Genomic DNA, 288,358 nt, shown 5'->3' on the forward strand with positions numbered 1-288,358 from the left:
CACAGCAAAGATGAGATGAGTCAAGGCCTTGGCTTTTGTTTTCTTTACTCACTGTAAAAATATTTATTTCAGAGAACTGGGGAAAGGTAAAGCCTCATTTCCTCCCTCCTTTTGTAGTTAGGACACTTCATAGTGGAAATTCCAGGGATTGGAGACAGTTGTGGCCACATCCCAGTCTTCATACCTGAAAGAAAAAACCCATCCCTGACAGAGAAGTGTGGTTCTTTTGCCAGATTTCAAATCCTTGCTTCTAAATGGAGGGGTACCAGAAGGGGCCACTGAAACATCTTCAGAGTGGGGAGGGACCAATCAGAGGCAAAGAATATTTTTTCTGAGCTTTGTTTTTCTTTTAAATGAAAATTTTTACACTCCCTTGAGACCTAATAGGGAGTGGGGATCAGTGAGAACCCTGAGCTAAGTCTTAAAACTACAAGAAATCCTTAATAAAATATGAAATTAGCAGCCAAGTAATAGGAAAAAAAGGATGATGTGAGGACTCCCTGTGTCTCAGCTAGAAAAGGGTTTACAACTGTGTGAACCATCTTGTGCTAGTGAGGTTATTTTTCATCTAAGCTGTACAGAAGGTGATGGGAAGGCTGACCTGGAACAGAGACTAGACAGTGCTAAGAGAATAAAGTAGGTAGTTATTAAAAGGCCTTAAATGATACACCCTGGGCAGCACAAGAGCCTGGCCAGGGCTACACCCAAGATGGACCCAAAATGGATGACCAGTCACAAAGTCTCACATTTTTATAAGTTTTAGTCCGTTTGCATATTGGGGTAAATTGTCCAATTACAGCTTCAGATTAGGAAGTCCCATCCTTCTTGTTTTCTCTCTTCAATCTGCTGTTGTTTATGACTTTGGGCCTGAAAACTTGTAACCATTGTCCTTTGTCTCAAACTGGAAAAGGATTTGTTTTGTCTACCTACTCTGTGAAGAGAGCTGACTAACACTTAATATGAGGCTCAGAGGTACACCCCTAGCCAGCACAGAATCTGAAAAACATGAAAGCTAAAATTTAAGGTGTCAAAGGTTCTGCCTGCAGAGCACAGACAGACCAGTGAAAGATGCCCCAAGCAACTCTGCAGTCTAGTACTTCCAGCGTGGGAAATTCTATCCCCCAGATGTTAGATTCTGGCACAAATTTAGGGAAGGATTGAGGTCTTACAATTAAGAACAAGCATAGAAATACATAATAACAGATCATACTGAAATCATGCCCATTTCCTGTGGTCACATGGGAATCTTTGTGGGCATGACCCAAACTCATTGGCAGGTGTGCATTAACACCTCCCTAATGACCACCCCTGGAGAGTGGAGCCAGAGGAATTGCTGCAAGCAAACACTTCCAGCTGAACCAGAGAGACAAGGTCTCCTCCACCCCTATCCCTAACCTGTTCAGGGTGGGACTCATGATATAAAGCAAAATACCTGGATTTCAGTGTCACCTCTATGCCCTGGTCTCTGTATGGTGCTGGTGTGAGAGTAAATCAAAGGGACAGGATTGTCCCTGTGTCACCAAGCACTGGGCATGAAAGGTGGGGAGAGTTTCCTTTGTTAACTCCCTACCCTGGGAGTCTGGATTTTTTTTTTTTTTTTTTTTTTTTTTTTTTTTTTTTTTTTTTTTTTTTTTTTTTTGTCCTAAGGCAAAAAAAGAGATATTGGTAATCTAAGAGAAATTGCTCAACAATGTTGTATTTTAATCACTGGCCAGTGAACAAAATCACACTCTAAGGGTTTTTCTGATTATCAGCACAGAAAAATCCAAACGTGTTTAGCTTAGAAGTAAAGATAAAGATAGAGGTAAAATAATAATAATTATTACTGTAAAATAATAATAAGTATTACTGTTACCTGAAAATGTTGGGGAGTTTGAATGTATCCCCATTGGTTACTCTGGTTTAATCACTTTCAGTTAAAAGATTATATGGCTTCTGCATTTCTGAGGTGAATAGTGTAAACTGGCAGTTTTGTATTTTCTATGATGGTGTAAGCTAGTAGTTAAAAAAAAAAAAAAAAAGCAGTAAAAGCAAGGCCTCCCTGTACTGCTTTACCTACTGTATCAGTAAAACATCTGTAGTTACATGCAATTGTGTTTCTGGATGTGAGTTCCCCAAATCAAAGCCTTGAGACACAGTTCACTGAGTTCAATGGCATCTCACCAGGACCAGGCTCAGTGTACTCACAAGGGTGATAGAGAAGGTCCTTTTATTTATTTCTTGTTTTATGCAGTCTGTAAATTATTTATGAGAATACATTAAAAATTCTGGCACTTTGGCCACTTTTTTATTATAAAAAATTGATGGTGAGAGAAGAGAATCACAGAAGATGGTCCAAGGAAAATAATTCTATCTTTTCTTTTGCTTTAGGGGCAAAATATTGAAACAATTTTCTTTTGCCCTTGTGACTAAGTCCCAGTTTCTCTAATGTGTGCATATTTAATTTGAATGAGTTTTTGCAGATTAAATAATGCATTTGGAAGAAAGATCCTAATTTTGGTATATAGGCTGCCTAGTACTATTGGTGCATAAATAAATACAAAGAAAACTTCCCTAAAGCCAGTTTTCAATCCTCAAAAGATACTGCAGCCCCAAGATAAAATATTCTGTAGAGACAAAAAAACTGAGGACTGACTATAAGATCAGTCAAATCTGCTAAAATACAGTTTTCCTGTGTCTTTGGAAGAAGTTTAAAACCATTTCTAAAATAAGCACACCTATCAATATGTTATATTTACTTCCCACTACATTACTTTGCAGTAATCTATGAGGTGGATGCTTTCAAAGGCATCCTGCAGAAGGCTGGTGGCTGACTGCAAATGAAGTGAGAGCTCTCTGGTCCTGATATCAACTGTGGGTTTCTTAAGCACTGGTGGATGCTAAATCTTGTCTGGTAACTAATTAAATTTGATTCTGTCTGGATGTCATACTGCAATAAGCAATTTAATCCTTTGCTGTATCTTTAGTGAAACTGGAATTAAATTTGTCTTTCTTACAGATGCTGCATGCATAGTAAATGTTTTTTACAGGTACTGCAATAGTTTCTGTTGAGAGTAATCTTCATCTGATACAGTAGTTCTTCATTTCCATCTAATACTTTCCTAGCTAAGCAATTGCAGAGTTTTAGTGGTCCATAACACATCTCCCAACAGGAGACTGACAATCCAAGCCCTGGCATGAGCAGAAATGCAGAAGTCAGCATGCAGCAGAACTGAACACTCTAATGATGCAGTACATTATCTTCTATCCTTAACACATTAGCTGTTGACCGTGTGAGGCAAGTTTGGGCACAAAGGTCAGGATTCACACATTTTTTTGGGCATGAGGAGGATCCATATGAGTAGATGTCATGGAGTGACACTGGCCAGCTGCCAGGCACCCACCAAAGCCACTCACTCACTCTCCTCTGCAGCTGGACAGAGGAGAGAAAACATAATGAAGGGTTCATGAGCTGAGGTAAGGACTGGGAGAGATCACTCACCAAATATATCAAGAGCAAAACAGTCTCAACTTAGGGATATAAAGAGGCTTTATTGCTAACAAAACCAGAACAGGATAATGAGAAGTGAGGTAAATCCTTAAAAAACCTTCCCCTCACCCCTCCCTCTTTTCAGCTCCACCTCCTACTCCAGCATTGCAAAGAGACAAGGAATGGGGGTTATGATCAGTTTATCTCCTGTGGCTTCTCCCTCTGCTCAGGGAGGGACTCATTCCCCCACTGCACCCTGGGGTCCCCCCCATGGCAGACAGTTCTCCATGAACCTCTCCAATGTGGATCCATCTTTTGGACAACAGTCCCCCTCAAACTGCTGCAGCGTGGGTCACTCTACCACGGGGTGCAGTGCTCCAAGGACAGGCTTCTCCAGCGTGGGAACAGGCCCCCTCTCTCCACAGGATCCCACAGGATCACAGCCTCCTCCAGGCATCCACCTGCTCTGGCATGGGCTCCTCCATGGGCTCCAGGTGGATCTCTGCATCCCCATGGATGCCCATGGGCTGTGGGTGGATCTCTGCATCCCTGTGACTCCATGGGCTGCAGGGGCACAGCTGCTTCACCATGGGCTGCACCAGGGGCTGCAGGGGAATCTCTGCTCCAGCATCTGGGCACTTCCTGCCCCTCCTTCTTCACTGACCTTGGTATCTGCAGAGTTGTTCCCCTCACATGTTCTCACTCCACTCTTCTCTGGCTGAAAATTACAACTGTACCACAACTTTTGTTTTGATTTCTTCTTAAATATGTTATCACAGAGGTGTCACCACCATCTCTAATTGGCCCAGCCTCGGCCAGTGGCCCATCCATCTTTGGAGCCACCATGGACTGGCTCTGCCAGACATAGTGGAAGCTTCCAGCAGGTTCTGACAGGAGCCATCTCTGTGTCCCCCCCCCCGCTACCAAAAGCCAGACCATGCAAATCCAATACAGTAAATCAACTAATCAAGTGCAGGAGAATAGTGCAAGTAGGATGAACTCATAGAAAATGAGATGTGGAAGGTGGGGCTGAGAGGCAGAAGACAGCCTAGGTGTAGGTTTCTGCTTTAAAAAACAGGTTAGGGAGCAGAGTGATTTCAGATCTCCCATAAAGGCAGATGAAATATTCTTATAAGCAGCTGGGAGAAATCTCACAATCACTGGCCCTTTTTCTCATGGGGGCTGTCAATTTTCCAGTTGTCTGCTGGAAATACACCAAAGCAGAGTGAAAAGAGTCCTGGAGGTTCCTGGAGCATGTGGAAGATGACCTGACACAGCTGGTGAGAGGGTTAACCACGGGAGGTGCCCTGCTGGACCTGTTGCTTGTGGACAGAGAACTCGTGGGTAATGTGATGGTTGGACAGTGTCTGGGCAAAGTCATCATGAAATAAGAAAAGTTTTTGATTCTTGGAGAAGGAAGAGGACCCTAACTGCCACCTTAAACTTTCAGAGGACAACTGGTCACAAGTGGTAACCAAGGGCTGCGTTTTAGAGCCAGTCCTGTTTAATATCTTTATCAACTCAGTCAGTTTGCAGATGACATCAAGCTGGCTGGAAGTGTTGATCTCCTGGAGGGCAGAAAGGCTCTACAGAAGGATGTGGACAGGTTGGATTGATGAGCTGAGGCCAGTTGTAAGAGCTTCAGTAAGAGGAATTGCCAGTTCTTTCACCTGGGTCACAACAACCCAAGGCAACACTCCATATTTGGAGAAAAGTGGATGGAATGCTGTGTAGTGTAAAAGGGTCAGCCTGGAGGTGTTGGTCAACAGCAGCTGAAAATGAACCAGCATGCACCCAGGTGGCCAAGAAGGCCAATGGCATCCTGGCCTGTGTCAGCAATAGAGTGGCCAGCAGGACCAGGGCAGTGACTGTCCTCTGTACTCAGCACTGGTGAGGCCACATCTTAAATCCTGTGTCCAGTTTGGGGTATCCCCTCACTACAAGATGGACACTGGGAGCTGGAGTGAGTCCAGAGAAAGGCAACAAACAGTGTTTTGTGGTGGACTTAGCAGTGCTGGGTTAAAGGTTGGACTGTCTGGTCCTCTCTTTTCCAAATTAAACAGTTGTGTGATTCTAAAATCCCTGTTGCCATGGCACTTCTTTCTTCCCAAATTTTCAGATACCTGACCAGGTTCACCTGAGCAGGTGCAGCAGTTTGGTGAAAAGTATGTGCTGGACTGAACCATGAGAGATAAGTGCTTAGAGGAGGCCAAAGACTTGAGGACAAATCTTAAGGCCCTTTGGATTGATATTATTACTGAACTTAGAAAAACCATCTTTCTTCTTGGTTCCCCCCAACAGTTCTTGTGTGTGCTGAGGTGCTGATTTGGAGACGTTGGTGAGCAATGGAAGGAACTGCAGGGTTTGAATAAATAGGGCTCTACTTCTCAGTGTTGCTGTCTCCCTTGCCAACAAGTCTGGCCCTGGCCTGGTGATCTAGAATTATAAGGGTCAGGAGAATATCCAAATTTGTGCTTTCCTACAGAAACGAGGTTAAAAGCACAAATTCTTAAATGTCTTATTGCACAGACAGGTAGCAAACGCACACAGACACAAAATCAAATAAAACAAATAAAGTCCTTTGCCCTGTGAAGCACACAGTGTCCTCCTCCCTCTTTCCATGACAGACAGGTGTCACTGGAGCTGGGGTATGGTGTACCAGCCCTCTGGCCTTCACAATGTTCTCGGCACTTCCCCACATGCACATCCATATGCTCATCCTCTGTTTTTATTTCTGAAGGTTATCGAGGGTAAATGAAGGCCTCCAATGCCACTTTCTATGGCCAATTTAGATCTCTCAGATAATCTCCTGTGAGGTCACCCACCTCTTCTAAATGTCATGCACGCATGTGATCTGAAGGCCTTCACAGTCTGTCCTCATGCCTGAATGACATCCCAGTGACTCAGCCACTAACACCTCTGAATGAGGCCATCCCTTAATTCCCTGCTATGGCAGTTTCTCCAATAAAATGTTGCCGTGCATCCTCACTCTAAGAGCCATCAACTGGGGCAGTGCAAGGGGTAAGAGCTCTGCTGAGATTTGGAGAATGACACTGGACGGCACCACATAGTTGAGAAAATTAATTTGACATCAAATCTATATAGTCATGACCCAAATGGGACATGTGGGCTCTTCCCTAGCACTTGAGAGGAGAGGAACGTGCTCTGCCTATGCAACACATTCAGCAAGGCAGCTGAGATCAGCTGTGTTCTGACCTAAACCAAAGGCCAGGCCACCTGCAGGTGAAGCTCTGCTGGTTTGCACCATGGATTTATCACCAGCCTCCACCTGGAAAAGAGCCCCAGCAGACCATGAGCTCTGGAGGAGCCTCATTCAGAAAGACATGAGGTGGGTCTCAGCCTCCAAAACCCCTTCCTGCTGGGGTGGAGACAAGCCAGGGAGGCTCCTCTCCTTCCCTCCTCTTCCCTCCAGCAAGACCTGGGCTCTGCTAGCCTGGTCTCTGATGGGATTGCACCCATCCAGCCTGCTTGGTTGAGGCTTCCTGCCCTGCTGTCCTTCAGGGAGCTCCTCACATCTGTGGGGGAAAAGCCCAGTGCCCAGGATTTCTAGTCTTTCCCCACAAAGCTGGGACTATCTCATTGCTCTGTGAGCTTCCTTAATGTGACTGTGTTTTCCTCTCTGAAGTCATTCTGTCCTGCTGGAGCAGCAAGTGAACCAGCACATTGAGGAAGTGAATCTGCATTGCAGGATTTCGGGAAACACAGTGTATGTCAATGTGGAGGCATAATTCCTCCAGAATTTGTCTCATTGTATCCCAGCAGTCTCACTGGTGTTGCATTGTCTGGCAAATTTTTACCAAGACCACTTCCAGTTCTTCAAGGGGGTCTTTCTTCTGCACCTCTTTCAACTTGGTGTGGTACAGCATGAATCAGATAGAAGAATATGGCTGTTGTTAGTCTTCCTTATTGGGTTTTTTTTTTTTCACTTAGTGATATTTTGCAAACCTTGCTCCTTTTCTTCAAGAAAAGAGAGAAGAAAGTGACATCCAGAAATGCAAATTACTAATATCCAGAACAAAAAAATATTTCTCTTCTAGCAATCTAAAAAAGAAAACTACCTGTTTTATTTCTCTTTATGCCATGTAGGAGGAAAAAACCAGAGAAACCAGGCGTGACATCAATAGTGGTGGAGTTCATTTCCACACTACTGCATTCAGATGTAAAAAATGCACTTTTTATGGATCTATCTCAGTAGAAGTTCTTGTGTCATGACAACCCTGGAAAGCAGCTTTATAAAGAGCAGTGATGTTGGGCACTGACCTTCCAATGGTTCTTCCTGTGAAGAGAGGCAGTGCTTTCAGGCAGACACTTTGCATGCCCTTTGTCCTGTGCATTTTCAGCTTACTGACATGCTTAGTAAATTTTGCAAACAGCAGTTATGATGTCTCCAAAGCATCACACACCAGCATACATCCCAGGCTTCCTCCTATTCAAAGCTTTTGTTTTTCAGTAAAACAAATCTATTTAGAAAATCACTTGTGTGAATCACCAAGGCCTGAGGACTTTGTGACTGAACACTTATTAGGAGCAGAAGATCCTTAAGTACAGCCCTCAGAGGGATTTAAAATGCCATCTAATCCATCTCCTTGCCTCTAGGCAGATTTGTAAGAAATATATTCTCTACAGCACACTTTAAAGATGATGCCATGCTGATGGCAACCTCAGAACCTCCCAAGGCGACTTGTCCTAGCCTTTTGTTATCTTTACTGTTAGAAACTTTTTCCTAATTTAAAGCTGTTATTATTGGTCTGCATATATATAACATGTATCTGTGTTTCCTCTGCAGGAAACATACAACACTCAGTAGAGCAATCAAATTGGAAAATTATGACAACCATATCAATTTCCATCCCAGAGATGAGAAAGCAAACCCTGTATTTCCTAAGACATGATTGACCTACATGCAAGGGGGGACCTTGGTCTCTTGTGATTTTTCTAGGTCAGATGACAAAAATAATGAGTCTTAAGGAAAGTGAGCTGGTTCTTGCTGAACCAAGGCAAGAAGGATTGCACTCAGAAGAACTAGTGGTTCCCAGTCTTAGGAGGCTCCACCTTCTCTAATCCCATTAGAGAACAGACCAAAACCAAAACAAGGAAAAAAGAGGAAGAGGTCAGATGACTAAAAGTTTAAAAGTCAGACCCCAAACCACTTCACCATGCAAAAGGTGTAGCTCAGAACACATTTTATCATCTTCACAAGTGAGGAGCCTAAATGAGTATGCAGTGATTAAAAATCATGCCATTCAAATGTAAAGAGTCAGCATGAAAAGAGTCAAGGGCCAAAGCTGGATTACAGTTTACCCAGCAGTTCTCCTGGTTGGAATTTTTGGTCATGATGAGATGAAAAGTAGGTATAAGAAATATCGATAGAGATCATTTCATGTCTGAATAGTCTTAGGAAGTAGCTGAGTTGAAGCATTTCTGGAGCTACACGTTACCACATATAGTTGTGTGGGGGATGTAGAAGGACTAAAGTTGTTTTGGAAAACTTGAACCTGTTTTTTTTCTTAATACAAACTTTCACCACTAATAACAATCACAAGAAAACCCTTTTCTCTTCCTTCTATCCACATTTTTTAAATGAAAACATAATTCTAATTTCCCAGCATATCATTAGCATCCAACACATCAAAAGGATAAGCAGAATGAAAATGTCTATTTTCATCACCGAACACATAAGCTTTTAAAAATAACATGCTGAAATGGGCCAAGGGGAGAAGACCTTTTACCCCTCCATCCTTGCACATACGTGCCATAGTGATGCCTGCTTTTATGTCAGTGCAGGCTGCCACAGGAAGCCAAGGTTAAATAGTTTAAGGTTGAATAGCCTGGCTCCCCTTGGAGCTAGCATTTGTGACCTTTAGAGGAGTGTGCAAACCAGAAGCTGGTAAATATTTGTTTCTAAGAGAAACCCAAACAATTAAGAGCAAAAAGATTTATTGACTGCAGTGACTCACAGTAGTGGTCTCATGGGAAAGCAGTTTCCAGCACTTTCTGAGTGTTTCAGAGGTGCCCATTGTACACAGCACTGTCCTGAACAAATTGGACAGTTTGGTGTCACCTTGATAACAGAATCACTGCATTCTAGAAAGCAGGAAGGACACTGTCATGACGAGCAATGGCCAGTAGGATTGTTTAGCTTCCTGATAGGATCTTGGCCTCTAACTGCTCTTTCTGCCTCTGAAAGTGACCTGAATACTTTTGTTTCTGATGTCTTAGCTATGCCTGTTTATCCTCTTGTTTGTCTTTTTAGTTGAGAATTTCAGTACGTGGGAAACCACAAATGGCCTATAGGAACTGAAGTTCTCTGCTGTACTTTTTTTTTTCTGGACTTATGGCAATGTGTTGGAATTACAGGAGCTGCAGAAATGAAATATTTTATGCAGTAACTTTTTTCTGAAAATATGAGGAAGATCAGGAGAATGCTTGATCTGACTAGCAGAGAAAAAAAAAATCAACCTTTTAATCATTTAGTTAAACATTTCCAGAAGTTGAAGCAGTAGGAAATAATATTGCTTCTGAAGTAACCCAGGTGAGATCAGCAGGGGCACCCACATAACACTGGTGTCAGAGGACTCTGCTCCCTAAAGCATCATTGAAGGCTGCAGAATGGGAACATCCTAGCACAGATTATATGCAAGAATGCCTTTCCTCATTCTTGCTCACCAGGGACTGCTCATTCCATACAAGACACTGATAATCTCTACACAGAAAGAGTTAACCTGTCACTTTGATCTTTTTCAGCCTTCTGATGTTCGTATTTTTGTAGTGGAGATTTTTATGGATTGTAACATAAACAAAGTGATTGTTTATCATTCTTCTTTTAATGGACTTCTAGTTTGACCAGTGTGGTTGGAGAGGTGTCAACCTTGTTTGTCCAATCCCTGGTCATTGTCCACAATCTATATAAATTGAAGTAAAAAATAAACTACCTCTTTTTTTCCCTAACAACTGACTGTGTGTGTGTCCTTTATTTCATGTCCTCTAGCAACATTAACCCATTAAAAATAAAGTGCTGTAGGGAGAAACTCACCAGGCGCTCTTCTACAGTAGATAAGGGCTCAGTTGTAAAGGGTCTGATCTTTAAAATGACCTTTATTCTAACAGGACCATTGGGAGTTGATTATATCCTGCATATCAAGTGAGAAAGTTGACATATAAGGTTGAAAAATTAAGCTAAGACAGCCTCCCAAGCTTCTCTGTGTTAAATTGTGTTTCTGCTTGTTCCAGAGTCGATGACAAAAATTCTACTGGCTTTGAAGGAACCAAAACCAGTCTCTATTTCCATATAACTGTAAACTTTGGACTGAAAAATACTTATTCACCACCAAGTTCATTTGAAGAAAATTGCAAAATATAGCTCCCTGCAGAAAATCTGTTAGACTTCTAACAGCAATTTTATATCATCAAAGGCAGATAAACCTGCTTGGGGAAAAACAGAGGGGTAATTTGTATGGTGACTGCTTTCAGATTCTGTTCATAATTTCAACTTACAGCCTCTAAACCACAGTCATGAGTAGTAGAAATATCAGGATGTGTGGTTTGTTTGCACAGACTGTTTATTTTCCATGTGCAGCTGGTGTGTGTCAAAAGTGAGTGGATATGGCTGTTTCAAGGTATGTCCTGAACCTGAGTGTTTTCTTTCCAGACAGTGTAATCTTCAAACCCTGGAAATTATGTTAGGATGCTGATGTCAGGAAGTATGGGGGAATTTACTTAATACAATCCATTTTTTTAAGAAGTTTTGACTTAGCTGGTGTAATGAAGTGTGATACCAGCAGTGCACAGTATCAGCCTGCATAATGATAGACTGAAAGTATGCCTCCAGTCTAGTTTGTAAAGTTAATATTTTGGCTTTTCTTTTGGTGTTTTTTGTTTTGGTTTGGTGTTTTTTCCAGGACTGTAGGCATATTCATATGTTACTGTGAGCTAAATGAAGGTGCAGGCAGAGATATTATCTACTGTTCTACATACATAAACCTAATTACCTTTTGAAATCAGGTTTCTTCTGACCACATTTGTCATTTTCACAGTGCAAATTTTGGAAATTTTCTTTGTGTTACTTGCTTGTTGGACCATACAAAGGTCCAACAAGCAAAGAGGAAGACTAGAAGAGGGTAAAACGTAGGGAAGCCATAGTTGCACCCTTTCAAGATGGTCAAGTTGGCCTAAACTACTGTATTGCTGTCCTTGAATGACCTCCAGAAAATATTAATTATGTCATTACTTGTAATTTTAAAAAATTGAGGCATATACATTTATTTTTATTATCTTTCTCCTTTCAATGCTAGGATATTGAATTGACACAATTGTGTGGTAGCTCCATTTAACCACATTTTTCACTGAACTTCAGCTCTCATTAGCATCCTCCCCCTGGATGTGACTCTGTTGGGATCAGAGGAGGTTCCTTGACACCAGTGGTGCTTTCTTAAATGGAGGAGGAAGGTGCAACTGGTACTTTTTGTGTGTGTGAGGACTAAGAATTTTCTGGCAGAACATGGCATCCTGCTGAACTGTACTCCTCACCCTCAGCCCCACTGTCTCTTTACTGCAGGATGAGTTTTGCCAGTCCAGCCCAGGCCACAGCTCTGTCTGACCTGCATTCCTGAGGGGTGTGTGTCCTTGCCCCAGGTGCACTGGGTGCCTCAGCAAGGCTGGAGTGGTGCATCCAAGGGCTGAGGATTTATGATGTCAGACAAGTCTCATGGTTCTGCTGAGAGATACCACCTGCCCTGCAGAGATGGGCCACCTGCAAGACCAATGGACAGGTGAGTCTTTGCAGTATTGGGAAGGTGTTTTGCTCTTAGACATTTCAAAGTTTGTTTCCCCCCAAAGAGTTTCAGGTCCATCTGTCCTCTTCACCTGCTTTTTCTTCACTTGTCTGCAGTTTCCTTTCTTGCATGTGACAGAAGAACTAACACAGAGCAATGATTTTCCCACTTCAGGCAAAATGCAAAGGTCCTCTGCAGACTCTGCTGTTGCACCAGGAAGATGCTGCTGCAGTCTCATGCCAGGTGCACACTGCTGGGGCTCAGGGCATGAGTGGTCACTCCCTTCTAGAGTCACTTATGTCAATCCTTATCCCAGACAGATGAGACCAAAATAGACTTGCTGAATATAGAACAGCCTTCCAAGCTGTTTTGGGCACACTGTGTGTTTCTTTCTGTGCAGGCAAATCTTTGCACTTCCATGACGGAGTCAATATTTGCATTGTTCCTGTCATAAGAACTCTAAATTAATAGAAGTGAGCTCATAGTACATTAGTTCTTGGAGAGTCTTGGAGAAGAGGGACTTGGCTCAGGGCTATCCACAATTTATGTGCATGCCCAGTTGGCATCCAGGTCTCACTAGGGAAAGAGGGGAGACAACTGAAATCTTGCATGGTCTGCTAGGACTCTGGCCCGAGGAAGAAAATTTGGCATACACAATTTCTGTAACTACCCTAGGAATTTCCTTCAAGAGTGGAATTTACAGACTATCTCTGGTGTGGAGGGAATTGTCTCTCTCCCTGTTCAGTGGGCAGGGCCACCAGTACCTTATGCCACTATGAACTGGCTCTGAGATCAGCCTGGCAAGTGATCAGAGAGGCTTGCTTGTCACATATCAGTCAGGAACTGATGAAGGTTAGGGGAGTAAATGACACACATTCCATCAATGCCTTTGTCACACTCCAGTATGGCTTTATTCAGTCAGGAGTCACTGAGGAAAAAAAGCCCTTAGACACTTGGTGGTTTGTCATCCATCCTTCATCCTTTGGCATGTGCAATTAATTCCAGCTGCACTTCACCCATGGGTGCTCTCCCACTCTTAAAGCTGAGAGCTTGTAAGTGAAAAAGGATCAGCCTGTTCAGGTGCAATCCTGTCAGTCCCAAGGAAAAGCCTAAGACTTACATGACATGGAGGGACAAGTCCAAGTCACTAGGTAATGTGGTAGTGCTGCTTTACATTGTTCTCAACAATGATGACAAGAGTGTGCAGACTCTAGGAACACTTTCAGTGATCAGCTGAGTTTAGACATCAAGATCTCATTATCCCACGCAGTAACAGCAGCTGATTACAGTGTAACCTTTAGTTTGCTCACCAACAGTCCATGTCCTGGAGAGCATTTGCTTGAATGTGAATTAGGAAATCAAAGAGCATGGTAGAGCTGAATCCTAACAGCTTATGTGAAAAGCACCTTAGTTGCAGAGACGTGCAGCTTTACTTCAACACTGCAGTTTACTTCATCTCCATGGTGTCCCAATACAGGAAAATGTGTTTTCTCCTCTGTGGTCTCAGAGCGCTGGTTGTTCCATACATCTCTATCCCTATAAAAACTCATCTTCATTCTAATTACAACTAAATGCATTCAAAGATCATTGAACCATGGGAGGATAGACCCATTTCCTTATCCTTTTCTTAGCCCTGAGGCGTGTATGGCAGTGATACAGGTTTGTGCTGGATACATGTATCACCTCGGAGATCAGGTCCCACCGGACTGGGCTGTGTGCGGAGGGGCTGCACTGGGAGCTCTGGGTGTGTGTGCAGGCAGGGCAGAAGGGAAAGCCCAGCTCTCCTGCAGCGCTGGGAGCTCTGGGTGTGTGTCTGTCCAGGGCAGAAAGGAAAGCTCAGCTCTCCTGCCATGAGTGCTCACAGCCCAAAGCTGCAGCTCTTGCCACTACATATACCCAAGCAAATAAAGGCTGGGAACCCAGTTCAACCAGCCCCAAGGTCTTTGGTAGGCAGGAATGCCACATGGGGGTCAGAAAGGTCCCTTTTATACCATGAAAGGCCTTTCATACTTGCAGAAGCGACCCATGAGCAGAGCAGCTTCAGCTGTACATACCCATGCTGTGCAAAGTCGGCAGCCAGAGGTATCTGTGAGCATCCCTGAGCTGGATGCAGAGGGAAGATGCCCCTGGGCAGGGTCACAGGTCCCTCTCTGCCCCAACAACAGCACAGGCAGCACGGCTTGCCCAGGGGTGAAAGCCAGGGCTCAGTGCAGAGCATCTCTGGTGCCACCTGGCCATCACAGGAAAACTGCTGTGAGATGCTGTGAAAGCTATTAGTGCATCTGCTCTGAAATGGGCTCATTAAAATACACATTCTCCATCATTATCCTGTGGCTGCAGTGCCTGACTCATCCCACTGCAGTTGCTCTGGTATGGGAACCCAAGTTAAAAATTCCCTAACTTGTTTTTTTATTCACCAGGGAAGCTCATGTCTAACCCACTGAGATGGCAGTGGAAGCTGGAACATCTGTCTTCATGGGAGCCAAACAAAACCTGAAAAAGAAAAAGGAGAGGAAATAAATGAGGCACTGTCTGATTGAAAGTCTGTTATTTTATGTTGCCTTTCACAATTTGACACAGAATACTTTCTTGCACAGGTGTAGTTAGTGCTGGAGTAACCCAACTGGGACATGGCCACTTCCAGCCCAGGTGTTCCAGTGGCATTTCCTCCTGTCCCCCTCTTTTTCCACAGAACCACAGAAAAGTGCCACACAGCCATGGCTTGGCAGCCATGGTCCTGCAGCAAGCTTTGGCTGGGATCCCTGCTCTGACTCTGACCATACCAAACCTCTCTGCTCCCCAGAGGCAGACAGAGCCTTGCAGTCAAAGGTTTTGCTGCCAGCACTGTCCCCAGACACAGACCTCTCCGAAGGCATGTGGATGGGTACAGGGTGCTGAGGGTTTGCAGAACTTCTCTGACAGGCTGGGGGAGGCACTGCCTTGTGCTGCTTTCCTGCTCCCCCAGCTCACAGGGACAGTGTCCTGTGGGCACCACTCAGACAGTGCTTAAAGCCACAAGCAACCCCAGCCTCCCCTGCCAAAATGGAAACCTCAGCCTAGGCTCACTTCATGTAAGCTGGGAACCTTCTCTTTTGCTTTTATACACAGACATGGTCTCACCAGATATTGCTTTTAGCTGCAAGAAAATTCCTCCATCTTACTGTTTTGCTCTAAAAGACTGCTTTCCTGGGCTAAACATGCTTTGCTTTAAATAGATGTGCTGACCCAAATACTACCGTGAATGATTATTCAAGGATGAAGAACAGACTGTAGTCCAAAGATTTTTGCAAGACAAATCAATATGATCTTTCTGATTAAGACTTCGAGGAAGCCTGTATGGCTATACTTATCACTTGGCTCATTTTGCTGTTATTTTTTCATGTGGTACATTATCAAACACCTGAAATACTTACTCTGTTGTCCTCTGGACTGCACGGATTTCTTTTGGAACAAAATCTAGCCTGGTAATCTTCTGCTGTGGATTTTTGTAATGAATATTTCACAGTAAGCCACTCGTTAGTAATGAGCCTAATATCACTTGTACAACTCTTTTTATAATCTTTACTCTTAACAAATAATTGGCAAAATTTAAATTAGTAATTCAATTGTTTATTAACCAGTGGCCTACTTGCAATATTAAACTGAGCATGTCATTGCAACTTCGGCCATTTTTCAATTTTGTGTAGGAAAAATGTCTCTGCATGTGTGGAAGCCAACATTTTTCACAGCACACATCTGAATGTGTGTGGGTTTTTTATTTTTTTATTTTTTTTTTTTATTTTTTTTTTATTTTTTTTTTTTTATTTCAGACTGCCTACTGTAGTAGAGCAATCACTTCAACAGAAAATATACTGAAAGCTTGAAATTGAAATCTAATTTAAAGTCTAAATGATGCACATGATTAAAAATGTATTATCTACTCCCAACAAATCAGCATCATTGAAACACTAATATTTCTCTAATTTTAAGCACCATCTAGTGAGTCAAACATTAGATCTGATCTTCCAAATTATGGCTGAGGAAAATAAGATCCTGGTTTGACTGCATCCCACTTAGTGCTAGGTCTCGTGCTGAGATTTGTAAGTTAGCTGTTTAGTCACAGTCTGTTCTCTTACTAATGGACATTAAATATTCTTCCAAAGGTGCTGGACACCTGAGCTGCTGCATGAAGATAATTTGTTTGTTGACAAAGGAGGGTCTTGGCTGAGCAGGCTCCCTACTTAGGCAAGGCTACTGCCTGGAAGTGAAGCAGGGAAAAACCTCATTTTGATAATGATAATTTTGTGGTTTTTTATCACTCCAGAGCAAGAGACTGGAAAGGATGTGGTTTTATTTCAATTATAAGCCAAAGAAAAAAAATCGCCAGGCAAATAAACAGCTTTATAAGCATCATGATTCTTACTACCTCTATTAGCTGGCTTGCCATGAAGATGAAGTAGGTCTGAGAGGGAATAGCACAGCAAATCTGCATACAATTATAGGACCTGCATCCCTGGCACTGGTGTTAAATCAGTTCAGTTAAATCAGGGCCAGCAACTGACCTGTATAAACAGCCACCCTTGGATGGAATTAATTTGGAAAGCAAATGATGCACAACCAGTTGGGTTAACATGGAGTCACTCTAGGCAGAAGCAGGATGTTCAGACTGAACCTTGTTTGGCCTCTCTCAATTACAGAGCTTGTGAGTGAAATTACACAGCTCCAGAGTGGCTGGAGCTGTGCTGGTACTTTACATGTGCCAGCCAAACTGGTGCAGGACCAGGCAGTGCCTGGCCTGGCCTTGCTGGGGTGAGGAAAAGGCACCTTGGCTTTTGCCTGGCAGTGCAAAAGTGTCTCCTGGGAGGCAGGAGTGCCATATGGGGGTCAGAAATATTTCTGCTGCTGGCAATACCCTCAGTCGGCCAAGCCACACATTTAATCTCTTTCTGGTACACCTGGATCCAAGGGAAGTAGGATTTATTTCTGTGTCCTCAGTCCCAGCTGATCTGTGGTACCAGCACACACTTCAGCAGTGCCCTGGGGCTGGAGGCCCTGGCTCCACAGCAGAGCAGCCCAGTTCTGTGCTGGGGTCTCTCCTGGTGCTGCATCCCCAGCCACCTGCCCAGCCAGTGGCTCAGCTCTGCTGTGCCATGTCTGCTTGAGAGGTCACACGATGAGGGGAGCTGACAACTGCCCTGGGACACAGAGACCTCTCTGCTGTTCTGGTTTGGGGTTTTCCCCATTTCTCCCTGTGCAGCGCTTCCTGGCTGTGTAAGAGCAGTTGTGGCAGCACAGGCTCAGGGCTGGTGGAGGACAGGGACTGTTGGTGAGGAGGAGGTGATGCCAGGAAGTTCATATGCCAGAACTGCTGCAGGAACTCTCCTCAAACTCAGCCCTGGGCTGCAGGCACAGTTCCTGTGCTCACCTGCCTCACACCTCAGGCTCCCAGGGAAATTGTGATGGACAGTGTCCATCTGCTATTTCAAAACAGTGGAGGTTTTTCTGCACTTCATCTTATAGAAATATGGTACCTGATGGGGTTAAACTGGGGAAAGCAGTGTCTCTGGGAGTGGGAGCATTTAAGGCCTGGATTCATGACTGCAAAGGGGGGACAGAAGCATCTGGCCTTTGGTCTCTACTTCCAAAACAGGAGTAGTATCAAAACTGAAGCTTGGAATCAACTGCACAGCTTCATTAACACCTGAAATACCTTACAGTTGTCCCAACTTGGACATAGGCAAAACCACTGGGAAAAAGAAACAAGCATTCCTTTTCTCCTTCATCCCTACTGCCCATACATGTCGTGTTGCTAGCAAAGGGTGAGATCTTTAAGCGAGATCCTGATTTCTGGTCTATAGTGTCATGACAGAAGGTGGATTCAAGCAATTTTCAGAGCTATACAGCAATTAAAAAAATGATGTTTTGGGAGTCCTTCCCCACAAACAGAACGGAGCATGTGCAGGTATCAGTCTGTTTAGCAAGACAGTTTGAGCTCACTAGAACAGTCACACAGCATGCACAGTCCATATTAGGATCCAGTCAGCTCCAAACACTGCTCAGCTACAGGGGTAAGCCAGAATTTCATGACATCAAATAAATAAATATTAACAAATATAGTAAAAAGGCTTTACCTTGGGCTTAAGCAAAAAGAGAAATTTTCCAGTCCTGTGGGATCCTTCTCTGTTCCCAAGTCTGCTGGCTCAAAATGCAGCAAAATGATCAGACAGTTATCAACCCTGGCAAGGTCTGCAAGTCCTGAGGGTGTTTGATTTGGAAAGAAAGGTGTCGGGAGGAGATTCCTGAACACCTCCACCCAGAGTTATGCAGGGAAAAAAAGAAGAAATAAAAGCAAGCTTTAAGACGTCAGAATGTGTAGCTGCCCAGAGCTGTTATTCCTGGTAGAAATTAGACCCTGAAGTGCCCAGGTGAAAATCAGGGATAATCCCTGTATAAGTGCTTCTAATTGGGACAAACTGAAAGTGAGAAAGTTGAGCAAGACAGCTCTGGCCCATCCCTGGGGGCTCCGGGTTTGTTCCCAGCTGGTAACTGAGAGCACAATTATGCAAAGCCTCCTCTATAAACAGGATTTGGTTTATTAGGGCCGACCTGGGGGAATCTATTTTTGTCACCACTCTGCGCGAACATGTTACCCTTGTGATTTCCAGCCAGGTCACTCCAAGTCAGCTGCTTTGGCTGTGGCTGTCACTGGAAGCTCCTCCAACTGCCCAGTCCCTGGCCCCATTTCTCACTTGCCTGGGGTTGGCTCCCAGGCAAGGGGGACGAGGGGATGAGCCTGTGGCTATTCTGGTAGCTGTGAGCTATGGAGGTGTCACGTGAAGCAAAGAGCCAGAAATGCATGTCAAATCCAACCAGTGACTAATCAAGGTATTTTGGTTGTCTTAGTGGCTGCCGGGGAAAGATTTATGGGCTCAGAAAACCTTCCCGTAATAATCGCTGGGCACTGATTTGATCTTCGGCTGAGGCTTCCCAAGACCGTGTGGAAAGAAGACGGAAAGGGGGCTGCTGTCCCAGGGCTGGTGACGTCTAAACTGACTGGAGTTCAGAATACAAACGAGGAGAAAAGTCAGAGCTCTCTTCTCATCTGTGTCTGCTCAGAGCCACGCGCTGGCAGCCAGAGAAGATCCCTTTGATCTGCCTGTGGAGCAAGAAGGGCTGGGGGCAACGGCTGGGCAGACACGAAGGGCCATTAATTGGGATTGTCATCTAGCTCCCTCATCTGTCACCTGATGGCCAGACAAACGAGTGCTCGGCACAACTGTGGACTCTTCATCCTTGTGCAACTTGTGGAGGCAAGAAAAGTAAGCATCCTACAGCTGATATGACATTCAGCTATTTTTTCTATAATGGAATGAATTGAATTCACTACAAATCTACTAACTGTCCCCCTATGCCAGGCAAGAGACTGACTTGTTTTTTTTTGGGTTGGGCTTTTCTCTAACAGCTGGAGGTCTGCTGGGCATTCAAGCAATGGCTGTTGAGTAAGGTAGCTGTTTCAATATCTAATTGCATTTTAGCTCTAATAGCTCAAGGGGAAAGCATTGCATTGTCTGCCATGAGCTACTTCCTGTCCTACTGCAAAGCACACTGCACCGCTGTGCTCGCCCAATACCAGAGCCTGAGATCAGAGGGCTTTCTCTGTGATATTTTGCTGAAAGTGAAAGAAAATGAGTTTCCTGCACACAAGTCCTTGTTGGCATGCTCCAGCGACTACTTCCGAGCCATGTTCAAAAATTATACCCAAGAGTCTAAAGCCAATGTCATTCACCTACAAGTTGTCTCACCCACCGGGCTCCAGCACATCCTGGATTTCATTTACACATCCTTGCTGCCCCTTTCCTTTGAAAGCCTGGAGGACACCTTGGAAGCTGCAAGCTACTTGCAAGTGACTGATGCTATCGGCTTGTGCAATCAGTACTTAGTTAACAATCTTGCCTTGGAAAACTGCTGCTTCTCTGCCAACGTGGCCAGGAAGTTCTACCTGCCAGATGCCCTAGCAGCCACAGAAAAATACATTATCAAAAATGTCTGGAAGCTGTTGGATGTGGATTTGCCAGGACTTCTCGAGCTGAACTTCGGATCTTTGTTAGCAGTGATTCAATCACCAGATCTCCCCATGGTGGAAGAATGCCGCCTGTTGAATCTTGTCCTGCTGTGGCTGAAGCAGGACAAATCCAGGCTGGATCATGCAAGCAGCCTTTTAGAGCACATAAGATACGGTCTCATCCCAGTGGAAGAGCTGAGAAAAACCTACACACAATCAGAAGTATCCCTCTCAGCAGGTATTAAGTGCTTGATTATAAAAGCAATAAATTATCACACATCTGTATTCAAACAGCCTGTCCTGCAGGATAAGTCCACCACACTGAGGAACGAGAAAACTCGGATCCTTCTGCTGGGGGGAAGCACAGCCAGCGAGGGGCTCGTCACCGATGTGGTGGCCTTCGATGTTTACAATCACAAATGGAGAACCCTCACACAGCTGCAGGACAGGGTGCAGAACCACAGCGTGTGTGTGGTGGGGAACTTTCTCTATGTCTTGGGAGGGGAAATACAAAGTGATACCCAGGGTGATGCTAAAATTGGAAAGGCTTTATTGGTTACAAACAAGGTCCATCGGTATGATCCAAGATTTAACACATGGACCAAAATCACGGGCATGCTGGAGAAGAGATGCCAGTTTTCTTGCTGTGTTTTAGGCAAGGATATCTTTGCTATTGGTGGAAGGGGTGAGGATGGGTCATTGCATTCATCTGTGGAAGTCTATGACATCAGCAGGGACAGATGGACAAAGGCCAAGGATTTGCCATGCAGGATACATGGCCATGCCAGTGCTATTTGCAATAACACCATATACATCTCTGGGGGCAAGTACTCAGCCCCAGCCAGCACAAGCAATGATGTTTATTCACTGAGCTCACGTGAAGGGCAGTGGGTGAAACGTGCCCCAATGACCATTGCTCGGTTTGGGCATCAGATGGCAACAATCAGGGGATCCATATTCACCTTTCTGGGATTATATGAACCTTTCTCTGAAATAGAAAGGTATGACCCAGACCAAAACCAATGGACTCGGTTAAGACCACTGGTCTACGATCGATTCTCCTACGGCCTGGCCGTGGTAGAGGAAACAGCTCTTCTTATTGGGGGGAAGAAATGGCAAAACTCACTGGAGGTGTCCACACAAGATGTGGTTGGCTATGACATTGACAATGATGGCTGGGAGGAGATCTGCAAGGCCCCCCTGCCGTGGTGTGGGCTGCAGTGTGCCGTGCTCCAGCTCTCCGAGGTGGCCGAGGAGCAGGACAGCGACAGCCAGCAGAAGAAGCCACCCCGCTGCTGAGCTCCCCTGCTGAGGAATATCCATTCCAGGGGATAAGCGAGCAGGGCAGGCCTGGAGAAAAAAACCTGCAGTGGCACTGAATGTCAGACTGGAAGTTTTGCTTGGATAAGCCAAGTGCTTGGTGGAAACAGGGAAGAAAATCTGGCTCCAGCACAGGAAACACATGTAGGATTATAAAGCTGGAAGCTGATCTCACTGAGCAAGGATGTAGCAACTAGCACGTTTAGAGGCGATGAGTGAGAACTGTAATCCTTGACTTTTGGATAATACCTAGATAGCAATTAGTAGCTGTTGCAAGTTGGATTTTTCAAATATTAAAAAATATAATCCATCTTTTCTGTTTTCTTAATCAGAGGTAATTTTCCCAGCTGGTAAGTGCTATTGAGTTTTTGTGCTATGGCTAAGCAAAAAGAAAGAGAGCTGTATAAAGACTAGAAAATTGATGCCTACAAGAATTAGTAGCAAGTATTGCCAAGGAAAAGATATTATTTGATATACTATGTACTAGTCAAGAATGTCTCAGCTAACCAGTATGAAATTACTGGACAGAAAGCATGGACTTTTCACTATGTAGAGTCAACTACAGCTGAAAGTTAAAACAGTGTTTGTTTGATAGAAGCCATTTCTCTCTCAGTGGCCTTTGCTGTAGAACACCTTTCAGATGATTGTGTTATTTGAAAGATGCACACTACTGGTGCTGTACCTTTCTTTTGCATCCAAACCCTGTGTTAGCTTAGATGGCCAGAGCTGAAGGGTATCCTTATCGTCAGCCTCCAAGAAGCTTCTTACAGGAGTGACAAGCTGTTACTGATGCCTTGGCATTTACCTTGGCACCATATGCTGTCTTATCACACCTGTTCATAAGGGTAAAATGCTTTGTTGCTGTTGAACTACTACATAAGAGAACCCTGCAGTCAAAAAAAGGGTTTACTTTCATCAAAGAGTACAAAGGGGAGGGAGGTAACTGAAGGTTTTCAGAAGCCTTTACTCAGTGTCTGCCTACATACAAATCAGTAATAGTGTCACTCCCTTTTGGCCACACTGGCAGTGTCTGAAGTCACACAGGGGTACTTTAAGATACATGGATATGTGAAATGCAGACAAGATGGTCAGATGCCATGGAATCAATCTGGCATGGAGTAAAGTGAATCTTGAGCCATAAATGTTCATTTAAAAGCTAAATTTATTGTACTTCATTTTACAGTGTTCCCTTTCTAGGCTGAGAGTTAATACAATAAAAATATATATAGAAGAACATTTAATAGTCTTAAAAGAAGGCAGCACAATGGAGAGGACACATGTTCTTTGTCACTAGACTAGCTTAAAAAACTGATGTTTAATTTTCACCTTTAAAGCAATCAAGCTAACTTTACTAATGTAAAGTGCAGGCAGAATGGCTGTTGCATAGCAACAGATCTAAGTCTTCTGAACTGCCTTGGCTTTGACAAGGAATCAACTACACAATGTGCATATACATCCATCAGATATAAAGAGTTTTTCATATGAATATATTTACTTTTGGTCCAGTAAAACAATAGCAAGAGAATCTAAATGCTTGGAACAATAGCACAATCCATTTCAAGTCAAGCATTTTTTAAGAGAAATTTACAAAAACCTCACAAATTTAATATACAAGTCAGTACCCATGCAGTAAATAAATGTCCAGTTTATACAAACAGTATTCTTCTAATAGTACAAATCTTACACTGGATCCAGAATTCTATACAAACGTTAATACATGATTTGTCATCCATACGACTTGAATATAGGATCACTGAAAATGGGCTACAGAAAGGCCACTCTTCTGTACAGTTGTGCAAAATCTGCAGAGCATTTGCAATTCAAACACAATAACAAGATAGAAAATGAGGGGTAGAAAGAGGAAAAGAAAAAAAAAAGAGAAAGGGGGGCAAGAGAGGAAAAGGAGAGAGAGAGAGAAGAAAGAAAAGAAAGAAAAGAAAGAAAAGAAAGAAAGAAAGAAAGAGAGAGAGAGAGAGAAAGAAAGAAAGAAAGAAAGAAAGAAAGAAAGAAAGAAAGAAAGAAAGAAAGAAAGAAAGAAAGAAAAGAGAGAAAATAAATCTATCCATTCTTTCCTTCACTCCTTCATTGATATAACCGCTAGGAAATATCAGAGTTCATAAAGTTTAAAGTACATTCACTGAGCTGTACAGGCAATAGTCTCAAGTTGGTTAAGAGTACAACTCACTAAAGTATAAAGGAAGCTTTTCCTTTCCACATGAGCATTATTAAATCATGTCATGAGTCCTAGCTTAAGCAGCAAAATACTGAAGAGCAGCAGAAATATTTTGTCATGCTCTTAATATTTTCAAAACTAAGCCCATAAAAAGTAAATATATGATTTAAGAGTTCCCTCCCACTTTTCTTCAGGCATGTGCCTAACTCTAAGGAGCTATTTCCCCTCATATTCACTGCGTTGTCTTCAGCAGATAACAAATCTCATGGAAGTTTAAAACATTTTAATTGGCTTGTGAACTCTGCAGAGACATCCCTTCCCCTTCAAAAGCAAACCCCAGGCTTTTTTACTCCTTGGTTATTTCTCAGGTTCTGTGCTCAGCTCTGCTCTCATCACACATTATCCCTGCATACAATACAGCCAAATTTCACAGCTCAGGAAACACATAGGAAACTACTTGAAAAATCCTATTCACTCCTTGTCTATTGTGGGAATCTTCAAAGCATCTCAGATTTGAAGCATTTCACTGGAAACCTCTTCCACTGCTGCTATTCTGGGCTAAAGAAACGCTGCTACCAAGGATGTTGAAAGTCTACATTTTCTCTTTTGCAAAATCTATACATTATACTGATACCTTCAGTGCAAAAGCATCATCAATCACAGTACCATGACTATTTTTTTTTAATCAACCTAATGTGATTAAGAGACAACACACAATTTGGTCTTAATTATAATACTAACCAGCATTCCTTTGCACTGGTGGTAAACCTTAGCAACAAGCTTTGAAAAAGCACAAGGAAATAAGACCTAACCTTTTGACACTTAAATTCACATTAGTAATTTTTTTGTCAGCCGATTTTCACCCTTTTAGGTGTTTGACAAAACTGAAACACAACCACTGCATTACATTTTTCCCTGTTATTTAAGAAAACTCCTGGAGTTTCTAATGAAATATAAAAATTTGTTTTCTCCTACCACCAAAACAGTACCTGCACTCCAAAAATGCAATGCAATACTGGAATTATATAATATAAAATAGCATTGTAAAACTGACCTTTGATAACAAAAGCTTTAGCATGTGGAACTTCCTGCATGAAGGCCACAGTCTTCCAAAAATGCTTTTAAATCCTTTTCTTCAATAGCTAAAGATCATGTTTTTTAATTCACAGAAGGTAAACACAAGCAGAGCATTGGTAGCATATAAAATATACAAATCCTCATTAAAGAAGTGGCATCATTGACCATTGAAGGTTTCACATAGCTGAGTAACATTAAAATATAATTTACTAGAGCTCTCACATATTGATATAAAAACTACTTTATGCACTTAAGTAAAGGGCTGGAGTGTAGCAAATAGACAAAAAGAGAGACTTTTATACATGTGTTTCTATGTAAGAGTGTGTGTGTGCTAACGAAGCTATAAGTGCTTCAACCTCAGAAGAGCCATTAACAGAGTCCCTCCGGGGGCTGCTTTCACAGATGTTCATGAAGAGATCAAGGTACATTTGTTTCCATTCTTGAAAGTCTCTAGACGTCAAGGCTGGATTATCCAGAATTTTATCTATAATGGCTACTTCTCCTTCCCTGGCCTGTGAGAGAAAAGGAACAAGCAAAGAGTTAATGAAAGTGATGAGTCACTGGCAAAATCAATCACGCAGGTGGAAGGAGAGAATGGGGGGTACAAACCCAAGCCTTAGAGCCCCTGAAAGCACAGGGACTATCTGCTCTATGAGCACTCACAAACAGGAGCCCTTTCTACAGAGTGTCACACACTCCCCTGTGGGACTTGGGCTTCCCTCGCCCTGTCCAGAACCCTCAGTAGGAGTTCCTATTCCCCCACCCGCCCCTTGTTCAGCCCCAGAAATAGCAAGGCCTGTACTGTTTACTGTTAGCTGCTTGCATTTCTCAGGATGGGTTTCACACAACAAAGTGCCATCTGTTTGCTCTTGATCAGCATCAGCAATACTCTGTGGGTGTGTGGGACACAGACACGGCCTCCTGCCCGCCAGCACAGCTACACCTCTTTCCCAGGCTTGTCATGGGGCACCTGAGCTCTGCATTGCAAAGGCTTGTGCAAGGAATCCCATGGGAATGACAACTCATCCTCACTACAGATCTACTGCACGCCATGGGCTGGCTGGCTGCAACCTCTTCCTTCCACTGATGTGGCCAAGAGGAGGCAGAAAAAGGGAAAATGTAACAGAGCTGTTGGTACCTCCTTATGCACCACCGAGGCAGGGAAGTGACTGCACCATGATCCCTCTCTGGTGACTGGTTCATGGAGCTGAGGGTCACAGTAAGCCTCAGATGTACCCACAGCCACTCACATTTGTTGAAAGTGGCAGAAGCTGGATGCCACAGCCATAATCCTTGGGAACACACAGGTTTCCAGTCCTGCTCCTCAGCACAGGAATGCTGTGGCCACCAGCAATATCCTCTGCAACTTCCCTGCGAGGCGGATTTCACACTCCTCATGGCTAACTCACATTTTCCATATATGTACTATGAGTATGTTAAATCTTTCTGGGTAGCATGGCAAGGGGAAATATCAAGCTGTGTATGATGGGACAGATCAGAAGGGTCAGAGACATCTTTCACAAGCAGTGCTTCCATTGCTGTGCAGACAATAGCAAATTAACACTACCTATTAGAACACTCATTTCCAGAAAGAGAGGGCAAGCTGAGATCAAGCTGGGGAAAAGAAACTATGGGAACTCCTGATCACCAGATCTCTGCTTGAGCTTCCATAACTTATTTCTCACAGATTGTGGCTGGTCCCACCCCTCTGCACTACCAGCCAGGTAGCTCATACTCAATGACAGGAGAATAATCTTGCATTATCACACGAAAAAGAGCACAGGGATCTTTCATTAATGACTTAGAAGATGGGACATCAAGAGCTAGAAGCAGTTTGGAGGACTGTCTCTGGATACTATTATGTAGGATAAAATTCAAGGAGAGTTCAGAACATCAGTGCCAACAGGCTGGTGCATCTGGCTGCACTCAGGAAGGAGAAATCAAAGGCCCTGATAAAAAGAAAGACTAACTGATTAGGTAATAGCAGTAGCTACTGGTTGATACCATTGCCAATAGTATGGCAGAGGTGGAGCTCTGGGCTGAAATGCAGCTGGTCACAAGTTACCACAATGTCACTGCAAACCAAGCATGTGTCACTCTACACTGCTGCTCTGTGCAGGAAACAACAATTATCTGTGTTTGCTCCTTGCTGCCATTGCATTTTTCATTATTGGTCTCATGTACATAAGAATGATTTACAAAAATCACAGTCCAAACAAGAGTGCTGACAGGCTTAGAAAACATGGCTCGTGGACAGAGAACGAAAAAACTGTGTTTGCTTGGTCCAAAGGAAAGAAGTTCCAGACAAGCACAAAACCAGGCACCCACTGGATCAATAGGCTGTGCTGTTTTCTGGACTTCTCTGAAGGAAAGAAATTTCATTTGCAGGAAGCCATTGGTATAATGTATCTCAGGTATCAATAACCACTAACAAAAGAGACAATCCAACATGGTATGAGGCTGCCGATGCTGAACCACAGCTGTGGTGTGTGACCCCACTGTGGTACAAAACTACACCTACAGCGTGAACCTCCTGCCACCCCAATGTGTGTGAGAGCACTGTGATTTTGTTTCAGTTTCTCACGCTTGTAGAAGTCATGGACAGCTGTGAATGTTGCCCTTTTTTGCCAGCCTTCAATCCTGCAAAGACTTGAATGCCAAGATAATAATGCAGATTGCCTTCAATGAGATGATACAGTACAGAAAATTAAGCATGTGTAGGATTTTTTTCCGTATGGGAGCCCCACAGCATGAAAATAATATTGTTTAAATGCTTCTCTAGGTGATAGAAAACTAAATTAATTAATGTTGATAAAGCCCTCTTTGATGAAAGCTGTTACAAAATGCACTGTACAATTATCTGGTGACTTAAAATGTGGTAATTTAATACAGTTAACAGGGTCCCTGAGGAAATCCAGCATATTGTTTGCTGAAATCTCTATCAGGACAGAACTGAAACTGCTGTAACAAACAAAGGAACATGACAAAGGAGGCTAAACGAGCTGTGGTACATTTAAAATTACCATAAAAATTATCAAATCTATCCTTATCACTATCTACTTATTTAATCAATCTTACTGAGTAAGTACAACGATCCTATCAGTTTACACAGAAAATAAGCACACAGTTTCTTTCCTGGACAAGCTCATCAATTAGAAAACAGCTAAGTGTTGCAAGAGATCCTGTTCCCTTCTAAAGGCTGGCTTTGCCTAACTTTGGACTTCGGCAATTACAAAGTGAATGTGTTTTGGTAAATGAAAACGTTCAGGAACAAAAAAGGGGTTTAGGTTTCCTCCAGTAATTTGGTGTCAACTTCTCTTAAACTGGCTAGAGGAGGAGCAGCTGACTGAGATTAAATACAAGAAAATAAAGAAATTAAACCTGATCCCCTCACTTTGACTGCTCTCCCAAGCACATTTTTCTCTGCTTTTTAAGCAGTGCTGCCCCATGTCTCCCTTGTTTGCACACTGGGCTCAGCCTGGACTCCAGCTGCACACAATAATCTCTGATTACAATACAGCCCAAGCCAACCCTGGGGCAGGATTTTTCCTCCCTGTTTTATCTCACCTTTAAAGTGCTTTTCAGAATTCGTAGCTGGTGCAGTTTTTCATTGACTACTGGATCGCTACATCTCTTTATAAAAGATTTCTTATATTCCAGCTTAGTGGAAATCCGGTGTTCTCCTAAAGGAGACAGGCTGGCCTGCTCCAAGGCTCTGTACAAATCTTGCAAGGAGTCTGCTGTTTTTTCCTCTATAGTTTCAACTGTAATGAGACAAAGGGGAAAACAAAAAAAGGAGGAAAAAGATAGAGAAAGCAATAATGTATCATTAATGTGATCACATGAAGACCTATCAAAACCTTTGCAAAATGTTTAACAGGTTGAACTAGACTATAAAGAAAATATTTCACACCCTCTAACTTCCAGAAAAAAGTGCTATGACTGCTCCTCTTGCTGTTGCCTACAGAAGAAAGGGAGAAAAACTTTCAAGAACATAAAATCTTGACACCCAGAGAAAGAAGGAAAAAAGAAACAGCACAAGGTGCAGTAATATTAGAGTGACTTACTACCAGAAATCAGATTTCTGGTATTGCAGTTACATAGTTCTGGTGACTTTCTTATTACAAGGAGAGGAAGCTGTGGAAGCATCCGGCTGAGGAACCCATCAGGGATCACATCTCAGACTGAAAGTGCTGATAACAGCACTCAAGAATATGTGATGGTGGCCCTGGAATGACATGTCCTGTTCCTTCCTAGGAAAGTCCACTTATTTTTGTCTCTTATTTTTGATACTCAGCAGTGCTGTTCAATAGTCAGCAATGCTGTCACTTATGCTGGTCTGTTACTTTACTATGACCTGAAGGTTCAGCAGCAGACTAGAGACTAAATATAAGAGCACAAGCATGACCTGGCAACATGGCAAACCAAATCAGAGCTGTTTGCATTATAGTTTGGTTCCAAAAAAATTAGTATTTATTATATATGGTATCAAAATACATAAATATGAGAAGTATTATAGGTTTAAAAAATTTGTTCTAACTAGTACTGAAAGCATTTAAAAAGAAAAAAAGAAAAAAAAAGAAAGGTTTTGCTTCTTTAAAAACAAAACCAAGCAAAAGCTGGGGATGAAGTTTTCCTCTGATAGGAGCATTTGAAATGCTTCATTTAGAAAACATCAAACCACTTCAACATTTCACACAATGTTTCACCCAGAGGAAACTCTCCCCTGACTCCATGCAAGCTTTGCAAGCACCAGTGCAGTCAGGATTAGCAGAGTGGGGATCAGGATTAGCCAGGGCAGCCCTTGGGAGAGTGTTGGCAGTGTCCCTTAGCTGTGTCCCTGCTGCCCCTTGCACACTGACACACATGTTCATACAACAGCAAGACATTGCCTGTGCCTGGCCTCCTGGTTGCTTCCAGAGCCCTTGGGATCCTCCCAGCCAGTCTTGGCTTTCACAGTGGTGCCTGTTTTCCTGGTTCAAGGTGCCTGTGTCCTCGAGAGGCTTTCCTAGAAGCTCTTGTAGGAAGGCTCCTTGGTTTCAGGCATTTACCCTATGACTGACCCTGCTCCAAGACAGTCATTTCTACTGGCTGTACTTTTACCACACATGGAAGTGCCCTGAAGTAAAGAACCTCAGTGTCCTCAGGTGATTAGAGGGCTTTTTATCAGTCACCACGAGAAAAGACAGTTTGTGTTTAGAAGTGACATTTTTAGTCCATCAAGAGCTACCTGAGGCCACCTCCCATTTGAGCCCATACTGTGGGCAATGACTCTCCTCAGGCTCAGGCAAGAACTCCAGAAACCCAAATCTCCTCACCCCATCACAAAAACTGTTTGCAAGAATTTTGCAATCAGCAACTAATCTAGCTTCATCTCTCATCAGTTTACTCCTTTAGCTTTTTAGAGGACAGCTGTTTATAAAACACACATTTTAATTTTTTAAGGGATATGGAAATGAAGAAGAGTTGGAGACTTTTTATTGATGGAAGTATTTTGAGTCTGCACAGAGCTCCCTTAATCATCCCATCCTGTGCTACCCTGCTTGGTGAGCTGGGTTCATCACTGTTAATGGTGGCCAGGACTGAAATAAAATAGAAATGAGATGCTTTGCTCTTGCAATTTTCCTTCTTATTAAAATATCTAATGAGCTAAAGGGCAAAACACTCAGTAGCTGAATAGTTAGAGAGTGGTTAAAATCTTTTGTGGTCTTGATTTTTATGCTTTCTTAAGAAGTCTATGCAGGAATGAGATCAGAAGTTTGGGATCTCTCTATCAGTTCCTACTGCTGGATGCTGATGTCCACCAGTCTGACAGCTGTGGAAGGGGAGTGATCTGCTAAAGGGCAAAGGGGAAACTCCCCCCTGGTCTGACATAGGATTATTTGACACCTGTTTCTCTCTCTCTCTCTCTGTGTCTCTCTCTCCTTCTCATCTCTTGCTATGCAAGGCAAAAGAGATGTTTCCTCAGGTATCTCTTCCCAAGCAGGGCTGCCAAGGTTGTATCCTGAGGGGATTAGGACAGGGATGGCTTGCTGAAGAAGCAGGGCCAGCACTTTGACTCCACACCATCTAAACTTACTCTGCTAAAGTGATCTAAGGCCTGGATTGCCAACCAGCCACCACATCCAGGCTTGCCATCAAAAACCCATGGTTTCCTAAAAAACAGAAACTCCCCACCAAGGCAAAATACAGCATTTGAGTTCAACCCTAAGGTTCAATACTAAATGAGAAGCACCTTTAATGAACCTGGATGGCAACATGGCCCCTATGACTATAAACTCTGTGCTAGGTGGGCTTGTCCTGCCCTCCTTCCCCACACTGCTGGCTTGGGATCTGCATGGCTGGTGGTCCTCAAGGCTCATCCCCTGGGACAGGCACCCACAGCTCAAAGTGGGCCTCAGAGGGAGCATGGACACCATACTCCTACCCTTGCCCAAATGGGAACAGCTCTGAGACTGCACAAGAAAGGCAGAGGCCTGTGGGGGCAGGACACAGGCTGGGTTAGGCAGCAGAACACTGACAGAAGGTCTCTGGAACACATCAGCACATCACCTTCACACGGCTGGGGCTGCCTCCCCCAGGCTCTGTCACTGACTTGGTGATGTCACTATGAGCAGCACGTCAAAAAGGGGACAGGATTTCCTAAAGAGGAAAGAGGAGGGAAGAAGAACAAGTCCCTTAAATGCCTTACTGCTGCTGAGGCTGGGAAAGCTCTAAAGAGGGCAAGATGCCTTGTTCACCCATGGTGGGGGAGAGGGCGGTGGGCGTCATACAAACACATCCCAAGCCCTTAATGTTTTCCAGAGAAATGCTGAAGGTGGTGCTGCTGCTCTCAATGGCTCTCAGTAGGCGGGAATGAGATTACACACACATCTCTCCTCCCTCAGCCTTCTGCTAGAGCCATTGATTGATTTCCTGTAGGTGTTGGTGAAACCCTTGGCACCATAAAGCATCTGAGGTATTCTGTTAGATATAGAGCTGAGCTTGGAACACATTTTCTTTTTTAAAATTGGTGGATTTGTATGCAAGTCATGCTATTCCAGCATGGCTGTCTCATTAAGGAAGAATAAGACCTGTGGTAATGTTTTGTTTAAGTAGAAAATGTGGTCTAATAGGATTTTCAGGTGACCTCGGACCAGCAGCCAACACAACAGTTGTTTTTCACACTCATTTGGCTGCAGAGTCGTGGGCTGCATCTTTCCTGTTTCTCTGAATGCACTGCCAGGTCCACATACTGCTAAAAAGCAGGGTCTCTCCTCTGAAGCTGTAATTTTGTGCCCTGCCCCACGCAAGCCTGAACAACTCCGTAACTCAGGAGCAGAAATAAAACTGCACAAACTGCAACACAAGGGATCTAAATCTGGTGAGAACCCTATCTTCCAAATGCAAGAATATACAGGCACTGAATTTTGTAACAAAGAAGCTCCTGCTGTCTTCAAGTGAATGCAAAACTATTTGCATTCAATTCCAGAGATAATGAATACATCTGTCTAGTAAATGTTGTGTGATTATTCTTCACTCGTCTGCTTTCTCTAGGAAATTTTTCTGAACTTTTTATACTTTGCCCTCAGTTCTTAGAATGCAGTAAATATTTTAACTAGTTCTACATTTCCTCAGGAGAGAGAGACGAAGATTATGGCTGAGTAGGTGAAACTCCAACAGGTCAGGAACTGCTTGTGTTCTTGGCATTCAGGAAAAACTGGTGGGATTTCTCATACTGTGCTGTCACTTCTTGTTGAAACGAGCATGCACCAAGCTCTGTGATGTACTAAGTGTAATCACCTCCTGGCTCTTTTAGGCAATTCATCTTTCCATTATTTCCCTCTTATAAACCAAGATTATAAGAGCATAAGGTACTTATTTGAAAAGTGACCAGAGAGAAAGTCACCATTGGTATTTACATGGATGAAGAGATGATTGGTCCGTGTAAACTGATGATTCAGGAAGATGGTACTGAATTAGAACCCTGTAGAAGGTCACCACTGCAGCCCAGCTGGCTAACACACTGGTCTCTGGATACAGAGAATCTCTAGGCACACACTTCTCATAAATCCGCTCTAAATATATGAAATAACCTCCAGCAGTTTTTAGTGGAGGTCCCTTCATTTCTGTGACTCACTTTTCTGCCAAAGCTCAAGCTGCCAAAATTCTGCATGGTTTTCATCTTTGAGGTACCAGGGGAGCCCATGCTTTCAGGTGGGGCTGTGAGTGAACAGAACTGCCTATGTAAGGGCAGTTAATAAATTTTGTCACCTACCCTGCCAACAAGGTCATATTTTTCAAGGATCAAAGCTCTTCATTGGGGCCCCTCTGGTCTTTGCCAATGCCTTCAGACACCACCCAGGCTCAACCCTGTTGCCTTTAGAGTTCTCATCCTGACTGATGGACCCCACTGCCACCCTGATGGAATTTTCCCACTATCTTCTTTTCTGTTTGCTACCTTTACTGCTTGGTGACGCACTTTCCTTCGTTGTGCAACTCCTCTCACACACGCCCACTCCTCTCCTTATAATCAGGCCTGCATTTGAACAGAAGTTCCACCCTCTGCAAATCCCCAGAAAGCCAAGCTGCTGCAAAGTCTGTGACAAGAAGCAAACAAGGCACAGTCAGATTGAAATCTCCAGGCTCCACTGAAATTTAAACTCCCATTTTCACTGCTTTTGGTGAGCTCACTCCCTCTGGCAGAGGAACCAGCTAAGCTCAGCTTTCTCAGGATATTAACAAGGAGGTAATTTTCTTAGAATACATCACCAATTACCTTATTAAACAGCTGCCATGTTATTTTATCCCTCCAAATCTCAAAGATTTGCTTCCAGTTTGAAACCTCTTTGCTTCATTTTTTGTGCAGGGGAGGCATTTACCTCAAGTGTCCCAGAGACCTTCTGTGAGTGGCAGTAAATGCAGTAAATACTCCCCAAAACCAAGAAGTATCCCAGGCCTCTGGGAAATGGTCTCAAGTTAGATAAAACATCTTTGGGTGCACAAACCTCTGTTTTTTTTTTTTTTTTCCTTCGCCTTCCTGACTCTGATGTGTCTGCATTAGGAACAGACACATTGATCTGCCACAAGCTAACCAATAACTGATATAATCCTGGTAGCAAGAAAGCATTTGTAATCCTCCTATGCCACAGCAAGTTCTCTCTGCCATGTCCAAAACCAGGGACTATCAAACCCTGCCAGGACCTGCAGTGGTTTCACTGACAGGGAGGTAGAGCAGCACACAGATGCCTGCTGACCCCTTGGGAAGCTCTCCAGCCCCGGTTCAGGCTGTGCCAACAGGCAGAAATGGGCTGTGGCCACAGCCTGCAACAGCCTGGCTGGGCTTGTAAGCCCCAGGGAACAGCTAGGAGAGAGACTGAAGAGATCTTCCTAGATACAAGGTGAAAAAGCAGAAGGATGAAAGGAGAGTGGATGTGGATTTTAGCAGCGTTGCAGTGGAGGGGAGAAAAGAAATCCTCTGAAGAAGCAGTTGGTTTCTCAGTGCAAGGCCTAAATCCATCTTTGCTGCTGTTTGGGTTAATCATTAAAGAGTCCAAACTGCCCAAGGGTGAGACCCCATACATACCTCAATGCTTCTAATACAAAGATTCAGGAATTAACAATTCTTAACACTATTTAGATGGCTGGCTGGCAGACTAAGCTATATTTCCTTTCCCCCACCACCCACAAGCTAAAAGGAACAAAGTGGTGAAATCAATGTAAGGCTTAAAGGAGATGGTATCTGCACAGCTGTGGCTGTGCATGAGGCCACTCCTGCACAGGTATGGGGGAGCCACAATGATATGGAAAGTCAGCTCCTGGTAGGAAAATGTTACAAGTCACATCCCTAATTACTGAGAAAAGGAAGAAACAATACAGTATTTAAGTCTGGCATGCTACAGCAGGCAGGAGGTGCAATAAAATTCAGGTCTGCATGGAAACAGCTGCTACTCATCTGCTCTGGGTAAGGTAAGAGCAGATTTGCCTGTTAAAGTATAAGCAGACCTCTATGCTATGTCCTATGTTACTTTAAAATCAAGGGCTGACTGGATATGTGATTACACCTGCAAAAACACACACACACACACACACACACACACACACACATGTGCATATTAATGTTCTCTACAAGTGAAGAAAAGCTTAAGCAAGCTGAACTAAAACTAAATTAAAAGCAAAACGGGTGCTTCTTGTGCAGTACCCAGTCTTTGCAACCCTTCTTTCTGGTATTGCTTCCCTTTCCTTGAATCCTCTGTCCTTTCTGTCCCTGTGTATATGAAAGTGCAGGATTTCCCCAAAAGTCTTGAATCAAGGACGGGAGAAGCATTGTTTAAAAACAAGCTTTGATCCATGTGTTTGGTGAAATATTAGTAGCTGGAGGACCATTAAATTTTATATTTATTGTATTTATTCTCTTGTATTTTTTCAATTGCAGGTATTAAATCTGGATTTTATGCCATCACTTCCTCTAAAGTGGAAGTATTTTTGGGTTACCAGGATAGGTATACACAGTTTCTATTCTCTCCTATTATGTAAACCTGCATACAAAAAAAGATACTCCCTGGAGAGGGTGCCCACTGAAAGCACCAACACAGCAGGGTCCTGCACTTGCTGGAGTTTTACACCCAAGGGTACGAGTCTGCTTCTCCTCTCCCGTGCATGAGCATAAATTTGGTTTCTTGAAATAAAGTGAATTGTGCATGCAAGTGGAAAACTCATCTCCCAAACAACAGATATCTAAAGGTATTTCAGGCATTTTCCACCACAGCCAAGTTCAGTATCAGAATCAGGCAGGCACCATCTTTTAAAAGATCTAGCCCCAGCCTCTGTAAGGCCTGACAGACGCCAAACCTTTGCTGCTACACCAAAGGTCTAATTGTTTTTGTGGACTACTTCTGGCACTAGCAGTTTTCCTTTTGGGTCAGTAGATCCTTGTGAATCTCTTGTGAAGGACAACCTGTGTGCACCCTGCCGTGGCCCTGCAGGCTCCAGTGTGAGCTGGCTGCAGGGTGAGCTGGCAGGCTGGAGCATGTTTACATGTTCAACCTCCAGCCTTCATGGGACACTTGAGCTGGTCCTGCCCTGGGTCTCACATGCACCTCAGCCACATTTCTTCAGCCTTCCATGCAACTGGAATTGCTTACTTAACACAGCTGACACTAAAGCATAAGGAGCATAAGGAAAAACCCCTTGATGTCTCTCCGTGCAGATCTGCGTTGCTGAGCTGACAGTAACATTCAGCCATTTCTGGCATGCACTTAGCAGTGAAGTACAGGTGCCAGCTAATGGGTTACTGTGTTAGTGAGAAGGGAACACAGAGGGAATTATTGGCTTTTTCTGCTCGTGCTGCCTCTTGACAGCTCTTGCACGCCTCAAATGAGCATCTGTAGCTCCCGGTTTGCTCGCAGTCCTGCTGTTTCATGAGGTTATACTGGTGGGCTGTGATTTCAGAGAGGGCATAAGAATGAAGTCACTCCAAAACTTCCCAAAGTCACGGAATTCTGATCACTGGGAGAACTTTTCTGCAGTAGGGTTATGGTTGCATTCTTCCTTGGTTTTGGATATGGTACTTTACTCATTAAGCTGCCTATGAAGGCACTAGTTTAACCTTAATCTGCTGATTTTAGTGACTCTCTGGGAGAATTTCACACAATGAAATAGGATATCCTGACATTTTTCTGTGCCACACGCTGATGTAAGTGCTGTTTAATTTTATCACAAGCTATCAATGCTGAAGTGAAATAAACACACCAACCACATTTTGATGGTGCATTTCCCCTTGGGCCCTGCAGTTCAAAAACAATAGAAAACTAGGATTTATGAAGAAAGCCAGGAGCTGGAGCAAACTGGGAAAAATTGCTAGACATGTGGGGATTCTGTAGCTTTTTAAAACAGGATGAGGAGTTTTCTACAAATAATAATTCCCAAGTAACACATAGACGCAATTACTCCTTGAGGAAAATATTGTTTTTACAAACCTAAGCTGTTGAAGCAAAGCTGTGAAAGGTTAAGTGACAAACGATACGGACCCAGCGACATTACTCACCAGCCGGAATCAAGCCCCAGTCACGCTCGCACAACAGCAGTGCCTCCCAAGGTTTATGGGATTGACACCTGAAAGCCAGCCCCAGAGGAGGGGGGCCTGTTCCTAGGGAGCAACACCCACCTGGAAAATGAACTCCACTTCAGGCTACATCCCAAGTTGCTCATTTGAAGGAAAATGCAACACCGAGAGTGAAGTTTTCCAAAATAAATCACTAAGTAATTGCAATCCTACTTTCAACATGGGAGAAACATTAGTGTGGGCAGGGGCTAGGTTAATTGAATCTCTGCCTCAGTTACCTCTGTAATTCACTGTGGTCTGCTGGGGAAGCACCTCCCAAGGTGTTTCTGAAAGGGGCTTGAAATACTTCCCAAAATGTTATCTCAGAAGACATCATATTTATTCAGATATTCAGATTTATTATTGGATTTATAATTGCACATTATGATAGCTGCACTGATTAGATTCCAACCTAATTAAGCTGCATCCTGATTTACATCTTATTTATGCAGAGCACACGACTGTCAAATCTTAGGCACCCCCATCAGCTGCTGAATGCCCATCACACCCCAATGGTCTGGAAGCACCACAGAGTTCAAAGTACCTTTCCCAAGAAAAGCTATTGCTGTGACGAGGGAAATGCAATAATTCCACGTGCCTCTTCTAGACATCAGTGATCTCATCAGATGTCAGAATGAACTTGGGAACACGGATGAAGCTCAGGGTAAAGTGCTCTCAAAACTGGCATGAGAGTGGTCACAGCAGAAAGGCCCATTTCCCACCCACTGGGCAGAATGTGTTTGCCACAGAAGGAACAAGAGAAAGGAACTGAACATCAGCCCTGACAGACGATGGTTACGCAAAAGCAAGACTGAAAATTTGCTGGCTTATTTCCTTTATTAAGCCCAAAATAACACCTTTAAAAAATCCTGACTTCATGAATAAATCAAATGCCTTCATTAAAGAAACATTTACTGCCATTTTCTATACTTTATTTTAAGGCATACAGAAAAATATTTAACAAATGTGTATGCAATTAAATGCCATGGACTGCTAATTACAGCCCTTCTGAATGCCTCTGCAAAACAAAGATACTCAATACAATATGTTAGAAAGGGTGGGGAAAAGAAAGAGAGGAAGCTGAAGACAATCTAGTAGGCAGTAGTGCAGATATATGCTGGCCTTTGGCTACGAGCAGCAAATAAGCCATCAATGTAACCCCAAATGGCAGCCAAAGGACATTTTAGAGTCACATTCTTGCTTCTGCTTCTCTAATTCATTTCCAAAACATTTCACCTCTAACTAATTATGGAATTTAATGACAGAATGTAAAGGACTGGCTGGGGTTGCAGGCCATTCCGACAAGGCTTTAATCACATATCCTTCAGGTTGCAGAATCTTTATGTACTTAGCAGTGATGTATCATTCCTGGCAGAGGCAGGTACTTCAAAGGCAACCTTATATAAAAAATAAATTCTGCCTTTGCCAAGCATTGGAAAGAGCACTAAATTAAATTTTGAAATCAATTCCTACAGACAAACTCAGTGGGTTTGTCTATCTGGCCAACAGGCAAAAAATTATGACAGTACAGTTTTGTAATCAATAATAGCAATACAGTGCATGTTTCTGATTAGAAAAAATTAAAGATGCCAAAACAACATTGCTAAATATTTAGGCTGTTTTGTGACAGTCCCATTGAGCAGAAACATAAAACATGCATTTTGATGAATTTCCAACTAGTTTATGTCATACTATGCTTTTTATTTTTCAAAAAAGAATATTAAAACTATTATAAGCTTTGTCACCTGCTGTAAGGCAGAATGATGTTATTTTATTCACTGCACATTTCCTGTTTGTGAGCAAAAAAGCATAATTTACTTCTTTATAAAAGGGAAATATATATATAACTATATATATATAATTTTATTGGTATTAACATAATGCAATACCATACATTGAGCAAACAGAAAGAAAACATTTCAAAATACATTTTTTAAAAGTATCTCCCCGTAAGATAGTATGAAATATCAAGTAATTAGCATTAACATTATTACAATACACCCTTAGCCAAATATATTAAGGAAAATCCACATTCTAATCACAGAGATAGAGGCAAACATCAACCCATAGGGGACTCAGAACATAATGATAAATACAATATCTGAATCTACTTCGAGTGACATCCAGACAAATACTGGCCCCAAAACAGCCCTCTGGAGTCTGGGTGTTACACAGAGAATACTTTGTGCCTGCTTGGCCAGGCAGCATCACTCAAATGTTTTAGTCCTAGAAGATAAAGAGGAACTGAAGAGTTTAACTGCAGAGTCTAATAAATCTCAGCGTGAGGTATCTTCTCCGTCATCATCCAAACGAGTGCCAGTGTACCCTCTGGGAATTCATTACAAACCATTAGATAAATGGAAGTCTCTGAAAGGTCTGTACATACCTCCACTTGACAGAATACACTTAGTTTAGCATGACACAGAAAGGAAACTTCCTTCACTAATGTGAAGCACGCTTAAATGACACGACTCTCTCTGGTTGGCCTGAATGGGTTCACTGGAGTTCAGTACAAGCAATGGGAAATTACAGTTACCATGGCTGAATCCCTCTTTAATTCCTCGAGGTGTGCAGAACAAAACTGAGTGACATCAAAGCCCTTCCCCTGCCAAGACCCTCTTCCCCTTCCGTTCTCCTGTGCGGGGGCAGTATTTTCTGCAAATGTGCTCCATGTAGATTGGATCTGACTTTGTGCCTAGTCCCATTGTGGAAAGGGTGCATTCTTCAAAAGACTGGCCATGCCCTTTGACACCTTCCTGGAGGCCTCATATTCAGGCATGTGGTTGTCTATGCTTTAACAGGTCTGTTCTCTGTTATAAACATCAAAGTTATTCAAGAAGAACTGACTTTCTCAACGGAGGCCATTAGGTTGCTTGCAAGAGGCTGAAGTTGAGTCTCCGTCGTGCCAATTCTCTAATGATAAGTTTATCAACCTTTGAGTCCAATCGGTTCAGTGCCAAGAGATGTGGTTCCCATTTGACATGGAGAGGTGCTATCAACTCTCGCAGTGTATTAGCCTAATATGATAAAGCAGTGATACAATATGTTGAAAGATCGGTGATGTGCCATTATTTCCGTATCATATTAGTAAATTAGAAATACTATCATGCAAACAAGAGCAAATAGCAAATCTGGCATACAGTAGCAGCACTACAGAGCCTTTCTAATCTGCATGCAGCTATGCTCATGAGGACAGAGACATGGCACTGTTCTGCTATTACACCTCACTCCATTAAAATATCCATCCCTGATGCAAAAGAGGTATTTAGGGCAGAAATTTATATATTCTCTTTTTGTAGATATGTTTTTAAAAAGAACAAACAAAGATCAATTAAAAAAAACCCCCGAACAACCCACAAATAAAACAAGAGAACAATATACATCCTAACCAACTTAGTTGGTTTTCTCCATGTTGAAGACACATTAGCTCATTTGGAAGCACTGGGAAAGGGTCACATGAATGAGGAGAATGGAAGCAAAGAATGTGCCCCAAATCCACCAAACGTGCTACAAACACAGAAAAAATATCCTGGTGGCAACTTATGCATGAACTAGAAAAAGAGGTGGCACAACACAATCTGGCTCCTTTCGTTCTCCTAGCTGACAGTCCAGCGTTGTGCAATGTTGGGTGAAGGATAAGATACAGAGCTAGGAGACCATGTGATTTTGCAACCACACTGACATTACACACTTCCATAAGCTAGGGCTTGAGAACTCGAGAATCTTTGTGGACCTGTGTTAGCAAAGAAAAGAGAAAGAGAGAGGTGGAATAAACAGCATATAGCTAAATTGTTTACTTAGAGTTTCTGTGTGGATAAGCAGTCTCTGCACAGGCAGTTTCAAAAGCCTGGTTGTTCTCAGTGCATTCCCTATTCTATTGCCTACTACACTAAATTGTAATAAAAAATGAAACTCCATGGATCTTAACATCCATTGTCATTTTGAATCCCAGATATAAAAAGCTGGGGGATGTTTTGTTGTTAAAAAAATCCCCAGAACTCTGGGAATGAGTTCAACTGTGCATAATGTAAAGACATACAAACTCATTCCAATTTAAGTATTGAGATTTGTTTAACTCCTGTTAAAGAGATTTTTTTTTCCAAAACTCAGGATGGAAAGGAAGGAAAATACCAAGCACTGCCATTTTTATTCTTGAGCATATCACAAATGTCTGGAAAGCAGACAAGAAATGTTGTCTCAGGGACAGAAAACACAAGGTAGAAAGAATTCCAGATGGAAACACTGGTGCCATTTACACCACGCATGGCAGCAATTGGAAAATGAGTTTCAGAGAGGCAGAGGGTGAGCAATGCTACACAGAACTCAAACCCAGTTCAGCCTCGTCTCTATTGCTGAGATTTCCTGGGACTCTATGCGTCAACAAGGAGAGGAGGAAGAAGAAGTGTAAGGAAAACAATTTATATAACTAAATTCCAAGTATAGCAGTCAAGAGAAACTTTTACATAACCTATTGTTTAAAATAAAAACACCCATTTGATTCCACAACCAAAATGAAAAAAACCCAAACCCAACCCCCCAAACCAAACCCCAAACCCCTGACAAACAAAAGGCCAAACCAGCACATTTCAGGACTCATGGGGTTGAGGAAAGGGAGACTTTGTAGAGTACAAAAGGGAATGTTTTTCAGATGTCATCCTGTTTTAAACTACAAACAGTTGTAGCATTTAAAATAAGAGTCTTGGATTTATTTGGAAAAAGGCTCTAAGTGAAAGAAGACACTGCTGCCTCATTGATATCAATTCTGTAGCTTAAGGAGATCCTGTCATTTTATGGTTGTTGTTCATACAACTTAATCACTAAGAATTCAGAAAGTTTGTTTCAAAGGTCAGGCTTTGGCAAAAGTAACTTCCCTTTTTGTGAAACAAGGTGGCTGTGAAATAAAGGAGGGTTACTGAAGTTAAGGCAAGGCTATTATCTAGCAGATGTCTCTACCCAGCTCTTCCTCACGCCCATCTGAGTCTGCCTGGGACATGTCCCCTATCTCTGGAAGAACTGTGCTACGTTCAACACATGGTGGGACAGGACTTGTGTTATGTACACAAAATTCAACTAGATTTTGCACTAGAAAACTATTTCTGAAAAAAACCTGCTAGTAAGACACACTTTTGTAAAAACTATTAAAATATTTGATTATTATATAAATTATACAAATTATCAAACACTGGTAATTTTTGGATTAGTCACTGTGCATGAACAGCCTTTCATTAACCTCTCAAGGTAAGTGGTAGCATATGCTGTTCTATTTAATGTGAATGTAATCATCAGGCACTGGGGGGCTTTTCTAAATAGATTTTCAATATCACTTACTGATAGTAACAAAACATTTAGAAAATCTGCTTTTTAGTAGTAAAAATATTTTTCCTCATCCTTACAAACCCCACATTTTTCTTTCTGTATCACTAGCATTAGCAAAATTATTTATGTAAAAGATCCCCAGCATATGGTTTTGTTTCTAGATAAAGGTTTTAAAATTTGTATTTAAAGGAGAACAAATACAAGTAACAAAGAACGAGTAACGTGCTTTTGGACGGATACTTATCGACACTACAACTTATGAAACTCAAGAGACTTGCAAACATTTTGAGAAATAAACCAACTGCCATTCACATACAAAAATGAATGTGACTCTGTGAATACAGCGAAGTGAATTTACTGCATTTATCAACCAAACCATGCCTGCATTATGAGACGAGTTTTATGGTCAATGACTTCTCCAGAATGGTTACAGACACAAACTGTCTGCTGTAAATCTCTGCCTATGTCTTCAGCTGATGAAGGGGGATGTGAGGAACCTGATAGCTGAGCAAACCCGCAGCAGTAGGAGGTATTTTACCCATCTAAAGTGGCAGACAGAGAATGCACCTGGGCTGAGATCAACCCACCAAGCAGGGCAAAGGGATGCCCAGCACACCTTTCCAGGCCAAGTGTCAAAAGCCAACAAAAATGTAAGCAAAGGGAAGAAGAAAGTTCTCACAAGATAAATATTTGAGAGTCACAATCAATAAGGTCTCAAAAAGGCTATCACACAAGAAGTCCTATGTAAGGAAAGGGGTACAGAAAGTGATAGAACTCTTTCTCTTTGAGACTGATTTATAAATAATTTTTTATGGAATACCAGCAGTCACTAATGAGAAAGTTAGGGGTTTCACTTTGATGTGTTTTTTCATAATAAAAAGCACAAGATTTTACCACTTAAGAGTACACTTCCTTATCAATCTTCACATTATATATTTTGCTTAAACAGACTACAAGATACCTTACCTGGCTATTAAATGGTATGTTTATGACAACTGTTCAAAGAAGGGTTAAGCTGAATAATAGCAGGTTAATAAACTTACTTTTTAAATACATACTGAAGTTTTAGATAATTTCAGACTTCCCATCCCAGTGACCATCAGCAAACCTGTACCTGTCTTTTGAAGATCTACCCTTTCCTTAGTCTTTATCCTATTTTGTGTACATATTTCTACAATTACACGTCTACATATTCAGGAGAGAAGAACTTTGACTGAAAGCCCTTATCTACTATCTAGTCCAATAATGAAGCATATCTAGTTATGCATTTCCCCCTAAAGGTAAATACTTTGCATGAGTGATCAGCCTGCAAACAAGAATAAATGTAAAGAATAACAGGGAAGAGAAAACCTTCCCCATGTGCCACAAACTGTGACCTGGCTGCTTCTGCTAGACGTCCACTGGCAGATACATCTTCCTCCTTACTAGGGAAATGGCTCAAGGCTCCCTGACACAGAGTCCTGGGGAGGAACACCAGCAGATCTGCAAACTGTCTGCTCCTCAATGGTGGGAAGCTCCCACCACCTCCAGGTCTCAGACAGATGCCATGTAGAGATGAAAAGGAGCTGGTAGGAGCCTGGCAGTGAGACTGCCTGAGGAAGGAGGGTTTTGGTGACACGTCTGTGCAGACCCCCAGCACTGTACTCCAAAGCAGCACCTCCACACATTATCCTGTGGGTGGGAAGCCAGTTAGGTATGGAAGCAAGAGCACGAGTCACTCAGCACTCCTTTGGAGACTGCAGTAAAGGACACTAAATCAAACAATTATAATACAAGAGTATGCTATCTGCAAACAGCAAGTTTCAGCTTTTCCAACATCACAATATTTGCTTTAATGTCCCCCACGTCCTCACTGAGGAACACCAAGAGCACAAATGTTCCATGGGAGAGCAGCACGGTGAGGAGCAGGCACAGGGAGGACAGATGGTGGTGTCAGCCCACGTTCAACCTCCAGTGCCTGCTCCTCTGCAGGTGCTGCACTCGGTCCCAGGAGAACAAGGTAGTGGAAATTACAGGGCTCTGATCAGCAGGCATTTTTTCCTCCCACTTACCACAGTATTTCTAAACTGCAAATGTAAAACAGCTCTCCAATGCACTTCATGTACTACAGCTATTGCTAAATAATCCTCTGTCTACTCAGTACTAAACAACTAAATGAACTAAAATGTAGCACATTAAATTGCCAAATTACCAACTCTTACTACATTATTATAGTGTATTATATTATATTATTCCTAATTCTGCCCCTATTTTGTCCCTCCATATTAGATATATCTCATGGTTATTCTTACGCTGTTCAGCTCATTACTAGGGTCTTACTGGAGTGACAGTTCACAGCTTCAAGATGGAGCAGCTTGAGTGTGGTTGTGTCAGAAATTAAGGTTATTCTTCCAGAGTAGTTAATTTTGTAGCCATTGCAAAGTAATACAAAGAGCTGCTCCCAGACAAAGGAAGCCCTTTAATTTGGGACATAAACAGTGAGACACAGTTGAATAACCATGTTGAGGAAAAAAAAGAAAGAGTAGCTGGCTGAACTTCTCATAGTTTTTTATATATTTAGAAGGCGTAGGATGTATTCACAACTTTAGCATCTCACTGGGCAGTTTATGAATTCTGATAGTGTTATTAAAATTTCCACATATTGGCACTCTAATTGCTGGATTACACAGAGACTTAAGTTACATAAGCCTATGGGACAAGCCTCACCCAGAGAAGTCTCTGTTACATCCCAAAGACAAGCACATGAGGCATATGTCTAATGGTGGGATTAATTTCAATACATTTCTTAGTATTATTGTAAGCTAAAATCAGCCAGGCTATGATTGCAATGGAATATAAAATTCAATTTAATCTACCAAATCTCCTGCATTGTTTATTCTGAAAACTGCTTGAAAAGCCATGTCCTTGTTTCCTGACCATAAAGCAGGAACTGTAGTTCCAGTCTATCACCCCATAAAAGAGATAATGTATCACACAAAAATGGAAGCTGTGTTTCCTGACTAATGCTTTGGACATCAACTCTGAAAAAAAAGCAATGTTTTAATTTTTTGCATTGCTATCAACAAATTTTTTAATAAGGGGTATTTAAAGTGAATTAGTCTTATTGTGACAAACTATTCTGTGTATTACTTTTTAAATTAATTTTTTCAATCAGTACATTTCTGGCATTTTTTTACATTAACTTGCTCAGGGGCTTTAAAAGCAGACAGAAACTTATAGAACCAATTATAGCATACCCAATTTAAATTTACAGAAACAATTTTTTAACTTCAACCAGTATAACTTCAACCTTCTTTTGGTCAAAGAAGGCTTTAACAGCCCATCCTCAAGTAACATAATTGCTTTTTCTGGTGGTGCTTTCCATGATGACAACAAAAACACCAATATATTGACAAAATCTCTGGTGTGACTAAATAACATCCAGCCAGACTGTCATGTTCCCACTGCCAGGCTACATCCAAGGGCAGAGGATGGAGATGCTGCCCCTGCCATAACTGCTGACAGCTGAAGCAACCTGGCAACCTGGCTTGGGATCTCTTCTCTGACTGGGTCAATAAAAGAACCACAGATCACTGTAAGTTACTGATAGCATACCATGTGGTCAAGGTAAAATTAACAGACTGAGAAATAAGTGTTATCTTTGTGCTGCATTTGGCTGAGGTTTTTCAGCAGCTTCTGGTAAAACTGCCAATGAGGTGTCAAAACCTACTCAGCTGGGGAAAATTGTGGGGGCAGATTATTATTGTCATATTAATACTGATCATGTTGAGATACTTTAATTCAGAGCTCACTGGAGGGGCACACACACAAAACATGGACTCTACTATTACTCTTCTGGCAAGGCCAACAAGTGAAATGTTGGCACCACTCCTGGCTGGTTGTGCTGCAACCAGCACAAAGGTATTCCCTTCTCCTCTCCTCATGTTCTAGCACATGTTTCATATGTCAATCCAACCTGCCTTGACTGTTCCCAGGCAAGTATTATTGTTCTGCTCCAACTCTATTTTTGACTCAGTCAGGTTTCTTTCAGGTTTGAGAAGTAACATATTTAGCAACAAAAATGCTATCAGACCTGAAATCCTCCCTCATAACAACAACTTGAAATATACTGCACAAAATTAGCATATAAAGAAACTGCTTAGTTTGGTTCCCATAAAAATGAGACAGGAATCACCTTTCTTATTCTAAACCAATGATTGAACTGCTTTCTTGGCTACCTATGGTGTCTTGAAAGTCCATCAGACCAACAAAGAAACGACCTTCTTGTTTTCATGGAGGAAATTCCTTACTTATTTGAGAGTACAAAATGAAGAATTTTGTCAAAGAATTTTGAGAAAACCCCTTCCTGTCACCCCAAGTGGTGATTGTTGCATGCAAGGGAATCCAAATGGATCAGAGCACCCTGAGATGCTGAGAGAAGGGTTACCTGTAAAAACAGTCACCTTTTGGAAATGGTGGGTAAGAGTGCTCATCCCTGAGCGGATGGTAAGCCAAAGGATGCTTGTAAGGAGGGGTTTCTGATGTCCAGAGCAGTCACATGCAAGAGCAAGGTTCCCCTGGACAAGCTGTGGCATGAGCCAGAGCTGTTATGTAGGGATATATTCCCAGCAATTTGCTATGCACTCCTGCTTTGGTTTGCTTAAGTGCTTTTCACCAAAATATCACCACTAAACAAGGAAAATATCATCATTTCTACAGCCTGAAAAACACTGACTATCATGTAGCTGAGCTCTGTTCTTATCCTTGCTAACAGCAACCTCTCTCCTATGCATTTTTCAAGCTGCTCTGTTAGCTATTGTCCTCTGCTATTTTCTTCAGAAGCTACATTGTCTTTTTTTACTTTTCTCTCCTCTGCAGTCTTGTACATGAATAAGCATTACACGTCTCTTTTCATGTATCACCAACATCAAAACCAAACCTTTTTCTTTTTTTCCCTATCAGGCAGAGACATCTTATACCAAACAGTTCCCTGCAGTTCTCTTCTTGGATTACACTCATTAAAATATCAAATCAGCTTCTACAAAAACAGAGAACTAGGGAGGTTTGGCTTCTACGTGCATATAAATACAGGAAGTAGTGTAGATAAGGCAGAAATAAACAATAAAAGAGACTCATTTGTAGCATCTCACCTCAAAAAGCAGTACTGAAAAAGGCAGAGAAGGGCTGATATGATTATTGTTGTGCAAAAGGATTTTCCTGCAAGGAATGCATGGTCTAGGGCTAATCGAGACTTCTCCCCTATAAACAAGGGGGATGGAACAGAAGCCTGCATAATTACAAGGACATAAATGCAGATAAAAGGTTGATAATTGTCTCTTCAAGTAACAGAAACATCTGAAAGTTTGTGTGCTAGGTTTAAAACTAACTAGAAGTGATGCTTGTTTCTCTAGCCTGGAGTTAAAATGTGCAATTCCTTATCGCCACAAGACTGAGCTCAAAGTACACCTGAGTTCAAAATTGATAGAACTGTTTTGTGGAAGAATGATCCATTAAGGGTTACAAGCAAGATACCTTTACCTCTCCCTAGAAATATGTTTTTAGCCCTAGTTGAAGGCAGGTTAGCTGGTTATATGGGGCACACATCTCTTTGGTACAACCACTTGTTCTTGCAGGCGACTTTTTAAAACTCAAATAACTCAGAGTCTGAGATCTGATATAGAACTAGACAAATCAATGCTTTGGGCAATTTTTGCTAAGCTCACATCTGTTGTGCAGAATAGAAATGTTAGATTGCAAGATTAAACAGTAAAAATAACAGGCTGGGTGAATTTTTAATCTTCCAAGGATTAAAAGCAATCAATCTTTGTTTTTTTTCAGAAGAATCCAGACATCCATCTTAAAGAAGTTGTGTATCTAGTGCCAGTAAGTGCATTAATTTTCCACTATAATTCCAGGACTTGTCACCAGTACAACAGGCTATTCCGAAGAGTTACAGAGCAACCAAAAAGTTCAGTGTGTATTACATGATAATTTTTACATTTTCTATGAAAAAGTACATGAGAAGGTAGGAACAGGCAAGAATTTATCTGTTCTGATAACATATCTGGTAACACAACAGCTGGTAATGAAAAAAATATTGGTGACCATGATTTACACACTTCTTTGTGAACTATAAAATACAGCAAGAGCACAGTCAGCTTAAACTGAAGATGGTTAAAACAACCCCTTAGCAGGTGTGTGCAGAAACCTTGGGGGGATTTCAGAACTGGAAATCCACAGTTAGAAGTCAAAGTGCAGAGAACAATCTCCCCTGTTCAACCTGAAACTGCCTTGGAAGAAGGAAACAGATGTTAGTAAAACCCAGGAGGGCCAGAGATGAAGATTTGGCAGTATACTTCTGGTCATTAATAACAGTGCTGACGATAGGCAGCACCAGACTAGAGAAATGCAAAACAAAATACAAGGACAAAATAAAGAAAACCCACAGAGCACAACCGAGTAAGATCTGAAGAAAAAGTTTCAGCTAGCACTTTCAGAAGACAAGAGCTAAGGGGCCAAAAATAACTGCTGCCCCAGATAATTATGGACATTGATATTATAGGGTTTTCACCTAATTAATGAGGTTATACCAGAGTCTCTTCCATGGAAGACAATTTGGGCTGAGAAATATTTCCATGCACTGGCATGATCAATGCACAGAACATGGGCCTAGCATAAAATCCATCCATGTGGCTCACCTTGGCTCAAAATGCTAAACTACATAAATCTTTGAAATAAAGGCTAAAGCAGCATAGGTGCATTAACAGTAGGTTATGCTGTAAGAGAAATGTGACACTGTAGAAACAAAATACTTTTAAAACAGTTTTTCTAACTGGGGAAAGATTTATAACACCATCCTCCTCATTTGTGGCACAGAGAATTAGAGGCTGATGGGATTTTCACTTCAAAAACCAATCACAACTGAATTAAACTCGTTCCATAGCCTATCCTCACCATTACAGATTTATGCCCTATTTCTAGTCTTCTACATTTTGCTTCCATTTCACCCCACTCAATTTTGCAATCTCTTCTCCAGCTACCTTCATGTTTCCAATTCCAAGTACTACAGATCAGACTGCACGAACTGTTTCTTTTCTTTTTCAAGAAAAGGGGTAAATTAAGCCTCCACCACCTTGGGGGTGTGTGCTTTCCTTTGTTCATTGGGTTACTCTCAGCAACCTCCTACTCCCCATCATTCCAAGGAGCAAGGATACTTAAAAATGCACACAGCCTTCTGACAGCCTTGGCAGCAAAGCCAAATCCATGTAGAATATAAAATCTCATCCCTCCATGCCAGTTTTCCTCCAAGTAGAAACTACAGGTGTCATAAGTATTGGCTGCTCAGGGCCATCCACCCATGGCCTCAACCTTCCACATTCAACCTACACTTAATTTTGGGAATAATGAAATTCATAAAGATACAAGTGCTGTTTTCAAAACTGAAGAGTCTAATTTTTACTTCAAGTGACTTTTATACTCTCCTATAAATCCCACTAACAGAGGATTCTGGCATAGCCAAGCCCTTGGGTATCAAGCCAAGAGCTGTTCCTGGAGCCTCCCCAAGCCATCCCTCCTCATTCAAAATCTGAGCTCCTTTTAACCTGGAACTAAAAGCACAAGGATCCCCAGCTGAGTTTTCTTACTTAGTCACATCAGCAGTGCTGGATAAAATGATGAGGGTAAATTTCCTGCCTTTGCCACTGCCTGATCTCTGTCCATCCCTGAATTTACAACCAGGAGAAATCTTCTAAGTGAAGCTTCCTTAATTTTGCTCCCTCCTTGAGGCCTCCAAGTCATCTCATGATTAAATGAACATTTCAAAAACTGGCTGAAAGATGGTTTAAAGCTTTTTGGCAGCCTCTCCCCCCACTCTCCAATAGTGATATAACAGCTTAAACACTTTTCAAGAAATCAGTGGTGATATTTTATACTTCAAAACCCCAAAGTTTACCCCTCTGGAATCCAGAAGAGAAGAAATAATTAGCTGGTATTATTTTGTGCCAGCAGTATTCAAAATGTGAAGCCAGAAAGCAAAAATCCTACTTAAAATGCAGGCATTTTCTTCATGTAAATGCAGTAAAATCCTGCAGAGAACTTGTTTCGTGCTTTGTTCATAAAATCATGGTATTTAATAGCAACACACTAGTACAAGGATGCTGGACTGTTAATCATCATCAACAGATTCCAAAATTTGCAAATTTGGGGCACAGAAGGAGACAAAAATATTTATCTTCTTGTTTTTGAACGATGTGTTTTAAAAACAAAGCTAGGAGCCTATTTTATTAATAATGAATGAGGACTGCAAAATTGCCTGACTACAAGGCCTTTTATTTTTTTTGTTTCATTTGTAAATACTGCATTATCACATTTCTTTCAAAAGAACCAGAAATTCTTAATGTTAAAAAACAACAGAAGGTCTTACAAATTAAATATACATGGCTACTGTGAACTCTGAGCATTAAACACTTTTGAGGGATGGATGGAATCCCAAGTGACAAAGGAATGAGCCTTCTGCTCCCCACTTATCTCGAGGTAACATCTTCCTTGGCTATTTAGATCCAGAAGGTCTGTCACACAGGGAACTATCTTTTCCTTTGAGAAGTTCAGCTCTCTGAAGTGAACAATATTAGCCACCTTCCTGATCCAAGGTGTCCTCTGATAGCAAAAGCCAAGTCCACACGGAGGAGACACCAGGGGCTCACTGTTACAGGGAGGGGCTGCACTATGTGGAGGTCCCCTGAGGCTGCTCTGCATCCAGAAACAGTCCCAGATGGTACTAATAGCCTGAGGAGTTCAAGAGTATAAACTTATTAAAATCCACAGGCACCAAAGTGTGAGGAAACATCTCCTAGACTGCTGGAGGACAGTCTCAGAGCTGGAATGATCTGGAGGGACAAAATACCTTGCCAACTTTTATATAAAAATATGGTAAATGCTGTGCTAACAGACACAGAGCCTGCAGAGCCTGGCAAACACCAGGTTGGTCTGCAAGACTTCTTTTTTTTTTTTTTTAACCTAGTTAGGCTGTTAGTTCTACAAAATGTCATATATATTTGTTGGTTGGTTTTAGTCCAATTAATTTGACATTTTAATTCAGCTGAGGCTTTTATTAACGTATCTACTTAATGTGGATAGGTAAGAGGCCCAGAAAAAATCAGAACAACTGTGATTAGAAGTACAACCATTAAGCAGAAAACACTGTACAGCTGGGACACTGAACAGCCCCAAGTGAAATATGAAGTACAGTATGGCTGCCAAACAGATGCTTATCACAGTATAGAGCATAAAACAGCCAGGGCAGAGCAACCTTCCTGGTCTCAACCAGATGTGCTGCGCCCAGCTTGGACATTGCCTTGGCAGAAGGGATGGGAGTCACCCTGGAAAACCCAGGGAAGCTCAGCAAGAGGAGCCAGAGGCTTAGCAAACACTAAATATAGGAAAAACTATACCAACTTTTAAACTTCACAACAACCTTTCAGCTCAGAAGAAGGGCTGCTGTAATGGAGCAGTCTGTTTTCTCTGCCATAAGAGAATGGAAATGCTGGGCTTAAATTCAAGAGGGAACAATTCAATAACCATTAGCAGAAAAAAAAATTTCCTTCCCAAAACAGCTAAGAGGAAAAGCACTGTCTGAAGGGAACGAAGAATGCCCACCACCAGGGGTGTTTAAGATTTGTAAGGTATGGCAGCTCCAGATTTAGATGGCAGAGCTACAATGGATGATCTTCCAAATCATTTCCAGCTCCCTTGCTCCAAGACACACTCATCACACCTACAGCTTTGCCAGGGTCTTTGCAGAGACCAAGATTTTAACCTATATACACTGCCCTTCTGCACTGAAAAGGTTTAGGAAACCAGTAAGCACATTAAGATGCCAAAAATAAGCACCTAGTGCCATTTTAGCTGTCCAGGGGTATCCAAGGAAGTTGCATAGGGCTGGCAGGTTAGACACAAGATCTGTGACCCTCTGGAGCAGCAGTCAGTGACTGCAAGGAAAGGCAGCCAGAAAGCCAGGCTGACACCTTAGGACAATTCAAAAAAATTGTCATACAACACTGATTGCACAGATCTCCAGGAAAAGATTCATCTTAAATCCAAAAATTCTGAGGACTTCTTCTTTAAAAAAAAGATTTAACTGAACTGCTTTGTAATAAACGTGGCTTTTCTAGAGTCTTCTGCCCAGCAAAAAAAAAAAAAATCTGGCAGGATGCTGACTGTTTGCACTGAAGTCTTTAATATCCCATCCCACTTCCCATGATGAAGACTAATTAAACAAGAATGCATGTTTGCATGGTGACCCTCTAGACATTCAGCATGGTAGTAGTTTATTAAAACTATATCCCTCCCATGTCCTTCCAAGCCCTACTGACTCAAGTCCATCCTTGTTTTAATGACTGCCTTGAAAGAACATGAGAACCACACACAACAGATGGTACCACCTGGAGATGTAATGAATATACTCTGAAAAGACTCCAGTACTTCTCTGTTCCCCTAGTCCTACTGGTACTATGACATCATCTTCTGACTTAATTGCCATTGATTACAGAAAGGGTTTAATCCTTTTTTAGCTTTGAAAATTTAAAATTATTCATTTCAAAAGAATATTCTCACGTAAACTATAGGAAGCTAACTTTTTTAATTGTAGATTTCTGTTTCCTTTGCATTTAGAAACCTTCAGATTAGGCCAAGTCCCTGCTATATCTCAAAGAGATACTATCCCAGTTCTGCAAAAATCCCAGTGAGAAATGGATTTGTCATGGAAAAATTTCAATTAAATTGCAGTAGTCAAATCTAAGAATGTCTTCAAAACAATTTTTAGTAGGTTTCAGTGAGAAGGTTTATATAAGTTATTTAAAATTATGTGGTTTTTTGTGTTTGAAATCAAAATGAATGTAAATTTAAATTTTAGTACAGGAAAACCCTCTTTTCAATGGAAAATTATGGGTTAATAAAAAAAAAAAAAGTTGGATTTTCCTTTTCATCCATAAAATGATTTCAAAAATGCTACCTATGGTCTTTTAGGAAATTTGACTACAGTTACAGAATTGAAAGCATATTTAGAATTGAGGGAGTGGAAACAGCAAGCACAAAAAAAGGCTTTTTTAGTATTGCTACCAAAACTTTTCAGGCCAACAAAGTGGGAAGGAACAGCAGCAGGGTAAACAGAGCCCTCCCTAGAGGACTTGGACTGTCTTCCCACTGTTGCCTGTGAAGTGTTTTACCATTTATGAGTAACCTTTTCCCAAGGAGAGCATCTGAAGCCAGACTCAGACAGGGCAGTGGCAGAGAGAGACCTTGCTGACACCATGAAGTGGAAAAATTAAATGTAAAATAGACCGGTTACACAACACCTGGCAAGAGAATTAATGCAGAACATGAAAAAGCCCCACCAGAAATATCTTCTCACTTGTAGAGATTCCTTGTTTCACCACCCAACCCAAAAGGGTCTCTGGTAGGGAGTAGCATAGCTCCATTGACAGTCCCCAACTGATTAACTGAACTGAGGAAACTCAGCAAGAAAAGAAATTTGGAAGAATGGCCATGTAAGAAATTCTCTTGTGAACTTCTTTTGCATATAAAAAGACAATCTAATCCATATATTTCAGGCAAAAGCAGACAACCTTTATTGGCAATGACACTCAGAACTATTAAAACCAAAAGAAAAGCAGGAATTCATTTCTTCTTTGCATTTTTAGCAGCACGGGCAATGGAAATCAAATAAAATTTTAGATGTGGCAACAAGGTATTTGTGGGCAAAATGCATGTATATGTATAACACTAACAAGCATGAAATTAAAACTATTCTTATTTTTGTTGACAGCTCATACTGCTTTCAGAATTGCTACTCAGTAAATGATTCAATATTTGGCTTTCAAACACTGCAGGCAATTTTTTCCCTTGAACTGCAATTTAAAATCAGGATATAGAGGTTTTGTATCCCATATTTTTTGTTTAGAATATGAACTGACTTCTGCAGTGGAGTTGCTTTTGCATATGAGAATTGAAGAAGCTTTATTTAATAAATTTTAAATTTTAATTAAAAAACATGCTCGGAAATGAACATACCTACTCCCAGTTGTTTATCTAAGGTAGTCATAATTTTAAACATAATTAGGCAGCATTTTTGGGTAAACTCAATCTCAGTTAACAGCAAAAAACAATGCCTTGGAAGCAACGGGACAAGTAGACAAGGCATAAAATGCTGATGGTCTTCAGCCCACAGGAGTGCAAATGCCCAGTCAGGTGCCACGGGAAGCCTCAAATGGGAATTAGGAATGAAAAATCAGATCACAAAAACAAAGCTCAGAAAAAGCAGACATTTAATTAACTTATTCCAGTGTCTGAGCATGCATGGGCTGTGTAGCCCAGAAGGATGTCAGGTGAAAAAAAAACCAAACCTCAACTTGGCAAATGTTCTTGGTTGTACCCGACAGATAGTGGATGCAGTAAGTTAGAATAACACCCTCCTTAGTGTCCCAGAAGTTGCTGCACTTCATGCTATTCAGTTTTGTAAGGAATACTTCTAATGTGAAACCTTACCTCAATTTCTCATGGCTCTGCTTATTTAAGACACTCCTGGGCATAAATTCCAGAGGGGAAGTTACAGTATCTTAACACTTCCTCCCTTGCCTGTCAGTGAGGATAAAACCAGGGGGTCAAATGACAGGACACCACTAATGATGTTCTCTCTAAAATGGAAAGAGGCTGTCAGAAAAGCAAACTGCCCTATTAATTTCAGCGACACATCCTCATCAACTCCAGTGTGCACAATCCAGGCTTTATGCATTCATCCTGACTCCCACATTTCATTGTTACCTAAAACCTGCCAAATTGAAGACACTCTACCTAAAATGCAGGGAAGCAAAACCTAGAAGTGTACACAGGGTACCACTTCATAACATAGTGTTTAATTAGCAAACATTGATCCTTCTGAGACATACCATTTGCACCATGCATTACAGCTCCCTCATTAAAGAGAAGGAAGCCTCCCTAGACCTGTATTCTAGAATTTGAAATACCTGATCTTATTTAGAGTATATTTTTCCCCAGCACTAACTCCTTCCTGAAGGCAAATGCTGCTCAGGATGTCTCATGGATACACCTTCTTGGGCACGTTGCATGATACTTGTTGCTAGTCATGGGAGTCCTTAACTCCTCTGTCCTATTTTGTGAAAGCACTGCCACCTTGAATTTCATTTCTGCAACTGGGAAGTTGCATTGGAGAAATTGTTCTGTGTCCCTTATTCTCTTGCTGGTTTGTAGACTTTGTTGAAAAAAAAAAAAAAAAAAAAAAAAAAAGAAGAAAACCACTCAGGCTTGGTATCTCAGCACAGCCATTTGATACCTCTTTCAGGTACCAGCCCTCCCTAACATAAAGGTGAGCTTTCCCAAAACCCTTTACAGGGACTGGACATCCCTCAGAGCTGCAAATGCCAACATTAGCTCCTGCACTTTTCAAAGGCCTTTGACAAAGTGTTTTCAGTAGTTCAGGGTCAAAAGGCAAGTTTCAGAGAGTGGAGCATGAGGCTACTGCGTTCCTCTGAGGCAGCATTCACAAGACTACATGGGACTAAGTAAGCAAGGGATGCCAGGAGATGTTGCAAACCTGCATGAGAGCTTGATGTGAGAGGTGATGGAGAAAATGCCAGGGAATACCTCTGAGTCTTCCCAGCCTTCAGAAGCACTGTGAAATCTTTTAAAGGTGACAGAAGCCACATGAGGAAGATTGTCACATCTTGTAAACACTCTGGAGGGTGAAACCAACGAAGCAAACAAGCAGCTCCCAGCCACTAATTGTCCCAGAAGGGGCAGACACTGATTTATTAAAATTTATATGAGACTTTGTTACAGTTGTCCACACTATATAGAAGGTATTCTAAAATTACGATGATGGGGCAGGAAAAAAAATTCTTAAATACATGTCAGGAAGAACTATAGTACCTAAGAGTGCAGAAAAGGGACTGAAAACTTTCAGAACAATGAGGCAAGAAACAACAGAGAAGGAAATGGGGTTTAACACTGCAAAGACAATCTAAGTAATTTCTTCCAGCTACAAATAACCTTTCAAACTCAAACACAGACATCAATACTTTTCTATCCATGTTCCCTGAATAAATTTTACGGGGTCAGCGTAGTGGAAAGTTCCCTTCCACACTATTGCAGGTCCCAGGTGTGAGCTCCCTGGAAAGAGCCCCAGCCAATCCTGCAGCACATGGAGGCAGCAGCAGAGCTCCTGTCCCAGCAGTCTGTGTGCAGGTGACAGCACCTGAAACTGCCACAGACACTGCTGCTCTCCAAAGACTTTTTCATGGAGTATGCAAAAAAGGTGCAGGTTCTTCTGCAGCCAAGTTGATGGGATCAACAGCCAGCTACACCCTGCAGAGAGCTAGTTACTTTTAGATGCTGAAAACCTAGTAAAGGACAAACCAGAGAAGTCTTTGAAAATGACCACCAAAGATAATTTCAAAAAATAAAGCAAAAAAAGAAACAAGCTTTCCTGGGACAAAACCTGGAAGCAGTCTCTCTAAAAGTGTTCTTTGCATTAAGTGGTAGAATCTATTGAAACAGAGTACAGACAGAGATGGGGCCAGAGGGAAGGGGGTGATAGTGTCAAGATACACTGTTGTCTCCTTCTATTACCTCCCACTAGGAGAAGACAAATATGAAAAGGCTCGACTTTTCCTTCACAACTGGATCACAGAAATGCCACAGCCTCCAACCTGCTCTCCATGTGCAGGCTGCCTCTGAACAGCACAGCAAGGGGCACTTTTGGTGCCACGGGTCTGAACATGGTTTTCCATTTGCATAGTCAGGAGCAAACACATAGAAAAGCTCAAATATCCCACAAGAGAATTCTCTTTGATTACAAAGCAAGAGACCATTACAAGATGGGGTCAATATGGAACATCTAAATGATTTACACAAAAGTCACTTGGGAAATAAAACAATCCATTAAGCAGTGCAATGTTAATGTGATATAACAGGACAAAAAGAAGCAACTGAACACACAACAAAGTTAGGTTCTGACAGATAAACATAGGAAGAGACAACTCATATTTTCAATTTACCATATGTATCTAGGCATTGTAGCAGAGCTGATACACAGAACTATTTGCAGGGTCAGTAAAATCTTGCAACATCTATTTAAGACATAAAGTGGTGGCTGACTGAGAGAAAATGTTTAATTGTAGCAAATCAGCATATAAAGTCAATAGAATTATGTTAAATTATATCAGCTGGGGACAGCATCTGAAAAAAGTGCGGAGCTCCTAGTTTGTGGTGCAGCTATTTGAAAACAATTCTGTAAGAGAAGTTGGAAGAAACAAGACTGCATTTTACTATTTAAGTTAAATTTATGTGATTCTAAAAGTGAGAATGTAAAAACAGGAAGCTGAGAAAACAAATGTTTGGCAATGACATCTGACAACAGCAAGGGAGCTGCATTCTTGTCCCACACAAAAAGCAGTAGGAATGATTAAGCTTTAAAACACACACATGTACACACAGGAACACATAATCATCCAAGAGCCCAGAACTACATCAGGATCACAAACATGTAAGGCAAATAAATATATTTTAAAGATTCTGATACCACATGAGGGAACATTGAACGTGAGCTTAAAACATTTCTGAGAGAGAGAGGATTTCCTTTCTCCAGTCAGTTGCAATGTTTCATTTTCCCAGAGCAATAGAAGCAAAGGAGGCAGTGAGGTAGCACACACAAGGTCACCCATCCTGGTAGTGACTTAGCAGATGTAAACAAATCTCTCAGCTCAGAAACTGGATTTTGCAGTTAAGAACACCACTTGCAGGAAATCCTCCTGCCTTTTATTGGTTAGGGCACTGGAAAAAGTCAGCGTTGCAAACAGAACATTGCAGTCATAGCAACAAGCAATTCAACACTTAAACTTTTCAACAGACAAGACAGTATTTTACTTCTGGTTTTATAATTTCAAGGTCAACAACTCATCATGAGCACTTGACTTGTCTAGCTGGTCATCAGTGTCTTAAAAATAATTTCCTGCTAAAGCCTCAACCAAGGAAACCTCCTCACTCAAAATATAAGTATGTGTATACAGGGAGACCACTTCAAAAATTACACGTTTGTTCTCCTTTTCTGGCAATTAGTATAGAAGGATGGAGAAAAGCCCAAGTCCATTAAATCAAGCACTGGCCTTTTACCAGTAATTAGCATGCTATAAAATGCTACAACCAGGTACACAAAGAGCATTGAAACTGAGATTTAAAACACTTAAAACCTTAGACCTTGCAACAGTATCTGTAATTAGTGCCCAAACAGCACAGCAAAGCCAGTGGAAAGTCTCCTTTACCCTTTCCATTTTCACTAAGGACTTTTTTAAAAAAATATTTTTTATATTGCTATCACTAAAAACCCATCGGAAAACCAAAACTGAAGGCTAAAAATAGGACAAAATGTTCTGCATGGTTGAAATTCAACCCTGTTAATTAGACAGCTTCACTTCACATTCAGTAAGAATCTAATACTACCCTAATAAATGTATCCGTTTTTTGCAAAGTTTCATGCATGAACACAAGCGAAATAGTGCCTTTTTAAACTTTTAATGCCATCGAATTTAATATCTGCAGAAGAAACCACTGTTTTCTCAAAGCAGCAGAAGAAAGTAAAGAATTGGAGATGTTTAGAAGGTAATGCCTGAAGCATAAGGGCAATGAAAAACTTTTGATTTCTCCCAAGTATACTAAATAACATCCACATGAATTTTAATACTCAACAAAGGTGCTAACTTTAATGAATCAACTTAGGTAGACAGTTAATCACACAAAGCTTTCACTACCCTTTCCTCTCTCTTAACCATTTTTGTACTTCTTTAATGCAGTGAAAAAGCTGAATTTGGAGGTACAGATAGCCGAGACCCTTGGAGAGCATCAAGGGCTATCCTGCCTTCTTTGCCACTTCAGATTACTTAATTGCAGTGTAACTCCACAAATCATGAGTGCAGACTTCACTGACTGACCCTACAACCTGGGTGTGGACTCAACTTTGCTAGCAGCACATGCTGAGAAGCTCCACAAATGACAGTGAAGGACAGAGCATGAAACAGACACAAAAATGTGTTTACATGTTCAGGAGGGGCAGGGACCTTCTCTAATCCCTGGTTATTTGGATTATGTTTGATAAGTAGCACTAATCTCTGTGGAGTTTATGTGCCATGTAACTGACAGTTACTCAGCATTATGATTTTTTTAAAGCCTTACTGGTCCCAGTTGTCCTCTATATTTTTTGTTTGTTTGTTTGTTTGAAATGCTTTTTGAATTTCTTTATAAATCACAATGAGAGGAACTGGGGAAAATACCCTCTCTTTTTTGACTTCTTACAGATTTTGGGATGTCTTGTGACCTGCCTTCCTGGATACTACACAATCACAGCCTGACTCTGCACTCCAGGGTTTACCAAGAGGTTTTTACAGCTCAGATGGGGCTGGCTGGAAATCTTACTAAGTATGTCCCTGAAACACATTTGTGCCAGTAGAGGACGATACTGCATGAGTGTGAAGGGGAAGAAAGCATGGAAGCAAAATCCATTTAAACTAGGAATTACTAGTGGAAGGTGATTGGTGACCAGCCTACAGGGAAATGTCTGGTGAGAGGTCATGCAGCACTCTGGTTATTAGGCCTCATACATAAGGCAGACCAAAGAGGTGTGCAACAAGGGGGACCTGGTAAAACATGGGGGATGTTGAAAGACTGTTGGGGATTTTTGATAGGAAAAAGGAAAAACAACTTCTACATTACACAAACAGGACACTTGAAAAGCCACAGAAATATCCCATACTTACTTTTATCTTCCTGGTTTTCTTCTGCTGCTTTGCCTTCCTCTTCCTCCTCCTCCTCAACCTCCTTTTGCTGTGCTTCCTCTTCTTGGTGGTCGGCAGCCCCAACTGAGAGGCTCTGGCAGCAGTGGTTGAAGCCGCTGTCCCGGGGCAGGGTGAAACTTCGGGGCTTTCCCCCATTCCCATTCAGCGCCTGCATCCGCTCGCCCTCCACCAGCGGGAAGGGGCCGTAGTGGTCTTGCAGGTGGCACTTCTGGGTGGGCAAGGTGGACTGCCGCCGGTGCTCGGGGGACACCACGGCCACCTCGGAGAACACCGAGTCCTCCAGCGGCAGCGTCTGCAGGTAGTGCAGTCCCGAGCTGGTGAGCGGCGTCTCGATGAGGTCCTGCCAGGAGCGCCGCTGGCTCGCCGTCTTGCGCACCGGGGACTCGGTGGTGCTGCCCGCCACCTCCGGGCGGAACTCCTCGTGCGACGACTGCGACTGGGACGTCTCCGTGGACGACAGGCGGCTGTGCTTGGGCTCCACGTAGGGGCTGGTGCAGCTCATCTGCAACGTCAACCAGGAGCAGCCTTCAGATCAATGCACACCAAGACCTACTGCTAATAATAACAACCTGCCGCTTCTCATTATTGCCGATGGCACCCGGTTCATTAATGATCTCAGACTTGCCTAATAACCTGTCCTGATCCTAATTTTAATGCATACCCGTGTCTGTATATGTCACACCTGTAGGTCAAATACTGATAGTTATTCATATTAAGTATCTTTACTATGTCATTTAATCCATAAAATAAGCCAAGAAAATTTGCAGAAAACTCAAAAAAATATTACAAAATATGGCACTATGGAAGACATAGAAGAGATGTACCTGATTCATTCAAAAACTTAAAAGTGCTATCCAAATGCCTGGTGTTATCCTATCTTGCTTTTCTTTGGAATCATGGTTTCAGTGTTTCAGTACTGTCATTCAAAGGTCTATAATTTTGTCAGATAAAGTACTGCCTTCAAATTAAACATCAAGAATGCTCTCTTTCCCCTGAATTTTCCAACTGTTCATTCCAAAAACCAAATCCAAGTAAGATGCATTAGTTAACACTGAGTATGTAGAGATGAAAGTTAAAATTTCCAGTGGAGAGCAAGTCAGAGGTCTACAATTTAGTTTTACATCAACAACTGCTTCAAGAAAAAAGAAAAAAAATAACAAACAAAATCCCCCTTTTTTTCTAATTCATATTTTTCTATAAGAGAAACCTACTTTTTCACAGTAACAGAACACCTGGTATCTCTTTTTGCAATACAAGACAGAATATTTTTATGTTTGCATTTCTCCAAAATTCAAGTGTAATTTTTTACTGTAAAGCTTCACAGCACAACTGCTGGAGCCTTAGAGAAGAGTCTGTGTTTTTCCTGAGGCAATAACATTTTCTCGGAAAGTTGATAAGGGGGTGGTGAGGGATTGCATGGATGAGTAGCTGTCCATCATTACTGAAGAACAAAAAGAAAGAATTCTGTAACTTAATCTATTTTGTACAGCAAGTGGGATTATAAATCCCTGTTCTCTACAAGCCAGTGGAAACAGCAATGATGGCCATTGAAGGCTGCAATGTGTGTTGCTTAACAAATACCTTAAGTCAAGCACTGGCTTAAAAAACATTGGGTTGAGCACTGTCCTGGGCCCAGGTGTGTGCTCCCGGGCAGGAGAGCAGGCAGGGGTGGCACTTTGGGCACACATCCCTAGGAACAACTGCAGGTGACTCACCGAGGGTGGCCGTGGGTACGTGTCATACGGGGGCGGGGGGCTGTCCTGCTTTGGCGTGGACGGAGTGTCAGCTTCCTCCTTGTCACTCTCGCTCCAGTAATCTGCAAGGTACGTAAGGATCAGGTCAGAAACTGCCAACACGTTCTGATGCATCTTTGTACCAGAGACTTGCTTTCACAAAAGCGGCTGGAAATTCCTCCTTTGGTATTACTGGCAGTGAAATGCTGATGCTGTCATTGTTAGCTGCTGTAACTTGGAATTGTCTTAATCTGAAGAGGGAAAATTCTAAACATTATGGGGTATCCTAAACTCAATGTCCCATTACAGAGCTACTGGATGACAATCTGAAAATGAGCCACAAATTTAACTCTTGTGCATGCCTTAGAAATGCAACAGGCATATAGAATTATCAGACTTTCAAATATTTATAAAGCCACAAAAATAATTATGATTGGACACGTACTGGCTGAAAAATACTGAAATGTTTTCTGAACAGAAATTATTAAAAATATAGCTTTGCTAAAGTCTTGTTGACTGCAAATAACATTAACAAATGTATTTAACCCATTGGCAAATCAAACAGATAGGGGTTATTGCACGTATGAATAATCAGTGCTACTTTTCTACCCATTTTCTCCATTATATTCTACCCACTAGACATGTTTTTCAATTCAGTTTCTAATAACAAACAGCTGTATTTAAGGCAAGACAGAAAAAGTTTATATCATATACGCTTCATAAAACAGCTGCTGCCCTCTTATCCATGCAAGAACATAAAGGGGATATGGTAAGGAAAAATACGAGAATGACATTTAATAACAGAGTGAAAAAGAAAGAATGAGAAAGTATAAAGAACACAGATTTTGTGGGCTAAATGTAATGGGCTACAACATTTCATTTTTTCAGGAAATCAAGTCTCGGCCAAGCTTATTTCAAAGGGGAAAAACACAGAGAAGGATACACTACATGGAAATTTATATTTATTCTATTACAAATATTTTTTGAAGCAGAACAGCATCTAACTAAAAGGACACTGAACCTTAATATTCCCTACAAAAAAACCCTACTTAACTGCTGACTCAGTTCAAGACAGACAACTCTTAACATTTTTGCACATTGTAAGACATATGCAAACATTTTTGCTGTCACTCAGTTTCTGGCTGTACTACCTTCCAGTATTTGGGTAAATTATTGTACGACAGGACACTCTAGCTCAGATTACTTACAGATCAATCACAGGCAATTTTCACTTCACCTCAAGTGTTCAACAAAGCGCATCATTTACTACTCTCTCTCTTTGATGAATAAGGAAAAAAGATTGATTGCTGCTTCACAAATGATCTAAACTAAAAATTTGAGCTGGCACAACATGTAATTTTGTCTTTAATGATTTTTTTTGTTACGATTACTGTATTGTATGATCAATGATCTACCATATTTAATCTTATTCAAGACTTAAAACATAAACTTATCTTTAAACGACACCATCTTGAATCAGAAGTCTCTATAGTTTTGTCTTTTTTTAAATTTTAATATTGGTGGGGACAGCCTTATTTATCTATTTAATTTTTTCACACAATAGCAATTCTTTTTACTCAAAGCCTTTTGATTTGCTTCCTGCAAGCTTACAGCTGAGACATTCTCTTTAAACAGTATAATAAATAAGTTGCATAAAGTTTTTATGACTACAAAATAAAAAAAAATCTTAACAGTTATGTCTCTAGACATCTGCAAATAATTAATTTCTGGTGAATGAAAGGCTAAAGCACTGAAAACTCTTTTCCTAAATAAATCCTAGTTTTAAGAAAACTTGTTTCCAGCAACTTAAAACACTTGAAAATATTGGCATGTAGGCATGTTTGTTCCTACTGCAGCAAAGTTTAATGGTGCAATGTGTGGTGAGAGACCTGTCAGAAGTGCATTTTTAAGTGACATTTCTGCAGACTTGGAGCTCAACTGTTTATTCTGAAAGCAAAATTTAGCAGTCTCAGTGCGGGTTCCAATTTTGGCTAAAACTACGAAGGTGTTCTTGCTGTCAAATCCACATAGAAGAAAACACTGTACGATGACGCTTTTGCACACCTTATCTCAGACAGGGAATTCTGTTGGCAGCCTATGGCTTGTCTTGAATACTTCTGCAGTAACAGGGGTCAATTTTCAGATAAAATCCATGAAAATGGCCTCCCACCAATTTTTATAAATGCTCTGCTTTTGGCAACTGACTCATTAGAGTCCATCTAAAACATGTATGATGCTATGAAACAGTTGCTGTATTTCTCTGTGTAGATGTGTCCAATTCAGTGATGGACAAGCTCTGTGCATCAGACATATCTTGAAAGTTTTCTCAGTGACTAATAGACTGAATATATTATACATAAACTAACAGCAACCTGCCATTTCCTGAAGAATTATACTCTATTTATATAAACTAAGGATTTTTTCCCTCTGATTTATATGACTGGTAAGTATGTAACTTCTCCATCCAAGGAAGTCCCTTGATGTATTGCTAACATGCATTGTATTTCATATGAAAAGATGAAGGTATTTTTATAAAACTGTTCTGTACAGAATGTAACATTTTATTCAGCAGTACACCCACAATTCAGTGATTCGTGCATCTCCGAAGCTCTTGAAATATATTTATGCACTTTAGATTCAGAACCATTCAACTCTTAATTGAGACAGATTTGACAACTCCTGTTGAATTGTTTCAGAGGTTTTATAAAGCTTTGCTGCAAGGGGCTGAACTGCACAGAAATAAAAGACCTTTTGTCAAATCAAATATGCAGATGACAATTGGTACAGTCACTGAATATAGAAAATTCCAGCTTCACAGTCTCTATAATTGCAAAAATGCTTGAAGTGATAGAGAGGTTTTACTTAGCTAACTTCATGCCTCTGCTAATTAGGGACACTAGTGAGCTGTGTAACAGCCCCTGTGCTGGGAGCCAGGGAAAATCACCAGAGGCATTCAAACAGTGCACAGCAGCGAGGGGGGAATGCCACCCTGCCTCCCACACTAAACACAACTAAGCAACACAAACAGGGTATAGCTCTACCTGCCTGTAACAAATCAACATGAATGAACAGTGTTAGAGTGGTAACAAAGAACTCTGTCAGTGCCTGGGATGTAATTTCCATAGTCAGTGGGGTTTCACTGATTATCTTCAATAGGGAGACATTTTAATAATAAGCTACATGAGGCCTGAATGCACATCATCTCACGTCTAGCTGGATCATCTGCTATTTTATTACTCAGTGATTTCTTAGTAGCAAAGATATTTCTCCACGTCCATCTGCATTTTGAAAGGTGTATCATGTGTAATTGTGCACTTGGACAGGATTAGTATAACATACACCTTTTCACTTACTGTCCCACATGGCATTGTAATTCTAGTGCCAACCTACTGTCAATAAAAATCATAATTTGGCTTTGAACGCCAAAACAGAGGATTTCCTCGAAGACTCGGAGATTCAGAGTTTGTTCACAGCCTCTTCAGGCAGTGACAACAGATGGTACACAGGTTCTTTCACACAGGTTATTGCTTAGGAAATATGGATTCCCAAACTGATTTCCAGGTTGGGTGAGGCACTAAGAACATGACTGAAGAATACTAAGCATGGTACTGCTACCCTGGGCTGTGTGAATGCAGAGGCTTGGTGTCAAAAATGACATGAGTATTTTGGGCCAAACCCCAAAATCTTTCTGATGAAGGCTTCAGAGCCACAAAATTAAAAATTGGGATTTTGATGAGTGGGAAGCAGGCAGACAGGCATCTGGATAAGTACTGGATCATCACAACCACTGCAATTTCCTGGTACCTGCTGCTAGGTACATATGTTAAAAAGAGCATGAATTCAAAGGTGATCTGCTTGCCAAAGCAGATACTTGCATAGGAACCCTCTTGTGCATCCACGGCACTGGCAATTCTAAGAAAAAACCTCCACAACACGATTGGACTGACCCTTTCTTTTTTCTGTCTGCAAACACAGGTTCTACTGCAACAGTTCAAAGCAAAGCAAAGCATTATTTTATACATGCTGCTTTTTTTAACCCATGAAATATTAGGCATAAAAAATAAATACATAAAATGCTGTAACCCTACAACTCCAAGTGAAATGCCAACAGGGCTGTAGGGCACACTGCAATACAGTAAAACCAGCAGAAATCACAAAATTTAAGTGGCCTTAAAATTAAAGTCCTTAGGGTAAATCCAATTATCTCAACAGGCTTTAGAAAAATGGTTTTGTTCTCAAGACCAATTTCATGCACTCCTGCCCTCTGTGAATTCAAGCACCAAATGCAATGTTTGAAATATTTTTTTAGCCTCCAGATTTTAACTTTTTTCTGGTAAGGGACACATTCCTTGGTACCACACAGTGGAGCTTCCTGGTAGTATATCTGCTTTTTTAGCTGGCTTGTACAGACTTCTCAGAAATAATCCAGTGTCTGCAGATCAGAGTCCAAAGGAGTTAACCCAAACTCCTGACAGAGAAGGAATTCTCTAAAGCAATAACAGCAATACCCATATGTGATTTGCTCTCAGATGATGAGAATGAGGCCTGATACAGAAAGGGAAAAGAGAACAGATGAACTTGTGATAAGAGCTGACAGAAAGGACCAAAATAACAACACATTACCTTGCTCTTGTTTGATCCTCTCTCTTTCTGCATAGCCAGCAGCAAGCATGTTAATTCTGTTGAGCCATCTGAAATAATATTTAAAAAAAGCAGTGATATCAATCCAGTCTCTTAATTTTTGTATTCATTTCTAGCAAAAACAAAGCTAGAAGCACCTGAAGGAGATTAAGGACTACGTTATATCAGACAGCTGTTCTCTTTGATACTCTTATTCAGGGAGTCTCCAAAGATTTATGATTTTGCTGTTGAACAAACTGTTTTCACAGCAAGGATTTTATTTCAAATGGAAAACCATGCATGATGTCAAACATCTGTAAAAAAAAGGATTTAGAGATAATCAAAGAGCTGTTAAGTCTGCTGCTCACAGATATGCCATCACACAAATACTCCTGCTGTTCTGATTTCTTAAGAATAAATACCACTTTTCAGAGATTTAAGCAATATTTTAAGGCCTGAATTGGCAACTTAGCAGAGGAACAGAGCAGAAAACAGCAGTAAAAAGAACAGGTTCACTCCCAAACAGACATTGTGGTTTAATTATGCCATTATGTTTTAGAGCTTACCTACAGTGCTGTGTACAAAGAGAAGGAGGCATATCAGAATTCACTTTTGTGTTTATGTCAAAGAATTGCAGGGAGAAGGATATGCTTCAGTGCAATTCACATCTAAGGCTTTAATCTCAATTTAGCCTTGAAAAAGTGATTCCATAAATTTCACAAATTAAAAAAAAAAAAAAACAAACAAAACAACAAACAAAACCACAGAAAAAAGCCCAGCATCCGAACACAAAAAAACCTCCCAAAACCCAAACCAAAAGCAAAATGAGCTATTGCTGTTGCTGCTCTCTCCTAGTAGGGCTGTCATTGCCAAGCATACACTGAGCTGTCTGTAGCAGGGTAGTTTCAATCTGTGCTCTTCCCCCACGGGGCTCTCAGTGTATTCATTAGCCAAATGCTTACACTGAATCAGGTCCTTCATCAACGAGGCTTTAAACCACCACGGCAATCTCCCGTGTTGTCCATTCCATGGTAAACCTGGAATTACTTGCTCCAGTCATCCCATAGTCAGGATTTGACAGGCCTGGTTTGCCAACCTACTGGCTTGCAGTTTAACTGCTAGGGGTATACAGAAAGACAACTCCAGTCAGGTTTGTGTTTTCTTCAGGAATGGGAAACCCCTGCTTCAGAAACCTGTGCCTGATGGGTTTTGTTTGCACACTGCACGCACAAAACAGGATGCTTGTCTCAGCAGAGGACACACCTTTGTCATGACACCTGCATGCCTGTCTTCAAGACACTGCAGTGCAGGGACAGCATTAAGTCATAAAATACAGCTGCTTTCCTAGAAATTGATTCCTGCCATCATGGAGTCAGAGAAATACAGAATGCTTTAGGCTGGAGGGATCTTAACAATCTTCTAGTTAGAAAACCCCCTGGCATGGGCAGGGACACTTCCCACCGACTGTCACTGTCCTTCCACAAACAGTAACCATATTTTTTATCTGTAAAGCAAATTAATGGTCCATAAATCATTCTCCATTGGGAAGAAAGCTAGGGATTTCCTCTCAAAGTGATTGCAGAATACTTCATGTTACCACACAATCAAAATTTCTGCCTAAAGAATAGGGAAGCTGAAGAGGACACTTAAAATTTGAGTTGTAATTGTCAGAAAGTGCCATACTGCTGTAAACAAAAGCAGCACACAGGAACAGAAATCCAACAAACCTCATCTCAGACAATGATTTTGTATTTTCAAAGATGACCCACTACAAAGCTATATTTTAGGCTCATATTCTTGATATGTGAAGACCTCCTCTGGGGAATAAAGCTCAACTGGCAGCTCAAATCAGAGGCACAGAGGCAGAGACATCACCTAAAGCACTCCAGCCCCATGCTGCAGAGGGACCACAAAGGCCACAGACTTGTGTGTGTCCAAAAGGTAAAGCAGCACAAGATGCTCTGTCAAATGGCATGGCAGACAGTGGGGATGGTGCTTTGCTTCCCTCTCACCTATTCAGGAGTTCACACTCCCAGTTCATCTCCCGGTTTACCACGCTCACCTGCACTGCCAGCAAGGAACAGCCACCTATGAACCCCACTGTGTGAGGCTGCTGACCACAAAGCACTAGACAATACAGCTATAAAGGTTCTCCTGTCCTTCATTCTATCCTAAACATGAGACAACATTTCCTGGTAAGAGTGCTTATTAGTGAGGTAAACAATTAAATTAATGAACACTTAACTGACAGTCAATTGATGCTGCTTACAGAGATGACAGAGAAATGTTTCCATAAAAACATAATTTCCTGAAAAGTACAACCTAATGAGAACCCAGGAAATGGGTACCATTCTCTCACTCTTGAGAGCAGACTGACTTCAATGACTTTCTGCAGGTCAATGATCTGTGTTGAGGTTTGGACTATGACCTGCAGTGCCTGTGGGGTGAAACAGAAGGTACTGATGTGGTTGTCAACTGTGAACAACCACAGCATTTAAGTAGTTTGCCAGTCTGGAAGCTAAAGGCATGGCATTGATGACTTCTGCATATTTTCTGATATGTGGCTGCTAAAGCTTCTTCAAATATGGTTAGAGAACTAATATTATTTTAATAAAGCATGGCCAGAGTTCTGTTCATTCAAGTTAGAATAGTATGAGAAATCCAACACACTTGACTTGTATCAAAAGGGAAATGTACAGATCTCCTGCAGAATGGAAGAGGAGTAATGCATGCCTGCACTACAATGCACTGGGGACAAAAGTTCCAATCATACAGCTGCACAAATGTTTCTTAATATGCATTTTAATGGATACAAATCCCTAGGACATGAGAAGATTCTTATCTTTCTTCCCTTCCGTGTGTGTATCCTGGTAGGCACTGTAACCTTTGGAGGGCAAGAGGCCAAGAAAACATTGTTTCTTTACAGCAAACACAGCTTCAATTTTCTTGTGAGAATTGTAAGATTTGTTTTCTAGGTATGACAATTAATTAAGTGTCACTGGTACTGCACTAGTCATTGAGGTTTCCTTTTTTTTTTTTTTTTTCTTTTTAAGAACAGCACATTCATTTCTTGTCAGTATTTAATTAAAACAGTTTTATGACACATAGAACAGGAGTAAAACCCCCTGACTTTCTGCAGACCTGCAATTTCTGTAAGGAAAGACATACAGTACTCTCTCACAGACTAGTAGGAAACATTTCTCTCCTATCTCACATTCAGGTAGATGAATTTTAGTCAAATTCACTTTAGTCAGATCACTTTTAGTCAAAGCAGGGTGTCAAATTCTTCTTAATCATAAAACTCAATGCTATAGGATGAACTTGCTGTATGTGACTATGGATACCTTAAGAGTATCTGTGAGTACCTGAATGCAGTTTAACCAGAGTGAAGAGAATAACAATTAATTTCCAAGCAACACATTTCCACGATCGCACACTTACACTAGAAAATAGTTTTTTGCATCTATAAAGGATAGTCTGTCCTTCTCACACAGAAAAAGCTCATAGGTAAAAAGAACATTTTACTGGTGTGACCATATAAATTAAAGGGACTTCAGATGCTACAGCAACAAAGTTCAGTGATTACAGCTCTCCAGGCTCCTTACCAGCACGATGGTGTGGCACAGTCATAAAAGTAGTAAGAAAATATGAACAGTGAAAGAGTTACCTGAGATTAAAATACTCATTTTATGCGAGTAGATATACACAAACAAAAACTTCATAGCTGGCAAACCTTTTTTATATATAAACAACTGAATTATTTTATACAAGGGATGAAGGAATTGATCCATTTAAAATTTTCAGTCTATGTATTAGCAGTTTTCTACTGTTGTTTCTTCTGTTTCAAGTATAAACAAAACTGAAATGACTGCCTGATACACAACTAGAATCTATGTCAGACAAAAAAAAGAACATAAAATGATCAAAAGAATATTAATTTAATTTCATAATATTCTGTGTTTTACTTCATCTAGGCATCTAGGATAATAAAATACTCTTAGACAGGAAATATTTTATTACCCATGCATTTGAAAGACTATTTTTAGTCACTTTTTTCCAATCTATTGAGTCAATTGAATATTTGTGAAAGTGAACTAATTTTTCTAAAACATTAAACAAAGAGAAAAAATAAAATTCTTTGGTGAGACTCTGATAGCAACTCAAATGTAAGAATTTCAAGTAATTCCATAGACCTTTACAGAGTTTGAATTTACATTTGTATAACTCAGATCAAAAATTTGTCAAGCTCATTCTAAAGGAGTTAATAAGCACTAATTTCAAAATATGATAAAAGGACTATTTGTGGTGGGAAATAAAAATCTTTTAATGCCTGGGTTTTACACTGTGCAATATATTTTTAAAATATTGATGCACATTTGCTGCTGCTTTCTAATTACTGAACAAAAATATAAATTTCTATGCTTAAAAAGAAGGTGCATTGCCATACTGAGTGAGGACTTGCTGACAGAAATGATTTAGCTACTGCTGTTTTTCAGGATACGTAGTATACAGACCATGACATTATTTTGTTTGCTGTGAAGCAAACTGCATTTTGAGTGACTGGCTTGACAGAATTATCAAGGAAAGGCATGCCCGAAATTTCACAAACAAATAAAAAGTTTTAAGCTTTCTAACTGAGAAGAGACTTTTGAAGTGAGCTCAGTCATGCACAAACTTCTGAAAAAATATTAACAGACAGCTATTTCTAAAGGAAAGCAGGCAGAGTACAGTATCAGCATGCCTTTCCACCCAAATATTATCAGTAACACACTGGCAGTATCCTGAAGGTGCTCTGCCAGGTGGTTGAATCTAGGTACAACAGGAGAGATTAAACCACGATTATAGGACTTACTATGTTTTATTGATTCAGTTTTAGCTCTTTTTTCCTCTGCTTTAAAAACAATTTTGGTCAGCAAGGATATCAGCAGACATTGTCTAAGATAGAACACTTCTCAGGTTCCAATAATAGATTTTTGTTTGTGTCCTCTGTCATTTGATGAAAATGGTATCTTATTTTGAACTTAATTAATTTCAGTTTATATTGCAAAAATAAATGAGATTAACCTCCTAATATTTGAATAAACATGGGATTCATGTTCTAATTTGCCATTCAAATGAATTACGAGGAATTGTGTTTATTTTGTGCTGAAGTCTCAATAATTTTTCTGAAAAATTGCACAAGTGGCCAAGAAGAGATACAGTAAAATTCAATACAAAAGAACTAAGACTTAAGTCCTTGTTCTTTTTTGAAGTGCTGAAATTTTCCCTATCAAATCCAATACAACCAAAATGTCACTTCAAAATTCATGGAAGTAGAGAGAATCTGCAAAATTCATTACTTGTAACCTCCACTCCTTTTTCATGACTGGCATAAAAAAATAGTGACTTCTTTAAATCTTTCTCCAACTTCTTATTCCCTCCAGGGCAAGAAACAGAAGGACTCCCAGAAGAAGCATCACACGTGTCTGGGAGAATATAAGGAAGCAGAGTTGGAGAGACCTCACCTTCGGAGGTGCCACACAGCCACTTCCAGAAACCTGGAATTCTGAAATTGTGTTTGGATGCTGTTTCACAAACTTTATTTATTTCTTTTTAGAAACACGGAATCATGTTTCTAAAGATTTCAAACCTTTGTATTAAAAAAGAGGTAATTTTTGCATTAATTGAATAATTAACATACAACGCCAGTCAGAAACAATGTTACTCTGCACCTATTTTCTCAGCAATTAAACTTATCTTTTTAGAGTAACAAGTAATTCATTATACCTGTGTTATTAGTAGCTTCAAGAAGTGTCACATTTAAGGAATGGGTCCTTGAACTTTGCTAGATTTCCTTACCTGTTCATATCATCTAGATGTTCAGCAGCAAAATAAAAACTTTTGATCTTAGGATGGCAGGCTTTGAATGCACTGTAGAGGAAAAACATAATTAAAAAATGTAATGGCACAACTCTTTTTAATTTTTCTGAAATGCAAGCTCACATGGTCACCAAGGAATGAGATGAGTTAATATTTCTGAGTTGCTGCATGCCCTCAAACAGTATATGAACATACAACTTTTAGGATTGTGCCAGGTTTCACCAAGTAAAGTGCTCTTCAACTACCCTTCTAAATAATCTTTGATTCCTATGTGCATAAATAATTGTTCAACCATCACCTTCAGTGTACTTGACTGATGAACTTGATAAAGTTCATCAGTTAAGGATATAATTTTATGTATTGGGTAATTTTGCTGATATGCATATACTGTCAATTTTTTCTGAAAAGAAAAATGACTAAACAATTAATTCAATATAAAAGTAAAATTTTCAATCCTTGTGATTTCTCACATCCCAGTGACTTTGACATTACCTTTAACTTTAATGACTGTATTTCAAGCAGGAAAATGTGATGTGCTGATTGACTTCTGAAAAGCTTTCATAAATCAACAGTGTGTTCGTGAGGTCATCCTAAGCAATGGGCAATTACATCTCATCTTTCCTTTCCACCAAAGTAATCAACATGACTGGGCTGAGAGAATTACTGCATTTCATACATAATACGAAATAAATTACTAGAAAGAATCTTTTAAGAATACTAGAAAGAATCTATGTTGGATAAAGATTTATGGTGAAGTACCTGAAGACCCAGCAAATGCATTTGAAATAATGAATAATTTACAGTAGAGAAGAATAATTTTAAGAATAATATGGAGGTGTCTCTTAAGAACAAAAAATGTAACAGTCCCAAAGAAAATAAAGAGAACTGCAAACATAATATATGATGAGCATCATCACCTTTTTTCTGAGACATAATGGATTTTATATATATACACTCACATATATATAATGTAATCTAATAATTCTCACTCTAATCATTTGTGTCTCAGAAAAATGGTAATGATGTTTGTCATGCTTATCATGCTTGCAATTTTCAATATACGTGTCTGTGTGCACACAGATGTACACATATCTATGTTTTAGAAATTGGACAAATGAAATTGCTAACAGGAAAGTTACTGCTAGAGAAGGTAACCTAACATTGAGACTGAAGGGATTCCTCTAACACATGACAGCATACCAGTGTTATGCAAGTCAAAGCAGATGTACAGCAACATCTGCTCGGTTTAGTAAGACATCATCAAGTTACTGGGACCTAAAACTGGACTTCTTAAAACTGTTACAGCATCTGTCATCTGGATTCTTAGACAGTTTTTCTCTTTATCTGCCACCCACGCAAAGAATCTTAATAACCACGTTTTATGTGCTGCTATTCAGTAGACACTAAATCAAGTAAAACCAAACCAAACCAAACCAATTTAAGCAGTGTGCAGTTCTGAAAAATGAGTTGACTTTATGCTGCCGCCCCAACAAAAAAGAAACAATGAAGCACTTTAGCAACAGGCTCAAGCTAATGTATCTTCTTTTTTTTTTTAATGCAATTTTTATCTTCTGTCCTTTGAGACCACCTTGAAGTGTAGAGTTCAATATCCTGAAGAGATATAGATCAACTCATACAAGGTTGGTGCTTTCTTGCTTTCTGTAGAACCGTAGGTACTACAACTCATACCATTTTACATTTGAAAATAATGTTTTGCACGAATTTCAGCAATTACAGTCTTGTTCAAAAAACTATACAAATCATTATAAGGCAAAGGGAAAAAAAATTAATTACTCTAAAAATATCTCTATGGGAGCATGCATCTGTCACACCGCTACATATACTTGAATTTATCTAAATAATAAATGGATTTGTGCAATGGCACAAATCTGGATAGCAGCATGAACAGGTGAGAAGAAATGTTCTTTGAGATCTTTAGGTCATATAACAAAAATCCAACAAATCACTGTCATCCTCTTTTTGTTACCCTGCCTCAGGACTGAAATAATGTCTCAGCAAACTTGGAGATGATACTAACTATAACTAATTTGGAGTTATATTAAATATTGATGCCTGGCCATGAACTTGGGGACTTTCTTATTTGGATGGTCTCTATATTATGCTTAAAGCTCTTTACTGAGTATAAAGCACACAGACACCCTCCAACCCCCAACAAACTAAAACAACAGCAAATCCAAGTAGAAAAGAAAAAAAAAAAAAGGAAAACTGGCAAAATAAAGGGACGGAAGCAGCCAAGCAGTCTTCTTGCTCATAATTCATTTTGGTCTAGTCAAGCACTGTGGTTCATGATGAAGTGAAAAAAACAGCCTTCTTTGGGCAAGATGACACACACAACACAAAAAATTAATTTGCTTTTTCCGTATGAGCTTATTCTGTGATACAACCTCATGACAATTATAACAAAGTCCATTATCTCCCTGTTTTAAGGGAAAACCATTTCCTTTGTTTGTACTTTATTTACTGTATCACTGCATTATTTTTAAGCATGCTTACTATTTCTTGCGGCATTCACTGGCTCGGTCAATTTTAAATTCAGGTAGACTGATGAATCCTTCTGCTTTTTCATCCTGCAAAGACAGTTCCAGATATTACTGTAACTAAAGTGCCAGGAAAAACCCCCACCATGCTGAAAACTTAGAAATATTTTCACCTGCCTGGTTCTTACAAAAGGAATGCTAGAGTCTGCTCTGCTTTGGCAAACCTCGCACAGAAGTCACTGGGACTTTTGCCGAAGTAGCAAGATAGATCCCTTGGTGAAAAATACAATTTTAAAAACTCAGTTTTCTGAAACAATTTCACAGCTGAAACAACATTTGAAAATATACAAAATGACCAAATGTATTCAGTCAATTAGTTATTGTAATTAGTTCGTTTTTGGGGAAAATGGACTCATTAGTAAGGAGAAATGCAGCCTAGTGGAAGAAACAGAGAAAAAAAGCAATTTCAATGGGTGTTGTTTATCATTTTTATGTATTACAGCTAAGAGGCACAGTATCTTCTTCTGCTACTTTCATCTCTCTGCAACACCCAGAATATATCTGACCTTCCTCCCCTCTCCTCTGAAGATTTACACAGTTTATTTTATCAGCTATGCAATCTCCCTTGACTTTTCACAGTTTGAAAGCATTATTTATATTAAGCTACTATTACATCAATAACATGAATTCTGTTATTTAACTGCTCATAACTTTGCATGTAAAATTAATACAGGGTCATAGAAATGAAGCTGGAAAACACACAAACGTATATGAAGGAATTCCATGAATATGCATATTTTCCTAAGAGTTTAAATGACTATTTACACCACGTATGCAGTCCATACGATTATATATGCCTTCCTAAAAATAAGTAAAAGGCACAAATCAGCATGTAAAACTGGAGCTGGAGTCATTATGTGGAAGGTACACGGTTCTAACAGGTTATGCATTAGCAGGTATTTTAAAATCAAAAAGACACTGTTTAGAATAATCTTGCTAATTCTTTTTTGAATGGTTGCCTAGAAGAACAGAGTTCTGGCAAGAGCAGGGTTGGTTTGTCTGTCCACCTGCCACTGAGGCACACCCCACCAGCCTTTGGGTCTACTGGTGATTACAGACACTGTGCTGAGGGAGCTGAGGTCTCAAAAATAACTGAAACTCAGAAAATTCCAGGGAAACTTGGGATTGGGGGTGGAGACAGAGGTGCTGAGAGCACTGCCCTCCACATGGGAAGTATGGCACAGCTCAGAGGTTCCAGCTGCTCCTTGAACCCGGCTGCTGACCACTCACTGCACTTGTAGCCATCAATTACTGCCCCCATGAAAACCTTGTAGTAGCCAAGGGAGGGAAAATGGAGAGGAGGGAGTTTGAGTTACTGATCTGAAGTTTGAGATCAAGGCACAAATGGAATGAGTCTAAGAAAACAGGCTTCAAGAACTCTGGCCATGGAACAACTTGCTTTCTGTTTACTCAGGGAGAAATTGGGGATTACTTTGAAAAGGTTATGTAAAAATGCTTTCTGAGATTAAAAGAACAAGTCCAGGACAGAGTGTATGCAGATGTTAACAATGGTTTCATCTCAGCATATTTACTAATGAGTCTAATAGGATTAAAACTCAAGGTATCCTAACACTGGCAAACAGCTTTGCAGCTAAAGCTGATATAGTAAATGTGTACCAATGCAGAAAATGTTGCATAATCAAAGCTGCACACAACTCAGTTGGGATGCTCCTGTGCTTTTAAGTTCAGTATATATAAGCAGTGAAATCATATCAAAAGCTACAAAGAATAAACAACAAGTGAACAGAACTGAGAAAACAGAACTATCTCCCTTAATTGCCTAGCAGAGATAAACAAGGAACACCAGGCAGCACATCATTAAAGTTTACACTCCTATGACTAACAACTAATCCCTGAATGACAGGATTAAGTAATTACCTTTTCGCTTTCAAGAGTTCGAGGATAAATTTATTCTAAACTGGTGTCATGAGGACACAGAAAACTGTGTTATTTTTCCATGTAGTAAAAGGTGGATTAGAAGCAACAAATATCTCAAAACCTTCATGGTAATTTTTTCAGGCAGTTAATATTAATTTCAGTACGATTATTTGGGTGAATAAAGTCATTAACATATATAAGCACTGAAAGCATTTTTTTCCCACTAAATCATGACTACAGCACTACATAAAGTATTCACTGAGACAATGAATTCAGATGTTTACCTCTTCATTGATATACCAATATAGAGACGTGTCCTTCAGCACAAACCAGTACTTTTTCCATTTTTGAGAGAAATAACTTTTGGCATCTTTCTTTTTCCAAAGCCAGCCTTCACAGTCCCCTCGACCAAGATCTTTACATGAGATCCGTCTTTTGCTTTTACCAGCAAGAGGAGCTGAAAATGACAATGAGGTGATGTGAAAGCATTTGATTTGTCCACTAAATCAACAACATACCTAGTCAGAAAGCACTATAGATCTGTTTAAAGAAAATTAATAAAAATTTCAAACTCAAATTGCCATGAAAAATATTAAAAGCATTCTATTTTGACCAAAAAGCTTATGCACACCACCATAAGTTAAAAGCCAAAGCAAATCAAACAAATCTCCGTTCAGCATCTCAGAGCTCATTCTCTATGGATAAGACCAAAAAAAAAAAAAGGCAACACAGAAAGAGAAGACAGAAGACCAGAAGACTCTGTAGAGAAAAGAAAGGCAAGATATTTAAAAGTAAGAAAAATGCTTACTAATATTTTTATTAATTTATTAATATTAATATTTCACATGAGAATAAAGTGCACAACATATAAATTCATGTACTTCCCTCTTGGTTACCAAATATAACTATTAAAGTAGTTCACAGGTGTTCACAAACCTCTCTTTGCAGCTCTTTTTGAAACTAAACAGTTCCTAAGGCCTTTGTACTTCAAAATCAAAGGAGGAAAATTTACTGTGATATAAATTACCTGAGAGCGTAGGTAATGAGCAAGTGCTGCAGTGAGGCATTACCTGAACACAGCTGGAAAAACCAACCCTGGCCCCAAAGAGGCTAGAGTCTAAGTATTCAAAAAAAAAAAAAAGATAAAAGCAGATACATGAAGGTAGAGGAGCATTAGGAAAGTTTGAGACATCAGTAATGGACTAATACATTCTCAACACGATCAACTGAACTGAACATTTTATTGGAGCTAACAAGTTATAGTTCCTCACATACTGCAATACCATAAAATTAATCTTGGCAATTCCCTTCCTACCCATATATGAAAATGAATTTATTTTTTACCTTTGTTCTTCTTTTTACTTTTCTGCTGTAGAGAAGACTGCTGAAATGTCTGCAAGAAAATCAAAACGAAAGAAGTGAAAATACGGTATTTATATTCAACCACATACTTACAATAAAAAAAAAGTTAAGTCATATCAGGTAACACCAGCCATGAGATGTCTAGGCCAAAGAAAAAAGGTGATTTTAGTTCACCTGTTCATAAGGTTGTAAAGCAAAAGCACACTGTGAAACATCTCAAAACAGATCTCCAATTAAGCTGCCAAACCAACTGTAGTTTCTGTCCAAAATGGTCACTCTTCTCCTGTTAATAAAGAAGGAATCTCTCTTTGTTTACTATGAAAATGAAGCTACTACACAGCCCATGTATTTCTAATGTATACACTAAATAATGCATTATTGACATCTATATGTAAGTATGCAAAACGATACACTGCCTAATGCAGGTGTGGAAGTATTCACACAATGGCCATTAGACCACCAGACAATTTTCTGAGAGCCAGGTCTAGCATTCTGAAAGACACCAGTAAATTCTGCTAAATCACAACTGGGAAAATGTCTCCCAAATAAAAAGTCTGAACTAGAACTTTATTTTTTCACCAGGTTTAAGTGGAAGTATTTCCCTCCAGCTGATCCACTCCCACAAACTAACCCGCTCCCTTAACAATGAGACAGGATGCAAATTGCTCCTCTTTTTAAGATCTTAGCTTATTAATAACATCAGTAAATATTAACACATTTTATAACCATTTCTCTTTAAAAACTTTGACTCAGATAAGCACAATTTCCAGTGAACAAAAAAAATTAAATAAATCTGTAAATAATCAGCCAAAATTTAAAGACTTTCATTTGGTTTGAATTTTAGTTTTCTAGGAAGGCAGATAAACGTATCAGTCTTAAAACTAAGAAAAGGCTACATTAGAGTGTCGGAGTATTAAAACTTCCTATTTCAGGTTGCCAGGAATCAATACAGAAATCAATACTTTTGTGCCACTTGGTAAAAATAAATCGAAGCAAAAAGCACTGACAGCTCTGCAGTCCCAAATCCTGTTCCTAGTACGTAAGTCAAACCCTCTCCCTAGTTTACAAGACTAGGTTCAATTCAAGGAGCAGCTTTGGTTTTTGCACATGGCATTTAGTTCTATGTCTTAATTGACATGATATTGTTTGGTCAAATGTTGGACTCGATGATCTTGGCAGTTCTTCTCCAACCTTAATAGCTCTATTCTAATTTTCTCCTCCCTGCTTCCCAACCCCGTGAGCTCACGTGCAGCAGACTCAGCTTCAAAGGGATCTCTTGCCTCACAGCTGAGAGATTTTCATGAAGCAAAAACTAACATGCCCATTGGGAAAAATTACCAGCAAGACAATAATTAAGTGTAATTAAAAAATTTAACTGACTTGCTGGATGTGCTGATCCCTTGGAGACCATATCTGACAAAAACTACTCCGCTATATTGCTACCTCAGTGGGTCAAAGTAGGCCTCCACTGGGAAGTAAAAAAGGGTCACACTCATTTTCATTCCCTGGCTCTTGTCCGTTTTCTTCTGCTACTGATACTAATTAAATCACCACCAGCTCTCAACAAGACAGCAACACCATCTCTCTTATATCACACAAAACATTTCAACCTGCAAAGGACTAGAAGAGATCTTAATGACTCAGGAATAACAGACTGACTGAGCAGAAGTGCGTAAATAACTCCCTCTGAAAATCTTACTTAATTCAAAGTGGAGGAAAATATACACATACACACAAATCCCAAACTTTAGCGCTTCTCAGTTCACAACTCAGACAATTTCATTCTGCTGTTTGCCTTTCCTGCACTATTATTTTCACAGTGTCAAAACAGAAAAGGAAAATTTCTGCTCCATTTTCTCACAAGTGATTCTGAGAGCAGGTGAGAACAATATGAAAAGCCTTCTCTTTAGATGTTTTGTCTATAAATTGAACCTGCAAACCTCAGTTCACACCTCTTAACTTCTGAGTCAGTTTTTGGGAAGAAAGGGTAATGAAGGGGTATCAGTTTTTAACAGGAAGAAAGTATGTAATTTACATGTCTAACCATTTTTCCATACATTGTGTTATATTCAAAAATAGAAATGTTTTATTAAATTCAGTTATTATTCTAAATTAGCTCACTGAATTAAATCATAATTAGGGGCAAATTCTACAACTGAGTGAAGTTCTGGGAACTATTTCAACTGCAGTGATTTTAACACTTTAGATTATTTTTCATAGACTTCAGGCTTCAAGTTAGTTCATCCTTTGCAAAAAACAGCACTGTCTTTTTTCTTAACTCAGAAAATGTATATGTAATATATGTAATTAGAAAACAACAATAATAAAAAAGTGAGGATGAAATCTAGAAATGCTTCTTTTGTTGATTTTTTAGGAACTCACTGAATGCAAACTACAGCCTCTTACCCACTGTAAGATAATGTTTAGTGCCGTTCTAAATTCCATGAGCTCTGAAAACACGGATTTATACCAAGGGAAGAAATTTACCTGTACTAATGCAAACTTGCCATAGGACACTGTTTAATCACTCGCCCACAAAGCCAGATCCACTGTATGTTCACTGAATTTTGATTCTGATACACCTTGAGGTTTGAGTAACTGCTTTCATAAACATCTTGTCCCAGTTTCCAAGAATCCATCTTTTCTGCTAATTCTGAGAGCAAGCATGAAATGAAATAGAAAGCAGCATTCCATATTAAAGAAAGTTGTTAGTAACTGAAAATAATGAGAAAAATGGAAACAAGAGGGTCACGGAAAAGATTAGATTAGTACCTTAAGACAAGTGGAAATTGGCACTCCTGAAGAAAATTTGAAATCGTTTAATCATATTTTGAATTATATGCTTTCCAGCCATCTAAAATACAACTAGAAAAACTTCTTATTACCCAAAAGCAAGGTGTCACTTTATGTTTAACACATATCAAAATTCCTTTGAATACACTAAGACTCAGTGAGGGTTTTTTTGACACAATGACCTTCTCCTGCAATATGTGATCTTTGCGCTTGTTCTATTTAATAATACAGCTAGACTAAGCCCTTTGACAAATGCATCTCTAAGGAGAGTATCAAAGTATTTAAAATATATATGTCTGCCCTTCCTATTAGCAGCCTCAAAGGACATGTATTTTAAGAGGAATAAAACACCATTTATTAAAGGTTTTATTCTGTATTTCTGGTTTGATGTTTTGGCTTTTGTGCGGGTTTTTTGGGTGGGGTTTTCTGCTTGTTTGTCTGTTTGTTTTTTTTTACTAAGGTTCTAGCATGCCTCTAGCCCTACCTTTCTGAGGTCTTAGCTGCAAATTCCATGAGCCAATGGAGATTTCATTGTGCAAGGAAGAGCCATAACAGTTCCTCTCTTCCTGCAACTGTTCATTACCAGACTTGTTCTGTGGTTGTATTTACTTTAACAGTCTTCAAAATGATTGACAGAGTTCCAAAAGGCCAGCAGGCTGCACACCTGTAAAGAGCAACCTGCCCAAGGGCCAGCCTTCTAGGACTGTAGCACAGCAATGCAGCTATCTTGTAAAAAACTTGCAGGTGGAGGCTCATACTAACTAAAGAGATCACCCCTGGCCTGTAACTGTACTTGCTCTTCAGCAAGAAAATAATCCTGTATAGGTGGCATAGTCAATGCTGTCTGCATGCACACAATCACAGATCAGCATCTTCGTATGTATAACACAACATTTTCAAAAAATGAGACTATCATGTTTTTGTCTCATTCTCAGAGTTATCCAGGTTTCTTCTGGGGAGAAAGTATTTATTATTGGTTAGTACTGTGACTGCTCTGTATTTGCTCAGAAGTGAAACAAGATTGAAAGTAAATCATTAATGTTCAGAAGCCTGAAAATGTATTTATTATAAACTTATTTAGTAGTAATTTCAAAGCACTCTATTTGGAAAAAAGTATTTAAATGAAAGTGTGAAATTATTTAAGTTTCGATGAATTTATTTGTTTCATGCCAAATAAGAAAGTTAATAAAGTGGTCTTTCAATACTACTAATAAATTGGAGTGAAACTGCTATCAGAAGAGGAGAATGTTTGATAAAACTGTTATGATGAAAGTTAGAAAACTTCTATTCCAGTTGATAGCTCAAATAAAATTAGAAAGCAAATACACTGGTGATTGAAATGATAAATTTGAGAAGGTTAGCTATTTTGACAAACTTCAGGAGTTTGAGGAAGATGTCTAAAGATTTGAGGTCAAGCTGTTCCCTAGAGCTTCTCTAAGATCTAATATAAAGTAGCTCTGTGACCAACAGAATGTTACACCTATGTCCAAAAAACAAATATATTCTAATTGTTCATATAAACTTCTTCATGGTTACAGAATTTGAAAGTCTACCAAAAAAAGAAGATCCTCTGAAGGAACAGATAGGTCATAGCAACTAGTACTAAATTGGACAGCTCCTAAAATTCTCATTCAAGAGCTTTTTTGTTTGTCCACTATTCTTCAGGGATTTTTCACTCACTCATTTTAAAAAAGCTGGAAGAGAGAACCAGGTTATGGAAAAAATAATATCCAATCCTTCTACCCAAATCTGAGCTCAGATTGGAAGGGAAAATGGCACATATCTTTAAAGCTTTATTTAGAGCTTGGGTCAAATCAAATTTTTCTCAAGCTGCAAGTTTAGACACTGAGGAACTGTTTACAGGCAGGCAATTCCCCTCTGTCACTGTAAGATAGCTTTCTCTAATTTCAGAAGGGTAGCTTGTAACAAACATATCTGATTACTGGAACTTTCTTCTACAGATGGAAAAGCCAGTATCTGAGAAAAAAAAAGAAAGCTGGTTCTGCCAATTATATAGTTGATCTCTCACTTTGAGAGATAGTTCTCAGTGCTTTGAGAACACTGGCAATGTTCTATTTTCACAGTTTTGATATACCACATACACATTTCTCTGCATTTGGTGTGTTGAGATCCAAAATTTCAGAGCTAAAAGAAGAATGAAAAAGGGGAAAATGCAAACCTATTGAGATACAATGTCACACTCTGCATCAGTATTAACATCTCATGCTTAAGGGTACTTGCAACAAAGGATTTTGCCAAAATCTTTTTTTTACCATCTTGTTTAGTCTCCATTAAGAACTTATAGCAGACAGTACTAATCATTTTCATGGATATTTGTGGAAAATAAAGTTTTCAAAGACTCTGTTACAAAGACATGATGAGGGAAGAGCTCTGTCAGATCAGAAAGTTTGAAACCTTCTGCCAATCAGTGGCAGATTTCCATTCCTGCATTTTGTTAAAGATCACTAGGAGAAAGAAACAGCATGTATGCGCCTTAAGAGTTTTTTACTGTAAAAAAAAAAAAAAAAAGCTGAGATCTTGAAGCTGCCAACTTTTTATCTGCCTCTGAGGTGAGCAATGGCTGTATGAGCTGTGCAGGATAGTCTCCTTATCACACAGTCTACAAGGGTTGATAATATCAAAGATGTCTATTCTTTTGATACAACTGCTCCTATGTCTGCTTGTCTAAGAAGAATAGGCTAGCTAAGGGCAGAAGTATGATCATCTAAAATGTGATAGCAATCACAGCTTTTCTGCTCAGGGATTCTTATTCATTCTCCCATTTCTGTGTTTTCTTATCATTTGGGGGAGGTCTGTGTCAAATGTTACAGTAGCTGGATACAACTTAGCAATTGCAGAAGCTGTGAAAACATCTTGTGTGAAGTTGTTAGTATAATAAATGCAAAAATAAAATAATTTTTTAAATCTTTAGGCTATTTGGAAAAATAATATACAGTGGCACTGCTTTCCACCACCAGCAAAAGATTTTCCTTCCTAACCACTAAGCCACAGAACTCTTTAACAGAAATATCAAACAGTAAAACTCCTAGACAACATTAACTTTAAATGAGAGTTCTATTCCCTCAGTCTTTTCGACTGACACAACAAGGACTGCAGAAATGACATAGCTGCCTAAAGCAAATGAGAATAAAAAGTTAAAGTAGACAAGTGCTGTTCATTAGAATAATTTATTCTGAGATCATTCTTCTGCTCTACATCTACTTTGAAATATATAATTTTGGTACCTCCCACACTACTTTTTATTGACAGTAAGAAATCTAGGAGAGAAATGGAGGATTCAAAAATCCTTCTGTATGTATCCTTTAATGGCAAAAGTCCAAGATGCATCAGTTGCTCCATCACTGTTTGTTTCGAGTGCACCCATTTAAGAAGGAAAACAGAAACTAAACTATCACCTGTTACAGAACAGTATTTAACCCTTTATTCTTATTTCTACTCCCTATCAGTTCCCAGTTCAGTCTTTTACTGATGAGAATGGACCAGTCAGAAAAACCACAAAACAAATGAGGCAGGAAGTGAGCCCTGGAGATAATTTTATCCAGCTTCATTGCTCAAAGCAGACCCAGGAAGAGGTTGTTCAGGGCTGTATCCAGTTGGATTTTTAGTATCTCCAAGAAGGAGACTCCACTAACTCCAGGGGCAACCTGTTCCAGTTAAACCACCCTCACAGTAAAAGTATCTGCTTCTTATATTTATTGGAATTTCCTATATTTCAATTTTTGTCCATTGCCTTTTGTCCTTTCACAGTGTCTGAGACAAATCACCTCAAAGGCATTTAAGAAGTCTTGTGCCCTGCTGCTATGTCTCTCCAAGCAGATATCGAACTCTGCAATTTCCTCCAGGAAAAATCTTGGTTATTTCTGTTATTCATAGGGAAGGTAGGTTTTCCTCTTATGCTTATCTAAACATTAAGACAACAAGACTATCCAAGCACATTTAAGAAACTTATTCTTGACCTATTATTGGATTAGAAAAGTGGCACAACATTGAGCCAATCTTGGACCTTCTCAGAAGAAAACAAACTGCTGTAAAACAGAAGTCACCCTCAGGGCATTAACAACATCTTGCACCAAGCCCACAGTCTTTGAAGAGGGAAAATCGTTAGCCTAGAATAAAAGTCCCATGCCTCCTTACAACACCTTGGTTCTTGCTTATGGTGACAAGCACAGGCACCTCCTTCTGCAGGAGGAGTGAGCAACACCTCTGATTGTGCCCCTCAGCAAGATCTCTTTCATACTGCTCTGTCTGATTGTGTGACAGAAAAAAATGCAGAGGACGTAGGTGCTCTGAGAAAATAGATTTCTGCTTTAAGGAAGATATACTATAGCAAGCTATTCTCTGTTAGCACTTGGACATAATATGCTTTGGTGAAAGAAACAGGAAACTCCTTTTGGCTTTCACTTGAGGGGAATTTTTCAGGGAGAAAAGAATGAAAGAGTTTCTGTATATCAGGAAATATACATTCTGTTAAAATTCATACCAAATACTTCCATTGCCCTTATGAATTAAGGAAGAAAAAGTACAGCTCATTCCAGGATAAAAGTCTCATTACTTGCTGGAATTCAGTAAAATTTCCTCTAAGCATAAGATGAAGCAGTCCTTTGCAGAAGGTGGGGGAAGATAACATTAGATCTTTTCAATTCTGAGCTGGCCATGGTGACCTCATAGGTACAAACCAGCTTACAAGAAGTTTTACACGTCATTCTAAAGTCAAAATTCTGTAGTGTTGGAAATGCTATCTATTTGGGTTAATCTGAAAGCAAAGGGATATACTTGAGAAGTGGACAAAGAGCAGTCATTGCTTTATGAAAAATACCAGGCGGCTTTTTCCTCCACAGCCCAGTAGCAGAGACGGATTGGCTGACTCATGGATCAGGCACTAAGCAACAAGCACTTCTCTCCAGTAAAACAGAAACACCTAATAAAACAGCTTCAGTTCAGCAGCCGCAGTGCTGCAAAAAGCCATTTTCCTCCCAGGTGGAACCAGACAACCTCCCATACTGTGTGTTAGCAACAGGCTCCAGGGGCCACCACTGTGTAAGTGGGGCAGAGGAATGGGGCAGAGCCTCCTGCAGAGTCAAAACCACTCCTTGGAAAAAATTCCTTGTTCAGAAACAATGCGGCTCTTTGTCAAAGCATTTTGATAAAATGGCACTCTGAAACAAACATATGTGCTCCATTAATTCAAACAACACTTCCACCACTCAAGTACAAGTTTTTTAGAATGCCAAATTTCCATGACACATGCCAGCCAGTGTCCTTGGTTAAATGCTTTCATAGTCCTGGTATTCTCCCTTTCCCTTGTGCAGGAATGAGAACAGAGAAGAGCCAGTAGAGAAGTCAGGCCCTAGATCAAAGTTCTCCTGATGTGACACTCCCCACGATATTGCAGTGGTAACTCATGAGCCCTCTCTGTGCTACACCTGACATAAACTTCTCTGCTACAATGTGCTGCACTTGATTTCTTCTTTATCAAAAGGAAATAACCGAGGGACTAAATCACTTATTCCACATTAATAAAAAATAAAACTGTGGTATTGTGATTGTACCAGCTACAGATAATGTAGCTTACTGATGTACAAACAATGCTAATACCTACAAAGGCAATGGTCCTCTATCAGGTAATAAAAGCAGGATACAATCAGGAATGAGTCTACAAAATAGATAACAGAAAAAAATACAGAATAGGGATGTGAAAGGAAATTAGGAAATGTTCCGAGCTGAGAGCTTTATTAATGTATAGATCTACATCTCTAGACCATATAAAATTACACTTTCAGACCATTATATTCTATGCAGTAAGGAATAAATCTAGACTAGCAGAGCTGGACTAGATGACCTTTACAGTAACTCTCATTTTTAAAGAACTCCCCAGCTTTGTCATGGAAAGAAATTATGACAGGCCATTTTTTTTTTTTGGTCACAATGCAAAAGAAGGTAATAGAGAAAGTTTAAATGAAAATTTTCCACAAAAGACTCCCACTGTGCCTCATGATGGTCCATAAACCAATCTTACCTCATCCCTAGAGGGTTTTGCTTTGGTACAATAATTAACTCTGGATTTTAGTAATGCTCAGAGAATATATACAATTAGATGTAAAATCTCCCATATTCAATACCTTCAAATTTCATTTGGGCAACCACTTCCCTAGTACGAGCAAATTAATAGTATTAACCATTTCTTTCTAATAGAAACAATGCAGATGTGAAAATATTCTCTAGTCTGTGACAGGAATAATAGACCTCAAGAACAAAACAGATATTATTCCATATAATTAGAAGAATTTAGCACTCCCTCCCGAGAAGACTAAGTATTACTTTTTCATGAAATATATGCTTAAACAGAACTCAAATATAAAAGCTGCATAGGCACATTTACTCTCTTCAGTGTTGAGTTCAAAGGACTGAGAGTCTAGAACTGAGAAAACAGATGTGAGATTACTGAGGCATATTCCCAAGATGATTTTAGCTAAGCAGCAATGAAACAACAGAAACCATGCCTTAAATCCAAGCAAGTTGCTGTCCTCTCAGCTATTGCCAAATACCTGTTTTACTGTTCATTTCCAACTTTTCTGCCAGGGGCACAGACAAGCAGTGCTGCAGGTTGGCTGAGTGTTCATTCAGTCTCTATCTCAGGAGGTGTTCAACTACCAGCTGGGCAAAGCCCTGAGAAGCCTTGTCTGACCTCAGAGTTGGCCCTGCTTTGAGCAAAAGACCAGAGCACAGAACCTCCTGAGGCTGCTCCCAGACTGAATTATCCTATTATCCTATGCAGTTTATGCTGATTTCTCAAGCATCTGGGTTTTGTTTTTCTGTAGCAAATTCATTAGATGCCTTTTTCCTGCTGGCATCTTTCCTCCCCTCTGTCCAACATTTTACTTGGAATTATGACAACTGGCTACCCATTCAGCCAGTTTATCACCTTTTACTGGTCTCATCATTAGTAACAGCAATTCACACCATATTTGAATGTGGAATTTAATACAGATCTGAATAGGATTAAGTGAAAGAGATTAACTGTAATAGCAGAGGACTAGACCAGAATGTCCCTCTATTCCTCTATATTGACTGCAGTAGTCTAAAAATAATATAAAGCCATCTTCCATTAGCAAGGAATTTATATGCTGTTTCTCTCTTGCTTTTTCTCTCAGAAATGTAGATTTATTTTGAACCAAATTTTTACCAAACTCAGATGGAATAGCAAAAATTACCTTTGACCACAACAATCTCATGGCTATGCCAATAATTTTCCAATTGTCCCAAGAAAGGCATATTATGCTTATTGTTTGTTTCACTGTATTGCTTGTTTTGTATGCTACACAGTTCACTTATGACCTAGATGAAGTTCCTAAACAGATTTTAACAACATGAATACTATTTTTATCACTTATTTTGTGTCTGTTACATTTGTGAAGGATGAAAGGACACATCCAGTATTGTTTAGATGGCTTCTTTTGGGCGTGTAGAAGTGGGCCAAGTCCTGGAACCACTTTTCCAACTTGAGAATGTGAGACATGTTGCCTTCCTGTCTGAATCAGATATACAAACCCAAAAGTATCCACCAGAAAGAAACCCCACATGTGCCCATGTGTAGGTATTCAAAGCTGCTCATGGCCAATGTGGCTGTGGGACACGATGGTGTTTCAGACTCATGAAGGCAATAGGTAAAAATTTCCTATTATGCTTCTCTTCCTTATCCTACTTTTCCCTTAATTTTTAAAGCATTGTTCTTTCTAAATGTCTCTCAAGTAAAGAGCTGTCTACACCTGAACCAAATAGATTAGGCTGATGAGAAATGGATACAAGCTCATGATGTCTTCATAGCACAACTGCATTTGCTTCTCTACATTTTGCTGTAAGAAACATTTTAGTAGCACTTTTACCTCTGAATAGATTTTGAGGCTTTTAAAATAACTCCAAATCAGATTATTCTATAACTTCATAAGCCTCTTCAGCTCAGTTTCTACTGCAATGCAGTGAGTTGCTTCCATTTCCACACATGTGGACCCAGTTACCATCACAGCCTTATTTCCTCATTACATGCTCACTGATGGAAAAGGGAGCAAGGAGTTGAAGTTGTAGAACAGGCCAAGCAACCCCCTAAGGCTATAAAATCTGGGATGTGACCAGTATAACCTAGAGAAGAAAGATGTAAATGTCTTAAAAGCTCCAGTCACCTCCAGAGAGGGATATCCAGGTGCTTAGCCTTCACCAGCCAGGCTGTGCTGGAGCTTCATGAACATACAAGTACTTGAGAAGAAACTCAGGCACCACAGCAGCTCAGTGTTGGACTTTTCTACTGAGGCACCCAGGAGCCTACTTGCACTACAGTCTGAGACAGCTGTCTTTGAAAAGTCTAGACATCGTGAGAAATTACAGTTTTTTCACATGTGAAAGTTCTACAGCATATGTGCTACTTTTGGTTAAGGTTTGTGCTTTCCAACCTTCACAGCAGACGCTAGAGTGTGCACAATTATATTTAGACTGTAAAGGGCTAACTTCCAACAAAGCAGTTTTAAATTATTATAATTTAAAATAATTTCTTACTGTGGTAATTAAAGACCGAGATTTTTCACGACTATTTCCAAAACTGTTCATTATATTTATTTAATTTCTGGACAGTTACTTGAAATCCAGTGCAGTTTCTTAGCTGTGAATATAAAAATGCCAGTGGCTTTTAACCGGAATACAACTATAAATTTTTTACATTAGATAATTCTTACATTTTCAAAAAAGAGTTTAAGATTTCCTTTGCTGATAATTAAAGCATGTAAGTCTGTAATCTATCTGCAAGTTTCAGTATTATTTTAATATATATATTTAAATGGAGATGAAAGACCACAGCAAAGAAGTAACACTAATTAACAAAAATTTTGGAGATACTCTTGGAAAATATTTTTCACTATTCACTTAGGTTTAACTGGACTTTGATACCAACTGCTAGATTTTTATTCTATAACAATTACATATCTAACTACAAACTATTGCAAAAACAGGGAGGAGAAAAAGAAAAAAGGGAGCCTTGTTATTTAAATATTGCCATAGTTGGACTCCAGACATTTTTACGAAGAAAATGTACCAACTCCATCTGTTGCAATGGTACAATGACATTCAAAATTTCAGACACCTACTTAAAATCTGTGCAAATGATTTTTATTTTTTTCTCTACAAATTTTTTATTAACAAATATCCACAAAAAAAAAAAAAAAAAAAAAAAAAAAAAAAAAAAAATCACCAAAAAATTTGTTTAATACTGTGATATTAACAGTTATAGGAAACTCCTAGTTTTTCAGTGGAGTAGTTTTGTTAGGACTGTTTTTTTGATAAATCATTCTGCACTATTTAATGTTTCTTAGATGCCATTTTTATAAAGAAGGATTTTGTGATAGATTGATGGGTAGCTTATGCATAAATTTAGTAGGAAACTAATATGCACATGCTCTGCACTTTTAAAATATTATTTATTGGGTACTATGAACAAAGCATTTATAAATACATGCATATTTGATTCAAGAATTTTCATCAAAACCACTGTAATTTAAGTATTTTCACTTTTTATTTCCTTTCAGCCTTTCTGCAGAGAGGAACAGAAGTAAGGGAAAGTCAACCACTTAAGTACAGTTAGACCTAAAGTTTTCAAAATCATGAGGTCTTCTGTAAATTCTTCTCTTTATTGACAACACCTAAATATATACATTTTGAATTCATCTTTTAAAAAGCATCTTCCTGTATTTTTTCTAGAGGGGTTTGTAGAAGGCAAGAAACATCTGGAAATATGCAAAAAATAAAGCAGAAGTTATTTAGGCCAAAAGTTACTGTCTCCTTTCCAATTTACATTATCAGCTAAAAACTGACTTTTGCAATAGGTCCATAAACAAATCTTCTTCACTTGAAGCATTCTCAAGAAGAGCATTGTTGCAGCCAAGTGACCCTCACCTGACCAGGCTGATGCTGAGAAACCCAATGGGCTGAGCTGCTACAGCCACCTTGGAAGGAGTGGAGAGAGGAACAGCTGGAACTGTAACCCTGCTCAAACCCCCTGTCCTTGCTGCATCACTGGCAGAGCAGACACGACTGTGCCTGGCTCTCCGTGGGTGCTCACTGCAGCAAGTATTGCTGTTAATTATGTGATTAAGAGTCATCAGGCTGTACTTCAACCACGTGGATGGTTATACATTGCTAAAGAGGAAAAAAAAGTAGTTTGCCAAAGTTGCACCAACTTAATTCAATCTGCGGCACAACTCCAGCTGACAGCTTTTATTTTATTTCTCCCTTATTAAAAGCAGAACTGGAATATAAAAGATAATGCATGTGTGCATATCTACACATGTAAATTCAGCAAAATCCCAATGGTACAAAACCTTGATTTATCTCCTCAACCCATTACTGGGCAACCTGTTTCAGATGTACGAAATTTAAGTGGCACATTTTGCTACTAAACTTACCTTATTTTCAAATGCAAATAAAATAACTAAGAAAACTTTTCTAATTAGTTAAACAATTTAAAATAATCTGGTTATCACAGCAAAGTGAGAAGTTGTTGTTTCTCTGTCACTTTTCCTACAACAAGCAAGTCACAATATATTGCTAAGAACACATGAACAAGTAAGCATGCACTGGAAAATGCAGCAGGATAATGAGAGGCAGGAAGGGAGAAGAAACAAGGTCAATAATATAAGTTTATTTGTGTAGGTTACAGCCTATTGTATACAGTAGGGAGTTGTGCAAGAAAAAGCAATCTTGCTTACTACTATAAACAACAACCTGTAACCTTTTCTTCACATTGTAATGCTGTTTCTAGGCTAAGGGAAAGTTGTATTGATCTAGTTAGCAAGAAATTATTATTAACCTGATGCTGAACTTCTTTTGACCCATGTCTCTATCTCCCTCCTAAATAATCACATTATTTTCCTTCAACAAAAACAAAGCACAGTACACCAAGAAAATTTGTATACAGAAAACATTATGAACTTGAGAAACCACAGTGATATATCAAAGCTTTCATCTCTTGTGCCCCAAAAGTTCAAGACAACTTTAACTGCACTGTTTTCTACCTACAAAAATAGATCACACTGAACACCTGCTTGCACATCAGATTAGCAACAGCTCAAACAGTTTGCCTCAGCTTCATAAAAACATTAAAACTCTGTGTTGGTTTCTTTTACAATACTGTTGCAAGAACAACAACTTGTCTAGAAATCAACATAACACTGGAAACAATTTCTAGGATGGGAAAAAAACCCCCGAAGCAGTGTAGAAAATTTGTATATGAGGATTCAGAAACACCAGAAGAGGATACAAGAGATGTTTAGTTCACAGACACAACACAAAGCAGTTTTTGTTTTGCTATGGCATCAGCTATCACATTAGTTATGCTCAGTAGACACAAGTAAACCCTGTTCACTGTTCAAGGCTGCAGCTGAAATGTACCCTTGACCAGACGGTTTTTGATTGCAATGGCAGGTCAGCAATACAAACAAAACTGTTGAAGCCAATGATTTTATGCAAGTTTAGTATCCTGATAGTCAGAAAAATGCTAGACTGCCACAATCTTGTGATCACTTTAGAATATAACAATTTGAATCTGCTGGCATTTTACAGAATAGCTTTTAGCAAATAAACAACAACCAGGCACTTCTATATTACCATGGTAATTTCTTTAACACCATCCACTTTGTTTACAGCACAAAAATAATGCCATTTCTGCTGTGGTAATTTAATTCAGCAGTGTAGTTTTTTGATCAAAGATTTTTCTTTTCTGTAGAGCCATACATAAAAGCAGCAGGAGGAGTTGAAGTAAGCATAATTGTAAAAGCTGCTTTTCTGCAGAAAAGCTTCACAGTAAAAAGGTTATCAACCTGCTCAAATCAGTGGCTGCAAAATTCAAAAGGAAAAAGGCCTGGAATTGTAAGGGAAATTCATAATTAACTAGTGGGATGCATTTTAGTCCAAAATTATTTAACATTTATGTCAACGGAGTCAAAAAAGAATGAAAACATCACTGAATAAAGGTAACACAGAATCAAAGACCAGTGAATGACACAAAACCTGACTGCTGAGTGAGCAGCATGGCTTTAACTCCAAGGAATTCAGTATAAGGGAAGAGAAAATAGAAGAAAAAAAAAGAAGAAATTAAACGTGCATGCTTTGTATTTCATAGAATACGCACATTAAAAATATAATTTCAGAACAAGGAGACCCCACACCCAACCCCAGATTCCTAGAGCTTCAATACTCCTTTGGTATCGACTTGGCAATCATGGGGACCCAGTGTGAGGGTCCAGACCTTCACTCTCACATATATCATACTTAGGGTTTCTTCAGAGACATGGATTATTCAGCAAGCATACCCAAGAAGTCACATGTTTCAACATGACCAACCATATACAATGTTACTGTATTTAAGAACAAAGAATGCAAGATAAAAACTTTAAGACTGGGAATATTAGTCTTGCAGAAGAGTGATTAGAAATAGTATCATTACAGAAGAAATAAAACTAAAACCAATTAACAAACATAGTCTCATTCCAAGGCTATGCTTAAAAGCCAAAATCAGTCCTTTAGGCATTTAAATAGAGAAGCAGTGAACAGGAAAGGTTATGTAACCTTTCCATGCAGCTCCTGGAAATTTATGTGCTCTGCCGGCATATATACTTTAGGAAGGATGCTTAAGATAGTTTAGGATTAGATATGAGGATGTGAAAGAATTATGAGAAGGAAGAAAGGATGTGAAAATACAATCTCTGAAGAAAAACCTAAGATGCTCATTGTAACTCCTGCAAGCAAGAGAAGTCTGCAAAATTATTTGATTACAACCTCTAAAACCCTATATTGAGGGATAAAATTGGTAACAAAATATGTTTAAATCCAGAGGATAAGGGTACATTTATGACTGTGGTTGGATATTGAAGCCAGGTAAACATAGGCTAATAGGTGAATATTCTTAACAACAAGAGCAATGAGGGATTGGAGCTACTTAACAAGCCTGGTGGAGTGTTCTTTAGCACTGGGACCTTATGCAAACAGTTGAGGCACTACAGGGTCAAATTCAACTAAAGCCACATGGCAGAAGCTACTCTTTACTTTAGGAAAATCTACTGGCTGGTGGTATACACAGCACAGAGTCACAGTATTCTCTCTTCCCCTGATATTCCAGCATGATAGAAACACTGATTTCTGAAAAAAAACCAAAAAAAACCCAAACAAAACCAAACAAATACCTCCAGCTCTTTCACTACTATCAGAGCAGTTCCTTTGCACTCAACTCACGTGTATCTGGAGGCTTGATTTACAAATAATATAAAATCTTTGGGAAAAACTAGGTAGCTGCTGATTGTAAAAAAAAATAAAAAATAAAGTAACAGGACAGACACTTTTTCAGTGATTTTTAAGATGCAATTTGAGCATGTTTTCATAGTCTGATTTGTTATCTCTAGCTTAATAAAATTTTACTGCAAACAGATACGATTCCTTGTGTGCTATCTGTACTCCTCCATTCTTTGTCTGCTCACTGCACTGTTTATTTAAGTCTAGAAGAAAAGTTCAGCCCAATTTATTACCAAACCTTTGACTCTGCTATGTGGCAAAAGATGTATGCACCGGAATACTTGGGTGTCATCACCACTAAAAAGAAACTCTGGTACCGATGCCAAAAGTTTTAGCTTTCTTATTTTTAGATTCTGTATTGCCTTAGTGTATGACTCTGAACTTCAAATAAAGCGTTATCAAGTTCTCTTCACAGTTTAGTTAGACAAAACAATCCTGTTCCAGCCCAAGAACCAAGGACACCATTGCAGCTTCAGGCCCAAAAAGTATAAACAGTGAATTGAGGAGAGCAGTCTGGGAGGATGGGACTTCATAACCTGAAGCTGTAATTGGACAGTTGACTCTAATACATATGTAAATGGACCAAAACTTACAAAAGTGTGAAAATTTGTGCCCTGTTGCCCCATCATGGGTGTAGCCACAACCAGGTTCTTGTACTGCCCAAGGTGTATCCTTTGAAGGCCTTTTTAATAAATACCTACTTTATTCCTTTAACTGTCTAGCCTCTGTTCCAGATCAGCCTCTCTAAGCATCAGTACTGCATGACAGCAGCCAGCTTCCAGAGACAGCATCAGCAATATTCAGCTGCAGAGGGCTGCAAATGCTTTGTGAAGGGCTCCTTTCCATTTCCCCTGGGACAAATCAATAGTCCAAGATTCTCTTTTCTCTTTACTTCATGAATTTTGCACCATAGCCAGTTAGCAGATCAATACTGATTTGTATTCTGAAGAATAAATAACCTTTATTTTTATAAAGGAATAAGCTCCAACTAAACTTTCAAATAGATGCTGAAGATTTAATAGCATTATAGGCAAAGATCCTTTAACGGTAACAATGCACAAGAAGGATTAGCTGATACTGGTGGAATTTGGGGTGGTAACATTTCAAGTGTTTTGTGGATGGACACCCGAAGTAAATGAAAAATGTTTGTTGTCAATTCTATGCTTGCTGTTCCTCATTAACTTCCCAACCAAAGCTTTGAGAATCTTCCAGTTCCTGTTTACATAATTTATTTTTGTACAGAATTTGGAAACTAGACTTACTATATGATAGAGGAAACCAAAGGAAAAAAAAAAAAAAAAAAAAAGATGGTACGTTAAAATAAAAGTTTTTGTCACTGCATAGTGTGAGGAATTTAACATATACTGAGAAAGAAATGAGAGAACATTCACTGAGAGATGAGTGTTCTCTTGATACATGGCAAGTGCTATGGGGTGAATGTCTTACCACATCTAAAATATGCTGAAACATTCCAACTCCAGCTTTTGGACACACTTAAAAACGAGCAAGTTACTGCAATTTTCCTTTTGCATCCTATTCAGCAGAACCATCATCTCCACATTAATACTTGCATTCCTGAGGGCTGTATGTTAAAAACAGTTACATGCATTAGAGCTCTTGTTACCTCTAAAGAAAAACAAATGCCTCCCACAAGTTTTCCTGCCATTATCAGGCGTTCCAAGTACCTGTAGTAAAGGGCTTGTCTGACAACACTTAGCATATTGCAGTGATAAGGGATGCTGGGAAGAAGGTTTCTAGCCAGCCAGGAAACTGCTGCTGCTTCCCTTTCCATCAGCAGCAAGTAAGTCAAGGCAGATACCACACTGCATTTCAAAAGTGCCATCTTCTAACAAAGGGAATAAAACAATGCTGTCCATCCCACATCTTAACAGAAAAATCAAGAATTCTAACATATTTCTTTGAGACCTAGTTATTGTCTGAAGAATAAATCAATGCAACAGCAGCAGTCCAGAGAAGGTTTGACCACTACAAAACCAAGACTGTCTCTTATCACAAGCACAGAGCAATGACTTTTGTTATCCTTACTCACATGGTACAAAGCAGTTTCTGGTCCAGGTGTGCCCATGACTTCTTGTCTCAATGACTCCATTTGTAAACTAGGTAACAGTGAGTAATGACTTGGACTACTACTCTTGTCTCCTTTCTTTTTGGACTTTTTCCCAGTGTCCTTTTTGCTATTCCTTTGAAACATGTACTCTTCTTGAGCTATTTTCTCATTGCTCATATAGCGAAGCAATGAATTTTCTGTTGAAAGAAAAGTAATACAAAACATCACCATGAACTGTTGCATGCATGTAAATCTTGCTTTCAGAACATGCAGTATTCTTGCTAAGACTTTAATTCTTGAGGACTATTTCCTTAACAAAATCCATATGCTTCTTTGGTTCACATATAATAAGAAACCAAACTTTTGTTAGGTAAAATACATGACTCTTAAGAGTTTTCTGGTATATTTTCAATAAAGGGGACAAAATATAAAAGAAGTTGCACATAAATTTTGTTTTGTAGTTTTAAAAAAATGAGCAATGATGGATTTATAAAAATTTTGGGGGTTTTGCTACTTTTTTATCAGGAGTCCCAATGAATACAAAGGTCAGTGGTACCACACATTTCAAAGTAATTTGCTCTGACCATTCATTGGAGATCATTCACCATATCATCTATATGTTCACTGAATACTCTTCCAGCATGTGCCAATTTGTAACTGAGACATCCTGACCCAGAAGCAATGTCTGTCAATTTAGGAAACCTCAGCAGATTTCTTTTTTACAAAATTGTCTGTCTTTCCTTGCATTAATGTGAACTTCTAGTGTCCACAGCCTCCTGTGGCAAGAGGCTCTTTAGCTTGAACATGAACTGCACCAGCTCATTCTCTTTTTATCCAGCATCTGACAGATATTTGATCTCTTTGCTCTTGTTTCAGATCTAACACTGACAAACCTATTTCCTTACTTCACTCCACACAAGCTTTTATAAACCTTTATGATGTCCTGCTTAAGTTCCCCAAACTGATAGTGTCAGCCTGCTTAACTGACCCCAGTTTACAAGTCAATTCACGCATCTGATTAATTTTTGTTATCTTCTAAACCTTCTTGAATTCAACTGTATTTTTCTTAAGAGATTAAGAGACTGGAATTGCACACACACACAGCATGCGCAACAGCTGATATGGCAGCATAAGAATACTTCTAAATTTGGTCTTGTATTCTTTTTCTAATAATACCTAAGTGTTTCCTTTTTTGATCGCTACTGAATATCTAGTTAATATTTTTACAGAAATAGCTATCATTACTTTAACATCTTGTTCCTGGCTGATAACAGCAATCACAGAGGTCACAATTTCATATATGGAGTTATGCATACAAGCCTCGCAACTCAAAATTTTGAAGAACTTATCCTCTTTGATTTTGAAGTAAATCCCATGCTGCTCTAGAATGTTTTTCAAAGAAGTTCCTCAATCCTAAAATAAATTCTGCAAATATTAGGCATACATAATAAAGAAAATACCAAAACAGGTTCACAAACATATATATAGCTAAGCAAGCAGCAAAATTATGTTGAAATACATAGTTTAAAGCAAGATAAAACCCATAATGCCTTGTATAAGATGTGTGTTCAGATTACTTACCTCTCCTAGTATCTCTTTTTATTTTATTGGGGTCTTCATAATCTCCCACCCAGTTATATTCTACTGGCATAGAAATAGGCCTCAGCTTCCCTGGAAACAGAGGAAAAAATTGAGATCATGCACCATAAGGCAGCATTAACCCAACATTCTTCAGAAGAAAGAACAAATTATGTGCTAAGCTGCTATTCTACAGGGTTTCTTACGAAAGAGGATCCAGTGTTGCCTCTGAACAAGAGGTTAAGACAGGAGTTCTGTTTTCTTTAACAGAAAAGAGGCAGCTAAGTATTTAAAGGATTTTTATTTTTAAGTTTAGAAAACAAATCCAGTTTGCCCTACAAAATCATCACTGCAGTAACATCTGACACTGACAAACACATTCAAATTACTTCAGTTTTCACTGAGCAGCATCTATTTTTTATTCTGGAAGCCCCTGGCACACACATGGGAGAACTCTTCTAAATCACATGTGAATTGTTGGTAACAGAAACTTGTGCATACCACTGAAGTACCTTCACATATAGCATATTTGCTGTTAGACTTACAAGATCCCTCAGTGACCAAGTAAGAAAGGAAGTTGAAAGCCTCTACATGTAATTTCTTTTGTAGCATTTCAACCACAGAAAGCAAAGTACATTATCATTGCTAAATTCACTTTGATTTCAGATAGCAAAAAAAAAAAAAAAAAAGAACAGCTGAAGACTATCCTATATTTTACATTTTGATTGGAAGCTGCTGAATTTATTTTAAAACATGCTGTAAACGATGATTTCTATTAGAGGATTGCACATACATGGTCAGAAATCAGTGTGCTATGGAACTTAGTGGGGCCACTTAAGAGTGGTCTGAATTATTTAGAAAGTTAAAATAGTGTATTGAAACAAAACAGAGAAGCATAGCACATGGCATATTATCTGACGGACTGAAAACAAAAAATTTTCCCAACAAGATCAGCCCTTGCTCTTTTTTAAATCAATCTATCAGTCACAAACTCAAAACACAAGTAAATAATTTGATTTTAAAAGTAGCAAAGCTAAAAGTAAAACCTTCAAAAGTGTTGTAAATTATTTTAGTAGAAATTGCTACATAGAAGTCTTACTCCAAATTTTTAAGGTTAAATCCATGATACACTGAAAAAAAGACACATTTTTATAACAAAAATGAATATTCAAACATGTCCATCTCCCTGCTGAAGTACTGTGTCCATGGAAAACACACCAACACCATGCAGGCAGCATAATGGTAAAAGTTTTCATCATCTTTTTAAAAAAAATGACAAAAAAAGTTGTGTGTTCTGTACAGACCACAGGATCAAGTCACAAATACATCAGTACTCAGAAAAATCACACACATTTTAAACTTTTCACTTATCATTCATTTTACTATTTAGGGACACATATTTAAGTCTGACTGAAGCCAGTGAGATTTAGTGCACACAAAGTAATTTCCTGAGTGGGGATGTATTCAGCTCAACTTTACTTGATCACAAACAGCTCTCAACAGTTTCTTTTTCTAGAAATAAAACCTTATTTTCTTTGTGAGGCTGAACACACAGTATCTTATTAACAGGAACTGAACACTTAATAAAACAAAAAAGCTACAAAATTCATTGTTAAAATCTGATTGTCATCAAAAGTAACAACAAATTTTCTGCAAAACCTTCAGCTGTTCAAAGTACCTACTTTGTACTGACATTAAAATTGCAATGAACAAATTTGTTTCTTTCCTTAAACTCAAGTTTCATTTGCCTTGTTACCTCCGCTAACAACCTTGTTTTTAACCCCTACGGATTCCCTAATCTCTTTTCCATGAAGAGGACACTTAGAAAACTTTTTATCTTGCATGTGAACAGAAACTTCCCTAGGCCAATTAGCAGCAACAATGGAAGAGCTCGAAGCCAGTAAGAGCATGGAAGAGAAATAACTTTGTTAACACTGTCAAAAAATGTCAAAAGATTGCAATAAAGAAATTACAGAGGGCCTTATTAGCCTCTCATGAAGGAGGACTGAGAACATTTTTGTAAAAAAAATTGACACATCACAAAATTAATGGTAAGCACATGTTGAAAACAATTATTTCTCTAGGCCTGGGAACTCTCTTTGACCTTCTTTAATGAGTGACCATAAGCCAGAAGAGTGTTACAGTCATTTTCCAGATTTCTGTGAAACCCTGAGGTCATGCCTACCCACAAACCTTATGTTAACAAATGCCGTGTGGGAAACTTTAGAATTTAATGCTGAAATGGTAATATTTTTAGAAAATACACTTAAAAATTGACTTCAAGATGTGAATTCATTAAATAAAAGTGAGATCAAAAGTGAAAGACTGTAAAAAAATGTGTTAAATAATGACTGATTTTCAGTGGAGTCGTTGATCCATGTCTTTATGACCATTTCTGCTAACAGAAAAAAAAAAGGCTAAAAAAGCTAGCCTGTAACAAAATAATGGATTCAGCAGTGCTTGAGGAAGAAATGTGTTCTTTTTCACTCTCGACCACCAGCATTAAAATTTAATATCTGGAGCAGTGAGTACATCTCTGTTAATGGAACTGATTGCAGCCATCAATTGTAATATTTGAAATACTGGAGTAATAAAATTGATACGTCCATTATTTTGCATAAAATGGGCATGGTTAGAAAACACTTGAAAACACTTTGAAATCAAAAAGATACTGAAGATTTTTCAGCAGGATGGTGTACTTGTGTAGAAAGGGTACATTTTGTGAAAACGAAACCTTTCATGTTGGGCAAGCACATTGCTCCAGGTCCTGAGGATACTTTACACAGCTCAAGTTCAATTTATATCAAGGTTCTCAGGTTGGCTGGCTGGGGCTTGGCTGCATGATGTACTAAATCTATAATGATTCATAAATTACATCTATTTTCTTCACAAAGGGATATGATGACAGGATTGCTATAACAACTCTAACATACAACTTGTGCTCACTTTTAAAACTGAAGTAATGTAGCAGGTAAGTTGAAAAAATATTCAAGCACGTGCTTAGCTAATACTACAGCAGTCAAAATACCTTTTAAAACACAAGATTTCCTCTTCATTATCTTCTACAGTCTAACAAATCTATGCCTGTACAATCTTATACTTGGCAACAGAAAACCAGTTCCCCCAGTCCAAAGCTCAAACAAGTCACCATACTAGCTAGAGTTCCAGCAGTTTCAAGGGTAAAATAGGCTGAAGTACAAGGGTTTGAGCATCAAAACTCTTACCCAGAAATTGTTTCTGAATTCTTATCCTAACTAAGCCAAAATCCAAGATGTGGATGTAGCACAAATACACATGCGTGTTTATGCACAAAATTCCTTCTTAAACAAACTATGATCTCAAATTAAGAGGAACAGCTATATGTAAAAAGCCATCACTTGCAGTATAGGAAGTTACAGGAGGTTACCAAGAAAAAGCACACTGTCATCAGTCATATTTCAATTCTGGGACTAAAGAAAAATGAGACAGTTTTAGAGAGCAGTGCAACATGAAGGCAGCATGTCATCTCTTGGTAAATCTGAAGGGGTTTGATTGTTATTATACCTAGGAAAAGTTTCCAAAGCTGAATTCTGAAACTTATTCAAGTCTTGCCCTTATAATAAAGAAAATTTCTATTTTGTATTTTCAGTAAAAAAATATGAGCTTCTGGTATATACTTTTTTCAATAAAATTATACTGGAACATGGTCTGGGAAACTAAGCTAATAGCAAAAATATGTATTCAGAAAAACCATCCATTTTAAACTGGACTTACCTATCACAGTAAGTATTTTTCTTTCCTATAACAGAATAAGCTCTTAGGCTGAAATTGGACTAAAGCAGTATTGAATTGTTAGCAAAATCAATGGCCACCAGAAATATTTTCATGGTTAAAAACAAAAGCAGATGCATGAAAATCCTAAAATCAACAAATGGTGATTATCTTTATGAGATCAATGCTGTACCATATGTCGGTGTGCTCTCTCTCCTTCCAGGACCACTTGTTCTTCCTTTCTCATACTCATAGCAGTACAAAACTGCATCTTCTTCAACCACATTAAAGCGTTTCCGATATTCCTGGTCCAGAAATGAGTTTGGAGATTCAGATCCTGTATGAACCGGTTTGCCCACTATGTGTCTGCCAACGTCGTCACAGGGGAGATTTCCCTTTTCATCCCTTTAGTTAAAAAGAGAAGGTTTTAATATATTGAGATAAGACACTGATTTTTTTATACTGTGACTATTGCAATAAACATGGGCCTATGTCAATATTTCATACAGTGAGACAGATGAAATCCACCCCACACCAGGATCACACAGCATATGTACATATGTATGCATTTATATGCCAGTTACCACACACACTCCTGTTTGCTCAGTTCTTTACTAATTTATCCATCTCACTGATTTCTCTTGAAAAGAGTAACATAAATAAAATTGATGTGTGGCTACTCTTTTTATTTTTCTTGTTTTATCTGGAATCTACCTAGCACTTAGTAATTTAGGGCAGAGGAATAATATTGGCCTTACATTTTTATACTTGCATTTTTAAATACATCTGATACTTTTAAGATATGGCTACATGGCAAGCATCAGCAAACTCAATCTGGTTCCCTACATGTTATCCCAGATCAAGAAGAACCAGACACAGAAGACATATAGACACCTGACATAGTTTTGCACAATCATTTCAGGTCTAGAAGTTGTATAGGTACATCCATGCAGTTTCACATACACTGTGTAGCACCAGTGCACGTTGTGTCAGATCCCCAAGATCTTTTTGCTTTCCTGCACCCCTGCCCCACTCTGAAAATGGAAACTACTCAAAGGCATCAAACAAGAGAGCAAGCTGTTCTGGGTTAGGAGACCTTTATTGCACTAGATGAACCAGGACTCATCTAGTAAATGTGCTGCTAGAACTGCCTGGAGATGGCTGCCAAAGACCTGATCAGAAAGTCATTTCTGGGCAGCAAAATGCAGGTAGTCAAGAGAGAAGTAGGTATTTTTGTCATGCCATTCATGCAAAGCAAGCAAAACCCAAGGATTTGGGTTTTATGACCCATGTCAAAATATCAAGTATTTTCCTCTATTCCAGTAACAAAAGGAGGCTCGTTTAATTGCTTTTATTCCTTTGGAATGGCAACAACAAACTGAGAAACAGATGTTGAACAGTTTGATAATACCCAAAGTACACACATGATTTAATACAGTTAATCATGGACAAAGAACCTGATGAAATGCCCAAAGAAATTATTCAGAAACACTGCACCCTATGTGACAGGTGAAATCAAGAATAGTCCATTTGGATTAAGCTGATGAAAAAATTCAAATGTACAAAGCTTAATCTCTCTACAAGATTACAGCTTGTACTAATATGTATTAAAAGATTTAATCTGAATTGGTCCAAACTACTGCATTATCATTATGATTTAAGAGATGTTATTAAAAGTAATCAAAATTCATTTGGAAGATCTCAATTTCTAGAGCAGAACTCAAAAACTGGAGAGTAGTCAATGTTCACAAAAATGCTTTAAAAATGAGGATGCATTTCTCATTAATTTTTTTTTTTTTTTTTTTTTTTTTTTTGATGATAAACATATTCAGAATCAGTACCAAGATACTAGTTCTTTTAAAACAGTATAGTTTCAGGAGCACCAGGTCTTTACCATATGACTACTGCATTCAAACAGAAACACAGCTAAGACTATGTTTTGGTTGGGTATTTCTTCCCCCCATCTTTTTTTATGTTAATGGATTAGAATTAAATAATTGGTTCTTTTCTGCAAATTTTCTGAAAACCCTGTCCTTAAAATATTTATGTGAGCATAACAAAGAACTGTTATCAGGGAGGTAAAATATATATTTGATACCTGCGCACAATTCAAGTGTCATGACTGAAAAAGTTCTCATTTAATTAAAAGAAAAAAATAGTTATAGTAAACTGGATTATGTGTAAGTTCAACTGGGTTATACATGTCACATTTGAAGTAAGTTTTGTTTTTGTTTTTTTTTTTTTTTCTCTCTGAGAAATAGAAACCAAGCCAAGTATAGATGAGACAAGGATAAGGAAGGAACATGGGACACAGCTTAAGTCTTCACAAAAGGCTTCTGATATCCTCATGAAGTCAAAATCACACTTCTGCCCTGGAAGGTTTTTCGTATCTCTGAAGAGTAAGAATTTATCATCTCAACTTCTCCTTCCCAGTAGGCAATTTAACTTGCCATATACCTCACTCTTGGACAAGCCTCTGGAAAGTCCTGTCAGTATCAGGTCATACATCTTATTAACTGGCTAGAGGAGTTGCTGATAAGAAAGTGTAAGAAAAACTCAGCTACAAGAAACTCAGGTACAAGAAAGAACATGCTGCCCCTATAATCTTTCCAAGAAAGGTAACTAAAAAGAAAAGCAAAAAGTAATTTAAAAATATATTAACTGAACATATGATAACCTGTGTCTAAGATTATGGAAGTTTTAGGAATTCTGATTCCTCTTAAATACAATCCTAGACCTCTGGGTAGCCACTTTTTGTACTATTTGTATGCCATAATTCTCTCAGAGTTTCAGGAACACAGTATCTGTGTTCATTATGGAATTATACTGAATCATTTGTGGTTGTGTAAAGGTAGGCTAATGGATCTGCAAGGAGGATGTGCTGCCCTTCTGGCTCAGCAAGTCCAGAGACCTGGGAGAGATGAAAATGCCTGTTCCAGGTGGCAGGCCAGGGTAGCAGCTATATTGACAGGGAACAGCATGGTCACTGCACAGTCTAGCAGAGTGGCCACACTAAAACACAAACCTGAAATTCGCTCTAATGCTATCTAATCAAACATATCTGAAAAAGAAAATGCTATGGCAGGACTAAACAGAGCTGTTGTTGAAGTTGAAAGGTTTCTTGCATTTAACTCAGACTCCCTTGCTGCATCATGATTACTGGGGACAAATATGAGCTCCTTTCCTAGTTAAAGATTCAGGGTTTCAGGTAACCTTTACTCTTCTGAATGAGGATGAGACTGTTGCAATCAATTTATTACCCGATATCTGAGAAAACAATGTACTGAACCTTCTTTTCTAAAGGCTACTGTCCATTTGCAGACAATATACTGATTCAAAATATTGTGTGTCAGATTCAACACATCTACTCTCAATAACCAGTTTACTGCAAAATACAGTATTAATACAGGATTATCTTCAGGACAGACTAATAAAGATATGAACAGAATGGTCAGTTACTTCACAAACATTTTTTATATCAAATTGTACTGTGAAATGGTATTTTTTACCTTGGAACATAAGGTTCTGTTGGAGGAGGAGGTATGTAGAGATCCTGAAGGGCAGAGCTGTCTCTTTTTGTAGGTGTGCTGATAGTGCTGGATGGAGTAGCAACACTGCTTGTAGGGCTTCTAGGAATGAGAGGCTGGTTCAAAAGAGAGAGAGAAATAATCAGAATTATCCTTACATATCATACATTTTTAGTTGTAAAAGCCAAAACCAGAATATAGTTCAGAAAGCTAAAGAAATAGCAGCTCTAACATTTTGTGTGCTTTTAAACTGACTAAAAAACCACTCATGCTAAGAAGACAGATCTACAAATGGACATGTATTGTGCTTATAAAATTGACTCCTCTGCTTACATCTTTTTCCCTTTAGCACAGCAAGTTTATTGCCAATGCCCATAAAATTAGCGATCATTAGAGCTACTGGCAAAATCCAAATGAGTAAATAACATACAGAATCCAGTTAATTCCTTAATTAAGCTAACATTGTTAAAAAAAAAGGCTACTGTTTACAGCAAAAGGTGCATAAGTAGGCATTAAATTGAATGTCAAGTCCTCCCATCTGCTCTACAGCTTAAGAATTAACTGTAAAAGCTTCAGTTTATGCCTGCAGATGCTGCTAAATCAGGTACTGCATCCTCAGAGCACACACGCTATGAGAGAATCAACTGGAGATTATTATTATTCTTCATTCCCCTGGGCACACTCCTCACAAAATAACATTTACTCACAGGTAAATAAACTGTACCCTCCTTGCAAAATAATCATGCATTCTAGCTATCATTCCAGTCCAGATAGAATCCTTCCTCCTAATTACATTTTTTCACAAGATTTTCTAAGTCTCTATGTAGATGCAGAAAAGTCAAATCGAAAGAAAAGTTTGATTGTTTTAGTCTACTTAATAACACTCTGACTAAAAACAAAAGCCTTGTATGGCTTGGTTTGTGTGATAGCTAAATTCAGGCATAAGAAAAAGAAAGAGCAGAACAGCAAGTACAAGAGTATCTTCATACACCCTAAAAAAGAATCTAATATTAAAGTATACTGAGTTTTGCTTTGAAAGAGCTTTTTCTCCTCCATCTTTTTGGAAGTTTACCCCTTGAAGAAAGAAGTGCTAGGACTGAAGAGAGTTCACTACACCTACAATTTCTGATCTTAGTAACTACTTGAAGACACAACATTTCACATTGTATTGATGGCAGAGAAGCTCTAAATGTGGACTGAATGGGTGCATAAGAAAGATCCTTCTCTGAGCACTATTACCAGTGCTTTATGACAGACCAAAAGGGTATTCCTATGCAGAATAATGAGTTCTCATTTTATAAATATTAATCTTGACACTGCAGCAGAAAATCCAAAAAGTTTAAAACAGGAACATTGCCAGAATGTTGGCGTTTTGTCAGCTCCTGATAAGCAGTACAAATCTATGCCTATCAAGCCAAGGGCCCACCACTGTGTTACTTTTTTACAATCTGTAAATAGAAACAATGAATATCACTTAGGAAACCTCATCTTAGGCCAGTTACTGCCTGTTTTAGGAACAGAGCCGTGTTAGGTGCTATGTAGCTCTAAAATAATAAAATGTGTGCTTAAAATTTGCTTGTAAAACTTTGCAAGTCCACCTTTAGAGCAACAGCTATAAACTGACACAAGTTTTCTGGTTTTGAATGTTCAAATTTTGTCTCCTATAAACAGTTATACTGCTTCACTCTTTCATTGCTCATTAGAGTTAATGTGAGTATTCTACAGCCAGGGCAAAGAAAGACTGCTGGTATTTACAAGAAGAAAGGGAGAAAGACACACACACAAAAAACCAGACAGGTAAAAGACTTTACAACCATTAAAAACAAGACAAGTCTGCAAAAATAAGAATAAAATTGGTGGCAGGAACAGGTCAAAAAAAAAACCCCAAACAACCCAAAACAATAAAAAACACCCTAAACATCCCCCTTCCTTCCCTCTTTCAGAGAAACAAAAATCTTATCCTTTAAATTTTTATCTGTGACACTCTATCTTTGAACCACTCACTAATACAACAGTGTTTGTTACCTTTCTGATACCTTGCACTTCTAAAACAAGAACACTTTGTGGCTTGCTGAGTAGCCTGTTGAATTAATTTTCATTGTAAGCCAGGAGGATTTTGTGACCTAGATCCTGTTTATGCTTGTTAAACCCAAGCTGTTTGCTCAGGACTCATACCAGCAGAAGCACTGAGAGGAAGACAAACTGTATATATGGGTTTTCTCTTCTCCATTTATAGGAACAATCAAGCCTTTACCTGCATGAAAAAGGAGGTAAGAGGAAAGGGAATAGTGGCAGTCAATATGGGCTTATGGTTTATGTTAAATAGGGAAAATCATGCTCAAGCATAAGGGTGTTCTGGACTTACAAGAGTTTGATCCTGACAAGCTGCTGGAGGGCTAAAGGACACAGGGAAAGAATTTCCCTTGTGTTACAGCCTAGAATACCTGGCTGCAACTATTTAAATTCTAGTGATATTGCCCTAATTTCTGAAGTCTGAGGAATGTTTGTTATAACACATAGTCCTGACATACAAGTCAGTTTGTCCTCCAAGCAATTTGCTGGTTGATCCTGGAAATCAGTTTGGTTTTGACAAATCTTTGATGCATCTTTGACAAATGCATATTTTGGTTTATCTTTTAGCACAGGAAAGTGGTTAAAACAGTGAGTACAACAAGAAGAAACAGTATTCAGTCTAACACAGAAAGCCACAAGCTATCCAGCTTACTGAAGGCCACTTGTTCCCTGCCAGACACTGCTAGAGGTGAAGACACAGTGCAACTGTGCACATTCTGAATAACAGTGGACAAAGTGAATTCACCTTCCCAGGGCATCTGGAGCTCCCAAGGGGACAGAAATCATAATCCAATCCAATCCAGGCAGATATACAATCCTGTAGGATTGTCCCAAAACATACTAGGATGTCTCATATATTTTCCGTATTTCTTTTGCATTGCCAAACTCAACTCTGCTTATTTCCACAGAAACAAAAAAGTCATCCAACTAGAAAAAAAAGGGAAATCCTAATTTAAAAATAGGTCACCCCTTAAAAAAAACCCAAAAAACAAGAAACCAGTATTTATCATGACTACACCAGTAAATCAGTAGCTTAGTAAGAATTTTTACATGGTAAAAACATTTAAATGGCCTCTCCCGTAGTGGCTCAACACACTGAGAGCCTTGCTGTAACTACCACCTTGTGCTGTAGAAGTTCAGCTTTCATTTTTAAATACAGAATGCCAAAGTCTTCAGATTCCTTTGATTGAAAAGAAAGCCTTCAGAACATGGCCAGAGATATGGTACATCTACATAGCATTTTGCATTGAAATTTAGACACCTCAACTGTCCAAGTCAATCTGGTCATGTGCAAGGAACCAGCTCATGAAAGTCTCTATTTCAATGGCAGCCACTCTGTGGGCCACATGCAGGCACATTGGACACAAAACCATATGCAACTCCAGTCAAGTATTCCTCAACTGGATGCCTTGGAGATCAATGGTATCACTAATTTAATTCTCTTCCAAAGAGTAGAGATTCTGCTGCTGCAGTTTCTTTTGGCAGGCTGGCAAGGGCAAGTAGGATTGCTGAAACAGCAATAAACCTAAACATTTTCAGGTCTAAAAAGTTGAATACTTGGCCCCTGGTAAAAATCTGATAGAGGAAGTTTGGAAGTTACATATTAAAATTGGAACAACCTAAAAAATGTCCCACAAATGACCCTGCATCAATCTTAATCCACAATGACAGACACAAAATCTGTAATTCAATATATTCTGGAGTACTATTTCTCAAACATTTTGAATGCACCACCCTCCCTCAGGTTCATTAGTCTTTGCAGAGCCTTCCCTAATCTGTTGCTTGGCTGCAGAACAGGGAACCGTCTTCACTCACAGCTGCTTGGTTTCTCTAACATGGGCAATAAGGAAATCTCTGTAAGTACTGACTGACAGCATACAAATCCCCTCCCTTCAGTAGCTGTTCTGGCCCTGGTTGGCTCTGCCCTGCACCCCCACCTCCCTCTTACTAACAGGACCCATTGCTGCTTTTCGCACTCCCAGTCCTGAAGAAACTGAGAGGGTGTCCCAGTGAGTCAGCATGTTCTTTTTGATTTTTCTATCTAAACAATGAACGTAATCAATACTTAATAAATACTCTCTAAAATTCTTTTTAATGTTTTTTAAAACTCTTTGAACCTTTCATTAACTCCCTTGGAAGCTGCAGTATAAGTTTGAGAAACATTGCTCCAGAAAAAGACATTCAATTTTTCAAAATATACACAAAACTAATAAAACAATTTAAATTACATTATCTTTATACAGTATTTGCATCAATAAGCAGATTTTACTGCCAGTATATTTTTCATATTGGATTAAAGTTACAGCAACAATGAAAAAAATGTTTTCAATAAAATAAACTTTTTATAAGAACAATCATGACATGAAATAATGAGATACCGTAATTCAGTCAGAGTTCATTTTAACAGTGCTACAAAGAATGCCCAGTTCCCAACCAGTTAAAAGACAACTAAGTAGCTTAAAAGCAAACAAGTTAGTATTTTATTCAAATTTAATAATTAGAAAGCGTAAGATCATTAGTTCTAGTAATGATTGATGAAAACAGTATATAGCATTGTGTCTAAATGAATAAAGGAGACAATATAACCAAGTAAGAAAATATAACATATATAAAACATATATAAAATATAACTGAATAAAAATAATAAAAAGTAGCATTTTCTTTCAAATAAAGGACTTGTTATTGTTGCCGTTGCTTCTTAGGAAAACAAAAAGCTGAATATATAACATTGGAAATATGATGCACATCTAATCCAAAACAAACTCTGTTAAAAACATTACAGATACTGAGCTGCTCGTGCTTTTAAAACAGTACAGTTTAATCAAATACAGAACAGTACAGCAAACTATAAAGATATACAAAGGCGACATTTAAAAAGGCTTGGCAAAGGAGGGGTCAGAAGGTTTTTTTTCCAAGTCAACACACCAGATGTGGCCAGCAGCTGGACCTGTCCCCTCCTCACTGCCATGAGAAAGAGCCTTCTCACTGACACCAACAGGTGCATTCCAAATTAACTGAAGCATGGCACATGTTGCTCTAGCACTCCTTTTCTGTATTGAAAAAAAACTGGATGAAGAGTCTTTTACACTGTAATAAAGTCCATTTTCTTTTGAGTACTTAACAAAGCATTTTCCAGAAGGCAAAGGAGGACTTTGGAGCTAGGTTCTTTCTAGTGTGCTGACAGTGACTTACACAAAATTTCATATGCTCTGAAAATCTTCTCTATTGAACTTCCACCATTATTCAAACAGCACCTTTGAAACCTCCCCAAAATAACACTATGTGGAAAGGAGAAATAAAACAGACAATCCAGAGTAGAGGAAATTTATTTCAGTTAGGTTTTGTACCAGACAAAAATTTGGAGAGTTCAAAGATAAAACACCTCTATGTCAAACAAGGAAACCAAAACAATTAAAGGTTAAAGTTAATTGGTTTGTTCACCATATTCAGCAGCAGTCAGAAATACCAATATTGCAAACTGCAATATCACTCTAGGTTCTCACACAATGGATCAGACTACCAAAAAAGTAACTGAAAGGCAAATTTAGTAAGGCTTGCAGTCATAACATCTTAATATTTATGGTACAATACCATAATAATACTTTCAATTTTTCAAAAGGCAACCACTATATTCCCCAAGGCCACAGCTGCCTAATTCAACTGTTGCAAAAACAGTAACGAAAAACAGAGGCTGAAAAACCCCTTGACTTGACAAATTTGGACATGATTCTAAAATGCATCATGGGAGAACCTTGATTATCAGTAAGAGGTTGGATACTGATGGATATTAAAACAGACAATCAACACACAAAAAACACAAAAAAAAAAAAAAAAAAAACCACAAAAAAAAAAAAAAAAAAAAAAAAAAAAGCCCAACCAACCAAACAGCACTTTCTTTAGTCAGGACACAAGGGGAAAAAAAGAGGAGTTTTTTATTTCTGTGCTGATTGACCTTAGAGCTGGAATTAATGTGCTTGTAAATACAAACTCATTATGTAATAGTGCACAGTATAGCCAAAGGCTAATTGTATTTTACTGTACATCAAGCCATTCAACTTCAGTTTCAGGACTCTTACACCAGATGCATAATTCTAGTTCTTTCTTTCTCTCCCCTAACCTTTCATATTTATTCTAAAGATAAGAATATTTATGAAAAGAATAAATATAAGTGTTTCTGCTAAAAAGGAAAAAGAAAACCTCACAAAGAATTAATCAATACATAGCTGGCATTTAACTCCTAATTCATGGCAAGACTGCAATGCAAAGGCAGAGCTGTTCAAAGGAAACAGCTGAAAATTCTAAGCAGCATTTATGCCAATTAAAAACCAGTCAATATCTGAATTATCTAAAACCATTTTCCACACTTGGAGACTGTGAATGTTTGGCTGGCATATGGCTAATCTAGATCACTAACAGTGGGCAGGAAGCTCTAAAACGTTTCACTATCAATTTATAATTTAACTCCTAGGACACCCTGTCACCCACACACAAACCAGTCTGATACACTGGTGGTACCTGCACACTGCACTGCCTGAACTGGGACACTCATCAAGCGCTTTCCCAGCTCACAGGCATATTTATTATCTCTCCATTAAGTCTAGTTTGTCAGGTATCTGCAAAAGGCAAACTTCACATTCTTAAACACAATTATGGACTGAACAAGCTGAATGTAATTTACAGTAATGCCTCCACTTTATTCACTTTAAGCTAAAATTGAGTTTCAAAAGGTCTCAATTTAAACATCACAATGTAAATTTTAATGTAAATGACCCTCCTAATTTAATACACTTAAATATTTACCTTCTACACCTATGGCATCAGCTGTTGAACATATTGATTAATGGGATGCCTACAAAAACTCAAGTCTGATTTTGTGTCATCCTCCTTACATTAGGGCAAACTTCCACCTTCCCACCTCACTCACTACAATATGATTAGCTTGTGACACTGCATTTTTCCTGTGTTCACTCTGTTTGCAGAAACAAAAAAACTACAGAAGTCTTCTTGCTGATCCTATTTCCCATTTTATCAGAATTTCATCCCCATATCTCATTCTACAATCTTTTGAATATTTTGCATTTTAACAGAATTATTACTGAGTCACAATTTCCTTATATCTTGTGTCTGCTGAATAACACACATAGTTCAATTAACTTAACTCGGGGATGACAGCACATTTGTGAAGTTCTCAAGTATTTCAACATCCTGATATGAGAAAACAAGTGACCATAACCTACTCTTGCAAAGTTGATGCTAAGTACTGCTTTCCTTTATCGTTTTTTGGTATTTGCTATCATTTTCCTCCCTCTCCTCTCCCATTACATCCCCAGCCTTATTAAAGAGTAGCCCCTTTATGTGAATCAGGAATGTAAGAAATTTTAGACCAGCCATAGCGTCAAATTGCAATTGTTACACTTGCAGTTTTTCTGAAGTTTTTTTCCAGACAATTAGTTAAATAAACAAAGTTTCTTCATATTTTTACAGCTATAAAATTACACTGCACTCAAGACTTCTTTTGATGCTTGTTATTGATAAAATATACAGTACTAATTTCACACTTAGGCTACATTTAAACTTTAACATTAGCTGACTTTAACATCTGTTCAACTCTGATCTGCATAAATCAACAACAGAAATTTCCACATTATGCATCTTCTGAAGTTTGCCCTTCACCCTGGAGCTTTGTCCACACTCCGCCTACTTCAGAAAACTGTTGTTTCTCACACTAAAATTATAAATTACAACAGACACACATATGCCCATTGCACACATAAGTGCTGAATGAGGTTCTGGCCTTTTCCTGGTGTCATGTTTGATAAAGTCAGAATAATGTTGTCATGATACCAGAATTATATCTGCAATGTTTAAGAGTATCTCTATTTGTGTTTATATTAGCCTTGAAAATATTTAGATTTTTCATGCTAACAGCAAGAACCAACCCTCCCGCCCCCAATACTCCCATTATCCCCCATCCCCAAATTTGTAAGATTACAGAAAATCACTATCTAGGGTCAGTGTCATCCAGTACAGATAATCTACATTCAAGCCAGCTGTCCAGATTCCCTTTATCATCAAATGCAGACAGAAAAGCATGTGCAGGGGCAAATTCATCATACCCTAAGGCACAGCAGTCAAAAATAGGCCAAGATGAAGGAATCAGTAATTACTAATGTATATCTGCTGGCCAAAGGGAGTTCAAATGAGAAACCTGAAGGACATGTAGATATTTACATAGCAGATCTGAAGTTAGATCAGTTGAGTAAGACCCGTGTACCTGTCAGAAACTTTTGATGTGGAGTCTGCAGCATAATTATTCTGGTAGTAAATGATAAAGTGAAGCAAAATAGAGCATTTAGGAGCACAGCCCAATTCACCTAAAGAAATACCAAACTCGCCCAAACTCAGGATTTAGACTGAAAGCATTTGATCCCATTTTAAAGCAATGATGTGTATTTTACATTTGTATTTATGTTCTCACTAAAGCTATGGAAAAAGTGCAGCCTTCAAGTACAGACATTCATACACTCATTTCATGCATCCAGATTTGCAATTTTATCTTCAGATACTGATTTCTGGTGGAAAGTTTTTGTCACAGGTATATTTAGCCTTTTATATCTAAAAGCCAAAATATCTCAATCATTTAAAAACTTAGTTTCAAAGACCACAATGCATTTCACCATTATAATACATATTTATACACACACACACATACACATATGAAAGCAATTCTTCATGGCATTAGTTTTTTTATGTATCTCCTAACATTTCAAATGGCATAAGAGCACAGATAATGGCAGCGGCATTGCCATATCCCATTTTCCTTTCGCCCAAACTTTGCAGAAGTCTTTTGTCTTTCATATGTACTTAATTTTTAATTAGAATTTTTAGTGTGGTAATAAAAATGTCCCAAAGAATGCACTCTTTATGCAAACAAAATAATTTTCTAAACAGTACTCTGTCTGAACGGAAAAATGGGTTATTTGTTGGTTCCATCAGTAAGTTACATGCCTTCATAGTCTGAACATAACTTTTATTTCTTTGAGTAATCCATCACAGTGATATTTTATCCTAGAGTTAAACATGAAAGCTTTAATGAAACCATTCCATGTCTTTCAGCACGTTGCAGGCTTACTAAAATTAAGTGCCAAGCCAGATATCCTGCTCTGTGCCTCTTTATGTGCACGGCTTCAATCTCAAGGACAACTTTGAATACATGTACAGCTTTATTTATATAAGGAAATTTTGATGGTCAAGTGGTTTATTGAATACAGTCACCTTATAAATTTTCCTGTAATTCCATGAGTGATCAAACTGAGAAAAACATTTTTCTCCCCTCTTGAGGTTATGCTGTACTGAGATCTTCACAAGAAATCAAACAAAAATGTATTAGTTTGTGAAGTATGCTTGTCTCTCCTTAGCTAGAAAAAAAATATCTGAGTCTACTTTTCTGCACTGTAGAACACTGCGATGATTACTTCTTAACTTTGAAAAGTTCTAACAGGTTTAATTTCAATTAAGCCTATGAGAACAAATCGCAGAGAAATAATTTCAGAAACAACTTTTCAAAGTATACAAGAGTAAATCTATATGCTGCTGAGGATGAAGCACAATAAAGCATCATTGAGATAATCTATAGTTAAAATGATGGTGTATGACTTATGATTAAGCTTCATTACCTGCAGAGCAAGGGGCTTCCATCTCATATTTTTCAGTAAAGCTGGTGCTGAGGTAAGCATGCTCTGAGGTCGCTTTTTCAAAGTTAAGATAACACCACTCGGATCCTCTCGTAGTGCATTCACCAAATTTTTCAACTGCCACCCCACCTGGTAACCAGTAAAATCATTACAATAAAATTGAGGTACATTATTCAATATGTAATGTTCCCTTTTTAAATAAGATTAGTAAATAACATAAAGGAGTGTATATATACCATAAAGGAGATTAACTCTAGAAATGTCAAAACTTAATTACTCCATAAAAATCACATAAAGTAAAATAATTATTATAATGCATTAGGATGTATATGCATCATTTCAGGTTTTAGAATTAATAAACTATTGTTACTTCACTGGAAATGCACAATTAAATCTTAAGGTGTTTTCAAACTTAGCTCTGCTACATAGACTTTAGAGACTAGAAGGTTAAAAAGCCCTGGCTTTTGCATTGACAGTTCATTTCAAAACTGAGCATTTTGTCCTTTGTGGTTACTATTCAAAGTCCACTAACTACATGTAGTCATACACTACTACTCCTAGCAGCTTATGCAAGCACAAACCAGTTCAGGAAAACCTACTCCTCACACTGCTATAAAAATGAAGTCAGAATCCCAAGGCCTTTTTTAAAATAGTGCTTCTTTCATGATGATTTCAGAAACAAATACAGTAAATGAATGACAGAAATATAGCCCAGTCACTACGTATGAGCCCAAAATAATTTTTTCCTAATTTAATTACAGCATTTTGAAATATTCTAAAATTAAAACCTTGATTAAAATGGAAAGCAACAGGTTCCTATTTATAAGACAGAACTTTCTAAATAATTTATTTTGCATTCTTGGAAAAAGTACTTCAAATACTAAAACATTTCAAGCCATGACAATAGTTTTAAGTGGAGTAAGGCCTGATTACAAGGTACCTATTGTGAAATGCTTTAGGGTAACAAAAGTATGCTTTTTCAAGTTTCGCACCCAGACTGGCAATACCTAGAATCATACATCCCTTCAAAATCTGCAGGCTCAGAAAGTGATTATTTCTGCAAATTTAACAGCTTTTTTACCTCTTTTTGCTCTCTCCCCCACCCACATCCCACTAAACAAACAAGTAAATTTTCCTAATTTGCAAATGATCCCAATTATGAATATTTTCCTTCTTTCTCAATTTGTACAAGAACACTGACGAGAAGAAAATTACCTCTGAGAAGAGGAAAAATAAAAATCTAGAACTTTGAAGTTATAAGGTTACTTTATATCATGCCAATACATTTGAAAAATCAAATCAGCAGTGTGAACAAAAGAGTACAGATGTTCCTTATCATTGGTAAGTGCAACATGACACAAACATATGTTACCTACGCTTAAACAAGGTAATCCATGTAGGTCATTGCTACTTATTTTGTACCTTATTCCCTATTACACCCAGCCTCACTTTGGTTAGTGTCACTTACTTTAAGAACTGCTTCTCCCAAACAAGCACCCCAGTTGAGCCAACACCAATTTTACCAACAACCCTGAATCACAGACACCGCACAAATCCCATCACCCTTTCTTCAGCTCCTGTGAACCTATCTGTCCTGTTTCTACCATAGCAAAGCCCATTAAATCCAGAATGCACTTCTACAGTAACAATATTGTATGCAAAGAAAAGGGGATTGATAACATGTATCTTTATAGAATATTTTTCAGCTTTCACAGAAGACTTCCAAGCATGCTGAAACCCTCTTTTTTCAGTCCCATGTACTAGGCATATGGCTATACACTTCAAATAAAATGAAACATTAAATTAACCAACTCCAGCTCAATTCCCACATCCCACTGAAGTTTCCATTGTGTTTCAACAGGATTTAAACAAAATATCTTCAAGCCCAAGCTTTGTGTGTAAGGACATTACAATTTCATAAAAAAATACCTTGCCATTTACAATACTGTTTCCTTGCTTTTAGAGACTTCCACCACAGCCTAGAATCAATATATTCCCCACAGTAACATACTGTCACTGTGGGCATATGCAAGGTTTCATTTACTATCCAAAAGAAGGAATTACTGGCCTACAGATCATGTAAGCTATCTCTGTACCTAAGGTACTGCAGACTGTAATTCCCCAATGCAACAGCTGAAGAGGGATTTGTGCAGCAGAATTCTTCTGCTGAAGAAAGCAGCACAGGGAACCTTGAGGAGAACATGATTTGACCTCAGTTATGGAGTTAGGATGTAAAATTCTTCCCATTTAAGTTAGTAGGACACTGCATGCGAAAACTGTACTTTAAAGCCATCTGTTTCTCACTGAAATAGCCAGAGGAATATAAATAAATTTGGGGCTTTTTGGTTATGCTAGCATTTAAAAAATTGTTTTAAATGCACTTTCATACTTTGCAGAGATAAACTGTCTTGTGCATTTGAAATATGCCTTACACATTGCAATAAATGGGAGATTATTTATCTATTCTCTTTATAAGAGTTAGGGGGATTAAAGAAAAAAATCACTTCAAAGCACTAAATCTGATGCATTTAATTTAGAAGATCATGAATAAAAACAATTTAACTTAATTTCACTGTGAAATTCTGAGTTTACTATAAATTTCAAACCAAGTTCATCCTCTGCTTTTATCTAGTTCCCTGACAAAAGTTTTCTGGCTGTTCAAGCAGGTCTTGATGGCTTCTCATAATCTGAACAGAAAGTACTAACCTGGCCTAAGAGGAACAAGTTACATAAGAAGCCGTCAACAAGCAATTGAAGGCCTGTTTTTCAGTTCCAACATAGTTCAGATACTCTCAAAATTCATTCTGACATAGACAAAACAATTTTATTTGAGGCAGCCAGACTGGAAAGAAGAAAAAGCAGGGCCTATATCTGAACTGAAAACTCTTTTTCAGAAATTGATTTCCGTGACATGTAACCAACCCTTTAAGTGCAATTTGGTTTTATTCTCTCTAACATCTCCTTTCTCATTACCATAGTTGAAAATTTGCAACTTCTAATCATCAAGATTTTTGGGCAGAATTTTCAAAGTTCCTATCATATCCTTTGTCCTGCCCATGTACAGCAAGAAGGGACAGTAACAAGAAATTTTCAACACTAGTTTGAAAATTCAAAATATATGTAAGAGGACTGCACTAGCAGACAACTTTAGTTATGGTAAAATAACCTGAGCAAATAATTTTGCAAACAGCACACACTATGATGACCAGGTGGCCATTTTTAAGGGCCAAGGAAGTTACTGTTGCTTGCTCTAAAATAAATTTACATTGTTTAACTAGTGCCACCTAGAAGCAGCAGTCAGGAGAGGTGTCTTTGATGGCAGCCTAAACCCAGCTCTGGCTTTCACTGCCTGAATCCCTGCTGGCTGCCTGTACAGCTCATGCCAGGGCAAGGAGGGACCAGGGCAGGCACCAGTGCCCTGAGGGGTCGTGGTGACTGGTTTTGCCAACATGACAGCACCTCTCCTGGAGGAGTCTGCCAGCAGGGGTAACCCACAGCTAAGGACTGGTGGCCCAAGGCCAGACCAACAGTGCTGCTGGGGTGGCATGAGTGGGGGAAGCACGCTCCCAAAGGGGAGGGAACCCTGAGCAGACACACCCTGAGCCAAAAGCACCAGCATCAGGCCAACTCCACACTTCTCATTCATTCCACCACTACATCCAGAGAGTGTGGGCAGGCTGGGGAGCCTCACCAGAGTGCTCCAGAGTCACTCAGGGACACCCAGGTTGTTTCAGCAGGGTGAAATTGGCACAGGGGAGCCCTGCACAGCCCCGACACACCCTGCTCATCTCCTTGCCAAGCATCCACTAACTCAAATTGCAGGAAGTTTTAGCAAAAAAGGGCTGTTAGAGGTCCCCATCCACCACTTGAGAAAAGAACGTGCTTCTGAGCAAGTTGAGTTATACTTTAAAAGATCTCTGTGTTTCTTTGACTTCCAGCAAGTGCATTGGGATGACAATATTACGACAGCCTGAAATTAAACATTTATTTTGAATTCCTATTCAAAGCTGTCAAGAATTTAACTTTTAAATAATGAAATGTTGCTCTTAAATAGCTACTTTTTTCCCCAGATAAATCTATTGCCCTCCTTATGGCAAGCTTAGCAGATTGAAACAATCTTGCTTTTTCTGAAAGTAAGCATGACTATTCACTGAAACTTTTTTCCACACAGCTGCACTGTCTTGGGCTATGTTACCAAAAAATGTGTATCCTATTTCACCTGTTGAATGCAGTTGGGGAGATGCTTTTCTTCATCTCTTGTAACTCCAGGGGGGAGGGGGTGGGTGCCTTCTGATAATGGGCCAGCTGTTAAAACCAGGTGGGGCATTGTTCCTTATCTCCTCCACCACCCATCCTCCCTCCAGGGGATTATCTTCTGTTAATGGGCCATTAAGGCTCACCAATGACATGACACATTACATCATCCCATTGTGAGATGCTCCACCCAGTGGGGAGAGCCAACCATTCCTACCTAGATAAAAACTGAGCTGTAGGAGCACCAGGCATCCAGTGTTCCCACTGGATTCCCAAAGGAAGACCAGAGCCATCTCTGGACCCTTTCGTCAAGACCATTTCTATTCCAGCAGAACTACATCTGCTACTCCAGGAGGGCTTACTTTGGACTGCTTCCAACACCCTGACCAAAAGGGTGTCAGGTTGTATTTCTGACTCTGTCAGGGTTTCTAGGATTTTCTGTTTGTTTTGTTTGCCTGTTTTTGTACTACTATATTTCTATTCTTAATATTTCCAGTAAAAAAACTGTTATTCCTATTCCCAAATCTTTGCCTGAAAAGCCTTTAATTGCAAAATTATAATAATTTGGAAAAGGGGGAGGATTACATTCTCCATTCCAATGGAAAGCCCAGCTTTCCCTGGCAGATATCTGTCTTCCCAAACCAAGACATGCACTCATGACAGTATTCCCATACTCCTGTGCTCATTCATGAGTACTGCTGTATGTTATGATCCAGAAAGGAGATCTGTAAAGCATTAACATGCAGGAAGCTCAAATACAACTGGATGGCCCTACACCAACTATTTTTAGGATGCTATGAAATAACGTACAGTCCAAAAAAATCTAGGATTTTTATCCCTAGAGAACAGCTATATCATTTAAAAGCAGTGTGCAAACCCAGTACACAGTGAAAATATATCATCAAAAGGGTGGAGTAAGACCCAAACGATAAACAGAACAGAGTTTATATTTTTATAGGCATAATTCTATTCTAAGAGTGACCAGAGTCCCATGAACGTTAAGCTTTCTGTATGCATGAAAAAGAAAAGTTGTTTTCATTATTTTAATTACTTCCTGATTTGCAGTTTGAAAAGGTAGTAGTAATATCTTTACATTTTTGAAGGAAAAATAACACCTTGCTGCTAAATATAATCTGCTAAGCCATTTCCCATTTTCTAACTGCACAAATATGCAAAATCCACTCTAGTGTCAAATTGTAAAAAGTTGGTGGACTGGGAAGATAACCAAAGTTCTTTTTCTTTCAATGTTGCCTGTAATTAGTTGCATGCACCCAGAGTACTTTGACTTATCAACATTTCAGGTTTCAAGCTTTTACTCATTTTCAGCTAAAAAAACCTGAGCAATTTCTAGGAGGGAAAGCATATTCACCTTAAGAAATGGGGTTTTTAAGACCTTTCATATCGAGCACCATCTTGCATTTCATGAAAAAAAACAAAACAACAGTGTGTAAGAAAAAAAAGAACCCCAACACTGCACTTCAAATAACTATCAAACATAGCAGGTTGTTAAGCAACTCAGAATCTGACAAGAAATTTAACAGTGTCATGCTGCTAAACTAACAGACTGATTTCCATGAGCACTGGCCAGAAAGGAGGAGGTCAGCTGCTAGCCCCAGGAAACAAATGTAACCAGCAAGTATCCTCTTCCCTTCCCCCAGCTGCAGATGCCTGAAAAGGCAAAAAACTAATGGAAAGCCATAGGTCTTCTGTCTCCAGAAAATGTAACTGGTGAGGAAACCACAGGAGGATGTTTACACCATGGACTACCACAGAGAGGAAAGCTGGATCTGTATGCAGTAGGGGAAACAATGTCAGGAGAGCAGTAGATGCTTTTTCAGGGATTTATCCAGGTTCTTAAGCTAGCATGATAATAGCATCCACACTTGCATAATGCTTTTCTCCTAAAGAGGAGAGGCTAATAATATTGTGATTGTGATAGGCTGCAATTCTAATGCGAGAGTATCTTGGCTATATTATTTAAATCAATGCAATTTTAATTCAATGTTAAAAGTCAGTCTGTGCATCCTTAGAATGTCACTGATCAAACTGCACTGTATCATTGCCAAAAGTCAAAACAACACAGTTTGTACGTAAAGTACATTGAAAAAATCACATCTTTTACTTGAACAGTTTCTCATATTTCGCTAAAACTTTTGCTTACTATCACCAAACCATGAATAAATTCTAAATTCTTTGGCTATGTACACTAAAGATCACAATTAAGAGACCTTCCCAAGAATAAACTAAGTTAGGATCCAAACTGAGAGTTTAGTGCAGAAATCATTGCCTCTCATTAACCTGCCCTAAACACATTTCCTTTTCAGAAAATGTATCTGTCCCAGAGCTTAACTTCTGCAAAGTACCACCATAATTCAACAAACTTGACAATATTAATAACATGACTACAGAGCACCTCAGTATAGGAGGCAACCATCTGTATTAACCATGTGGGAACTAAAACTTGATTTATCCAGGAACAGAGAACCAGTTCTGTATTGAAGCTTGGACACTGTTTAACAGCAATGCTTACCTTTCATTTTGTACTGATACAATCAACCTTCAGCTCAGAGCTACCCCATTGTTTTGCTTTTGAGTCATTGCTAGCACAACATCCTAGAACAAATAAATGAGCATATTTGTTGGAAGAGCAAAGACTCCAACTTTATGGGTTTTATCATATATTTTATAAACATAAAGGTCAGTTACTAGGTAGAATTTCTGAGGAAGAAGGGTTTCATTTCCCTCTAAAAAATGGGGTTGGTTCCAGTTCAGATTTGGTGTACCTCTGAAATTCAAAGCATTTCCCTTCTCGTGGGTGCCTGCAGTGACTGACTGTCTGCAGTGTAGTAATTATAAGGCATCTGTCTCTTCAACCAGAAGTACAGATAACCAGAAAAAACAGCTACTGGCAATCTGTAAGGTTTTCAGTCAACCCTCCATCTAGTTTCAAAACATGGATCTCAGCATTATTTATCCTCAGAGGAACTAAAACTCAGTCCTTCAATTACTACAAAGGTGTTTCAAGCACCAAGACAAGCATAACTTCCATGGGGGCAAAGTTCTGTGCTGATGGGACTGTACAAACACAAACCTCAATCATAGGACAGGCAAGAAACCATTAGGTCCTTGCACTGGGATATGAAAATGAGGGTTCTGGTCCCAATTCCCAGAGACCATATTTTTGTGTAATATAAATGCAATACAAACTAACACACACTGCAGAGAACAGGGCCTGAGAGCCCCCCTGTGATGAGCAGGCCCTACCCCTTTCTTCAGCAAGGACACAGAAATTAAACTCTTATGAACAAAGGTGCTGCCACCAGAGTCCTTCCTTGGCCTCATTTTCAAGAGCTCCCAGGGAATGTATGGAGAGCCCAGGTGCCTATTCATTTCAGCAGGGCTTCTGGCAAAGGACAGTATCTCCCCAGCCTAAGAAGAGACATTTCAGCATCCTTGGGTGGCCTCGGGTGAGTGCTAAGAAAACTCAGGTGCTGATAAATAACTAAGCAGGCACAGAGAGCTGGTGGCACGAGCTGGAGGCTCAGGTAGGGTTTAGGCAGACTGGGTCACACCCTGGTTTCTCAGAGATTATGCTGCAGCATGGATGTGTATGACTTCCCCCTTCCTCAGGGGAGAGGACTAGCCAAGTTCTTCACATTTTATGTGGCTTAAGGAATGTGCTCCTCAGGAATGACCCTGCAGTATTAACCCCCAGCCACATTTGCCTTACGGGAACTCGTTTCTGTGGCCCTGTGCTTCATCTCAAAATTGGAATTTGACTTATGTGTGTGTGTATTGCACAGTCTCATATTTTAATTCCCCAAAGCTTGTCCTGGAATTAAAACAATAAATGTATGTAAATATACATGCATACATATAAGTAATTTTTTTCATGAGATTTCATTAGATTAGATTTACATTATTAAAAATATTTTAGAATTATTCTAGTCAATCAGTAATTCCAACAGTCTTTGACACTCCCCAGCTTTTCAGTGTATAAATAAACTACTTGAGAACCCCAGCTGCCCTGCAGCTAAACAGTGCTGTTATCCTTGAAGCAGATGTTTCTTGAGACTGAATTCGTATAGTGAAAATAAATTAAGATGTGTACAAAGAAATTGTGAAAAAAAAAAAAAAAATCTTTAAGGTCTTTAATGACCAAGCAAACAGAAAAAAAAAAAAAATCAAAATCCAAAATAATTGTGTACGTGAGCTGCAAATGTATGCAACATCACTTAGCTAAAGGAAGGACAGGGATATGGAGTTAAAAGAAACTGTCATAAAAAAGCAATTATGATTTAGTCATGACAGAGCTTTTTTTTTTTTCCATTTTACTTCTATTAAAATAATTAGCCACAGACTATGTACTCTGTTGAAGCCACTGAGTTGTTTCAATCCAGTATTGAGTTTTTCTTAAATAAAAATATACATATTCAGAGTACATCCACTCAAATAATAGAATTTCCCTCGCTTTAATTTTTCTTCCCATGCAACACAGCATGAATTTGCTTTTCTTACTGTTTTGATCTATTTTTACAAAAGCCTTACATTATACATCCTCACAGTTACCTCCTAATTTCACCAGAATAAAACAACAGATTACACAACAGAAGATCAGGCTGGAACCTGAAGATCAGCTGTATCATGAACACAGCTGCCACCTGCACAAAGCACAGATGTGTTCAAAATTATTCCATCCTAACTCATAGGTGGTCCAGGCTGTGCACAACAGTAATGTCCGTTGTGTTAATATGCACAACATTAAAGACATCCCTCCTTAAGCTTTTGTTATCTTTTCTATAGTGTACTTCAATTTTCAGCAACCTCAGTTAAAAGGAAATTATAAGCAGCAGTATTTGCCTTCCTTTCCAAATACACATACCTGAACACACACTAACAGTAAGCCTTTTTAACCTGTTCTCATGAGACAAAAAGAGTAATATAATCTGTATTCTGTTCTACAGGCATCAAAAAATTTAACAATAGAAAACTTTAATTCTAATTAGTATCTGCTACCTGGCATAAAAAATATACTCTAATTATATATTCTGAAATAACCGTTTTAACTGCAGAATTTACAGTATTTTCACTGTAGAGAACATACTGTTAAAATTTTAATTTAAACTGTCTGCAAATACAAATTGTACAAAGATTTGTAGCCAGTAGCAACTATTGAGAATATAAAAATAATTTTTACCAGGAATATATGCAAAAACGTTTTGGCAGCATATTGTCTTTCAATATTTATGTTGAAAATATTAATACCATTTACAGCACCACTGAGAGGATTTTTTCCTGTGGAAATGCTACCATGTGGAGGAAAAAAGCAAAAGAGAAAAAACCCTCTAAAAACCAAAACCATTAAAAACCATCATTTTCCGGTGTGTTCTGTGTAGAAAGATGATTTATCAACTAGGTCACAAAAATACCTCACGGAATACTGCAGCAGTTTTTAGCAAACACATCCTCAGGAGTACAGTCCTAAGTATAGCTTGTACAAAAATACCAGACTTGGATATGGACTTAGAAACTTGGCTATTGCCAAGGCCCACCAGTGACACTCACAGAAAAGGTGAACTGGTGTCTGCAGAGGATTTTTTACTACAATTACACTGCTTTCAAAAGATGCTTTGGTGCCAGAAAGTCAGCCCAGGTGCGTATTCGCAAAGGGCAGCTGTACAGAGTAGTCTATGTCCTCAATTACAAAAGAACAATTTTCCCCCAAAGAAAAATAATCCAAGAACTCAACACGAATGTTGTCTGCTGAATGCTATTCCTGTATGTTCATACACAAGTGAAGTATCAGGGCTCAATAGCAGTAGAGGTGTCCATTCTAGGGTACAGCCAGAACAGCATAAAAAAAAAAAAAAATCTGGTTTTGAGTGAGCTGTAGGACGTAGCAAATGGCATTTGGTGAGCAAAACCACAATCACCTGGCAGAGAATACTTCTAGAAATACAGTGTATGGGTCATGAAGCCATGTCCCAATCATATGAGAGGATAAGCATCTCTTGTTGCATCAACTTTTTCCTGAAAGAACTTCCTGAATGGACTCGTACAGCAACATCAACCTTTCAGTGCTTGACTGTCCACAGCTCCATCAGTTCCATACCAATCCCACAGATGTGGTTTACCATGCTCAGCACATATTCTAGTGCACCAAACTGCAGCAGAGGATAGGGATCAGGTGTTCTGCAGCACAGAATCAAAAGCACACTGAATGTGGGATGCCAGTGCCCAGGCTACAGGACCAAATGTGTCACTCACAAAGCCTCAAAGAGGCAGTAAGGAGCAGTTTCTATAACCATTTATGATTTATGAATGACACTGACAGTGCTCCCTTTCCATTCTAGGGCACAGTCAACCAGGTTTAATGCTTTCACTTAAGAGAAGTTGGTTGACTTTAAATTAAAGTAGAAGAACTGACATAGTTTAGTTCTGTTATCATCTAGGAGGCAGATAGCTGCTGAATAGCAGCAGAGGCTTTCTGCTGCAACTGAAATTCCACTGGAATGTGACATAGGTGTGCTTAAGTGTGAAAATTTAATAAGGAAAATTATTTAAAGTTTGGCAGAAATATGAAGCAGCATAGGCTGGCCAAAGCTTATACTGGTCTAACACAGATGTGACAATGACTTCTTTGTTAGCTGTTCTGTCCTGCCAGAGATTGAAGCCCAACTGGATGCCCACACTGGCACACCACTCTATTTACATAACAATGAGCCTGTGCTCAAAGTGGTGTGTGCTCCATACATCAACTCTGAACAACCCCCAGGGATCAACTGGAAAGATTCCATGGACAAGGGCATGCAGCATTTGTTCCCATGGGAAAATGAAAGATCATGATTTCATTTCTGCAATACCACACTTCCCTGACATATGCAATATAAAATATTTGTGGGTAACTGCACATCTGTGTAAAAAAGGTAACACAAATAATACCATATAGTCTCAACACAAATTCCACAGTAAAGGGAAATTGACAGAAGTATTTTTTCTTTTGAAGGGATCATGACAATTTAGTTCTTTTCTCAGTACTACACAATACTTGCAGAGATTGTAAAAACAGGATAGAGAATCATACTGAAATTTCAAAAGGGTGGTTGAAGGACAGACTACAATTGCTAAAAAGTATGGATCTTTTATCCTGCCAAACTCCAAAGAGTTTATGACAGAGTCTTATAAACTAGCTTACTTCCATAAAGACTTCCATGAACATTTCTGGATAGCCCTAAAAAGCTTTTAAATGTAAATCCCACCCACCTTTAAAACTAAACATTTGTGTAAACATTTCCTAAACGTTTATAAACAGAGAAAGCCCAAGGATTCAGAAAGGATTAAAAGTGTGATTTGGGAGCTGTTCCTTTACCTCCTCCTCCATAAAAGCACCTACATGAAAGCAATAGGAGGAAACTGAACAAAAAGCTTATTTCTCTTGAACTTTTACGATCTTGCTGCAACTGTTTTTTTGTTCAAGTCAAGCATCATAAGAAAATAAAAATACTGTTTTAAATAAAGATGTTGTTAATGGAAGTTACATAAGGTGTCAAACACCTTATGTTAAAAGCTTGGACTGACCTAGCTGTCCCCTTCCTTGTACTATTCCAGCCCAATTCTCCACTAAGCCTCTTCAAAAATACTGTCTCACTAAAAGCCAAGTTAACAAGGCCTTAAGTGAAATACCTGTGTTTACAAAAGTCTAGCTGGATCTGAAACAGTGCAGAAAAAAACAAATAAATATTTGCAACATCATTTTCCCACTTAGAGGTCTTTTGTTTGGTTTTTCCCCCAAAATAAGAAGCCACCTACTGCAAACTCCATTTTGGATGCACACACTCTAGAGATTCACATGCACCCCAAGGTTCAGTATTTTCTATGAGCTGGAATTTACCATCTCCCAACAAATCCTAAGACCTTCTGTGGAAGTTGAATTCTCCTCACTAACTGTACAGTAAAACCTAAAAATCTGTTCTTTCATTTTCCTAAACAAAAGATTTAAGTTAGGATGAGTATCTAGAAAGGCATCATACTCTTAAGTGTATACCCTTCCAACAAAGCAAGGTATGATCTTGCTAATGTATCTGTTGTGTTTCAGAGGAATTTTAGCAAAAACTCCTCTAAGTTTTTGTACTGTAAATATTACAACAGTTCCTGTAGGTCGATTATGTGGACACGGTTTGGCACATTGGAGTTTCCACAGTAAGAAATCTGCTGCATAAAAGCTAAGTGTTATCTACTACAAGATGCCAAAAGAAACAATTGAAACTTACAGGTGTTAAATACATAAACCTACCAGCTTCTACATGGAACAGATTGATAACTGACCATAGTTACCTATTTTTTCCCATCACAAGTATTTACATAAGCTCTGATGAGTTTTAGCTATCAAACACAAAATTTTGGAATCCACTAGTCAACCATGTAATATCAAATGTATTCAATCCATAAGTCATATCATACTTGCATTTGAAGTATATACAATGTGCCAAATATGCCTCCAAAATAAAGAAACTATTACACAAGAACAGACTGTTAATCAAGAATCCTCTACCATCCTGAGTCTGTACATCCCTGTTTTGTGCTTGGACTATTTTCTCCACTGTTTTATCACTGATGGAACCAGAAAGAGTACTGCAGAGAGTGTTAATTCATTTAAGCAATAATATAGTGTCCTGCACTTACAGTTGGTTGAAAAAAGGACTATCTTGAGCCAAAATAGGCTCTTGAATTATATATGGGCAGAAACACGAGTACTGCAGTACAGTGCAAATTCTGAAATACTCAAGTGAGGAAGGTGTTTTTGCTTGTTTGTTTACATTGGAAATATTTTAGACATACAGGCTTTGAGAGAAGACTGAGGATGGAATTTGCAGGGAGGTTTAGGAGAAGACATTGAGTATATCCTTCAAATCTTAATAAAAGAGTCACAGAATTGTTGTGTTGGAAGAAACCTTAAAGATCACCTAACACCAAACACCCTGCCATGGGCAGAGACATCCCCACAAAGCCCTGTCCTACCTGGCCTTGAATATTTTCAGGGATGGGGCATCAATAGCTTCTCTGGGTAACTTTTCCAGTCCTTTACAAGCCTCCCAGCAAAGAATTTCTTCCCAACACCTAATCTAAACTTGCCCTCTTTCAGTTTAAAGCTATTTCCCTTCGCCTATCAATAAAGGCTCACATAAAAAGCCCCTTTCCAGCTCTATTCCAGCCCCTTTATAGTTACTGGAAGGTGCTACAAAATCTCCCCAAAGCCTTTTCTTCTCTAGGCTGAACAACCCCAACCCTCTCAGCCTGTTCTCACAGGAGAGGTGTTCCAGCCCTGGGATCATCTTTGTGGTCTCCTCTGGACTTGGTCCAACAGGTCCATGACCTCATGTTGGAGGGAATTATGACCCTTACAGAGCTATTAAGAATAGATCTGTCCTGTAAGGCAAAATTGACAGTGAATATTCACATAGCTATTTAACCTCAGGAAACCACTATTTAAAGGACCATTTTCGGAATGCTAACTTTTCACTGACTTTAGGCCTAATCGATCTTCATTTTTTTAATTTAGAAGATTCAAACAGTCCAAACATCCTGCCAGCAACGAGTGGAATAATCCTGTTATGCATGTTTTCTATTGAATGGCAAACAATCAAAATAATCACTTGAAATTCTTTGATTTCACTGCCAAATGAAATACTACAAAGATTAAGCATCACTACAAGCATAGGATGTCAATAGACAATTTAAAACTATATGACACCCAGTATTAGGACACGCATAACAAAAATCAGTATAAATCATTCTCGTACTTTGTCATGCTGCTTATTTGAAAGCCAGTGAGCTTTTTTGTGTAGTTATTACAATGTGATTCTTGTGAAAAGTATTATCTAACAAGTTGTATTTTTAAACCAATTGTTTGGAACTTCTCTTCATCATATTTGTATTTAGTCTTTGAAATATAAAGTACAAAAGACAGACTAGCTTCAATTTGGCAGACAAATATACTGAAATAACTGAATAAAATTTTTAAAAAGGGCTTTAACTCTAAAAAAAACTAAAGGTTTTTTGTTTGTGGTTTTTTTTACATTTTGAGTCTTCATTTAGAAGACATGATAACTTAATAACAGCTTAATAACAGCTACATGTGAATAACACTTCCCTACAGCTTCAGAATTAGATATTTAAGAAATGTAGTCAGTTATTTCTATGGTCAACACTAGTGATGCAAGTATGATGAGTTATATATGATAAGTTACAGGGAGCAAGTTGTCCTTTATTTGCAGCTGGTGAGCAGTATATCAAGTGTGAAAAAAAAAAATCAATAAACACTAAAACCAAAATGTAGTATCTTCAGAATTATTTATCTCCTAAGCAAGAGTCACCGTAAGGAATAATACCTCTTCCCAGAAAAACAGATTCCTAGAACCGGACAGTAAATTCCTCATGACAGGGGCTGGAGTACAAAAGGATTTACTTAGACTCTTGTCAAATTCTGCAGAATCTATAGAAAATATGAAATATTTGGGTTTTATAAACTGAAGAGTGAATGTAGTGTACTTTTGCAAAGGTAACATGGGGGGTACTACCACATGTCTAAGAAAATCCTAGTTGACTTTCACTGTGGAAAATTAACACTAGAACACAAGAAAACTACTTGTATACATTGTATACAATATCAATGATGACAACTATTTCAACTATATTGTTGATACAACAAAGAAAAGCATAAGGAAATGTGTAGTTTAGTCTATTACTATATATTCACCATTTTAAACTAAGTTTTTTTTAGCTCTCTATGGTCCTTTTCCCTTGAAATATAATTACTTTTTTCTGTGCCTCTGAAAATACTTCACTTATGCAAAAGCAAGGACACCCAAATACTACATTAAATATTTTATCCGGGTAGGTAAGAAAGCTTATCTTGAGGCTAGTCAAAACATTACTGTTAGTGCCAGGGTTAGGAATCTGATCTTTCCATCAAATAAATGTAGTGTAGATGTGCTAAGAAAACTAGAATAAATACCTAGGCAACTGGAAATTTTCAAGTTGACAAGGCAACTTTACAGCACCATCAGAAATTTTTGGAAAAACTAGCTGGCTAGTACTGAATGTTTAATGATGTGCTTCTTCAGATGTGTGTACATTTTAATAGCCAAAATAATAATGCTCTAAAATGATTTTCAAATTAAATTGATGTCATAAGCTCCCTTAGTGTAGAAAAACAGAGATATTAGTCATCAACTGTACATGAAAAGTAATCATGGGATACAACACTTATAAAGAAGTTGTATAGCCAAAACAGTATTAAAATTCACCCTGACCTGCTCAGATTTATTAAATTACATTACATAGCTCAAAATACAGCTTCTCATCTGTTAAGATCCACATATGTACAGTATATTTGATTTCAAACTGAACTGGAGGGTATAGTGAAATATTACCCTAATCTGTGCCATGATGTACAGTGGCCTAATGCTGGAAGTGGAGCCCCATGTGGAATGACAAAACCCAACCTTTAACAAATGGCTGCTGCATTAATACCATATATTGGCTTCTACTACTCTCAAGAAACTTCGTACTTTGGAAGAAGAATAGCTGCTTTCTATACTGTAAAAAGTATATTTCTTCTCTATATGTCTATTTCTGCCTTTTCTCTTACAAAGCCTCACCTTAGAAAAGGTAAATTAATTTTAACAGTTCACTAATCCTAAATAAAATCACCTGGCACTAACAAGTATCTGTTCCCACAAAGGGCAATTTGTACGGTATTAATTTTCTTGACTATGTATTTGAAAAGTTTGTTTAATTTTAACTTTCCAAGTTTAAAATTAAGGCACCTGTCTTTAAATTACATCAATCACCCTAGGTACCCCTGTGGGAATTTCACATGCTTGTCTTCTTAAAAACCACACTCTACACTTTCTGGTACGTTTGGAAAGTAGGAAGTTTTCCAGCTTCCAGGAAGCATTCTCAATCTTAAACCCACAAGGGCATAATATTTCCAACTCCATGCATCCCTTCAACCCAAAATTTGCATTACATTTTAACCAACTGCTTATTAAGAGTGCATGGACAAGCAGAAAACAGCCTAACACATCTCCCAAGCCACAGATATTTAGCCTAACTTGATATCTCCTGTAATACTCAGATGATCAGGGTTTAGCAAGACTTCAGAACTATATGGTTTCAAAAGAGAAAAGGAAAATTTAGAAGTTAGAAGAAATAAAGATTTATAAAAATACATTTTTCTACACAATTTTTCTCTACACATGCTAATGTGCCCCAACATGTCTATCTCCAATTGACACAGAACATAATTATACATACCACAGTTTGGTGGTTAACTTGAATCACTTCATCCCCAGCATGGATTTTCTTGCACCGATCTGCAGGTGACTGAATTTAAAATAAAAGAGATGATCAAGAATACAGGTCTTACCAGTCATCATCTCTCTTTCAGCAGTACGATTGCTAAGCTATGTAAATAAGGTTAGATTGATAGACATTCTACTGTGAAATAAAGAATTAAAGAATTATTTGGTAAATCAGTTTGTTCTTATTGGAGAAAAATGATATGCACTATTCTACACAATAAAATCACATGTTAAGAAAGGTATGAATATATATGATAACTGAGTCCTAAGAATTTCTTTGGAATTTCATCTTGACAAAAGGATGCTTCAAACTGCCAGACATCTCTTAAGTCTTGAAAGCCAATCTTTAGCTGACTTTTGAACCTACCAAGACTAACTGGCAATTCTTCATGAACAAATTTCATAAAATTGTGTTTTTATTCTACAAATTTCAATATGTTGCAGACAGCCTTAGTAAATTACTATTCTGCAAAGAGCACACAAAAAGAGAAGATTGGGTTAGGTACAACCTAGGAAGAGCAAGTAAGTAATGGTAACTTTGGTTTTTGGAACATTATTAGGATGAAAGAAATGGAACCATCATCAAAATCCTACAGTGATCACACTTTCTAAAAAACAAAATATTTTTTTGCTTTTGCCTCAAAAAAATGTCAGTAACAACAAAAACAACAACAACAACAATATATATATATATATATATATATAATGTATAAAAATCACAACAAAAAATGTCTCTTCCATAAACTGAAAGCCCCACAAATTTTCCCTTCTTCTCTCTTTACATTAGACCAACTGTTTTTTGAGGGGAATACTCTAAGCTTAAAGGGAAATAAATTCCTTTAGTTTTTTGGAATCACACTTTAATTTCTCTCACAATACTGTGGCTGCCAGAAGGCCCTTAATTGACTCCACAGTAGAAGGTGAGACTGACAGTTTGAAAAAAGAACACAAAGGAAACACGTTGCTCAGGAGCAGATTTCAAAAAAAAAAACTGCTACGAATTTTCTGTTAAGAAGTGAAATTAATTCAAGTTTCAGGTGAGATAACAGATCATCTGAAGAAAATGCTCCAGGCCTGAAATGTGGACATTTTGTAATAACCTATGTACTACATCCCCATTCCAAACATGTCCCACAGCTAAGCCGTGACTTTCTAGTTCAATTGCACATAATTCATGGCCTAAGTTAAGGACAGTGTACAAATGAAAGATATCCAAGAGACATGAGAGGCTGAAAGAAGGGTCACTCATGACTCAGTCCTAGCAGACATTGCACAGAACATCCTAAATCAAACTGGGTTGGTAAGAATGTCATTTTACTAATAGAAAGAACATCAGCCTTGACATTTTGGCACTATTTAAGCAATAAAAGTATTGGCTGAGTGACTTGGGGAAAAATTTTAACACTGATGATTATGTCCTAATAATCTCTCTTCTGTCTGCCATTTCACTATTCACATTTACTCATTCATACCTCTAAAATCTTTATAATCCTCCTATGTAATACAGCTCTTTTAGCTCAGATGTAGTTATACCTAAGACTTTTAGAATGCAAATGCAAGTGAATTCTGTGTCATTACCCTTGAACTCTTCAGGACTTTATTACGATACATCCTTTGCGTTACAGTGTCTTCAGCAATCACAACTTAAATCTTGACAAAACAGGTCAAATTTGCTAAGCCATTTATACATGGTCTGAGAATCTTCAAACTGAAAAAGTCTAAATTAAAAGAAGCCTCATTGCAATTATGCTTCAAACACAAGGTGAGGTAAAAATCACTTATAAAGATATGTCAAGGTTGTGGTCTTATGAAGGGGTCCTCACTGCTTTTTCCTCTCAAATAAAAACCATACCTTGCTGTAAAATAGTATCTTTTATCATGGCTATTTAAGGAAAATAGAGGAGAATCAATAAGGTCTTTCTTTTTTAGATGTATATGCTGATCATTAAGCACAGAATCCACTCATGAAGTCCTACTAAGATGAACAAAGTGTGCCACACCACAACTGTATCTTCATTAGCTGGTAGTTCAGTTCAACAGAGAGTTGAAGAGATGGAAGCACCTGTTACTGAGGCTCACACATCAATAATTAAAAGCTATTCAGAATCTGCTTAGATTTATTCTTTAGAATAGATTCAGTTTTGTCCTTTAGGCTAAATGTTGTCTTTTTCCTATTCCCCTGGTATACCCACACTGTCTGAAAGTCCAGTTCAGAGCCCCTGGAGCACAATTGCTGCAGGTCCACGGCAAGACTTTGGTACTGTTTCTTCTGAAAATCTCTCTTCCCTCTGATCTAAGGGCACCATGCAAAGCCAACCAGACCACAGTAACTGGTGACACTGGGAGCACCCCCTTCAATGCCATATTCCTGCAGGAAATGCACTGCATGCTATTACTTTAGAAAAATGCTCCTTTTTATTGGAAAACCAAAGGACAAAATGGTTGTATTCAAAGCACACATTGTTTGTGAATTAAAATAATTTCTCCAACATGGTCTAGAGATGGGCTACTGAACAAGAAACTTAAAATCTTCTGTTTGACCAAAACGCCCTTTAGATTGTTACTTCCAAACAAAAGACAGAAGACACAAACTGGAAAGCTCAGCTTGCGCTAATGCTACAGGGCCACCAGAGAGAAGCCTTTACAGGGCAGTGACCTGTGAGGAACACTGCTGTCTCCCTCGCCCTCTCTCTCTCTCTCTCTCTCTCTCTCTCTCTCTCAGTCCAAGCTTCAGAGCGCAGCTGCTTTGATCTGCATGGCAGATGTGTTGAGGGAGAGGACTCCTAATGCCAAACAGCAAGATCCAAACTCTTAACGGGCTCTGCAGCTGGACATCAAACACCTCAAAGGCAAGACAGAAAAAACAGCACTGTCATTATAAAACTAGTCTCTTACATTAATGTGGACAGCACTACCACAATACTGTGTTTAATACAGACACATGCTCTTCTCCAGGATCTTTCAGACAGAAAATTCTGTTTCTGTCTCACTTGGGAGAGAAGACTTGGAAATTAAAAGGACATAAGACTTTGCTCAAATGCAAGAGAATTTGGATTCTTGTTTCCTAATAGTTAAACTGTACTGCAAAGAGTAAACATGTTAAGGCCAGCAGGTCAGATCACACGTGCATCATTGTGATCTTATTCTGGCCATGCTGCTTAGATCTTTCTCTTCCCACCTACCAAAATCAAAACTCTGCGTGTGTGTGTGTGTGTGTGTGTGTGTCTGTATAAGAAAGCAGCTAGAAATTGTGTTCTTCAAATTGTGTTCTTCTTTCTCTAAGGCACTACTCATTTTCACAATTGCTTTAACACACAGCAGCTTTTCCCCTTGACAACAGAGTGCAGTTTCCTGGTCTGCCATGAGCACCTCCAGGGTGTCACAGTGAGTGAAAAAGTCAGTAACAACAGCAGAAGAGTCATCATGACTGAACCTTCCTGACATAGCTTTAAATTATATTCATGAATCACAAAAGATAAGAGTTTTGAGGGAATGCATTAGGATTTTATTTTTATCTTTGCCCCTGGGAAATTAAATCCATTAGCAAGTTATGGAAAGAAATTGTTCCTTTTTTAATTTGAGAGATTCAACTGTAAAAATTGTTCTCTTTATCTCATATATTTTCTAGATTAAGCTCAACTGTAGTTCTGTTTGGTTTGCTTACTTTTATTAATTTCACTAATGATGTCTGTAGCTGTAGGCCTGACTCTCTAGAATTTTTATTTTCCTTCAAATTCCTTTTTTTTTTTTTTTTTTTTTAATTCCAATACAGGTGGCATTCATACAAATTCTACAAGTATTATCTATTGGTTATGACCCAGGGATATTCTGCCCACAGCAGAAAACAGAAAGGAAAGAGGCTATCAGATTGCAGCTCCTATTCAAGGATGAAAATAATATTCCTATTTTATTGAGATGTTAACAGAACCTCACTGCAGATCAGGTGGAGCAGCTGTAAATGTCATGTAGGTAGTTTGCACTTCCCACAGGATGACACAGTAGCATGATAAAATAAACATTTCTGACAGCTTCATTTTGAGAAAAAGCCATCAAAATCTTCGAAAGGAATTGCCTAAACCATTATGGAACAGTTCAGTGTTGTTTAGTGATTGTTCCACATTAATTAAAGATCATGAACAGAAGCCTTTTCCCCCAAAATTATAATTTTGCTCAACTATTAACAGACCACCAGTTCCCTAAATATAGTGTACAAGGGAATAGGTTGTATTTCAAAGGCTTTTGAAAGTAGTCTGTTATGTTTTACTTGCTCTTTAATGCCTTTAACACTGGCAATAAGTGTTCATTTCCATAGGCATTACTCAGAAGTTCATGCAGAAATACATAGTTATTTGTCAATGTGAAGGGATGTCCATTTCCATGCACTCATTTATTAAAAAATGAAGCTTGATAGATGGAAAATATAAAAGCTGTTTGTCTAACACTGCAGCAAACTTCAGCATAACAGCCTCAATATAATACAGATATTTATCTTTTTTATTCACAGAGCAAAGTAACTCCAAGACAGCTGCTTCCTGTCTTGAACAACTAGAGCATTTTAAGTGTCTTGCAAGAACAAATCAAGACTGATTCTCTAGGTCCTTAACTGGGAACAACTCTTTCAATTCTGAGGTAAACAAGCACAAGCATCTCTGCTGTCCAACATGCCATTGGTCCTTAACAGCCAACCAGCACAAGTTTGCAAGCAAAATGTAGTTTATAGCAAAGGGAAAGCATTAACCACAGGTAAGGTCAGAAAGGCTTCCAGGCCTGAACATACAGTATTAACAATACTTACATTTTCTGTTGTTCCAGTAATTACATGTAGACCATCATATGTTGACTTAATGTACATACCCTAAGAAAAAGACATCATGGGAAAGAATTTTTAAAGTGTTTCACAAACCATCACCATCCAAACAAAACTTGCATATCTCTTAAAGAATCTCTCTTTTCTTTTTGCTTTCTTTAAGATTTGTGGACTTTAATGCATGCCATGAGGAATTTGTCTCTGCCTAAGAAGCGCTTTTTTATACACTTCAAGAACAGCCCAAATAATTATGGCCCTAATTGGCAACAGAAAACAAAAATGCTTACCACAGTTAGCTCTATAAATACTTCCCAGGCTTTTTTTCAATAGAACAATGTCTTATAAAAAGCCCCTGAATTACAAATTGCCTTAGTATGATCAATACATCCATTTTGTTTTGAAAACTACATTGAGTTTTAAAAGATCTGGAGTCTTCAGTAGGCAACACTGCAAACATAACTAACTGCTAACCAGTGCTTGGAATAGTGCCTGCAAAATGGCTCTAAGACCTTCTCATTCATCACAATGAACATTTCAGCTATAAAACTCAATGATAAAAAAACCAACATCAACCTTGTTAGCTACCCCACTTCTTTCAAAAAAATATGAAAAACGAGGGATAGCTTATGAACGGACAGAAGTTCCTGCATCGGTAGTCCAAGACAGTGTCTCAAATATGTCTTTTCACCAAGCATTAATTCAAACATTTTAGCAGTATCCACTGTGACACCAAGAGAAGGAGAAAAGAGGGATAATTGGCATATACTGAGTATTCAAAATTTCTGAGAAATCTCCTTTCCCTCAACCACTTTACAGAAAGCAGGTAAACATTGAGCGTCTGAGTAAACATCCTCTCCATAACCTACTTTTTCTCTTTTTCAGAGTGCCACAGGGAAGTCTGTTCCTAGCTGAGGAGCCCAGTGTACTCACTGGTGAGTAAGTATGGTAAAGAGGCAAAGAAGACATATCAAGTTGGACTGATCTATGTGGGGACCAGAACTGGCAGACTTTTGGTAGCAGATATGAGGAAGTACACCTAAACAAACAAAGTGGATAATATCCCCAGTAAAACAAGACAGGGACTTCCTGAATTTCTCTGGATAGGGGCTCAAAAGTGAACTCCTATTTTATTCTGCACATTTGCATAGTGTTAATCACATCAAACCCAGTTATCATGTTCAGCTGCCACAGCTACAAGGCAAAACATCCAGAACCCAATTATTACTGCACTATACAGAAACTCCCTGACATCATCCTTCAACTTCCAGCTCCTCTATGTACCATCAGCATTCATCCATAGATTGGCTCCATCACACATTTTTTGCTTAACTCAAATATAGAATGGCTTTTTCACACATTTATCCTCACAACACCCCTGTGAGGTAGGGAAACACTAATAAGATACACACATCTTAACACTAAGATACAGATATCTTACAGGAAGCACACTGAGCCACACAAGAGGCTGAGATATGTTGGTATCTGTTCCTTGGTACACACAACAACCCTCAAACCACCACTAATTGGGGGCCTCAATCCCACGCAGGTTCTCCATCTAAGTCACTGGGCCACACACCCTGCAATATGGCAAGAGCTAAAATCACAGTGACCATTGTGACAGGAACTTTGAGTCAGGTCTCCAAACAGAGCAATTTCTGAAGAAAGCCACATCTTTAATTTTATTCACAGTGAGTTACTGCTTTCAACCTTAAACATCAGGGTAAAAGCTGAGGGAAAAGTCTCACACTTCATGGTTACACGGTGGTTGAGTTTGTGCAAAGCACTGTTCCAAAGGATAGTAAGTTCACTCAAGTATGGTACCATTCCAGATGACAATTCACATCCAATCTAGTCTTTTTGATAAATTTAAAAGACTTTGAAAATGCAAAATAGGAGAAAGAACTTTTGCAGAATGTTCTTTAAAGGCTAGGATCAAGATTTTGCACACATTAAGAAATAGGGAAGAAGCAAGCTGAAAAATATCCACCCTAGATTGTATTTATTCCACATGTGCAAAATTACTAAATATTATATTAGTACCATGTCACATTAATTTTACAAGAGCCAACATAATTCTTGATATAAAGTAGCTTTTAAATAAGGAGAGGTAACATGTCACAACACAAAAATGAGCCCCTTTCACCCATGTTTCTCCACTCCATCCTTTAAGTGAACAATATATGGGAAGTGGTTCAGAGAAGAGAACATTTCTGGCTTACAGCTGTTTGATCTGGAATGGAAATAAGAATACCACAGACATTTACAAGTTTTCCTCTCTCTGCCCTCCTTGTGGCTGCACAATATCAATAGTACTTTTAGCAATCAAGAATACAGGGGAGATCAGTGTGTGCTCTGTCCATTTGCACTGAAAAAATTTGGTGGATACAGTCTTGGATATTCAAAGGTAAGAATACACAAGAATCAGTTGCACCAGAAAAAGGAAAGAAAATTCAGTTTATATGACTAAAATAACCATAAACTAACCAACCTAGTAATCAGGAATAAATATATGCTTAGATTAAAAAACAAGTAACTCATGCTTAATTACATAAGAGATTGTCTTTATCAGTTATGGGTAGAGCTCTCATTTCAAATCAATCATTACAATTTATCTTGGTGACTAAGTTAAGGGTTAGAAAAGAGACCTTTTGTGGTTTTGGTTTGTTGTTTTTTTTTCCCCTTTCTTTGCTTTTGTTCATAGTTTTTCAAGAATTAAAACAGAATGTGATGCATTTCTAATATATTTTATGTAAATAAATATATAACATTTCTCGATATTTTATGCAATGGTGTATAGAAATGGAAAGAAGATACTAATTTCATTTTATCACACATGTAACTGAATTTTTACTTTCACTCCATTTTCATGGAGCCGTCCAAAGTTGCATGTGCCTCTTTAACCCCAAACAGCTCTCAGAATGCTGCTCATAACTCTTTCTCAGGTCTTCCAATATTTCAAACTAAAAAATTCGTAAGAAATATCAGGAATAGTAGTACACTGGAATCCTGGAAAGGGAATAAACAGTACACTTTAATCAGCTGCCACACCCTACTGTATCTATGACTTGCATTTTATGAGCAATTTTTTACATTACAAGCTTTTTTGTGTTTGCTTGAGCAGGCAAAAAGGAACCCCAAACAATCACTCTCATGTTCTGATCAATTTACATTTGTATTTCTGAACCCCTGAAATCATATCACACTCACCTGACTGGGATTAAAATGATTATATGAACAGGAAACAACTGAAGTTCAAGATTAACCTTTGCTACAGTTCTCTGATATTCTGTTCTGTATTAAAAATAAAAATAAAGTACAAAGTGACTGTTGCAGAAAAACTACCCAAAAAAAGCATGGTTTTCTGCTTTTTGTCTAAATACACTCACTGTTTTCAGTAAAGCAGCAACTTTAAGTCAGTTTCCTAGTAAAACATACTACCTAAGCTAGTTAGTTTTGTCTCTTTGTATATCAGTAATGTAAAAACATACAGAATTAAGTTCTGCTTACTGAAATAGATGAAACAACTTGCAAGTCCTCAAAGAAAAAAAAAAAAGAAAAACAAGAAAGGATTGCACATGGGAGCATGTTGGTGATTGCAAAGTGGACCACATTAATCCATTTTAAGGCTTTTTAAATAACTTTCCACCATGACAACTGTTTTCATCCTTACTTCACAGCCACTGCAGGCTACATCTCTTACCCCAGCAGCACTCACTGGAGAACACATGAATGTAGCCAGTCACAAGACACAAGGATAGAGGGAAAACAAAAAAGCAAAAGGAAAAAAACCCCAAACAAAACCAATACCAAATCCCACCCATAACACTGCTTTATCCAGCACACAAGAGGTTCTCCACATCATACTCTAACAGCATTTTCTGCTTGACAGGTTTAGTTGCTTGAAAGGTTATTTAGTCATAAGACATGGTAACATGTTTACTTGTTTCTTCTGCATTCAGGTATTGGTCTGAAAATTTACATTTACCTCTGACAAATACTTACGTTTCCACATGAAAAGACCAAACACAGTGAAGGAACTATTTGTGCTGATTAAAATATCCTGATCATGTCAATCTTTTTTAAGTTGTAAAAGCTTCAAGCATTTTCTTAATTCCATCATATATTTACCATGAGTTTAGGGAAACAGCATTGTTTTCCAAACTTTTAATTTCCTTCTCCTTTCCTTTTTCTCTCCCAGATTTCCCAGATTAGCTTCTTAGCTGTTGAATTTGAAATGGTAGATATTCTGCTTGTAAGTGACAAAAAATCTTCCCAGTTAGCAGCCATCCTTGTCTTTTTTCTTCTTCCTCAAGTCTTTCCATTTTTACAGAACATTTTATTTAGTGATTGGTAAAGCCAGCACAGAACTGTCACGTGGGTCAAAAATCTACAGGAAAGTTCACAATAAACCATTTTTCCACTTCCATCATTGCACAAATCCTGGAAGAAGGTCCAGAAATGATTGAGCTTCACATTTGTCCCAGCATTTCTGATGTACAGAAAATATTCACAACTCCGAGCTCCACCATCAATTCTTAAACTGACACCCTCAGCACTCAGTGGGGTAGTACTGATGTGCTTTCACTGTGTCTTAATTCCAAGGTATTAGCTCAAAAAGCAAACAAACAAAAGCCCAAGAACCCAAAAGTATATAAAGCCCCAAGAACCAGATGACAAAGGTGATCTGTTGGCAAGACTGGTGCTGTTACAAAGGGAAGGGGATGATTTTCACCATCCTTGGTGCCTGCTCTGGAGAGCTCACAGTCTAGAGGAGACGGCACAATGCCGAGGCAACACAACAGTGGCATGAGGGCAAAGATGAGGGGGAAAAACATGACTATGTCAAAATTTAATCCTTCTAAGGCCTGTATACTGTATGGTTGCTATCTTCCTTTTCTAAAAAAATACATATAATTATTTTTATGACAATGACATCGAGATCCTGCTAAATTGGTTCACAGACACATAAAAAGAAAAAACCCTGCCTTGAAGAGTTTCCAGTTTAAACAGACAAGACAGACAGAGGGTATAAAACAGAGACATAGAAAGGGAAAGAGATTCTCTCATCAGCTACCCAGCAGGAACAGATCCATGAAATACATTCTTATTTACAAAAATACAATTCAACATTTTTCAGTCCCTGGGAGTTCATACCAATGTACATGAAGACTTAAATGAAGGGGAAAAAAAGCAAAAAAAAAAAAAAAACCCAGTCACAAGACAGAAAGAAAAAACCAATTCAAGTTCAGATAAAAACAGACAGCACTCATAAAAACGTGATTAAGAGCAAGAGGAAGAAGATTTTCTCGTTACAATAGAAGAACGGGTTTCAAAAGTTTGACTGCAGTGAGGCAGTGGAAGAGTTGAAATTACAGGGTAAAAGGAAGGAAAGAGAGGGTGAGAATCCATGAGAAGCTGAAATCCTGAAGGACAAGTTTAAAATGGATTCAGAGGCAAGAAAGAAAGCCAGAAGAGGAAGGGAAAACAAACTGGAGACTAAAACAAAGGATAAGGCCATATGTACTCATCCAAGTGTTTGGGTTTTTTCTCAAATTTTAATTCCAATTTTCCAAAAGAATGGAAAATTAATTTAAAGTACAATTGCTCTAAATAACTTGGCATACCAACTTTGCCAAGAAAAACAAATCAACCCAAAACCCAGCGACAACCAATCTGCAAACCAAAATATTCTCCAAAACTACAACATCCAGACAATTTCAAAAACCTGCAAAGAGTAGAGCAGTCCTCCTTCAAGACTATTCAAGAATATGGAGTGAGAATAAGCTTGGGCAGAAGCTGCAAAAGCTATTTCTTTAGACAAAAAAATGTTTAACTGTATTCTGAACACCTCCTTTTCACCTCCAAAAATTATGGGAACAGATACTATTAATGATATAAAGTCATATATCTGGAATTGTTTCCAGTGTTGGTTTATTCTATGCAGAGGGTGTTGGATGCTTGAGTAAACAAGAGATCAGTGGTCAATTCTTGAACAGCAAACACAGGACGACTGCATTAAGAGCCTTTACAAGCACCTGATTAAGAATGCAAAATTCTTGCAATAAAATTCGATGAGTTACTTATCAGTAGTGCTGTGAAGCCCTGGAATAACTTGTAAAATAGCTTTATATCCCTGAGATACTATGAAACATTTTCCAGAATCTGACAGGTTTTGTGCATAAGCCCACGCAAACTTCTTGGTTGAGTTGATCTTAGTAATTTAAGTCCCTTCAGACTTCAAGATCCTAGAACAATCTGAACCATTTTTCAGAACCTGGTATAAATGGCAAGAACGTCTTACTCATTTCTCCCTGTTCACTGAACTCTGCATACTTCAGTCAGCAACAAAAAATACTTCCCTGTTGGCCCAGCTGCATGAGAAACCAGACTAGCATGAGGAATCAAACTCTTTTCAAAGTTTAAAACACAAAAGGCTGCTAAAATGTCCTATTCATTTTCCTATTCATGTCACATTCATCAAATTATTTAAAAAAAAAAAACAAAAATACTTTCTCATCCTGGATGATGGGTTTGATTAACTGCGTACTTCTTACCAGCCCTTCACTTGGCTTGATGTTTGTAAGCTGGATCACTTCAAGATGGGCAGACTGGGAAACCAGTGGATCAGAGGAGAGGGAGATAATGTGATCACAGACGCCAGAGAGAGTTTTACACTAGGAAAGAAAAAAGAAAAGAAAACGTTCCAGTGAGCATACCACTGCTAACTACTCGAATGTCAATATGCAGTTTAAATCACCGTATTTGTCGAGCACATACAAGGTAGAGGGGGAAAGGCCTCAGGCAGCAATACAATACAAAACACATTATCTGCTGATGACCCTGAACTAACAGCACCAGACCAGGGAAGAAGAGGAGGCAAATGCTTTTGTATCTGAGCAGAGGCAAAGAGGGGTTCCCATGCACTCTCAGGGACAGATGCCCTGCTCAGGCACACAGGGAATGTGTGGTGAACCCCAGCCCCCACCCCACCCACATCTTTTGCAAAGACAATAAGTGTCTCAAAGCCCACTAATTTCCACTGAATGTGCAGCTGTTCAGCACAGATGAAAATCAGGCTTTTAATGATGACAGGTAACTCTCATTAACTCTGAAGTTTATTCTATATAATAAAACATGCTAATTGTCTTTGGACTGTGTTTCTCATGTTCTACAGCTGCCAAACATGATTTACTTTTGCAGACATGAGGATTACAATAAATCACCACTTCACAATGGAATATCTCTTAAACCAGTTATTGCTGGCAGCCTCTGCAGCAAGACAGAAAAAAATTCTTAAAAGGCTGAGAGTGTGAAACTGGTACTGTTTTATCTCCTGATCTCTCACTCCCTGAACAACCTCTTCTCAGAAGCAGGAAAGCTGTGAGGCTTTCCTATCATTCTCTGTAAGAAAGTGACTTTTGAGAGTTTCGATGCTTTCCAGGAAGTCCCCTGTCAGCAACTGTTCAGGTTTCCAATGAATCTTTTGTCAGCAAATTCAGGGATTAGGACATTCTTCTGGTCCCAAAACTGTGGGTATCTCCAAAAGCAATTAAGAACCAGCTTAATTGCTCTGAAATTCAAAAGATGAAAGCTAACCAGTCTCCTCGAATGGCTGAAACACAACTGCACGAAACTGTTGCACCAATCTTCCAAGATTCCAAAGTACAGTTCTTACAGTAAAAAAAAATCTACAACAATGCTATGGAAAAGTAATATAAAGCTGGATATAACCTCCTACCAAATCACCATTGTAATTCCAAATGGAAAACCACAAATATCTTATGTAAAAAGGAAAATAAAAGTGATTTTAAAAAAACAAACAACAAAACAAAATGCACCAGCTCCCCCCCCCACAAAAAAAAAAAAAAAAAAAAAAAATCACCAAAATATCCCCCAAAAACAGCAATCCAAAAACCACAAAAACCCAAAACAACCGATGACAATGACATCTTAATCTTGTTACAGACCAACACACTTTTCCCCTCTTTAAAGTAATTACAAACAGTTGAAAGTTTAGGCTTGTATACAGATTGTTCATTTTATTGAGCAAAAATGTTTCAGGGTGAATAAGCTAATCAGAATAAAATGGAAAATATAACAAAATTTATATTACCAAGATGACCTTCTTCTAGAAACATACTACCTTCAAGCATAGCCACACACACCACCCTTCTACTTTTTCATGATGCAGAATCATTACTGAACAAAGGACGTCAAGAAATATATAAAATGAGGTTAAATCATGGTTTGTGCTTTACCTGAAGTACAAAAAAGTGAAAAAGAGAACTTTATTGAAATTTGGGCTTCTTTAATGGCTTTTGGACACACGAAAATGGCTGAGCCCACATTTTAAAAAGGTAAAATTTTATAAAATTACATAATAAAAATGAAAGCTTAGATTTCTGTTTATTTATGTTTTTAAATACAGTGTTGGCATGTTATTTCTCTTTCCATCTTGGAACTGCACTGACAATTATTGAAAAATTGCTTTAAAAATTACAGAGCACTCAGCTATTTGTGCAAAGTGAAGAGACCCACATTATAAATTATTCTCTGCAGACAAAAATGGAGTGTTTCATATCTCTTTAGACTTGTATTCATTCATCTATTCTATTAATCTCCTCTAAACCCACTAAATGTATGGAGTTCTTAGCAATTTCAGAGAAACTTCTCTTTACAGTGAATTAATATTTTTCTCCAATTTTCAACTGTTGCATTGCAGAGATGCCAAATCACACAGAAAAGAAGTGTTCCTACCACCTAAGACAAGGTATGACATCTCACCAATGTGTCTCCTCATTAAAAACCATGTTCCCAGCTGCCTTGACAGATGATGAGGAAAGGAGAGGGTTCAGGCAAGTCCAGCAGGCAGGGAGCAGAAGCCTAAGCTGAGATGCATTAAACAGCCCCTTGGAGCAGCTGCTCTGCCTCCCCATGAGAGGGGTACAGACAGTCTATACAGTAATGCCCACGGTGATCAGCATTCCAGTACTTACACTGGTTGCAATCCTAAAACAAGGCGGGGTGAATATTCCCCAAGAGGAGCTCTGGGAATACTGGGTGCCAAAATCATCAGTTGCTAGGATAAAAAAATCTACCATATGCTTCAATGCATTTCTAAGAGACTACTGTCTTTTGGGTCTCACAGCTTTTTTTAGATTTTCCCACTGCAGCCCAGCAGCACATTATCCCTATGAACTATTATACATTTAAATATTTTCATTAAATATTCCTTGGTTAAAGAGTTGAACTGTAAGTAGGATCAGGTATCTATCTATCTTAGGTTAAAGACAGATTTTCATGAACTCTGAACTTGTCCAGAGAAAGCCAGGACAGCAAGGAGCACACAGTTACTCAGCAGATATTCTCTGCCCACTGCAAAGGAAGGGTACATAGGCCCTCACTGGAAACACGTCCAAAGGCTGACACAGGCAAAACAATGCATTTTTCCTTGCCTTTACTCTCAGGAATATCTCATTCACAGTTCGTGTCGATAACATGCTAATCAGCATAAACTGGCAAACAAACAAAACAGCCTGTTCACCAGGAGCATGCTTCCTCCCCCTTAGGCATCCGTATGGAAAAGAATCTTGGACCTGTTCAGTGGATCAGGGCCTTCCAAGGCAAAGATGTTACCACATGGTAAAGCACTCAAACATTGCACTTTTTCTACTCATTTTGTTCCTAGCAATTTATGAACACATTATATCTCAGCAGAATTATTCAGGATAATCTGTATCATAGACATGTTTTTTACTTCTACTAAAATCAGACGGTTGTTACCTTTTCTCTGTAATGGTCATTACCTTTGGATGCCTTGTAAAACTACACTCCTGATTATGAAAACATTGTTAATGAGATCAGGATCTTTATCCTTTGTAAGTGTTGACTGCCTGCTGCAATGCAGTATTAGTTACAGTAAGACACACAGGAAGCTGAGGATCCAATTGCTCCCACAAAAATCAGCAGGCATTAAAAATCCCCAGCCTTCTTCAAGCTGAACTCAGCTCCCAGTGTGCAAGGTATCTACACACAGGGAAAGGATTTGTCCAGCCCAAAAAAAAAAAAAAAAAAAAAAAAAAAAAAAAAAAAAAAAAAAAAAAAAAAAAAAGCAATTTACAAAAGATTAACTGAGAGAAACCAACAGATAATTACATTCTCTCCTTTTGTCACATGGTCCCTGTTCTCACTATAAGCCTTAAAGCAATGATTTCAGTTCTCTTTTGCAGTAACTCATCACTGCACTTCAGTAATAAATTCTCCTCTCTATTCAAGTGACACACTTGTAATTGCAGATTGAAGCTACACCACCGTCTTTATGTGCAAAGCTAAATGATTCAAAGGAGAACAAAAAAATATCACCACACAGCACCTCGTTGTTTGGTAGAAATTCAAAGGGAAACATTATGTTTTCCCCAGTAGGCAAATTCTTTATGCCTCGGAGCATGAAGAATGACAGATAATGCTTAGTTTCTACTTGTATTTTTGGACTGTAAGGTACCAATTTCTAACAGCTTTTCCACAATTGCTCCTCCTTTCAGCCAGGAGGATGGGGACTTAAAGGTGACTGAATTAGATTTGCATCTGTTCAGATTTTCTGTGGCTACTTCAGTTTGTGCTGGGAAAGCGTCTGCAGCACAGTGAAGTACCTATGGACAGCTCCAGGGGCCTTTCTTCAACCTGTCCATCCACTGCCTGTTCAGCTTGGGCAGTTCTAGGGTCACCAAGCATTTCTGATCAAGCAAACACTTAGGTTTGGTTTGCCCCTGTCCTTCATTTTATCCAAGCTAGTGACCAAGTTTAAAATCTATCTTGCCAATATTTGCAATACTGAAACATCCTGCCTTAAACATGTTCCCAGGACTGAGGACAAGAAAAGCACCAGCCTCCCTCATCAGACCCTCACCTATGGCATTTGAGTGAGGAATGGGATACCAGAAAGACATATGGACTTTCAAGACTAACAGTAAGAAAAAATGTCTGTGTTAATGTTAACTTTAGTCTGTTAGTTTAGTTAGTTACAGCTGTCCAAGATGAAAGAAGTCTAATTCATGAAGCCAAACCAAATAATTATTAGCCAACTAATTTTAGTCCAAAACAATTGTTACACTGTACAGAACACATCTCTAACTCCAGCAATCTTAAAATACCAAGTGGGCCTGAACATGCACTGGTGCATATATGAAGTTCAAGCAGTGAACTACATTTGGTTTTGGCTGCAAGAAGAGAAGCTTCTATTAAACTGAAGCTTGTTCAGTTCAATTTACAAGGTATAGACTCTTGAAAGGCAGAAGGTGGCTACTTTTTTTTTTTTTTTAACTAAAATAATGATAATTTTGACAATGTATTTTTAGTTCATTATGCTTCTATAACAAATATTCAAATGTAGTGGGCAGGAGCAAATTATCATCACTGTGGTTTCAATAAGGCTCTTGGAAAAAAAAGAACATTCCAATCCACTGCTTGTTTTCTCTTTTTCAACTTAGTAACTCTTATTAAATTTACATTGCTCATTTGCTTTTCAAAAAACTTCTGAACATTAGCTTCCCTCTGCAGATCACTTTCTACAGCTTTCCAACTCAAAAAAATTGTATTTTCTGTTTGCAGGAAATGCAGCCTAATTTTAAAAAAGTGAAACTCCTTAAGAAAAGTCTTTTTTTCTTATGGAATTAAACTAAAAATGTTAGAAGAAAAACTATTAAAAAAATTTCAGTTAAAACTTATTATTAATCTGACTGAAGCCTGGCTTCTACTTTCTATAATTAGTTCTTCTAGCTTTGCTCTCCTTTTAATACTCTACTGCTTCACATGGATTAATCTGAACTGGTTATTTCCATCAAATACAGCCTTGAACAGCTGGATGGAATCAACGAATTATTCTTCAAGTATTTTAAAACTCCAGTCAGAATTTTGCAATGATTAACATATAATTCCCCAAATAAGCAGATATAAACTGATAGCCTTTTAAGCTGAGCAGTTTTCCAAATACTTTATCATCTCAAGTTAAATCAATATAAAGATTCTAAATATGAACTAGCAAGAGCACACTGATTTTCAGTTTTGAAGCCAGCACCACACCTATGGCTTACCCTTTCTGATTTAGGCCCCATGTATTATTAAACCTATTCTGAAATTAATATTTTCTAATGCCATCTACTTCTGTTATTATTATTTTCTAGTGCTATTTCATTTCTGTTTATATCAAAAAATTATTAGTAGTATTATCTAACTATTTATTTATTACATTGCTTACTTAGTGGAAGTTACCCTGGAAAAATCATACTGAAAAATAAAGTGGCAGAAATACAAAGCATTTCTCTTTGTTCATTAATATTTCAGAATTTTAATGAGCAAAACCCAACAATTATTCCTGTGTGATATAACGCTTCTTATTTCACAAAACCAAGTGTTTCTGTGAATGAAGTCACAGGAAAAAACCCCAAAACTTAAGAAATATAGTTTTCTTTAAATTAATTTTTTCAACGCTCCTACAATTGAAGGACAAAAAATAATAGAAAAGATATTTTTCACCAGACACACTTTGAAACTCCATTTAGAAGAAATAAACAAGTTCAAGTAGGTAATTTTATGTTAAAACTTCACAAATTTTCAATCAGATTTTTTCCTTTATATACATTTTATGTGTTTACTTAAATAACACAAACTAGTTCACTGCCTGACCTAGTATCGTAAGTGACAATCAAAATGCTTTTTAAAACATTTGAAACTCAAATTGCTTGAAGCAAACAAAAATATTTCTTCCTTGAATATAAGATGAAGCTATAGAGTTTCCACAAAATACCATTTCTTAAAATGAAAATCCTGAAAAGCTAACATAAAGAATACATTAACTGACATTGAAACATGCTATCTGTGGACAAGGTGATTCAGCAATCTCCACATGGGCACCCACACTGTCACTTCTGAAGGAAAGAGGCATTCATTTGCTTTTCAAAAGGAATTAGTGATATAGGAATATGAGCACATGAACTATTTTTTGGCCTTACCTACTTAAAGCAGACTAATCAGTCATTTATTTGAGGATCTTGCCTACTTCATTGTGCTTTAGAGGAAGCCATGAAAAGTCAGTGAAGGGTTAACTTTGGAGGTTTCCTTGTATACAGTTCAATAGCAGAAGGATGTTCACACATCCTCCTGCTCCCTGATTTGGTACAAATTGGGCTCACTCCAGGGGAAACAGGGCAGCATCCCCAGAGGAGATCTGTGCTTACAGAGCTCCAGCCCTTCAACCACAGCGTGAGTCAAAAAAACCCCCCACGCTTTTCATTCCATGGACAATGGAGATGTTCAACCCAGAACACAAAAATCTACTGCTTTGATCCAACAGTCTGCTCCTAAGGTGGTAAATATCTTGGTGTCCTGACAAGTAAGAGTACACAACTGTCCTTTAAGTTTTTGGGTTTTTTTTTTCCATTTCTGTAGCTCTAGTTCTATTTTACTTATGTAAGAAAGATCTCTTAAAATCTGACTTCAATCTTTAGCAAGAACAATACCTTGCAATAAAGATTTCCTTATGCTAATTGCATGAAATGATAATTGATTGTTAATCATTTCCTTTCACTTTTTTGAGAAACTTAATTCCTTGTGTCATGAAGAGAAAGTGGTACATGAAATTACATGAGATCAGCCCACAGGTTTGAATTCAACTTCATGTTTAAGTCACCTCAGCAAACACAGGTCTATGTTTGTATCTGATCATCTGAAGGCAGATGGATAGGATGCTGGTCAAACGTCACTTCAGATGGGAAATGGACTCTGAAAATGGACTTGGAAGAGTGTGATATTGGAATTTTAAAAGAGAGAACTTACTTTCTCTTCTACAATATCTGTGCACATGTCCTCTGAATCTTTCATAGCTCTCCCAGTATTTCTTACTCAAGGTTCCTTTTATGACTTTTCCACAATTTACTGCTATTCTTTTTGTATCAAAGAAACTAATTTTTACTGTTGGATTGCTCCCTTCAGATTGTCTCATGGGCTAAATCCACAACACCTTTTTTTGTCTTCCAAGGAAAAGGGTTAGTGGGAACTGTGACTGCTTTCAAATCCAATTCTATCATCAACTTTTTCACCTGCCCATGTAAAAAAATACCTTTCAAAATGAAAATATGATCTCAAATGCCATTGTTGAATTATTTAGTCATAGATTTACCTCTTTCACCAACTGCTTTTGGTCAGCCTTTCCCCCATCAAATCCCAGTGATCAGCTGATATGCCACATGGTCAGAAATCATCCAAGTTACATGTAATACAAATAGTAATGTATAATCCATGTAGGGCCATTTTTAACCCATGGCTTCACTAAGACATTCAACGCTCTGTTCATGCTCATGTTTCCTTTCAAGCTTCAGCAGTGATCACAGCATGTACACGTATAACCTATGTCCACCTGTGGCCACAATGAAGTTACTGCAGACTAAAAAAATAAACCTACAAAAATCTGACTGATATAAGGTAAATTTTGAAACCTGTCTCGATTTTGTGCACTCGTGTATCTTAAATTAACCCCTCTCTGTTTCTTCCAAATTGTCTGTATAAAGTGATGCTTCCTCAGTTCTGAACTCTGGCAGCTTCCTTTACAATCCTTCCTGCCAACTGGTAAAAGGTATATAGTGTATAGAGAAGATTCCAGAACTCTCAGCTCTTAGAGCAGACAACAGGCATGCTTTGAAAACCAGGCAATATCTACAGATTTCAAACTCATAGCACTTCAAATTTTGCCAAGATTACGTAATAAAAAACTTTATTACTTAAATACTTGCAGAGGTTGACCAAGCATAGATAATGATGTCAGCCCCACTAAATTTGCTAATTCTTTAAGCCTCACACCTGAAAAAATGTCAGTGAAACTTAAAAATACAAGGAGACTTTTTATTCCACGTCACTGTGAAACCAAAGCATCCAAAGCTTACATAATTCAGCCTGCCATGCATTTCATATGGATAGACTATGAATAAAATAAATAACAAAAAAGAAGTATTTCAACCTTTACTGTGAAGTTCACCTAAAGAAATGCAGTATTTTCTGGCTTAAGCTTGGGTAATAAGAACAGTAAGATATCAAAATCTACCTGAATGTGAAATAAATTAAACTAATTCATTACTCACTCTTAAAAAGATTATCTTCATTTCTAACTTTTAGAAACATGCTGTGGGTTAATTTAATACTCACTAAAGCTCAGCCACAACATGAAACCCAATTTAATACCTAAAATTTGGGTGCAGCTCTCAGACAAGGTTTACTCAAGCTTTTGACTTTCTATGCACCAGACTTTCAAACATCTCATGTTTTCTGATGCCCTGATAACTTTCATCTGCTCTATTTACCATAAATAGCAGTAAAGATTCTCAAAAGAGACTATTGTATTTACTCCAAGAATTCAAAAGGAAACAGTGCATTATTTTTCCTATCATTAGGCTATCTCCAGGCTCCTATGAGGAATTAACATGTATAAATCAAGATATATCACTAAAAGAAACACAAATGATTTTATAGAAGTCTAGCAACCATCTCTCTCTCAAAAAACTGCCTTTTTAAAACATGACTCTTCTAATCGTGGTTTACAAATAACAGATGGGTCTGAGCCACATAAACAAAAACCCTTTCAAAAGCTCTTGACCTACTCACAAGTAGCTCCATAAATTCACTCAATCATACCCAGTCTATTTAGTTATCAAACTGGCACTGCATACAAAAAACACAAAATACACAGTTCAAAAATTCTATGTGGTCCCTACAAAATTTTTTATCAGAAATCCAAACAGTACTCACCACATGAAGGATTTTGTTCTCAGTTTCATATACTGTGCAATCCTGAAAAAGTAAAGCAGGAAAAGGTTAAATTGGTCCAATCCTTTTCCCTTCCTTGACTTATCCTTAAAAGAATTCAATTGAATTGAAAAGTCTTTAGGATGAAACAAAATATTTCAAAGACATAGACAGAATGGAGAGAAAGTGTGAAGCTACAATGGAATGGAACGGAACAGAACAGAAAGGGAATACTGGCAGATGTTTACATCTATTCACTAGATCTAGTTGCTTCTTTCCTTGAGACAGACAACATTCTCTCCACTTTACATGCTTTTGGCACATAGCAAAAGCCACATGTCTACCACACAAGTGCCTTCCACCAGCCATCCCTGAGCATGTACAAAATGACCTGCTTCTAATAACATTGGAAAACAGATACCTGCAACAGTCTTAAGTGACCGGGTTGAACAATTCTTCCTGAGCTGAACTGGTATTTTTGCACACTGATTTTTCCTCCCCTGAAGAAGGGGAGGAAAAACTTGGTGGAGGAGGAAGAGGAGTTGATTGTTTACAACACCCTGGACAGGAGGGAGAAGAAACCCTGTATACAAAGCACACAGGAAACCTGAGGCACACCCAGCCTGCTGGGACTGCGTGTGCATTCTCGTCATCTCATGCAGCATGTGAGGCACTTCCATAAGCAACACCAACAGATGGGAGGCTGGGAATGCAGAGGTTTTTCTGACAGGCCAGAATCTCAGTGGATATAAGGAAATGGAATTACCAAGGCAGAGAGCACATGAAAAACAACCAATATTGATGAAAGAACCACTTTAAAGTTCATTCAGGTGCTGTAACTTTGCGGTAATTAGTGCAAACTCTGTTTAGAACAGATGCTTTATATCCTACCTACCAAACCATATGAAAAATGTGACTAAGTTTTCATGTTTCAAGTCTCATTTTAAAATCAATTTATCCTACTAAAAAACAACTTTTTTATATGCAACTGTTTAAAAAGAAAAAGAACTTTTAATCCATGAAACATTTCATGTGTTACTCAGGCAAGGAAAGCTAATGTGTTCTTAAGCTTCATATAAAGGTACCTATGCAGAAGTAGCAAGTTGATCAGGGAGCATTTTCCTAATAACAGCTGTTGGCATTCAGGAAACATCTGCCAGTAAGTATAGCCAGAAAGAAAATCTAACACATTTAATTATATGCAGACATCAATGAAGTATTTGCAATCTTAGTAGCAAAACACACATTTCATTGTTATATGTGGGAGGGCATGTAACATTTTCAATCTGGATACATCTATTTTCTGCATGGTTACTTATGAATCATTTTGCAAAAATAGCAGAAAGAGATTGCAACATTTATATTAAAGGAAAAAAAGTGTTTTTAAGCAGACATAATAAATTCATTGGTAATAGGAAGAGTTTACTGTAAGTTTAAACACTCCATTTAAAGATGATACTGTTTCAGAAGTCTCACTACTAAGGAAAGAAGGATTCTGGATTCTCAAATGCTGCAGGGGTTTATTAAAAACAAGAAAGCAGTGAATAACAGAGAAATACTACTAAGTCCTTGAATCTGAAACTCTCCCATGATCATGAAGAAAGCTAAAGAAATATGCTTTTTTCTGACAAACCAAGACTATATGTGAAAAATAAAAATATTCTGAATCCACAAAAATACTAAAACAACTGGAAAACTTCTCAGATATCCAGTCTATTAATAGATTCACCCTGAATTTCCCTCCTCAACACACAATTCCCGACGAATCCAGGGTCTGGGTGGAGGAATTGCTAAACAAGTTCATCACATAGCAACAGAAGATTGTTGATACTACATCTTCACATTCAGCAAGAGAAAAATTAACAGTTCAGTAAATCATAAAAGACAGAAAGACTGGAGGACAGCAAATACAATGCCTAGGTACAAAAAACAATTCCAAAATACACTTTTTTCCATACATGAATGCCATCCAACTAAACATAATTCAAGCATGAACTCTGGGAAATGTGCAGGAATGTCAAGAACCATGACGGCATACCCCAGAGCAGCCCTGAAGTCTAGGATTCAAAGAAACCTAGGAAAAGGTCACCAAGCTGATCCCTGCAGCTTGTTTCCACTTCCTGCAGGCATCCCTGCAGATGAGGGCTGAATCTGCTTCTGAACAAGGCCAAGAGCAAAAGCCACATGCCACTTTCTCTCCTAGGGAATGGCTTATTTCCCCTTTGCTGCCTTGTGCTTCATCTTTAAGCAAGGGCTGAAGATAACTGTGCCCACCCTCCACAAACACCCCTTGGGAATGGTAGGCTGACTGCTTATTACTGGGCACCTTTACCATTTACAGTTATTGCTTTTTCATACCCATTTCATTTCACCTAAAAGAGCTTAAAGCACTTGAGAACTATAAGAAAGTCTCTAACTATGCAATTAGAAATAAATTTTTATTCTTAGTCGCATACCACCCACACCTGGAGAATGTCTCTTTTTTCCATAAAAGCCTGTATCTTACTCCTGAAAGATTTTCTTTAATATCTGTTTAACTAGGGTATCAAAACATTGCAATTAAGGCAAGAAACAGATCATATGCAAGTTTAACATCAACTTTTTTTTTACTTTAGAAAAGCAAGAACACACACAAAAATCTGCAACCAAGCTTTACTCCTACACAAGCTAAAATTTTGCTATTCACTTAGTTAAACCAATACTGTGATTATCCCTGAACTGAAAGGCACAGTTACAGCAAGGAGGAGATATATTACTTCTACCTGTTTATTCTCTGAACTTTGCATATATATTCACTGTATGCTATAAGCATAGCTAGGCTGTGTGATGACCAAACAAAACTTCAGCTGAAACACTGTAAGGTTATCTTCTAATTGTGTATTATTTTCTAAAACACTAATGACACACATCATTAATGAAGCAAAAAAAGAAGTTGTGTTAATTTACATTTCCTGAAGATGTAGTTGAATACTAGTCATTAGTAGTTTAAGGGACAAAAATGGTAGGGTATCATCCACAAGAAAAAGGAGAGAAATAAAAGGCAAATATGGTGGAACAACTTCATGATTAATATCAGATCTTCATGGTCACTCTTTTCAGCTCTTGTGCATAAAAATGGCAAAAGGGACCTTTGTCATCTAGCTGGAACTAGTCTAAAATCCTAAAAAAAAAGAGAAATGAGCTACAAAACTGAAGGGAAAAAAAAAAAAAAAAAAAGGAAGTAAGGGAGGAAGATAAAAGCAGCAAGATCAAACCACACAAATCATGGAGAGGGTTCTGCATTTTCAATCCCAGTACAATTTCAAAACCTAATTTTAAGACTTGCAAGACCTATACTACACTGTTACTGAGAGGCATTGCTTATTTCTTCCAGAAGTTCTGACCTTCATAACCAAAACTTCACATGGTCACTACAAAAAAAGTTTTAAGTTGTATTTGCACAGATCCTACCATAATTTCTTAAGGAATAATTGCTAAGGACATTTAAATTAAACCCACTGACTCAGACAGCACTGACTGGTGGCAACACTGCAAAATGTACACATCTCACCCATCCTACCCCAGGCATTGCTCAAACAAATCAGACATGAGACAGCACATATAAAATACAAATATCTGGGGACTTTTTTGTTTTCAAAACCAGTGTTTCTGATGCTTTATTTCCTCCTTTTTTTTTTCTTCTATCCTCAGTATTACCACCTTCTTTTTAAACAATTGTCTTAGTATCTCACAGAAGTAGGAAATGGGATCAGCTAATTACATTAGTACTTTTCTTGTTCTTTGTTTTCTTTGCACCGTCATTGATTAAATCTCAACTCAAAATATGAAGAGCTGAGATACAGACAACCTGCCAACTCACCCTACAGCTCCCATGCCCCACAGATAAAAAATATTCATGAAGTTCTCCAAAACTATAACTGTGGGGCAAATATTTTGCAGAAAACATTTCTATTTTTGCATCAGTATGATCTGGTTTACAAGTCCAAGTTGGCAGCCTGTCAAATTACCTATTGCAATTACCTGTCAAACACTTCTCTCAGGATACTTGCAGGCTATAATCTTAAAACTTTCCATCATTATTACCACTACTACAACTATTATTATTATTATTCGTGGTTTTGCCATGTATTCCAGGCAGTTGATGCATTGCACTCTTCTTGGCAGCCTTAAGTTCCTGTCAACTCCATAACTTTACTTCAGAATAAAATTATGCTAGTTCAGAAAATGAAATATATACATAGAAATAGTTAATGGATACAAAAAGGGAGAAATGCAGAATTATATGCATTAAATCTCAGAGCCAAGAGATGGCATGGACTCCTTTCATTGTATTTTCTTGTTCAGAAAAGGCCTTAGTTGCTCATGTGTATGTAGTCATCCTAATTTATTTTTTTCTATAAGGCAAGAAAAATTCCTATGCAGAACTGATATAGAAGCAGACTACATGATTTTCAGGACAAACCCAAATGTCACAATTGTCACGTACCATATTAACCAAAAAATGTCCTTTGTAAATTCATATGATAGTAACATTGCCTAAAAAAGCAGGCTGTGTGATCCATTCAACTGGAGCAACCTGTGAAGAGCAAGAGCTTGCCATGAAATCATTAATTCTCTGGGTAGCTTTTATGAGGCTTGTGGTGGAGCTTCTACACTTATTTTTCATTTATTTTTCTCTGCAGTCCAACTGAATTTACAGGAAGCCAATATACATGTGTACATTTGTGAATATTGGACTTTTTTCCACTATGTTTCAGACAAAAATGTAGGTAATTGTGTTAGGAACACCATTTTAAAAATGGTAGTAAAATTATCTGAAAAATGCATGAGAAATCCCACTCATCTTCCATGTCTAGTTTTAAGAGAGCCCCATCTGTATTTTACATACTGCTTAAAAACACGTCTGATAGAATTGTTGTCACCATTGTTTTTCAAGTCATGCAAAATATTCTAAGCTATGCAACTCCAGTTTTCTACTTGTAACGAAAATAATGAATTACATGATTGCTTAAAAGTGGGTTCAGACTCTCATGAATTGCCAAACCTTTGGCATAAAACTCTTGAGCAATGTAGCCATTGGTTGGAATTAAGTCAAACCATCCTTTAAATCCCTTTGCTTCTCAAATTGATTAAAACTGTAACTGAATACTTTAATAACAGTGTAAGTCAAATGGATGATCTGTCTTGCTACTTAGCAACAATAAAAAATAATTAACTTGAGAATGCCCAGATCATAAGTTCCAGTCCCTTCCGTCTTAGTACTGCAAAATAAGTTGTTCTGGCTTCGAGGCGCCTGTTCAAGTGTCACCAGGTCTGGGGAATTTATGCCACTGGCTCTTGAAGGGCTCATTTGGTTTGAATTCTGCCCAATTCAGCTATAGCAAGAGAGCCACAAGGCAAGTTTGTTAGAGTCATCACCAAAGGTTCTTAATAACGATGACAAAGTCTAAAGCTTGGCCAACACATGAAGGTGGCAAAAGTTTTATAACCTTTAGTGTACTTCCATTCATTATCATCCTACATCACTTTTCAGAGACAAAGACACTGGTGCATGGCTTCCAAACAGGTACAAGGGTAAGACAAGCTGAGTTCATTTAGCCTTTCACTAATTAGAAAATACAGGAAAAATATATCTAATACAGCTGATGGCAGTAATAAACAATGACAGCTTTGAAACAGTAGACTTGAATCATCGTTTTGGCTGGAAAGGATTTTAAAGATCATCTAGTTCCTTTATCACTGCCATGAGCAAGGATGGCACCCTCTATACCAGGTTGCTTAGGGCTCCATTCAGCCTGGACTTGAACACTGCCAGGGATGGGGCATCTATAACTCCTCTGGACAACCTGTGCCAGTGCCTCACCACCCTCACACAAAGAATTTCTTGCCAACATCTAATCTAAAACTGACTTCTTTCAGTTTAAAGCCATTCCCCCTTGTCCTATCACTACATGCCCTTGTGAAAAGTCCCTCTCCATCTCTTTTGTTGCCCCCTTTAGGCACTGGAAGCTGCTATAAGGTCTCCCTGGAGCATTCTCTTCTCCAGGCTGAACAACCCCAACTCACTTGGACTGTCTTCATAGCAGAGGCACTCCAGCCCTCTCTCTGATCATCTTCATGATGCCCTCTGGAGTCACTCCAATTGATCCACATCCTTCTTACATGGGGGCCCCAGAGCAGGATGCAGCACTGCAGGTGGGGTCTCACAAGAACGGAGTGGGGGAATCACCTCCCTCAACCTGCTTTTGAAGTAGCCCTGGATATGGTTGGCTATGACAAAATGCTGTGCTCTGCAGAGCATGGTGATTACAAAACTGATGGATGTTATGGAACCCTGCTTAGACTGTGATTTACAGATATGTCTGGGTAATTACTGGAAAAACAGAATACAAACTGGCAGATACACAACTCCATTAAACCCCTTTCTCCAACCCACGTCTAAAAGGACAAGGAACAAAAAAACTTGAATGCCCCAAAAGCTACAGAAGCTGGTAAGCAGGTAAAATTCTCCTCTGGCAACATGCTAAGAAATAAAAGCATGACACAGTCAGCAGTTTTCTGATGTGGTTTACCACATCTTATATTTTAAGAGGTCCAGCAGGTAACTGGATACAAAAGGTATGGGCCTTGAGAGCACTGAAAATTAGAAATGTTTGGAACAGAGAGAGGGGGAAAGGAACTACCTTTGTTCTGTCTCCCACCTAAGCAAAATGCAATAGCAAGCTTCTCTAAGCTATACAACACGCAGTACTTGCACAGGTAACCCTTGGCTGATGCCACACAAAATTAATTTTTAAAATTACACAGACATTGTTAAAATCTACACTGTATTTCTAAGTAACCATCCCAAAATATGCTATTTCCATGACTTTCTTTCCATTGGGCTGCTCAAAAGGTCTCCCATTATGGCTGTTTCAACTGCAACAGTCCCAGGGAGCTCTATCCTCAACTCCCCCCTTTTCAGCAACCTCCTCCCTATTGCTCAGCAGCCTCCTAAAATCATGCTGCTTTAATTATCATCTCTGTGCGGATGAGTCACAGATCTCTCAGCCCTTCTGTTCACATTCTCAGCTCAGAATCTCCTTCTGGATATTTGCCACCAGCCCTAACACAGGATGCTGAAGAGCTGAAATCACGTTTCTTCCCAAACGCTCCCTGTTCCCCTTTTCTTTCCCTATCTCTGTCAACAGTTCCACCACCTTATGTCCCACAAGCTCACAACCTGGGTGCCATTTTCAACTCCTCTTCGCTTCCCACACAAATCCTGTCGATTTGATTCCCACTGCTGTTCAGAAATATTTGCTTTCCTTTGCACTTGTGCTACAATTATTCAATTCTTGCAATTTCTTGCCACTGGGTCTATAGCATCCTCATTCTATTATAATTAATTGCCTTCCCCTCCATACTGAAACCAGAACTCACTTGAACCTGCAGAACACTCTGTCTTCCCCCAGTGGAAATGTGCATAAGAACTGAGAGAAGTGGGAGAAAGCAGAATGGTGAGCAGGCATCATAGTAAGAGGAGAAGGAAAAAATCTCTATTGGGAAAATACAATGCAAGGTACAAAATAAATGCAACAAAAAATATCATTTCTTATGCAACCTACATACATTTTAGAAGTCTAGAGCCTTTCCTGGAAAATGCAATAAACCTGCAGCACTCTAAGTTCATAACCCTTGTGTACAAACTAATAGCAATTACCCAGCTTACTGAGTACAAAGAATTGCTTTAATTTTATTTAAACAATCTGTGTGGAGTGGCACCTATCACCATAGTAACAGAATACTTAATGTAGAAATTTAATACAACTTACATAAATCACCCACAGACCAAGCAACTACTGGGAAAAATTGCTTGCTGGATTAAGAGAGATGCAATGGGTACACTAAGCTCTTTTATTCTATCTTTCCAAAGTAATTTTCCATTTCCAATTATTTCTCCCTTCTGTAAAAGACATCATGTTGCTTTCCTTAGGGATCTGGTCACATTCTAATTCTTATTTTGCATGTAGAGAGTTACACCTCTTCCTTTTTTCTAAAATGAGCCAGTACACCATTCAGTCCGAAATGACAGCCAGTATTTCACCACCAACTAAAACCACTGATACTTGCTCATATATCCTGCAGAATCCAAGTGCTTGGTCTAAGTCAAATTTCATCTGCTCAGATGATTTCTCTACTTAGTGACATTCTCAGCAGGCAAAAAAAAATCCACTGAAACCATCAACAGATGAGAGATTGGAATTGATGAAAAAATCGTCCATCCAAAGGAAAGAAAATAAAGTCAAAACACTTCCCACACCTCTAAATAACCCTCATGCATTCAAAACTATTTTATTATTGGCATGCAAAATAGAGCTTGTAGCACAAAGTATTGTGCAGTTCTTAAGTTTTCAATGTCACTTCCAAGACCATTCAGAGGTAAATAACTTCTTATTTTTTCAGCTCTGCTTTTCCTCTAGTACTGTCATGGTAAGTAAATCTGGTTTTAAAAATACAACTGCAGCAAAATATTTCATGTTTTATATTTGGTGGTTACTTTGCCAATAGAAAAAAATCAAACTAATTGAACTGGAAAAAAGTAATAATATTTAGGCAGACGGCATTCCAGGCTCAGCTACAACTTTCACGTTTCATATTGGATCATCTGAAATGTACGTATTTGTAATGGATTTAAGCAAACAAACACACATACATTCCTGAAATAAAGATCGACACTACACTTACTTATGCTTAAGGCTCTTACTAGCTACTTAACAACACATGGTTTCTGTAACTCACTGTACTGAGATGGAATCTTGCTTCACTGTACCTGGTTACAGAGACTGTCCTGCCTCTGGGAAGGGAGATCAGTTTACAAAGTGAAAGAAATGCAGAGTCTCAGGCTTCATATTTACTGGTATGACTAACACAATACATCATCATTAATTATGAAATTTACCATTTATAAAGAATTACACAGTAAGTGTGACATATCCTCTCTGGGCCTCTATTCAGATGGAGACTGTGATGCCACTCTGTGTGCATGGACACAGTGCCCACATCAGCCTAATAAAAAAAGCTTTTGTTTAAAGGAAACATGAGCTACAAAACCACATTTTCTCTCCTGTCTACGCTTTATCTCAGTTTTTACCAACTTGGTGCTACTTTCTGCATGCAGTTCCATGAGTGGGCTCCACAGTCCCTGACTGCTTCACTGTCACCTTGACAGACTCGAGCTCCATTTCTTGGAAAAATTTAACAGCTGCACTGGTTTACCAACATACGCCCTGTCAAAAAGACTATTCTTTTTTCAAAAATTATTCTGCTTTGTATTTCACTTTTCCCCCATGTTCAAAGACTGTCAATCATTAAACTGGAAGAAAAGCAAGGAAGCAAAAACAAGTCTAAAAATAATAAAACAAGCCAATACCAACTCATTCTTGTTTTCTGGTCATAAGGTTTTTCCATACTATGGAACATTGAGAATTTTGATGGGTTTTGGTTTTTTTTTCCCCTTCCATCCCTTAGGAAAAGAAATTACTTTTTCTGAGAATGGAAAAGAAAACAAATTCACCTTTACAAGGCGGCAGCTTCATAAGCTCCTTTGAAAATGTCACATCACAGACATATACAGCAGTACACACCTTAGGAAGAAAACCCCATACCTTTTTACAGCATCTATCTCAATGACAGCTAATGAGTCATCAAATTAGTTCTAGTAGAGGTTCGTCCCAAAAGACTATTATTGATGTTTTAATCTTTCATCTATTCCATGCTTCATTCCATTTCAAAAAGCACTTCAAAACTTATATCAAAAGAGCATATATATATACACATAAGCCGTTTTAAGGAAAAAAACCCTGTAAAATCAAACAGCAGAAACAAACTACCAGAATCAGAAAAAGGCATCAATGCTAAGTACCTTAGGCACTTTTTATATCACATTAAATTACATCTGAAATTTTCCACAGAATTGTGCTTTAAGAGAAACAAGCTAATCTGCTCTGAAAAAGAGAAAAACATTGCTAAAGAGCATAAATCGAAACTACTTTGATATAGCTTCTTGTAAACAAACAATAGTTTTGTGCTTCCCACAATCCTTTAGGTTTCTATTTTCGACTATATATACATTCTACAGGCATTACACATTGACTTTTAAAAGTGAAGAGAACAACTGCACAGATCAATATGTATTTTGAAACACCACTGCGGAGAGCTGTTTTGAAACCTATACAACAGAAAATCCTGCATAAGTGCAGCACTTGAAGGATACAAAGTGAGCCTGAATTCCTGCCAGCATTACATACAATGAGTTATAATACTCTCATATGAAGACTCTTTTGATTTTGTATATATAGGCAGATATTGCCTGTGAATTGTTTTCAAGGGGAGCTATTTATTTATAACTTTCCCCCACATCTACCTAGCTACCTACTTGTACATTTACCACTTACTTGAACACTTATCAAAAATGGCGTATTTCGTACAAATAGTGTACTATGCATATTTATAAAAAAACTTCAAGAATCTGGCCTTCTCATCATGAAGCATTTTTATCTAAAAAAGGGGGGAAGAAAGGGATTATTACCACAGCAGGCTAACAAAGTTTTTTCTGTAAGCATTTGCTAATAAAGTTGGAGTGGAAAGAATAATGCTAAAAATGTAAATAAAAAACTTTAAAATTTAATATGCAACTGTCTCCAGCAAACACGTGTTGTTTTGAAAATCCCTACAATCTAGAGGCACAAAGCAGCTTTAATGATGATCCAATCAAAGCTTCACACCATTAAACTATCAAAACCATTTTATTAGCTAATGATTCCTGAGGTAATAAGCAACTTGGTATAATTTTAAAATTTTAAGTTATATTTTTAATTTTAAAATTTTAAGTTATGTTTAGTGAGTCCTTAAGACTCCTTAATAATTAGGACTTTAAAAAAAGTGAGGAATTGTGAAAGGAAAGATTGTACGAGAGATAACCTGTAAGACTGGTACTCAGGATATTAATTATTCTTCTTCATTCATGAATTTGATATTGTCCTTAACAAATGAATAGAACCACTTTATATTACTGCATTTGGATTCTGAGTCAAAGCAGGGGAGCTAAGAAGGTAAATTTCCATTTTATCCCTTTAACTGGAAAAAAGCCTGAACTCCAGATTTCTAACTCAAACTTAACATTTGAAACATTCCACTTTTAAGTTTACAGCCGTCTGATTACAAAACCCACAATGACATAAAAAAATAGGGCATTGCCCAAGAAATAATTTGTGATACTTTTCAACATCTTTTATGTGGAAAACAGCCATGGCTAAAAGCCCAACAGAAATCTCCCCTGGGATGGGGAGTGCATCCATTGGTCAAGGGATATATGGATGCTTTCTTTTTGTATCCCAAATGACTTTAAATGGGAAAAAAAGTTCCAAATGTCTCAGCTGAAGCAGTGCAGAGAGCACTACTGTGTGCTCTGTATAGCACAGCTTTTAGCTCAAAATCACAGGTGCCCAGAAAATCCAGACAGTGCATTTGTGTAGCATTGGTCCCTCTCTTTGCTATCTTCCATCCTGGCTGCCTCCCAAATTGCATCACTCAGGGTCTCACCCTGTGTCATCCAAAATCTGAGGTTACCTCCAAAAGTTGCTGTGAGCCAGCTGGTGTTAGAAGTGTGCTCTGTGACAACAATGCAAGACAAATCCATGTCAGCCAAGTGACTGCTCTCCATCCCCACCCCGGTTACACAGCACTGCCTCCACCACAGCTCTTCAAAGAGGTCTTTAGGCAGAGAATTAAATGCAGTGAAGCTTTTCTAAAGGAGTATTTACAGGCCTACAGCTATGCTTCTACTGGAGCATACTCCTGAGTAAATCCCACAAGACACTAAAGCTGCAAGATAAACATCAGTGGTTTTAAAACTAAATAAACATTGCAAATCATTGTGAAAGCTGATTAAGGAAAGTAAAAAACATGTGATGAGGGCTACTAATGATCACTATTCAAGAGTAATAAAAGAAATAGTGTGTTCAGCAGCCAAGTTTTCTTTAACTGTCTGGTAACTTACAAACTCAATATAAAATTAGACTTTTCAGATATTCCCAAGATTTCCAGGGTTTCAATTCTAAAGGAGAAAGCTTCTTAAGTGAAACTTTAATGAATTCCTGAGGAATAAGAGCACTGAGAATGATAATAAAAGCTATCTACAAGATTGCCTAAAAAAGCAAGAAATCTTCTGTTCCTTAAAAGTTATCAGTGTAGCTACTGCTACCTTTCTAAACAAAAATGAGCACACTCAAAAGGATCAGTTCTTGGCACCCTCTGAAGCTGAATAACCCAACTATGTAAGTCAACAGCAAGACTTTCATGAACACCACCCAGACATTCTCTCATGCTCTTCCTGACATGCATTTGTGACAGGAACAATTCTGTCAACACAAATCTAATCTAAATCTAATGCTCAGCCTTCGATTTCTACAGAGGGGTAGATATGTGTAGGAGAGAAAGATAGTACAAAGAAATGGTAGCAAAAATCATAATAGTCTCATACCAAAGCCAAAAATACCTAAGACAAAATAAAGCAGCTGCATAGAAGCAGATGATTAGTGCAAGCTACAGTAATAACTTGCAGTGGTGTGCTCTCATTGGCAAATATCCACCGCACACTGGCCTGTCAGGTCTTGAGCAATGTACAACACACATAGAAAACTTAATAGTTAAAAAAACATGTTTCTTCCCACATTTTATTCCAAAATTTGTCTCTAAATCCAACTTTTCTAATTATTTGTAGGTTAAAACACAGAAACTCAATAGGTTTCCTTAGATTTCACTCATATAAGAGTGATGCAATATTGTCATTTTGCTCCATTATCCATTTTGCTCTGATAATGAGGGGGACACAACCCAGTATCATTTAATTCTATGAAGAAACATGATATTACAATTAGCTTCAAAATGTGCAAAATAATTCAAGCAAGTCACCTTAAGTTTAGCCCTTTTTATTCTTCATCCTGACTAAATAATCGTTTTTTGGTTTTGGTTAATAAATCTGAACATTGACTGTAACATAACGCAAAAAAATCCTGATGGAACTCAGCTACTGAAGTTCTATTTTTAAATTTTACAAAAGTCTTTAAAAAATTCAAAGATATTAAGAAATGTACAGATTGCATACGTTTTATAAACCTTTAAGCATTATAAGAAGCTGTTCACTACTATTAAAAAGAAAAACTGCAAAATTGCCTTCGGTAGATTTTTCATTAAAAAAATAAGTTAGTAAGGTACTATAAAATACTTTGCATACAAAAAACCCCAAGATTCTGAGACAGAAAAAATATCTGATGACGTGATACTGAAAGATTTAATTTACAGCCTTAAGAAACCACAATGAGGATTCTCAGTGTGTTCAGCAAGCATATAAAAAACCAGCAGCTAAGACATTTTGAAATGCTACACTGGAATTCATTTGTTTTAAGTAGAGCTCAAACCACATATGTTTGAGACTACTAATGGAATTTTTCATTATTGTTCTTCTGAATACAGCCCAATTCAATTTCAGTACATGCTTAAATTTAGGCACATAAATGCTTCTTTTGAATTCAAAGTATGGATTCATGAGCTGCTTTCTGATTGCAGAAATATGTTGTTTTTGGAGAAGGTAAAAATGCTGTTCTCCAAAGGTATTAAATAGTAACATTTATTCTCATTCACACTGAAAAATATACATAGAGGAATATCAACCTACACCATGGTGAATTAGCATGGGAGAGGGATGAATTTGTAAGATGAATTGATATTGACCTAACTCCTGGGAAATACTGCTGTGGTTGCTATTTTACCCATTTTCTTATTAATAGGGGACATATGAAAATTGATCAGGTGGCTCCTTCCTTCATCTAAAAACTATCTAAACACAGTGATGCACAGCTACTGTGGAAAATGACCAGTCTGAAAAGCTGGGTCAGAAGTTTAGTTTTTCTTAGTTTGGAGTGATCCTTGTGAAAATCAGAAAAAGTCTCCTCAGTGCTCCTACCTAGCCCATCCACTCTCACTTTTTCTCCACTCTACATTCTTAAGTACAAACAATCCCTCAAACTTCTGCCTGGCAGCAAAGAGACTTTACAGTTCAGCAGAACAACAGACAAACAGAGACAGATGTAACCCATACACAGAAAGGAAGGGAAGGTTTGCACTCCCCAGTGAAGCTCGTTAAGCAAATGCTTCTCTGTAACTATTTCTGGATTTCTTGAAGATAAGATGTACAAAAATACAGTAAAAAAATTCTAACCCCCCGCCCCAGGAATATGTGTCAGCCCATGGTGTCCAGATGATACGAACTTTATGAAAGAGTGGATTAGTAAAGTCCAATATATACAAATATTTTGAACTAGACAGGCAATTAAAATTAAAAGACAAAATATAAGAAATTAAATATGCAAATTAGCAAGTAGATATCTCATTTTATACTGATATTATACTAGAGAATTCAAGATAAATATTGCTGCTAAGATATGCAAAGCCATATATACAGCACAATACAAACTAGTTCAATAAAACCAGAAAATAGAATTTTTAAAAAGCGTTTACTAAATACTAGTATTTCTTTATTTTAGTTGGACAATGATACAGCCAGTGTAAAACAAAATTGTAGGAAGAAGGTAATAGCCATTTACAGTTCAGGAAAAAATAAACTGCTAAGCAGACTGTCTCATACCTGTTGTACTATTGTTGTTAGTTCCAGACAGAGTTGTATGACATTATTTCTTGTTACTGAGTAATCTGTGACAGCAGCAAAAGGTGATCTAAAAATAAAAGAAGAAAACAAAGAAAAAAGTTGAACAGTGCTAGCATATATCCACTTGCAGTTTTTAAGTTCCTCTTTCAGATATTCCATTTATAAAAGCATTATTTCTAACAGTTTACTTCCGGACTGCCTTCATTCCCCCAGAAGAAGCCCAGCTGGCCTTCTGCATTGGTTTGGGAATACCCTTATCAAGACAGCCAGAGGCATTACTTCCTCCTGTGATCTGAATGGTGTGTGAATGAGATCAGAGAAGCTTTTGGCTGATTCACCGGGATTCTTGAGATTTGATCTAATATCTGGTGGAAATAGTAGAGGAACTCAGAGCAAGCAGAATCTTTATCTAGAGGGGGAAACAGCATTTAAATCCAGAGATGCATCAATGCTGAGAAGTGGCTGCAAAGCCTAAGCTGGAACCACAATCCAACACTCCCACACGCCATGCTACAGTTAGAACTGCTCAGTGAAATGAACAGTGTAATTCAACATTCACAGACCTTACCTACATGTGTCCTATACATTTAAAATTTCACATTAGGATGCCTAAAATGCTTGCCTACTTGGGAGCTGGCTTTCTATCTAGAGGCACTGCTAAAACGGATTTGGTTAGTGAAGATGGCCTCTCAAGCTATAAACTCATATATGTGATCTATATTCTTTATTCAAGAAATAGCCAAACACTAGGCAGGACTGTTGTTTTCTCTTAGAAGAGTCAAGAGCTTGACTTTATCAGTGTTGCAAATGAGGATTTTATGGGCATTATTAGCATCACAAAGATGGCATCGGTCCCTAATATCCCTGCTTCAAACACTCAAAACAAACAAAAAAAGCAGGTGATAGTGTGGTTGTCTTTAAATTAGGATGGGTGACTAATCTCTTCTCCAACTGGCTTCTTTCATCACTTCACACACAGTTGCATATACCTAGAAGAGTTTTACAGCACCACTTGGTATTATGCCTTCCTTACTTAATCCTAAAGACATTTCCAGTACAAAGAATTTTGCTATAAGCAAGTCCAAGTGATAGCTGTAAATACTCTGGTTCTACTGGTACTAACAGGTTTCTAAATTACAGTAATTCTAAACACAGAATTACTGAAATTTCAGTGCAGGCAGATTTAGAATTGTCCATTAATAACCTCATGTGAACTCCCTTATCTCTGATGGTTTCATCTCGTACTTTCTTACTTCCCCAGGGCTCGCAATCCAGCCCTGATGGCTCATAGGACAGAATTAACTCTGAGGTACATAATTAAGTCTAGCAGCTTTAATTTTATACAATACACCACACAACGACATACACTTTCTGCCTTTATTTTCTAGAGAGCAAACCAGCACATTCTTTTAAAATGAAAGTACAGACATTGGAAGCTACGGTAAGTTCCAAAAGGTGCTTTATGAAAGTTACTGGACACAGACATACACTCACAATCCAGAGTCCAAGTTTTCTGCAGTATATGACGACCATACAGTAGGTACACACTAGAGCAGGCCAACCCACGGGCACACTCAGAGATTACTTCTGAAGTTTAGGATATATATATATATGAACATATTAAAGGACAAAATGTAACTGAACTGCTTGGTTATGAACCACAACTGAGTTCAAGAAGTATTTGGACAATGCTTTCAGGCACATGGTGTCATTCTTGGGGTATCCTGCGCCAGGCCAGGAGTTGGACTCAATGATCATGATGGGTCCCTTCTACTCAGGGTATTTCGTGATTCTGTGATAATTTTGTTTAAAGAAGTACATTAGTCAAGTTATACAAAAAACCTGACTTTTCCTTCTATAATTGTAACTGTTGAGGTTCTAAAATCTACCTGAAATCTTGATTTTAAAAGGTAATGTTCATTTAGGAACTTACTTTCATTGAAAATGAATGGAATCAAACCAGCAAATGGTATTATTTTACTTTAAGTATGGGTGTTAATACAATTTGATCATGAAATTACACAACTGGAATTGATTTGACATTTCACAGCCTCCAGCATTTCTTTAAACCAAATCACACAGTAGGCTTTGGCATCTAATACCACAATATCTTCCCTCATAGTTTTGTGATTTAGTTTGGTTTCATGGTTCATAAGGAAAATAATGGTATTTTTTACCATCATTACTCTTAGTGGAGATCATTAGAAATGCCCCAAATAAACTTTGCTGACTTTAAAGAACAGACAAAGGGACTGAGACATTAGTCATTTCAGTTACATTTAAGGTTATCACAGTGAAGGCTTAGTGGCAACAGCACGTCAAGCAGGCAGCAAGGTTGTCAGCAGAAGGGAGAAGACTACAACAAATCAACAACTAAGATGTAAGATTTGGAGAAGTGCTTCACAACTTAGAAAGATAAGGAGACAAGTCCATGTTTTATATAAACTCTGCTCCTGCACAAAATCTAAAGTATCTTCCAACTGCCTCCTCTGCAGGTCCCTAATGACCTTGCATGAATTTCTGCAGATGCCTCTCTGGGGTATTGCTGCAAACTGGACCAGTAAAACTGCAATTCTCTTTCCTCCCCCTTCCCAGTTCAGACCACATCACTGGAGGACATCTGCATGCACAACTACACAGCCACTACCCCATAAGCAGCTGGATAAAAGCTAAAGGCCTCTCTAAATATCTGCCTCCAAAGGAAAGGTCTTTTGGTACTCCATCCTAAGCATCAACTTCAGTAGGTGAAGTCTAGCTAACAGTGTAACAACATGGCAGCAGTTTCAATCAAAATAGCAACAGAAACTTCACTGTATGATCACTGACTGGATTTCATGAGACAAATATCAGTCTGACAAAAAATATCTTCATTGGTAATATACCCATTTTTTATAATTTTAATACAGCACAATATTATTGACTCTGAATAGATTAATCAATTTGTATAAATGCAAACAAAGCCTACATATAGTATAACTTCAGCTGGCTGCTAAAACACTTTCCTCCTTAAGACATGCACCAAGTATAAGAAATTCCCTGTTTAATTAGACAACTTTTCCCTACTTTAAAAAAAAAAAAACAACAAAACATTGACTTGGCAGAGCCATTTCTATCCTTTCAAATTCTACGCTTTTCTTTCAAAGCCACATTTTTCAGTCTCTTGGACCTTCAGGTCAGAGGTACCTCATCAGTTCCAGTGAAGAAAATTCCCTGAGAAAAAATTTGCTATTTTCAACACATGTACTCTCCAATTTGGTGCTTTTAAAGTTAAACAAAAACTAAAGAACTGCCTTGGACTTGGGGCCACATGTTGCCCCACTTCCTGCTGTAACATGAATCTCAGTGTCTCATTGTCTCACCTCTCAGAGTCATTTCCAAGACATTTCCAATACACATTTCCCTCTCTGTGGAACACTTTTTACTGTTGCTCTTGTAATTTGTTTGTTCTTCCCTCAAAACTCTGATTTTCTTTGCAACACCCACATGAAAACACCTTTGCAGCTCCACAACACGTCTACCTGACCACATGCCCTTTCCACTCATTTCCTCTTCCAAACCTCTGCTGGTTTTTCCTTTTCATTACTTGGTGTAACCCTTCTACACCTGGTATCTTAACAGAAATAAATTCACACAATCACATGAATGCTTTTGCAAACACATGCAGGGTATTTTTGCCGTTAGTCTCACATTTTCTCCATCCTTCTCCTTTCCAACTTTTGAAGCCACTAGTAATTTTCAAACCACTTTCACAAATTAGTGAAAGTGGGTAACAGGTTTCAAGGATAATTAAGTTCATAGACATTTTGTGATCATGAATACAGCTGGAAAAGTGGGAACCTCTAAATTTTTCCACTGTGCAAACCCACATTGTGAACCTTTGCCTTATGAGACACCAGGGCAAGATGAAAAGCTTCAAAACACTTCATTCACAGGGAAAAAAACATTGGTGTTTACTTTTTTTTTAAAAAACCACTGAAGTCAATCAACTTCAATGCCCTGATCTATAGGATGTAAGGTTTTCCTAAGACAAGGCATGAAAAAGCTACTGGTTCTTTTCACACTTTTTTAAGCCAGTGTTTGTCATAAATAATCTAACACCTCTGAAATGTGAATTTGTTTAGACACATCTAACGTAGGCAGCAACACACATGCATATGTGTACACGTTTATGAATTGAGATCTAATTAGCATTTTTAGCAGTATCAGCATCTTTCAGAATTATCAAACATTCATTAATGAAACCATCCTGAAGGACTGGTAGAAAAACCAGTCATATTAACACAGCACAGCTAATTCCATCACAGAATTAAGAAATAATACAATTCAAAAGCTATTAATAGTCACTATTACTGATTGCACATGAAGAAAAATCCTTTGAAAACAATTCAAAATTTTTAAAGGAGATGCATACCCTCAGTATTTCTACATTATCATTTTTTTTTTGTCCTCATACACTTTAGCCTCCTCATCTGTCTTCTTCATATAACATTAAGGGAAAATAATATATAGAAATAAAAATTTCATTTTAAAAAGTTGAAATTTGGACAAATACAGACTGCTGTTAGTAAAAGCAAAACCCAAACCAAAAATTAATCATATTTCACCACTAGTTGTAGTACTGAGATATTTTATAACAATAGACACTGTGAGCGGTTTAAAACCAATATTGTACTTATTTTATCATCCTAACAAGGGAAAGCATCCTCACAGCCTTTTGATTAAATGCAATAGTGTCCTGGGTTGCAGTGTAGGATGCACACAAAGTATTTATTCTATCACCATCTTCATGAACTTTTGAAACCAGGTGGGGCAGTGCTTTCCCAAGCCCCCTGCCTCTTCTGCTAATGGCCTTTGGGGTGTCTTCTGCTAATGGCCCATTAACGCCTGGCCCATGACTCACAGGTAACTCCCTCCAGGGGTTATATCTGTTTAATGGGCCATCAAGGACCCACTTCACACTCCTCATCCTATTGTGAGATGCTCTGCCCAGGGGGAGGAGCCAAGCATTCTCACCTGGATATAAACTGGTATGTGGGACAGTGCAAGGGCACTTACCCACTGGATTCCCAGAGGACCAGAGCTCCCAGACCTTTCTACAGGATCACTGCTTCAGGAAGAGCACCTCACCTGGACTGCTTCACCATCCTGCTCAGGTTGTATTCTGACCTTGTCAGTGATCCTTTGTGTTATCGCATTTATTTTATTTTTACCTTTTTTTCTTATTAAATTATATTTCTGACTTGGGGCCTCTCACTCGTTTTGCTTTCAAACCACGACAAATAGTCACAAATCTTTCAAAGAGAGAGGCAACTAATGCAGTAATATAACTCACTCTACAAAGGCAACAACATATTAAGTCAAATAAAATTCTGAATGCACAATACTGTTGTATATACACTTTGCCTAACCTGTCTAAGATTCATAGTTTTAGGCTTTCATGAAACAAACATTTCATCTGTATTTCTAATGGAATGGCTTTATGTAGAATCCAGGAAGAATGCAGTAAAATTCACACTGGATAAAGGAATTCTTTAAATGAGTTTTCTATTAAACCTTTACAGCTGTTCCAAGAGCACAATACAGTTAAGTACCACAGCATTCTGAGGCAGCACTTATTGACAGGTTTGGTATACCATTCAAATCAGCAAAAAGGGAAATGCATAAAGGAAACAAGATTCAAAGGTTTAAGACTAAAACCCAGTTGACATAGTGCAGTATTGGTGTGGTGAGTAAAGAATAGCTAAAGTCTTTTGTTTCTTTTTGCTTGGGTTTTCATTTGTTTATTCCCACCACCTTGTGTGTAAAGCAGATTTACCCTGTCAGGACAAGTAATAACCAAGCACAGCTGACAGAACTGTATAACGTCTCTTATAAAGGAGACTCTAAACCAGTAACACTTTCTTTGTAAGTCAGAAGTTATGGGCTCACAAACAATGCACCTCTTTACTTAAAACTACAAAATAGTCACACCATAAACATCAAAAGGGCTCATTCACCAAAAACAATGAGGCAAAGAAACCCAGCTGAACGCATTCTACCTACAAGGGACGGAAATGTATGCATTGAGTATGTCACCACGGTGAAAAGGATATCCAATTTGGAGTGGGGAACAGTAATCTCCTACTACAATGCTTTCATAAAATGTAGACTTAAAGGGTGTACTAAATCTGAATACCTAGAATTGTTCAGTCATAAACCAAAAGCATTTACATCATTGCTGGCTGCACTTCTCTGACACATCAAAGCATCACCAAAAAAGCCCACAATGTAAGGCCTGGAGATCCTGTTCTGCTGTCAGCCACTAAAGTATTCAAATGTTCTTAAATTCAGGCAAAGATTTTACCCTTATTTAATAGGTTTTATGTACAGATACAACTGCTTCGCAGAATTGTAGTTATTAATGTTTGTACCAAAATAATTTGCCCACCTGAAGTTTAGAAGTTATAGGATTACGCCCCACTACTCTGTGAATGACACTAAAAGCAGACCTAGACTTGCCAAAAAGGCCTTTTACTGTGAAATTTTACATTTTGTTATTTCTGTCAGCAATTTTACCATACATTTTATATAACCAAAATTTCTATTTACAGTTAGGTTTTATCATTCACCTTCTTTTTTCATTTTGTTCATGTACTATGTGTCCAGACAGCAGAGTTTAATCAGATTGACGCACATTTGTTGGCCTGCTAGCTTTTCTCTGGCCACAGCACTCAAACTCTTGAATACAGAAATCCATCTCCACAAAATCTTTTTCTTCCTCCTACTTAGACTGCAGTGTAATCTGCAGCAGCAGTTTAAGTTTTTTATTTCCAAAAAGGGGAAAGTGCTAGTGTGAAAAACAAGAGCTACAGAAGAGTTGCTGTGAAAGACATATTGAATCTCTGCCCACACAGATGGCTGAGTCAAACAGCACACTAAAAAATCCAGTGGTGCTTGACAAATCCTAATTCACGACCATTAAAATCTGTGACACAACAACAGACGCAAAATGTTGTAGTAGTTATCTCATGGGAAGTTGACTGTATTTTCTTACATTTAGAGAAAAAGGAACTACCACATTATCTTAGTGTCTCTTTAATGAGGACTCAAGTAAAGCCCTAAAAACAACTAATCCCTCCTCACTCCTATTCTCTAAGTCTGTGTTTATAGTTTATACAGATATTAGTCCTATTGTTAAGATCCAAAATATTCTATTGACGCTGCATAAGATATATGGTATAAGGAGTCCTTGCTTCAGATAACATGGCCCAAACACTAGGCTAGACAGGAAGAAGCCCAGAAGTATAACTAAGAATTCTTTTCTTGCTTAGTGCAATCTGCAGGAAATGCAGATTTCCAGAGGTTTTGATTGGCAAAAACAACTGAAGTGTGGTGGAGGTGAATGAAAAGAACATATCAAACTAGGAATAACATGGAAGATGACATCACCAGAAGTTTGTGCTGGCAGAGCAAGGAGAGAAATGGAAAGAGACAGAACTCATGAAGCTGCCATCAAATGTCACCTCAGTTCAGGTTTGGTAAAGATTCTTCCTTGTCCACAAAGAACAATACAGTTCTTCCCAGTGAAGACTACAGTAATGAGCTGTACCTGTTAAATCCAGCCGTCCCATAAAGAAAAACATATGACGTACAGTGGGACTTGAAGAGGAACAATGAGGTCCAAATCCTTTTCCTCTCAAAGCTGTCTTCACTCTGCAACAGCTTCTGACTCATTAGGAGACAAACTCAACACTCAAAGTTGTGCCAACTTCTGAAGAAGATACAACCTTCTGTCAGACTTTCAGGTGGTCTGCTAAGATCTGGGAGAAAATGTATTGGCTGAATCTGAGCACCCTTCCTTCAGGACTCATCACAATTTCAGTACTGTAACCAATAGGTATCAGCAAATTAGTAGAAAAGGAATGAGTTGGAAGTATAGTAAAAGACCCAGCTGTGTCCTAACCAGAGACAAAGCTACTTATAAGCGCTGGTAAATACTCTAAACTTGGGGCTCAGAATAATTTTCTGGGATCCCTATGATATCACTGCTTTCCAGTTTATGCTTGCCTCTAGACAACAACTGGAAAGGCCTCACTGGTGTCACTGAAGATAAAAGTAACATAAAAAAGTAAGATAAAATATCCTAACAAAATTTTGTTAAAGATGGAAAAAAGTAGCTTTGGCTCTCAAAATCCTTGAGATATTCATGTTGCTTTCAGATCATGAAAGTCATGGATGGATAATGTAAACATAATTCAGGAATTGCAGAGGCAGTGAAAACCAACATATCCATAAAGCAACATTCTACAAAGTGTTTTTCAGGTGGATTTTAAATGTGTGCTGTAAAAATGAAATCTTAACCAGGATTAACAGAAATAAATATGCCTTATTTCAATTCAATTGAATGTGCAGATACTACTGGACATACTAGTGCACAGGAAAAACAAACTTTTATGAGGTTGAAACAGGTTTTTTTATGCCAAAAAATAACAACACATTCATAGTGCAAATCCACAGTAGTGGATTTATTAAAGCAATCCTAATTTAATTACACATTTTTAAATATTCCTCACCAGGATGGAGAGAATCAGCCCTATAAAAGGCAGAAGAATTTCCAGGAATCTGACACATCAGAGAAGAAGGACAATAAGGAAAGATGACGTACATCACTATTCCAAAGAATACAACTTTCATGAATTACAGGAGTAAAGACTGAACAGAATGCCAGTGATTTATATGGAAATGTAGAAGACGTGATTGACTATAATTCCTGAGAAGTATCACAGGAAATATTTCAGTGCCAAGTTGCTTTGCACATCAGGTAAGTAGTTTGTTGCTATAGCCTGAAGTGTGGGTTTCCATCTGTCTAAATTGCGCTAAGCGTCAAGTGGAAATGCATCACCCTCTCACAAAAGACTCACGGTTTTTCAAGAAGGTAGAGATCTTGTCAGGAAATTTGCTTGGAACAACTTCAAGATTAGGGAGAAAGTATAAAACAAAAGGTTTAAAAGCTATGAATTCTCCTGAAAGAGGATATATTTTGCAGGCTGAGAAAGTAACAGGAAATTAAAATTAGACTCAAACATATCAGTGTGATGACACTTTCCTTAAAACATGTTATTGGGCAGTTATTTCCTGCTCCTCAAAATCATCAGACAACTTCTTTTGAAAATAGAATTCTCTATTACGTTTTCCAGCTCATAAATGAAACTAAACCAAAAGACTTTTAAAGCCTGGCAATAAAAGCTACCCTAATTTTCAGTAAAACTCAATTTCTGACATACATCTGGAAGTAGGACTGCTCCAGGCAAAGACCTGGAACAAAGAGTGTCCTTGGATCAGCCCTGCAGAGCAGCACTGCAAGCCTACAGTGGAAATAACTCAGCAAATCACAACTCTCGCACTCCTTTAGATAATTGTGCTAGGCCTAACAAAGTCCTTTAAGATTTTAAGTGTCCCACAGAAACATCATAAACAGAGCACTCACTAGAGCAACAAGTGAAGCACAAGCTGTATGGAGTCGTCACCATTCCCTGTGTATAAAACCCACATCACTGCATGCCTGTGCAAGCTGGAGCTGCTGCTAGCTGCTTTTCCCAGGCATTACCTCAAAACCCACTGCATAGGGAAGGCCTAGCAGGGCTGTTACAATGGGGTGGACAACCCTAATAGCCTTCATTCATCCTAATGGTTTCCTCTCCCCTTTCACAACCCAGAGATGGAACTAGAAAACAAACAACAAACTAAGATTTAAGGTCCAGATTTGATAGTAACAGGAGTACAGAGAAAAACTGAATCCATTTTCCTTGCTTTTACTAATTAATTTTTTAAATCTTTCTACCTCCCCCTAGAGGCCCCAATACTTTCTTATACAAGAAGCAGAATCATACTGATCTCCAGATGTTCCCACTTCCTAAGAAAAATCCAGTTATTGGCCTACCTTCATCCTCATTTGGGGTCTTCACAAATAAGGAAGACCTTTACCAAAATACCCAGATGCTCATAAATCAGAAAATGTTTTAGATAACATTTCTTAAAACCAGGTGTTTAGGTGTTCGAAAGGACTTTCCTAGAAATCTGAATCCTTCTTTGGACACTCAAGAAAGCCTTCCTGAAAGCGTGATAGCACCATAATTGCCCTAATTTTAAACTTCCTGGAATTCCTGGGTCTGATCAGCGCTCACTTCATTTCAGCTAAATGCAAAAGGACATGCAGTGCACAGCACTACAATGACACACCAGTCCTCAGATGCAGATGTTTTCTAGCATCAATAACAACCTTCTTCCTGAACTTCAATTATTAAATTCATATTAAGTTGCAAAAAAATATTTTTCTTCAGTGTGTCAAATACGTAAATATATATATATATGAAATTTATTTTCGAATAACAGACTATTAAAAAAGAACTCTAAAACCCATGAAACAAGCAACCAAAAGCCAAAAAGAACTATGACTTAGTAACGAAAAGTCTTAAATCATGAACGCAGTTCCAATGAGAAACAAAACAAGATTATTTCTAAATAGAAATAAGTGGCAAAACCTGACCTGTCTATGCAAAAAAACATGTTTGTCTACTCTTTTTTTTCTGTTTTAAAGCACAGGATGATATGCTGCTCTCTGCCAATAATGATTTTGCAGGGAGAAAAAGTGAAGCCTACAGGTATTCCAAGTACTAACAGGTTAGAGACAGAGCTAATAATATACTACCAATTTTTCAAGTCTCAATACTAAGTTCTTTCCATGAGATTGCACTACTTCTCTACACATCTAATGTAACATATCTAAAGGAGCCAAGTTTTGGTAATCTGGGTTTCGAACTTGGGGAAAGGCTAGAGAGGGAGTAGAAAACAGGAAGCAACGGTACCTGCAATCTTCCGAAAAAAACAAAGAGTTTTTAGTCCGGCTTAAGAAGTGGAAAAGATTCAGGCCTCACCAGACCAGACCTTTCCATTCATATAGAAATCATTTATGAGAGAAAAGCCAGTTTTCCTCACAAAAATAAAAGACAAAACACACAGCAGTAAAACAAATAATTCTGTTTGATTTGAAAAGCTACATGAAGATCATACTCTGAACAAAACTTCAGCTGTTAGAAACAAAGTAAGATACACCTTTGAATCAAGATAAGCCTTTTGTTGTCTCTGATGAAAATTCACTGTGATGCATTATATAAAGACATACAGATAGACTAATTTCAACCACTTTAGGAATATGAATGATCATCTTAAATACCTGCATATTACTCTTCTTATAATTTTAAAAAGTCCCTACCAATGTAGCAAAGGGGAGAACTTTAGTCCTGGTCCCACATATACTCCCTAGGTAACAGAATAAAAGTGTAGAACAGTACCTCTAAAAAATCAGAGGTATTTCACTGCTCTTTAAAAAACCTAAAACACAACAGATACATGTTTGTACACACACACACTCTAGAATTATAGATTGACACCCATGTAATGAAAAGTATGATCAGTTTTGTGAATTTGATAGAATCAAAGCAATGAATATGATTTATGCAGGTTAAATTACTGCTTTATATTAGTTTAAAAAAACATATATAACCTAATGATGTCATCCTGTTGCTTTACTGTATATATGTGTATGGTCACAGTGCATTTGAAGGTATTGTATTGAAAAGCCAATCTGAATTGCATGTTAACACAAAAAAGAACTGGTACAAAAATCCCCTCAAAACACGTGAATGAATCCTGCTTCCATTCACTGTCCATGTTACATTTTGTAAAGAAGTTGGAGCTTGTTCATGTGTGTGATCTGGTTACCTGTGAGACATTTGGGAGATTTTACCTGTCCAACCAAGCCAGAAGACTTTTAGCTGCTCCAATCAGATCCACTACTGATGTCAGAAAATCATTTGGTAATTTACGACTGGTCCTTCCATCATAGTGACCACTCCTCCTCCTCCCAGTAATGAAGTTCTGCAGATTTTTGGCAGATGCATTCAGTTTGTGAGAAAGGGTTTTTAGATTTTCTGTTTCCAAACCATAGTTCTGCATTGAAAGAAAAAAAAAAAAAAAAAAAAAAAGGAAAATTAAGTTAGTTTTACAGATTAACAGGAAGAACCAAGAACAGCAAGACTGATCTACTTCAAAACTTAACCATTCCTAATAATTAAGGCAGAAATACACCCACTCAGTAGTTTTTAAATGTATAGAATGTTCTGTTTCTGAAGTGCATAAAAAGAGAACAAAAGAAGAGCAAAATTATGAGTGATCCTTTAGCTTGTTCTAAGTGTACTGAGAAAAACATCTCAAAGAAAAAACCTAGTCTGGAAAACTGCTTTTAAAAGCAGTGCATCACTGTCAGTAGATCACAGAATGTTGTGGGCTGGAAGGGACCTTCAAGATCATCTTGTTCTAACACCCCTGCCACAGACACCTTTCACTAGAGCAGGTTGCTCAGACCCATCCAACCCAGCCTTCATCAGAGGGTTTTCTCTGTAGACCTGATGATTAGGGATCAGCACCCCATCCCATGTCTGTACTCACAATAATTCCTAAGATACACCTGGCACCAGGGCTTGCAACCAGCAGAAGTATGGACATGGTGTAACATGGTGCGACACTAATTGGTTTTGTTGGCTTCAGAGATCAATGTTAATTAGCATACTTCTATTCTTTTTGGCAGTAATGGACCACCACAATCACAGACCAGAGAACACAGTGCTTCCCTGTTCAACCTCTATTTCACTCATTTAAAATCAAGTTCTAAACTTTGTTTCCATTTAAGAGTCAATCTCTTAAATTATGTCCCTTAGCTGTGCAGTAGAGACAGAAATAACTACGCAGAAATAGTAATAAACAGTATTAAACAATATTAACAAACAGTATTGGTAACAAATGTCACCAAAACAGCACTTGAGAATGCCTTGATTTAATGTTCAATTAAAATATAATATAGTACCATTAGTGATTTGTCATTTCTATAAAAGATTTGTTTTCCTCACACACACAAGGATAGAGTTATTACAAAAATGACTTATTTGCCTTTGCAAAGGAATAAGCAATTGCACAAACTTGAGTTTAGTACTCCTCTAAGAGAATTATGGAATTTTGAAGGTTCTCACTTTAGCCACATCACAGGGTGATAGCATGGGGTGCTGACAACTTATTCAGTTGACAATGAAATTGGCTACTCGTTACAGAACATGGACCATTTCCTACTACAAACAATGAAGTAGAATGCACAAAGCCCCTCAGATGCACACAGAAAAATCTACTTCCTAATGACACTCTGTGACCTCCCCAGCTCTCCTCCCATGCCCCTGGTTTGCTTCCCATGCTGATCTGTCTACAAGGAGAGATGGGAGAAGAGATATACCCATTAAAGCTAATTTAAGACTGCTGAAGCTTATTTACCTTAGTCTTTCTTCTATAGGAATTGGGGGGACAGGGTGCGAGGTAGTGGTTATTTACAGCAGTTGTAATGCTCCCAATCCAAATGAATCTACTAAATCAATTTAATCTTCTTTTTAATACTACACAGGGACCACAGGAACATTATACTGAAGCCACTCCGAGTGAGCCCCTAGCCCTACCACAACATCCACTCCCATGCCAATGGAGGCTCATGACAGGAGAGACTACAGCACATGGCTCGTCTGCCACCTCCCAGCCAGCTGTGTGTGCCTGTAAACTGAACACACTTTTTGAGGAAGCCACACAACCAGCAACCATCCCTCCACAGCAGAGAATGCACTTAGGAACTCAGCTTAAGGGGGCACTGACCATATACTAAGGCTGCACTTCATAAACCATTACTGGAACTCCTTTGAACATCCCTATCTTGGGCAAGTAAGGCTTTGCAGGCATGTTTCTCAACTACATAGATGCAGTCCCCTGCCACCACATTCCGTCCCAATTAGACAAACTGTATGTTTGGGTAGTGACTTTTTTCCACCACGTAAATATTCAAAAGCAATTACACAACAGATAGCATTAGGTTATAAATAAAAAATTACAAGATTAAAACAATTAATTGAGATTAAAAAGTAAAATGTACTTTATTATGCAGCTAAATGGCTCATAACTAATAACTTACTAAATCAGTCCAAACTAAAGTGATAAACATCAGATAAAAATATATCTGTTTTTTTCTGCAGCTTTCTCTGCTTGGTCTGGCTGAGGGAGCACGATGGGGATTGAGGAGTGAGTAGGAGTAAGTTTGAAAAAGATAACAGGTTTATTCTTACTTCATCCTGCTTCTTGCACATTAACTCATTTCGGCAAAATTAATGGGGGAAGAAACAAATGAAAGATATTCTGGATGAATGATAAATCACCAAAAATGTCTTTAAGACCAGTCAAAGCAAAGCACACTGCAAGCAAGCCCCAATACGGCACTCAAACCCCCAAACGTGGGGGGTACAACCACAGGCTCTAGGCCAGCCACAGGGGCTGCCTTCTTTCTGATACACTGAAACACTGAACTTCTTAATACAGCAGGCTGCTACTAAAGAGCCAAGTCTGATTATCTAAATATAAAACTAAGGTGGGCGAGGCAGGGGGTGTGTGGGGAAGGTGCCATAGGAGCCCAGGCACCTTCTTGTCACCCCAGCCATGCCCCACCCAGGGCCCACAGCCAGGGGAGACCACGCTGAGGCTGAGGTTGGATCCTTGTGGTCCTCAACAACCCCAGATCATTTCAACTCCCTCTCTTTTGCCATCTCCTCTTTGTCACCTTGTCTGCACCTCATCTGCTCCGACAGGCAAGTGCTGGTTCCCAGCCTGTGCAGGCATTCCATGCCCACTCCAGCAGGAGCCCTGGCAGGCAGTGTACAGACCTCCAGTACCACCAGAAAGTAAAGCACCAGAAGAAGGGAAATTTTGCAGTATTGAACACTGCGAACCAAGCAAAACAATACTCAAATTTTTTTCTACAACAGGAAAGTAGGCTGCATTTATGTATAGACTTCTTTAGAAAATCAGCTACAAAACCTTAGTGGCTTCCTCTTAATATCTAAGTGACGGCCACCCACAGCCACATACATTCTTTTTCAGATGCCTTTTTCACCATCAGATATAAGGGAAGGAAGAGGGAGCATTAATAAGAGGGAGCATTAATAGATTCAAAGCCTATATTCATCAAACGTGTATGTGTGTGTTCTTTAACATAAAACACTGAGCCTAAACCACATGTAAATTCAGTCTTACAAGAGGATGGCACTGACTTTGGTAAAGCCTCCACCTGTAATATCATACAGATAAAGCCAGAGATAGAAAATACAGAGATAAATTTCAGGCAAAAAAATGTATTTTGAGGCAGCTGTCTTAACTGAAGCCTTTAAGCAGAAGGATTCTAAAGCAGCAGCCAAGCTAACAAAATCCTCATTTGTTCATCACTAATATTTCTGGCCCATATTAAAAGCGACCAGAGCCATGTGTTCTAATACTGGGAAAAAGCTTGCTTAAGTAAAAACTGCCAAGTTTAATCATACTTTATATTCAATAATATACTATTAGCAATAGGGTTTTCTTAGAAATGCCCTGTGCTTATTTTCAAGCACTATAAGAAGATAATTGCAGGCAAAGGAGACAGTTCTTTGTTTTCCTCTAGTCTGCATTTAGCCAGCACCACCCCAGTTGCACTTTCATTAGCCAGAATATATTCACAGCACTGAAAAAACCACAAAGAAAGCTCTGCATGCCTGTAGAGATTACGAGAAGTGACACAAGTCTAGTCATCCACTTCCTCAATGGGAGGCCACAGAGAGTCTTCAGAGATACTCTGCCCTAACAGAAATGGCTCTAATGGAGTCTCTTCTGGCAAGCATAAAACAGGAACTTGATGAAGCTGAACTACACAGAGTAATAGCTTGTCAGCAGGTGTTTGAAATAAAGGTGGTGGGAGCTATTAATAGACATCTTACCTGCTAATTACTTTTCTGTGGCTTCACATGAGTGAGTGAGGAATTGTAGCTCTTCTTCACATGCTGACAAGCAGCAGCTCTAACTACCACTGATGAGATTTGCTTGGTATTTTTGTGAGAAGAGACAGCCTGGTCCCTCTGCCAGCCCATCCTTGCATCAGCACCCCAAGGGTAGGAAGAGAGTTGACAAATCAAATGTGGAAGTAAAGCAAAATTTTCTTTAACTAGCTTGAGCAATATTCAGTAGTTATGTTCCCTTCTTCCCTCAATTAAAAAAATAACAATTTAGACCTCATCTCTTTCCTGTGTTAAATTCACTTGATTCTTGCTGGCAGGGAAGTACATCTGACACCGTTAGCACAGATTGAAAAGTAAAGTGCTCCTAACTGATACATTGCTAACTATCTCTGCTGGCTTACATAGACTGTCTAGAAGATACCAGGATTTTGGTTCAGGGTATTTTTATACTGCCCATTACAAGTACAAGGCCATCTCAGCTACCTAAATAAGCCAAGTTCACATCTAAACACAGTACAATGTGTAGCACAGGCATAAACACGGCCCCTTTAACAAATACAGAAATCCCTTAGAACAACTTTCTCACTCACAACTTTTATGCAATCATGAATACCATTATGTCTCCAAGCACAAATGCTGTATCAAGTTCAGTGAGACTGTTTAACTCTTAAAAGCACTCCCAAGACAGGAAAATTAGCATATGGCCTCTCTGCCTACCTTTCTAAATCACTGTGTCTTCTCTTCAGCCCAGAAAGCTGAAAACCTTGTGGAACAGAAGGCATGAAAACCATACTGCTGGAAACCATGTGGAGCAGAAGGCATGCAGAGACCAATGTTAACTTCTACTCAAGAGACACAAGATGGGAACTGAAGATTCAACTGTAATACCAGTGCTTGTGGGCAAGAAGAAAATAAAAGCAGTATCTTCCCCAGACAGTGGAGCAGATAGCAGTGCTTACATCGATTAATTTCTGCTGCTCCTCTGCAGAAGGTAACCACAACTGTATAAACTAAGAAGGTGAAGGTTTACCTGTATTTGGTAAATATTTTTGTAACACACACAAACAATGTATTTTAAAGAAGAAAGAAAATGGCAACCTTTTGAAAAGACGAATTTTATAGTCTAGATAGCTGTACTGAGTAATAAATTATGTGTAAAGAAGTGCAACTTCTCAATTACATCTGATATATCTCAGTAATAAGGATAACTATCACAAGGATAAAATAATAAGTTTACTCTCTAATGCAACAAAAAGTCATTTTCCACTTATTCACAGGATGAACACTGGCATTTTAGGCAAGAATAGCATATGGCTGCTAAAAAATGGACTTAAAATCACCTCAGGTAAGTTTAATTCACCTCACTATCTTTCAGAGTGCTTTCATGTTCCACACTTAATTCTTGAGTATCCTCTCTGTATGTATTATTTATTTGCTTTTAAACAAGCAACCTGGAAACAGTAACATTCATAGGGTCCTCACTTCTTGAAAAGCCTGAGGAAGATTTTAAATGAATTATCAAAACAGCATCACATGGCACATGGCAGCCATTTCAAAACCACACCTGAAAATTTGAGGTGGACAAAAATTCACCATGAAAATTTGCACCCTTCGCCTCTGAAGATGATTTTAAAAATAAACAAAATGGATCTGAATCCCATTCTCCAAAACATTTGGCTGAACACATCCCACAAACAGTATGAGGCAGATAGCTTCCCAGCCCAAAGCTGCTAGCAACTGATATCACAGCTTGTCATATGGAAGGTTCCTTATGTAACTTTATACCTCATCAGATCTGCCTACAACATACATTTCTAACGGCCCTTCCTCCAGCATCTTGAAATGCCAACACTAAGGTTATCTCTCCTTCAAATAGCACTGACATATGGGGTAATTTAGAAGTGCACAACACATGATCCTAACACATCTGTTTATAAACACAGAATAAGTAGATAAGGACAGAAACCGAGATAGCTCAAAGGACACTTATCATTTAATGCAATTATTAAATACACGCTGATTAAAAGGCAAACAGATTCAAAGATTGTAAACGTTTGTCCTAAATGTTTATAGTCAGACAAACACTCAGGTGCATGATACTTCTAGCTTTGCAGAACCCAGGAAAGATTCATAGTCATCATCATTATCTCCTTTCTTGAAAAATGTCCTTTTTTTTCTACACCACAATCAAGCAACACATCAAAAAACCAAGCCCTGGTCACGCTTTGTAGCACTAATAGAGCAATTATATAAATTACTCTTCTTTTTCTTATTCAATCAACAGACTCTGAAAGACCAAGTGCTCATTACCTTTTTGGTTTTTTTTACTTTCTTTGTCCCTAATTTTGTCCCTAGCATGCCAAATATTCTTATTTCTCCATAATTTGAACTATGAGTTCCATATCCAGTTACATGCATTTCCAAAAGTCTTTAACAGCTAATCCGCAGTTTAAAACCAGTTTATCAAAAAGGAAATAAGTACTATTACGAACACACTACCTTTTAAAAATATTTTATATTGTAACAGATCTTTTTATCCAGTCTTTTATCCGCTTTTAACTGCGGGTTTACAGCTTTATAAATGTCCCTCCCGACCCAAGCCATGCTATGACTCTATGAACCAGGGTATGTATTATGTATTTCATACTTGCCCAAACTTCCAAGCAGTCCAAAGAGAAAAGAAAAAATCAACCCCCCCACACAATTAAAAAAGTTTCTAGGATCTATAACTGATTCTCGAGGCTGATGGGAAGAAGGATGTTCACCCTTTGCATACAGATATATTTACTGCCTTTAGCACACCATGAGGTTTACTGCAGTTTTGTGTAAAACATCTGCTAACACATTTTCAATGTGATCTATATGAGCCATCAGAAACTCTTTATCTCCTTAGCTTTATTGATCTGGTGATGGACTTCAGGATTTCCTGCACTGCATTTAGGTTAGCTCAGGCTGAGGACAGAGAGGCATATGATATTTGATATATGATATATAAGCAGAATTTTAACTTGCAAAGGGCCATAGTGAAAAGGAAAGTAATTTTTCTGCTATGGGCATTAAGAATACTAACAGTAAATTCCACCTTCAGTACATATAAATCTCCGTTCTGAAATGAAGCCCCCCTCATTTAGCACCATAATGATTAAGTCTAATATTCACTGCTACTGACAAAAGCGTTTTAAGATCTGACTAGTGATAAGTGCAAAGGAAAGTATTTCTGTGCAAGAAATGGCAGGAAGATGAAATTAAGATAAAAGGCATAATTCTTAAGAGGAATCAAATCATTCATGGGTAAAGTAGGTCTATTTTTTACATTCATTTGCATATAAATGTTTTGAGTTAGTGGTAAATGATAAGTAATTTCATGATAGTTAGTGCACACCAATGTTTTCTCTGCCAAATAATATTGCTATTTCATCTGCTGCAATCTTTTAGCTTTATAGATTCAAATACTGTGTGCAATAAATTCCTATGCAGCCATAGCAGATTTAACTAACTAGCATGAAACTAGTACTGAAACTAGTAGGCTCTATAAAGTAAAATATTTTTAACCAAACTCTGTTCTACACAACTGAAGATTCCCTGAAGAATTATTTTTCAAATTCACAGGGACTTCATAAGTTTTTTGTTAATAAAAAGCTTCAAAGCATCCAAAAATTATTTGTGAAGCTTTTCAAATATTCTGATATAAATATCTTCAAATATTTCGAATATTCTTATAACAACATATCTCCTACTTTAAAATATCTGTTTAAAATATGATTCCAAAATCAATTTTAGCAAATTCTTAAACTAATTTAATCTTCATGCAAACAAAACAAACATGATATTTAGGAGAAGGAAAAAAAAAAACAGGAATCTCCATGTGGCATCTGATTTAACGAGTCATTGTGGTAATCTAGATCATTTTCTTAAAGATGGAAGAAGCCACGTTTGGCTGTGCAGTCTTCAGTCTTTGTGTTCTCCAGTCAGCATGTAGTGTTTTCTGGGGAAAAATGGTCACACCCCATTTTGGTAAATGAAACTCCATCTCCTGACAAACAGATGATGGAAAAAGAATTGTCATTCCTTTGCTTTCTTCAGGCCAGTTACATATAGCAGGAGCTACAAGATCCCCTAATGCACTCCAAACCTGATGACTGGAATAGTGATCTGATGGCATCATCTGAGTAATTTGTTCTTTATTATGCACTTCTCCTTCTGTAAGCATCATCTCCTTTTTTTTCTCAATTTACTTTCTACTGCCATTGCTCATTCACATCCAGTTTTTCAGGCAACCACCAAAAAAACAAGGCTCCTCACATTTTGTGTGTGGATGAAGTCTGCTACACTGTTGTCTGTTTAACGATTACATGAAAAGCAGTGTTAGACTAGCTTCACCCTCATGCACATATTGAAAAGGAACATATTGAGGCTAAGAGCCTAATGGTAATTGTTAGAACTGCTGAACATTTTATATTTTATTACTTGGTAATAGTGGAGAAACATGGCAGTCAACTCAGTAGCTTCTCCTGTATCTAGAGCTGGACAAAAAAGACAGTTTTGTCAAATGTTTTGGGTGATTCTGTTAGTATGTATAAAAATGTCCGTCCACATCAAGTAAAAATCTACCTGTTGACACCACCAGTGCAATTGCATGTCCCAATTTAAACAGAAAGACAAGAACAGGAGATTGGTTTTGCTGGAAATAAAGTAATGCTGCCAGCATTTATCCCTCAAGGTGTCTCACCGTGAAAAACATGCGACAAACTCTTAGCAGCAACAAAATACCATCACAATACCTCACTACTTATTTCTTCTAAGCACAGAGAACATTTATTTTATCATGCCCTCTCTGACATATGGATTTTGTAAAACACAAAGCTGCACCAAGGCATAATAATCTATTGAACCTTCACAGTCTGAAGGAGAGAGGGAAGAGACAAACTACATTAGTTAGACAACCTGCCCTCTCCCAGAGCACGCTCAGCTCCTGTGATGGTACACAGGATGTACACCTCCACCATTACCAGCAAGCACGACCTGTAACAGCAGTGGCAGCTGGGCAAAAACTTTACTCCTCCTTCCCTGAAGCACCACAGGAAAAGAAAACCTGTGAATCTCGCCCCCTGAATGCTTGCTCTGCTGTCAAGACCACAGTACAGCAGGCTGGCAGCCAAGAGAGACTCTACTAAAGATGGACAGCACAGGCCACCATTTGTCCCCTGATCAGCTCACAAACACTGGAGGATCCATTTGTTCCAAGTGCTGACAGGAGGCAAATAATGTGAGAGACCATAGCCAGCCACCCACCCACCTTCTGTAAAAAACCCATAAAGAACACCCTTTAAATAGTGCTATCAATCATAACTGGTTCCCAGCTATTACTGGGGCAGTTTGTGTGTTCAGCACAGTTCAGCAGCCCCACTCTCAGGTCCCTTGCACTCTCCATGCCAGCCAGATATCCTTGTTCAGGCTCTCCACCTTCCCCGGTAAGGAAAGGTAGCCCTGTGAACTACAGCCACGCAATACAAGCAGCTGGTTTGCTGTTTGCCATATCCACAGCTGCCAGGGAAATGCAAGCAGAAGTTTACTCCCAGAAAATACTCGGAAGGGGTGGCAGGAATAAAATAAATCAGCAATTAACATTGCAGAAGTTTTCCTAAGTGACAGCAACTCTGCGCTGGAAAACTCTCCCCTGTAAAGTGGGAACAGAGATGAACAGTGGGAGGGGTTCTGTCTCCTCAGTTGTCCTCAATGCCAAAAAGTGTTCAGGTGGTCACTCACTAACTCAGAGAGAAAGGGGGGAGAAGCAGAAGCAACAATCCTTTTGTTTTTTTTAATAATTACTTTTAAATCGATCAAGGTTTTATCTTGCAAGGCATAATTAACTTTACTATTCATAGCCCATCATGCCATCCATCATCTCCAGCATCCAAAGAGATGTTAACTCATTTGGATCATATATTTGTAACTCATGCTAAGTTCTATCATGAAACCTCTGCCAAACTCCAGTGAAACAGAAGAAAAAAAAATCAGATAATTAAAAATAAACTAAACTTGCATAGCCACTATCTGAATTAGTAGCTATCCTACATTGGAGAGTCATAGGCTTAATTTTCTCCTAAACAATACAGCTAATATTAAAGTCAAATCAGAAGAAAACATAAGCCCTACCCAGGATAGACACTCATGGATGCAATAAAAAAAAGAAAAGCCTGTAAGTATAGGACCAGTCCAGCCAAATGGATTGCCTCTGAATTAAATTTTCTAAGAGGTTTATCTGATTGGTGAACAATAAATTCAAATTAAGTCCACTAAAATCAATATAACAATAACATTCTGTATCCCCGAGGAGCCATTGGGAGCCAATTGTGAGACTGCAAAAACCTCATCTTAAATTAGAAACTGCAATCTGAACTCATGCCACTGTGTTTTAGCAATGTCTTTTAGCAATTTTCTTTAAGACAAACTCAGAAAAGCAGACAATATTATATGTGCAACAAGAAACTGGAACAGAGACTTGCTGCTTGCATTTAAGATGCAGTGTTAGCTTTTGCTAGAAATTCCTTATTTTATATTCAACTTAGTTCCATACGCTTTTGCCTATGATAAAGGAGCCAAAAAAACAAGTTGTGTTTGTTTGTCTGAAGATTATATCTGTAATTACATTCTGGGGAACAAAGAAATTTCAGCTAATAAACAAGGGTTTTTTTCTATAGAAGTAATTTATTTTTCAAAGAACCACAATCTGTTTCTCTGTGTGACTGTGAAAAACCGTCATTGGTGTTTCCCCTAACTTAGACTTTATCCTTCTCAGTTAACTAAAGTATTTATTTTCTTGTTTTCTTTTGCACTGCCTGATAAGAGAAGTACTTTGTGAATAACACTTTTTATGTCCCCTTCTATATCGGTAGCGTTTAAGATTGCAATTTCCTTATTTAAAAAACAAATTGATGAGTTACTTATTGCACTGACTCACATTGCAATGTTACTAGAAACAGTATTCTATCGAAGATAATCTGTATTTAAAATCAAATGTTTTCCTGTATGAAAAAGCTTTCTCCCCTTTTTTAAAATGTTTTCAGGTTGGTTTTTTTTTTTTTTGGACTCTCTCTTTTCTATTACACTTCCCAATACACCAAAAATGCAACAAGGTATTCAGGAAAGCTGCTGCATACGGAGAACCGACAGGCCCTTCTGAAGAGCCTTTCAGCCTACAGTCTTTGATTGCCTCTCCCAGTATTCAGCTTTCTCAAAAGCTCCTTCTGAGGCTTGAAAAACAGTATGTACACAAAACACCACCTCAGGCACTGAAGTACATCTTAACAGAGCTATTCACAATCCTTTCTACAGTGGAGAATGCAGTGTGCCCAGTCTATCACTAATCTTTACAGACACTAGAAGTTCATAAGGAGGGTGAAGTCAGCACCACACCCCTCACTGAGCAGATAATCCTAGTTTTGCACGACATGGCTTGACTGAAAAGACCATTACCAAAATCCTTCTGTATGCTCCATCAAAAATGTATATATTATTCATACATAAGATAATTATTTCAGTATTTAACCCTTTCTACTGTGAAATACAAGCAGCTCTGTTTCATCAGGCTCAAAAAATCATCTAAAACATAATTTGCATGAAAGGACCCATGAAGAATTACATGGTTAATATCAAAACATTTTGTTTGTAAAGGCAACCAACACTCAATTACTCCATTCACATATATGACTATTTTACATTCCAAACAAAACATAGCCTATTTTCTTTGTGATTTCAGATAAACTTTTATTCTATTATGACAGACATGCAAGCCCTAAAGCTCTATACCAGTTTATTTACCAAACATCATTCTATCAATAGATTTTTCCTGTGTATCTTGCCCCTGGTTTAAGATGCTAAAGTGCTCATACATTATAAATCAGGAGTTTCTTGAGCTGCTTAGGTAAGTCTTTAGGACTAACAATTTTAATACAGAAAGTGTGAATATGCAGACACTGTTCAACCCTCCCCATTTGCCTCAAGAAGTTTACCAGTGCACAGAGCAAGTCTACTGCTTCCAAGATAAGCTCCTGATGGCCAATTCGTGTGACTCCAAGATCTTCCAGTTCCTGATGAGTAATTCGTAATAGCTGGTCACCACTAATCTTCTCTCTCTCAAAGTTCTTTATATATTGCTGCAGGCAATCATCAAGACCTGCAACAAAAGGACAGAATGAGGGAGGACAAAAGTTAGCAACATTTTGTACCTTAGTAGGAAGTAAAACTGGCCAAAAATTAAGCCAGCAAAGGATTCTTGTCCTATCTTTAAGAGAAGTATTTTATCATTAAAAAAACTTTATGTTACCCAGAAACCTTAAGATTTGAAGAGCTAAGGCAGTCATGGCTTTTTTTACCTGTGGACAATACCAACTGCCCCTGAGCCCTGAACAAAGCCCTGAATTGCAGTTTACTGCACTGTGAATGTCAGTCTGGCAGCCCCTAATATAAAGTATGTTATGCAATAACAGGGTTGCCTCCATCACATCTGGAAGGGGAGAGGAGAAAAGGGAACAATGGAACATGCAGTCAAACAAACACAAAGTGTCAGCGCCACACCACAGCGTCTCTTTACTCCAAGGTCACTCACATATTGCTGAGTCACCTGAAAGTTCACCAATTGTGCCAGCCTCTAAAATAAAGCTGCAAAGAAGTCTAGAGAACAAGAAAGGCAGTAGCACTGCAAATGCAAAAACAGGGCCTCAACTGCAGCCGTAGATCCAGCTCAATGTACCACAAAAAGAACCTGTACGGAGTGACAGCACACAAATGAGCATGAAATGCCACTCAAGACCTGGCTACACTTCTCAGAATACAGTAATCAGGGAGCAGAAACAGGCCCATTATGCCAAAAAAACATGCTAGAAAGACATGCAGCACATTTGCTCAGGACGTGGCTGAATGCAGAATTGTACAGGTCCTGCTTTGGGGGGATCCATATTCTACCTTTTCTGTTTGATAATGAGTCAACAACATGCAGCTGACCAGACATTTTCACCTGGAGCAAAGAACACTGCAGAATATGAGAGAATCCATCACCCATCTCTTGCCCATCAATCTTTGCCCAAGAGAGCCAGACAGTACAGGGAAGGTCTGCAGCATGTGCACTCATGTACCAAGAGGATAAGTAAGACTCTTCGGTATTTGGTGGTCCATTTAACATTTCTGTCTGAATACTTTACAATGGGTCAACATGACTGCTACCAAGCAACAGGATGTGACAAAGCTCCAAATGCATTAATTGTGCTGATTCTTGAGAGATACAACCTTTCTGAAAAATGTCTTCAAACAATCCCTAATAGTGAAAAGACACCTGCTCATTAGATTGGAAGAAACCAAGAACATTCTTACTTGCTAATCAAAATGTCTGAAAAATCTGAAGATAGATACATGGAAAATAAAACATCGATCTGACTGTTGAGCCACAATTATCTTGTAAGAACCCTGGTATACAATATAAAGCTTCTCTGAAACTGTTTTTGTTGCATTTTTTGGTTCTCATTTGTGCCTTTCAGGGTGTAGCTACACCTCCAAAGAAACTCACATGAAGAACATGTGGATGCTGCAGGCAGGGATGCCCCAGTACCAAGCCAGCTTGTTGTTCCTGGCTCAGCCTTTGGGCAAGAGTCACCCAAACTCCGAACCTGCTACACCAGCACAATATTCATAGGGCTTTAACCTCTAGAGTTCACACACTGAAACTAACCACACACAAACATGCTGTAAAAGAAATGCTCCAGATACAGGAGAAAGTCCCTGGTTCCAGCAGACTTCAACCATGTCCTTCCAGAGCCTGCTGCCTGACTTTCTGCCTCCAAAACAAAGCCACTTAAAGGTCTAAGTTAATCAAGCACTTGAAGCTATTGCCTTCACTTCAGTGCCCTTTCTAATCAAATAGTTGCTCAAGCGATTCTTCAGGAAAGAAATCTTAAAAGGGCTGGAGAGGTCCCCTATGCAGGCAGCTGCTCAGATCAGCTCAGCTGGTCAGAGCACGGTGCCAACATACACCAAAGCTGGGGGGTTGATCCCTGTACAGACCATTCTCTTAAGAGCTGGACTCAATGATCCTTGTGGGCCCCTTCCAACTCAGAATATTCTGTGATTCTGTGACAGGGTAAAAATTGAGCTATCAGGGAAGATGACTAGCCGGGCTGAACAGAGAGCTTTGACTGGAACTCAGGAAAAAAAGAGAATTTATGGCCTTTTGCAGAAGGGGCAGGAAACTCAGGAGGACTACAGGGATGTCATGAGGTTATACAGGGAGAAAATCAGAAAGACCAAAGCTCAGCTAGAACTTAACTGGGCCAGTCCCATAAAAGAAAAAAGTAAGTGTTTCTATAAATACATTAGCAATTAAAGGAGAGCCACAATCTTCGCCTTTACTGGATGTGAGGGGAAACACAGTGGTAAAGAATGAAGAAAAGACTAAAGCACTTAGTGTCTGCTTTGCCTCAGCCTTGAATAACAAGACCAGTTGTTCTCCAGAGACCCAGCCCCCTGAGCTAGAAGACAGGGATGAGGAATAGGATGAAGCCTCCATAATCCATGGGGAAATGGTCAGTGACCAAATACATCACATAGACACACAAAAGTCTCTGAGGCTAGATGGGATCCACCCAAGTGTACTAAGGGAGCTGGTGGAAGTGCTCACTGAGCCACTTTACACCAAATACCAGCAGTCCTGGCTAACTGGAGAGGTTCCAGTTGACTGCAAGTCAGTAAATGTGATGTCCACCTCCAAGAAGTGCTGCAAGGCAGATCTGGGCAATCACAGACCTTTCAGTCTGAACTCATGCCAGGAAAGGTCATGAACAGCTCTTGAGTGCAATCACATGGCACATACAGGACAACTGGGACATCAGGCCCAGCCAGCACGGATTTGGAAAAGGCAGGTTCTGCTTGACCAATCTGAGCTCCTTCTGTGACAGGGTGACTTAGTAATGAGGGAACAGCTGTGATACTGTCTACAAAGATGTTAGTAGAGTCTTTGACATTATTTCCCATAGCATTTTCCTGGAAAAACTGGCTATCCATGGCTTGGATAGATGTGCTCTTGGCTGGGCATAAAACTGGCTGGATGACTGGGATGATGTTCCTTAGGGTTCAGTGTTGATGCCAGTCCTTTTTAAAATCTTCATTGATGATCTGCATGAGGGGCTCAGTGTACTTCTGCTCTTCCTGAACTTAAGACCCACACTGGTTACATAGACTGCTGAATGAGAATAACATTAAAAGAATTAATGTCATCAAGTATCAAAAAATGAGATACCAGTTAAGGCACTAGCAACACAAATCCAGAATAAGACATGACACTTAATAAACAGTTACTGACAGATAATTCTACATAAAGGCAATGGTCTTCCTCCTCCTGCTACCTAAGTATTTTTGTTATTCAGATGTAATCTAGATGGACGCATGTAGTTCCTACAGGGTGAGAAAAAACTTTAAAGAGAACAGAAGTCTGACAATTGTTTGACTCACCAATTTCATAAAAACTACAGCCAGGAAACAACAAAATAATTTAATCATATACTGGATGACATTTTCAGAACAGCTTGCCACAAATACGTCTCCTTATTCCCTAAACATCCTTTAAAAGTAATTTATTTCTGTCATTTTATTTCTAAATTAAAGAACAGCTCTTCTTTTTGTAAACAAAACTGTGCACAGACGATGATGATGATAATAATGATGATAATAATATTAATACAAAAAGAGCAGCATTCCTCTCCCACACCTTTTGCCTCCAAAGCCACAATACATCCAGACAGCCATTGTTGCCTTCAAATCAACAGGAGGGGAGCTGCAGGGAACAAGCATTCCCAGATGATGATGCCATTAACTTGGGACAGGACAAGATGTACCAAAAAACATCAGGTGCCTGGAGAGGAAGCTAAATGGAAATAACAACTTCTTAAGAATACTGTCTTCTCCTAATTTCCTGCAAGTCCAAAATCCACCCAACTCCAATGTAGTTAGCAGTTTTTCTAGCTGCCAAGGATTGCTATGCTTCTTCTCCACTGTCATGTTAAGAGGATGCCACCCAAGCCCCATACCACAGCAATTCCAACAAATAACTCAGTTTGATGCACTATTCCCTGTTCCTGGCCATTCCTGGGTGAGATTAAGATTGCAGAGTATCCAGCAGTCCTGGATGTTCCAAGAAGTGGCCTGAGTCCAAAAGCCATGTTCATGATTACGTTCTGGATGTGTAAGACCCCAGAGTATCAAAACCAAGTTCTGTGATGTCAGTACAAAAGTAACAGTTTTATATTCAACAACTCCACTCCCCATTCGAAATAACTGCAAGATTTTTCAGGTATATGTAAAGGCACAGGTGTCTTAGTAGTAAGAAGGGGAAAGTTTGACACTTATCCTCTTGAACTGTATGATGAGAGTCCTCTTCCTTTTAAGCCTACTCTTTAAAGGAAACTATAACTTCTATTTTCCTTGAAATATTCTTGGTCGAGCTCCAGCAGTAGTACTGACCTCCAATGATGTTAACTACTCAAGAAGGACTCCCCTGCCCCACATGCTTTCCACCTGAGCTTATCAACCATGGAGTCTGGCAATACTGTCCAGATTCCATTATACACTCGTTACCTGGCCCATTTGATTCATGGTTACAAGAGCATTTAAGATGTTAATACACTGCCCATCTTTGTTAGCTGGTGTATACCTGAGGTGTTATGTACACAGATGGACAATTCTGGGTATTGACAGAAATGGAAAAACTCTTTACATTAAGTCTCAAGCAAGCTCTACCTCACCTGTGGGATTAAATACATAAAAACCAGCAAGAAAGTAAAAAAAGCTTCTCAAAAAGAAACTGTGCAGAAGACTCTATACTTTAAACATTAAAAAAACCCCAAAAACTTCTCTAGAAAAGTTTCTTTTGCAAGTAGAACATACTGGAGCTGGTTTTTTTCCTCCAACTTTGTCATCAAGTTCTACCTTGCATGGGCCTATTCAGAGTTCATCAAATCATTAACAATTTTTGATGGTTCACAGATGCAAATCAGACAGATTTCTACGTTTCTTTTATTACAACAGCATCATAGAAACTGATCAAGAAAGGTTTAATTTCATTTTTTTACTCATATGATTATCTGGAATAAGACTAGACTGCAAGATCCAGCACAACCCTCCAGAGAAATCTTCCATGCTCAGAGTCTCCTAACTCCATGATCATTCTGAAATAATGTCTTATTTTGATGAGTGTAACAGGTCATCTTTTGAAACAAGCTAACCAACAAACTGCCCTGTAATTCAGTGCCGCAAGACGTTATGCACATCTCTGGTAATTGAAACTCAAATAAGCCTCTCCGTAAAATATGTTCTGACATTCTGATCTTAGTCTGCTCCTCCTCTGCAAAAGACTGCACTACAGTCTTTTCTCCCACCTCTAAGAGACTAGAAAATATTAATATAGGCTTTTTCCACGGCTAGATCTGAATTACGAATCACCTGCTTAGACACAGTTCTAAAACCAGAAGCAACTAGGTAAAATATTCTTCCCCAAATTGGCAGTAAAAGATTTTTTTCTTCAAGGCTGGGAAACTACAGTGGAAATAAAAGACCTTCTGTCCTTATCAGCCACCTTTTCAGTTTGGGTTAAAGAAAAGAGAATGAACATTACAAGTTTAACTATCATACCTGAAACTTTGACAAGGGAGTACATTTTTCTACTCTCCTGGTTATCAGAGTGAGGACACAAACTGACAGCTTCCCTGAGCAAGTCCTTGTTCTGTAAACACAGCACTTACTGAAAAGCAGTAACATACAAACAATACATGGAATAATTTTAAATGGGAAGGCACACAGTTTTATTTAAAAATAACCAAACCACCACAACTAGGGCTTTTCTTTTTTCTTTAAATATAAGGCAAACAAATTATCTTTCAAACTGAACAGAAGGATTACCTGAACTCCATCAGCTTTTATACCTTAACCAACACAAATTCAAGCAATGGACTGTAGCACAGAACATACAAAGCCAGAAAAAGAAAAATAAGCTACTATTTAATATCAACTGGGTGTGCATACATGCAGCACTAGCCAATGCCTTTTCATATCGCAAGCTATTATTTGCTGTATTTTTACATAACTAGTATGATGGCAGTGACGTCTCAAAAGCTGCAGTTGTTTTATCCCTGCTCAGTATTAAATATGCATTAAATTTAAGCTGAATATTCTTAAGGACTGACCACCTTTGAAACTGCACATCAGTTTACACAGGTTTCAAACTTGAAAGTTCAGCTGAGTTCTTGATAAGTTAAAACATTTGCACCTAGGCTTTACTAATCCAGGGCCGATAGGCTATTAGTCTATTCACTTTAATTGTACAAAAACATAAGCTTTAGTTATGACAAAGAATAAGGCACCAAGCAGAAAACTACTCCCTCTCTTCCACCTCCACCAAGAGAGCTGTTCCTGGGCACAGACACTGCTGGCAAACCACAGCAGGCAATTAGCCCCAACCACACTTCCTCCCCTGAACAGAGCACGAGAGGCAAGACTAAGAAAGGCCAGTTTCCCCCACAATCTGCACATGGGAGTTGGGCATTTGGAAACTCTCCATGCCTCTCAGTCTTAATGTCACCACAGAAACCAGGGACAAGCCATGCCAGCCCCTTCCCCACCTGAGAGGCAAAGATAATTCTCTGCCCACAGAAGGGATGCTTACAGAAGGGGATGCTCACTGCTCCAGGGTCTTCTGCACCTCCTGGGTTTCATATGTGACAAACAGATGTCACAGTTATTAGTGCCAGAGGACGGTGCAAAGAACAGAACGTTTTAAGTGTTGTGGATGGCAAATGCCTACTGTGAGCAGGATAGCTGCAAAAAATAATGCCCCATCCCAGAGGAGCACTGTAGGAGGAATGTTCAATGAACCACCAGAAGCAGCTTTCAGTACAGACTGAAAAAACATTATGAAACTGGAACATTTTAAACTGGAAAAAAAAACCCCAACACATTAATTGCAGGCAGATTAGGGAATGAGTATTGGATTAATGTAAAAAAGAATTGCCAAATACCTAGATTACAGCAGTATTTGCAAAAGAGCTGGACAATCATTTTGTGCAGTTTATCTGTCATTTGAGGTGAAAGCCCTCTAACTGCAAAACCTACCTGTCCTTCACTCTATAGAATTATTCTGTCTCTCACTCCCTTCTCCCCCTCTCTACGAGTATAGCAGAGTAAAATAAAATTCCAAAAGCATTAAAGAGAACATTAAAAATTATCAAGAACATCCAAATAATTATTCCTTCAAGCATAACATGTATTCATAGAATATAAGATTATATGTTTTCTACGTGCAGTTTAGTTTAGATGCATTTTTCACTATGAATTTTCAAATGTTCAGTCAAAACATTAGCTGAAAGGTATTGCTAACTAAAAACTATTTTAGATAATGAAAGACAAACACAATTAAAAAACCCACTTTATATCCACTAGGTACATACTACTACATCCAGAAAAGCGTGTTAAGTTTGAACTCAAAAGAGAGATGTGAATGAAGCATCAACATAATTCAAATGCAGCCTCTTGACTTGCTCTTATTAAGGTCCTAGCCAGGAAAAGGACTTGTGGTTGGTCAATGGAAAGCCGCAAACAAATAAGGAGATGGCAATGCACTGGGCAAGAACCTGAAAGAGTGTATTTGTGATAGCAAAGGATCGAAACAGAAGTCTGAGATGAAAGATGTACTGTCTCAAGTCACTATGAGTTCTGCAATTAAAATTTAAATCCTGCTCAAGGAATCCAACTTATTTCTGTAGGCACAGAAATAGCAGATCCTTCACTCTCCTTTTGGGATTGCACTCTTATGAGACTTGGATATATTAATTGTATGACCACGTTGGCAATACATGGCAATTTTGTTCATCGGAAAATTGCAGAAATATCAAGATTGTGTGGATCACACCTGGCTTATCAAAAGCTCTACTTTACAAAGAACTTCCCATTGACTAAGTTTAAAAGAGTTTTACTGAAAAAAAGAAAACTAAAGGAGACAAGAGAAACCAAAAATATACATGTAGAATTAATTATAAGCATGACTTCAAGAGATACAAGACCAAACTGGGTGCTGTGTCCAATAGGGCTTGTTTTAATAAAATCAGTTAGACTACTTATAATCAGTGCTTATTATGGCAAGCTAGACTTGTTAATTACAAGAATAATATCCACAGCATTCTGTTTAGCTGTTCATAAATGTAATCATTCGTATTTCTCTGTGTACTTTTTGGTTCCATTATGCCCATCTGTATAGCAAAGCCAAATCTTTACACAACCACATACTAGTCTTGCAAAGTATTTAAAATCTTAAAAGAAGGATAACACTGCAACAACCAGTGTCGAGATTTCTATGAAATTCAAGGATTAGTATCCCTGATTATCAATATTGTTCTCAATGTAGCGGGTTATAATTATTGTTATATTTAGGACTTTTATTATTGGATTACAACGAACACATTGTTCAACTACAGCTGTGGCCTTTACACATGAGAAATGCTGAAGTGTGTGAAAAGTTTGTGTAGCTGATAATGGCAGCAGAAATCTCTTTGGCAGTGGAAGAGAGAGGAGCCAAACAACCCACAGTATCATTAAATATGAGGAATCCCTCAAATGAAGCAAAATCAAAGGAACACATTCACTAACTCCTGGTAAACACAGCACCCAACTGCAGGGGCCTAGGACAGCCCCACTGGGGATGGAATGATCAAGTGTGCATTCACTTTCATAGTGAAATGTATAAAATGACAGCATTTTAAGTTCAGGGTTAGAAGTTCAGCCCAACAGGAAAGGCATCCTGAGATAAATTAGAAATATCAGATGCAAAACAAGAAGTTCTCCAAAAAGTTGTCCAAGTATTATTAAGATTATAAGACTATAAAGTCTGAATGAAATACTCCCCTAAAATTTCAAAGAGGAAATTACATTATCTTTTCTTACTTAGGTCTATGCCCTTATGATTTTTGGAGCAGCTTTGACAACAGTAATGTACCTTCAAAGCTTTGAAAAAAGCAAGAGGCAGAAGTGACATTGGCACTTTACATGTAATAACATATTTTTATGATCCAGGCTTATGATTTTGAAGAATCCAGACAGTCTACTCTTATTCGGGGTCCCATAATGTGAGAGACTGAACAAATTAACATACAAGGAGACATGGCCCTGACCCAAGAAGCTCAATGTACTTCTCTTTTCCCAAGAAACTCATGCTGGCTGGCTAATAAAGGCAAATCCCTCAACAGCTACTTTTATTTCTACTCTGTTTCACATCGCAGTTTTCATACTCTCACAATGATTCTCCTCGTTCTTCACATGTACTCTAGTTTGCAGAGTACCTCAGGAAAGGGAAATCTCCTTGGGTCCAACCAATGTTTAACTTCTTCCTAAAAGTACCATGTTTCTGCTCCAATTATCACAAGTAAACTGGAATACATTGCAACTATGTTAGCATATAGAGATTTTTCAACCACCACTATAAAATTAGGGATCCAAATATCATTAATTAACACTTATTTGATCTCTTTCATTAAATGTTAAAATTTCAAATGCTACCATTTTTCTTCTCTAAAATGACTCCTTGTACAACAGCTGTCTACATCATGATCACTGTAGGGATTTGACACTTCCTAAAAATTTGCTGCCATACATCCAACTGTAAGGAATAACTTTATTACTAATTGGATCCCCCTACAATACAAAGCAACACATGAATGAGCACAACAAAAAGTTATTCTCAGCCGTATCCTTCTGACTTTAGAGCTTCTGGAGGCTAGAACAAAGCAACTTTATCAGATTAAGACAGCTTATCCCCAAACATACAATATCCTGGTACCAGCACACAAAGAGGCTGCACCACTGGTTTACACAGGAAAAACAACTGTCCATCTAATAAGTGTGTGTGTCTTCATTACTTCTCCAACACATCTCTCTAGCAAGCACTGAGCATTAATGACATTAAAATATGCTGAAGTGAGGACCACCAGGCTCAAGCACACCACCAACATGGAGGTGCCAGAACTAGAAAGGACCAAAACAAACCAACTCTCCATCTGTCCCAGCCCTGGGCTACAGCTGCACATCTCTGAGCACAACTGCACTAATGTGCAGCACCTTCCCCCCAAACAATTTTGTGCCACGTAACAACAACAAACTATCAAATTCCCCCATACTACTGTAAGCACTGAAATGCAACCACTGTACTCCCTAAAGATGGCAAGCTTTGTCTAAATAGGTGTGGTATTGGCTTCTTCAACAGTTTAGAAGGGGCTAAGTCTGAAACACTCCCTCAGGACTTAAGATATGAAAGTCTTAATTTTCCATGGCTTTTCACTGTCTCCCATGATTATTTGCAGCTGTGCTTCACACCACACAACTATAGAAAGTGCAAAGCCATCAAATGTGCAAGCATACACCAGGCAGGACAGGAGGGAAAGTTTCTTCAAACTCTGAGTGAACTCCCTCCCATTCATTTTTCCTTCTCGCAACGCCCATGCAATTCCCAGGCTTGAAGCTCTTTAAAATGACTTCACACAACTCAGCACAGTGTGAGACTTGGGATGGTTTTAGAGCTGTGGGCAGAAAAAGCTGTGCATCCCCCTGCACAACAAAGAAACATCTGTAACTTAAAACTACTGGTCAAATACTTTGATATGCGTAGGAGTGTCTTGACGAAGAAAGCAAAAGCTATACTTCTAATATTCATCGCTTCACATACAATGTCTCAGTAACCATCCCACACCTCTGGAAAACATAAATGAATCATATATTAAAGGGAAAAAAACAACTATAATATGTTTGACAGTCAGAAGATGTTTATGTAAGCCAAGCACACTCCTGACATTAGCCAAGTAAGTAAATAAGTACTGGTTGTTCTTTCAAATGCCTTCCCATGTTTGCATTTTTACAGCGTGCTCTGGAGCAGCCACCTGAAACACACTGCAGTTGTTACACGAAGGGCCTTCCCCTTCTTCCTCCCTCACACGGGCTAATATATGCTATTATGCAAAATAGTCAGATAGCCCCTCCACAGTCTTTATTAGAGTTTTTCACCATGAAAACCAGCTTTGCTGCCAAGAATTTATTATGCCAGAAGGCATCTTTTTGGCACAAGCTAGAACACTGCGTCCCCGAAGAAATAATACAACAGTTGTTAAAGCTTTCCTTTACCTCTGTACTTTACACTGTCTCCCACTCACTGGAGAAATCTGCTAATGGTTCAAATAAGGCTTCAAGATTTATTTGGTGATGTCCTCACAGAGGGTCTGTGGTTTTGATACAACCCAGCAGCATGGTTAAAAGCAAACCAATTTATTTTGCAAGGGGAGCAATTCTGTAGTTTTGCTACACTTACACTGAACCTCTCTCTGGAGCAACAAGAGACAAGATGCTAGGTTTGGTTGGGAGTGCTTATACAATGACTTCATCCATGCTTCAAATTACTCTTCCTCCCCTTCCATTTGATTTTCCTTCCATGACCAGCAAAATCATCCAGCATTCATTGGCTCTACCTGCCTCCCCTCAAGAAGGATTTCAGAACTAAGAGAGAACCGTAATGACAGCAACCATAATTGGACAGAATATGTTCAAATTACTTTAGAAACAGTCCTGCAAGTACAGCTTTATTACATTCTGATATGCACTGATATGTTAAGTAAAAACATTTGGGTTTTACGCTTCTTGGCTAACACAATCTGCTTCAAACTCTATCCAAAGCAGAGAGTTTTACATAAGAGAACAGGCAAGGATAACTTTACATGCATGCTCTTCTTCCCTCTTCCTCTCACTCATTAATAGTGAAGAAAACATTCCATCATGTAAAATCTACATGGACTGCAAGCTTATAAAGTGGAAGTGCAAACCACACAACTGGATAATGGCAAAATATATCTGTTGGCTTTTTATTTTCTTTAGCAATATACTTTTCAAAATAATGTTGTCAGTTTTGCCAAGGCTGTAAATACATAAGAAATAAAAATAAAGATCTGTTGAAGTGACAAGCTAAACTACACTTTAGTTAGTTTCTCATTTTACATAATCACTTGCTTGTACAATTTATCCATATGAGCAAAAAACTGTAACTAGGAATTAGACCCTTCAAAGACTGAATTAATCTAGAATGACTTATTAGTCTCTTTCAAGTCTTGTCAATGTTATATCCCCAGGAAAGAGAAATGAACATTCCCATGGAAGGTAACATGTGCACACACAAAAATAATAACAATTTATTTTTAACTATTAACTGCATAGCACTAAATAATTGGTATGAATCCCATTCCTAAACTTCCTTCCCAAAGAAGGATTAGGTACTTAATTAAATATTGGTATTACACACTAAATACATTTGCACAAAATGCTGCCATTTAGTGTTACTAACATTTTATAATGGACATATATACAGACACATGTACTTCACCAATTCAGAGGCCTAATGCTGGGAAATCCAATGAATATCCTGAAATTCCCACACTTTCCACTCTTGCAGGCAACACTGACAACTGTCTGTGGGGAGGTGGAAGCTGCACACCACACACAGCCTCCCAAGTAATTCACGTAGAAAGAGACCAGGAACATCACAGAAAGCCTGCTGCCACTGAGAGCTCTACTTGTACAGAGCCCTCCAGAAGGCAGCCCAAGGTACAGTGATGTTCTCCTGCATTTCCCTTAGCTGTACTGACAAACAGCCTTGCCTCAAGGCACATGGAATGCATGGGAAACAACCAAAATTGAGGTTCAACTGCAGCAATACTTTACTGTTGCCACAGCTTATCAGATAAAAGGGGAAAAAAATCACCAACAAACAAACGAAAACAAACAAAAACAACAACAAAAAAAACCAGGTGAAATTTTACCACTGACATAATTTTGAGGTTTCATTTCCTTTCTGTGATCTTCATCCTTTATTCTGCAATAACCCTGGCTGGTAGACCTAAATTCTTGTATCAGTCAGCATGGGATAAGTACACCGATTACAGATATTCCTGCCCGTTTCTATAAGACATCAGCAGGAGGTTTATGCTAAGTGCTATTTAGCATTTCCTCTGCTAACTGGATATAGCCAACTGTAGTATACTTCCTGGTCTTGCTCCATTATCTCCTGCCCATTTAAGAATTATTTATATTGAAAAGTGATAAGAGAGCAGTATAAAAATCCTATGTATTTTGTTAGCTCCTCATTCATACCTAATCAAAAGCCAGGAAAATAAAAAGTAAAAGAAAGACAAAAACAAAAACGGTTAAAAAGACCCCTGAATTTTCACTCTGCTGAGTTTAATATGACTTTTTATATGCATTAATTTTTGTACTGTATGAGACATCCTTTATTCCATATTATTTATCTTTCAAAACATACTTCAAACTAAAGGTTGAACAGATATAATTTCAAGTACTTGTAAAACATGAATGTGTTAATAATTAGTTTGATATTAGTTCTGGGTGACTTTGCATACCTTCCAACTTGTTGCTAACTGTTACCTGCCACAAATTCCTCTGGGCTCACTGAAAAATAACATTCTGAGTGAGACTTAGAGTGGGGTTTTTTTTTAAAAAGAGAGGACATCTCTATTTCCAAGTATGAAACTTATGATCTGTTTCTCTAAGGTATGAAACACAAAATTTCACCACCATTTCCAAATCCTAACTATGTATCTATCAGCTGTATTCTGATCTTGCACTGCATCAAATGCATCCTACTGCTTGGGTTTTACTCCATCCCCCCGTTAAGAAACAGTAATACCTTAAAATTTTCCATTCTTTTAGAATGTCTTTCCTAACTTGAACTATTTCAGAAATAACAGGGCTTTTAATAATAAAGCATGCATCAAGTTAAGCTCTGGTAGAGAGGAAATGACAATTCTAACACCTGTATAGATAATATGCAACTCTCCTCATGAGAGGTTCTGCTCTGATGAAGTTCCCCTCCAAGCTGGTTCTCTGCATAATAGCCAGTTTCAGAACTGTAATAGATAGAGAAGTAGAAAATTGAAAGAATATCTCATGCTTTATATTAATAGATTACTATCAAAATTTCAACAAGTTATTGGTATAGTTTTGAGAAGAACATGCCGATTTTTGAGACAGTACTTTTTAACAAGCAAATGAACCCCAAATGTTAGGGTGAAAACTATGGGCAGAAGGACACTGCAGACTTTTGACTGGAGTGGTTTTGCAACACACTGCCCCATCATCTCAGGCAGCCTCTCCTGCAGCCAATTAATAGGACTCATCCCTGCAGAGCACTGCCTTCTAGCCAGTTGTCATGTTTTCAGCTAAAACTGCAGCATTTTCGTCTGCAGCCCACTGCCACAAAACAAGTACTATGGTTTCTGCACAGCAATAAGAAATTAATTGGCAACACCTGAGCACCAGTGATGTGATCCTTAATAAATAAAAACTGTAACATTCCTTTAAATATTTTGCCACAATATTGTGACCATAAGACTATGTGGCCAACATGTGGTTACTATCAGATAATAAAATCTTAACCCCACACAAGATTTTTGCAGAGATCCTCTTTGGATTCCTATCTGGAGAACCCATCTTACCACTGAGCCAGAGGCTGCAGAAAGAACAGGTAAGCTCTGCCTATATCAGCATCACTCATCTGTTCCTCAGCCAGCACCATCACCAACAAACATTCTGTTACTCTCCCAGCCCAACCCACTCCCTCTCTTCGTTAGCTCCTCCTTGTAATCTCCGCACCTAAATAGGAATGGAAAAAACATTTTATCCAAGCATCCCTTTTACATCCTTTTCTCTCCCTGCAAAGCTCCAAGGTCAGCATCTCCGGCAGCATGCAGCCTTCCTAAGTGGCAGGAGCTGTATAGCAGACTGACAAGAGCCTCAAAGATTTAGCTGCTGCATGAGAGCTGCTGCTGACATTAGCAAAGCCATCCAGAAAAGCATTACTAGTTTCACCTCACTGATGTCACTTAGAAAATCCGTGACTAGCAATAGAGGTATCAAAAGACATCTTCCAAATTCCAAGCTGGCAATGTTGTGGTGCATTAGAACCAGCTAGAAAACTATTTATTCTACATAAAAATTCAAACTGTGAGCAGCCTGTAAGGAATCCTCCCTCCCTGTCAGGAGAACTGCACCTCCACCACTTGCAGACAGAATTATATAAGCCAGTCTTTGGCAGGCAGAGCAGTGCTTTGACCTCCAAGCATTCAACAGGAGATGCTGTTAATGAAATAATTTTAACCCAAATCGTTGAGGTAGGGAGTGATCCACTAACATGTGTCTCACAGAGTCTGAGCACCACATTACTGCTGGGACCCTCTCCTCTGATACAACCTGACACTTCAGTCATATGTTAAGCTCTGAAGCATCTGTTTCATAATAAACTGTTATATGCTTGCCAAGAACTGAAGCACTGTGTTTTCAGATGAGTACTACTAAGTTGCAAGCCATAATTTAATACTCATCTGACATTGATGGTGACCCAACATTTAATGGAGCTTAATGCTCCTCTGATGCCACTGATTAAATTATTGCTCAGTAGTCCAGTTTCATAATCCACAATTTGCAAGGAAGCAAGACAGATATACAAGCACTGTCTCCTCTCACATCAGTTTACTGGCAGGGAAGGGTTCCCTAATTGAAGTTAAAGGTAAGTACACCACAGTGCATCATTCGTCAGTCAGTATAGAATTTTGTTCAGATGCTTTAAGCCAATTATATTATTATGAAAAAGCGAAGCATGAAGTATTCCCAAGCACAAGGGGAAAATATGGGTAAAAGCCTTGACCCAGCATGTGCAATGACTTCATAACATCCTGAGCACTGTCCAGGAAACTCATTCCTCCAGCCAACAGGAGTTTCTATTCATTTTCTCCCCACTAGGTTGTTTAACAGTTTGGTCACCGCTTAGGCACAGCTGTGCAAACAATCTTTCAGTGTTTGGCCTGATGCTATTGAATTCCATCCCCAAACGTCTCTCCTCTTCTTTCTGTGCACAGGATGAGGAAGGCTACTTTGGACACAGAGGATTAGAGGCTTTCACAGCCCAACTTAAATCATTAGATCCTAAAATTTTTGAGTTTTGAAAGAATTCTACCAAGTAAATTAGCAAGCTTAAATGAATATCTAAGACAGCTGGTAGCAATTGCACTTTTAAATCCTCTCAAAGTCTATTCCCATCTTGAGGACAAAAAACACTCTGTGAATGCCTAAACACTTTAAAACAATTAAAAACAATTAAACAAAAGCAATGAGAAGTCAATGTTTTTAAAATGCCTTGGATGAGAACAACTAGAATAAGTTTATAAGGGTACAGACATAAAAAACAACAAATGCTTTCTTTTTAGCTTCCCAGAAAGTAAACCTTTCATCCTAGATAAAACAGAGGTCCTTGCCAGTACAAAAGTACTTTACAGGACTATTCACTATTACAGTATTTTCACAGCTACTGGCAATCCAGACACATACCACCCTCAATAAAATAACTAAGGAACAACTACATTCAAATTGAATGCTAGATGCTACCACAAATGCAGTATTAAAGCTGCAGAAATAAAAAAGTCAGAATCAGAAAATCCCCAGAGTAAGCTTTTCAAGGTATACATACCACAGCTACACCGTAGTTCTCAAATATGGGCTTCATTTCTGAGACCATCCATGATTCTTATATCAAGACAGTGAAGACTCCTACCAAAACTAAAGCAGATCACACTAATATTTTATGTAAGCTTGCACATCTTGTTAGGTGATGAAGCTTTAGTTCTAGCAGAAGTTGTAGAGCCACTCATGTTCTAATAATTTAATTGATATTACTGAAGGAATATATATATATCAGACTAAGTATGTCCTTTACAGTCTTTCTCAGAAAATAATGTCATTACCTTAGAATATTGTGAAAATCTCAAAAGCATCAGCATTTGGAAATATTTTTTTAAAAGCCTTCCCATTAAACATACTTTACTAAACAGTGTTAAATTACAGAATATATTTCAAAATTAATTCTGATACAATTTTATACAACCATAAGGGTTATTGACTTTTCCCTTCATTTTAGCTTTAATACTGGCCAAGTAATTAAATTCTAACTTTTTATGAATTTTGTCTTCAAGAATTTTCCATGTTATAGAATGGAAAAACAGAATGTATTAGAATAGATGTTAGAATAGAATACCTATACAATGTATTAGAAAAAGAAAATCTTCAAGTGTTTTGAACATTAGCAGCTGATAATCAAATTTCAAGGACTTCATCTCATCTCTTCAGAGCATCTCAAATCCTACCATACTGGCTACAGGAAAAAGCTCTCCAGTCCAGAGCCACAATGAAATCTCAAGGATCAGGGTCCCAGATGTCTCCTTGTGAGGTGCTTGTAACATCTTATGGTTTCTGACATCTTCAGATGCTTTGCCAAGGATAAATGTATTTTTAGGATTCCACAAGCTCTGTAGTATATACAAACTTTCTTCCCTTTTGTAAAGAAATGTTTTCTGTATTGTAATGCCCACAAAAGTCTTTTTAGTTCTAGTAATAACTGACCTTTTCTTGTTTGCATCTCACTCTCCAGTTTCACCATCCCCACTTCTTACCAAGGCTGCACTTCAGCCAGATCAGCAAAGAAGTTGTTTTTCCTATCTCTGTATAAAGGAAGCTAAGCTCCAGAGAGAAGAAGACGATTTTCTTCTGTAAACCCAGTCTTCATGACTCAGCATCCTCTAAATGCCAACAGAAAAATACACCCCATTGGCATGCAGGAAAAACATAACAGGGTTATTTTTCATGGTCAGGTTTCACAGAAAACTTTACCATTCAGCATTTATAGGAAAAAATGCCTATTTTTCCTGCATCTCAATTCTTCCCAAGACCTTTGACTGCAGCAGTCATCACCTACAGTCCACTCACTCCTTCTCCATGGGTGGCTGAGGCAAAGAGAAAAAAATGTCTCAGCCCAGTCTCAACTCATCAGTGCAAGCAGGAACATCCACAAAAGCCACGTCTCTCTCATCCCCAAATTACCTGTACAAACCCACTGCTATTCCTCCCCTGTCCATGTCTTGCAGTGTGAATACCTTGAGTCCCTCACTGCATCCATTCCATCTGGTCACTTCAGTGTGACCATCCCTGTCTCCGCCCAAACCCCACCTGATCCCTGCTCAGAGCTCCCCCATGCTGAACAGCATTCCACTCCCCTCGGGACCAGGGGAGAAGCTGTAGGAAGCCACAGCCCCATCTGTTGCTAGACAGACACAAAAAGGACACTCACACAGTCAAAAAGAAGAAGTCTATTTTTCACATGGATTTATACAGTTTTTGGAGTTTGACCAGTGATTGGGCAATGAGGTTGACACCTCTCCGATTTCACTGGTTAAACTAGAAGTCTATCAAATGTCCTTCCTCCAGAGAGGAATGTACAGTTTACAAAACATAACTTTTGTTGACAAGAAAATCCATGAGAAACTCTAGTACAAAAATGCAAACATCAGAAAGCTAAAGAAAAAAAAAAAAAATCAAAGCAACACCCATCTCCTCTTTAACCCAGCATTTCAGCTGCCTCCTCCACTGCCCTTGGGGTGGGATGCCATGGGATGCCTTGCCATGCACCACCAGGTACAGCGCTGGCTGCATGCTCCTAAAAGGCACAGCTGGTAGAAGTCATCACAGCAGCATGAATTCTTTGTGAAGACATCTCCTGACACAGCTTGGGACAGATTTTGGCTATTTAGAAGAGCAAAGGGAAGTACAGGGGTTGATTAGCAAAGTTTCACTGGTATTTTCCATGGCATTCCCTTCAGAGTTCCCTGGGACATACTATTAAAAATGGATCTTTCACATATTCTGTACTTCTAGAACACAAGTAGTTATATGAAAATTATTTTGATTAAATGCTGATTCTGTGCAAAGAAACAGATCTCAATTTAAGAAACAGGTCCTATAATTATGGATCCCTGAAAGAACTAGCTGTTTTACTTTAATTGAACCTTTTGAATATCAAGCTGCAAACATTATAAAAGACTGGGCTTCAGTATTTTGAGGATTTCTGAGGTTTATAAATTTTCCTTTAATCTATAATTAAGAGAGCTCCTTTTTAAACTTAGTCAGACGTCTATTCCTAACAGCTTTTTTAAGAGCTAACTGGTACTAGGGAAGAGAAAAGCAATTCAATGATACAGAAAATTGCTGCATCACGCCTATATTTCATTAAATAGCAGACTTTGGAATTTGAGAAATCAGCAGTTTCAATCACGACTAAAAGCTCCCCCTTTGCACCACACGCTAGAAATGCCCAAACATATAGAGGCAGTAAAAAGGGGAGCTTCCCAGCTTCTCCATGACATAGAATTATTATGCTACTATTTCAAGAGTTTAAAAACATTATTTAAGGAAGAAAATGTAGTTTCCTCAGGGCAGTAATCTCAATGACTGAAATTGCTGCATCCCAAGTAAAATTGCTAAAGTACAATTTTTTCACTTAATTACAACTTTTTTTTAAAGCATTCTACTAGTGACTGCTGCTAACAAGAAAAGACAGTGATTAAATGTTTCATGTCCTTTAATAGCTAATCTGAAGCGCTAATGAGTGTTCAAATGTAACAGAACTGTCAACTGTTACAGACCTCACTACACAGTGGAGCAATGAATAAACTTGACTCTTTTGCTTGGCTTGAGACAGAATCAGAACATCACAGACCTGGTGGTTTAAGCACTGGTGACACAGAGTGGCTCCTTTCAGGACTGTCCTCCACCTGTCCTACCAGGTGTCTCAGCTCACACCTACCTCCTGGGAAGGCTCTCACTTCCCCCTGCTCCACACAGTCCAAGGGTAGTCACCAATTTCAGAACCTAACTCTTAATGAAACCACAGTATTACCACTACCCTCCCCCTGCTTTCTATACAGATCAACCAACCAGAAAGAACCCTCTTTGCTAACTGTGAGACTTTATTGCTCCCATTCATTGGGCACAGGCCTGTCTCACATGCCCGGGAATCTCACCCTGGTGAGCACATCAATAACCCAGGAACGCTGTAGGGAGGCTCAGGGTTCTGCCAAGAGATGCCCTCCCAGCCCACTGGTGGCTCAGCCCCAGAGCCACCTCCAGCAGTGACCCTGCCACCCCCACCTTGCTCTCACATCAGCAGCTCCGTGCCCACACCAATAATGCCAAAGAAAGACCTCGAAGGACCTTCTTTTAGTCCCTCTACCAAGAGTATGAAAGCATCTCTGCCTGCTCTTCCCTGTAATCCACCTTTGGCCTATGGTAAATGCCATAAGCATTTGTCATCGTATTTTACCATTAGGAAATAAAACAAGAAAATTGGTGTACCCTTTATACAAGACATATTGCATTGGTTACTTTTGGTTTTCTGTAATTTCTATGTCATGATGCTTTTCCTACCAGTCTTGATATCTTAATATCCTAATTTCTTTTACGCAAACTCAGAAACAGTTTAGCCTCAAACAGTAAGATAATGTCATTTCAAATTTTCCTTGAGAAAGTCCATAAATACCCATTAAAATGTTCCTGTAAAAAACATCTCAAATACTGGTGCAAATAACAGCTAGAGCTTACCAGAATGTCAGCACTTACTATCATTATTACTAGTGAGTACTCTTGAGGACCTCAGCTGATATTTTGAGCTTCTTTTAACACATGAACATACTGTACAGACTCACCAAATTATCTGGTACACTTCCTTCTCTTTAGAGCACTTTTTAAAATCCTTGAAGTCGTATTATGGCCTGCCTCACAACTGGTAATTTTCTGGGCAGTGTGCACAGAAGCCCCACCTGCTCTTGGAATAAACAGGATGCAGATTCAGCCTATAGCCACTTGCAACACCATGCATCAGTATTTTGTCACAGTTCTGATATTTCTCATAAAGCTTCAAGGAACTTCTGAATGAGGTTTTTTTAGTGGTATATTTTGTTTATTTTCCATCAACACAAATTTGTTCTCCAGTGTCTTGCTTATCAGTGTAACAGTAATATGTGATGTGCAAGATCACACCAGACTTGTAAGTTATGCCAGGCAGGAATTTTATTCTCAAGGGTTTCCTCTTCTATAAAATAATCAGATAATCTTTATAAAACAAAAAATTTGCAGTAGCTTTTTTTCTGTCTGTTCATAGATTGTGTCTCTCTTTTTACATATGACAAACTAAGTTATACAGGCCCTACATTTTACAGAGCCCAAGACAAGAGGCACCCATTTAGTTGGTTTCTGGCACCAGGCCTCCTCCAACATACTGGGTTATGAATTACAAACAGTCTCTTCACTCCTACATTCAGTCACAATAATGGTGAACCAGACAGCAAAATGTGATGGCTTCTACTGCTCAGCCAGAAGTATGAGCCACTACCACTGTGACCAGATCTCTTCCTCCAAATAAACTACTCAATTATTTAATTCACCTTGTCTGGTGCCATTCAGGCTGCAACATCCTCTTTACTCGGGGATGAAGAGAGGTCCTTACTTAAGCCCTCCCCATCCTTTACTTTTGGGCGGGTGGGGGGGGGGTGTCTTAATTTTTAAGACTCCTGTACTTACAAAAAGAATTCAATTTGTTCCGTCAACTATAAACTGAATATAAACCTCATCTCTGAAATTTTAAGCCACTAATAATGACTTTTTTTACTTTTCAGTGTGCTAAAGAATCTGCATCATCATGACCACCAAAGACATTTTCAAGGGACTGCTTGACAGCAGGGACAAAAGTTAGTGAGGCTGTTAATCCTCAACCCACCCCACAGCTTTTGGCAAAAGACAGGAGGAAAAGTATGGTTTGTTTAGGAGATGGCTCAGTGTTAACAGCTGATGCAGCTTCCCAGGTGGGTGAAGCTCCTCAGACCTCCAGTCTCAAATCAGGAGTGACAGGCATCACAGCAGTCTTCAAGTCCCACCTGTGCATGTTCAGGTTCGTGCGGAAGAAATGAGAGCTCTGGTGTAAGGATACCACAGAACAAACATACAAGGCCTCAAGTAATTTGAAAGACATCAGCCACCAGTGAGCGCCTAAGAAAGAATAGACAATCCTGCCTCTTCACTAAAAAAGAGCATTTTACTTTTAAAAAGGTTACTAGAAAAGGACTATGACATTGTAACCATTTCTTCATTTACAACACATTCCCAAGCTTCATGTATCAAATTAAAGGTCACTCAACTTAATCTCCACATAAGGCAGAGGCATTCACACAGGCAGAACAAACTGTATCTTACGAAGCTAAACAAGACTGAAAATGTTTTCTGTGTTAATGATTAACAAAACTTTGTACTTGCCAGTACTTAAAATGCCTTATTATTTCTAAGTTATACAAGTCCGAGACAGCAGCATCCTAGAAAACTAATATCAACAAGAAATGAATCTGTCAAAGTGCAAACAATTTCTGCCTAACAAACAGGATACATAGCAAGTAATATAATGGTGGTTTTAATTAGCTGGGCATATAAAGCTGCTACAAGACAAATTTCTTTCATTAAAAAAGGCAGACAGGCAGTTAGAAATGCTTCAGTGCCCTGAAACTGAAGATGACATAAGACACTAAACCTTCTCCCTCCCCTGTAACAAGGAGGAGCCAGAGTAGCATCACCCAAGTAGCAGCTGATGAGCAGCCCCTTCATACCTGCTACTGCAATACTGGTAACTCCCTAGAAATGCCAGAAATAAAGGGGATCCAGCAGCACAGAGAAAAAAAAATCAGCAGCAAAATGAATCATTTTCTGGAATTTTCTTCAGACACTTGGAATAAGAGCTTGATGCAAAATTAACTGCAGGATATACTAGTTCCTCCAGTATTGAGTACCAATACTTTGTGCGTTGGCCAAAGACAGTAGCATGGTACCCACAACATATTAGGTATACATTATTTTATAATGTGTAAAAAAAAAAGTGACTAAGAATATGTGTGTATGCATAGGAGACCTTTTTTCTCCTCTCCACTTAAGGGACTCGGCTTTCCACATCATACAGTTGCATTCCAACATAAGGTTCCCGTTTCCCCCCACTTCAGGCTGGAGGTGCACCCCAAAGAAGGGCTGTGCCAGCTGCTCCTTTTCCCAAAAGCACCAGGAGCAACATCAAAAACATTAGCGGAAAGCCCACTGCAAATATTATCAGCAGAAGACTTAGTCTGCCCAAGCCCAAGGAGAGAGACTCAGGCACTTGAAGACAGAAATTAGATGCCTGAATTTAAGATCACAGGGCATGATTGCAGGAAGTTTTGTCTGATCAAATTAGGATGGAGACAGATACATCCTTGCCTCCAGATCCTGTTGTTGCCAATGCCACCCTGGGCACACCAGCCAAGATGCTTAAGGCGCTCAAGAGCACAGGAAACCTCAAGCTCTTGCACCCACGATTATTAAAAGATTCTGGGTAAAATGAATAACAAAATACAGACAGTCCTGGAAGCAAAGCTGGGAATCCAAGACACATCCTTGCAGCTAAATGAAGATTCACTGGACAGCAGTTTCTTGTTTCTTAAAGTGGTTTTGTGAACACAGATTACAAGATTTTGCATGAATGCTGGATTGTTCCCCTTCAATTCAAAACAAGCCATTGTTCTGGGATGGGAAACTGATTTCTGAAAAGACAAACATCCCTTCTTGCTTGTTTCATTTAACTGGTAAAAGAAAATCTAATTCAAATTAAGAAAACTCATATTCAAATGGATCCACTGGAGAAAAACAATTGATATTTATGTTCTGTTGCCACTTTGCACTCATTACAGGGGCTAATGTTTGCAAGACATCTTTTAAACCTTCCTAAGCATATTATTTACTATCTCCTGACAAGCATGACTTCATTTCATGAGCTGGCACACATCCCATTTTGAGAATCTAATCTTTAATAACATATCCTAATTAAATATGCACATTTAATGCAAAAACCAATAGCTAAAATTCAGAACAAAACAAATAACACTCATTTGACTAAACAAAGCAATTGGATTAGAGTGCACAGAGCAAACTCAAATATTAAGTCACATATGTCACAGCAAAAAGTCATTAAGGGAAGGCAAAAAAAAGGGTAAAAAAATCCCCAAAAAACCAATCAGGCAGACAACTCTTTATACCTGACTGTATCCAACCTCTCTGAATTCCTAGCTAGCTTACAGACCATCTGTCATACAATAATAACTTTAAAAGAAGCACATTTAAGAACTCATCAAAAGTTCATGTCAATTGTTCTTAGCATGCTTAATTCCACTCAAGAAGGGTGTGTTCTTCTATAGAAGCTACAAGGATTTATTCTTCTCAACACTCATGGCATAATTTCACCATTAAACTATTTATTATTTTGAGTAGTTCCACAGTGACAAAAAAATCCTAAAATAGTGAGCATCAAACAACAACAAAAAACAACAAACAAGAGCAAATGAACAAAAATTTTAAAAACTGCCTCTTGAGATTTAAATACCAAAATCATGCCAGCCAAAAAGCTACTTCTATCTATTTTCCAATTTCTGAATTACTGTAATCTGGAAGCCACTTTCCTTGAGTGAGTACAGTCCTAACATTTGACATTACTGAGATATTTTGAACTCAAAAACTTTGACTTCCAAGTTTATGATTTGCCATAATGCTTTCAAAGACTCTACCAAAAGAAAATTAGATATATTTTTAATTTTATAAACAATTTTACCATGGATTGAGCTAAACCTCAATACACATCAATTTTTGCCTTCAGAGGTCTCATTGTAATTTTTGAAGTTTGATTTAGTAAGATTTATCAAAACAGTATTCTGCAGGAAACTCCTCGCAGTATTTGAGAGCACAAAACAAGAGGGTAAAGGCCTAGGGTTTACAATTTTAATTCCTAGGATAAATACAAGCCAATTACCTACACCACATTGTTGACCACAAAGTGAGAAAATCTACTGAAATGGCAATATTACAATTTCTAGGTCTTTTAAAATCCTTTCTGACTTTGTACATGCCAAGATGAAGAGTTCTAAGATTTTCCCTTTGAATCTAAAATGTCACTCACCATTCCCACCACAGATTACAATCTATTATCAATTCAAAAACAAACGTTTTGTAAAGCAAAGGTTTTTTAAATATTTTTTTTAATAACAGACTGGGCAGTGAAGCTTGTATTCAGCTTTACCTTTTCTTGAACTAGAAAACAAACTAATTAATTTTTGGAGTTTTGAAGGGACCTGTCACAAATTAAAGCTCTATTCTCAGTTGTTCTATTACACAGAGCACTCATTCCTCTAAAGAGGAATTTGCTCAGATCTGCAGAGGTGAAAAACATTCAGGACATACTATTCTGCAGGCTCAAGCCTCTGTCCCACAGTCACAGCAGCTGGATGCCCAGGCAGCCACCTACAGCACATCACTGCATCCCAATTTGGGAGGCAATGGTGTCAGGAACACCTATGAAACCCTACAGTCTGGGAACAGAGGTAACCACCAGAGGCAGCCATTCATTGCCCAGTCTGTTCAGGTTTACTCATTCATAGCTCATTAGCATTAGTTACCTCCAGCTCGTAATTGGATAGTTCAGCACAGCTCACAGTGAGCTGAGCAACAACAGATAAGATGCAAGAGAGAAACTAGATGCCCAAATAAGTAACAGGAAAGGGTTTACTGTCCAAGACAGATCAACCAAAATATTGGTGAGCTTCTTGTAAACTAACTTAGTAGAATTTTAGTAACTGAAAAGAAACTACCTTTAGACATCTGCAATAGATTTAATTTTTTTGTTCAGCTATCAAATTCTATCCAGCAAATTGGATTTTCACAGAAAACTGATTTTTGTCGTGTTTTGTTTTCTTCCCGAGACCTTGCACTGGTAAACTGTCAAGACCATTTTCCAATACTGACATTTCCATAAGGGAGATGGGGGCCAAGAAAATGGTGCCAGACTGTTTTCAGTGGTGCCCAGAAACAGGACAAGAAGCAATGCCCATAAACTAAAACACAGGAAGTTCCACCTTAACATGAGGAAAAACTTTTTGTTGGTGACAGAGCACTGGAACAGGCTGCCCAAGGAAGTTGTGTAGACTCCCACTCTGGAGACATCAAAACCCAGCTGGACACACTCCTGTGTCACCTTTCTAGATGACCCTGCCTTGGCAGGGGGGTTGGACAGGATTATCTCCAGAGGTCCCTTCCAACTTCAACAATTCTATGATTCTGTGAGATGGCTACCACTTCTTCATTGCCATTACTCTTCAGCTGCGTTATTCAAGCCAAGGTAGTTATCAGGAATACTAAATCAAATTTATGAAGAAAATCCCTACAACAAAAAGCACATCCAAAAAAATCCTATCAAACCAACAAGAAAATATGGCAATCATAGGAAATACAGAAGCTTCATGACTACATATGCAACATTATAGTTTCTATACTTGCAAATGGTAGCTTCAACATAACTCATTAGGAATTCAAATGCTCTCTCAGTAATAAGTTTGCTAAAGCATCATAATTAAAACAGTCCTTTGAAGGTTATGAACTATCCAGTTCTTTTCAAAAAATGAGTTTACTTGCTTTTGAGGAGTCCTGTCACAGATCTGTCTTATTTTTCCAATAATAATATGCCCTATGTCTTTCAAATGTTCAGATTGACACTTACATGGAATTTTTTTTATGTGCAATGATTACACTTCCAGGCTGAACCTCTGTCAAATCCACACGCAGAGCATGACAAATTATTCACACTACACTGTGCTCTTGGACTCAGTTATCAGGACTCCAGAAATAGGCTTTTGACCCCAGACTGTACTAAACAGCTAAGATCTGGACAGTTTAAAACATACAATGAAATAATGACTGAAGCAACAAAAACTACATCTGCTTTTGAAGTCCAGGATCCAACAGTGAAATTACAGACTGGTGGTATTTTCAAGAGGACTTGTGGGGCACAGTACTCAACACTACCTCAAAAACTTTAAAAGAAATTTAAGAAATATTAAGCCTCCCCATTCTAGGTGAAACTAGCATACACTTTCATTTGAAAATATTTGAAGACTGAAACATTTGAAATAATTGATACCACTTGAAAAGCAGCAAAGACCATTTTGTCATCCTGCATGTACAGAAAATTTTGGAAACAAGTAGAAGTGGACTACCAAAATATAAACACACTAACATATTTGCTTTGAGTTCTTTTCATATTAGCTCTAATAAAATAAAGTCTACCAAAAAGAGCCACTCTTGATCTCTGAAGAGAAATGGAGACAAAGGGCACATGGTTCTATCCGTGATGATAAAGCAACAATAAACGAGACAGCCACAAGTCAGCCAGTGCTGAACACTCAAGAAGGTATGTTTTGGATATCTCACAAAAAAGCCTCCAGTCACACTTCACTTAAACTAAGCAAGAAGAAAATTGTTACTTGAATGGTGTTTAAAAGGTGTACACAAAGCAAGACAAGTGCAGGTTCACAACTGTTGAGTATACACAACCTAAGCTGGTTTTCTAGAGAGCAACTTCCAATTTGTGTTCAACAGATCCCTCTACCGATATTTCTTCACACAAAAAAAATCTGAAACAAAACAAGGACAACAGCACTGCACCTTGTGAATCAAACTAACAACTGTACAAAAGCAACCAACAAAACTAGAAAGCAATTAAAGAAAGTAAGGCAGGCACATGTCAGTAATGGATATCGATGAGGGGAATCCAGTTACAAAGATTTTAATTATTAACATGGAATTTAATTAGCATGCTGCAGCTAACTCTCCCACTACTGTGAAGCAAGCATTCAGCAACCACATCTGGTCAAGATTTCAGGTTGGCATCTCACTAAAATTACTAAGTTCTCTTGTCATTCCCATCCCATGAAGGGTTTCAGCGTTGACTCAGAAGGAAGAATGCCATCTAGTGAATTACTCAGACAACACTGGCACATCCCACCTATATTTACCTGGCCTCAATATGCTGAGGAAGGATTTCTTCACCTTCTTATTGATGTGAAGATTATCAGAAGAGAAAGGAGAGAAAGGATGAGAAAGCAGGGAAAAATACCTATTCAAAAATGGGTCATTTATAGCTGTAGATACTGGCAACTGGTAAATCTGGCCAAACCAAAAATAAATTCTACACTTTAACAAAACCAGTAATGTTATCAACTTCTTTAGAGCTGACAGTCATTCCCTGTGGGAAGAAAGAGCCCTTTAGAGGTGAGCCTGCCAGCTGCTCAGCTCTAAACATGGGTATGCTCACCCTTCCAAATATAAGAGGCCAAGGAGAGGTCCCAACATTACCCACGCTCATGGACAACCTTAGCTGCTCCTCCCCAACACTCCTCCAGACTGTTTTGACCAGCTCATACACGAAGGTATCATTCCACCAGTGCTACCAGACCAAGTGGTGTAGGCACAGTCCCATCAGCAATATCTGAAGCTCTGTGAAAATGGCTCGTGCAGCTCTGCTGGACACCCTCTGACCACCCACACCTCACACAGTAAATCCTAGCAGAGGAGGCACCAGGGCATTCACAAAGCACAACTCAACACCATCAAATACAGATCTGTTCCACTTAATTCAGTGGATGCTTGATGCAAGTCCTAAACCATTTATTTTAAAAGCTACTTGAACCTTCAGTTTAAAGGCTCAAATAATTCTCATCAACATTTTCCCCTCTTCTTCACACAACAGAAAAAGGTATCAATACAAAAGTACAGCACTTTGCATATGACTATATTAAAATAATACACTTCAGCTGACTATAGCTTAATTAAGGCTTACTCTGGTGCACTCCAATATTAATTAACAGTTTACTTGGAAATTACCACCATATGGTACTGTAGCAGATGTTAATCATGTAAGGCCAAACATTTTGAAATTACAGTTCTAGCCACTTCACATGAGGTACCAAGTGCCCTAAATTTCTACTTAAAGGATAAGCTAGAAATGCCAAACATCCTACAAGATGACATCCACAGCTATTTTCTTCAAGATAATATTATCTGGCAGATAAGTAGCACAAAATGGGGTAGATTTTTAAGCCTCCAGTAGTATAAAATGACTTGCTATAGACAGTGCTGGACTCCCTTTGCATACGAGAAACGCCTGCATTGAAAACCTCAGAGAAAAACTTATTTTGTCTCTCAAATATCTGCTGAGCCCCATACAGAGGGAGGGTGAAAATGTGTATACAAGTGGATGTGCATTAAGCATTCCAGATCTTGGCTGCCCCAGACCCATGGATCTGTGTCTTCCAGCCCTTCATCTTTCAACTGCAGGAAAGGAACATCATGAGCAGCAGCAGACGCTTGCTTTTGGACAGTCAGCTGTTTTAAACTGAAGAGGAACTGCCCTGCTAGGCCTGTCTCATAACAAGAAATTGACAGTGCTCTGAGCAGGTTCCTGTGGCAGTAGCTTTCCTGTAACATGAGGCTAATATTGGGCTCTCAAAATTTTTCTTCTGAAAAAGTACAACTCATCTCCATGTCCTTACTTCATCTTTTTAGAGAAAGCAAATGCATTTGAAAAGGTAGAAGAGATCAGTGAAGGAAATGTAACCTTCAGAATTTCCCAACACAGTGTTTCCAGACAGGATTTTTTAACAAGGTATTTGGGAACTCTTATTCTTCAGCATTTGTCTAGGTAACTATTTAACTTCTAAACTGATGGTTTAAAGTATTCATTAAGTAAATAATTCAAGAAGAAAGTGTGAAAGTCCAGTTTTGCTTTATTTGGATCTAGAAATCTAAAGTTATTATCCTGATGAAAGTAAGTGCTTGCTACAGGTGATTCTCAGTGCAGTTATGATTTAATGAAGATATTGTAACTTCTTGGGGAAAAAAAAGCAGTTACACAGCCTTGAAGAATTAGCTCCTTCTTGTTGCATACCTTTCAATTCAAGCTTATACAGGGAGAAATTTCTCAGGAAACAGCTCCTTATTCCTCTGGAAAATGATAATAAATATTACTACTTGACTCTGGGAAATACAGTACAATCAAAAGCTACAACAACTTAACTGAGATTAAATGGTTATCTATACTTCTGCAGATCAGACAGAAAGGCTAGACCATTTGTCAGTTTGGGGTTTGGAAGATAAAACTGCCTGGGTTATTATTGTTGGAGTGCTTAAAGACAACTACTTGCAAAGATTCTAAAAATACATGTGTATATATATTTCAATCCTCTCATCTGAAAGTGATCTGTTCTAAATTGCTGCCTCGCAAAATTCTTGACATCCATTAACCAGAAAAGGCATTTGTAAATCACTTGGTTTAACACTTAACTGTGCAAATAAATTTGAATAAGATCAAAACACAGAGTTTTACTGAACTGTTGCAAAAAACCACTTGAGAAAACATATTGTGAGGCCATATTTAAACTACCAGATGTTTCAGAAATAGAACAATATGTTCAAACAAAATAAAGGTGTAAATGGGCAGTGCTAAAAGAGCTTCACAACTAAGCACATCAATTTCAGTAGTAACTGAGATGACCTCATCTAGGAAAGCTCCCTCCTAAAAAGATCATAAATTTAGAAATGAATTCTGATGTTATCCTTAAAATTTGGCTGCATGAATTATTTGCAGAATGGCTGCTTATGTAACATCGCCTTGCTATGGCAACACTCGGCTGTTAGGCTTTGACACATCCCAGTTGCAATTGCAGTTTCATTTTCTGCTGATAAACAATGGCAGGAGAGGTTTTCTAACCACAAACAAAGATGCTCTAAAACTCATCAGTGTGATTGATGTGGCGGCCATTGATACTGCTAAAACTCCTAATGTCAGAAGGGCAAGCAAAAAGTGAGAGATCCACAGGAAAAATAAACAAACTAGAGAGAGAGCTCTTCCAGCACTGTTTTCAATTCAGTTTTAAAGCTGGAGTCTTTAAAACTAAAGTTTGGAATAGTGCAGTTTCACTCTTGACTACCTTTCCTTGTATAAAATCCCCTCTCCAAAAAGTACCCCACCTTGTCTGACTAAAATTCTTGTTACGTTCCTACAGAGTAACTATCTATAAATTAAAGAGGTGTGTTCATCAAAACTCCAGCTATTGCATTATTTCATATTTTTCTACAGCTTTTTTTGCTAGGCATTAGGGTAAAAGTCATAAATCCATTTAATAACACCACTTCAAAGCTAATGGAGTACCACATGTACCCTCTGATATGGTAAAATTTCAGTTTGCTTTGCATTGGAGAAAGAAAATCGTGGTTTAATGCTGACAAATTGTAAAACGCCTGATCTATTCCACATATGGCACTTAGCAATGACTATTAAGTTGATGACTATTCTGACACTCATCAGTCACCTACACACACTTGACAAGGAATCAAAGTTCCAGAATCCAAGTGTTTTTCATTCTCTCATCCAGCTTTTTGTTTCCCTGAGAGAACTATTTCAGAAATAACTATATTATTTCTAACCATCACAATTTTTAAGGGCCCTGCAAAATGTGAAGGGAAGTAGCATAAGAAAGAACCTTTAACTTAACAAACCACTAGAAGAAAAATTAAAAATGATGGACAAAACTGAAAGCCCTAAAAAAAAAAGCCCTTTGTGGAAGCACAGCTCCTCTTTACCATGAAGTAGATGCTCACATGCCTCTGTAGCACTGTAGTCCATCCTACACTGCAGAAAAAGCTCCCCCCTAAACTCAGTCCATGTCAGTCTTTAGAGAAAGCCACAGCCAAAAATGAGGTTGGTCTGACAGTGACCCTGAACATAGGATTCACCCTTACTTTTTTTAAGGCCTAAACTGATTTGCTAGATCCCAGTGCTGTAAGAGAATTTGTGACTTCACTGATGAGCTCCCCTGTTGCTAACCAGTGGTTCAGGAACTGCAGCAGAACATGGGTGCTGCCACAGCAGTCCTAGGGCTCTGCAAACGCACAAACAGGAGTAGGAGGATCCCCATGGCAATACTTTTTTTAAATCATCATTAAGTACTGGAGTATTTAGTGTCAGAGCATTCCCACAAACTGATGGATTTTCTTGATGAATAACACATAATTCCCACTACACGAACTGGAGCACAGTTGTTGGCAGCCCATGATGACTCTGCAAACACACATGCCACTGAAAATGGACATGAACTTCAGCACACAAAGAGCAGACAGAAACAGTCTCAAATCCATGAAATATTCAATCATACAGATGGGGAACTTTTGCACTCTGCTTTCAGTTTGCTAGCACACTCATATTTCTGCTTCTCTCCTCCCAGTCCTCCTAAATATTTGCATCCTTCTAAACTCTGGTAGAGAAGACTTTAAAGAGGTAAAAAGCCCCTAATCCTTAGCATTAGAAGCCTTTAAAGGTAAACCCATGCCTTAGATGTCAGCTCCTTGAGTACGACTACCGATACAACAGTCTAAGCTGTATGAGCCTCGTACAAGCCCCATGAGCTGTCATTCAGCAAGCAAAAAATAAATATTTAAGCTTAGTTAGATAAAGTAATATCGATTTTTTTTTTCAGGTGGATTGTCTTTCGGAATAGATTCTGCCATTGAGAGATTGGTACTGAATGAAAATTAAGATATTGTTAAAAGCAGTAAGCCTTTAGCAAAATACAGCAATCATCCATAACCTCAGACCAAAGAAGTTAGATTACAAGACTCAGTTAAAAACATCCTAATGTTTGCTAAGTAACTGAGTGTCTTTAAAGGTTCTCAGAGCCTCAGAAATCTAAAATACATCTGGCAGGTTTCCCTCCTGAGTGAGTGAAAGCCATGACGTATGACGACGCTCGCCTATGTAATGTGTCAACGTCTTGAGACACGGCAGTGGAATCCACACGTCCTCCAGAGGGGAGGCAGAGGAGGTGGCTGACACACTTTAATCTCACTGATCCACACAGGACCTTTAAAATTAGTACTAAATATATGAAAAGCACAATAATACATTGTTTGAATCAATTTAAATACTCATTTTATCCTCCATGTACAATATGCCATCCTGTGGGAGAGATGAGCTAATCCAGCTACGCTTTTTCCAGCTCTATGACAGTTACTCTTCTGGTTTCGCTTTAAACCTACAAAAATCATACACTGTCAAAAGCTCCCCTCACTTTTTCCCTTTCATTTGCAAAGTTTTAACAGGTACTTTGGTCCACAACTTCTTATTGTACACATTTTCACAATCAAAATTTAGATAGTATGTGTATAACCAATTCCAGGTACAACTCTGTAGCTCAGCAGCATTGGCATTAGGCCATTACAGGGATCCACAGACAATATGCATGTCAAGGAATTAAAAACTGACAAGACACTGGAGAAACTGCATTTATTCCATGAATATCCAGTCTTGAGACTGTTCCCTACAATGATATCCAGCCCAGAGCTTGGCATTTTTATCTAACCCCTTTGAGTGGAAATACTTTTCCCATGTTCATTTCCTACATCTTGTAATTTCAGGCCCAACGCTTTATCACTACTCTGAGCAAAATGCCACTGAGGTAATGGTTCTTCTGCCTAAATAAAGAATTCCAGATGAGGCCTTTTACTGCAAATGTTCAGGTCATACCAACAAGACCATCACAAAAACATTGAAAGCAATAAAATCTAAAGTGTTTCATTTCCCCTTACTTTCAGATAACTGTAAACAATGGTGAACAGTAGGATTTTCCTTTTTCAGGAAAGATTTTGCTTTGAACCTCGAAATCTATTTGGAAGAATTCTCTTTACAGAGCTGCTCTGAGCAGGCATATGACATAGCAACCACTTCAAGGAAGAGGCTAAAACCAAGTTCGACATTTACAATTCTGTAAAATAACCCCCAGTAAGTCAGCAAAATATTCTCACATCTTGAAGTTTAATGTAATTTATGCAAGCCAGACTTGATTGTTGCTAATGCAAAGACCACCACTGCACTCCTCCCAAACTTCTCATGACAGACACATTCACGTTTTACTCAAATTGTCTTTGGTACCTCTTAAAACACAAACAAGCTATTTTGGGGACTTTCAGAAACAGAATGTGCAGGAAACAACAGACTTTAAGCATTAGAAGTACATTTTTTCATATAGATTTCAATACCAGTGTTTACAACACCACACATTATAAGTAAGAAAAACAAAGCTGTTGCAGCAAGGACCGCTTGCCCTTATCCACTGTCATCCTTCCTCCAAACTCAGCAAGGTGTGCCCCATCAGGCAGGAGCAAACCTGCCCCTAGCTACTGCTCATACTCATTTCCAGGGTCAGCTTTTGAAACTAGAGTGGCTACCGAGGTGGTTTTCCTCCAAAAGTGCTAGTCACAGGCAGGTGCTTTATCTCCTTGCACCACCGAAGTGAAGATTCACGTGCTACACAGAATACAAAATGAAGAAAGGGAAGCATAAAGCAACATATATATGCATTCACTCCATAAAAATGAAAGTCCTCCAGAGAAACAATCAAGCATTCAGGCCAAGAAAAACAGGTTAAACACTAAAAAGCAGGCTTCGTATTCCAGAAAGTGAGCACAACTGCAATAACTTTTTTTTTTTGTAAAGTTTACATCATGATTATTTCTAAAAGATTTACTGCTCAGAGTGTTAGTCGCAGGTTTCTAAATACAAACCTTTATCCAGCAGTACAATTTCTAATGGTACCATTTAGCCTGTTCTTTTCAAATTACTGATTGTATAATGTAAAATAAAAGCAGAGTATGCAATGCACTTCACCTGTCATTTATGAAAAGTATTTGATGTATTACACTATTAGGTGTCTTAAAAATGCATTATGTGCAAATTCATTATTTTTATGCATTCCCTAAATTATGGGGACAGTATCTCAGACACTGATTAGAAAAAAGTTCTACACAATATTTTTATTTTAAAGTAAAAATGTCAGAAGCTAAATTGCTGCAAAAAATATTTTGAAGTTGAAAATGGTTTGCTCTTAATACTGATCATCTGTAGCTCCTTCAAGATTTTTATTAATATTTACTAATTTCTCAGGATATGAAATATTACATCATTCTTTTTGATCATTATTCTATAGAGTGAGAATGCTTCCGAAGCTGCAAAACTATGTATGTTACTAAATACAATTATAACTCGACAGCTATAAATGCCAGGATTGAATAACTGAAAACATATGCTATATGCCTGAAATTTTAAGGATGATGAAACTGTCACACTGGTAGCACATAGCATGTTATAAAGAACTCCCACAATGTAGCAGTTGTTCAAAACTTGTACCCGTCTGGTCATTCTATCTTTATAAAAAGATATATAATACTAGATGGTGATTTATTCAAAACACAGCTGCAGCCTAACTTAAAGGTAATACGAAAAAAAAAAAAAAACAACACACAGAAAAACCATTCAACAAAATATCTTTTCATATGACAACATTAAAGCCATGTCAGAATGGCATGGACACGAAATAAAAGAAAAGCGTTTGCAAAAGGTCCAAATTTTATTCCCATCAGCGTTTATTCGAGGGGAGGACAGGTGAGCGGGCGGGAGCAGCGGAACATCCACACTGAGCACGGAGCGCAGGCTGTTCGTGCTCCCCTCAATCCCGGAGCCCGAAGTGCAGCCCCCGGGGAGGGCACGGCCCCGCCCGAGGCGCGGAGCCCCGGCCCGGCCGCAGGAGGCCCTGGCCCGGCACGGGAGGGGGAGCCCCGGCCCCCGAGGGCGCGCACCGACCCCCGGCCCCCTCCTCCTCCCGGGGCAGGTCGCGGCCGTGTACCCCCGTCCCCCAGCACGGGCCAGCGCCGCACCTTCGGCTGAACTTTTAATCGCGAGGCGTTTGGCGCCGCACCCCCGGAGCAGCCGGACACTCTCCCCGCGTCCCTGCGCTGCCGGGGAGAGAGAGGCTCCATCGCCACACCGCGGTGGCCGCCCGAGAGCAGCCCGGGCTCCCCGGGCACAGCCTCGCCTCCGCCCCCGGCCCCCTCCCCGGTCTGCGGGCACCCGGGGACCGCCGCCCCCGCTCCGAGCCCGGGCCAGGGGGGCAGCGCGGCCCCGGCCCCAGCCCCAGCGACGCGGCCCCGACGGCCTCCCGCCTCCCCTCCCAGCCCGGCCGAAGCGTGGGGCAGCCGGAGCTGCCGGGGGCGGGATCCCGGCGCGGGGGAAGCCGCGGAGCTCCCCGCACCTGCGGGGCGGGCTGGGGGCGATACGAGAGGGCACCGCGCAGCCCCGGCACCGCTCCTCACCTTTCATCCAGTCGACGACCTGGCTCGGCGACCACTTGCTGACGGGTTCCATGATGAGGGCCATGGGCGGCTCGGGGGCGCGGGGCTCGGGCGCCGCCGCTCTCCGGGCGAGGGGCGAGGCTGTGCGTGGCGGAGGGACCGCGCTGCCCGGAATCCCCGCGGCGGGAGGACAGAGCCACTGTATCCCCGCTTGCCTCCGCTCCGCTCGCTCGCTCGCCGCCTCTGTGCCTCTCTGGGGATTTCAGTTCATGTTGCCGGCTCGGCGGGGAGGGGGAGGAGGAGGAGGAAGGGGGAGAAGGGGGCGGCACGCTCCGACGCCTCCCGCCCCCGCCAACCCGCGGGCAGCGGCGGCGGCTCCGGGCCCCGCCGAGAGGTCGGTCCTGGGCGGCGGCGAGCGAGGCACCGGCCCGATCGTGCCCGCTCCGGTGCCCGGCGGCTCCCCCGGCTCTCCGCGGCCGCGGCTGCTGCGCCGGTGTCTTTTTCTCCTGGCGGAAATGACGAGGCGGCTCCTGCTACCCGAAAATATCTCCAAGTGAAATGGGAAGCGACACCCGACGGCCGCCTGGGGCGGGGGGGAGCCGGGATGACTCGCAAGGTGCCGCCGCCGGCGGGAGGGGGGCCTGGGGCGGCGGCAGCGCCCAACACCTGCTCCCGGCGGGCCGGGGGAGCGCAGCCAGCGGCACCCAGCCGGCGCTCGGGGTGTGGGATGGTTGGGTTTTATTTCCCCTGAATTAAGCATCGCTGCGTGGGCGGGAAAAGTAATTTTTTTTTTGAGAGAGAGAGAGAGAGAGAGAGAGTGAAACGGCGGTGACGGACGGTGTGGCCGGGCGCCCTGAGGGAGCCGCGCGGCAGCACCGATGGGGGGGCGGCCTTTGCCCGCGGCCTGCGGGCGGCCCGGGCAGGGCAGGGAGAGGAGAGGAGCTGCCCCTTGTTGTTTGCCCTCCTCACACCGGCAGTGGGGCAGGCTGGAGCCCAGTCAGCTCAGCAGAATTGGGGGTAGGACCCTGGCGACTACAGCACGGAGAGAGAGAGAGAGAGAGCACCGCCGGTGCCCGCCTGCCCCCCCTGCCCTGCGGGTCGCACCGCGAACGGGCGAGGGGCTGCAGGTGTGAAAATCCACCCTCTCTGCGGCGGGCCGTCATTGCTGGGGCCGTTCATTTCCTCCTCATTCTGTCTCCTCAGGATGCATCATCCTGGAAGTTACTCCAAAAAAGGCAATTGCCATGGGCCCTGTGGCACAGTGTCTTTTTAGCAGGAACCCTTCCCAGTGCAGAAGGATTCCTTCTAGGATGGCAGTGGCACCCTTCCTGGAAGCCTCTGCTCTGGGTAGGTGGCATCTCCCTCTAGAGCTCCAGGCAGAGGATAGTGCTAAGGGTTATTCTCCTGCTGGTAAGTTGGCCAATGTATGGCTTTGCCTGCATTAGCATTCACCCTGCTTCTCCTGCCGAGGCTGAGGCAAAAACCATCGAGATGTTCCCTCAGACAGTGTTAGGCTGCTGAATGCCGACTGCTGATACTGACATTTAATATCTGTATGTGAGGAATAAAGAGGATTCCCTCAGCCCTGACGAGGTAATAGCAAAGGAATCAATTCCTTTGTGCTGTATGGGCAGCACCAGAAGCTTTCCCATTCTAATGTGTGAGGCTGAAGCAGTAGTGATGAGGGGCAGTAAAACACCCGTAGGGCTGGTAGCATCTCCCCCTGGAGACCCAGGAAGAGTTTCCCCACGAGTGTTAGGTAGACTTGCCTTTCACTTTAAAGGTTGTACATATTTATCTTTGAGAAGAATCTTCTTTTTACTGAAAACTGGGACTTGCACACTGTAATTTTCCTCGAATTTAGCTCTAGACTCGTGTCTCCTGTGTCACATTCCTGCCAGCTCACTGACGAAGCCGTCTGCTTCTAAAGAGGTTGTGTTACTTAAAGCCACAGAAACAATAAACTCATTGCAAACTAAGGCTGACTTTTTTCTTTGTGAAAGGTTTGAAAGGTATGCAGGATTCTTATATACTGAGTTATTGTTGTTGAAGGACCATGTCATAATTTTAATTAGAAACCAGTAGTTTGAAAGGTTTAACAGTATAAATATGCAAGATCAGACTGAAGCCTGGCATGTAATTTATAACGTCATCATGTAATTCTCATTGGGCGGAAAAGTTCTTTGTAGGTGAGGACAGGGGAAGTAGGTTCTCAGTAAATATGTATGTAGTCCTATAATTCATAATTATGCGTGTCCTGGGATTCCTATAGCTTGCCAGCATAATTTGTAGCTACAGCAAGTTTTTCAGTAAAGCCTCTGTGACCCAAGACTGTCCCCATGGTCAGTATCTATTACTTTTAAAGCCTCTTTATGGAGGTTTTATGAAATTATGGGGTGGTAAAAGGGAGTTCACTCTTCCACTTCAGTAAACAGATGAAGTGCTGAGAATGGAATCTAATTACCTTTATTGTTCTTCTCACAGAGCATAGCCATGTCATAAATACTGGGGTAAATCCCACTGTTTTACTTAGATCTTGTTTCAGTTTCACTGAGGATTGTTGGCTTGGCTGTGGTAGGGAGGACTTGGCTCAGGAGTAATGATAAAATTATCCATCCATGGTATTTAACTTGGTGACCTATTACAGCAATGAATTCTATAGTCAGGACATGTGCTACATAAAAGTATTTTTTTTTAATTTGCTCTAATTTATTGCTGTCTGATTTTATTATTGTTCTCTCTTTCTAGGGTAAGAAGGAGAGCTGAATGACTTTATATGCTGACCTTCTAAAACTAAAGTGTTTCAGCCAAAATGCCTTAACCAACGTCTTTTGACTGTTTTCATCTTTCTATTTAGTGGCCTTCTTCTTGCTATCACACTTGTATGAGTCAGGCCTTTTACGTAAAGCACATGGGACAGTCTCCTACAGAGACACTGAACTACAGAATTATGGCTTAACTGATCTTTTAGAACTACTCTGATCCATATAGTGCATAAAAAATTACTATGTTTTAAAATATGTCTAAATATACATGTTCTTTTTAGGAAAGCATTTATTAGGCAGTAAATGTAAAAGTACACAATAAAATTCAATATTGAAAGAAAAATAAAAAGAACAGGAATAAGTTTAAAATTGAGCTGTAAGTCTGAACTCAGAAGTATAAAACTACATATATTCTTAGATATCTATTCTCTGAGCAGCCATGGATATGGATAGACAGCTTCAGCAGATAAGTCTGAGCACACATGTCTCCTGAATCAGCACCTCAGACTGCAAACTCACAGAAGATACTGCTTTTCTGTCATGGTACATTATCAAAAAAACAATCTCCCTGGAGCTCAGCTGGCAATCACAGCTGCTACAGCAATACAGATTGAAAATAATACCAGTAAATAGTTCAAACCTGTATAATAATGTACTTTTTGTGCATATTTAATCAATAGGACAACTGAAGGAGAGAACTGCTCATTCTGAATAATGGTGGCAGCTAGTTCCAGGTTCTAACACTAATTAGAATAGTACACTGAATAGTCATTTGTTCTGTATATATAAAGCCGGACTCTACAAGGGTATCAGTGATGAGTTACAAGCACAACTGTGGGTTCCTCAGAAACTTCATGGACTTTTTGCTAGAGTGTCTAGAAAACATGCAAGATTCTCAGAAATGATAATTTGAAATCTTGCCCTGAAGTTAGGGAAACAAATTTAGCTCTCAAAAGATGTTGTTTCTGGTGCTGGATATTAAAGCTGTTTCTTAGGTGGCAGATGAAAACAAGTGGAGGCAAATTAACAGGAACTAAAGCTAAGGTCTAATAAAAACAGTTGGAGAGAAAAAAAAAGCAAAGTGGGAAAAAAGCTAATACTTTATTCACATTAATAAAGTTTGTTTGTCTTTTGAAAGCAAATAAATTCCTGATTTTTACGAATGTCACTTTATTTGATAAGAATTGAGCTTTTCCACTGGTACTAGCCCAGGTTGCAAATATCTTCTTTGGATGCCATATCTGCATTCTAGAGAGGACTTTATTCCACAGCTTGCAGCAAGGTGTAAAGCGAGTTGCTCCTCTCCTGATGGGGATGGCTGCTGTCTGTCCTCTGCTCCCCAGAGCCTTTTTGCCTTCAGAGTGCCTGCACTGGTGCCTCGGCCAGGGCTGGCATCTTCCAAGGGGAAGGGGGGAAGACGTTTAGGGGGAGGGAAATTACAAATAGCTTTGGTTCCAGGGGCGATGGGCAAGCAAAGGAGGAAGAGGAAGGTTCATGATCAGAGGAAAAGTAAGGTAGTAGGCCTCTGAGAAGGGTAGACATGGGGCAGATAAGAAAGTTTAAAGGAGCAAAGGGGCAAAGTTGCTGTTGAAGACCCAAGCTGATTTAGATTGGAGTCTGAATCTGAGCAGTTGTCCCTGGCAGTGGAGCATGGGGATGTGGGAAGGTGTTTCTTACCACTCATCTTCAACCTGCTTGAAAGCACAAGTCTTTTAATGTGTTCCAAAGGCAAATTTCCTGGCCTGAAAGTATATGCTTTACATCCCTGGTAGTTTTATTTGACATAAATGGGAGGAGGGGATGTTGATGGGCAATTGATACTATTTTGTATAATCAGAAATAGAAATCATAATCCCCCAAAGATGTTTAATAATTTAAAGTATTCAGAACTCAATTAAGGCTATTAAGAGATTATAAATTAGATTAAAGGTGGCTAAAGGGTAAAAATTCAAGGACTTCAAACACCTTTTGTAATACAAAGGCTCTTAAAAAATGAAAAGGCTGAGAATTTCCCCAGGAAATTCCTATCATTTTAATTAGGTTTCTTCATTTGAAATAAAAAAAAGAAACCACACAATTTGAGTCCCACTTCCTCTCTCAAGCAGTGGACTCAATTAATTGCCTGCTGAGACCTCCTCCTTTCCCAGGTTTGGGGGCGCGTGCAAAGGTTTAATAGGTTTTGACTACCAGGAGGGACCACCCCAACTGTGTGACGTGTTCTCCTGTATTGATGCCTGCCAAAGGAATTCTCCCAACCTTTCCTGTGGTGATGGGAATTATCTTTTCTCTGATCATGTTTTTTCTGGCCCGAACTGTATCCATTTCTCATTTCCTTCCATATGGAGTCAAGTTGCTGATTCCTTTTGTCACTGAAAAGAAGAGGAATCCCTGGAAAAGTGGAAGGTTCTTGTCTTTCTGTATCTCATGGTTTCTCCCAGCTGGTGCTGCTTCACAACAAAAGGAAAGATGGGAAAGGGTGATGCTGTCATGAGGACGGTGCAAGCCAGTGGTAGAGGGGCAACAGATAAGTCCCTGCAAATCCAGAGGGTTTTTCAGGAGCATTGGCCACTGAGTTGGAGCTGTGTGGGGAGCTGCCATCTCAAAAGAACAGTTTTCTCTTTCTTTGTGAAAATAAATACACATAGATTGTGCTATGAGTATGTTCTCATTTTCTGTTTTTCAGGCACAAGCTCGTGGGTCCTGTTTGTTCATCAGCTCAGCTAAGGCTCCACCTCTACTACTGCTGCACAAATGCCTTGCCCCAAACAATAAGAAATCCAAGGGAAGTGTGTTTCTGTGCTAAAATCATATAGAAAAAAAAAATTATAAACAGAAATCAGCAACTAATTATTAACATCAGGTTCCTACTCAGGTCCCCACATTATTAGCATCACAAATGTAACATGGCTGCCAATAAGATTCAGCTTGGAAATCTCATTAGAAGGAAATGTCAAAGTTTATTCCTGTGAGAAATGCTATTTTATTCCTTTGGAATGGTTGGTTGGTTTGGCTAAATGCAATGGGTGGCTCTCCTTGAGGTATATATTTCTACTGATAAATTCATATTGTCTGAAGAATAATAAATATCTGATAATTTTCAAAGCAATCCTGAAAATATTTAATGCTGCCAAAGAATGCAGTCATTTAAATTGCACACTGGAGTACAAAAGAAAAAGATTAACGATATGGTAATACAAAAAGGGCAAAATCATAATGAGGAGGGACATTTGTCAGTATACTCAGAAAAGCACAATCTGTTTCCCTGGTAATTTGGTGGAGTACAGAAAGTATTACATGCCATATTACAAGTATTACATTTTATTTCTGACTTCAAGAATCGTTACCATATGTTCAAAGTCAGACACGACCTCTTAAATATAGGATGTTCTTTGTTCGTGCTGTGCGGGCTTCATCCTGCTTGGACAGTATTTATTCTGAAAAAATTTAAAGAGTATATAAATCTTCAAGTGCCAGAAGACTTCATATCAGCCAGCTTTTGTGGATGAACTGGACAGCAATAATCTGGCTCTTACTGACTAGGGAAACTTGACAGGTCTGCTTTATTTCTCATACCTAACAACTTTCTCTAAAAACTATTTATATGGAAATAGTCCTGAATTTCAGGAAGTATTTATTGCTTTCAAATGCATTTTACAGGAAAAGGAAAAAAACACATATTTTCAAATATTCCTGGTGCACAGCAGATTATTGATGTTACAATTAAATATGCCCTGATGTGCCCTGATTAGGCTATGATTAGAAGAAGCTATTTGAGATTTAATGCATGCAGTTTCATGTTTACAGATAGAGAAATTTATGACCTAAGGTTCCCTACTATGAGCTGTCCTTCCCAGACTCCAAATCTTTCCCAGAAGTCTGTTTGGACTGTACATAGACCTAAAGGTTCATCCATATGGTGTCACATTGAAATCGAAGGGAATTTTGGGAGTCTAATTGTCCAATCAAGAGAATGCCTGCAGATCAATTTTTACCAGAGTGCATGCTAGACTTAAATACTACACAGTGTTCATCTATCACATCATTACTATGGTTTGGACTTTTCTATACTATCACCAGCTTATTGTTCTTTTTGTGCTGCTGTCTACAGCCAGACCTGGTTAAAGCACAAGAAACAATGATAAAATAAAAGACTATAGTTATTATCAGAGAGAATGGTAAGGAATATTTCTGCAAACTCTTCTAGTATTAAATAACAGTAATAATGAAGGGGAAAATATCAGTATAGAAAGGAATGAAGGGTCAAGATGAAAATTTGGTATTATGAAAGGAGTGACAGGGAATACCCTAGAGGAAGCAATACAATAATCAGAAGAAAATATTACAAGAAATTGAGAAAACCAAGAAGCATAAGAGGAAATGAAAGTATGTATAAGTATGGATCAGTTTGTAGGTACAGGTAGAAATAAGAGAAGGGAGAGTTAGAAAGAGTGAGAAAGAGTGAAGTTAGAAGATATGGCAGAGTATTAAAACTGGGAAGAAATAAAAGAGAAAATGTGAATGTCATCAATGCTAAGAAGTCCAAAACATGAACAGATTTTAGAAATAAAGCCATTTTTAAAAGGCAGATAGATTGGACAGGGTGTATTTGAAATACCTAAAGTGACTCAGTAGGAATTCAGCCAAGGATAAGTAGTTAACACTAATTAATCAGAGAAGAAAGCAAGCCCCTCCCAAAACATACCCCAGTGCTCAATGAAAGCCTTTTATTATTATTTTTCTTGTTCCTTGTTATACTAGAGCTAATGAATTGAGCTCTGCTGGATTAATACTACCTGTCTCATTCTCTGGCACTGGTCTCAGCTACTACAGTGGCTTACATCCACAGCATTAAATAGCCTTTACCTGCAAAACCTAGTGGCTGCACATAGCCAGCATACTTTGAATGGTTCCTGGCCATGTTAACACTCAAACAGAGCTTGGGACTTGTCTGGGGGGTGTTAGCTATGCTGGACAACATTTGAGCAGTTTGGTAGCACGAGCATTCTTATGCCTGGAAACATTCCAGAATCTAGATAGATTTTCTCCTAGGGAACTAAGGATGGAACTTGCATTCATACCACAGGCTCTGGCATTGCTTTCCATGTCTCGGTTCATGCTCTGCTCTACTGTGTCTTGAAAGCAGCATCCAGTAGAAGAAGCCTGGGTTGGGCAGGGGGCTGGACAGTTTCCATCTGGTCTCACAATCCCTGTACTTTGGCAACCAAAGATCAAGAATGTCCTGGAGGTGTCATAAATCCCAAAGGAAAACCCTGGAGTGCTCTGGAGGTGACCTGGAAAGGTAATCTTGGTCTGTTTCAAAACAGTTTAGAATCAACTGGAATTATCACAACAGCTTGCTTTCCCACAACCAGCCCTTCCATACCTGTGCTTGAAAAAGCAGTAAGATGAGGACAAATAGTCAATAGCACACTACAAACAAAACCATTTACTCTCATTTCTTAGCTCCCTCTATCTTCAGAGCCTCAAAGTCCCAAGAGAAAGTTGGCCACCCTCCTACCCAGACAGTCTGATGTAAGTCATGGTGCTGCCCCAGTCCTGAGATCTCCAGAAGCTTTTGTTTATGTAATTGTCAAAGGATGAGCAGTGGGAAGCCAGGACATATGAGTGACAAATCAAAAGCTTTGCCAGAGCTCTTGACTGCAGTTTGAATAATTGCTCAGAGAAAATGCACACCATGGTCTCATTTCAGATTCCTTTAACCACCCCAATTTAAAAAACTCTATTAGTCCCAGTGACACCTGGGTGTCACACCTATGTAATCTCATCTTCCAAGGCATTTCCATTGTGCTCCTCTCCATAGTATTCTGAGTGTTTTAGAGAATTAAATGAGCCTACCATATAATCTAATTAATATAGATTTTTGGTTCTCTTCTTGCACAACATGGGAAGGAGGAAAAGGCACATAATTCATCTAGTTTAATTACTATTATTAAAGTTATTACAGTGGGAAAGCAATGACAGAGAGGACTCCTGCATTTTAGCCAGAGAGCATTGATAATTGTGAGACTTCCGGTCTCTCGAAGGAGGGAATCCCAGAGAAAACTCTCCTTCTGTGATGTTGACCAACACAGAGAACACTGCACTAGCATATCCAGATTTGTTCACGTAGCCTTTCAGCAGCAGATACATAGCAGAGGTGCATATTAACATTTGCACTGCTGCAGCATATATGGTTTTGTACCCCAAATGGGACTGCATCCAGTTTAGGGCCTGCCCTGCATCTGTGCACAGGGTTTGTGTCTGAGTTTGCATAATGCATTGTGCTGATGTGAATTCCTACTGTGCAAATGTGGCCATGTGGCTTTTTAGAAATAAGTCATCTTGCAAATAATCTGGAATGAGTCTGTTGGGACTGATGAAGGTCAGGTCAGAGTCGGCAGACATCACAATGATTTATTTGGCTACTTTCATTCTTGTTGCAGGTCAGCTGCTGTCTCTTGAACCAGCCCGAATTTTACATTCTCCTCTCCAAAGCTGAGGTTATTTCTCAGCTGACTGGATTACATCTGTCTGCTTTGGAAGTCAACAATGTTGAGAAGCAAGTCAACACATGGCAACCATTGACTGGGTCTCCTGCCATTACCACATGAAAAATATTGTTCTATCAGTCTTGACTAATGGAAAACCAATAGAAATAGAAAAGCTCATGGTGATTGTACAGCTAAAAACCCTTCCTGAAGCCCTTGTGTGAAGTCAACATGCTCATGCTCAGTCTACCTCCATGACCACCTGACCAGATCTGGTCATTTGGCATGGATGACATGTTATGCCAACTGGTGACACAGGGAGGGACAAAAGCCTTTGTTGTCCTTTCTTCCCCACTAAACCCTCTTGTTTTATATCTGCAGCTACTTGGACCCAGCCTGCAGCTGTAGCAGGGTAGCAGTTACACTCAGGTGTCAAATAGAAGAGACAAGCTGCTTGTGTAACTTCACAGGCAAGGTCTATAGAGAAGGAAGTGCAACTGCTTCTTCAGCCTTCAGAGATAATTTTAGGATGGTTCTAATGGCCATTATGGCCTAAATGACCATGATGTGTCTTTGTTTTTATGAGAGACTTTTGGCAAACAGCATCAGTTATTTGCCAAGCAAGAACATGCACAACCAAAAGTGTGTCCTTTGTTCATAGTTCATATTAAAAGGAAAGGTGCTCCCTGCTGGTAATGCTAGCAATGAATCTAACGTGAACTCAATGTGGTGTGTTTGAAAAATTACCAACTGCCCATTTTTTCCTTTCAATCCAAGAGAGAGAAAGTAACAGCTCAACAGGGGAAAATGTTGAGCAGGTTTTACCTCTGACACTTCCTCCTGCACTCTACAGAAAATTGCCATCACCAGTAATTACAGATTAAATTCTCCACAAATGTATAAAGCAACATGGATGTATCCCAATTTCCATGTCACCTGTCTTATTGTTAGTGCAAGAAATCTTTCCTATAGCTGCCAATAGTCATGGAGAAAGTCAATGGGTTACACAGTGATCCTTTCTGAGAAAGGAAATGAGTCAGTATGGGAAAGATAACACCTTGCTGGTTAATATGCATTTATTTGAAGGATATAAAAGTCTTAGGAATTAATTTTATTTGGGGCACTTTATGTGGGCTTGCATACTGTAATGTAAATGCAATTACTATGCAAATGCACTCAGTAACCATGGAAGAAATATAGGGTATAGCTGATGACACCACTCTTGGTTTGAGATCATAGAAACTATTTTGACCAACTGATCCTACCTTACTGTGAGAAGCTAGAACCGATGTTGTCTTTTAACTTGGGGTCAGATTTTCAAACAACATGGGATAAAGTGTATTTTCTGGATCTATTTTTTTTCAGCACAGTTGCATGTATAATTTCAAGGCATTAGATATGATTAACTAATTCTGATCCTTGTAACCAGACCTGTGCTAACCACTTTAACAGTTCTCTACAGCATATACATCACGTTTGTGGTGAAGAACCAAGGAGAAAATTGATTGGAACTGGTGGAGAGTGATGCTGAGTGCCTCCCCACTACAGTATGTGATACAGCTGCCAATTCAAAAGAGTGGGCAAGTTTCCTCTGCATTAGCCTCCTGTCTTTCTTGTTTTCTAAGAGGTCCTTTTCTGCTGCACTAGTAATCTCTGACCAGCAATGCGGGCTGGCTTCCAAAGCCTTTTGTATTACTGCTCATTCTAGTGGGTGCAATTTTTCTCTGAGTTAAACCCAATTAACTACAGAATAACTCTATTAACTTCAAAGCACGATGCAAGTGAGTATTAAGTGTATAAGATAATGCAGTGTATTGACTTCAGTAGTGCTGCCCTGAACACCCTGGCATGTGAGGAGAGAACAGGAATCTTGTTGTTCATCACTGTCTATTAATATCGAGTATCTGGAGGTTTGTTTTAGTCTCACCTTTGTGACAAGCTTGTCATAGGGAAGAGTAGTGGATTTTTAAAAATATTTTCCAAAGTTGTATCATATTTGAATTTATTTTGTCATCATGGTGTTTCTGCCCACAAAAAGATATATAGTTCTAGGATATATTATTCTGCTCTGTCAGTCACATTTGCTCTTTCTAAAGTAACAACTGCAACAGAAAAACACATATCAAAACCTGTGGAAATATAGTCATATAACCACAAGACTTCATATTCTCCTATTTTGTTTTTAGGAAAAAGAAGGAGAATATTTACGGTGAGAAAACACTGGAATTTTTCAAAAATTAGTTTTCCACAGATATTAATCCAGCATGTGCACTGGTCACAATTTGAATAAAGCTTAAAAATATCTCAAGCTATCCTTTATATGTGAAAAGTCAAGTGTGTTATAATTTGTAGTCAAGTGAATTTATACAAGCTAAAAGCGTGAAAGAAAACTATGTCAGACTGTAAAACAGGATTGTGTACTTTTGCACTCAATTAAAGTCACTCGTAGTACACAAGAGTTAAAAATTACATAAAATTAGCATGTCTCAGTCATATATTCAATAGGTACTAAAGGAAAGTTACTCTTTTAACATGCTATGTTGGGGAAAGATTGACCAGTAAATTAATATTCCTGTACTCCAGAAGCATTTTTTCACTACTACATATCCTAATCTTTTGATGTGAGATTTGAATGCAAACAGCATGTAGTTCATGTTTCTGCCACAGAATAGAGTGGGCAGACTCATATAACTGTTTCCAGTCTATATTGCTTCATGATATTCATATGGGTAATTCCCTTTATTTACATTGACTCTCGAGAAATGCATAGATGTCTTGAGCAAACTGAGATTTTCTTTCCCTGCATGCACTCATGTGCACATACTTGGGATTGGCCTTTTAAAAGCTTTTCCACTCTATTTGTCCTGGTGCTTGACAAAGCCACTTGTCACTGCCTTTGTATTTATATAGCATCTCTCACTCAGGGGTCTCAGGCAGTATGAGTATTAAAACAAGGAAATGTGTAATATTGACCTGAAATATTTATATTCCTCTTCTTGTGGAGGTCGAAAATCTGGCACACAAAGGCTAAGCAACCTATGCAGCTTGCACAGCTGACAGTCTAAGAGCCCTGGCTCTCAGCCTCATAGCCTCAAGGCTCTTTTTCTCTTTTGGACATTTCCAAAATAAAGCCCAGAACTCCCAGAGATGTTCCTGAAAGACTGTCCCATAGCACTCCTGAGATTTTTGTCTCACAATATTTGGTACAGTGAGAAATAACAAAATGTTGGTGTCCACAAGAAGATGCCCTGACATAGTGGTGGACAGAGAAGGGTAGAGGCTTCTGCCTCTGGCATGCCCAATATGTCAGTTACAGTATGCAGCAAGTGTACATTTAGTAGCTAGTATGTTATCAAATAATCTTAGGTTTTTTAAGTTTTCTAGATCATCAGAAGTGTAAAGAAATCTAAAAATACCAGAGTAAGACAGTCAACGCTTCTGAATTCACTTTTTTAAAATATTTATTATTGGCTAAATATTTTTAACTCTGGATGCTTTGTCTCAGCTGCCTCCTTTTTTTTACATATTTGCCTTTTCTCATAGGCTCTTGTTATAGAGTGTTCCAAAAGTGTGTGCATGTTTTCTTGCCTAAGTTCTCTGTATATTTGCTTCTCCTTAGAAATTGAATTTGAGGTCACTCACAAAATCTTGGCATAGTTTAAGATGTTTTATATGTTCATATTAAATAATCTAAACTTACTAGGAGGTGCAAGGTTTAGTATTAAAATTTAGGGTATCATTTAGCAAAAAGTAAATCACTCTGGGATTTTATTGACATAATTCTTGCATTCTGTAATTCTTGATGTAATACTAATATTCTAAATATTTCTCAATATAATTTTAGATCTTCCAAAAAAATCAGATTTTCTCATCCAAGATCTATTTTCATAGGAAACCTAGAGTCCAGTTACAGAGTTATGAAGATGTATAGAGCAACAGTATCCATGGAGCTTAGACTTTTTCATCCAAAGGAGGTAGATTTTGATTTTTTCTCCTCTAGATTACACAGAAAATGTAAAACTTCCTTTACAAACAATGAAAATAAGGAATTGTCTATGAACCAGAGTCATAGAGAGGTATAGATTTTATCATTCACTTCTAAATTATTTTCTAAGCAGTCACTCAGACATGCTGAAATCATTGCTGAACAATTGTGCTGCTCACATCCAAAACAGACAGGCATCACTGGTGATGACACTGGTTATTGTCTCTACCCCTGCTGTTCACATCTTCTCCAACCACATACTCTCACACTGAAAGAGCTTCAGCTTCACAGCCCACCCTTCCCACTGCCTTCATCTCTCAAGCCCACTTGTCTGCAAATAGGGAGGGCAGGCATGCAGTGATGGCCTGAGCCGGGCCACAGGGTGGATGCCTGCATAAACAGCTGTTAGTAATAGCCTGTGAACAGGCTGCTTCTGAGCAATGCAAATTAGCATCCATATAGGAAGAGGGAGGTGGCCTGGCTGTGGCCTTCGAAGTGGTTTGTGTGATGCCAGGGGCACTCATGGCACAGGTGGGAAGCCACATCTGATTTCAGTCTGCGCCAAAATAGGTCAAGGCAGTATTGCCTTCATGCTCCATAGAACAAGACCTGCAATGAGTGAATTATTTAGTGGTGATGCACATCTTCTGAATATTCTTGCCCTATTTAGGAGCACACAAATGAAATAGTTGTTATGAGAAGTTTCTTGTCATCCTGTACATCAAACACATGTCAGACAGTTTGGGCAAGAGACTAGTACCTCAGCCATGAATCAGCTTGTGTTTATTGCTGTTCTGGTTTTCTTGGGTTTTTTATTTTCTTTTTACTACTTCTCATATTTTTAAATGGTAAGAAATATGATGCAATGCTAAACATGAAAGTTGCATCAGCAACAGTATATTGAGAAGTACTTCTCTGAATGGTGAAGGACATTTTACAGGTAAGGTGCAAAAGAACAACTTGTAGCTTGTCATCCTGAGGAATTTGGTAGAGGTGAGGACTGGAAAGCAGCATTCTTACTACAGCTTGTCAGCAACTTCAGTCTGCCATAGTCTTCTTGGATGTGCATTGCCATTATTGCATCTTTTTTCATATAAGAGAAAGAAGTGGGCGGGCCCAGTGCCCCTGGGAGAAATTCAGAAAAAGTGCATGGAAAGGAGTCAGATTTCTTTGAGGATTTTCAATTGGTTCCCCTTCTGTTTCCCTTTGGGACTTTAACTTCTTAAAACAATTGAAAACGTGGGCAAAAGCACCCATTAGAAGGGCCCCACATGGCTGAAGTGCAGCTGGTGTGGAGCATGTTGCTATGCCTGGTTACACACTTCATGTATAAGTAGGAACAATAACTTGTTTTAACAGCAAGTTTGGGTGGGGAGGCTTGGGAAAGTTATGGATAATCAAGTAGTGAAGTTTACAGGCATAAGTTCAAGCACGTTAAACTCCTGGGACATGTGTTTTCACTCAGAATAAAGAGGTTGGAGTTTGCGGCAATTTAAACAGAATTAAGCTGCAGAAAATGAAAGCAATTTTATTCCTCTGTAAGAGCACCCATATGGCGTTTATCAACCTGCAGGTTAGGCATACTTACATTCCACCTTTATTTGATTAACTTTCCTGCATGCCTTCATAATAGGTTGGTCTATGATTTTTTTTAGTTCAGGAAGCCTAAACTATGCTATTTTACAAATACCATTCCTTGTTTGTGAGCTAATATGGAACCCATTGCTAACTGCAATTGCACTGAAATTGCTGTAATAGTTGCTTAATAAATACACAAGATTAAGTACTTCTACCTTAAAAGAAAAAAAAAAAAAAAAAAAAGACATACTATACTAGGACTAGCTCTCCAACAGAAATGAGCTTTTGTTTCTCAGTGAATAAGTAACTTAATTTTTTTTTTTCCCAAAGAGTAGTGGCTCCATTAGGTACATCTATCCTCTCAAATAACAATTCCCCACTTCATTGCCAGGTTCTGTCCTCTAATCATCCACATTAGTCCACTTCCAGTCTAATTTACCATCAACCTTCTAGATTTCCCCAAAACAAGAGTGTGCATACTTCTGAGGGTGCTTGGATCCAGGGCACCCTCCAAGACAGCACTGAGGGACAGATTTGGCCTCTGCCTCCTACAGTGTCTGTGAGCAGGAAGTATGAGGTGTCGGCAGGGTAGGTCCAACACATTATACGCATTTTATATTTTCTTTGGACTAAATCTAACATCAAGAATACATTAAATGTGCTCCTATATGCCAAATTCCATGCTCTCCATACCTCTCTCTTTCTTCTTTTTAAAATTAAAGACCAACTTCTGGTTTCATTTCTTATGATTGAGGGTATATCTACAAACATGTTTCTGTCACAGCTGAAGTGAGTTTATCAATTGTCCCAATTTACTGTGCTTTGCCTCATATGGAAGTTGGATCTTTAAACACCAACAAGAAAAAAAGGATTCTTTTACATCAGATACATCAGAAGACTCCAGTGGCACAACAAATGCCCCCCAGCTGCAGGTGAATTTACAGCCCAGGGACCAGAGCAGAGATGCTTTGAGCTATTGAAACTCACAAATACCTGTGAACTCTTCCAGATATAAACTTTGGATTTGGTACCAGATATTGTACTTTTTGAAATCCTTGGCTCCCCACTACTGTCAAGTCACTCTGTAGTCATGACTGGAACCAAGAGGAACTGTGTGGCTCCAAGGTGCACATGGCACTTGGATTTGCAGTGTCCGCAATTGGTCACACCAAAGTCCAAGGGTTACCCGTGATTACACTGGTTTTGAAGGGCAGCAACAGCAAGGAAAGAAACAAAATGCACTTTTGGGGGAGGCAAATGCAGCATTAAAGATGTGATCTGTGTCTCTGTCTGGTTTAGATGTGCATGTGTGAGAGCAGCCTGGTCTAGTGGAAGGTGTCCCTGCCTGTGGCAGGGGTCTTGGAATGAGATGATCCTCAAGATCCCTTCCAACCCAACCATTCCATAATCCTGTGATATATCTGCGTGCATGTGCCTGCTGGGATCACCTGCTCCATCTGGGGAGCTGCAGCAGCCTAGCCCCTGTCAGTCTGCTGCCTGCCCCTTGTGCACAAACACAGCCTGGAGATTTTTTCCTTCATTTCCTGCTGCACCAGCCTTTCCTCTGGAGGGAGGATGGGAGCCATAACTTCCTCCAAGGCTGATGCAGTTTATGTGGTGTGGGTAGGCTGTCAAAGGGGCAACATCCTTTCCCTCAGGAACAAGTGTGTCATCCCTGAGATTTTCCATCTGGCAGGGAAGAAGTAGTCCTGAGGTTACTCCAGAACTCAGCTCCCCTTTCCTGAATGACTTAATAAAATGAGCTTCCCAATCAGAGATTATGTTTTCCCACTAGGTTAAGCTTAGTGTTGCATTTAAAGATGATTTTACAGCATTTAGCTTAGTGATGGATATCATCCTGTGCCTGATGCAAGAGACTTCATAGTAAATTTGTCAAAAATTAATGTTCTGCTAATAAAATGTTACTAGAACAACTGTCTGCGAAGGTTTGGATCTCTTGTATACTTACTTTAATACTGTTAATTGGGGGGTTAGAGTAGGAAAACATTCATATGTTCATTTATAAACAAACAGAATATTTAAAAAGTAATAAAATAATGTTTTAAAATTCTAATTGATCATAGGGATCTGTTTTCCACTGAATGGCTCAAATGCTTGAGTGTTTTTTATACTATGTGTGAAATGGTTCTAACATAATATATACCTCGTCTAGAATTTAATGTCTTAAAATATTCAAATTTTTAAAAATTTGAAAAATTTCATAGAAAATTGGAAGTTTGTAATGAAAAATCATTTAGACCATGAATCCTCTGTGAAAAAAAAAAAAAAAAAAAAGTTTTAATTCCTGAAGTCATCATCTGACTTCAGTCTATAAAATTTAAAACTTAATAGATACAAAATATAAAATGTTCAATTGACCGCAATCATCAATCTCAGTCGCACATAGCACGTTATATTGTTTTATGGCCCTCCAATCAGGTATAGGCAAGAACTCATAAACAGTGTGTGCCTCCACTACAGTCTCTGGGAGGGATGCATCTAGCTTAACCTTAAGTAAGCAGACTTTAGACATCTCAGTCTGAGCTGGTCACCTTCAAAGCCCAGTTAAGAGAAGCAAGCATTTCTAGAAGATTATTTGTCTTAAAGATCTTAGAGGAAGAGGAATTGCCCTCTGGAAATAACTGTGTCTCTCAACAGACTATAAAATGATCCAATAGTGAATAATTCAGACCCAGACATTTAATTTCTCAGCAAATCTAAGCTTGAGTAAATGAAGGCCATATTCTACGTGCACAAACTGAGACTAATGTGACAAAGCAACAAAAGCAATGCTGGGCATGTGTGTGCTTGAGCAGAAGTCAGAAGAGCACTGCATGAAGCCTCATAGTCAGGCTTGAAGCCACCTAAAAGCACTGGTTATCTCAAGGACAACAAAAAACTTTCCTTGGGTGTATGAAGTAAAACCAGTTTGAAAAAGCCATCCATACTCCCTTCAGTCTTAGTTTACAGACTCACATCTTTACATGATGTAACTTGACTGAAATAGGCCAACAACCTTCCTGATATATTTCATATGAGAACTAAAATACTATGTTTATGGTCAACATTATAAATAGTCCTCATATATGTGTAGTCAAATATGCACATTTTAACCTGAAGCTTAATTAAAAGTTGCTCACACAACCTAAAAGAAATTAGTAAGATGTATAGGTATACATCCATACCTAACATACCTGATTTTTTTCTGTCGTGGTAAATCTCTATCAGGTATTCCAGTTAGTCATAACTCTAATAATGTTGCTTTTTCTGAATAACAGGTTCATGTGATGATGTGCCTCTTGCTGGTTGGTTTTGGTTTTGTGGGGGTTTTTGTTGTGTGGGGTGGGTTTTGTTTGTTTTGTTTTCTTGTGTTGTGGGATGGGGTTTTTTTGTTGGTTTCTTTTCTTTCTTTCTTTCTTTCTTTCTTTCTTTCTTTCTTTCTTTCTTTCTTTCTTTCTTTCTTTTTTGGCTTTTTTTGCTTGTTTTTGTTGGTTGGGGGTTTTGTTCTTTGGGATAAGTTTGTTTGGTTAGGATTTTTTTCTTTTATATTTATAACAAGCATCAGCTGATCTAATGTACCCACATGTGTCTCTGAACCACATCTGGATAATCCCACCGACAAAAGCTCCAGATTATTGTGTGTTACCATATTATTTTCATGGGATATGTCCATGCTTTCACTTCCAGATCTGCACAAGGCAAGGTAGTAATGTCCTAACAGTAGACTCAAGCTTGGCTGTGATCCATTCCTCCTGGACATCTTTGAGTGAAAAGTTTGATTTGGGGTGAAATTTCCTTGGGTGAAACCTCAAGTACAAATGAATGAGTGGCAAAATTCCCACTGACTTCAGATGGAGCAAGATTTTACCCTCAGAGGTAATGTTACTATGGTGCCAGACCTCAGGTTTTCAAGGAAGCCACGTGTCCCAGAAACAGAGCCTGAAATGAGGGCTCTGCTTTTCCCACGCAACTGAAAAACGAAACCAGCTCATGCCACCTGAAAATCTGACCTCTTTTGTTTTGGCAAATGCCAATGAATCTTCAGTTGATGCTGTGTTAAGTCAAAAGCTTTGAGAGTGTTTAGTCTGTCATATTAAACCCCTAAGGAAGAGATTCTGTTTCAGTACTGCTAACAAGTAATATTTTTATGACTTGGATCTAGTGAAGCTACTAGTAATGCTCAGTATCTTGTTTTATGGATAAAGCAGGAACAACTTACATATAAAGACAGAAATTTATTGTGAGTATAATTGAAACCTTAGGAGTCTAATCCAAAAGTCATTACCAATCTATATACAACTATTGCAGAAAGAAAAACTATGTCCATGCAGAAAAGGTTGCAACTGTAGTAGTAATAAATACAGCTAAAACTTCTTCGTTTCTACCCCTTCTCCTGGTGAAATGGTCTCTCATCTCCAGCCCTTTCAGACCTGTGGGTGGCTGCTTTTGCTCAGGTATTGGAGTTGGCAGGATTATGGATTGTTGTTGGCATCTGGAGTTCTTCGCCAGGAGAATTTTGATGTTCATGTTGATAGTTTCCTTTTTCTCACTCTAGGATCTATTTGGGTGCTTTTTTGCATGTCATCTAACATGCTTTTGCATCTTTGCTCTTTCTATAATGGTCTGAACTCCATATCAGATTGAAATTTGCTAAAGACAGAGCAGAGCCTTAGAGATGTGATAGATCCTATTTCTTTATTCTACTTGCTGCCCTAGAATCAGTTTTGTCCAGCCTCAGGTCTGCATTTCTTTATCTGACACTAGTGAGTTGTTAATAGCTCTGGGGTCTCCAGAGCCAAACCTGTGCCCCATCTCCTGTCACCCAGTGCTGGTACTCCCTTGCACCACACATGGGATCTGCACATCCCAGGGCCTCTGCTATCTCACCAAGGTGGAATTTCTCCTTCTGCATCACTCCTGTGCAGTCACAAAACCACAGCAGTATCATACAGCAATAAACAAAACAAACCAAAATAGCCACAGGCACCTGGTCAGAAGGAAAACTACAGTTACAGCTAAAGCAAGTTAAAGTGAAGCTGAGGGCAGGTCAGATAGAGCAAGCTGGACAAGCTTTAGTGCTGACGCTTGTCAAAACCAACACAAAGCCCATGGCCAGACACTGGCCACAGCGATGCTGTGCTGCAGGTCTGTGTGGGCACAGAGTTTGAGTCCTGCTGTTGAAGCAGGTTGCTAATTCCCTATACTGAATGAAGTGGATGGAAACTAAATCTGTGGAAGAAATCAATTTCCAGCACATATTGGAAAGAAAAAGTTTTAGAACTACAGAGGCAAGCAGAAAGTTCTTCAACATCCTCGTAAGTCTCAGGAGGGGTGCAACGTTTATATCAAATTTATGGAAAGGTGTTGAGGATATTTGTTGGAAGGATTTAATTTCTTTAAGGATAGGAGTTAAGACTGAAATATCGCCTCTAATATCTATTTACTAATCTTTGAAAGTTCACATGCAAAAAGCTTCTTCAAAGTACCTTTCTGCCTGGTGTACCACAGCTATATTTATGTCTATATTCTAAATACTGTAAAAACAGGTGATGTTAAAAAGACAAACTCTCTTTTTGTGTGGCTTTTCTTTTCTCAGGCTTCTTTTGCTTGCATCTTCAGACTTCTCACTGAAGAATTACTTTGGTTATTTATGCTGCTCTGTTCACCAAGACTAAAGCTTTATTTTTTTCACTGATCTAAAATTGACTGAGCTCATAAAATACTTCACACTGATTTGTGTTTGTGATGGAGGGAGTTCTTCATGCTTTTTAATGTATGTCTAACAAAGGCATTTTATATTATTAAAAATTTTATTTAAGGAGTGGGGGCAGAGTCCATTTCCTTCTTTGCTGAGGATGCTCACCTGGAGCACTCAGAGTTCATCAGGTTACTGGGGGTCTGTTGGAACCCTGGAGGCTGAAAATTTCAGGCTTTCTGAGCTGAGGGGTGCTGACTTGAGGCCTTGTAACAGGCTTCTGAGATTGTGTGATAGCACTGGGGTTGTGGGTGTGTAGTTGAGATGGTGTTGTGTGATCTCACAGGGTGCAAACTTGGGTTTGGGGTTTTGGTACATAGTAATGTGTGTAGGCCAAGATGGCCTGGGGGGCCATACAGGGACTGGCTCTATTAATTGATGATTGAGGTTGGGCCTTTTGTTTCCTCTGAAGCTGTAGCAGGAGAAGAGAAAGGGCTTTCCAGCATAAATGGATTTTCCAGCATAAAATCCTTTCACCTGGGGACGAGACCCTGCTGGAGGCCAGATTGAAACCCAACCACAAACCTCTTCAGGCCCAGCCCCTGGGTATTTCTGACCTCAGGGCTTTGGGGTTTGACCAGAAGCAGGGGGTGGCATGGCTGTCCCTCAGGCAGGAGCTGTGTGCTCCATGAACCTGGAGGGGTTTGAGCCCGGGTGGTGGCTCAGCTCACAGCCCTGGCCGTGGAGCTGACACAGCGACACAACCCCCCTGCCTCACCCAGGGACTGCTCAGGACAAAATCCAGTGCTGGGAGCCCCTGGCTGGGGCTGCAGGACCACAGAGCTGCTCCTGAGGGTTTAACTGGCGGCTTCATCTCATCTCAGGGCCCTGGAGCCTTGTGTGGATGCGATCATCCAGTGTGGCAATTCAGTGTTATGTATGTGTGAAAGCTAAAATTGTTTAAAGTGTAAGCTGAAAGGTCTGACCTCTTAAATGAGAATCTTTCAAAAAGATTGCAGTTTCAGTGTTCTGTGGGGAAATACCACTTCTAAAAAAAATCAGGAGGATATTTTTATAATGCTTGACATTTTTATGTTGAAATAATGGCAAATCCTTATGTTCCCTTATTGTTCCCACCTCACCACCCCAGATAAAAATGGGAATGGAAAGTAGGACTCTTTGAATAAATAAAAATAACATTTTAAATCTTCAAATATATTATTTTTCTATCACTAACAAGAATATACTAAAAACCTAAAATAGCAGCTAACTTCTCTTCTGGTAGGAAGTTTACTTTTTTCCCAGTGGGAAGTAAGGAAAAGTCTTCCTCCTTCCCCACTTTTGTTTTGATCTTTTCCCTTCCTCCAGTGACACAGAGGACAAGAAGTGTGAGAAAAAGAAGAAAAATAAGAGAGAGATTTGTAGAATGAAACACTGATTGTGCATTTTTGTTAATTTTGAATTTTTGCTTAAATATGATATATTTTAAATATTTTATTTCTTTGAACTCTCAAGTTGTTATGGCTTCTGCAAAACAAACTGCTTGAAGTTTTTATATTTAAGGGTTCATGCCAGAAAATTTACTTTTCTGGAAATGGCCAAATTTTAGAGTACACACATTTTCCAATATTTCCAGATGAAACCATGCATATTGTTGCTACTTTTTAAATACTGACCTTTTTGAAAACTATCCTAAACTAAACACCAGCAATATTTGAATGAATTTTTAATGTCATATTGACTAAACATGAGAGCAAGCATTGCTATGAAAGAATGAGTATCTGAGCCATTTTTGGTAGAAAGCAGAAGAACACCCTTTTAGCAATTAAATAATGTTACTGTAGGAACAACCCTAAATTTTAAAATGTGAGAAACATTTTCTTAGGTTGACATTACAAGAGGAAACTCATGTATATATCAGGCCTCATTAGGTTTAGATGTTTGTTGTATATCCCATACCAGTATATTTTGCCTTTACCTGTCTCCTTTCCAATCTGTTCCCACCATCCCTCCACCCCTTCCCATCACACTTCAGACTCTCACAGATACTTTCTGGGAAAGTTAAGTTGCTGCTGTTGCTACAAGGCACACTGCTACCCTGCCAATCCAAGTAATGGTGAGGTTCATCCTTGTGGACAAGACATAAACTGATCTATGCATGGCAGATCTGGGAAGTTTGTGGTTAGCTGTGTTATTTGTATGCTTGTGGAAGGGAAACATACTCAAAGTAGAAGAGTCTTGGTTTTTTCTTTAATGTTCTTTTGCTTCTTGCACTGCCTAATTTTCTACATACATTATTTAGCTTACTTTGGTGAATTTTGAGAGAAATCAGCTCTCATAAAACTTTTAGATGAGCGTTTTCTAACCTGTTGGGTTGAACATTATTCTTCTTGGTTTCCTAAAAATTATTTTTATTATTCATGTTACATACAGACAAACCACGTAGGCTTTGTTTAGCCCTTTTCATCTTTTACAGGTTAACTGAATGATTAAGGAGGTCACTGAAGTGAATATTGAGAAGAGGAAGGCCAAAAAGCCACATCAGAGCCACTCAGGTCATTTGGTTCAATGATTAACAAAGAATACAGTCCAAAAAATGTTTTATTCTACGAGGTAATTTGATAGTCATGCAAATGTGTAATTACAGAAATGACCCAGATTGTTTATCCCAGAGAACATCTGTTCTGGTATTCTGGAGGTGTTCAGTATGGCATCTCACTACCAAAAGCAATTTGTATCTGCTATAATGACCTGACCAGTCTGATAATTAGGCTGGGCATTCTAAATGAAGTATTTTAATGCTTTATTAGAGGTTTATATCGCATGCGCCTTGCATATTCCACCTTAAATATTCACTCATGCATTTGGATTTATGAAAGAGACTAAGGAAATAATTGATAATTTTTAAATTAATTACCCCCTCTTTATGCATATTTCAACTCAGTGCATCATGTCATAATATATAAATATAACAATGGAACTATGTTAATAAATATATATTTACCCTATGGCCAAACTGGATTGCTGCTTCTGCACTTTGAGTATTTTTCCTCTGTTTTGGACTTGCTATCATCAAGCTCCCTCTTATTGATTACTTCACTTTGGTTTTTATTTAGTCAGTCATTTGGATTAGGAAAACCTGGGAAACTGGAGAAAGTTGTTAATAATATTTTGACATATTATTGGTACTTTTCCTTCAATCAAGGTCACTTTCTACTCTCTATGGGCTATAGAAAACAGTAAAAATCCTTTTTACCAAAGATTTATCAAAGATGCTGGCACTTGACACTGTCTTTGACTTAAAAACACTGAAATATGCTTGACTCTTACTAAAATAAGATCACTTTTATTTATCCTACATTAAACAGCATGACCTTTTCAGTACCACTTTACATGCCAGATATTTGCTAAAAAAGACTCCATAGTTTGATTAATGAACCATTCCACTCACGGCAATGAAATTTCCAAAGACAGTCATTATCTGTCCCTCTCCAGATGCCCCTGAGGAGCCAGATGTGCCTTACTGCTGTCAAATTTGGTGATAGTATAATCCAGCCTTTCCATTTCTTTAGCCTGATGTGGTCCCTTCTGCAGAGCCTCCACATGCAGTTTGCTTTACTACATTTCCTGGGAGAAGACAATCAGAGGAAACAGAAACCTCAGGTGCAAACCATAGGCTGCTGCTTTGGGGGCAGCACACCCAGGAGTACCCTTAATTATGCACCTCCCAAAGGGATAAAAGAAGGTCATTTAGGGCGGTCTCACCCAGGATGGGCTCTCCTGTGTGAGGCTGCAATTGGGTGATAGTGCAGTCCCAGTTGCCTGGGTCTTCTCCCCATCTCCAGCTGCTCAGCATGCTCCTGCAGATCCAGGGACTGCTGCACAGCTGTGGTTATGGTGAAATATAAAATATAAAATCAGATATACAAATATAAAATCAGATCCTAGGAGTGATTTGGGCCCAGAGGAAGGCAACGCTGAAAGACCTGTCTTCACTAGAAGAGGGATTTCACCCCAAGCTTCCATCTTTCCAAAGACATAATGCTATTGCATGGACTTGTATTAAACTGTTCTGTCATAGACTGATTCCATTTCTGAGATGTCCAATTTTCATCAGTTAAATGTACAAAGAACTTCAGGATTACTTGTGGTGAAAAGTTATGAATTTATGCTACTGCTCAGTACATGCCTGTCTAGATAGTTTTACTCTTTCCAAATCAATTCTCAATTCACATATCACAGAGGGGTTTCATTGCTAGGTAACATGCAACACACCTGTGTTCTCTCCTCATTGCTCCTATTTAGACTTGCATTTCATTTCCAAATTGCAGCTGCACTTTCTGTCAGCTTCAGATAACAATTTCCTCTCATTCCTCTCTGATTTAATTTGAACAATTTAATTTTGGTTAACCTCTCATCTTCAGAACTTGAAAGACACGAATGTGCTGTGCAACACTTGGCAAAAAGCTGTGTGGGGAAGCACGGGATAGGGAGCAGTAGCAACTGTCCTGCAATGGGAATGAGCAGAGGTTATGGCCCCAGTCTGGAAAAACACACATGCACTTGTTGTTAAGCATAAGAAATATTCACATATAGGACTTGGAGCACACATACCTGTACTGATGGATTGCTGCCTCTATTTCTTAAGAATAGACTGCATACTTTACATTCTGATACTTGTCCATCATGTAATACTCTGACACTTCATCTTAGAGTATATATTTTTGTGGAACCCAAGAAGAAATTCAGAACTTATAGAATCAGAGAATGGTTTGTGCTGGAAGGGACCTTAAAGAGCTCTGTAGGCTTTGTTTCTGTGTCTGAGTTTGTCCAGGAGCTCCTTGTTCATCCACACAGGCCTCCTGATGTTTTTGTCTGTTTTTGTTGGGATGCATTGCTCCTGAGCTTGGAAGACGTGATCTTTGAACATCAGCCAGTTTCCTAGGGCTCCTCTTCCCTTCAGGGCTGATACTCTACCAAGCAGATCCCTGAAGAGGCCAAAGTTTGCTCTCCCAAAGTCCAGGGCACTGAGCTGGCTGTGCACCCTCCTCACTGCCCTAAGGATCTCAAACTCCACCATTCCCTGGTCACTGCAGCCCAGGCTTCCCTTGAGCCTTACATTCTTCACCAGCCCCTCATTTGTGAGAGCAATGTCCAGCACAGCACAGCTCCTCTCCTCAATAGCTCCTCTGTCACTTGGAGTAGGAAGTTATCATTAGTGCATTCCAGGAACTTCCTGGATTGCCTATGCCCTGCTGTGTTGTGCTTCCAACAGGTACTTATGTATCCCATGGGGACCATGTCTGCGAATGTGAGGCTGCTCCTACCTGTCCTTTGTTGCAATTTTCTTTCCTGTCAATGAATGCTATGAAGAAACAATTCATTCTCTCAAACTTCACGTAGACATTATTTTCTGTTTCTTAAAAACCCATAGATATAGTGTCTCATAAACAAAAAAATACCATAATTCTGTAATGAAAAAGGAATATCACTTTTAAGTTTAATGTCCTAGAATTTTTTATAGGTGACCAAAATTTTTGTATTATTCATGTAGTTGTATTATTTTGTATTATAAATATATATTGTTTTTTACAAAGAAAAATATATTGAGACTAGTTTGAAACAACAGTTTGATAATCTGTCTTCTTGTCTCTGGAAAATGTGGAAAACAAACTCCTTAATAAACATTTTTATTATCTGCTAAAGCAGCAAGGAAACCATTGCAGTCTATGGCTTTCACTGGTACATGCTGGTACAGAACATTCTATTCACCCACTCTTTAAAGAAAAATAAAGCTCTGTGAAATAGTGGAAAATAATTTTCCTGAAAAATATGCAGGCATTTCTTTGAAGTATAAAGCAGGAGCTGTGATGACAAGACAGAATTACATTTCCTTGATCAAATAGTTAACAACAGAGGAATCCAAAGGAGAGTATTCAAAAACAGTGGGAAGAAGATTAGTGGTGATTTGCGAAAGATTAACAAGACACATTTTTAGTAGTTCATTTTCTAATCCGGACAAAAGGAGCATGTTTGAATTTTCAGAATGTACATGTGCAGTTCTGTGCAAATGTGTGTGTCACAGCTTGCTCAGGAAGTCTCTGGAGGAGATCTAGTCCCTTATTAGGATGTCCTTTTTGAAACACTTAATGTGGAAAACAAAGAAAAGCGCAGTTGAAATGTTACAGTCAGTAACACACCTCCTTAGGGTCCCAGTCATCAAAACTGTGCTGTGCGTGCATTTGTTATTTATTTATTCAGACAAAAAATAGTATATCCTCATGATTCTCTGTAAATAAAATGAATATGATTTAGTTCATTGTAGAATATGGCATGCATCTAATGGGGCATATTATCAATGTAATGTCTTCAATGTATCAGGGAACCAAAGGACAGGAACAAAATTACAGACATCACCAATTCCACACAGGTACATTTATATCTCTCAGCAGGTGTAAGTTACATAAAGATCCATTCATGTAATTACATGGCATATAGAAAATTAGGATTCCAGGCTATGCCAACATTTCTACAGTGTCTAACACTGTCTAATATTGTCTAATACTAACATCTTTTCATTACAAAATGTCTTTTAGTTCCCTTCTCTTGTGATCTTACGGTATTTCAACCAAGGATCCAAAAGCTATGGGCTATATATAGGCTCTGGCTTCATGTGTGAATCAAGTTTATAAGATTTTGGCTGGATTTGAAGAAACTTAATAATTTTCTTTAGCAACAGACCTTTCTATGGTTGCTTGCAGGTATTTTTTAGTATTTCGGGAGGCACAGAATGTGGATGGATGGCCTCTTAGGCTTATTCTGCGGTCAGCGAGTAAAGAAATGGTTCTTTGGGAAATGACTCATTTTCTGGAAATAACGTTGGAGACAGATAAAATACACTGCCCTCTGAATGTCTCTCCTTCTTTATTGACTGCAGAGAGACAGGTTTGGGTTGGGTACCTGGGCAACACAGCCAGCCAGAGGTGGATCCCATCTCACAGGTAAGTTTTTAAGGTGCTCTGCAGCCATAAGGTGCCGAGGCATCACCAGCTGGATCCTCTCCACAGCCTTGTGACTGGCCCTGATGCCCTGGCCTCTGCAACCAGAGAAAGAGGGACACCAGGTGTTTAGAGACTGCTGGCTCTTGGAGCAACAGCTCAAGTGTTTATGTAATAGAAGCACTGATCCATTGATAAATAACTCTGAGCAATTAAGAACAACAGTAATAATTCAGGAATCAGTAAAAATATAGCATTGGATTTCTAGCCAGCTCTGATCAGCACAAATTTCAAGACATTTTAAATAGTCAGGTATTTGAAACGCCATGCAATCTGTGGTAAGTGCAATTAGGTTAAGTTCTCTGGCCCAGTTTCAGTGTAATTGCCTTAACCTAACCAAGTTTCCCTAGCAGGGTGTCATGTTTTCCACCCCCTGCCTCACATTGCTGTGATGCAGATGTGACAGCACTAAGTTACCCCTGGACCTTTGTGCTGTCCAGACCAGGCTCCCTTGCCCACCAGGCCACATGCACAGCCAAGACAGCCTGCTTGGGGGTACCTGGAGAGATCAGAGTGAGAGCAGAGTGCAAAGGTCTGATGTCTTCACAGGAAGTGTTTCCCCTATTAAAGTCTCTTTGCATTAATACATTTTTTTATGGCTCTATTCATTTATCCCAAGCACAAATACAAGCTGGGTGATACAAGCTGGGTGGCCTGGAAAAAGAGATGGATTTTAGAGGAAATCCTACATGGAGTAAGATGTTAAGCTTTAGCTACATGATATATACTTTCATAGCAGTGTCCTGTGTACCCTTCCTTCATGGGTCTCAGCTGCCCGCCAGGACTATCTTGCTCAGCTCTGCTATGTACAGGCATTAGAGCAGGGTCTTGAGAGCATTTCTGTGTTTGAAATACCTTGGGTACCTGGGCCATTGTGTTTGTCTGAACAGCACTATATTAAATGGAGCTATTCTGGAATCTCATCAATATTTCATATAGATTGTGGTGCACAGCATTTGCATTCCTCTATTAATGTATCCATTTGTGATGTTGACCTTCTTTCTTTAACTTTCTCTGTTGTCTTATTAGGATCCTTCCTAGGCCATGGTAAAAATCATTTTATAGGGGTAGGGACTCTGCTTGCTCCATATTTGAAATTTATCTCCTTGTATTGCACATGGCATTTATAATATGAATTAGATCTACAGTATATTAATGAGTACACTGTGGATATGTGGATGCTTATTTTGGTGTTCCTCAGCTTTGGAGTAGGATGACATAAAGTCACTGTGCAAGAAAGGAGAACAATGTCTTGGTAAGGAACTTCTCTAGAAGTGGTCAGATGAAATAGCTTAGGTTAGAGCTGTGCAAAATCCACGCTTTGTGCTCAGTTCCATGACAAGTTGTTTTTCCAAGCTGGAGATCAAAAGGCAGCAGTGATCCAAAAGCTTTGCCCTGCAGAAAGTGGGGCAGGAGGAAGTCACCGGTGCCTGATGTTGCCACAGGCTGATGCAAAGCCAGTGTGCGTAGCCCTCATGACTTGACTTGTGTTCTGGAAGCAGGGAAAGGAAAAATTACTCCTACTGGAGGCCTTCAGAAGGATGACAAACATAGGCAGGACTGTATGGATATATGTGTTCTCTACAGTAAATCTATTTCTAACCAACCAAACCATAATCAGACATTTGAATAATTCAGTATCACAACAGACATGGATATGTGAAAGAGTAAGTGGACGTCACATGCAAAACACAGTGGAAAAATCATCCTTTTGCTTCAAAGAGGCTCATGCAGGAGACACAGCAAAAAGATCTAACTCCTACAGAGACTATGGTATATAGAGTAATGTTAAAGTCTTGGTCTGAAGTGTAGTCAAATAGCATTGGAGAAATGTCAAGACTGTTTTGACACAAGGACCGGTTTAGCTGCTATTTCCTCATTAGGTGAGCTGAGGGTGTTTGGCATCTTTGAGTATTGGTCATTGTCTCTCTTTTAGACTTGCTAGGTTTCTACATCTATGACTAGGAGAAATTCTAGTTGCATATACTGAAGGTTGTATTCTCAGATATTTTCCTCATAACCCAAGAGAGAAAATAAAATTAATTGATGATAAAAATAGTTTAAAATAAAGTCAACTGAAAGCATATACTTGGTAAAACCCAAGTATATTCCTATAGCATGAGGTGGTAAAATCCAGTTGCTATGCTTTTCCCAATTTCTTGAGAAAAGCACTCAAGTTCATGCTGAGAGGTTGGTGATAATTCCTATATACCATAAAGGACTAGAAATTGATGCTTTTATAATGTTTTGTGTAAGTTTAAATTAGAGTTGTCCGACACAGAAAAATAATGGACTGCTGCCTTTTGAAAGCAAAAAAACCCCAAAACTGATAGCATAAATATTATTTCTATCACCTAAATTCTAGCTTACAGTTTAGTGAGCTACCACATCCCCTAGTTGAAATCTTGTAAGAGTTATTTGGCTGAATCAGTACACAATATCATTTGCAGCTGGAGACTACTGCGTGCTGGATTGCTCTTACCTTCTTTTCCTCTGGCTACATGGGCTGATAAGGACTCTTCTTGGGGGAGCTCTGTTGAGAGAGGCACAGGTAGGGCAGGGAGTTTCTCATTTATGCTGTGTTTTCACAGAAGTTTGGACATCTTTCACAACATAAACCTGCAAACCTCACACATTTGGGAAAAAAATGGGTTTGTGATGATTGGAACACGACTTTTCACTGCTTCTGTCTGTGGTTTCTTCTCATATGATGAGGATGACCCTTGTCTTCTCTGAAGTACTACTGCTTCCTTTTTGTTGGCTGATGATGATTGCTCCATACTCCTAAAGAATAATTTAAAATAATAACCTTTCCAAGAAAATATCAATCTGTGCAAGCTCATTGGTGAATTATTCTTAAATATTAACATAATAGAAAAGGAGCGAGAAAGAATAATTCCTGATTCAGTTTTATCCTGTGCCACACAGACTCTGTCTGATATTGCTCCTAGCATCCCTGTAAGGCTCAGAGAAAAATGTTTGAGCTATACCCTCTGGTACAGATCCTTTGAGGCAAAAAAGTCAGTGAAAATCTGCCATATTCAGAGTTTAAGTCCTAAAAATATTCATGGTATCCTGTCTCACCATCAAAACCTACAGGAACCCCTTAGGAAATGACAACATGCAGTAGCACTTAGAGATGATGGGGATGATATAGATGTGTGTGTGTGTATGTATAGTCTTTAAAAAGCTGGTGATTATATAAATATAGAGACTTAGAGGCATAGAGATAAATAGATACAGAAAGATAGAGATGTAGAGAGATCATCTGATGCCACTAAATCTATGAAAATGGAAAAAAGAGCACTTGGCTGAAGCTGAGCCCTGACAAGTTTCAGGTGATGCTGGTCAGAAAGAGATGTCTTTGTAGACCAAAAGTCTTTTCAAGATTCTGCCAAGGACATCAAGCCCTCATTTGGATAACAGGTGCAATACCATGGGCTTCTGTCTGGTTCTGCACAGTGAGTGGGTGATGAGGTTGAGCAGCTTTAAAATAAAGTGCCTTCTTGAATCTCCTTTTTGTGGTAATCTTGACAAGCATGTGACCATGGCATTTTAGCTGGCACAAAGTAATTTCCTGAAGCCAAAGCTATCCCACAGGCTGCCTCAATTTGGAAACCTGTCTGGCTGCTCTCCTGTGGCTGTTGTTTGCTCTCCAACCTGGCTCCAGTCTTGGCCAACATCGAGGAAGATGCTTTGGCTTCAGTTTTCAAATCAGTTAATGAATGTATCAATCCCCAGCTGTGCCAATATTACTGATGACAGCTCTGAAACTGGGGGATGGCAGAGGGGAAAGGACAAGAGTAGCAATGTGGGAAAGGCCCCAGCCTTGTGGAAGAACATTTGCCACTGGAGCAGCACCTCAGCACTGGGAGCTGAGCCTGTTAGGAAGCTGTCCTCCAAGGGAAAGCCTCTGCTCCAGCTGTGGTGCTACTTAATAAAAAGTCCCATTTAGTCCTCATATCCTTTCACTTCTCTCAGAATAAAACCAAACAAAATCACCAAAGTAGCTCTCTTGGGCAGAGATCTGACTTTATAACAAGCATGAGACTGCCCAAAGTCCACCAGGGAATTTGCTATTGATTTTGCATGAACCACTTCCGTATTTTATAGCAGTGACAGAAAAAAGCTCCAAGATATGAGAAATTGAGAAATTCATGCCTGCCTTTAAAGGACAATAAAGGGGAAAGGACCAATTAACAGAGAGTTGAATAAATGTAAACTAAATAAGACCAGCTTTCCTTGGATCTGCCAGAAACACAGTTCATTTTCAATAGCCACATCTTGAGTATTAGCAGCAGCATCTTGGGGGATAACCCTCTATGTTACACACACATCCACTCCACACTGCTCCTGTATCTATTAGAGATATTATAGGGGATATTAGGGAACACTGATCATGCTACCTGCAGCACTTCATTAAATTCATTCAGAAAATGTGTTGAGAAACCCATACCCTTTCCTAGGAAATTTTTAGGCTGGAAAGGGAAGACAATCCTAAAGGAGCAATTCCAATTGGTGGCCAGCGTGTCTACTGTCTCCATCACTGACACAACACTGACATCTGGAACCATCCCAGAGCCAACACAGATAAATATGCAGTGTTTCCCTTCACTCCACATTTCTTGTTCTGCTTTTACCAGGCTGTTTGTTTCCTAGTTGACCCATCTGACATTCCTGCTAAATGAGACAGCTGTCCTTGGAAGGACAAGAGAAAGAAAAACACACAGAATTGTGAGGCTGAAGCTGTGATGCAGGACTTAGCGTACCAAGAATTGCCAAAAAAAATCCTGCACTCAGCAAAAGCCTTACCCCATAGTGCTGGCAGTCACATACTTCAAGACCTGATTTCTCTGCATCAAGACAGGTATTTTAGCATTTCCCTTCAAAAATAGATTCTCAATCTCAAATTAATTTAGAGTGGAATCACCCCACTGTAGATGAATTGAGTTACCTTGAGAATTCAGGCAGTATAGACACAATAGATAAAATAAAAAGGTTTTTTCACCAAATTCTTTCCAGCACCCTTCACTTGATGGCAAATGCCAGGCAACCAGAAACAGCTAATAGAAGAGCAGTGTTAAGTCTGACATCTCACTGAGGACTGAAGTTAGTGGTAGATTCAGGGCAAAGTCAGGGCAACCTGGACTTGCCAGTGTTTTTGCAGGGATTTGCAGTACTGTTCTTCCCAGCAGCTCTCTATCACACTTTGTGTTGTTTTCACCCTCTGAACAGGGAAGGAACAGGGACCTCTCAGCTGCCAGCAAGGTGGCCATGGCTCAGGTGCTAGTGCTCTCATGGGCATAAGAAGCAAGACTATCTGGCAATGCCATATTACATGAGGTAAACAAGCTTCTTCAGCTCAATATCCACCTGCCAGAACCACAACCTACCTTCTCTTGGGTGTCATTTGTTTCCTAGTGAGGTCCAGAGCACCAGGAGGAAACACTGTCTGTTTCCCGTTAGTACCCTGATCCCACATTTTCAGCCATTTGGATTCATTTGCCCTCATGCCAATAGATTTTTGTTTTCCATTAGTTTCAACCAGAAATAAAAAAGCCCTGACTGCATAGGGGGCTTCATTTGTCTAACACAGATTTTGGGGATTAAAGCACTCCCAATTCGGACGTGACAAAAATTAAGCTGAAAATGCTGTCTACATATGGCAAAATGTCCCTTCAGTTCCTGTGATACTCCCACATGTGAGCCCAACCCTGCCCCATCCTTCAATGGGGGCCTGTGCTCCACTTGGCTCTGCTGGGAGCAGATGAGTGATTCAGGAGCCACTGAGCTGTCCTGCCACGCACCACCAGGACAATTGTCTCTGCTCCTCTCAAGCTGCTCACAGAATTGGCAGCCCTTACTAAATCCCCTGGAAGAGCACTTGAAGGTGGTCTGACCAAGAAATGTAGCTACTTACGTCTCTCCTAATGGTGTTCTTAGAGAAAATACAACTCCTCCTATAAGGCAGGAGTAATCAAAAACATTTGAAATCTACATATTTTTGAAAGAATATACTGAATCCCACATATTGGCTGGAGGAGGTCTGAGAAAGCATATTTTTCACTGTGTGGTTCATAGTAAGTGATAACATTGCCTGTATTGGTATGTCTTCTTAGTAAATAAATGCTGCTTTCAGTTGCTTGCTAGATTTAATTAATCCTACCTGTTATATTGCTACAGCTTTTTGCTGGTTGTTAGTACTGTGGTAGTACCTGCAACAACACCTGATTTGTACATCAAAGGTTAATGCTCCCATTGCAGTTCACTTTGCATTGCAGAGGTTTATTCAAGGAAGATGCTTTCCATGTCTTGATAGAGGAAATTAATGGTAAAAATTGTAAAAAAATTTCAAATTACAGTTCTGAATATTAAGAATCAAAAGTAAAAGATGCATAAGGAGCAACATTGTGGTAATTTCAATGAGCAGAGAGCTGCTTCCTAAAGTGCACTTCTCACATAACAGCAAAAGGATTTGTGTGGGTGCATTCTAGCTCTATAGTGTGCCCAAGGTACAGCAATAATTTTCTAAGTATCCTGGATTGACTAGCATGGCTTTTTAAAACATACTTCAAATAGGGAGGGTTTCATTAACCCTTCAGAAGATATGAAATGTAGATTCATAAAAGCCTATTTAAAACATAAGGAACAATTACGACTCACTGGAAGCTTGTTTTATGTTCCTGAATGAAATACTTACACAGCCAATAGTTCTGTTATTTACAGATTGTGTCACAATATAATTTTCTCATTTTCATGAATGAAGAAACAGCATGATTGTTTCCTTTATCTTTTCTTCAGCAATACTGAACATTGTCACAGGAAGGATGACTTATATCATTAAGCTTTCTGTGGTAATTAAGTCACTGAGTTTCTGTGTTGCTCTACACAGTGAAGACAGGCATGGTTGCACCAAATAGGCAAAATAAAAATATTAAGTGAATCTTACATTCTTCTTTGGTGTGAATATAAATGTATTGAGTGTGTGTGTGAAATTTTACAGCTCAGCTCATTGCTGCCTCCCTGTATCTGGGCTTTTGCATCTATTATGCAACAGACCAAAGGTATCCTCTCTCATCCTCTCTCTTACACATGGAACCATGGTAAGCATCATATAAATGCCTGCATTTCACAATGGTGACATAACTTTTCCTTATACTCCCCATATGGATGTCAGAAAACACCATACACGTAAATGACTACCATGTTTCCATAGAAACTAATGTACTTTAGGCAGAAAAATGAAATGAGATTTATAAAATTCATTGTAAAAAGCACAACAGTTTAAAAAAAAGACATCAAATCTTCTTATGTTTTTTGTCAAAATGCTCAGAAGGTGTTCAATCCAGTCTTTTATAAATTATCTTTTAGAAATCATTATTGGTCGATGAAATGACACTGTCCTGGACAGCTAAACTGGTAGCTTAAGTATTTTGCTGTGTTATCTCTGCCTCCAGTAAAGTAATCCTGACAGTATTTTACTTCCTGGCATCTTTGCAGATGAGCACAGTGCAGAGGTGCCTGTGGGATTCCTGTGTGCCCCACATGTGTCCTTTGAGGGCCTAACATATTTTCTTCCAGAGGGCTAAACTTCACACTTCAGCTTATGGGTGGCTGGTTGCTAAACAGAAAAGCAGAGTCAGTTGAGGAGAAAGCACTGCTACCGTCTTTCCTTTATGAATTTTATGAGAAAAATTTGAGAGGCAGAGCAGCCACCACCTCTCTAGTCTCCCAGAGCAAATTCAGTGCCTGGAGTTGCAGCAGCTGAACCAAACAGGGACATTTTCTAACTGAGCTCTGATGACCGTGGAGCTGGGATGTCAGCAACCCTGCAGCCACATGGCTTCTGGCACTGAAAGCATATCCCATCCATTTCCATGTTCACCAACCCCTGCTTCAGCATGGGCTCACCCTGGATCAGAAATATTTCACAGTGACAGAAGAGCAGCTTCCCCCTTTTCAGCACCAGGCTGCAGCTCCTTGGTAACTACAGGCTGGCTGTCTCAGCTCCCAGTTGAGCTGAATTAACACTGCTAGTAGGGCTGGTGCTGCCTCTCCTTAATTTGTAAGACCTGCAAAAGTGGATAGGTGGCTCTGAACGGGTTAATGTGGCAGAAGGAGAAATAGTTTGTGGCATTTTTCTGTATTCATTTTCTTTGAGGGACAGGGAACAGTTTTGTTTCACCTGGCATGCCATCAAAACAGGTTTTCCAGCTCTGCTTCAAGTCCGATACAGACATAAGACAGATGTTGCTATTCATTTTTCAGTAATTTTCCTATCCAATCCTCTTGGTGTTGACTCTATGACTCCTGCATAATTCAGGTTGCTTACAGTGGTTTGATGTTCTCTTTGAATTTCTTCTTGTTTGTTTGCCCTCGCCTCTGCCAGTGACTAACAACACAATACTTTACCACCAGGCTGGGGATTGCTACACCCACGCATCAGCAGCACATTCCCAGGGCTTCTTTGCAGTCCCAGCCCTGGTGAGGAAGCCCTAAATCCTGAGTCTTTAGTGAGGCATGATGGAATCTCCAAAGAGCAACATGCCTAACAAAACCTAAAAGAAGGTCTCAGTGTACTGTTATCAGTAAGACTGTTTTTTTCCAGACCTTGACCCATTAAAGATGAGAGGTTTGCATCATTTAATAAGTGATACCACTGCTTAGAAGTGTGTGTCTGAGCTGGTTTTGGAAGGAAAAGTAACTAATTGCATGGCTATGTGGTGACGAAGTGTCTAGGAGGCTGGGCTAATGGACAATAGAAACTTTCATGAATTAGTCATCTCTTTAAATTCTTTCAGGTTCACCACAAGGAAAAACAGCTTTACCTGTCAGCTGACAAGTGCAGCTCTCTTTCTAACACAGCACAACTACAAAAATCACAGCTGTCAGCCTCTCTTGGTGGGCTCAGCAGTGAGACACTTGACAGAGAGAGTTATTGCCTCATTTTGTCAGTGGTCATTCCAGATGAGGACTGAAACACACATGAATTCGTAGTAAAAAGCCAACAGCCAGTTACATGAGAGCTGGACCCATCCATCAAGGCACTGAAACATGTAATCTTAGAAGCTCTGGTGTCTCCAGTGTCCTCTGAACCCTGTTTTAGGTGCCAAGATTCCCAGCACCTCAGTAGGGAACCCTCTGGATGAACTTACCCTGGTCTGTTCCATGAAGACAACTGAGGTGCCACAGAAGGATTCCCTCTTTCAGGCTAAGGGAGGTATTGCAGCACCAGCCCTGATGTGTCTAATCCCTCCCATGGACCCAATCAAAGGCATAAATAAAAATTCAAAAATATCATCCTCCAAGTCAATCTGCACATTGACACAAATCATTTGTGGTCTAAACTTTACATCATTAATCTCTAATCATGCTTAGAAAGAACTCAAATAAGAGTTTCTTTCTCCTTTTTTAGCTGCTTTTGACATGTGTCCTCTTATGGATATACAAAAAGGCTTCAGAATACACTGGGTGTTGATTCATAGAATCGTAGAATTGTTGAGTTTGGAAGGGACTTTAAAGATCATCTACTTAGGGGTTGGAACGATATGATCTCTGAGACCCCTTTCAACCTAAACCATTCTGTGATTCTATGTTTCTATAACCTACACTAAAAACTGTCCTAACATTCACTGCGGCAAAAATCCCCATATGTAAAAAAACCCATGTATTAAAAAAAAAAAAAAGCCAACCAAAACAAAACAGAGAAGAGGCAGGATTAACAGCTAGGACAGAACAGAGATCTTTCAAGAGGGGCATCTGTGCTCAATGAATGTCAGATCTGTCAGCAGAGCTGACAAGATAAAATGCTTGCCCTGTATTTAATTAAATTTCACAGTTCCTAATAAACACATAAAATCGTACAAAGGTGTGTTTCAGTAGCAGAACTTAAAAATCTATTACAATGCACTATAACTGCAGCAGGAGAGTAGCTGATATTATCTTTAAATAGCATCTGACTGGAAAATAGGCAGATTGGGCACTACCTTTTGGCAAACAGACTAATTCTGCCATTTTACTTGCAGTGTGTAGTTAGAAGCCCACAACAATACTCTGTTCTTCTGCAGAGGTTGCAGAGCTGAGCTCAGAGATGAGAAAATTCATGCATTTTTCTGCTGGTTTAGAGAAAGACTTTGATGGCTCTGTTCATGCTGAGTAGCAGCCCAGAGCTGCACGTGGTCTCAGCAAGAATAATATGCCAGCTTGCATGGTGAGGTATCTCATCCCAGCCCCATCTCGTGACAAGACACAGCACTGCCTGCAGAGGGTAATGAACCTGCTTTCATAAACAACAGTAGTTGTCTGCTGGTGATTCATACTGTAAAACCTGCCTTGCTCTTGCTGAGGTCTTAATCCTAGTTCCTTGCTTGCGTGCAGTCGTATTATAATAATGTCTCTCCACTGCATTCAACAAACTTGTTAACAGCTGTCTACATCCTTCAGTTGGGATTAACTCCCTTTATGTGATTTCCTTGTAAGCATCCCTTTTTCTCTGCTCTCTTGGCTGCATTACTCATGTCCATCTGCTAACATGGCAGGATGCTGCTTTCCAGATCCTTGCTCCTGCAGAGGTGCTGGGACAAGCATGGGTTATGCGAGTAGCCTGTTTAACACTGTCTCGTAAGTGAAAAGGTCTTCCCCTGTGTCATCGCCAATGAATTTGCAACCTGTCTCTCTTAATGCTTTGTTCATAGTGCAAAACCATTGTGCTGTTCCTACAACAGCCAGTGTTGTCTGGGCCAGATGGGCTTTGCTCAGCTGGGAAAGGTCTGAGGTGATTCAGATCTAAACAGCCTGGAAATCCTACATCAGGGGAGTAAGGATGTAGAAGTTCAAGTGTTTCCTCTGTCCAATATATTCTAAGCCTTTGCTTCCGTATTCCTGTGCCTGCTGAAAGGTCAGGAGAGTAGTTTTGAAGTGGTTCCTGTTTTGCAAACTTATGTCTGAGTCAATACACCATTAGTTTGTCTTAATTTCCAAGATAGCAAGCTGAAAGTGAATTACATTTGGCAGATTTTTTCAGGAAGCTGACTTCTTCTGAGTAAAGAGTAGGCAGTTCATAAACATAATAATATACTTCTTAGCAGAAAAGAAGGTAAAAATAAATGAAGTCAAAAGACCTTCTGGTGATGAATATCTTGTTACTCATTGAACCATAAAAATCACTTGAGCTGGACAAGAGCTTGCAGTCTTTCTATGTAAATATCATGCTGGAGAAGGCTGGTAATACCTTATGACCAAACTGAACAGCAGAATCAGAAGTGCCTGCTTAAGAAAGCAAACATCTTCAGTTGTACAACCTGCCTTGAAACTATCAATATGTTACAGTGCTTGCTGTCATGAAGGTAAAGAAAAACATTCACACGTGTGAAGCTTTGTTAAAGTGGCTCTTCAAAGTACAAAGTATAGGCTAAAAAAGAAAGGTTTGTGCACAGAAAGGTCATAATATACTAGTGCATTCAGTCAAATGTACAAGATATAGAAAATGTACCTCTTTTTGTTCACCAAAAAAGGAATATTTCAGTAGAAGAAAAGCTACAATTCAGTTGCCAAAAGTCCAACAGTCCATGCTAAAAGTCTTTGACACAGCTTGCAATAAATGGGACCCTTTGCTGCATGAAGAGCTAATTGGGGTGTTTGAAGATGTTAAGAGGAAGCAAAAATAAAAAATAAATCCACATAGATAAGAAACCAAAGTGTTGTGGTCTGTGTTTCTTTAGTAGAGCTCACACGCATGGTTACATAGAAATTCCCTCTCATTTTTCAGTTCAGAATATGAAGAGCTATTTGAAATCCCTCCCCACTTCCCTATGCCATGCAGGAGAGGTGTGTTTAGAACTCCTGAAGTTGATCAATATGATACAGAGGGGCACAGAGCAACCAGCCCAGTGGTTAAGATTTATTCCTTGTGAGGAGAGCTAGGCTGATACTGCTTTTCACTGCTTGTTCAGTTCGTGTTAGCAGGTCTTACCTTTGTTATCTGTGTTATCTACAATACAGATATGCCTCAAGAGAGAGCACACCTGGAGCACTGCATGCAGCTCTGGAGCCCTCAGCACAGGAAAGACAGGGACCTGTTGGAGCAAGTCCAGAGGAGGGCCACAAAGGGCCACAAAGGGCCACAAAGCTCAGAGAGCTGGAGCACCTCTCCTGTGAATACAGGGAGTTGAGAGAATTCTGGTTGTTCAGCCTGGAAAAGAGAAGGCTCTGGGGAGACTTTCTAGCAGCCTCCCAGTACCTGATGGGGCTTATAAGAAAGATGGGAAGAGAGTTTTTAGCCAGGCTTGCTGTTACAGGACAAGGGGTATATGGTTTTAAACTAAAAGAGGACATTCAAACTAGTTATTAGGCAGAATTTTTCACTATAAGAATGGCCAGGTATTGGAATACACTTCACAGGGAGGATGTGGTACCCTGTCACTGGAGGTGCTCAAAGTCACGTTGGATGGGGCTTTGGGCAACCTGATCTAACTGAAGATGTTCCTGCTCACTGCAGGGAGCTTGAGCTAGAAGACCTTTAAAGGTCCCTTCCAACCCAAACTATTCTATGATTTTATGAAATAAATCAATCCCAATAAAAAATCCCCAAACACTGCTATGTCTATTATGACACCTTTTCACCACTGCTGATTCCCAGAGTGTTCATAATATTGAAAGGGAAGCAGAGTCACTGCCCTGCCTAAGGAAAGGAGAAAATGCAGTGAAATGGAGCTGGAAAGAGAAGAGGTGGGTATAGATGAGGGTTAGTGGAAAGAGGGGAACATGTCAGTGTAAATGTTTCTGGGAATGCCTGGAATCTTGATTGCTGGTGAATAAATCTCAACAGAGCTGACAGCTGCAGGGAAGCTTAGAGAGTTGGTCTAAGGTATGAAACAAGACATAAAAAGGAGAGTTTTTCAAATTGTCATCTCTATGCTGCTGTCTTATCACCAGTTCTGACACAAATATCATCGAGGAAAGATTTATAGTGTGCACTCATTTTAGTTATTTTTATAATTGGATGCTAAATATATATAGAGCTCATCTTTCAGATATTTGAAGTCCTTCCAAATCAGGTAGTAGTTCTTTTGGAACTCAAGGTTTCTGTAGCCTGCTCAAACATGCATCCCTCCCTGCTTAATGCTGGACTTCAAATACTTCAGCCTTGGTCCAGAGTTGATCTGGTCCTGGGAAAACTGCAGGCGTTGACTTCATTTCCCTGGGGTAGTTTATTCGGTTCTTTACATTCAGGCTTAAGATGAAGATCAAAGTTGTATCCACATCATGAAACTTATTAGCATCCTTTACAGACAGAAGATTGGTTTGGTCACAACCTGCCTGGCCCAGATTGCAATCAGCCATGAAATCAGCTGCCCTCACTGTCCAGATCAGCATCATATTGAACTGGGTGGAGCCTTGAACTGTGCTGAGCATTCTGTCACCCAGGAATCCAAATGCCTGTCCCCAGGAAGCAAGAGCCCATCTACATCCTCCACATGGGGTGCTGCCCTGCATGAGGAGAAATAATGTCATGGCAAACTGTGAAGTGCACAGACTGAAGCAAACCTTGTGATTAATAGAAGAAGATAGCAAAAGAGAAGAAGAAAAGATAAAGAACAAGGCCTTGTTAACAAGCCTAATAAATGAGATCACACTGTGTTGTCCTGGGGGAGAAGCAAGGGGAATGGCACAGAGAGCCAGTACAGGCAAGGCAGTGGATCTGAAAGGAAATAAAGAGCCATGCCACTGGGGAGCATCTGAAAAGGTCAGCAGAAAGGCTTGGCCTTGCTGTGCCTTTGAAAGAATTTGAGTTTAAGAGCTCAGTCCAAAAAGGGGCCAACCTTTCATGGCACCCTTCCCTGGGTCCTCTGTCTCACAATAAACTGCACAGGGCTTTTTACTAACTCAGCTTTGTTTGACCAGCACAAGGGAGCTGGAGCTCAGCAGTGCCTTTTGTCCTGCAGTGCTGTGTAGGTACACCTGCTCCAAGGGGAGCGTTTTAGAAATTCAGCAGATAATGAACAGCCCCATATAATCACCCAATCAGCACTAAGACAAGCAAGGATTCCAGGGCTGAGGGGTTGCTATTGCAAGCAGATGTCTCACCTAAGTGAAAGATCCTTGGATCAGATGGTCATATTGTCTCCATGGGAAAATCATGATTGCTTTGACAAAATGTGGATAAAGAGAGGAGATGGAAAATAATCACCCTTCTCTCATTATCTGTGATATTTCTTTCATCTTTTTCCCCATTAGCTTACTGAATCATTTCAAATGTGCCCTTGTTTCTTTGCCCCTGGCTCTTCATTTTCTGTCTCCAAATCATCTTTCAGGCATTTAAAAGCTTTCCCTCCTCCTCTCTTATTTTATTGTCAATTAGATTTTTTTTTTTTCTCTGAGAAATCTGAGTCCTAGAGACCCAGCAGGAGTCATCTGGCACTTTATTGGTGAGAATGGAGCTCTGCCCATTTTTTCCAGACAAGGAACTGGCTCAAAGGTTTTAGAAGTTCTTGCCTTGCTGGTGCTGCTCCTTTACTTTCTCTTGCTGTGCAAGCTGATATCTTTGGATCCTGGTTTATACAGGAGGTACTGACAACCCAAAGAGGCAAGGCAAGGTCATAAAGCTGTAGGTGTCTGCATGCATATTTCTGGTCAAGTAGAATCAGGAGATAGAACTTCCTAGATCTCACCCTACTGATTTTTAATGTGCCCCAAAATGCCCTCTGGTGCCTGTGAGAGGTCTGCTTTCTGCCTTCAGCTGCAAACTGGAGTTCAATCCCACTGTACTCACTGCTGTGCAGTGGGTGAAAACTCTTGACCTACATATTAATCATCTGAATCAATGCATGAAGTCATTGTCAGAGACGAGTTATCTACAATGAGCAATGCAAATTTATGGATTAAATTCTGCCTATTTCTCTGTTTGCTCTTTGTCCTCCACTATCTCCTTGTAGTCCTCTAGAAGATGGGAGTTTTCTCAAATGTATTAATTTTGGAGATGTCTTTCCTTGGAGATCAGCTAAAGAAATATCTTTGGGAATGTGCACAATTTGTTATTCATAAGTCACGCTCTGTTGCTTAGTCATGTCCCTGCCTCTCTGTTCCCGGATGGAAGCATTATGTAACATCTGTGCTCCACATAAGGGCACTACAGGCTCCATGTACATGCACATCTAGGCATATATACATATATATGTGTGTGTTTTATCAAATAATTATAGACATAAACCAGTCTAAATAATGCAATTTCTTCTTTTAGCAGTACATTTCTCAGATCTGTGGTGAAACTATTGCAGACCAAAAGGTCTGGAAATGTGAGCCTGCACAAGGTAGTCCAAACCACTCTGGTATTTTTTTTTATTCTGTTGGCAGAGTAGGGAAACATAATGTATCTGTTGAGTCCAGTGTTGAGAATCAGCATGTGGTACAAGAAACAACAAACTCCTGCCTTGCAAGAGATTTGTGGCATCCTGTTCAATCCATAGCTCCAGACAGGGTAACCCAAAGACTTTGGCCACCCATAGAAGCAGGCTAGAGTCAAATGAGACTCAAAGTCTATCTAGAAGTCACTGTAATTTTAAGGGAGCCATGGCAGCTACCTGGACAGAACAGAAAGAGAGACAGAAAATACACAGCACCTGGCTGCAGCTCACAGGCCAAATTGTAGAATTGCTTTCCTTTTTAAAATAAAAGAATTATTACTGCCCACATGTCCTTATATGTCAGCCATGTCCAGGCCCTGGTGCTTATCCAGGCCACGTTGCTTACCCAAATAATTAAGTCAGATTGTGGTTGATTAAGAAGGCAGAATTCCTTCACTTTTCTGGGGCTGAGTGCATACACCCTGGTGAGAATACCACATTTCCCATGCACAAGGTGAAAAATAAATACACATGAAAAAAGATACCAAGAATAGAAATAAATAAGCTGGAAAATTAAGCTTCTGTCTTGTAAATTAGATCCAATGGCTTTTACCACAGCTGCTCATATACATGCAGTAACACAGTGCCCCCTACACATCAGCACATATTTATTTCAGAATTAGCTGTGCACAAGTGACAGCAAAGCAACACCATCATTTGCCAGAACACCTGGTTTCCCCCGCAGAGGTTTCAGATCCAAAAGCTGAGATCTGACAGGGTTTTCATGGTGTGATTGCAGACATGTAAATTGGAGGCAGCCAATTTAATTTTGCTCACAAGCTTTAAGAAATGTAAATCTGGATCTCTGAAATATTCTAATTACTTCTCCCCTGATGGATCTTTGTGGCTTGAATAACACTAAAATTGCATGACATTCCACCCCCAGAAAATACATAATTCATATCTGCAATCCAGCATCTGTATAAGCCCTGTTCAACTTCAGGGAGAGCATTAATTTCAGAATGAGGGAATCCCTTGTTTCTTTATGGGGGTAAAAATGTAAATTTCCCAGAATGTAAATTTATATCAACTGCATTTTCCATGTTGTTCATCCACAAGGAAGCAAAGACTGTGCTGGTGCTGTGTGCTGCACTAACCTGGTGGTTCATGCATTGAAATATGTTCTGCTTGATCAATGTCATGTTGGCACCTCAGACTGATTGTGTCACCTCTGCTGTCACCAAAACCATCATGGTAGCAGTGAGACAGGTGACTGCAGCAGGGAGGCAGCTCATCAGGCATTTTCTGGGTAGGAGACTTGGGCACCAGTGGGAGTGGAGCAGCAGAGATGGCATTTTACAGTGGTTAAGTAAAGAGACATTCCCCTTGGCACATTTTGATCAGTACAAATGAAAAGATTTCTCTCAATTGCTTTGGTTTCATAACAATCCACTCCCAGGTTAGAAGCAGGAATATTTCTGGGGCCTGCAACACAGACTGCATTTTCTGGCAGACAAATAATCTGGAGTTTTCCATAAATGCACAAAAGGAACCGAGGAATTAGGCAGAATGCTCTAATAATGGGTGTGAAGTGTGCATGAGATGCAGACGTGATAAAAGTATATTTGTTCATATCACTTCGGTGCAGCACCCTCACTTCAACTTTGTATTTATTGTATTGCTTTGAAATGTAGCTGCTTTGTAAGTATAATTAAGAGCGGGTGCCCTGCACTTTGCAAACATGGGGATGCTGCCATGGCAACAGCAGGGGAACGCAGGGAAGCAGCTCTCTCTGATTGATGTAATTACATAGCAAGCATGTATAATGCCTTTAAATACAGTTTACTTTTGCATGAAGGAGGCATATAATGGATATTATAAGTTCTGTGTGTGTATTCCAGAAATGCTCTTTTGCATGTGTTGTGAGTTCACTCTTAGGAGATTGCTCACGTCAGGAGGGAGCCACCACTGTGTGGCAATTGGGGTGGGAGTGAGGGATATCAGGGCTTTTGACTTGTCCCGGGCTCAAAGTAGGGTTGTTCCCTACTTGGTTTATTTCTATTGTATCTCAGGTTTGTATTTCAAAGCCAGGTTTTGTAAAATACAGTTGATTTTACTGCTTTAGGGTTAGAAGATTCAAATTCTTATGCATGTGTCCAAGTTTATTGAAGTTTGGAGCCCTTCTCAGGTTAAAAGAGAATTTTCAGGTAAATAAAATTCCCCGTTGTGTCAAGCCTCAGGAAAATTGGTGTGCAGAGGCAGCTTCACTGAGTAACTAATTGCCACAAGCATTAATCCCATCCCTGCATTCCTCAAACATTAACCCTCTATGCCCTCTTCTTTCCAGGGAAGCATTTTCCACATGGAGAGAACAAAGGGCTGAAACCTGAGCTCCCAGGGATGTAACTCAGTAAGGCAGGTGGTGACCAGCCACCTTGGCCCCTGTGTTTAAATGCGTTGTTCAGGACCATTTCAGAGAGCTCAGCCAGAAGCCTCCAATAAAGGAATGGAAAGGGAGTTTCATGGGAAAGGAAAGCATAATTTTTCCTTCCAGGGCATTCCTTGGAAGTGAAAATATATGTGACAAGGTAGGGATTGTAGGAAGCTAAGCAATATATAGCTAACATTTTTAGAGGAAAAATGGAATTAATCTTTAGGGCCAAGGATCCTTTCATGAGGCCAAGAGGCAGGAAAGCTCAGGCCAGCTCTTGCCAGTCTATCTAACAAGAGATATGACCCCCCACTTTGGAGCCTGAAATCATCAGGGTAAAGCCTCTGGCACTGTGAAACTCTGCATATGTATGTAGTGTGAGATTTTTGGAAACTGAACAGCAGCTTACAAATCATAGGCAATATTTTCACAGATAAAAAGAGAGAAACCCTCTAGAATTGGAAATGTTGGGATCCACAGAACACTCTTCAGTGGAATGAGAAAATGACATCAGGCTGAGGTGCAGTAGCCCAGGAAGGGGTTCCCCTATAGGTTGTGTGATGTTTTACAAAAGACCATTATTACAAAAGACTATTATTGCATTTGCAATAACAGTTTTCTCTGGTAGCACCAAGACATTGAAAATCACTCTTTTTGGTAACCCCATGTTTTATTTGAAATATTGTCATTTAAAAACCTGTCAATACAAACTATTTTTTATTATATTGTTAGACTACCTTTACTAAAACTAAAGAGCTAGATCCTTTGCAGACATGATTTGAAAGAAATCAATAAATTTGTGGTGATTTTCACCAGCTGAAGACTTGAGGCCCAAAGCACGTAGGGTGATGTTCTCAGCTAATCACTTTTATCATCCTCCTCACATTTTCCCGTTTTTCAGGTCTTAGCACAGAAATTCATACATCCTGTTCTCCCTTTAAATTGTGATTAAATTCTCTTACAATAATTTTTTTCATACTTTGTATCACACTGGACAAAGGAAGAATAAAAGTAAAAAAAAAAAAAAAGTCCACTTACAGTCCAGTTATTTCAATGAGACAAGAAATAGAAAATTAAATATTAAAAATGGTTGCAAAGTTTTAATTTAAAAAAAAAGTAAACGTTTGAACCTAAACTTGTTTGCTGAACAGACTTGCCTCTTATTAATGCTGTCATTTACCTGCACTTCTCCCATTTTTTCATTATTAGCACTCTTAAATGGACAGTTCAGTGGAGCCTCCCATTCAGAACTCTTCTGCACGTACAACTCTGATAGCAAACCCCAAGAAGTAACCAGGAATTTACTTCTGTGAAAGCTCACAGTGTTCTTGATTGCTAAATACTAGAGCATCTAATGTCTGGAAATAGAAGGACTTTCCTAAAACCTGGAGAAAATACTGACTTGGTGAGCTTGCATCCCTTGCAATGACTCAGAGCCAGACTCCTGACTAAGAGAATTTCATTGTTCATTCCACAGACTATTTCTAAATTACAAATTAGTAAAAGCACTATTCTGTACTCTCAGGCTAGCATACAAATATGCTTTTTTTATTGCATTCTCATAATTTCCTTTATAAACCAGGAAATGAAAGATTAAAGAATTCAGTGTGAAGGGAGCTGAAACTATTGCTGCAATCAATTTTAGACATATGTTCATTTTTATGTATTTAACCCCCATTTCCCCCTTTTAATTCTCCCTCTTCCATCCTCCATTATCATCTGTTCCATGTTTGCAGCCTGAAACTACACAAACACCCTCTGGAGCACAGTATTTTTTGCTAACTTGTTTTTCAATGGAAGGTTTAGAGCAATGAAAAATTAAAATCTTACTGCAGTCTCCAGTTATTAGAGTAATATAATTATGAAGAATACCTGAATCCATTTCATCAAGAATTTCCATCATCTTCGTTCACTTGTAAATCACATTTTAACACTTAGAGGCAACATTATGTCTTATTCCCTTTTTCCTTTCCTTTCCTTTCCTTTCCTTTCCTTTCCTTTCCTTTCCTTTCCTTTCCTTTCCTTTCCTTTCCTTTCCTTTCCTTTCCTTTCCTTTCCTTTCCTTTCCTTTCCTTTCCTTTCCTTTCCTTTCCTTTCCTTTCCTTTCCTTTCTCCATTTACAAGGTTTATATTTCATTTTTCTCATTCTTAAAACTTGCATGCACATGAGCAATAATCCAGTGGATGTCTCCCCCTTTTGCTCCTCCTGGTAAAGGAATTCTCCAGTTGTTAATCTGGAGTATCCCAGGAACCATCAGAATTTTGATTTTGATTCTCATAGTAACTGGATAGTGAAACAAGTGTAAGGCAAGTATAAGACATTGGATTTTGAAACAAGCTTTTAAAGTGGTACTTTCTCGCCTTTAAAAGCCCCAAAGGAATGAGTATGCAACAAATACCTACCATTTACCTGGCAGTACACAGCAGGTAATTGGGGTTGGGGCCACATGACAGCATGTATTTTGCTTTGAAGGCTGTACACACAGTGACAATTCTTCAGGGCTCACTGTGGAAAGTATTTGACCTGCAAACTCCAAGTCAATGAAAACTTTAAAATACTTACAGTTTTTCCTCTTTGGATATCATCTTTAATCAGATTTGTTTGCATATGGAATTTAAAGTTGAGCTTAAAACTACACAGTAAAATTATAAATTTTCTCTCCAAGGGCTGTTTTTAGGATTCAATCTGTATGATTCAATCAGCTCTGAAAACGAAGAGTTTAGTTAATGATAAACCTCTCAGAGCTTGAATTTAAAGACCCTGCACAATGAAACAAGACCAAAATAGGCACCATGTTTTGATTATTGGCTCCCACACATTGGAGCTGGTTAAAAAAGCAGCTTTTGACTTGCAAACATGTTTTCTCTACCAGCCAAAAAAAGAGGGGTAGGTCATGTTTATATCGCTGGTCTTCAGTGCCACAGTGGCCTCTGCACACACCATCTCCCCTGGGCAGTGTCACTCCTGGGGGACACCAGTGTAGGAGGGGCAGGCTGGGCTGCAGCAAACTCCTTTCACCTTGGGATATTGTTGCTTCGCGTATCTGTCTCTCAGGTCAGCTCAGCGTCAGCTGGGCCACCCTGCTAGCTGTGATACTCCCAACAGTACCTTTGCGTGGGTTTTTGGCTCCGCAGCGCTTTTGCCTTAGCTGTCTCGGCCGTGGTTCGAAAGAGGGGACACTCCAGGCTCAGGGAGAAAAGGTTTTATTCGGGTAACTCAGGGGCAGCCCCTGGTTCCAGGCCTGTGCCTCTGGGGAGTGACCCCCAGCCTCGGTTACAGGGGGTTTTTGTTCCCCCAAAATCTCAGGGGTGGATACAAGTTACCAGACCAATGAAACAAGGCCAGGTGGGTAAGGTCAAAATGCAATACACAACATTAACAAATCAGGTGAATTTGGGATGTGGTCCTGTGAGACCCACCAATCCTGTCAGACACCTCTCCTGAAGGTTCTGGGGCCTGGGGGATGGTGGACATGTGGGGGAGAAATACAATGGGATGGGGGAAAATACAATAGGATGATCGAAACCCAGGGCAGAGGATTAGAGTTGTCTTGGCAACTCTTATCAACCTTTGATAAGCACAATCCAAGACAGGAACTTTACCAGCCTAGGGTTAAAGTCCAAATCACATCAAACCTACAACTAAGAAACTTATGATAACATTTCAGCACCCCCACAGGATATCAGTGTCCAGGATAAAACCAGCACACACACCAAAGACCACAAGAATAAGAAGAGACTGTGAGAATTTTTACCACAGGATGGAATCTCGCTCATGAGGAGGAAACTCAAGGTCATATGATGGCCTTGGCTGAAAAGTAGCATCCTACAGATTGTTCATGCTTTCTGAGCATCAGCAAAATTCTGAGGCTGATGCATTGAAACCAATAGCAACCTCACCACTGACTGCAGTGGGGAAAGTTGAACTTCAGACTTTCACCCTCTTTTCTAAGTACTTTTTTTAATATTTCCCCCCACAAAATCTAAAATTTCAAGGATGTGTTGAACACATAAAATACCAGTATAATTCAATCTACTAAATCAGTGGATGTCATTACACAAATAGAATAAGAAACTTTAATTTATTTAGTGTGTCAATAAAGATGTATTAATTTTACCTTCATTACTGTCAGTGTAAAGGAACACATGCTCTCTTCTGAGATTTCTTTGCTGGCCCTTGATCCTCTATTTTCCAAGTGTTTGTGTGCTAGAAATTACTTTGCCTGTGCTTTGTTGACACAGACTTACCAGACAAAAGCACAATATTTCAGGGTACAAGGAAAGCTTTCCAGCATGCTCCACTGGGCAGAATAAACACCAACCCTTCTTGAAACCCATCTGTATCCTGTGTTCAACAGCTTCAGCATATTCTTAACCAGAAAATAGCAATCATAAGGAGGCCAACTTTCCTCCATGAAGCAAAAGAATTGTTGATTAAAAGGTTGATGTTGGTGAGTATGCTGCTGATAGAACTGTCTGATTTATTAATCTGAAACAAATGACCTCATGAACATGTCACTGAAAAAATGTGTTCATGTGAAGACTTAGATTTGCATGAATTTATTTTCCGTGTGGAATTGATTAGCCAAAGTGAATTAGTTTGAGGGTTCTTGTTTGCATCTGCTCATGTTAAATATTTATTTATTTTCTAATTAAGAGAAGAAACTCCTTTAATCAGTAGTTTTATAAACAACAAGATATCTTTTCTTTTTCACACACTTCACGTCCATAATTTTGAATTTCATGTCAGTGGCACAGATGAGGCTGGGGAAGGATGGGTCCCAGGAGACTATTTTTCTTGTGAACTTTCTCAGCTTGCCCTTGGCCCAGCCCTTGATGCTTGACAGGGCTTTGTAGTTAAGGATGGGAAATCAGGGTAATGTTAAATTGAAGAATGTCGTGTCATATGGAACCACCTGAGCTAATACCATGGGAGTATTTAGGGTTCAGGCTAACACCTCTACATAGGCAGAGGGGCATATTGCCTGGAATAGGTTGATATAAATATAGTCAGGAGATATCTAGGTATTTGCTAAGAAAACCTAACAAAATACATCTTTTTCTTTGGCATCATCAAAGCAAGGTAAAGGAAAAATTACATAGGTGAGCTTCTTAGTGTGGGGTAGAGTTAATTTTCTTCACAGTAGCTGGTAAGAGACTGTGCTTTGGATTTGTGATGGATAGAGTGTTATAACACCCAAATATTTCAGCTATTTATAAGCGGTGCTTACAAAGCCTGAAGGCCTTTTCTGCTGCTCGCCCCACCCCACAGTGAGCAGGCTGGGAGGGTACAAGGTGTTGGGAGGGGACACAGCTGACCCCAGCTGACAGGGGTATCCCACACCATAAGATGTTGTGTTCAGCACATGAGCTGGGAGAAGGGAGGGGGACATTTGGAATTATGGCACTTGCCTTCAGAAGCAGCTGTTACACGGGATGGAGGCCATTTCTTGGGAATGGCTGAACACCTGCCTGTTGATGGCAAGTGCTGAATTACTTTCCTGTTTCAGTTTGCTTGTGTGAGCAGCTTTTGTTTTACCCATTCTCAGTTTTACCCTTTTGATTCTCTCCCCATCTCACTGGAGAGGGCAAATGAGTGACTCTAAGTTACCTCCAGTGGCTTAGATGTCAGCTGGGGTTAAACATAAGTTTTTAAAACCTATTTGTACTGTAGCTTCCAAGGGGCAGGGTGTTTTGGAAGTACTGTTCCCTAAATATAAGGCCTGGCTGTCCAAAGCAAAGACAGAGCTGCACAATGGGCATGGACAGATGTTGGTGGTCAGAATATTGTCCCTCTGAGCTCCACCCTCTGCACTCCACTTCTTTAAAATGCAAAAAGCTATATTGCACCAGGTCACTTATGGTAAAGTTCTGCATCTCACTGGAGCTATGTGCATTTTTTTTTTTTTTTTTTTTTTTTTTTTTTTTTTTTTTTTTTTGTATGTTTCTTTGTTTGTTTTTTGTGGTTTTTTGTTTGGTTGGTTGGGTTTTTTTTGGGGGGGTTTTTTTGGTTTGTTTGTTTGTTTGGGGTTTTTTTGGGTTTTTTGGGTTTTTTTTTGTTTTTTCTCTAAGTGTTCCCATTTTGTTTGGAATGCCAAAGATAGTTGTTGGTGTGGATTTGTCAAACTTCCTGTGAAATCAGTGTTTAGTCTCAAAAATGTTTTTTGTTGGCAAGTCACAGAAAGTTACATAGCATAGTTCACTGTGGAGATTTAGCTAATCTGATTTAGCATGAAGTGCAAGCCATTGGACTTCTTGTTAGACAGTGGGTTCCAAGACCTTGTTTTACTTCTGGAGGGCTTAGACTCTTAACAGGATAAAGAGTTTGTCTTCTCCTGCATTCTGCCTATTGCCTACCATGGAAAAAAATAGAAGGGGCTTAATCTCTATTTACTCCGAAGCATCCAAAGCTAAAATTCATTTAGGTAATGGACTTCAGAGATGATACGGATGACAGTTTCCAGAATTTAACTCTGATATCAGCAAACACATGCTAATGAAGTCAGCTTACTTCCTTTGTTCAAAAAATTCAACAGAAAATCAATAAATAGTCTTCTTATTTCTTCACTGTACAAAAAAAGAAGTTAAATTAGGACATACTGGCAGGAGTGTGAAGAAAGGGGAGTCCCTGTCTTGATTTGACACTTATTTATTAGTTTTGTTGGGTGACAGACGTGAGACAAATAGAAGAATTTAGCTGCATACCAAAATAAATAAAAGGCATTAGAGTAATATATTTGTGCATGTGCACTAAGCTTTGACCCTTTGTTCTGACAGTCAGCATTTAGCAAAACCCCCAGTTCATATTTAAGTGGAAATATAAAATAGGTGGTTTTGCAACATCTTTAAAGTTGGCATCTTTTATGATAGGTAGAAACTGGAGATATCTGCATGCAGATTTTCCCAGTTATAACTGATACTGCACTTCCCCTAAACTTAATGAGAAATTATTCATCACTTTTTTACAGAGCCCTTATTAGGTTCTTCTGCATGGATGTGTGAGAAAGCTGGAGCCTGGCATGTAAGAACCTTTTAATGCATAACTGAGATGCCTTTATTCAGAAAAGAGAATGTTGCAGCTTACTGCACTGCTTAAACTGAAAGTGTGTTTATCTTGTGAATTATTTGTTTCACAGAGGCAGTTAAAGGATTAAATGACTGAGTCTCACTTGTGAGTAGGAATGGAGCAGGACTTAAAAGAAGGTGGTTCATGTGCACAAGAGCTGTTACAATAAAATCAGAGGACAGGGCCTAGATACTGTGGAAAGAGGGAGGAACAGGATTCCATCTACTTGACATGTGTCAGTCTCCCTAAGAGCTCCTCAGCCTCTGATCCAGAGAAGCACCACACCATGCCTGGCCCTTTGTGTGGAACTCTGTGCACCAAGATTAAACCTTCCCACAGAATACCCTAATGGTGCTACCTGCTACTGATGAGAGGACTGGAGAAACCCCCCAGAATGGTACACAAAAGCAGCTGCTCAAAACTTGTAATTCCTTTTTACAGATATGCAGTCCTTAGTCCTCTAGTCTATAATAGTTTGAACTGTTTTCTTTGAAAGTTCCAGAGAATAATTACTGAATGTGAAAAATCCATCTGGTCACAGCCTTAGATTTCATTAGAGCACAAAAGTGGGTTTAATAGTGACTACACACATTACTTTTAATTTTGGTATTCAAGTGTGTCTTATGATTCTTAAATTGATTTTTCCATCTACTTATGATGCCATTTCCTATTTCTGACTTTGTAGCTACTTTGGTCATTTGTTCTGTCAAACTGCCTTCTCCTGTTTTTGCCCACTCTGGTTTCAGCATAGAGGGATTTCTCATCATATTTGGATGAATCTCAGCTCCAGGTACCCTTATGGGGCTCTGTGTCAGTGGAAATTTTCCAGGAATGTGTAGAAGAGCTGGGTCTTCAAATTTTGTGCTGATCTGTTTTGATTGTACTTGATTGTTATTAGGCTCATATTATGTGATTGACTTTAAGGGACACTGCACCAAGTGTCTTTTAGAACCGTTATACTAACAGGCAATTCTCTTTTAACCATCTGTATTTCTCTCTAGACAAAACTTTTAATGAAGTCACTTATTTTTCTGTCTCAGTAACAGCCAAAAGAAATTTTATCTTTCTGTTCTGATTGTTTTCTAACTTACATAGGAGGAGAAGGAGAACATCTCTCTCCCTCCTCTTAATGTCAAGAGGGTTTTGAGAGGAAGGAAGTAGAAAAAGAAAAAATAAACAACAAATAAAAACATGGACTCAGTAATGGAGAACCATCTAATTCTTCAACTGACAGAAGGAAAGCTCAGTGGAAGAGGAAAATGTGGATTGCTGTATTGATATGGCTGTAAAATGTGCAGTCCTGGAAACTAAAAAATCTTCTCATGTGCAGAGGTTGATAAAATGAAAATAAATTATCCTTGCACCAAAACATTTCTTTCAATCTTTTTATTTCCTGCTCTTGCCTTTGATGTTGTCTGTATTTTAATAGTAATTTGCCTAGGGTGTTGCTTTATTTCCTGGGTTCAATCCAAATCCTGTTGGGCACGCTTAAAGAATATCACCATTCTGCAGCCAGTTGTATCTGATCCAGAGCCTGAAATGGTTATTCATGCTTTTGTTACCTCAAGATTAGACTATTCAAGCTCTTTGCTGGTTGGTTTCCCTGATAATGCCTTCTATGAACTCCTACTATTACAAAACGTGTTTGCTGAAGTGATCCACTGACTGTAAAGTCAGTGCAGTAACTATTAACTGCATCATTAATTAAATTTACATTATTCCATGAATCTGCAAAAAGTATGAATAGGCTCAGCATACTGTGTCCCTAAGAATTTGATTTTGTCACTACAGGTACAGACTGGGTTTTGCCTGCTTCAGCAATACTTTAATCTAAGAATTGTCTCTGTCATCTTCAGTGGGACACTGTGGGCTAAGATCAGGAACAAGAAATGCAGCAGAGCTGGCCTATAACCAGGTAAATCTGTCAGATGTCACACAAGTAGCTTTCATGAATTATATAGAGCATTAATTTTAATAGTGTTTCATACTCACTCCAGCTGTTGCAAGCCCACAGGTGGCCTTTAACTACTTGTACTGTAGCTACAGCACAACAGAATGAGTTCTTCTTTTCAGCATTCAGTGTAGATTTCATTAGCATCTTAACTAGCACAATATGGAACAAACCAGCACGGATTTTAACACAGATGCTTTTTTAATTTAATAACAACAAACATAAAAATCTGTAGAGAAAAAACTCTTGCATTTACAGAGCTTCTAGCTTTTCACCAGTGTGTGTGTGTGCTTATGGGAAAGAGGGAGGCAGGGGAAGAAAGAAATGCAAAGGAGGCAGGTCCTGAAACATGGACTCAAAATTGCAGACTGGAAACTTAAATGTCATCAAGGCCTAAGGCAGTTAGAAATACAAGTCTTCATTCCAACCTGATCAAATACCAAGGGAATTGGATATTGTAGATATGATTATTCATTAAAATGAAAAAAATAAAAATAAATCCACTTTTATTTAACACCCTGTGTAATGGTGCCAGGATATTCTGACACTGCCTCACTTGACTGTTGACCCTCCACCACATCACAACATCCATTCTCCCCCTGTATTTGTGGGGGAGTGTTTACTGATAGTGTTTACTGACATACTGCACTGGCAGCTCCACCTTTCATGGGCAGAAATCTGTCCTCTCCACTCACTGTGTGAGGAGCTGCAATTTGCCTCTTGATTTGTTACCCAAGTGTGAACAGCTGCAGGAGTAACCCTTTTTTTAACACATAACAAACAAAAGGACCATAAAGCTTTCAGACAGGTCTTTTGCACATTGCCTGTGGTGCTATGCTTTTCCAGACTATGATACAATCAGAGAGAGCCTCTCAATACAGAAAGAATAGTGGGAAAGCATCCCTTGCAGCAAAAATTAGCAATGCCACCCTATATGCTAATTAAGTGTTTTTAAATTGTGTACCCTGCTGTGTGGCACTGAATTGTGTAAATGGGTATAAAATCAAACACATTTTCAACTTTTACTTCTCCAGAGTTTACTTGTATTGTATTGCCAGGGTATAAATGCTTTCAGGTGATGTGCTTTATGCACGTGTATGAAATATTAAAGAGGGCTGAATAATTTCATTGGAACCACACAGATCCACTACTGCTTCCATAGTGAATGCTTCAGAGCAGAAGTCTGAATGAGTAACAGAGATTTATAATGTGCCCTGGAGGTCAAAACACTCCAGCTTTGACTGAACAATGAAGGGATCAAATTCCAATGGAGACTGGCCTCCCCTGAGCTCTTCTGGCCTCTGGTCACCCTGGCCATACAATGCAAGGGATTATTCACAAAAATACCTCAGTCATTCTCAAGGGGGTTTTGTGGTTTAGAGAGAAAAAAGCCCAGACCCCAACCATGTGGGAGTATACTTGTTAAATCAACACTTCCATTTTCACTCAGAACCAGGTGGATAGCAAAACAATCTTTATTCTTCCCATTGTTGTGGCCACTGAAAAAAAAATATAAAAAGAAAAGAAAAATCAATAAGAGACAAAAGAGGCAGCTGGACTTTCTGTAAAGTGTGCATTTATATGTCAGAGATGACTCTAAGGGGAAGTGCTGAATTAGGATGTCATAAATGACTGTCCTGAGAAAGTAGTGCTGAAGATGGGATATGGGTCTGGTTGTAAAAGCAACTTCCAGCACTGTCAGTAACAAGTGGGACTTGTGACAAGTAGAAGGTCTAGAAACCCAAAACTAGATCCAGACTGGGCAACTTCTTGGACAAAAATATTCATTATTCCATTTCCTCTTGACGTTTTACTTCTGTCATGACTGAAATGTACCTCAGCACATGTGGCGTCTCATATACTGCCTCCCTGCCAAGGCCTAATGTTACAATTAAGCCTTGTACAATTTTATTTATATAAAACAAGTAGAAATAGTTTTACCAGAAATTATAGGAAATTTTCACTTGAGGTCTAACCTTAACTGGGGAAAGAGGTAACAGAACGATTATCTCCTCTGTGAATGAGTAAAATAGGGTACTAGTACCAGCATCTTTATAATAGAGATGTGTCATGGAGAGTGTTTGGATCAAACTTCTTTTTTCTCCTTTTTTAAGAAAGGCCTTAAATTACTTTGGCAAAGACTAATGGCTGAGCAACCTTATCCATTCCAGTTGGGACAATAAAATCTCAGTTTGTATTCAGCTATGTCGAAAGGCTGCTGGAAAAAAAATTAATGTTTCATACTTACCCATTCACATCATCTGCAAAGGGTTGTGTTAAAAGTTATCCAAGCTAACAGAAGCCAGCTAAAGTTCAAATTGTTTTGCTAGTAATCCAGTGATGAAGGTGGAGAGATTAATTTAGTCATAAAAAAGGCAACTAATGCTGTCCAAATCCTGTACTGAACATAAACACAAGAAGTGTGACCTCAACAGGCAAAAACTAGTGTGTGGTAAGCAAGGTCTTATCATTAAACAAAGTGAGGAGAGAAAAATCTTGTCCAAATACTGATCCTGTGACTTGTCAGGAAAAAAAAAAAAACAAAAAAACCAAAAAACCAGGACTAAGTAAACCTTAATGTTTAGTAACATCTGATCCTGTAGAAATATGTTCACCATTTAAACAGCAGGATCTCAATGACCATTCATGAGGATTTGATATTTCATCCTTGGTCAACTACATCGTATTTGTGTAAATTAACAGAGAGATTACATTCTGAAGCTATTGGCAGTTAAGCTGCTTAATTTTGTCTTGTTCAGAAACCAGAGCAGTATGCTTTATTTCTTGTGTAGTAAATCAGCAGAAAGGACTCTGTCATCAACACATTCTGAATTCCCAAGAAAAATAGCCATGCTCAAGGTAATGTCATCTGCAAATGCAGCTTTCCCCCTTAGCCATCAACCAGGAAGGACAGTGTTGAAAAATTGGTAATGAGGTGCAGTGTGGCTGGAGAAACAAGAGCAAACCATGCTGTGAGCCCTCCTTCAAATCAAATAAAACTTCCTGTCCCATTGAGGATTTTCTGCCAGCACCAGCCTCCCTGGGATACTGGCAGTCACTCGAGGCAGCCAGCGCTCAGTGAGTGCACTGCATGAAAAGACTGGCGGAAGACAATGCAGAGTACTGTGCACAGTTTATTAAATCTTGCCAATCTCCTCGAATAAAAGTTAGCTCAAGGCAAAGGTCTGGCTGACAGCTGAACATGAGTCAAAAGTCCCACTAGGAATCTTGGTCTTTGTCATGGAGAGTGTTACAAATTCACTGAGCGAAATTTGCTCTTCTTTAGCAAAAATCTTGGGGATTTTTGTACATAGTACAACTTCCACCATGCTTGCTTAAAATCTGGTGTCTGGCTGTAGATGGAGATGTATCTAAATCCTAAGATATTAGCTCTCCAACATATTTACTGTGTATATACAGATTTTGGAAGCATGAGTATTTCTAGATTTTAATTTGACCAGAACTTTAATTTAATGTAGGCACAAATCTAATGAGATGAAATGGAGTTTGCAAATTGTATTTACAACAGAACATTTATTTTTGGGATGTTTAGGGTACCTTGAAAATATTATTTTTGACTGTCATGTAGCTCACATGCAATGACACTAAGAATGAGCAAAGTAGAGAGAAGAGTCAGCTACTCCTTTTGAACCCCTGAGGAGAAAAAAAAATGAAAAGTAAGGAGTATAAAAAATGAAAAAATGAAAAGATGAGCATAGGCCCTTTCCGAACCACCATCTTGAGCTGCCGGCAGAGTCAGGACACATACATTAGAGATGAAGTCAGTGAAATCATGCTGAAAATAAATGAATGTAACAAGTAAGTGAGAGCTAAATTCACTTAATGAATAAGTGAAAATGGGTAAGTGTAAACGAGACACACAATCGAGTTACTGCGGTGGGTTACTGGGTTAGTGATCCTCAGTTAAGGCTCTTATGCAACAGTGCCCTTAATTCCCTCTGATGATATGCACGGGTAAGTCAGAAAGTAAATATGCTAGAAAATGCTTTCAGCTGTGCAGACAAAAAGAATATGCTGCTGTTGGACCATACCCCATTTTAACATAGAGAATTTTCCTGCTGCTCTGTGTGGTATCTTTAAAGGAGATGTAAACACAGATTTTACTTCTCCAACCATTCCCTACTATTATTCTTTACCTTTCTCAATAATGAAATAAAATCCTTCATGCAGGATTTTTTTTTTCTTTTTAAAAGTGATTTGAGGACTACAGGCATTTCAAAAGAGGTAGAGAAAACAGTGGGATCTTCTCTTAATCCAGAGTATTAACATTTGGCAAAGATGAGTCTGCTTTTCTTGGCAGCATTAGTTTTGAGGAAAATGGAAGCAATTTAAGAGAACACTATGGAAACCTCTCATTAAACTTCATGGTAATGTCAAAGGGAAGTCAAACTGACTTTAACAAACTTCCTGGAAAGGCTATTTTTTTAATACTTAGACACTTTATATGTGTTCAGGCACATTTAAAGGAGACAGAAGTTCTAAAAAATGCCAAAATATGGAACAATTTAGGTTGGAAAAGACCTCTCAGATAACTAAGATAACTCAGATAACATTAATCCAGCACTTCCAAGCCTACCACAAAACAATGTTCATGAGTGTCACGTCTACCTATCTTTTCAATACCCTCAGGGATGCAGACTTAGCCACATCCCTGAGCATGCAGTTACAGGGCTTGACAATCCTTTTTGTGAAGGAAATTTTTCCTAATGTTCAATCTAAACCTTCTCTGGTGCAACTTCAGGCCACTTCTTCTCATCCTGTCTCTTGTTATTTGGGAGAAGATATTGATCCCCACCTTGCAACAGCCTCCTTTCAGGAAATTTTTAGAGAGTGAAAAGGTCTCCCCTGAGCCCCCTTTCATCCAGCATAAACACCCCAGCTCCTTCAGCTGCTCCTCACCAGAACTGTGATCCAGAGCCTGTTGCCTTTCTCTGGACATGCTTCAGCACCTCAATATCTTTCTTGTAGTGAGAAGCCCAAAACTGGACACAAGATTTGAGGTGTGGCCTCACCAGTGCTGAGTACAGGGGACAATCCCTTCCCTGCTCCTGCTGGTCACACTATTGCTGACACAGGCCAGGAGCCATTGGCCTTCTTGGCCACCTGGGCACACCCTGGTTCACATTCGGCAGCTGTCAGCCAGCACTAACAGATCCTTTTATGCAGTGCAGCTTTGCAGCCACTCTTCCCCCTGCCTGACAGTTCCCTGGGTTGTTGTGACCCAAGTGCAGGACCTGGCACTTGACCTTGTTGAACCTCACACAATTTGCCTCAGTCCATTCATCCAGCCTGTCCAGACCCTTCCATAAAGCCTTCCTACCCTTCAGCAGATTGACACACTCATCTAAGGTGGGATTTTCTGCAAATTGGCTGAGGGTGCCCTTGAATCCCTCACCCAGATTGTTGATAAAGATATTAAATGTGACTCACCCCACTGAGTCCTGCGGAACATCACTAGTGATCATTACTAGTGTCTCAGTTTTAGTCAATTCTCCACCAATCTCTGGGCCCAGCCCTCCAGCCAGATTTTACCCAGCCAAGAGCATACCATCCAAGCCAAGAACAGCCAGTTTCTCCAGGAGAATGCTGTCCCTCAGGGAAATGGTGTCAAAGGCTTTAATGTAGTCTAGGTAAAAAAACTCTTCAGTACCAGAATATCCTGGGGTCATTCCCATAGTATTATGCAGTCATCACTGTGGGGATCATCTCCCTTGATCACCACCATGTTTTATGTACAGTCAAAGGTCTCTCCTCTATGGGGACTGCTATTTATTAAGGAGTTGAGAGAAATGGGTTTGCAATAGCAGTACATTGGAACAGCAAGGATCTTAGGTTTGCAGATGGAAACTTGTGTCAAACATCACTCACATCACAAACATCAACAGCAATGGTCAAGTACAGAAGTTTTGCTTCATGTGTGTCTCTCTAGCAGAAAAATAAAACTTTTGGTGAAGTTTGGTTTAGAATATAAACCAAATGGTGCTAGGTATGCCTCATTTTGCAACTCTTACCTGGTCTATAAAGGGGAGCATGCATGTATATCAAAGACTTCCTCTGGCAAGTCATTAGTTTTTCTTGTTTGAGGCATGACAGTTAACCCTGACTCAGAGCATTGTACTAAATGTCATGGTTTTAATGCCTAGGACCTCAGGAAAGGAATTTTTTTGATAGATTGCTGCAGGTTTTACATCCATAAATCCACTGATCTACAATCAGCTTCAGTGTTGAAGTTTTTTGACTCATTCTGCATGCTGGGCAGTACAGAAAAAAAATCCCAAGGAAAATCAGTCATCACTGAGAAGAATGTAACACAAAGAAAGGTGTGTTCTTGGATTATATTATTGTGGATTTGCTGCTTTTTGCTGGGGGGAACATGGCCATAGCAGAGAGTACAGAAGTAGTTTCAAGCAGTCAATACTCAAAGAGGTCAGACCACCCATGATGAATCTATAGACTCTGCTGTGTTGAAAGAATTTGCCTTTGTGCTGTATAATTTTAAAGTTTAATTTTAATCAGGCTGTAGGGGATATAATTAAGTTTACATCAATATAGTAGCAGCATTGGCATCAGCCTTGGCATTGGCACAAAACAAGCATTTTGTTTTAGTAAAGAAACATCTTGCTTTGCTTCATTTTCTGCATTAATTTACTGCTCAGTGCTGCTGCCTTTGGAGCCAATGGGAAAATCACATGCTGGCCACTGTGGAAACAAGATTTTATCTTCTATTTCGACCGTACTAACCACATCAAGGTGTTCCTGACACTACATGGGAATGAGGTAATTCTGAAAGCTTTATGCATTTGTATGAAAATTAAACTGCTTTGTCCCCACCCCCCACCTTCTAATCATTGTCATTTAAATGATCGCGCTTAAAAGTATGCCTGAAACTGTCCAAAGAATCACTTCTAATGTGCTTCTTGATTTCAACCTTGCTGTTGAATATTGAAGATCATTTTTTTAATTTATTGATGTCAAAATATTAGGTTTTTGCCAAGCTGCATATTACTATTTTTATTATGAAAGAAGATGGATAAGAATTGAATGCCATATTAAAAAAAAAATTTAAAAATAACCACAGTTACTTTAAGGAGTCAATATTACACCATCTCATTTTTCAGTTCCAAAACTAAGGATAGTCTCATGGGCCAAGACTTAAAATCTTCCTTAACTTTGCTAGACAGTTCTTATGCAGGTTTGA

The 288,358-nt window shown here is 39.1% G+C and overlaps 2 protein-coding genes across 2 annotated transcripts; one reads left to right on the forward strand and one right to left on the reverse strand.

The window, feature by feature from the left end:
• The first annotated feature begins 19,009 nt into the window (after window positions 1-19,009).
• On the forward strand, window positions 19,010-21,615 carry KLHL34 (kelch like family member 34). The gene has a single exon (XM_083854754.1). The coding sequence runs from the start codon at window positions 19,814-19,816 to the stop codon at window positions 21,599-21,601; it is 1,788 nt and encodes a 595-aa protein (XP_083710880.1). The 5' UTR covers window positions 19,010-19,813; the 3' UTR covers window positions 21,602-21,615.
• A 3,553-nt stretch (window positions 21,616-25,168) lies between these two features.
• Window positions 25,169-193,805, reverse strand: CNKSR2 (connector enhancer of kinase suppressor of Ras 2; the record flags this gene model as incomplete). Its single annotated transcript, XM_083854476.1, has 23 exons — window positions 25,169-25,384; window positions 28,440-28,636; window positions 60,069-60,609; window positions 61,823-61,923; window positions 66,464-66,531; window positions 72,299-72,370; window positions 74,834-74,907; window positions 77,040-77,212; window positions 78,100-78,148; window positions 96,308-96,522; window positions 97,907-97,996; window positions 101,847-102,058; window positions 105,163-105,296; window positions 114,930-115,076; window positions 131,520-131,588; window positions 136,362-136,421; window positions 142,928-143,047; window positions 152,166-152,207; window positions 166,849-166,936; window positions 178,655-178,857; window positions 190,766-190,929; window positions 191,362-191,426; window positions 193,615-193,805. 23 exons carry the CDS (start codon window positions 193,803-193,805, stop codon window positions 25,169-25,171), a joined length of 3,291 nt encoding a protein of 1,096 aa, XP_083710602.1.
• Window positions 193,806-288,358: the final 94,553 nt, after the last annotated feature.

The sequence above is a fragment of the Zosterops lateralis genome, assembly GCF_965231275.1.
Source record: "Zosterops lateralis genome assembly, chromosome: 2".
NCBI lineage: Eukaryota > Metazoa > Chordata > Aves > Passeriformes > Zosteropidae > Zosterops > Zosterops lateralis.

Bases quoted from the DNA above. Each gene is read 5' to 3' on its own strand.
- KLHL34 (XM_083854754.1), top strand. From the start codon at position 19,814: ATGAGCTACTTCCTGTCCTACTGCAAAGCACACTGCACCGCTGTGCTC.